This window comes from Carettochelys insculpta, chromosome 4, assembly GCF_033958435.1.
Source record: "Carettochelys insculpta isolate YL-2023 chromosome 4, ASM3395843v1, whole genome shotgun sequence".
NCBI classification, from domain to species: Eukaryota; Metazoa; Chordata; order Testudines; family Carettochelyidae; genus Carettochelys; species Carettochelys insculpta.
The window spans coordinates 24,455,314-24,674,011 of NC_134140.1; the positions used below are offsets into that span (position 1 = coordinate 24,455,314).

The window sequence follows — 218,698 nt, forward strand, 5'->3', positions numbered from 1 at the left end:
TCTGCCTCTCCCTACCTCTGATATCAAGTTGCTAAGAAACACGAGATTTGTTTTCTGTTCTTTCGTGCTTTTTATTTTTTTTCCACGTTACAGTTTGCCTTTTCATATAGAATAGTGATAGGTAAACTCTGTATTGGGTTTGCTCTATTTCATATTTTCTTTTGATTTCCTAATCTTCTAACAGTTATTTTTCATAGGCAGCTACTGGCTGTAGTTCACTGGTGTTCCTTCGTACTGACACTGAATGATTGTTGCTTTTGCTGATTATGATAGTGTTGACCAGTACCAAATTGTACCTTCATGCTAGTGTGGAATATGTGTCAACGTAAAACCTATTTAATCAGCCTGAAGTCCCCTTCCCCCCGTTTAAATTTTTCCTTGCCCATCTCTCCAGCAGAAGAGCTAAAATAATTACCTGCAGTCTCATTTTTCACTTTACTACATGCAGATGTTGTGTGGTTGGGTAGCTAGAGACTGGCTGGGCGGGGCCTGCTCTGATGCAGCGTAGGCATATGACAGCAATAGCAGCAACAGCAATCACAGGGCTTCACCAGGCAGCGTTTGCTGCAATATGCTGATTACCACTTTCCTAGCATCCAGCAAGATTCCACAGCAGCAACCACTTGGAGCAGACTCTGCATGGGAGCTTGTTTAAGGAGTATGTGACTAAAGAACTGGGTTATTCTTTAACAGCAGGAGAAGTGCTTGTAGATTCTGCATATAGATCCCTCCTGTGGGATTTTTTTTATTCTTAATTTATTGGCGCTTTTGCCCCCTTTCTTTTTTCTTTTTTGATATTAGTATTATTTATTATTACTTCACCCTCCCAAAATCTGTGCTACATCGCTCTCTCTCATTATGCTGTGCTCAGTAGCCCAGTCTGTTCTCCGCCTCTGCTAGGCAGTGGCAGCATGGATGGTGCTCTTGTGACGACCTCTGCTGATTCTATCAGTCCACTGCGGATAGGCATGCTGAGTAATCCTGCTGTAAATGGGCGAGGACACGGACACACGAAAAATTAACCACAGCTTTCTCCGAGACCACAACTATGTAACTGAAGGTAACATACATGTTGTCATTATGCTCTTCATCTGCTCTTGACTATCTGTGCTTTCTAAGCAAAGGATGCACTGCCATGTTTGAATATGTGTTGAAAAATTTTTTTGGATAGGAGCTGGTACAGAATCAGTTTGGATTTGCTAAACCCAAAGGGTATTCTATCATACCACTGCAATATACTGAACTATATGGGCTAGAGAGGGTGTTGTTACAGCACGGTCAAGTTGTGCTAACCCAGTATGCAGCACCTTGCATTGCATGCCTGGCAGATGCATTGGAAAAAATGAGAAACAAGTGATTGTTTAACCACAAAAAATAAAAAAGCTTGGTAGCTCAGAAGTCAGAGGAATAATCTGTAATGTTAACTGTACGATGGTTTAGTAAGGTTGTGCATCTCACGTTGACAGTTGTAGTCAGAACATTACAGAAATTGCTGGGTTGGTTGTTTCCTTGAGAACAGTATAAATTTTGAAGCAGTATGTATGCATAATCTTTGGAATACTAGTGGATTCCTCCCAGCCTCTATGTAACTGCAAAGGATTAGAGGAAAAGAGAGAACTGCAGTTTGAGTCTTTCGATAGCTGGTGGCTTGTTACATAAAGGAGAGTGCTTGTGCAGGTGACAGATATTTTACACTGACATCCAACTTACCTTCTACCCAGATAAAAATTTTGGTTCGTGATACTGTACAGCTTCATGTTTAATTGCTGAAAGGTTGGTTGTAAAAATAGGCCATGATGAGATTGAACATAAGAAATATATACCGATTTGTAGGTCATGGACCTCTGAATATGTATGTGTGTGTAGTTTTTACAGTCTTTTGCAGCAATTGCGGCAGTATTTTAGGTGTAGCCTTGTGTAATAAAAGCATACTTAACATGATAGTCACTTAGTATTATTTGAGTCTTAATCTCTGGGTTGTGTCATCATTTGATCAGTGTTCAGTCATCTAGTGCTGTCATGCTGCATCCTGAAATTTGATCATCTGAGACTTGCCTGCTTATTTGTGATTTGCATTCTTTTTCAGGATGTAGAGCACAGCAGGGTTATTTATCTGCCTGAGGAATACAAAGCAGATTTTTGCAAGAGAAAATAACAGAACGCTGTGCTTGTTCTCTCTAAACGGTACTATTTGCCACTATAATCATTTGGCAATCATGCCTGTAGGTATTTCTTGCTTTTTGGTACATGTTTTCTTGCATTTTCCTGTGTTTATGGATCATGTTTTACTGTTTCTAAGGTGCTTTGCTTACTTTTACTCTTGAGGTGTGATTACTTAAGATGATATTGGAAGAAACTTTCTCCTAAATTTATACCATAGTTACAAAGATGGCCTGCATAACCGGTACAGTGAATTACATGTTCAGGATTTTAATGCATGTTGGTGCACTTGTGGGCCTCCTGGAGGTGAATACTTCAAGATGACAGGCTACATTTTGATATGTTTAATAGTTTTGGTAACTTTAGTGAAATGTTCCCTTATGGTTTTTGTAAATCACATTTTGTAAAATACGTATGCATGTTGCAATTTGAGGACTTTTTTTAAATGGTCTTATTAGCATTGCTGTGTACACTGTTGACTCACAGATTGGCTGTGGCTCACTTTTCAGATTCAGCTGATATTCAGACCAGAAGGTAGTAATGCTCCTCCACGGTTGTTGCATGTGGGCTGACCTGCCTGAATCTAATCAGAATAACCCTCCCAACAGGAACATCAGCTCTGGCTATATTGTCATTATGACCAGCAATCCTGATGACATATTGTGTGGATGGAACATGAAGCATGGCAGAACAGATAATTCTTGTATGGAGGAGTTGCTTCAGCAACTCCATCTAGTGTCACACATCTCAGGGAAAAAGGCTGAACTGAGGAAGACTGACATACTATACAACTCTTCTCTTCTCCTCCATTATCTTATAAACTTCACTCCTCAGAGATCAAAATACATATTGAAAGACCTTATGGATTAATATCAAGAAGGAAGGAATCTTTCTTTGAAATCACCTTGCTCTTGAGGATGCCTTTACTTTTACATGACTAGATCCACCCATAATTCTAATCTCTTATGAATGTAACTTTGTTAGACTACAGGAGCAAGATTAGAAAGGCAAAAGCACAAAATGAGCTCTGATTAGCTACAAGCATAAAGAGAAACAAGAAAGTTTTTTATAAATACATTAAAAGCAAGAGGAAGACCAAGGATAGGGTAGGCCCGTTGCTCAGTGAGGAGGGAGAAACAGTAACATGAAGCTTGGAAATGGCAGAGATGCTTAATGACTTCTTTATTTCGGTCTTCACTGAGAAGTCTGAAGAAGGAATGCCTAACATAATGAATGCTAGGGGGAAAGGGGTAGGTTTAGAAGGTAAAATTAAAAAAAAATGAACAAGTTAAACATCACTTAGGAAAGTTAGATGTCTGCAAATCACCAGGGCCTGATGAAATGCATCCTAGAATACTCAAGGAGCTGATGCAGGCAGTATCTGAGCCATTAGCTATCATCTTTGGAAAATCATAGGAGATGGGAGAGATTCCAGAAGACTGGAAAAAGGCAAATATAGTGCCCATCTACAAAAAGGGGAATAAGAACAACGCAGGAAACTACAGACTGGTCAGTTTAACTTCTGTGCCAGGAAAGATAATGGAACAAGTACTTAAGGAAATGATTTGCAAACACTTGAAAGGTGGGAAGCTGATAGGGAACAGCCAGCATGGATTTGCAAAGAACAAATCATGTCAGGCTAATCTGATAGCTTTCTTTGATAGGATAACGAGCCTTGTGAATAAGGGAGAAGCAGTGGATATGGTATACCTAGATTTTAGTAAAGCATTTACTAGGCAAATACAACTTAGATGGGGCTACTATAAGGTGGGTGCAAAACTAGCTGGATAACCGTACTCAGAGAGTAGTTATTAATGATTCTCAATCGTGTTGGAAAGTTACAACAAGTGGGTTCCGCAGGGGTCTGTATTGGGACTGGTTCTGTTCAATATCTTCATCAACGATTTAGATATTGGCATAGACAGTACGCTGCTTAAGTTTGCAGGTGATACCAAGCTAGGAGGAGTTGCAACTGCTTTGGACGATAGGGTCAAAATTCAAAATGATCTGGACAAATTGGAGAAATGGTCTGAAGTAAAGAAGATGAAGTTTAATAAGGACAAATGCAAAGAGCTCCGCTTAGGAAGAAACAATCAGTTTTACACGTACAGAATGGGAAGCAACTGTCTAGGAAGGAGTATGGCAGAAAGGAATCTAGGGGTTATAGTGGATCACAAGTTAAATATGAGTCAACAGTGTGATGCTGTTGCAAAAAAAGCAAACATGATTCTGGGATGCATTAACAGGTGTGTTGTGAGCAAGACACGAGAAGTCATTCTTCTGCTCTACTCTGCGCTGGTTAGGCCCCAGTTGGAGTATTGTGTCCAGTTCTGGGCGCCACATTTCAAGAAAGATCTAGAGAAATTGGAAAGGGTCCAGAAAAGAGCAACAAGAATGATCAAAGGTCTAGAGAACATGACTTATGAAGAATGGCTGAAAGAATTGGGCTTGTTTAGTTTGGAAAAAAGAAGATTAAGGGGGGACATGATAGCAGTTTTCAGGTATCTAAAAGGGTGTCATAAGGAGGAGGGAGAAAACGTGGTGTTCTTGTCCTCTGAGGATGGAACAAGAGGCAGTGGGCTTAACCTGCAGCAAGGAAGGTTTAGGTTAGACATTAGGAAAAAGTTCCTAACTGTCAGGGTGGTCAAACACTGGAATAAATTGCCTAGGGAGGTTGTGGAATCTCCATCTCTGGAGATATTTAAAAACAGGTTAGATAAGTATCTATCAGGGATGGTCTAGACAGTACTTGGTCCTGCCATGAGAGCAGGGGGCTGGACATGATGACCTCTCAGGATCCCTTCCAGTCCTACCATTCTCTGGTATAGGGGGGTAATAAAAATATTTGCATCTTTATTCAAAGATTTTGGTCATTTGAAATATCCTCCAAAGATAACATTTCTCTTTCATAAAAGCCTCAGGGGAACAATAGCCATCATACATTATCCTATCACTCTTCAGTACTGTGCATAAATTAACACAACATTCAGGCAAAGAAATAAGATAGCATTTTGGCATACAATTTTTTTTTTTTGACAAAACCAACTCTTGTCTTAGGTTTTGTTTGGTAGGGTGTTGTGACAAAGTCAGTCTTGTTCCTAGGCTTCTGGCCTCTATTCAGTCCACTGGTTCCACTTAAAGGCCCAGTTGCCCTCGCTGGGGTGAGGCGTGGTCTGGAGGGAACCTGGCCCCCACCCACTCATGCCAGGTTTTGACCCGGGGACCCTAGGCAGTGGGAAGGGCTGACTCCCTTAGCCCTTGGCACAGCAGCTCTTCTCCCTGGGCCACTTCCCAAGACAATTGCCCTGGTACTCTCTCCAGGCTGCAGCAGTAGCAAGTTCCCACTCTTGATCTGCTGAAGCTCCTCACCCTCCCTCTGTGGTTTCTGGTGTTCCAGAGCCTCTCCTCTGTTCCTCTCAAACTTGCTCTCTCCCACTACTCTGATCTCCTCACAATCTCTCCCCACCCTTCCCTCTGTGAAGAGCTTTTAAAGGCCTCTTATTACAGCAGTCATGGAGTCAGCTGGCCCCAATTAGGCTGAGCTATCTCACGCCCAGCTGTGTGTGATTGCCCTGCTGGTGCTTCGCAGGCCCTTCTGCTTGTTTGGGCTCCCTCTGAAAAGGCCCTCCGCCCTGGCCCTGCCACAGTGTAAAAATAAATTTATTATAACCCACCTGCATGACCATCACACTAGATCAAAGTAAAGGTTTTTGATCCAGTTGAGTTAAAATAAACAAGAACATTTTAAAGAACGTTTTAAAAATCACTCATAGTTTTGGTGTATTCGAGTCCATGTGTATTAATTCTTCAGACATTTAAATCTGCTGTAAAAGATGCTTTCAATCTTCACTTCTATGCCTGCCACCCCATACAACAAACGAAATTCATTTCCAGAAAGAAGGCATTTCCTTAGGGAATATAAATCAACAGCAATAAAGAGGGTATCTGAAATTAACTATTAAATTGTTTATATCCCTCCCTCTAATTTAGTACATTGATAACAGTACTGATATAAAGCTAAATGACTGACATTCAAATTCAGACCTTCTTTGAAAACTGTCTGCCAATTCTGGCTCATTCTGGTCATGCTATTGAACCTGTTGATTTCAGTGGTATTATAGGTTGAATCTCTTTAATCCAGCACCCTCTGGACCTGACCAGTGCACCAAACAAGAGAATTTGCCAGGCCACAAGAGGTCAAAATTTTCTAGCAGTGTAAATAAGAGCTAAATAACAGCACAGAACACTGAGAGCCAGGACTGGTGGCTGTAAGCAAACATGATGGGATCATGGAAAACTTGGCCACACCTGCCATAAGTGGTCATCCAGATAACTAAAATCATGCCAGATTACGGATAGTGCTGGATTAGAGAGGTTCAGCCTCTACTGGCATGAGCGAATTGCGCAAGATTTGAGCCTGTACTTTTGCCACTTTTAATGCCAAGGTAGCTCTTCCAAGCAGCATTATTTATTGCACAATTAATTATCTGGGTTATTTATAATTCACCTTTACTTTTTTTTTTTGTAAGAATTTAGGTCGTTTTAAAAACTTCTAGGTTTCAGTGTAACTGTCTTGTTTGGACTTGATCGGGCTCTTGTGTTTGCAAATTTCTACTTAAATTCATTGCATTATACAAAGAGCATTAATTGGGCTGTTTTCTCAACTTAACTCATTAAAGTGTTACTGTTAAGTGGGTTTAAAAACACAAAAAAACTCAAATGTCCAGTTGAAACATAAGCTGTATTTTGCAAAGTTTTCATGTGTAAGAAGTACAGGTATATATATTTTTAAAATCTAGTTCTGAATTTCAGTGTTGGATTATGTTTTATCACTACTGTGTCTGCTCCTGCATCCTAACTTCTGGACCTGTGGGAACAGTTAGGAATGTCATTTTAATCAGAGAAGAAGCTTTTCTAGTGTTGGAAAAATATCTTGTAAAGATTGTGTACCACTTCAACAGCTCTAGAGCATTGCCTTTGAGAGGAGTTGGGAAGCAAGAAGTGACAGATTTACATAGGCCAGAACAAGAACAGAAGATCAGGGTTATTGTGACACAGACTGAAATAGAGAAGGCAGAAGATGCTGTTTTTCAAGTTAAGAAATGGGGAGACAGCAGAAGGAAAAGATTGGAAGCTCTTTGGGGCAGAGAATATTCTTAACATGGAACTTCAACCATGTCCAGGGCCTCTAAGTATAATTATAATACAAATAACTAATAATAAGCAATCAGGAAATTACCCATAGAAATGAGAAGTAGAAGAGAATATGGAACAGTGTTGTTTAGAAGGGATCAGAAAATAATAGCGACAACAAGAAAAGGCTAAGCCCAGTGGGGCCAATAGCCCCCAGAGGTCCTGGGACAAAATGGAAGGGGGGCCTGGCTATGTACTCCTGGAAGGGGCAGAGGTCAACGGTGGAAGGGGCAGTCAGTCCTTAGCACTGCTCAGACTGTGGTGCTGGGCCTCCCACTCCTCTGTCTTAGCTGTGTAGACTGGTGGACCAAAGATGCTAGAGCACATCAAAGGGGCCTACAGCTCCAGCCACGACTACTGCCAAAGTAGAATCAGTGGTAGCGATGGCTGCAGCTCCAGGCCCCTCTGAAATGCTTTCCTCAGGGCAGCTGCCTCCTTTGCCTCCCCCCAGCCCCCATCACTGGGCCTGGCTAAGGCATTTCTGGGACTTTTCACATATGTAAGTTTAGTTTGCTTAACAGTCCCAGGAAAGTGAATGGGACTAGTCACATTCATGAAGTTAGAGCACCTTTCTGATTTGGGACTTAGATGAAGGGGGGCAGGCGGTGGGTGGGGAGGAAATGGGAATGGATAAAATTCAGGTTAGAGAGCTCTCTTTTACAATCTGTTTTTTGTTTTTCTGGGGGAGAGGATATTTTGGGGGCAAAGCATGACATAGCTCACTAGGGCACATGCACTATGTTTCTGGAGATTCTGTGTTCAGCAATTGGCAATAGCAGAGAGAAAATTAACTAAAATTCATCACAATGCCTACAAAACTTTGGGGCAGCAGGGTGGGGTTGAGGATCATGGGAGAAACATCTCCAAGACTAAGATTACCTGGAGAACTGGTCCTCACAAAGCTTTTCAGGAAGTTGGTGGCATTGCCAACCCCAAGTGTTTTAAATCCAAGTGTCAGGCCTGCAAGCAAAAATCATGAGATTGGCTTAAAAAACACGGTATTTTTAAAAATGTGAAGTCTATTTGAAGTCAGTATAGCTGTATGGAATAACTGTGGGCAGACTATGGCCTTTAATGTGCACCCATTTATATAGTCAAATGATATAGTTCTAGAATTTCTTTTTATGTACTATAGATTTTATGAAAAGATGGTCACCATATTAATGATGTATTAACCTCTTTAAATGCAATATGAGTATGTGAATTATTAATAATGAGGCATAGAACATAGCAGTCATAGTTTCAACTATTGAAAATAACTTTACTGTATGGCAAGAAAATGCTAACTTAATGTAAAATTTGGTAAAATATGTACGTATTGGAAACATTCAATGGCTTCATAAATATTTTGGAGGGAAATCAAAGCATGACACACACAAACCAGGATGTCTGTCTTGTGTAGCCCTTACTTTGAGTAACCAATGTCTATTTCTGTTTAATCCAAGATGGAGGAAATTGTCCGTCTTCATCTGCCAGGAAGGAATTTATCTTTAAGCTAGTTATGAGTAACTATCTTAAAAGGTAAAAGATCTCCCTTACTTGATGAAGGTATGGCCCCCCAGAGAATCTTCTGCTCCAATAGACATGCTGAGTGTTGTCAGTTAGCTTGTGTGTGAGGCAGGGTGGATTGATTTAAATCAAGGCAATTTCAATCATTGATTTAAACCACCAAGGAGAAATCATTGTTTTAAATCAAGTTTCCCACTGATGCTACTTCATGTATTTCCTCAACAATACTGCAAATCTAATGACTAAAACATGTTAATTTACAACTCAGTGCAGCATTTTACACACTGAGGGAATATACTTTGTGTACTTTTTTATGTTACTTGATTTTATTAATGTAGGAAATAGTACTTTTGTCAAGCAATACATTAGCAATGGTAAGAACTAAATATGCACAAACATGGTAGCACTTACATTTTATTAAACTAAAACTTAGCTTTTACATAAATGCTTCACCTTTGCAATTGCAGCACTCTCCTGAGTGGCTGTCCTTAAATGTTTTTAGTGTGTTACTAGCACATTTATGCAGAATTTCTTGGGTAGTTAAGTAAAGCAAGTGGGAGGCTGGGACTGGGTTCTTTGCTGTGGGGAGATTGGGGGAGTGCCTTCCCCTGCTCCAGCCTGAACTGGGAGGTGGGTGGGTCTGGAGCCGCAGGGCTTTTCCCCAGCCCCAGTGAGTGCAGCAGGGGGGAGGCACTTACAGGACTGCTGAGGTGTGGGGGAGGGGCTGAGTTGCTTTTCCATGCTCATGGTGAGAAGTGCAGGTGGGGAGACAGGGTGTTGAAGGGGGTGCTGGGCCCGCAGCTGCAGCCACAGTGCTTTTCCTGGGTGAGAGCTGCAGGTGGAGTCAGGGCTGGGGCTGCACTGCTTGTGCAGGGGGGCCAGGGCCAGGGCCAGGGAAAAGTGGCACAGAGCTACAGGAGTAGGTCTGCGACCAGGGCTGGGGTTTTGATGCTGGTCCCCAGCCCTGGTGGAGCTGGGGCTGGGCCACTTCCCCTGGCCCCAGCCTGAGCTTTGGGGTGGGGCAGGACTCCAGCATCTCTGGCGGAGAGCTAATTGCAGTGTCAGTACAGGGGGAAGGGGGGGCACAGGCCTCTCCCTGTGCAGCACTTTGGCCGAACAATGAAGGGAAGTGTTTGGGGAGGGGGGCACTGAGTTGTCTGGAGGCCGACGGGTGGGGAATCCTCTCTGCATGTGGCTGCTCTTTTCCTGCAGCGGCTGCCCCGGGTAGTCTCTCTGCAGTATTGCTCTGCCCTGTGCTCACTGCCCCCAGTGGTGAGTCTGATGTGTGTCGTCCCTCCTTTCTGTGCCCCCTCCCTTTCCATGCTCTGGAAAACTTGGATTTCATGCACTTCCTGTTTTCCGGGCACACCCACCTCTGTCCTTGGTTTAAGTTGGGGTAAGAGGAAGCTGCATACCACGTTGCAGTTGTAGCTCTTGTGGTTTAAGCGGAGTTCTCGAACAGAGTACAGACAGACATACTGTAATGTATATTCAAATAAACAGATGATTTTAAAATGATTTATTTTTTAAAATCACTGACTTTTATCCACTCTGACATGAGGTTTTGTACTCTGTACCTGCCCTGCAACGAGCTGGCTGAGCAGACTTTGATCATACTGCCGAGAAAGGCCATAGACTCAGGCCATGGGCCAAGCTGCTCAGCCAGGCTTATTGCTGATGAAACACAGCACTGGTCCACTGATGTGGACGTGCCCATGACAATGGAGTCTGCAGAGGGACTTTCTGCTGGCTCCTTGCTAGCCAAAGGCGATGCTCCTAAGATCTCTCTTGTACACATTCATATAAGCAAGTTAGGTATAACATGCCTGACATAGTTAGCAAGTCTGCACCTCCTACCAGATGATTTGAATAAAACATCTCCATTCATCTTTGTCCTCCTATCCTTTTCTTTACTCAGGGTCTATGTGTTCCTGTATTCTCTCTCAGGGTTGTGTTTATGCCATAACTCTATGTTTGTTGCACCTGTACTAGCCTTCTGGAATGTGTTAACATGAGCACCCTAGTACTTCTCAGGAATATCTGTGCTTTAGAAGTGCTACCCCTGCTTTTGCCAAGTTCATGTACTGGACAGTGAACTTGTAAGCAAGCAACTGTCTTATGCCAGGGGCTGACTTACGATCATAGCATGGCCTGACTTAGCTGACTGTGGTTCAGGCCTCAGGTCTTACACCAGTTCCTGTACCTCAGTCTCTCTCCTTCTACCTGCCTATACAGAGGCTTGTAGGAATTGCTGTACTGGAATCAGAACTTGTCCATTATCCCGCCTTTCAGGGCAGCTAGTTCCAGATGCATCAGAGGAAGCTGCAAGGGACAGGAAAACGTGCCCATGGGGAAAGTTTCCTTGTAATCTTCGGTGATTAGGATTTGTTTTTTGTTCTGAAGATCGAGGATTTATAGTTTTTTAAATGAGTTTTCTGTTATAACTTCCGCTGTTCTCACTGATCCTCATTTGTTGCTGTATTCTGTTTCCTTTCATATCAGAAATGAATAGCAGTGAACCATGATCAATCTTGCTTTCTCCCAGAGCTTCCAGTTCACTTGCAGCTTTTGGATAACGCTATGTGCGGTGTATCCAATCAGTCTTTCATCTAAAATGTGGATCAAGAAATTATTTTGGATGGCCCTGAAACGTTCTGGTTAGACAATATTTATTCCATCCAAATGGTAGGCACAGTCCTGTAGCCCTTATTCATATATTTTTGGGAACGTGGCACTGGGTGCAGGATCTGGCTGAAAGATAATTGCAGTGTAATAGTATTTGTTGCTTAGACTATAGAGTTTACATATTCAAAGAACTCCGCTAACATCTTTTTTCATACCACTTCTGTGAGGCACTGAAAAGTGTTGTCAACTCTATCATTCAGTGACCCGCAGACCTACAGAGCACATTAGCAGCAGAGTCACAGCTAGATTTCCTGATTCTGGACTGGAATTTGGATCCTCCTGACTCCTCTGCCATTGCCTTTACTCTAGACCAGAATCAGCATGAGACTTTAGCATGAATTTGCTGTTGGTTACTTGAAAGATGACCTGTTTACGAAGGTCACTTGATATACCCAAGAGAACATTTAAAAATGCACTGTGTTGTGAAATGTTTTAGGGCTTGGATGAAATCTTTGGAGCTTGTGGCTGGAAAAAGTAAAGTCCTTACTTATTAATACTGGGGTATGTAGGCAGGGAGATTCTTCAGTGCTTTGTAGCTTGTGTTTTCATTAGCACATTTACCCAGCGTTGCTCAGGTCCTTAACTCAATTATTTTTTGAAAAAGTCAAAAAGAAAATGCACATGCTTGATTGAAATGATTATAATTTTCAAAAATAGGGCGTGAGAGCAAAGTGCACAGCTCGTCTGGCCCCTGCATTCTGCAGCCAGAGTAAGGCATGCAGCAAACTCATAGAATCATAGAACAATAGAGCTGGAAGAGACCTAAAAAAGCCATCAAGTCCAGACCCCGCCCTAGACAGGACTAAACCCCTCAGATCAGCACAGCCAGGGCTTTGTCGAGGCGAGACCTAAACACCTCCAGGGATGGAGACTCCAATACTTCCCTGGGTAGACCATGCCAATGCTTCACCACCCTCCTAGTGAAAAAGTTTTTCCTAATGTTCAACCTGGACCTTCCCAACTGCAACTTGAGACCATTGTTCCGTGTTCTGCCATCCGTGACCACTGCGAACAGACTCTCTCCAGCCCCTTTGCAACTTCCCTTCAGTAAGTTGAAGACTGTTATCGAGTCCCCCCTCAGTCTTCTCTTCTGCAGACTAAACGGACCCAATTCCTTCAACCTTTCTTCATAGGTCATATGCTCCAGCTCCCTTATTATTTTGGTCGTCCTCCTCTGGACCCTCTCCAGTGTATCCACATCCTTCCTGTAACTGGGGGCCCAGGACTGGACACAGTACTCCAGATGCAGCCTCACCAAAACTGAATAAGGAGGAATAATCACTTCTTTGGATCTCCTGGCAATGCTCTTGATGCAACCTAAAATGCCATTAGCCTTCTTGGCTACTATGGCACACTGGTGACTCATGTCCAGCTTCTCGTCCACTACAGCTCTGCACTTTCCCTCCGCTCTCTGGTGAATGCGGACAGCCAGCAGTGTCCCTATATGACTTTGGGGTTGGGGGGGGAGAGTTTCAGCCCCCACCTTCTGCCCTCCTAAAGGGCATCTGGGGACTGGGAGATGTAGGGCTGGGGCAGTCCTGGACCAGAGGTGGGGCAGTCCTGGACCAGAGGACCCCCGTTAGCTCTTGTCATCTACCTGGTAATTGCCTTTTCTGTATGATTTTTATGAGACACCATCCTATTCCAGGCACATCCCATTTTCCTAACACAACCAAAACTTTATGTTGCTTTAAGTTTTGTCATGAGAGGAGGCTGTATACTGAATTTAGTGGTCCTAGTACTTACTGTTAGGAGGCATTCTTGAACAAACAGATTGACAAGCTCTCAAATATATAGTAACAGAGAGGAAGCCGTGCTAGTCTATACACTATCAAAACAAAAAGCAGTCAAGTAGCACTTTAAAGACTAGCAAAATAGACCATAGCCAGACCAGAAGAAGTGGGTCTGTCCCACGAAAGCTCACCTAATAAAGTATTTTGCTAGTCTTTAAAGTGCTACTTATTGCTTTTTGTTTCAAATATATAGTTGATGTCCACCTGTGAAAAGAGGGTCTAAAATGTTTCCAAATTAGAATGCCATGTATTTTTACTTTCATTTTGCAAAAGTATAAATTATGACAACACTGGAGAATTACATTCCTATTTAATTTGGGCACATGCTTCTTCTATATTCTACATCAGAGCAATTGTACACATTTTTTCAGAAGTGGTAAACGTAGTTCTTTTGTGTACTGTTCTTTGAATAAGAACTTCTTAGTCTCACACTCAAGTATTTGCTACAAAGAATAATAGGTACTTAATATACAGTGTGGAGACACTGAAGTAATGAAGGAGATGACTAAATAAAGGAAGGGAACTATCTAGCATAAAAACATGGCACACTAGGATGACCAAGTTATATACTAGTTCCCCAATCATGACCCTTACAAGAAAACAAGCAAGAAGCCTAAATATAAATTTCCTGTTACCAGAATTGCCAACAGGCATTTCACTGATAGGAAAGGTCGCTTGTTTGTTTCAGTAATTATTTAAAAAAATAATGAAATCTAAAGTTTAAGAAGTCAACAGTGCATGTATAAAATGTATATATAAAATATTGATCTGTGCAAGCTTCGTGGATTTTCTTCTAATTGAAACTGACAGTTCAAAAGCACTGAATAATGTAAAACTAAAGAACCCAGTGCAAGCTGAGCAGCTGTCATTGTTCACTGTAGGAGTAGTTTATTCAGAATATTCATCATTATGAAAAGGAAAACATACCTTGCATTATATTTTATTTTCCATATAGACCTTAAGTCTGAATGTATTTCACTAATGTATTACATACGTAAATGGTGAATTCAGAGTTCAATAGAAATGATCCTTGTATGAATTTAAGATGTGAAACATGATAAAATAACACTGAATATTTTATAGTAGAAAAAGACCTGAATATCTTTATGGCAGTCATAAAATGATAATCCATCATGACTGCTAATATTGCATTACTGTATCATTAGTGGTTCCTGGATCCTTGAGTTCTTTGCCTCTGCTTAATTTGCCCACTTTAATGAGGATTTGACTAGAGAATTTAGTCTAAGGCAAGATGTTATTTACTGAATGATATCAGAGTTGTTTTGGGGCAGGGAATTGATATTTCAGTAGGTAATGCAACTTTCTAAGTTAATCTGAAAATTACAGCAGAGTTGAGTGCCCAGCCTTCTATTTTTAAACAAGAAAATATTTTGGCTGAAGTGCATTATACCCTCCCACTGTGTTTAGGATCTTCCTTGTCCCAGAATCGTGTACTTTTTGGAGATTTGTGTGTATTAGGAAATGCTGTGACTCTGAACGTCTTTACATTAATGGACATTTTCTCTATACTTTTATCCCATGTTAGAGTTGTGTAATTCTTGTACGGTAGTGAAAAGCAGGAAAGTCACTATATGTTATATGTTAAAATCATGAGAGAATTTTGAATGGGACGGTTGTTTCTGCTGAGGGACTACTGTCAAGGTAGTTGTCTGGATTCTAGATACAAATAATAAAGATGCCATTTTGACTACGTGAACTACGACAAATTCAGTTAACAAAAACGTACATCAAGGGACTGGATACCCCAATGAAATCCTTCAGCACAGCGCAGTTTGTGCAGTTCACTGGCTTTTGTGAACTATTTGTACAACAGAGGTTTTGTGTCTATAATGCCTTCTCTTTCACACATACACATTTATTTGTAGGAACAGACAGAAATATGGTACTGTGAATATTGTATTAAGTTTGCATGGCTTATAATTATCAACATGGGTGCTAAAGCAAGGCACAGAACTGTTAGTTTTAATATTCTCTATTTGCAGTTGTTTGAAAAACTGATGTCTCGGATCCTTCAGTGTACTGTTTCTTTTTCTGCTTATTTGGCATAGCCATTAAAAGTAGTTTGATTGCACACACTGGCACTATATTTACACAAATCCCAAGGCTAACACTGTTATGTTGATGGCATTATTGACAGTCAGAGTTCATTATGAGTGCTATGGTGGGTACTAGTTGAAAATAAAGTTAATCAGGGTTCAGTTTTTAAGAAATTATTGCTTTTCTCTCTGCCTAATAAATTGCTTATTTGTTAATCATTAATCCCAGTGTTTAAATACACATATTTCAAATAAACAAAGAAATAACTGACAATAAAATGACATTGAATTTTCAATATTTAGCTTTTAAACCATGGTGTGGTCAGCAAGACCTCAGACCAGTGCTTAATTTGTAGTGAAAGATGTGCTAAGCCCTGAGCAATTTTTTTCTACATTCATAACTGATACGGTAAATTCAGAAGTGCTGACGCTCAGCTCTGGCAGGCTCTGGTACAAATTGAGCACTGCCTCAGGCCCTGATTAAGTAGCAAAGGATTTGGGTTTTTGTAAAAGTTGGCATTTTTCAAAGTTCTATACTAAACCTTTGAGTTTTAAGAGCATTTATGACTATACCATTGTGCATTATAACAGAAAAACAAATCTCTCAGGGGCCTGGCCACATGCTGCCCTCCAGCATGTGGTATAGAGCACATGAGAGTGGAACAGGGGAGGAAGTTCAGCAAAGTATGGGGGAACAACATCTTTTCTGTGTACCTCTTTCTTCCCTGGGAGCCGATGGAAGCCCCTCTGTGCTGTGCTGTTAGGGCTATCCAAGCTGAGGGGTGGGGCTAGGGGATAAAGATGGACCTGTTTAGGCATCTATTTACTGCTGTACACTTCCTCAGCACTGATGGAAAATCATGTGTTAGCTCATGTTCCCTCAGGGAGGTAGGAAAGCAACTGTAGCAGCAAGGTGTCCTTAGAGCCAAGCTCTCAGAGGTATTGGGGCCCTTGAAGCAATATGCAAGTGTTGATTTCCCCTCCTTCCCCATGGATTTCAGAGTCTGCATGATTTTCCTGTCAATTCCTCTCTTTCTTACTGAGGTTACCCATTCACAACAGGAATTGTACAGGGTGAACTTAGATGCACGTGCTGAGTACTGATGGCTCTTTCTTGTGTGTGTTGCTCCGGGAGGAGAGTATTTAGGCCACATAGTTACAGGTTGCCCTGTGTTTCTGAAGTACCTGCAAATAAAATTTATGCATGAAGAATTTGCTCATTTTAAAAATTATATGGCCAAATGCAGTCATGAATCTTGCAAAAACGATTAGAGCACATCTTACCTAGATGCTAAGAGCTGCCTATGTGAATAGTGGTAGCTGACAGAAAATATTCACTGTTGCTGAGGTCTGTGTATTTTGGTAAGGATCAAACTGTGAGAGAAGAACAAGAAATATAACAGTAATACAAGCATGAAACTTGTGTCTTCTAAGCCAGGGTTAGCCATTTTCAATTTCTGTTTAATCACTGATAAATACACTCTCAGGACCTTTCTATCACAATTCCTCTTAAATGCCAATATCCTTCTCTTTCAATCTACAAAATGAATTGTTGTCCACTGAAAACCAAGAAATTTGTACAGATTTGGGGAATTAGCAATTCTGGTTCCAAAAGTTAAACAGCAAATAGTTTAAGAAGATAAGAATGGCTATTTTGGGTCACATCAGTGATGCACCTAGACCAGTCTCATGTGTTCTAATAGTGGCTGATGCTAAACACTTCAGAGGGAATGAACAGAACAGGACAATTATTGTGTGATTGTCCAGTGCCAGCTTCTGGCAGTCAGACACTTAGCAACACCCAGAGCATGGTGTGACAACCTTGATCATCTTGGCTCATAGCCATTAATCGACCTATCCGCCATTAAATTATCTAATTATTTTTTAATCCACTTACGCTTTTGGGCTTCACGATATCCCATGCCCATGAATTTCGCAGGCTGACTGTGCATTAGGTAAAGAACTTTCTTATTTTTGTTTAAGACCCGCTTAACTTCACTGGGTGACTCTTGGTTCACATTTAACATTATTCAGTGGTTCAGAGGTTAACATTTCCTTATGCTTTCTTTATCCCCTTCATGCTTAAGAGCCTTTAGTGAAGCTTTCTGAAAATCCAATTACACTGTACCTACTGGATTACCTTTGACCATGCTTATTGACACTCTGACAGAATTCTAATAGAATTTTAGTGAGGCATAATTTCTCTTTACTAAACCTGTTTTGACTCATTCCCAATATACTGTGTGTGTATGTGACCAATAAATCTGTTCTTTACTGTTGTTTCAATCAATTCACCTGATACTGAAGTGAGGTTTACCAGACTTTAACCTCACCTCTGGATTCTTATTGTTTTTTTTTTTTTAAAATCAGCCCTTCTTTAGCTATCTGTCAGTCATCTGGTCTGAGGCTCACTTAAGCAATAGGCATCAGAGTTTTGCAGTTTAATACTTGAGTTACTTGGGAAGTTTTCAGTGAATACCCTCTGGTCCTGGTGACTTATCCTCTTTAATTTACCAGTTTGGTCCAAAACCTCCTTTGTTCACATCCCAGTCTGGGACAATTTCTCAAATTTACAGCTTAAAAAGAATGGCTTGTGTGGTATTCTCCCTTACATCTTCTGCAGTCAAGACTGATGCATACAATTCATGTAGCTTTTCCACAATAGTCTTGTTTCCCTTGAATATTCTTTTAAGTTTGATCTCCCAGTGGCCCCATTGATTGTTTGACAGTCTTCTTGCTTCTGATGTATTTAAAATAACTTTGCTGTTAATTTTTGTCTTTTTGCGAGTTGAACTTCAATTTTTATGGAGGGGGAGCTGCCCAATTATATTTTACATTGACTTGCTAGAGGTTGTTCTTTTCTGTTTTGCTTACTAGTGCTTAACTTCCATATTTGAAAGGATTTTTTTTTCCTCTACAGTCTTTTACTGTGTTTAGACTTGATGGCATTTTGGGTCCTCTTAGGGTTTTATGAAGTGTCTTTTTATTTCCAGTATGTATTTCGTTTGAGCTTTTGTTACGGTGTTTTTAAAAAAGCTTCCACACAGTTTGCACACATTTCACTCTTGCGACTCTTCCTTTTAATTCCTTCTCATGGCTGTTCAGCTGTAGTCACTTTGACCAGTTGCTGTGCACCACTTAGGACTAAATCAATAATTGTCTCTCCCCTTGTGGGTTCCAGAACTACCTGATTCAAGAAGTCATTAATGGTGTCTAGAAATTGTATCTCTTCATTTCATCCTAAAGTAGCACATACCCCATCAGTATGGGGATGGTTGAGTCCCCCTTTATTATTGAGTGTTGTGTTTTTGTAACCTTGCTGATCTTCCTAAGAATTTCATAATCACAATCACCATTATGATTAGGTGTTTGGTAGTAAATTTCTACTGTTATGTTCTTGTTGTTTGAGAATGGTATTTCTTTATCCATAGAGATTCTGTAGTGCAATTTGATTTAAGATTTTTGTGGTATTTAACTCTATGCTTTCCTTCTTCTGTCACCCCACTTCCCCAGCAGCCAACTCCCCTGACTTACTCTCTCATTCCTATATATTTTGTACACTGGAGTTAGTGTGTCCCACTGATTATCATAATTCAACCAAGTTTCTGTGATGCCTGGCATTTCAGTGTAGCCAGATCTGTCCACCACTGAGGAAGGCCACACCTTCTTTCAGTCTGGCCTTCTAGAGTACACTCAAAACAAAGAAAGGTAGATGAGAAGCACTTGATTTGGTGCCAACTACCAAGCAGGGAGGGGCTGCAAATAGGGCTCTGCCTTGAGTCATTCAGAGCTGTAACCCCAAACATTAGTCTAGGGTGCCCTGGCAGAGATGACTGAGGAGCCCAGGTGTCCTACCTTAAGGAGTGGGGGAGTACTGCCATCATAGGGGTGGAAGACTAGAGCCCGTTCTATTCTACTGTATCCCAGCCTCAGGCACTAGCAGTGGCAGAAGGGTCCACCACAGTGAGCAGGGAATCCGTCTGCAACATACTGACCATGCTTCTGGCAACAACACAGCCAGACAGAAGTCTGAGCCCTGTGGCTTCTTCCTACTCTTCCCCTTGGATGTACGTACATCCAGGGGTTGTCTCCATGGGATACAATTCAAATGGTAGTGGTAGCAGCTCCTCAGCATCAGGAATGGCAGGGCTCTCTGGAAGCTCAGCCTCAGGACATGACCCTGATCCAGCGGTGCTCAGCCTGCCAGCCTTGGTACAATTGGCCTCAGCACTGTGCCCAGGCAAGCAGAGGGACCACTAGCACCACTCTCCCATGTATAAGACAGGCCTATCTTTCCAGCACTAGTCTTACTTCCCAGTGCCATGAAAAAGGTGGTCTGACTGGTACAGCTCCCCCTCCAGGAGATCTAGCAAGGCCCTGCAGTCAGCCTGCACCACACTGAGCCTGCCCATGCTGAGTCCCTCCATCACAGCCCTGTTGACTCCAGCCCTCAGATGGGACTGTCAGGTTCATTGTTGATGGACTCTGCAGTGCCAGTGGTAGTGGAAGAGGACTTAGAACTTCCCTCCACACCATTTTCTAATCTTTGATTCTGTCTAGATATATGTTCTGTGCATGTCCATAAGTGTCCATGCTCTTTTCTCTTGTTGGTCTGTGTTTCCTGGATGCTTAAGGGAGCCCAGTTTTCTGTAGGGTGCGCCAGATCCCTTTATTCTCATTAGCATTGATGAGCAACTTGAATCCTGTGAGTAAGACAGTATCTGAAACATATGTGGCTTTATGGTATTTTTATGATGTAATATTAATCTTCTGGGAAAACTTGCACAATATTATCACTTGATGCATCTAGTCACGTAACCTTAGGGGCATTGAATTATTTCCCGGTCACTCATGTCATCATTTCTTGTCTCAAAGTCCTAAAAATAGCTGAGCTAAAGTGTCTTGCAAGCTTTAACTTACAATTTCTTGCATTTTGGCTTGTCTTACTGATGTCTAATACATAGTTCAGTATTTAAAGGAATCACTTTACACTTTACACCCTACAAATTAACTCTAAATGATATACAGCGAATACTATACCGTATCATAACATCACACAATAAATGAATAATAATGAAAATCATTGGCTAATAAATCTTGCCCTGAGGGTTGTCTTTGTCTGAACTGTGTGCTCCTCTATACTTCTGTATCTTTCCCAGCCTGTGATTTAAAATCTCCTCTTACCTTTTCAGTTGTATATGTCATTATAGATGGGTCATTAGTGACTCCATAGTTAGGTGGCGTTGAAATTTGCCCATAAAACAGGAGTAAAATTACTGCATTTCACACTTTAATTGAAGTCATTTTCCACTGTGGCACAATAACTCTTCAGAGGACAACTGAGTGTACATGTTTTTCTTTAGTAAAATAAATACTTCATGGGTGACAATTTGACAAGTTTTCTACTTCTTTAGTCTTGTAGCGAAAAAAACCCTACTGTTTGCCACAGACTCCAATGTATACATACTAGTCTGTTCACATTCACAGAGTCAGACACTGTCTGATAACATGTAGGATTATAGGGCTCTTGTGATACATAATCTGGGTTTTGCCAAAGTTAGCCATATTCAGTCTTCTGTTCTGTAATTTTTACGTAAAAATTACTACCAACTTCAGAACACTCACTAGCATAGATGATCCTTTAACATTGTTTTCCAAAGGATTTGGAAAAAAAAATCACTCAGCTATCATTTGCAAACTGACAACATTCTATGCAATCTGACGCCTGATTAATTCTACACTCCCATGACAAAACTTTACGGGGCAACTGTGAAAACCACACCAGATCTGTATTAATCATCAAAATGTAGATATAACCAATTAATGGGGTCATAAAAGAAGGCAGACTTTTTGTTGTTCAGGATGAGGGTGATGATAGGTGGACTGTCAGTGAGGGGCTGCAGCATTGTAAGTCAGAAAGGAACAAGGGAAGTGATCCATGCAGCCTGGCTGGAGAGTTGAATGACATACCTGTTGCTGTTGAGGGTTTCTGCTGATTTGCTTTGCAGTCTCGCAGTTGTCATGCAGAGAAACAAAGCTTTCTGCATTTGAATTTGTATAGAAATCCCATGGAAGCCTGCAAACCAGCATCCTTGGAGCTAGCAGTATTGCATGTTTCTGAAAATGTTCAAAACAGGAATTGAATGAATCATTTTCAGCTACATGCTGTTATTAGAGAAAAAATATCGTGTCTGGGCTTGTACCCCCCTCAGTCCCCGCTCCCTCCAAGCAGCTGCTATCAGGGGTCACCACTGAAGACAATATTCAACATCCATGTTGAGTAGTGACAGAGAGGTAGCTGTGTTAGTCTGTATTCTATCAAAACAAAAAAGCAGTCAACTAGCACTTTATAGACTAATTGAGTCTGTTCTGGTATGGCTATGATCTGAAGAAGTGGGTCAGTCCCATGAAAGCTCTCTGTTTTTTGTTTTTTTTTTTAATTTATTAGGTGATGAGCTTTCGTGGGTCTGTCCCAAGAAAGCTCATCACCTAGTAAATTATTTTGTTAATCTTTAAAGTGCTACTTAACTGCTTTTTTTGTTTTCAACATCCAGTGCTAAAATGAATTCAGCTTCTTTGAACTGCAGGAGTAACTCCTTTGGGTGGTAGCTATAGAGGACTTGTACCCTGTGAACCAGTCACTAGAGAAAGAAGTAGTCCAGTAGCTCTTTAAAGACTAACAAAATAATTTATTAGGTGATGAGCTTTCATGGGACAGACCCACGAAAGCTCATCACCTAATAAATTATTTTGTTAGTCTTTAAAGTGCTACTGGACTGCTTTTTTGTTTTGATAGTACATGGACTAGCACGGCTATTTCTCTGTTACTAGAGAAAGAAGTGTAATTCTCACATAAGGTTGTCTAGTGGTATGGGTGGAAATTCTGTACGAGTCTTTGTTGACCTGATTGGGTGGGTACTGTGAGCCAATTCATACTTTACTTGAAAACAGGGCATTTGTATCTCCTGTGAGTTTTCACATAATTATGAGAGGATAATAGAGGATATTGTTGGCCTTTTCACTTTCTGAGATTTTACACCATTAAAGATCCACTCGTTGGAGACTTTGAACAAGTGTTCTACAGAGCATAGCATATTTTTGCTGTATTTTTGTACTGTTTAATTTAAAAACACCAAACATGCATTTTTTTTATTGAGGAAAGGCTATATGGGGCTTGATTACATATTGAAATAGACAAAAGGACACAGAGAGAAATCCAAAGATAAGCTTTATACCCATCATCCTAATATATCTTTGCAACTGATAATCCAACTACCTCCTGCGCTCCTTAACCAACTCATGATCCCAAGACACATTCATCTCCCCAGCCCCAATCATGGTAGCCTGTATTTATGGACTACAAGAAAAAAGAATCTTTGTTTTTAAATGTTTCATTTCCTCTGTTTGTACCTTATTCAGACTAATTATCTGTGTCAAATAATTACTTGTTCTAGGCCTAATTTTCCCTTAGTTTGCATGAGTGTAATTCTCACTGAAGTTGTATGTAGTCCCAAATTACGTATCATGATCTTGAGTTCCTGCTCTGCACAAAAAAAATGAGAGGCAGAAAAGTATTTACTTATTCTGGAGGCTTTGTTAGGTCTGCTGCTCTTCTGCTTAAAGACGAGAGACCAGCAGCACTGTGAAGGAGTCAGGGTTGTCAGGCAATACTCAAAGGAAAAAGCATAATAGATACAGCTGATCTGCAGCTGACCATGGGGATTCCATCTGTCCCTTGTCTCACTTCAGCATGTCACTTTGGGGGACACCTCAAGCCTGGTGCTATTGCTAATGCTGCACAGGGCAGGAAGGGGATTTAAGCTGCGCAGGCCAGCTGGAACTTACAGTGGGTTTTCTTTGTGGGCTGTGCTGCTTTGAGAGGGGAACAGTTCATTTAATGGCTGTCACATCAACTCTTTCCTCTTCTACTGGGGGGGTGAGGGTATTGGGGTGGAGGGAGGAAAATACCAGCAATTATCTACCTTTTTCTTTTGAGTTCTCCACCATGCCTGCATGTTTGCTCCCTTCTGCATCACACAGCATAGGAGAAAATTTGATTCAATGAAGCCAACCAATTTGTAACATTCGGGCACTTGTAGAGGTTTGGTCTTTCTTGTTTGGCAATGATACTGTTCAGATGAAAATCATGGTTAGACTGTATCATGTTAAAGAAAAAGCAGACAGTTCTCATGCAAAATCTTCATTTACCAATAGGAGTCTGGAAGGACTTTAAAGACTAAGGGCATGTCTGTACTTCCGGGAAGATCAACCCGGTCAGGGTTAGTCTTCCAGAGATCAATTTTACAAAATCGATCTCTCTGGGGTTGGCAGCTGACCCCTGTACTCCACACAATCACGTGGAGTAAGGGAGGTTGATCGGAGAAATGCTCCCATTGATGTTCCTTGGTTAGGACAGTCAGGTAAGTTGATTTCCGATACGTCAGTTCTAACTACATGATTGCCATAGCTAGAATTGTGTATGTGAAATTGACTTATTTCTGTAGTATAGACCTAACCTAACAAATTTAATAGGGTAGAAAGCTTGTACCCTAACACTCTAATAAATTTGTTAGTCTTTGCCACCGGACTCATTGTTTTTGATGAAGCAGACTAACATAGCTACCTCTCTGAAACCTGCCACTTGAGCAATTATGTGTTCTGATGATCAGCGGCACTTTTTATGTTGAAATGCATTGGTCTGTGTATGCATGTGTACCCTTCCATAGTAATAAAAGGGATTTTGTAATGGATGATTATTGCCCAAAGTGCCTTCCTGGTTGAATAAATCTCACTGCTGGAGTGTTCCAATTCTATTTTTAACCTCTTTTTCTATTTCTTGGACTTGAAACAAAATCACTGATAATCCGTGAGCAGGTACATCTGTGTGTAGGAGGAAAGGGATTTAAAAATAATAAAAAGAAAGATGTGTAAGCCATCACTGGAGCAGTGGTAAATTCTTCTCTAACTCTGCCAGCACCAAATTACAGTCCCACCAATCAAAGGGGTTACCTTTGTACAAGTGCCTTTGTACTTTTCTAGTTACTAGTCATTTTTCTGTATTGCTAAGCCTAAGAAATGAACATTTGGCAATAGTTTTTTTCACTCAGTAATTCCTACATCAAGCCTAATGCCTTTTTATTGTGGTAGGAGCAGTGCTTTGGAAAGGTCTATGCCTCTGTAATTGTTTGGGACATTGGCAAGATGACGTCTGTTTCAGTTGTGATTTGTCAGTGAAGATTTCTTCCATGTGGACTTTGTGACATGTGGGCTATCTGGACAGCTCATATTTCTTTGTGTTCAGTTTTGCTTCAGTGTTCAGAAGATTTAGCGAGAACCACAATGTCACCTGGGGTAGCAAAGAAGCTGTCAGGAACATGCCTTACAGCACCTTTTTTCCCCCCGTGAGCTGTTTGAAGATCACAGATGCAAACTATGATTTTTTAAGTCAGCCTTGCACACTTCCTATAATAACACAAGTACAAATATTAAATCTGCTCACACACTCTGACCATGACAGTTATGAATCACTTACAATATTTCACTGTCTTTCAAAAAAGAGTCACATGCAGCTATCTTAGCAGCTTTCAATTACTAAGGCCTTGGTTCTTCCTGCTACTTCTGACTCCACTTCTCACCAGCGTCTACTTTTAAGAACCACTGTGAAAAACCAGCTATATCATCTAGTGAATTATTTTTTCACAGCAAATAAGTCCTTTAACTTTTAAGTACTCTGCTTATGTCTTTTGTAGTCCAGACAGAGGGCAGGGACTCCCCTACTGACTTCAGCTGCTGCAGTGTTAGGCCAAAGCAGAATGCTTTTGAAACTCCCACTTCCAGTGTTTTTAATTTCACTAAAATTATGGGTGAGTCCAAGGGACTGGGTGAAGGTTCAACTCCAGATTCATTTTGCTGGTAAAGCCCCTCATCTCTGTAACTGACAAACAAAGCACCTCTTGGTTAGGCTGATGTCCTGTACTATCAATTTGTGTTGCACCAATGTAATACAACCTATTTCTTAAATGGATTAGAAGAAGAAAGCCTTCTTTTTCTTTTGTTTTTGTCCATTTTGTTGCTTCACCTTTGAAGTGAACTGAGCAGCAGTGGAGAAGCTCTGCATGCTTATCTTATCTGTATCTGTGTATAATTATACTGATTAAATATTTCACCATATCGGGGTCAGCAACCAAAATAGCAAGAAGTCATTTTTTTCCAATTCTGTAAAAAACTCAATAATTCAAGATACTCAATGCATGTGAACATTAGATTGGGTTGATGCCAAAATTCTTCTGTTTCAGATGTTGGCAAGAATATTCAAAATCATAAAAGAATGACCAACACTTTTTTGAGATTCCTGTAATTTGTAATTCCTGTAATTTGGAGGATTTACTAGCGCCTCACAAGTTGTGAGGCCTACAGCTGCCATGGGCCCTGGGTCAAGATGGGTGTGTGTGTGGGACTGTCTCTGTGCCTCTAGAAGGAGCAGGTGACCTGGCTGTTTTTTTTTTTTTTTTTGGGGGGTGGGGGGGAGAGGAAATGTTAGTGAACCTCCTCCTGTGTCCCTGCATTCATTCCCTGTCCTCAGGTGTCCTGGCATGCCCACTCATTCATCCCTTTTTCCCTCCCAATGTGTCCTTTGGGGAGTTTACAAGTGTTATCTAAGCCTACACAACAAAATAAAGCCTTGATCTTGGGTTGCAGGTTTTACTAGTATTTTTTGCTTTTGTCTTGCTTTTTATCTAGTCATGTCCCCAAATTACTTTCAGAGCCTTTAAAGTTTCATTTCATTCCAGTTGCAATATCTTTTCCAGATTTAGGTTTTCCTGCAAGTGAAGCCCTGAAGTACTTCAGATTAAGCACATGAGGAGCCCATGTCCATGCTTAATCTTAAAATCATGCTTAAGTGTTTTTTTGGCTGAACTGGGGCCTTACACAGGCAGTGACCCAGCAGTCAAAGGCAGCTGTGACTGTGAAGGCAACTTGGTAAACTTACTAGAAAAGTTTTATTGATCCTATATCCGGGTATGGTAAGTGACTTATGTTCTAATATGCTGGTTTTGATGCATTTAATCCAAGCCCTGCAATTTTTGGAAGATATTGATTAATCTGCATTTAAGATTCTGGCTAAAGTCTATTTGCATAAAAGGAAAAAAGAAAGTAAAATACAAAAAAGCATGTGATTGCATGGTTGCAATCACCAATGATAATTTTTCAAGTAGCATGTACGCTGTCTCATATTCGTACATTTTAATGATAAAAGTTATGGCTTATCTTCTCACAGCCTACCTTAGTCTTCTTTTTCTGGGAGGATACCAGTCTGTTTTGAATGGAACCGATAACTGGATCCCACATGCTCCTAAGCCAGCTCAGTCTCTGTTCATAGGCCCAATTATCTAGGACATGCTCCCAGCTAGCAGCCACATATTTGTACTACTTCTCTGGGGCCAGGGACTCTGCGGTCTGGCGGCCTTAAACACCAGAACCAATGTTTCAGCCCTCTAATGCTCCCAGGTCTAGATACATGTTCCCACAAAGTCTCACTGTGCTTTGGGCACTCAAATCTTCATTAGCTCTTTCAGGGAGAAGAGGGTGGACAAGCAAGCGATTCCTTGTTGCAAAGGAACTCTTAACCACTGCCACTTTTACTCTGGAAAGTTCTAGAGTGTTAGATATCTTTGAACAGCAGCAAAATTCTGAATGTATTCCCATCAGTGCTGATCCTACCCCTCCTGTAAGCCGAACAACTCTCTTCCTGCCTTTTCTTTCTTTAACCTGTTCTGTTTGCATATGTTGGTGATCTGGGCCTTGCTCAGAGACGCACGTATCTTTAAAACAATCTCTTTTCCCTTTTGTACACGGGCTTCAGATGAAGATATTCAATGAGCTTCTGCATGGAGAGTCATTCATAGCTCATGGTCCTACTGGTAGGAAATCCATTGTTCCAGTTGGGAGTGTTATATTTTGGAAAGAAGTCTTTCATTTTGGGTTGGAATCCCAAGAAGGGGAGAAGTTTATTTTGATCTTTTAAATATTTTTATCGTCAGAAGTGGAAGAGAATGTCTCTTGTATCTGGTTCTGTGAGTTACTCACTGAGAGCGAAAGAGATTTCTTGCCGTCTTCCCCCATCTAAGAGTAACCTAATATAACAATTTTTTTTAAATCTGTAATAATAATAATGATTAAGATGATAACTGCAAAGTGTCTACCTTGCCAAGATGTAGAGAGATGCTTGGGATTGGGTACAATAATTTAAAATAAAATACAATGAAAAACCCATAATATGAAATGAGTTAAAAAACCTCACACATAATAGTGTGAAAACCTGGAGTGGAGGGATCCTGTACAGGCTGATGGTCCTTTTAGCTATTTGTGGCATTCATTTAATCAAGGGAAGTTAGGTAATTTATGAAACAAATGTAGGTCACCTTCAGAGTATGAAATTCTCAGTAAGTGTCTCTGAAGATTACTAGATTAAAAACCAAAGCCAGAACCATTCCAAATGTCTTGTGGAGCGTTCACTGTTCCTTATTTATTGGATTGCCTTTTTTGTATTTGGGAAATGGAGCAGTGAGCTTAGTGATCCCTCATAAATTCTCTGTGGTTTGATTTTCAGTTATTGTGAAAAGGATTCTATGAGCATCATGCTCATCTAACTTAACAATTAATCAGAATTCCCAACTTGTTTTACCTCCTCCTCTCTCTGACTGATTTCCCGGCCCCGTATAGTAATGGGAGGTGTTGCAGACCTTTAAACATTTTATTTCCCCTCAAAACAAAAAGCAGTCAAATAGCACTTTAAAGACTAGCAAAATAGTTTATTAGGTGAGCTTTTGTGGGACAGACCCACTTCTTCAGACCATATCCAGACCAGAACAGACTCAATATTTAAGACAGAGAGAACCAAAAACAGTAAGCAAGGAGGACAAATCAGAAAAAGATAATCAAGGTGAGCAAATCAGAGAGTGGAGGGGTGGGGGGGAAGATCAAGAATTAGATTGAGTTAAGTATGCAGATGAGCCCCTATAGTGAGTCAGAAAGTTCACATCCCGATTTAAACCATGTGTTAATGTTCCGAATTTGAATATAAATGTCAATTCGTCTGCTTCTCTTTCTACAAAGGAGCGATAATTTCTTTTCAGTAACACACATACCTTGAGGTCATTGACAGAATGGCCCATTCCATTAAAATGTTGACTAACTGGTTTGTGGATCTGGAGTGTTTTGATGTCTGTTTTGTGCCCGTTGACCCTTTGTCTAAGGGAGTTAGAAGTCTTTGTTTCCCCTATAACCTTAACATCCCTTTCTCCTAAAGTGAAAGTAAAAGCCACTGGGGACATTATTTTCTTTGCTTCCTCTCTGTGGAAGCTAAGGGTGAAGGTGGATGGTTCTTTTCTCCACCTTGTACATGGATAAGAATAAAGAAAATGTTTGCTAGTGGGAAGATTAAAAGGTGACCACCAAGGCGTTTCAGTTAGTGCAAAGTGACTATACTGGATTTAACCTGGGATCCAGTAGTACTAACTGCATTGGAGTCAGACTCATCTCAGAGCTGCTATTGTCAGTGGAGGATCAGTGACCTAAATCAATTTTGCTGTCTGTCAGCTTATTGGTATTTGGTGTAGTTTGGGTGACTGAATATCATACATTGCTTAATATCTAAGATTTATTGAGCCTCTGTTTAAGGGACATAAACTATCTGTCAGCTCTCTTGCCACTATGTTTTAATTGAAATAACTGCACTAGAGTAAAAGAATTTTTTTAAGATTGCAATGAATATGAACCTTTAAAAACATTAAAATGTGGGTAGAATGCCCATTGATCTAGACAAAATCTTCAGCTGGGTAGTTTACAAATATCCATTTGCAAACCTTCATCTGCCTAAGGGACTTTGCATCTTGGAGGTAAGTTGTACTCGTGTATTTTCACTTTTTTCAAATGGCGAAGTCAGCTTGTAGGAACAACATGAATGATCAGAATAAAGTTAAATCTTCCCTTAGGTATTTTTACTTTATGCATTGATCTTTCTTTGTTGGGTAGGAAGATATTTGCCAAATGTTGTCTCCCCTCCCCCAAATATGCATTTTTCTTGTTTATGTCCGATCCTGTTTTTATCCTGTTTCATCCTGCCCTGTTTTTCATTCTGCATTACTCATCTGTTCCATTCTTAGAATAATGGGTTTAACGAACTGAGTAAAGTGCTTGCTCTTTCTTTTTAAGTCAGTTATGTAATGATTGTAAATGGATTCCTGTGAAAATCTGTACAAAAGAGGGTTGATTATACACTTATAAACTAAGCCTGTAAAGCTTTATTTCACCAATATGCTGTATAATAGAGAGAGAATGCTCTGTGGAGGCATTAATTAGTTATTATTTATGGTACTGCACCAAGAGGCCTGCTTCAAGTGGAATAGTCAGGGAGATTGTTTTCCAAGGTAGGAATCTTAGCTTCTCATTTCGCAAGTGGTAAATATATTTGCTTGAAACTAATTGTACCTCCTAAAACACTCTCTAATTCCATTAGTTCATCTAAACACAGTGTTGAAATTCTCAATATTAATAGATTTTATCAGATATCTATATTCTGAAATTCCAGTTTTCAAACATGGTACATTTAACACAATCTCCACATTTGAAACTTGATCCTGAAATATTTTCTCGTATAACTGAAAATCTAAGTAATGATGCCTAGACCTCTATAAATCCACAGATATCTGCTTCATATCAGTGGATATGTGCATCCACCCACCCACCCAGATGCACTTCTTGAGAGCAAGGCACTGAGAGACTGCTGCTGGTCAGGTGTAGATGCAGATACACGTAAAAGGCAGGAAGTAGATTGTGGGTCAGATGTGCATTGTATCCAGAGGATTTGGATTGGATGCAAATCCACTTTTTATAACTACATAGGGCTGTAATGTTGACTTTTCTTTGTAGCCACTTGTACCTCATAAAATGATAGTGTGAATGTCTTAAATATTGGGTCTGAATTACAATAAAAGTTTCAAGGTATTCTGAAACACTTTTAAGTGCCTTTCCTATGTAGATAATGTTACTACTGACTAGATTTTTCTCTTCCTATTTAAAGCCATATTTTCTGATTCTATTTGCATTTGTGCCAGTCAGGACTGCTGGCAACAGTATAAACACATAGGAATGTAAGGTCTCTGGCCCCAAACTGCTTTACTTTTTATTTTCTTTGAGTCCTACAGAATTAATACAGCTTCTCTGGCAGGGGAAGTGAGCAGCATTCTATTCTGGCTCACACTTAACTTGGTTAACATGAGATATTTTAATTAAGTTGTGAAGATATATGAACTGCAAAGAACACGTTTTCAGATTCTGGGTCAAGTTTTTAGGACTGGCCATATAATTAAACCATTTTTACTTGTTCCTTTCATATGGAATTAGTATTGCCCTCCCTCCAGGATTGGCCTGGTGACTCCCAGAATCTCCTGGTGGTGATTGAAAACAATTCTGGAGATTTTACTAGAATGTTTTAAGGAAATGACGTTATGTCATGTTGTGGGAAAAAATTCTCCCAGAATAGCTTCAGTCAAAGTTGTGAACCGTATATGGAAATGCAGTGTGATGAGCAACTCTCTTCCTCTCTTTCTCCCGTTAATTTTTTAGAGTGAAATTTAAAGTCATTGTAACTCTGTTTTTCTGAATATGACTTCTGGTTGCAACAGAAGCCATTTAGCATTAAGGGCCTTAAAAGTAATTAAAATTACAATCAGCAATCAGAGAGGAAGCTTCCCTCTTGATGATCTAGCAATACAGAGAAGGACTCAGAGGAGAGATTAATATGTAAATAGAAGAGTAGCAAACCTACATGAAATTAAGATAACTGATAATTATGAAGACTGAACATAGCTCCCTGTAATGTCTAAAAGTCTCTGCTTTCTTTTACTATTGAACGGGAACTACAGTCTCAGAGGCCTTTTCAAAATGATTGGACTGGCACTCTTGAGAGACATACCTTACATGTGTTTTTTTTTTCCCTGAGAGATAGTAAAATTACATTTCCAAAAACTTACTTAAATTTCATTCTTTATGTACTCACCAGAATAAATTATTCAGTTTATGAAGACCAGATGTTCCTTGTGATTTATGTGGATAGCGGAGAGCAAAAAGAGGCATCTGACGGAAGATGACACACAAATGGGGACTAGATAGCCCAGCTGCTTATTTCCTTCATCAGACAACCCATGGAAGCCCAACTGCACTCAGAATAGAAGAACAGTCACTCTCCATGGGTTGCTCACCTTGTGATTGAAAACTTAATGTTGCAGTTAGTGCTAAAAATAACATGAATTAATCCACCACCCCTGCCAGACATGCTAGCATGGTGTCCTCCAGAGTTAACCTGCTGTGCAGGGGAAAAGGGCATCCTGTAGTTAATATGGATGTTTCCTGGATTGGGTGGGTGGCCTCTGATGTTCTCTTGAAGGTATCCATGGTGTTTGCATGCTTCTTCCTCCCCATACTCAATGACTCTCTGCAGTAATCCCCCAAGATACCCAAGGGTTGTGTTCCATGCAACCCTCACGTACCCCGAGTTGGGGTCTGGGAAGGGGATGGGGAGGTTAAGCCTGGGGTGGGTTAGGGCTGCAGGAGGGGATGGGGGGGTGGAGTTAAGCTGGGTTCTGCGGGGGTTGGGACCAGGCCGCGTGGCAGTGGCCAGAGCCCAGGGCTGCAGCAGTAGTTGGAGTCGGGGGCATGTGGCAGTAGTTGGAGCTGGGAGCTGTGGTGGAGGCTGGAGCCGGGGCATGCAGTGGTAGTTGGAGCCAGGGCATGCGGCGAAGGCTGGAGCCAGGGCACGTGGTGGAAGCTGGAGTCCCTCCACCCCGCTCTCACCCCCAGCAGCACTCAGGGGAAAGCCAGCTCTGTTTCCCTTTGACTGGGAGATCTCCTCCCCACCCTGCACCTGGGCATATCTGGAGAGTTTACTATGTAAAGTATGAATTGGTGGTGAGCCATGTAAGAGTGGGTCACGTACTCTGGGACCTTACTGTATTTCCCTTTTCCTTCAAAAGAAAGATTTTAGAAAGCACCCCATGATAATTTTCCTTTACCATGATTTTTTCCAAAAGAAAGGAGGTAATCATCTGGAGTTAAGATATAACTTAATAAATCTGCATATTTAATAATTCTTAGCAGACACGAGTATATTTTCTTTTATTTACTTATGCACATTCTGCTCTGAGTAAGCTAAAACTTGAAATTAATTTTCAAGGTCATGAATAGCTGGAAAAGCCAGCCTGTTTTATTTTTATCCTAAGGCTAGCTTAAAGACTATGAGACTGTCTCATGTATGTATGTATTCACTTCAAAATGCAGTTCTTATCAGCTATATGTGTGGGTGTGATGGCATTGCTACTGTATTTTCTAAGGTGTCTAGTTTTCATGTAACTTATGTTAAACAACCTTTTTGTCCCCTGCCTTTGGAGATGGTGGTACATATTATGTTAGAATAATTTGTAGCTCTCTCTTTTGTCTGGGTTCTTAAAACTGTTAATCACTGTAGCATATTTCCTCACATTAGTTGTTGCTTTTGATTTCTAAGAATTTTACTTTTATATTGCACCTTTCACTCCTAAGGGCCACAAGTATCTTTACAAAGATTTTTAAAAACATTTGGTGAACCTTTCATGCCAGAGTTTTGCACAATTAAGGTTTGTGGCATCAGACTTTATAAACAGGAACTATTTCAAGACAATGAGGAACAGAACCACTTATGGGATAAAATACAAAAACTGTTCAACAGCATATAGCAATGGGAGTTTAAACTGCAGATAGAATCTTAAGCAAGTGAAATGTATTATCCACATTTAGAATTTTACCAGAACAGCATCTCTATTGTCCCACTCTTTCGAGAAATTCCACAGGAGTTTGACAAGTATCAGAGGAGTAGCCTAGTTAGTCCATATCTTCAAAAACAACAAGAAGTCCTGTAGCACCTTATAGACTAACAGATACCAATCTGACGAAGTGGGTCTTTGCCCATGAAACGTGCTCCAAAACGTCTGTTAGTCTATAAGGTGCCACCAGACTTCTTGTTGTTAGTGGGAGTTTGAATTTGCATTGGAGAGGTCTCATCCTATTACTGAGCAATTATGCTTAGTTTTTAAGATTTAACATTATAGCCCACAGTAGTATGACTTCAGGAGGACTAATTGTGCTGTTGCTCTGTAGTGTAGGACAGTGCCCAGCAAACTTTATCACCTTGTGATGCACTCGTGACACACTTCAGCACTCATCTCACAGCCCACCCGTGTACATAACCCAATCTCCTCCTCCTCCACCAGAGCCAGACACCCCCAGTCCCCAGCTCTAACCCAAACTGTCACCCCTCCTCCAGAGACAGGCAGCCCCAACCCTCCACTCTAACCCAATCCCCTCTCCTCCCCTGAAAGCCAGGCACCCCAGCCCCTCCCACTCTGACTCGATATTGGTAACTCACCAGAGCTGCTGCTACCATCATCCCAGAGCTGTCACCTGCTGCCACCACACACATCTGCCACAAAGCAGTGAGGCACGTGGGCAGAGCAGTGGTCAACACACTTGGTGAATGGCTCTCAGGCGCACTAAGTGCTGCTTTGTAGCATACCACTGGTTGCACAGCACTGGTATAGGAGGCTGGGAGAACTGAGATTTGGGAGGCCTGATTTTAAGACATAAGGTTTAGTATGGGTTGATATTTTAAAACCAGTCCCCTTTTTAATATAGAGAAAGATTGTCACAGTCTTTACACAATAATAACTTGTCCTTTTCGGCGGAACTTATTTGTTGTAGCCAGCTTTGGATTGTGTATATGCTTTCACTCTATGGGAAATATCCTAGATTATGATCTGGTGGCAAAATTCATGTTGCCAGGGTCCTGATAGGGAACGAACAGAACACGTAATCATAAAGTGATCCACTGTCTTTCATTCATTCCTAGCTTCTGGCAGAGGCTAGGGGCACCATCCCCACCCATCTTGGCTAATAGCTATTGAGGGACCTATCCTCCATGAATTTATCTGTTCTTTTTGAATGATGTTATAGTCTTCACCTTCACAACATCCTCTAGCAAAGAGTTCCAGAAGTTGATGGATCATTGTATGAGGAAAAACTTCCTTTGCTTATTTTAAACCTACTGCCTATTATTTTCTTTTGGGCCATTCTGTACCCCTAGCAACTTTTATTGCCCTTTTCAGATCATTTTCTAATTCAATATAAATTGGAGAGTGTCCAAAGAAGAGTAGGAATGATTAAAAGTCTAGAGAACATGAGCTATGAGGGAAGACTGAAAGAACTAGGCTTGCTTAGTTTAGAAAAGACAAGACTGAGAGGGGACATGATATTGATTTTCTAGTATTAAAGAGTGTTAAAGAAGGAGAGAGAAAAATTTTTTTCCTTGGCCTCTGAAGATGGCACAAGAAGCCATGGGCTTACATTGCAGAAAGGGAACTTTAGGTTGGCGCTAGGAGAAACTTCCCAATTGTCAGGATGGTTAAATGTTAGAATAAATTGCATAAGGACTTTGTGGAGTCTCCATCACTGGAGATATTTAAGAGCAGGTCAGATAGACATCTATCAGGGACAAACTCGAGACTCTAGATGGTTTTTGCTTCTGCCGTGAGGGCAGCGAGCTGGATTTGATGACCTCTAGAGGTCCCTTCCAGTTCTAGGCTACATCTACAGTACATTCTGTTTTCGGAACCAGAATGTAAATGAGTGAGATCAAAAATGCAAATTAAGCATTATTTACATATCTTACACCTCATTTGCATATTCTCGTGCAATTGCACTTCTGGAAGATGCTTTTCTGGAAACATAAACAGCTGTGTCAATGGGGTTCCTTTGAAAACAAACCATGTTTTCAAAAGAACCCTGGTTTATTGCAGGACGGGGTTTGTTGCTGAAGGAACCCCCTGTACATGGCTGTTTTTGGCTTCTGGAAAAGCCTCTTCTGGAAGTGTAATCATGCAAGAATATTCAAATGAGGCACAACATATGAAAATGTGCACTTCCTTTGCAAATGAGTGAGATCGAAAATGCATTCTGCTTCCGAAAGCGGAATGCAATAGACGTAGCCCGAAGGTTCTATGGTTCTAAGATTACAAAGCAAATGTGCAATAATGAGATTTATGAAAATTGTTTTTGATCTAGTAAAACACTGGATTCATTGCCACACTGAAAGTAATAATTTATTTAAATATCTATATTTTATATATGTTTAATGGACTATACTGTGATATTAACAAATCATTTGTGTAAGTGTCACACTAACCACTGCTGATTGGAAAAGCTGTCTTCCTCCCTGGAAACAAAGGGAAATAAGGGGAGATTTTTTTTTTTAACTTGGCTTTCTGATATTATGAGTGCTTCATGAGGCTAAACACATTTGAACCACCTCAGTAATTAAACACAGTGCAGCTATGGAATGTGCAGGGAGTGAAGAGAACAAAAAAGTATTGCTTTTATATCAGAATAATCTGTGCATTAATGCTCTCCTCAAAGCATTTGGGGAACATAAGCTAAGGTACTTTCTATCTTAAAATAGGGGCACAGAGAGAGAGGGAGAGAGAGAAATTCAAAACAGACACCAGAGTATGGGAATGTCCAGAGTGAAGACTGTCTTTGTATATTCTGAACATCTGTGAATTTTTGGATCTTTGTGAGTGCTTGTCCACTTTGTGGTTGAGAGATTATTTTTCACATAATTTAATTTCCCTTGTACTGCAAATGCTTTTTGGTTGCTTCCTAGTTAAAGTTTTCTATTGGCATTAGGCAGATGTAGCAAGAGCAGCAGAAATTCACAAAGCAAAGACCAAACTCATTGCTGGGATAAACAAATGGAACTCCACCATGGACATGAAATTGGCCGTATTCACTAATAGGAAGTGGGGCTCTTTGAAGTAGGAAGTAACTCATTAGCTGTTAAGCAGGCATTGAGACTATGCTTTTTTTTTCCCCTCTTCTCTCTCTCTCTGCACTTGTAATGTGAAAGGTGCTGGACTGACAGCCCTGGAAATTGAAGTCCTCTATTTCTCCACAGGACAGGTATAGCATGGGCAGCAGCAATGCAGGCTTCCCCACACTATCCTTCCAATGTGTCTGAACCCTGTTCTGAAGAGATCTCTTCTGGAGGTGAGTGGGTAGCTTGGTCTCTATGTCCCTTTGGTCATTGGCCCTTTTTGATGGCTGCCAACAAGGCTGCCATGAGGTTTGTACTAGGTGGACACTAGTCCACGACAAAATGGACTGAGACTACTAATTGTCTAAAATCTTCAGTGGGTAATAAATTTCTATTGCCATTGTGTGAGCTGGGTTCATGCTGATCTTTAGAACTTTAGTAGACTGTCATCACATTTTCTCTATGGTTAGATGACAGACCCAAATTTTGTCCTACCTTTTTTGTTCTATACATACATGTGGATACAAGGGCGGCAGGTATCATGGGCAGAGGAAGGCAGTGCCTTCCCAAACTGCTGCTTCTGGTGCCACACATGCTGCACTGGAGGCCCGTAAACTCCTTCCTCCAGCCTGCTCTTATGGGTGGCAGAGGCTGGGGACTGGGCAACTGTACCACCTGCTGGCTCTGCAGAGCTCCCGTGTCTGCTACAATCACACTGCCCAAACAGGAGCTCCAGGGTCCTGCTCTTGTGGGCTGGGGGCCAGTGGATCCATTTGTTTGGTGGGCGGGCACAGTGGGGATGGGGCTTTGGGCAGAAGGGGTATGATTGGTGGGGTTACCCACTTCCCATGTGTGGGTGCTTTAATGTATTTTCTTCCCTAAATTTAGTGAGCAAAACCAGCTAGTGTAAGCTGTTTTAGAGAACTATGGAATAATAAATGGAGTGAAGCGCATAACAATTTGTTAAGGAGATAAAAAGATAAGTTTTCTTTTTTTAAAATTAAAATTAAATCTTGACTTTCTTTTTCATGTCTTTAAAGTAATTTAGTTTCCCTAATAAATGTTAATATTAATGTTCTTTCTTTGAATACTACAAAAATTATAATCTGCAGCATCCTAAATGACTATGAAATGAAAGAGTGCTACCAGATAAATATTTGATTTCTAGTAGGCATCTGATGTCTAAGACAAAAGTCACGAGCTAGAAGAGGGGTGAGTAAACTTTTTACGTTGGGCCCCATTTTTCATCCCTGCAGTTAGCAGGAGTCCCCCAGCCTGTCTAATATAATCTGAAAAGGTCTGAAGTTACAAAGGCAGAGGAGTAGGTTGGATGTTAGGAAAAACTTTCACCAGGAGGGTGGTGAAGCAGTGTAATGCTTTACCTAGAGAGGTGGTGGAATCTCTGTCCGTAAAGGGTTTGAAATCCTGGCTTGACAAAGTTCTGGCTGGGATGATTTGGTTAGGGTTGATTCTGCTTTGGGTGGGGGCTGGACTCGATGACCTCCTGAGGTCCCTTCCAGCCCTAGGATTCTGTGAGTCTAATCCAAACTGACAGAAATTTCAGCTGGGTTCGTATGGAAAAAACAAAAAACAAAACAAAACAAAACAACAAAAAAACAAAAAACACCCTTTCAGTGTGTAAGAAAATAAGTATGTAGAATGTAAACACTTCTAACTGGTATATCAATATGAATACAGATACACAAAATCAGTAACATATTTCAACATTTTTAATGAGATGATGAGCCTGACAACCAGCCGCTGATTGTGCTGCGTCCCCCATTCTGAAATTTCATGGCCCCTTGAGGGGGCCCACACCCCACTTTGCCCACCCCTGAGCTTGAGCGGTTGAAAGCAATTGGTGATGGCACTGACAAACCAGCAGTACAATGGCAATGGCAGCTCACTTGTGTTGCAGACGAGCAGCTGTAACATATTTATCCTTTTGGATTTATTAACTTAAAATAATATTTTAGACAAGCAGAGTGAATTCTGCTTACCCCAGAATACTGAATCTTTTAGGCTCTGTCTACACTAGCACACCCCTTTCAAAAGGAGGGTGCTAATGAGACACTTCGGGATATGCTAATGAGGTGCTGCAATGAATATGCAGCACCTCATTAGCATAATGGTGGCCATGGCACTTTGAAAGTGCCACTTTCTCTCGCAAGTGGCTTGTGTAAATGGGGTCTTTTTCGAAAGGACCCCCACACTTTGAAATCCCCTTATTCCTATCTGATTATAGGAATAAGGGGATTTCGAAGAGTGCAGGGTCCTTTCGAAAAGGACCCTGAGTAGACAAGCGGCGCGCGATCGAAAGCAGCACTTCTGAAGTGCTGTGGCTGCCATTATGCTAATGAGGCACTGCATATTCATTGCAGCACCTCATTAGCATATCCCAAAGGGTCTCATTAGCACCCCTCTTTCAAAAGAGGGGCGCTAGTGTAGACACATCCTTAGAAAAATGCATGCCCTTGGACATTTGGAAGCTGTGATATGGTCACTAAAGCCATTGAAAATAGATTTTTACAGCTGTCAATGCATTATCCAGGATACTGCACTGCAGACCGTGTTCCCTGTAAACTGAGCACTTGGGCAGTGGCCCAGGAGAGATTTGAGTGCTTCCCAGTTGATTAGCAGGCTGCCCAGAGCTGCCACTCTGTAGTTCTCTTGGTGGTGCAAATCTGCAGTGCCCCAGTGCACATATTTTTTCCCCACACACAGATGGAAAAAATTAGAGGAAACATTGGCTGCAGCAACCTGTTTTTTGTTAGTGTGGGGGACAGGACATAGCTTTGAGACTACTTGATTCTGGTTATGTAACTGTTTGTAGCCACATGTACAAGTACCTGGAAATAAAATTATTGGGGGTGATTTACTGCAGAACTTTTTTAAAAAAGACCTGTTTGAAATTGTGTATATGTAGTATACAACAATGACAACAAAATCAGTGATATCCCTAAGGTGCCCAATTTTGCCTTTCTTGTAAACCCAGAACAGTTACTGACTTTAGAGGAATTTGGGGGCAAAAGGGTTGGACGATTGGACCTCCTACTTTATCATAATCCACGTTTTTTTATTGACATTTAATTTTATAAAATAAAATATTATCATGTGTAGAAGACCTGGGTAGTATTTATTTGAAGGTGTTGAATATCTACATTATTTTGAAAGCAAATATCTGTTTGGTAGGGTACATGAGATGTTAGGAATTGAATTGTTAGAAGTATTCAGTTTACATAACTAATAAGTTACCTTAAATGAAGTTTTACCAGCAGTGCCAAAGCACTATGAAATTAATTTGCAGAGTTAATTAATTAACTCTGGTGAATGCATCACAGATCAGAAGTCTGTCATTGCTTTTGTTTGAGGGTATGCCTGAACTGCAGTGTTCAGATCCAGAGCTGAATTTCCAAATATGTAGAGGTTTGAATCCAGACATTAGCTTTAAAACTAACTCTAGTTTACACAAACCTTTACTGTACTGTACTGTACTGTATTTATACCCGTTTTCCTTTTTCTAACTGTGGTGTCCTTGAATTCTCCTTCAAACAGAGCAATATTCTGCCACTGTTGCTCACATTGAATAGTACCTTGTGGCACATTGATTTCAGTAAGAGTGTGTACAAATGAAGTTATTAGTTTATGCAAGTAAGTGTGCCAGAATGATGCTCGAGCCTTACTCATGTGACTAGTTCACATAATTGAATTAGGACTCATCCCCTGAGTGAGGGCTGCAGGATTAGGTTTATAATGTAGTTAGAAATGTGTAACGACCTTAGCATAACTTTAACAGCAGTTTTATATTAGTGTTTCAAATAGGATTCTTGATAATGTACAGAGGTTTGGTCTAACAGTAAGTTAAACTAGCCTCTGAAGTTTATACGTAGTCCCTAAGTTTCATGTCCATTTAACCTCAATACCATCTAGATAAATAAAAGTAAAAACCAGGAGACTTTTTCAGAAACATGGTGATCCAGGGATGACGATGATTAACCTTCATTCTACTACAAGTGTCTAAAGATATCCTAACACATGACTTGCTGACGTAGGGAATTCAAGGAGTTAACACTTGTAGATTCTAGAAAAAATGTTCACGTGGCATTTTCAGAAGCAAGAATTTTGTTACATGCACTTGAAAGTATTTCACATGTTGCCAAGAGTCTGCTAAATATAAATGATTGAAATGCAGTAGAGGGAAGATGTTTATAAGGAAAGCATATGTCCCCATAATATGTAGGGAAATGATTGTGCTTCCAATATCATTTGTATCGTTAGGCTAGTTACTCAGTGATCAGGGTATAAAAGGATAATTGTAATGATTTATCATTTAGTTGCCATTAGCTACCAGAATGTTTACACAACTAATGTGTGGTCATTGGAATTAATTTGTCATCCCTCTCTTTCCAAGTTTTGTGGATGATTAATTTTTTGCTCATTGATTTCTGTATCACAAGTTTAAATCTAGATCAGGTCATTAGTGACTGAAAATCATTTCAACCGGTGGCTGTTTGGTGGTCTATATGCAACTTGTTTGCGTGTTTTACTTATACAGTGCTTAATAAATTTGGCCCTGCTATTGCAATGGCCTTCATTTGGGAGCAAGTGCCTGGCATCACAAACTTCATTGCAGGATTTGATCCTAATTTTGTAAGCTCTTTAGGGCAGTGAGATGCTTCCTTTTTGGTTTGTACAGTACATAGCAAAAAGAGGCCCTGGTCCTGGATGTGATCTTCAGGCACCTCCATTGTATGAATAAGAACAACGTGTGTATGCATTTTACAGACAAGTAAAGAAAGACAGTGTGCTCACTTATGGACCTTAGAATGTGAAATTGATTGTCTAAGGCCAGTACCTGGAGGGCACACCATGCACAAAGCATGCCCAGCAAAGTCCTACAAATGAGCTGTTATTATTTCCCTATAGTTCATTCCTTTACGCACCCTGAAGGACTTATGGAGAAACGGCTATTGATGTTTCCCGTCTGTCTTATAGATGGAACTTTTCTTGCTCCATAACTTGTATGCAGCTTTGTTGTAGCCATGTCGATCCCAGGATATTAGATACTCAAAATACTCGATATTTTTTATTGGTCCAGCTTCTTTGGGTGGGAGATAACAAGCTTTTGAGTTTACACAGTACTCTTCATCAGGTTGGGGAAATCTGCTGAGAGTTTCCAAGCTAAATACAAGGTGGAATAAATTATTTAGAATCAATAGTTGAATGGTGCCTTGAAATATGTTCTAAGGTGATGTTGCCTTCTCTAGTCATAGGTCGTGTCTACGCTTGGCCAAAATTCTGAAGGGCCATGCTAATGAGAATACTAATGAGGCACTGAAATGAATATTCAGCGCCTCATTAGCATGCTGCTGGTTGTGCCACATTCTGATTGCACACGCCTCATCTACATGGGTCCCTTTCCAAAAGGAGCCCGCAAACGTCGAAATCCCCTAGGAAATGTTGAAATCCCCTTTTGAAAAGGACCCTGTGTAGAGGCGCTGCACACAATTGAAATGCAGCACTTTTGAAGTTCCATGGCCAGCAGCATGCTAATGAGGCACTGAGTATTCATTTCAGCGCCTCATTAGTATTCTCCAAGTTGGCTATTAGCGTGGCCCTTTCAAAATTATGGCCAAGTGCAGACGTAGCCGTAGAGGGGAAGGGAAGAAGGGGAAAAAAGCTGAGAGCAACTGTGTGTGGTTAAGTGGGTTATAGGTTGTTCTAATAACCTAGGCTGCTTCTGTATGTGCCACCTCCTGTCAGAGATGGCATGGTAATGAGGCAATTCGAAGCAGGCAAATGTGGCGTTAACATGCCTATTTGGTGCCTCATTGGCATAATGACGGCTGTGCGAATTTCCAAGTGCAGACTTTGAATTGCAGATTGATAGTATAGATGCAAACAGCTTTAAAATAAGCACCCCACTTCGATAGTCTCTTACTCCAGTCTAGTTCTGTAGGAGTAAGGGACTGTCGAATTGGGGCTCTTATTTTGAAACTGTCCACACCTACACTGTCAATCTGCAATTCGAAGTCTGCATTTGGAAATTCGTGTGGCTGCTGTTATGTTAATGAGATGCTGAATATGCACATTAGGGTCTCATTAGCCTGCTTTGAATTGCCTCATAACCATGCCACCTCCAACAGGAGGTGACAGGTGTAGAAGCAGCCCTAGCATCTTTATTTATTAACTGATTTTAAACATCCTAGCAAAGTCATGAATTCAACTTTCCAGGCTTGTCTTTGAAGGTTTTGTGCAGTTTTCCTTTTGAGAATGATATTGAGAGGTCAGATCTGGAGTGACCATTTTGTGAAAAGTATTCACACATGGGTGACGTGGTGTTTTTGTCTTTTATCATTTGTCTGTGCCAGTTCTTTCAAGAGCATAGTGATTGTTTTTCAGGTTTTACGCACGTAATGGTTAGTGGGGCATACAGGGCACTGGATGAGGCACATCATTGTGGAGAGTCATGTGCAGCCCAGACTTTCTTCTGTCTCCTGACTGTGGATAACAGGTTGCTTGGGGTGTTTATGGTATTTACTGCAACTTAGGGTATGTCATCAAGTCCTTCGCCAAACAACTCCAAGAGACACTGTACAGACTAATCGCCCCATGAACTTACACCAGGGCCTTCTACATGTGTGTCCCAAGATACACAAACAAGGGAACCCAGCACGACTCATCACATTCCACCCTTGCTGAAGGACTGTTAGGACTCTAAAAAACCACTCTCAAACCACTCACCTTACAAGGTCCACCTTTCTCTAGGACGTAATCAGTTTCCTCCAGAAATACAGCAGCATTAACAGCCTGTCTCAGGACACTATCCTTGCCACCATGGCTTTCCCCTCCCTTTACACCGGCACCCCTCACAGTGACAGCATTGTGCCTGCCTCATAAATCAGAAAGACACGACATTCAGATATCCACCCTATACATATCACCAAAATCATCCATTTTATCCTCAGCTGTAATCATTTGAGATTCAGCAACAAACACTTTGTCCTAACTCTGGGAAAAGAGACAGGTACTAGAATGGCTCACCAATATGCCAGCATTTTCATGGGCCAGCTTGAGAAGGAATTTCGGGAGAAATGCATCATGAAACCAATGATGTACGTCATTCAATAATGTTTCCATGTGCTGGACAGCCCTTCAGAGAGTTCTATCATGACATAAACCACTACCATCGATCCATCAAACTCAGAACGTTCCCATACTAGCATCCAGCTTCCTGTGCTATGTGATCAGCTTCAACAATGGAACTCTACAAACAAAGATATACAAGAAGCTGGGGGATCACCACATCTACCTTCCCAAGTTGAACCATTCTAAACACACCAGGAAGTCTATCTATAGCCTGGTACTGAGCTATAACTGAGTATGCTCAGAGGAGAGAATCTGGATATACACCTGTGCCCTGAGATACCTTTCTGGATTCCTTGTGGTCCTGTCATACCCTGCCCCAGAAAAAAGGCTGTTGAGGTCCTCTAAACAGGCTTGACCAGTGCTTCCCAATTTTATTTGGCCACAGAACCCTTTTAAACTCGAAAGAATTTTGTGGAAACCCTAAATAAGTCATATATATGGAACTGGAAAAGTAGACCACAAATAAGCAAGGATAATAATAAACAAATCCTAAACAAGGTTGTGAGATGACCATTTTGTTTACTTATACATATTTAAAAGCAAAAATCACATTTAACATGTACAAAAAAAAAAGCTCAAAAACTAATATGCATTAGATTGCCAGTTTTCAACGTGAAGACTGGTTTTTCTTTTCTTCACAAATTCTTTTTATATTTGGATTAATACTGAAAAGTTGGATTTGCATATCTGGCACAGATTTCAGTCGATTTCTGTATTTTGTTTTTGTTGGTGAGTTATTTGAGAATCCAGTTCTCACAAGTATGTGCTGGCAAAGGGTAACAACTGATGAACTGAATGTCTTTATAAAGCTGAATATTCTTGACATAAGCCACCCCAAAATGATTCCCACTCCCTGAGAGTGAGTATGGGGATTTGCAGTGTTATGTCACAGGCGATCGTACTACTGATTGACTGCGTGTGCAGCGCTGAGTAGTGACATCGTCCCCAGTCTGTCTAAGTTGGCATTACACAGGGACACTTATTCCTCTCCCCCCACCCTCTGACTGCACACCTAGTTGTCACCTACCCACCCTATACTTGAATCTGTTTAAGGCATCAGCAAATGATTACAAACTGACATAGGCCAGCTGCAGATATTTAAATTTTTTAAAGTGTGGCCTTGAAAACTTCTCTCACCAATAGAAGTTGGTCCAAGAGAAGATGTCCCTTGGACACCTTATCTCTTTAATACTCTGTAAGTGTCAGACTATCAGCTTTTTGACCACTTAGTACATTACAAAAGTAACAATAATTCTCCTCCTCCTTCTGACAAATATCAGAGGGGTAGCTGTGTTAGTCTGTATTCGTAAAAACAATGAGAAATCCTGTGGAACCTTATAGATATACAGATTTTTCAGAGCGTAAATTTTTGTGGGTAAAGGCCCATTTCATCAGATTCATGTCAGATGCATGTATCTGATGAAGTGGGTCTTTGCCCATGAAATCTTATGCTCCAAAAAAATCTGTTGGTCTATAAGGTGCCACAGGGTTTCTCGTTGTTCTTCTTTCTTCTGTGTCTGAAGCAGTCCAGGCCCACAGAGATATTGAAAAAGGAATTGTTTTGCATACAGAAGATCTAACCATCTGTCCACCCTTCTATTTACTTTTATGATGGGATAGATTTTTCAAAAACACCTAAGAGATTGCTAAGCACAAGTCCCTCCTTGTACCCCTAAATCTAGACACTTTTGAAAGCCTGTCTTTTTCCCTGAATCTTTCTTCAAAACGTTTTTGTATTTGGATGTTAAAAACAGTCAAATTGGTACAGGTTGAACCTCTCTAATCCAGCACTCTCGGGACCTGACTGGTGCCATGCCATGAGACATCAGTGTTGTCTGTTAGCATTACCAATGCTTTCACTGCTTAGTGGGCTGTTAGAAAACATTTAAGAGTAAATTAGAGCTAAGTTAACAGTTAGGTCCCAAGGATGCTGGATGAGAGGGGTTCAACCAGTAGTAACTGGCAAGTGTAAAGTCCCTGGTTACTGTCTGTATTACAACCCATACCAGTGTCTTGGGGGCAGAACTGCCCTTTTCCTCAGATAATTAGGAGTAGCTCTGGGAAGAAGCTCTGCCTCTTTGCTAGTAACAGAGAACTACTGGAAGAAAAGGGGATGCCTGCTAACCTCTCCTAAGCCATGCAGAATGAGATGAGACTGTGTGGTCACCTCCAAAAATGTGGAAGTATTGAACACCTTTGCTTGTTCCCATTGGCAGTGCTGGGAAGAAGGGATATTGGCTTGTGAAGATTTTGTTCAGGGTTGAGTTTTTCGGTGAACGGCTGTTTCTAGCCTGAGGAAAGTTAGTTGGGAGTAGTTTAAAGGGACAGCTGAGGAAAGCTAGCTCTCAGTTGTTTCCTGCTACAGACACTTTACTCAGTGGCTCGCAGCTGCCCTGTGGCATGGTGTTGTGAGAATAGTGCTAGTCTCAACGAACACATGCCTTGTATTATAAGAGGAAGATAAAAGTTAAGTTAGCTTGTGTCCTTACTAGCATCAGTGGCACTTCCTAAAGAAATGGTCCCTTGAGAGAACAGAGGAAGGAAGGCAGAATCTTTCACAGGTGCTGAGGAGTGGCTGCTGCTGCATTTTTGGAAGTGCATTGTGTACTCCACAACACAGTATTCTGAAGCACCTCCCTCTGCATAGAGGAGGTGACATTATTAAGAACATAAGAACATAAGAATGGCCATACTGGGTCAGACCAAAGGTCCATCAAGCCCAGCATCCCATCTGCCGACGGTGGCCAATGCCAGGTGCCCCAGAGAAGGAGAACAGAAGACAAGTGATTTATCTCCTGCCATCCATCTCCTGCCCTTGTTATGAAGGCTAGGGCACCATACTTTATCCCTGGCTAATAGCCATTTATGGACCTGACCTGCAAAAATTTATCAAGCTCTTTTTTAAACCCTAATAGAGTCCTGGCCTTCACAGCCTCCTCGGGCAAGGAGTTCCACAGGTTGACTGTGCGCTGTGTGAAGAAAAATTTCCTTTTATTAGTTTTGAACCTACTACCCATCAATTTCATTTGGTGTCCCCTAGTTCTTGTATTATGGGAAAAGGTAAATAATTTTTCTATATTCACTTTCTCCACACCATTCATGATTTTATATACCTCTATCATATCGCCCCTCAATCGCCTTTTTTCCAAACTGAAAAGTCCCAGTCTCTCTAGCCTCTCCCCATATGGGACCCTTTCCAAGCCCCTAATCATCTTAGTCACCCTTTTCTGAACCTTTTCTAATGCCAATATATCTTTTTTGAGGTGAGGAGACCACATCTGCACGCAGTACTCGAGATGTGGGCGTACCATAGTTTTATATAGGGGAAGTATGATATCTTTTGTCTTATTATCGATCCCTTTTTTAATAATTCCTAACATCCTATTTGCCTTACTAACTGCCGCTGCACACTGCGTGGATGTCTTCAGAGAACTATCCACTATAACTCCAAGATCCCTTTCCTGATCTGTCGTATCTAAATTTGACCCCATCATGTAGTACGTGTAATTTGGGTTATTTTTTCCAACATGCATTACCTTACACTTACCCACATTAAATTTCATTTGCCATTTTGCTGCCCAATCACTCAGTTTGCTGAGATCTTTTTGTAGTTCTTCACAATCCCTTTTGCTTTTGACTGTCCTGAACAACTTGGTGTCATCTGCAAACTTTGCCACCTCACTGCTTACCTCATTTTCTAGATCATTGATGAACAAGTTGAACAGGATCGGTCCCAGGACTGAGCCCTGGGGAACACCACTAGTTACCCCCCTCCATTGTGAAAATTTACCATTTATTCCAACCCTTTGTTTTCTGTCTTTTAACCAATTCCCGATCCATGAAAGGACCTTTCCTCCTATCCCATGACCACCTAATTTACATAAAAGCCTTTGGTGTGGGACCGTGTCAAAGGCTTTCTGGAAATCTAGGTATATTATGTCCACTGGGTGCCCCTTGTCCGCATGTTTATTAACCCCTTCAAAGAATTCTAATAGATTAGACAGACACGACTTCCCTCTGCAGAAACCATGCTGACTTTTGCCCAACAATTCGTGCTCTTCTATGTGCCTTGCAATTTTACTCTTTACTAGTGTTTCTACTAATTTACCTGGTACTGATGTTAAACTTATTGGTCTATAATTGCCAGGATCTCCTCTAGAGCCTTTTTTAAATATTGGTGTTATATTGGCCGTCTTCCAGTCATTGGGTACCGAAGCGGATTTAAAGGATAGGTTACAAACCACTGTTAATAACTCCGCAATTTCACATTTGAGTTCTTTCAGAACCCTTGGGTGAATGCCATCTGGTCCTGGAGACTTGTTACTATTCAGCTTATCAATTAATTCCAAAACCTCCTCTAATGTCACTTCAATCTGAGTGAGTTCCTCAGATTTGTCGCCTAAAAAGGCTGGCTCAGATTTAGGAACCTCTGTAACATCTTCAGCCGTGAAGACTGAAGCAAAGAAATCATTTAATCGCTCTGCAATGGCACTGTCTTCCTTGATTGCTCCTTTTATTTCTTTATCATCCAAGGGCCCCACTGCTTTTTTAGCAGGCTTCCTGCTTCTAATGTATTTAAAAAACATTTTACTATTGTTTTTTGAATTTTTGGCTAGCTGTTCCTCAAACTCTTTTTTGGCTTTTCTTACTACATTATGACAGTTAATTTGGGAGTGTTTATGTTCCTTTCTATTTTCCTCACTAGGATTTGACTTCCACTTTTTAAAAGCTGCCCTTTTCTCTCTCACTGCCTTTTTAACATGGCTGTTTAGCCATGGTGGTTCTTTGTTAGGTCTCTTACTGGCTACGTCTACACGTGCACCCAACTTCGAAATAGCTTATTTCGATGTTGCGACATCGAAATAGACTATTTCGATGAATAACGTCTACACGTCCTCCAGGGCTGGCAACGTCGATGTTCAACTTCGACGTTGCTCAGCCCAACATCGAAATAGGCACAGCGAGGGAACGTCTACACGCCAAAGTAGCACACATCGAAATAAGGGAGCCAGGCACAGCTGCAGACAGGGTCACGGGGCGGACTCAACAGCAAGTCGCTCCCTTAAAGGGCCCCTCCCAGACACACTTTCATTAAACAGTGCAAGATACACAGAGCCAACAACTAGTTGCAGACCCTGTATATGCAGCACGGACCCCCAGCTGCAGCAGCAGCAGCCAGAAGCCCTGGGCTAAGGGCTGCTGCCCACGGTGACCACAGAGCCCCGCAAGGGCTGGAGAGAGAGTATCTCTCAACCCCCCAGCTGATGGCCGCCATGGAGGACCCCGCTATTTCGATGTTGCGGGACGCGGATCGTCTACACGTCCCTACTTCGATGTTGAACGTCGAAGTAGGGCGCTATTCCCATCCCCTCATGGGGTTAGCGAGTTCGACGTCTCGCCGCCTAACGTCGATTTCAACTTCGAAATAGCGCCCAACACGTGTAGACGTGACGGGCGCTATTTCGAAGTTACTGCCGCTACTTCGAAGTAGCGTGCACGTGTAGACGCAGCTACTGTGTTTTTTTATTTGGGGTATACATTTAAGTTGGGCCTCTAGTATGGTGTCTTTAAACAGTTTCCATGCAGCTTCCAGGGATTTTAGTTTAATTACTCTACCTTTTAGTTTCTGTTTAACTAGCTTCCTCATTTTAGTGTAATTCCCCTTTTTGAAATTAAATGCCAGAGTGTTTGACCGCTGCGGTGTTCTTCCCAACACAGGAATATTAAAAGTTATTATGTTGTGGTCACTATTTCCAAGCGGTCCAGTAACAGTTACCTCTTGGACCAGATCCTGCGTTCCAGTCAAGACTAGATCGAGAATCGACTCTCCCCTTGTGGGTTCCTGTACTAGCTGCTCCAAGAAGCAGTCATTTAAGGCATCAAGAAATTTAATCTCTGACTCCCGTCCTGAGGTGACATGCACCCAATCAATATGGGGATAATTGAAATCTCCTATTATTACTGTGTTTTTTATTTTGATAGCCTCTCTAATCTCCCTCATCATTTCAGCATCACTGTCACTGTCCTGGTTAGGTGGTCGGTAATATATTCCTAATGCCATATTCATATTAGAGGAATGAATTGTTATCCATAATGATTCTATGGAACATTTTGATTCCTTTAGGATTTTTACTTCATTTGATTCTATATTATCCTTCACATATAGTACCACTCCGCCACCCGCACGACCTGTTCTGTCTTTCCGATATAATTTATATCCCGGTATGATAGTGTCCCACTGATTGTCCTCATTCCACCATGTTTCTGAGATGCCTATTATGTCAACTTCCTCCTTTGATATGAGGTACTCCAGTTCACCCATCTTATTAGACAGACTCCTAGCATTAGTGTAAAAGCATGTTAGAAAACTACCACTATTTATATGTCCGCCTTTCACAGACGTGGTGGATTTTTTTATGCACGATTGTTTCACATCTGATCTTGCCCATATATTATTTCCCACGTTCCCTATCTGACTAACTTCTAGGGAATCCCTGTCTATGGAGCCTCGTGTAAGAGAAGTCTCCGTCCGATCCAGGTGCTCCCCCGCACCAATCAGCTTTCCCCCACCTCTATTACCGTCACATTGTCACCTTTTTGACTCCCCCCTGCAGCAGGGTTGGAACTGTCCAGGGGCGTGCACAAGGGGCTCTTTCTGACAGTAGTGATGTGGGAATTGGGCTGACCTGGCAGGGATGTCCAAGGGTACATGTATGAGAAGGCTCCCTTCACTGTCCTCACTGCATCCCTTCAGGCAATGAACCAGAGATCAGAAACTGGCCATATGAGTCTCTTTCCAAACAAACTGTAAGCATAAGTATGCAAAATATTGGTTGTTTGGAACAATCTCAGTTGCTTTCAGTGCAAGAATTCAATGCGGGCATCATACTGGCTTTGAGCCTAACACATCTGAGGGACACAAAGAAAGAGAAGTACGGACACAAACTGAATTATGCCTTGCCCGCGGTACCAATATTTTTCCATTTACAGTGTTCTTGATTTCACACTGATAGGGATAATCGTTTGCCATATTTCTTTCCTAACGACATTTCTCTTCTACAGTATTTCTAATATTTTTCTTGTGCTAAGTGCCAGCTGGATTATGCAGGGTCAGTGTATTTAAAATGTGCTTGTAGGCTGGGCTGAGATCTGGAAATCTGTTCTCACTCCTAGTCATTTGACCTATTTTTATGAGAAAAAAGGTTAAATGAATAAAATGTTAATGCTTTAATATTAACTAAAAATGATGACTTCTCCACTCAAGGGATCAATATTATAATAAAAATTAATTGCATTTATGCAAGCTAATTTTAAAATACCTTGCAAGAGAAACAACTATAGCGCTATTATAGGTGATTTAGGCAGAGAACTATGTTGGAATGTTACTAAGGGCTTGATTGGCCTGGATTTTTATCCGCCATCCTGAAAACCGGACACATTGCCGCCAACATGGATATCTTCCTCCTGTGATTGGGGCTTTGGCATTTAGACTTGAACACCAATCTGTGTTAAGTACTGTAACATAAGACAAAAGGTGAATCCAACAAAGGTGTCTATATTATTTCTTATCTGGAATACTGGTCATATGATACCAATTACTAGCTGTCGGTTCAGAGTTAGAAGACATAAAATCCAAGCCAGGCACATGGTGATAAGGATAACTGTTCTTTATTTTATAACACTCAAAAGCATGTGAATGTTTTTGGCAGAAAGCGAAGAAAGAGGTGGTGTGAAATCTTGCACCCTTTGAAATCGGTACTAATTTTGCCATTGATTTCAATGAGGGTAGGATTTCACCCTTAGTCTAAGCCCTAGAGAGTTTACAATCTGAGTGACAGATGTGACCTAAAAATGAGAGTGGTGAAAAGTAGGGTAAGGAGAGGGAAGAAGGATGATGGTTGTAACATTAATCATGTGGTTTACCCATATAGGGCTCAGGGCTGGCCATCCGACTCCATAAACTCTATAAGTATAGTTAAAGGGACATGTAAAAATATGAGTCTGCATGTGCCTAAGGACCAACCGTGTACTTTCAGTGTGAATGACAACACAAGGAAAGAACAACACCCCCTGCCCCCAGTCTACATGAGAAAGTACAGCGTGGGTGCCTGCTGTAATGTGCTGCATTTGTTCTTCCTCCAAAAGGGCAACAGTTTGTCTCCTAAAAATGTAAGGCAGAAGCACATGCACAAATCAGCACAGTTGAATGGATACAGACAGCACAGAGTAAATTAGAGAGAGAACAACCTAACACTACATTGCCTTACATTTCATATATTAAAGTAAAACCATTGGTTTTATTTTAAATATATTTTCCTTTTCTCCTCTTCTGTCACATCCAGGTTGAGAGAAGCAGCCCATTCCACTACTGAACCTTAAACATCTCTGCTGTGCTTCCTTAAGTGTCACTCGTTTGGCATGCTTATGGGGGTTACTAGGACAATAATCAAATAGATTCTTCATAGTCATTGTAAGGAGATATGAGCAGTGCAGATACAGCTGTTGTGGGTCATTGTTAATGCACTAATCCTGTTTCTTATTTATCCTTTAAGACTGCTGCATTATAGAGCAGATAACACCTCCATTATCAATGCAATGTGATAATCAGCAGATAGTCCTGAGTGCTTATTAAAATATTTGATATTGGCCCCTCTGATTTATGCTGCTCCCGTAAATGTTTGGGAGGGATGAAACAACAAAATTGGAGACTTCATGTAACTTTCTTGTTGGGATACCCCTAATGTGGATGACTCCCCCAGCTTGTTCAGAATTGGAATGAACACCTCCTACACCTCGCTCCCTGAAGTTTCCAGGGTGTGGGGTGTATAAGAACTAGCAAGGGATAAGAAAGAGGGGAGTGCCCACAGAATGATAATTCCTGAGAGACTACTGCCAGCTGGTGGAAGTCAGAGCAGGCTCAAGTTGAGACTGGGGTCAAGAGAGAGTCGGGCAGCTCTCCATCTCTGCTGAGCCCAATAGAAGCACAGCACAGGAGTACCTGTCCTGTCACTTTAAAAAAATTACTCATCCACTTTTTTCCCTGAATAATCCCAGTAAGGTTAGCAAAAGAAGGATATTTGGCCTATTCCGGCACAGATAAATACAAAAAAAGACCCCAAACACTTCGAAATATAAAAAGCAAAAGTCCTGGAAAAATGACCTCTGAAATGGAAGCTTTTATAAAACCAAAGAAGTTCTTTTTTAAAAGAAACTCAGCTACTGGATGGAAGCCTAAGCTACTGGTTTAAGCCTGGTCTGTTTGGCCAGCAGTTAGCAAAAGGAGTGATAAATATAAAAAGCTATAATATAAAAACAAAACAAATACAAGTCCACAGTAGCAGAAAAATTTGACATTACGAGACTCCATAGAGTCCTCGTGATCTAATGTGCCCATCAGGACCCAACGTAAGATACACTCATCAGGAGCACTGCAACTATACTGGACTATGATGAAAAGAGGACTTTGTTGTTTGTTAGACAGCTAGTATGCTGGGTCCCCGAGGATGAAGCTGATCAGTACTGTCACCATTGGCTTGTGTTCCACCTGTCAGCTACATCCTCTTGTTACACATTTGTCTGATACTTAGAATGTAAGCTTTCCAGGGCAGGGACAATCTATATTAAGTATTCACATGGAGATCTGTTGTGGTCCATTTTGTGAATTCTGGACGTTCCTGCATCTAAGACTTGAACCAGGATCCAGCACACCAACTTGGACCATGAAGGTCCCAAGCATATTTTATCTAATGTACTTTTAAAGCTGACTGTCACCACTGTGTCTAAGGACTATATTTGAGCACTACATTTGCCTAATCAGGTGACACCTGTATTCACTTTGTCTTAGGTACAGGTTCTTTGATGGGTACATCTATAATGCAATAAAAAACCCATGGCCCGAGTCTGCGCTTGAGTCAACTGACTTTGGTTTGCAGGGCTCAGGATACTTGGCTAAAATTTGTACTGTAGACTTCAGGGCTTGGGCTCCAGCCTGGGTTCTGAGACCCACTCCCTCCTTGGGTTTCAGAACCTGGGCTCAGGTGCCTACACTGCTATTTTTAGCCTATCAGCCTGAGCCCAGTGAGCCTAGGTTGGTTTGCCCAGGCCTGCTGTGCTCAGGCTGCAGGTCTGTTATTGAAGTGTACATATGACCAAGACATCTAGTAAGCAAAGATCACTTGCTATTGTCATTCTTTACCCCTGAATCTCTTTCCTTTATTAAGTCTTGCCAAAGACCTTACTTTTCGCTCTATCTTGATTGACTTGTTTGATGTGCTTTGTGCAAGGGATACAAATAAACTGCAGCTATTCAAAATATTTCCATCTTTGTTTCTGGGGAAATACTGAAAAATAAATAGATGGATGAAAATTGCCTGTAGAATGCTGTAAAATGGTATTTTGAATGATGATTTAGTCTTATTTATTTTTCAATCCATTTTTCATTTAATTGATTAAATGTAAAAAAAAAAAAAAAAAGTCTTTCAAATAGTGCCATAAATCAATACATGTCAGAAATCATTGTACAGGAGGGCTAGTCTCTGTAGTTATAATAAATCAACATATTTTTCTTTTGAGGACAAATCAAAGCAGTTAGCTTCTTGTGCTGCTATAGTGCTGTAAGTGAGTGCACATCTTTATGCCACAAATACTGCATCTTAAATTATTTTCAGAGGGTTATTGGCTGTGATCAGCTATGTATAGCCATGGAAACAGGACGTGCATCTTAAGGTTAAAAGTGGTTACTGTACAGTTAGAGATTCAGATCTATAAACACAGGTCCTGATCTTGCAATCAGCAATCAGGTCCATAGCTTATACTGATTCAAAGTGTGGGGGGAATGTGTGTGTTTGTTTAGGGGCTTAGTTCAGAAGCTATGCAGACTAGTTTTTGTATGTCAATTAACAGGATGGCTAATAGATAAAATAAACTGTGGCCTAGTTGATGTGGGCCAGGGTTGTTGTCTAATTGCTAGACCTCAGTACTGACCTACTTCTTTAGTTAAACCCTTGTACTCTGAGTGGAGCATATGTCATCTACAAGTCTCTTCCACTTCACTCTGTCTTGAGACAAAACTTATAGCAGACCCCAGGAATACCCCCCAGTTGTTGTCCTTCAGTCTCAGGAGATCTTCTCCATGTTGTCTGAGGTCTTCCTCTTGTGTTTTCCTTGTGGGTTCCATGTGAGAGGACTATGCCTCTATAATGGTGAGAATTACTTCTTGATTTTTTTCTGTTGAAGTCCATGGCAAAGCTTCGAACTTCAGTGTGAGTGTGATCAGATTGTAAACATGCTAAGTCATGAGGTATAAACATAAACATGTGTTATCACTCAAGGCCTTGATTCTGCACCCTGACAGGGTCAAAACTTACATCAGATTCCAGAAGAGCAAGATTAAGCCATAGCCTAGTTTATTCCAATGGAAACAGCTGCATAAAAATCTCACTTGAGCGATTTGGCTCTCCGGATTCCTTCATTTTATATTAGATTACCTCATATGACATGAGGTTAAAAACAGAGGGAAACATCCCCATCTGCATTTTTAGATACCTGCTGTGCAAACTCGTAGTAGCATGTTCATATAAAAATAAGTGTCACTTTTGAGTCCCAGTGTAACAAAGGAGATAATTAGTTAAAGGAAAGTGGGCAGAAGGTAGTACTGTTTCATACTAGCTAATTTTAAAAATATGCTGTGGCTAGAATGGCATCTGAAGAGAAAATCTCTCTCAGGGAATTTTATTGTCAATGTGTAGGGTCAGTCAGTTATACTGTAAAAAGGATGTGTTAGAATTAAATGGTTGATATATTTTTTAAAAATTAAAAGGGTCCAGTAAATAATCAAATACAACTGTAGGTCCTCTATCGTTCTGCGTTTATTGAGGTGAGTAGTACTACTGAAGTCAAAGGTTATTCACGTGAGTTTTTACTCTCATATTTTTGGTTTAATAACATGCTTAGGGAAATAATAAAAGGAGGAGATAAATTGAGAGGAACAGATTGGACATGGGAGAAAAGATGGAGTGGTGAATATATACAAATAGGTTGTAACTAACGGTATATTAACAAATGAGCCTGGACAACCCCCACCCACCTTTAGTCACACACAAAGCAGCTAGTAATTCCATGATAAAACTCTGATGTGAATTTGGAAGGGAATTCTCTATTTGTTAGCATACAGGAAAGCAGACCCCCTTCAGAGTTTCTGTATTTCACAGCATTTGTGTCGTGTATTAAAATGCCATGCAAGTCCCAAGGAATCCTTCTCAAAAGATGAAACGTTGTTATTTGGGTGGGGGGAGGCACTTGTGACTTTTCACCACCTGGGTATTAATGCAGCCAATTACTGAGACCTGTCTTTCAAACATTACTATGTTAGAGCAAGAAAGAAGCCAATACTGTATTTTACATGACCTTTCTAATGCTATATATACACACCCATAGATTTCTGTTATTTGTCTCTCTGATTCACCAAATGTTTCTTATTTGTGGCTCAAGGCATTTATTTATTTCAAGGCTTCAAGCTGTGGTAAGCAAGGTCATAGATTAAGAATTGATTTCCACAGTTCTAGCATATAAACTAAATTTCACTTGGTTGATTTTAAGAGCTGCAGCTAGACATAAATTCAGCTTTCCATCATTATCAGAGTACTAATGTTAAAGAAAATGAGAAAATATTCTGTGTACATTTATATGTTTAATTTAGCCCGTCTGCTTTGACTGCCATAAAAAGCAAAGTGTTCATGCTCTGCAGGCTTCTAAATATAACCATATTGTTGCTGATATGAGATTTGGTTTTTTTCATCTGTTTCCTTATTGTTCTGTATGTGGCTTTATTTGCTCATTAGATTTTATTCAGCTTTTGGCAAATTATGTTGTGAGCTATTTTTGCTGTTTTCTTTGTTTTTTGCTATATGATCCCAGATTGTTAACTTCTGCCTTTAAGTGTTGTTAACAGTGTTAAATGCAATGTTAGATGTTAAAATGCAATCCACGTCCCACTTAGAAATAGATATCCTGTTGCTATGTTACCTTACTGTAACTTGGAGCACAATAATGCAGTCGGGTTTAAGGTATGATCAAACTGTTAAATGAATCTCTCTGCTACCACTTCAAAACGATTCTTCAAGATAAGACTTTGTGTTGATAAAAATAGTAGAATTTTACACTATGGCATTATTCTGTGTGTGTGTGTGTGTGTGTGTGTGTGTATACACACACACACACACACACACATATATATATATATAAAAAATATGGATGTAGAACTTTTCTTCCTACAGATGTTCCATGTGACATGAACTAACTGTGTAGTTTGCTATAGAAGGGGCATCCAAATTAACCATCCTCTTACCCTTTTCCCTGTGAACTTCTCTTGATGGTGCTTTTGAATAAAGATTTTTGATACTGCACCATGCATTCCATTTTTGATACTGGAAATGAACACCACAAGTCTGTCTATGTAATACACAATGGATAGTCCTAATTAATATTTAACATCTTCAAAGCGCTTTATAAGTATTAACCATACCTATAACACCCCTCTGTATCTTAGCATTTGTCATAGGCATTTTGACTTACAGAGAAACTGAGGCATAGAGACTAAATGACTAGTCCAAGGTAACAGAGAGTGAATCACGCCAGTTAAAGTATTCTATTTTGGAGAGACAAATCGACCTAATGGTGGAGAACAGCGTTTCCCAAAGCCTGGTCTGTGGCGCAGCACCAGTTCTTGGAAAAAAAATACTGGTCCTTAGAAAATATACAAATTATCACTGTGTACTATTATTATTGTGAATAAATAATAAACAGTGAAAATGTATTCATTTTTCATTTTTTTTAATAGGGGTTTATATTTTTGGGCTGCAAAAACGGTGCTGAAAAAAACTGGGTTCCAACTGTATAAAGTTTGGGATACCCTGCTGTAGAATATATAGTAATGGGAAATGGGCAGGAGAACTACATCCACACAATCACTCACGGCTGCTTTTGTTGATACTGTACAGGCATGAGGAGTGAAACAGTGAGACATTCTGGCGTCTGACCATATTCAAGTAGACTATTCATTCTCAATTCCTCCTCCCCAAAAAGAATGGCTTAGAAAAAAGACACTCCTGCCCCACATCTGTTGCAGAGCAAACACTCCCACTTGCTCCGTAGCACTACATTTCAGAGAGAAAATAATGTAAGTGCTATGCTATACATTTTAGGCTATGTCTACATTAGAAGCATCTGTCTGCAGAAGTTACTGTTGGAAGAGATGTTCTGACAAAACTTCTGGTGACAGATCCCAGCTACACATAAAAGTGGATCGATCTTTTGATCTGCTCTGTTGGCAAAAGGGCCCCCAGGGCATCTAAACTTGTTTTTTGTCAACCGTTTCTGTTTGCACAACACATTTGGTGGGTAGATGCTCTGTGAGTTTTGTCTACAAAACCCCAGTTCTGTGTATAAAACTCTAGTGTAGACATAGCCTGTCTGTATTATTAAAGTGCAGTGAGATTGAATGGTGAACATTGGGAACTCGTACATTTAATGTACTAAGTGCAGTGCTTTTTTGTGTTTGGAAAAAAAAATTAAAAAAAAGGAGCCAGTACCTACCCCCCACCTGCCAGGCTACCTACAGCTGGAGCACCCATGGCTGCGGCTGCTGAGTTGCTGGAACTCAGTATCTGCAAGTACCGGCACCAAAAAAGCAGTGATTAAAGTATTTTCTTTGTCGTATCAACAATATGTATGGAAAGAAAAACAATCAGAAAGATTTTATGGCTGATGCAGAGGAAACAGCTTGGCATATATAGCAAGATTGTTTAGAAATAGGTGGTCTATATGAAAATAGAAACAGTTTTAAGATAGAATTACTATTTCAAAGGTTTTTAAATAATTTTTTGGAGAAGGGAATCCATAGAACGCATTTGAAATCTAGTTTCCTCCCGTTTGTGGGCCAAATTTTGCCTTAATTGGAGCAAGCCATTTAAAGGTTGTATCTGAGTCTGTAGCTTCATTTTAATGTATGCCTACACTGCAATTATAGAGCATAGATTGCCCCTCGTGTAGACATAAATCCAGCTAGCTCAGATGCCAGAGCAGTTCAACTTCAATAGTGCAGAAAAGGGTTTCTGCTTGGGCTTGTACAGCCAATGGGAGGCATATCCTGCCAGAGCTTAAGCACTAACAATTGACACTCAAGCTAGATAGATGAGTTTGCAAGGTCTTTATGGGTGTTTTAGTGTGTTGTAAAGTATGGCGCTTATTGTCAGTGTGAAAGAATGAATGAATAAATAAATGAAAAATGTCTATATATAGAGAGAAGAATTCCCCTATTACTTTGGGACCCACTTATAGTCCTGTTCTGGGGGGAAAAAGTAGTATTGTTATAGTCAAATAGGTCCAAATCAATAAATATTCATGCTTTTGGAAGTCATGGTACAGCAGCATTGAAACCCCTGCTAAGAGGGATTGTTGTTACCAAGACTTGGGGTCAGGAGGGCATGCGTTTGTGAGGTAATTATTTAAACCATGGTCATGACAACTTGCACAACTGGTCAAAAGATTTCCATCTATGCTCAAAACATGGAAGCTTGCTATGGAAAGACAAATTCAAAAGTTACGACAAGAGTCCCAAGACTAATTCTGTTCATTTGAACAAATTCCCTGAGCAAGTGGGGAAATGAAGTGGTATAATCAGTTGTGTAGACAGGGTAGGCTTTCTTATATGTAGGTGACCTCTACGCAGGGGCAAGACCAATACATTGGCTCTTGGTGATGTATACTAGATTTGAATGATGTTCTGCTAAAGGATGACTTTTCCTCACTCCGAAGTGAATTGATGAAGGAACCTAAAAAACAGGTGCCTTCTGGGTGGGTAGTGAGGTTCGTATAAGAAAGTGAGTAAAATAGAATTCTTATGCACCCAAGAGGATTGGGTATTTTGGTCAGTCCCCTCAGTCACCTGTTACATGAGCTCTCCTTAAGAGAAGCCATTTTCCCTTCCGATACATACCAAAGGCTTGTCCCTCCGAAAAGGAAACACTTCACAAAATCGAGCAATGGGAAGAGAAAGGCAAACTGATTTTTCATCATTCCCCACGTGCTTATCCACATAATGTACAGTGCATTCTAATGAGACAACACTACATGGAATGGGTAGAGAGCATCAGGCTCTGTTCATGTAGGAGAAAAGAGCAGGCCCTTCAGTGTCCATAGAAAGGAGTTGGTTGTGTGTTTCAGTGTATGTTTTGGCTCTATTCTGGGAATGGAAGGTTGAACCCCATTTTGGTAGAGTATTTGTATTTAAAAATAAAATCCATCAATCAATGTTCATCAGTGTTCACTGTGTTGTTTGTGATACTGCAGGAGAAGTATGTGCATTGATTGGTCACCGTGGCAAATATCCACATTTGGGCTTCTCTTATGTCACGCTTACTGCTTGGATGTCAAATTAGAGCTTGCTGTAAGGCTACTGACATCCACGGAAGTCCTTCTCATTTCCAGAGGCAATGTTTGAAAAGTGCTTTGCCAATGGGAAGTGCTAATAAATGCCAAGTATTTTTCCTATGCCCTGCAAGTTTCTAAATCATGTCAGAAACCACTCTACTGTTTCTTGTTTTGTATGAATTTTGAAACGTAGCTGTGAGGCAGCATTGCTACTTTACCAAACATTAATCTTTGAGTTCTTCTGTGTCCAGCATTTCCTGCGAGATGGTCAAATGTCGTTTCGAAAAGGTCAAGGGGCCTCTGTCAGTACATCAGAACATATTTTCTGGGGCTCAGGCAGCACAAAGGAAGCAGAGGTGACCTGCACATGTCTAGCTGTCAGAAATGATGTACAACTCTTGGGAGGGGGGCGTACAATTCCAAGGCTGGTCATGACATGTGACTGCAGCATGTCTTCTCTAGGCTGAGGAGCAGCAGCAGAGCCAGAAGTGCCAGGGAGCAGCAAGTGAGTGTTTCAAGGAGCATCTGGGGGCTGCCAGGTTCTCTAGGCAGAAGTATCAGTGGCTAATGCCTGGCTGCTGAGAAGAGGCAGAAAGTCATCAGGGGTGTAGCCTGGAGCTGTACGACCCACCTTCCCTGGGGAGCTACCTTGGTTCTCCTACCCCCATAGTGACAGCGCAGATTCAGACACTTCACATTGCTTTCACTTTCAGATCTTAATCAAAGACATACTTTCTTAATACAGTCACCCTGGGAGGTAACAGTGTAGCACCTCAAAGGACACAAGTGTGCCCACGTCACAGGTGATACACCATGCCTTGGCCTCCTGGAACCTATTGTTGAAATGTGCCCATTGTATAGTGGTGATGAGAGAGGCATGCAGGGGATTGAAAAGGGAGCTGGGTACTGTTTAAAAATGAGACAATACAGCTAAAGGGAATAACTTGTACTGTTGTTATTTTGACCCTTGCAAATTTGGCATGTATGTAACCCCTCAGTGCACACCTTCTGTTCTGTACGATCTCCATTTATGACTCATATTGCTGCTGCTCTCTTTCTTCTTCCTGGCTAGAAAGCTTGCGTCTCACATTCCAAATATATGTGTGTCAAATAAAAATGCAACTTTAATTCTCAACATAGCCAAGTATGAAGCAATTCTGCACTAAATATTCCACCTCTGCACTTTTACCCTGCTGCTATGATTCCATCTGAGCAGATGTAGCTTTTGAGTAGTACTGCAGCAGTTTGGTTTCAATTTAAATTTTGTTTGAATTTAAAAAAAATGGCCAGAGCTAGGGTACTGAACAATAAGGTATTTTTCCTCTAAACAAAATAAAATAGTTCAACTATGGGTGAAGTGCTGTTAATAGCAGCCTTTGTTCACATGCAACATAGAGAGATTCAGCAAGCGTGAAATAAAGATAATCCATTAGAATGTTAGAAAAGGAACAAATGTAAAATAATACAGATAGTAAAAATAGTTTTATTGCTTTCCTTTTTTTCTTCACCTCATTCATGTCCCATAATAGGCCTAATGATAATTTTGTAACTTGAGAAAGTTGAGCTGTGTATAAATTAATTTCTCAGTACACCCTTAACAATTTGCTAGGTGAGAAGTACCCAAAGGCTAATATAATAGCAATACCTAATTTTAATAATCAGCAGTCATACATAGGATACTTTGGAATCTGCATAATTTACTACTCTGTGCATACGTATTTTCATGAAAGGATATAAACTCGATTTATTTTAGTATCACACTGTAAAATGAGCTACATTAAGGAGGTTTTAACAAAAGCGTACAAGTATTTATAGTCTCAGAGAGGTAGCCATGTTAGTCTGTATCTTCACAAGACAAAGCAAGCAGCCCTATAGCACTTTAAAAACTAATCATTTTACTTTTTTATCATCTGAAATGGAAAAGAACTTCTGTTGTATGATGTTTTGTGAGTTACTCACAGTGGGCTAAAGGAATTCCTTCCCATCTTCCCCATGTAAGAGACACCTAAAATAACAAGTTTTTAAAATCCGTAATAATAATAATAATGATTAAGATGACTGCAAAGTGTCTACCTTCCAAGATGTAGAGATACACTTGGGATCTGGTAAAATAATTTAAAACAAAATATAATGAAAAAAACCCCATAATAAAAAAACAGAGGTTTAAAAAAATATGATAGTGTGAAAAACTAGAGTGGAGGGATCTAGTACAGGCTGAAGGCTCTTTTACCTATTTGTGGCATTCATCTTGTCAAGGGAAGTTAGCTAATTTATGAAAAAAATATAGGTTACCTTCAGAGTATGAAATTCTCAGTACTTAGTATCTCTGAAAATTATTAGAATAAAACCAGAGCCAAAACTGTTCCAAATGACTTGTGGTGTTTTCACTGTTTCCTATTTGTTGGGTTGCCTTTTTTGTAGTTGGGGAATGGAGCAGTGATCTTAGTAATCCATCATAAATTCTCTGTGGTTGGATTGTCAGTTGTTGTGGGAAGGATGGTGTTTAGGTAATGAGCTTTTGTGGGTAAGACCCACTTCAGAATTATGGAAAAAAAGCTTATTACTTAATAAAAATTGGTAGTCTCTAAGGCGCTACAGGACTGCTTGCTTTGTTTTGCAAACTATATATTTAGACACAGATACCGGTGTTATACAGCTAAACGTATTTATCATATATATTGATCATTTGCCTACAGACCCCTTTCCTTTGATGTCAGAGTAGAACACAGTGAATCAGATGTTTTCAGAAACTCTGCTATACCGTCTGCAACATCATACAAATCTCACAACAATATCACTCTGCACAGAAAAAATAATCTATCCAACCAGTGTTTGGAGATGATCTGAATGGAAACAGGAAATCTTTCCACAGTGAGAGATTACAGGTATTTTTTTGTTGAAAAATGTAATTGAGAATTTGCACTGCAGATGTTCTGAAAAACATTCATTTAAAAAATTAATTTAGTTGTGTTAAAACACTACTAAATCCTGGAAAGAATAAAATAGAATTTTCAAAGCTATGAGATGCATTTTTGATGGCACTGTAGCCTATAATCAGAGATCCGTAATTTTTAACATTCTTGCAAAATATCCTAGGTATACATTTAAAATATTTCAGGTGTGAACACTCATCCAGATGCTGTTATGGCCCTTACATTCCAGCTGTTGATTTGGTAAGTATGTTTAACTATTATGTTTTTATTAAATAGAATTTATGTATTATGAATCCTGTACCAAACAAATACATTTTGTAATGTATGGTTAATCACTGAAAGTCCATATTACCATATGGATCCTTTTTCAGTTCTCACACTACAGCCAATAATGAATATAATCATTTTGATGAACTTGAGCATTGATTTGGAATACTTTTTTTGGAGCTTTGAAATGAGGTTGGGAGGCCTGACAATTACAAGAAAGATGCATCACGACTTTCACTCCCTGGAACATTGTCTGAGTTTTGAAGTGCCTTGTATGCAGCATAACATGGCATACACCCACATTGAAAGAGCTGGCTCAACCAGAACGAAGTGGACAAAAAAAAAAAAAAAAAAAACGCAGAAGTTGAGTGGGAAGCCTGAAGCAACTGAAGATAATAGCGATCATCTGGTGTAGAACATTTAGGTATGCACTTATTTTACCAGCAAAATGATAGATCACTTGAATTGTTTTCTAGTATATGTATGAACATTAATTTGTTTATGGTACCACAGCAATTTTTTTAAAAAGTTGAAGAAGAGAAACTGAAAATGACAAAACAGATATGGGCCCAACTCTCTCATCACTGAAAGTTTACTGTCCCCCGCCCCTTCCCAGGTTTATCTGTATAAGGTTGGGGGCTGAAGCCATTTGGATGGAATCCTAATGATGTGGGGAATCAAAAGTGAAGGTCCTCTGGTTTGTTGCCACAGATTTAGCGATACACATTAGTTATTCATTCATGTGATACTGACAAAGTCTGAAGACTGCTAATGCAGTGCTCTGTAACCTCCTGCACTTGCGTGTTCTACATGACCTATGTTCTGTAAGTTAGATCAGTATGTATATGATCCACATCATCCTACTTGGAGCTTGTGTTCTTGTCCTGTCCCAATTAACTCATCTAGGTACAGGTCTGCCAGTGTGTTCTTAATGCTGTATTTAATTTGCCATTTTCTTGTCTGAGTCTAGTGGGTTTGCAAAACAAATACCCAGAGAAGAAGAGTGGTCCTGGTCTCACCCCTCATTATATAAATTGCGAGCATCTGAGAATGGTGTTTGAAAGTTAGGAATTGTTCCCTCCTTCTTCTTTCAAAAACTACCCCTGTAGTCCCTCCTCCCTGTTCTACTGCTTTTGGTTTCTTCCAGTTAGAGGCCCTGAGGCATGGACATGTCATGATTCATCAGTATATTTTAACATCCATCAGAGATTTTTACTTTAGAAAGAAAGAAGTGGCAAGGACATTGACTGAGGCACAAACATAGATTGAAGGAGGGTAATGAAAAGAGGTAGGTTCTTAGGTCCAACCTGGGGAAAGGACTGAGACTTTCCTCCTGTCCTTTTCCCTTCATTTTTAAGTACGTGAAGGGTTTTGTTTGTCCTTTTTCTATGCACACCAGTCTTTGCACCTTTCTAAGGATGGAATGTCCACTGGATGAATTGTAATGTTTTATCTGGTCACTCTCTTAGAGCTGCCTAGGGATATTCTGTGCCCAAGATGAGGATCTCCGCTCTCAGATCTGGTTGAAGTGGAAGATCGCATTATTCTGGGGGAGGGGATAGGAGAAGCAGAGTCCACAATGTTTGGCAGAAATAACCCAATGGTTTTATTTTTACTTTTTTTTTTCTCTGAAAGATACTACTTGCTGGCTGCAGTGTGTGTGGATTCAACTTCCTTCTGGAGCCTGAAACGGGTCACCACTAGAACAGCTTACATTCTTTCTGGCCTTGCTGAGAAAATGGAAGGGGAGAGCATCTACGAGGTTGATTCTGAAGATGGGGTTGGAGGTAAGGGACCCATCACTTCTTTTGTCCACCCCCCTCCCTTTTGCTGGCTGATTGATTACAGGGAGTCCTCCCAGTGACTGGTCTGCGGATGCCACAGAAGAAGACTAAACGTTAAGGATTTCTTCAGTTTCTCAAGTGTGTTGTCACTTAATAATCCATGCAATCAATAAAGGTATTATTCTGAAAACAGTTGTTTCCTGAAAGAAGTGACCTATCCAGAGTCTACTTGTGTTTTATTGCAAGTTGTTAACTGGAGCCTGAGGCTTCTTTTGGAGCTGATGTAAATACCAAATAAAGGGAGATGAGACTTTCACTTTTCTCCTTCTTAGTTACTTCCCAGGAGCGCCACTCTTTTCTGCTTGCTGTTTTCTGTCAGCAGTTTAGAAAACTGCAGAAAGCAGCTTCTTCTGTTACTTGTGGAACATGCGTACTTACAGACTTGAGTTTAGGCTCAAGTTTGACATTTTGCACCTAGTCTCAGTAGAGATATCAATTATCTTATACATTACAAGGACAGTTTCCACATCTTTGATATTCGTAGTGATCTGAGGCAAGTCACTTAACTTAATAGACACTTGCACTAAGTAATTTTCTTCCACCTCTTCCCCACCCTTCGCCCATGTCCGCTTCTCGTTTGTCAGTTTTCATTTCATTTTTTCTATCTTTCTGTTAAATTGTCATTGTGCCAGTTCACTTTCATCAGAATGTCCAAATCTAAAGAGGTGGGTCTGTCCCATGAAAGCTCATCACCGAATAAATCATTTTGTCAGTCTTTAAAGTGCTACATGCCTGCTTTTTTGTTATGCGTACTTAGTGGTCATTGTTTCCCTGCTCACCACTGATTATGTGACAGTTCTTGAAAATGTCACCCACCTTTGCTGCAGCAGTTTGCTCAACTGAAAAACGGGATTAACACACTTCTCATACTTCATTGGATATAGCAAGGCCTAATTATTTGTGAAGTGTTCTGGAAACCTTTGACAAGTATTACAGAATGCCAAAAACAGTGCATGCTGCTGCTTCACTCTCAAATCTTACTATAATCCAGCCTCTGCTCACAGTAACATCTGTGAACTGTATATTGATCTGGCTGTTTCATTGTAGTGCTTGAACATTATCAGCTGCTAAACCTCAGAACCACCAGGAACATGGATATCAAAGTATTCTTAAAAGAATTCCATTCCAAGCCTGTGACTTAGTGACATAATCGTACTGTTACTGAATGATGCTGGAAGCCTGTCAGGGTATTCTGCATCTTTGATCCCTTTCAGTGATCTGTAGAGCAGTTTGCAATACACAATCACCACCTCCACTTGCAATTCTGTACGTGCTCGGTGGTAGAATGGCTTCTCTTGATTAAACAACGCAGATGAGTTTAGCTTCCTTCTGCTCACAAGGGAGGAACTTGCTCAGTGTGTTCCTCGGTTATGCTTATTATGAAAACCTCAGAAAATACTGAGTAGTTTTCAGTTATTAAAGCCAAGTAAGATAACTACAAATGGTTACAAAGTAAATGTTATTTACTTAATGGGTGAAACTTGTACACTCTATAATAAAAAGAATATAGCTATCTTCCATGCAAAAGGTGGGCCAAAGCCATCCTCTGCTGTTAGGTGAGTGAATAATATTTAAATCTCTCTGGAGAAAAGTGTGTCCACTGTCTCCTTGTGGCTGTTTTTTATTCCTGAAAGTATTATGGAGCTCTAGCTATAGTTTCAGTGCTGGTATCGGGCTCTGTGCATTTTTGTTAGTGGGAAGGGGCTGGAATCAAAAGAGCTCTGCAATGCACTGACTTCTGTTGGCATTGAGAATACCCAAGCATTTTCTCTGTGTGAGTTCATAGTGCTTGGTATGATTCCGCCCTTATAGTTGTTGGTGGGGCATTTGATGCACTGGTTTAGGCACTAGACATGAAATGAGGTAACCACTACACTCTCAAATGAACTTGCACAGAAAAATAAGACAACACCACCCTTTCTCCCATGGGTGAACACTTTCAGAAAGCTATCACTCCATATGGATCTCTGTCCTTGTCTTCAAAGGAAACCGGAAAAGCACCTTCAGAAGACAAACTGTGTACTTAAATTCATAAAATTTGTGATATGGCTCACTACACCCATTTGTAACTTAGGCCTTGTCCATGCTACCAGGTTTTTTCAGCAAAACTTACATTGGCATGCGAAAGTTGGCTAAACAAAACTTGCCAAAGGGTGTTCGCATTTCTCCCTCTGTTGACAGATGATGTCCACATGGGGTGAACCATCATCAGCCATGTGAGTAATGTATTGTAAGTATGTGTCCCACCGTGCAGTGTCATGGGAAGGCGGAGCTGATTGCTGTGTATCTTGGAATTCCCTCCAGCAGAGGTGATCAGTGTTGGGATTATTAGAGAGTGCACCAGCCAAGTGCCTCTGCGCCATCTATGCCCTTCCCCATCCAGGCCTGGCCCCTTCACTGTCCATGCTCCATCCCTTCCCTGCCCATGCTACTGCCCTCTCACCGCAGTTCCGCCCATTTTCTGCCCTCTTCCCACCCCTGCTTCTCCTCCTCTTACTTCTTCCTGCAAAATCACTGTGCTGTATCTGGTGTGTGCAGGGCAGTCCCCCCCGCCCTCCGGAGTGGCATTGTCTAGGACATGGGTCAGCAACCAGAATAGCAAGAAAAGCCTTTTTTCCCCCCAGTCTGGTTAAAAAAAACAACTCAATAATAAAAGAGCCTCAATGCATTTGAATATGAGACAGTCCTCAATAAATAACTCTTATTTTAAGAGCAGCGCACGCACGATGATTTGTAATATGATGCATGTTTAGTGCAGGACATTCACAAGCTTTTACATATTCTATTTCCTCATGCTTTACTTGTGTGTTCGTGTCACTGTCTTCCTGACTTTCACTCCCGAACCTTCTCTCTCTCGCTCTCTGGAGGATGCTTGGGGAATTATCCAATGTTTTGAGGTTACATATTGCTTGCTATTTAGATACGCTTATTATGAAAAATTTGGGGGTTGTTAGACATTCACTGTTTATTGAAAATAATCAGGAGGGTTTTGGTTTTTTTTACTTTGCAATTATAGCATCAGGAGCCACACAGAAGTCCTGAAAGAGCCACATGCAGCTCCCTGGTCTAGGAGTAGGGCTTTCAGTCTGCGCTGCTGTACAGGAGGGTTGGGACTACTGCCGTACTCATCCGAAGTGGTGTGGTGCTCGTGGTGCGTGTGTGGGGAGAGTATGGGGGTGCACTCTCCTGTGTACCCCCACATTGCCTGTGCCCTCCCACTTCTCCCACAGTCCCCTGAGCAGCTGGAGCAGTATCGTGAGTAGCTCTGTGAGCTCTCCATGATGAGGAATGTCAGATCAGCACAGCAGTCTGTCTTCCTCCCCTTGCAGTCGTGGTCTGTGTTCCTAGTGCAGGGCAGAACAGGATTTACTCTTTGTTTGTTCCCCAAATGGAGCAGATCACTCAGCTGTCAGACACATGAGATTTGAAAGTGGAGGGGTGAAACCAGGCGGGTGGTGAAGCATTGGAATGCGTTGCCTGGAGAGGTGGTGGATTCTCCATCCCTTGAGGTTTTTAAGTCCCAGCTGGACAAGGTCCTGGCTGGGGTGACTTAGTAGGGGTTGATCCTGCTTGAAGCAGGGGGCTGGACTAGATGACCTCCTGAGGTCCCTTCCAGCCCTGTGATTCTGGGTGCATACAGGCAGAGTAGAGGAGATCAAAACATTGAGCACAGCCATCAGGGCGGCATTGTGGGTTACTAGTGGAAGCCAGTTCTGTTGACAAAACAAGCAGCAGAGTCTGCATTGGGTCTTTGTCGAGAAGCTACGAAGTGCTCCACGTACAAAGGAAAAATCAAATGCACAAGTACGGAATGGGAAATAACATGCTTGATGGTAGTACTGTTGAAAAGGATCCGGTGGGTGATAGTGGAGCACAAATGGAATGTGAGTCAGCAATGTAATGCCTGTCCAAAAAAGGTAAATAGCATTCTGTTGTGTAATAATAGGAGTGTTGAATACAAGACATAGGCTATAACTGTTCCACTCTTCTTGGCTCTGGTGAGGCCTCAGCTGGATTACATGGTCGTGTTCTGAGCACCACACTTTAAGAAAGATGTGGACAGACTGATGATAGTTCAGAGAAGAGAGACAAAAATGATAAAGGGCTGCAAACCTGACCTATGAGGAAGGATTAAAAACACTGTGTGTTCGTGTGTGTAAACACATGTGCTTTTGTGAAAATAAGACAGAAGGGACTAGATACCTCTTTCTATATGATGGGGGCTGTTACAAAGAGGAAAGTAATTTGTTATTCTGCATGCCTATGGAAGGAAGGATAAGAAATAATCAGTTTAATCTGTAGCGAGAGAAATTTAGATTAAATGTTATAAAGAAGCTTTCCAAGCACTGGAATCCCTGTCATGGGAAGCTTTAAAGAGCAGGCTAGATTGTAGCTGTTTGAAAAATACCTGTCATGGATTGTCTGGGTATACTTGACTTCTTTCCAGCCCTACATTTCTATGATTATTAGGGCTTTTTAATACACAGTCCTGTTTGTTTTTGCAGAGAATCTGATAAAATTCAGAATCAATACTCGGGAGTAAACATTTCCTCTGTTTGTATGTAGCAGTCTATTGACATATTGCAAGTAAATAAATATTTGAGTATTTGATTCTGCATCCCAGAACCTAACATACTAAGGAAAAATCTATAGATAAAATAATTTCTTACCTAGAATAGGCTATATTAATTCTTGGTGTAATTCCACTGGCATTAGGAGGTTTACACCAGGCCCAGATCGGCTTGGTATTTTCACTTGTGGCTCTAATTCAAGCAAAAAATACCTATTGTATGTTAGCTAGGTCACAAGTTAGTTGCTATGGTAGTTAGCATTTTTTTTTAACCAAGAAGGTCTCTTTCAGGTTAATTTAGTCCATACCATAGTAAGAAATCAGTCATACTGCACTTGAGCTGTAATCAAAGCAGTAGCTATTGTTGGATTTAAAATCTATAGAGATTGAGAAAAGAAATATTTAGAAATATTGTAGCTATGAGAGGATATGTACAGTATTGTATCACTGCAGTGTATTCTGTAATACATTGGATTTAAACAAGTTGAGGTGTTCCTATCTAGAGTCAACTGTTTTAAAAAATAATTTGGAAAGTGTAGTAAATGCTGTCTTCACTTATACCTTCCCAGTGACTTCAATATAGTCAAGGTAAAATTTGGCCAAAAAGATGTGTGCTACAGCAGTGATACTTTGGTTATACTCTTTCACCACAATACAATGCATAACAGTTTCTCTTCTTTCATTAAGCTAGTAAATGACTGTATATTATTGCCATGCTAAGGGAAGACTCCCAGACGATGTTGTCTGTTTGCTTCCTTATTATGCTATTATCTGGTTAATCAAAAATGCTCCAGGACTGCTCCAATAATGTAAAAACATTTTTAAAGTCATGGCTGTATAGCAGATCAGCTTTCTTAGTTTGTGTAATTTCAGAAATGTCATAAACTGTAGATAATTACATGTATTAAGGGCTGGAATCTCAAAAAGCGTACAGAATACTGCATAGTTATTAGCATGGGCAAAAAGAAAATACATTTGCACATGGAAGCAGGCAGCTAAACAGAAGTTCACAGAAAGGGAATATCTAAACTGCCACTGCTGGAGCTCTCCATAGCATTTGATAGGATTGGTCACGGAATCCCTTGTCCCAACTTACAGGTGCAATAGAGTTACCAGCATCACACTGAGACATTTTCACCTATTGCTCTTGGGCTTCTTAGAGAGCTGAGTGGCACTTGAATTTCCACTTCCAGAGTACCCACCCTGTTTAGTCTTGTATGGAACCATCCTTTTCCCCACAGTCCCACAAATCTCATCACCTAAAATAAATAATTTTGTTAGTCTTTAAAGTGCTACAGGACTGCTTTTTTTCTTTTTGTGATGGTACACACTAACACAGCTACCTCTCTGTGACTCTTCACCATGGCTGTGGCCATTTCGATGAATATTTCGATGAATAGCGTCTACACGTCCTCCAGGGCCGGCAACGTCGATGTTCAACTTCGACGTTGCGCAGCCCAACATCGAAATAGGCGCAGCGAGGGAACGTCTACACGCCCAAGTAGCACACATCGAAATAGGGATGCCAGGCACAGCTGCAGACAGGGTCACAGGGCGGACTAGCGCTTCCGGGGCAACAGCTAGCCTCTCCTTTAAAGGGCCCCTCGCAGACACACTCAGCCTGCACAGCACGCGGTCTGAGGAGCCATAGGCACACAGACCCCGGGCGCCGCAATCATGGACCCGCAGCAGCAGCAGCAGCTAGAGGTCCACCCAGCCCTCCCGGCAGGAGCAGGGCTTGCCCTGACCCATGCCATGCGGGAGGCAGCTGAGCACCTCCTTGCCCCAGGGGAGGAGATGCCCCCAGGGCAGCAGGGCTCAACCCCTACCCCTGCAGCACCCCGCCCCACCCCCCGCCTCACACGCCGGCGGCTGTGGAGCTACCCCACCAGCACTGACTGGTGGGAGCGGCTGGTGCTTGGGGAGTGGGACGACGACCACTGGCTCAGGAACTTCAGGATGACCCGGCAGACATTCCTGGAGCTGCGCCAGTGGCTCACCCCCGCACTCAGGCACCAGGACACTGCCATGCGGCGTGCCCTCACAGTGCAGAAACGGGTCGGCATCGCTGTCTGGAAGCTGGCCGCTCCGGACAGCTACCGATCCATGGGACATCAGTTTGGTGTCGGCAAGGCCACCGTCGGGGCTGTCTTCATGGAGGTAAGCGAACCCACGGGGGGAGGGCAGGGCAGGGCAGGGCATGGGGGCCAGGCCAGGGCAGGGCAGGCCAGGGCAGGGCAGGGCCACGCACACCCGGCTCACCCCTCATTGGTGCTGTCCTATGTGCTTTCTCTGCAGGTTGTGCGTGCCATCAACGCCATGCTCCTGCAGAGGCTCGTGAGGCTGGGGGACCCAGATGCCACCATCACAGTCTTTGCCACCCTGGGCTTCCCCAACTGCTTCGGGGCTCTGGATGGGACTCACATCCCCATCCGCGCCCCGCATCACAGTGGAGGACGATACCTCAATCGAAAGGGCTACCATTCTGTCATCCTCCAGGCCTTGGTGGACAGCCGGGGACATTTCCAGGACATTTACGTGGGCTGGCCTGGCAGCACCCACGACTCCCGGGTTTTCCGGAACTCGGGCCTGTGCCGCCGGCTGGAGGCGGGGACCTACATCCCCCAGCGGGAGAGCCCTCTGGGGGACACCACCATGCCCTTCTGCGTCATTGCAGATGCGGCCTACCCCCTCCGGCCGTGGCTCATGCACCCCTACACGGGCCATCTCTCCGCTAGCCAGGAGCGCTTCAACGAGTGCCTGAACCACGCGCGCCAGGTGGCGGAGCGCTCGTTTGGCCGCCTGAAGGGACGCTGGAGATGTCTCCTGACCCGCCTGGATGTGGGCCCCAACAACATCCCCCAGATTGTGGGTGCCTGCTGCGCCCTGCACAATTTGGTCGAGAGCCAGGGGGAGACCTTTTTCCAGGGCTGGGCTGCGGAGGCCACCAGGGCACATGTCCAGCCACCTGCTGCCCCCTGTCGGCAGGTGGACCCCGAGGGGACCCAGGTCGGGGAGGCCCTGCGGGCCCACTTCGACGAACAGGCCGCGGGGTGAACTCTGCCCAGGCTCCCTACTGCCCGCCCCTTCCTCCCCCACACTCCTGCCCCAACGCCCACACCATGGAGCACCCCACCGCCGCCCCCCCCCCCCCACACTTGTCCTGGACAAATGACAGCACGCACTTGTGGCTGAACGTAAATTTTTTTTTTCTTTCCGAAGCTTTTTTTTTTCTGACTGTAAATAAATATGTGAACCACAAACCAAAAGCTAGGTACAAACGTTGAACAAAAGTAGTATGTACAAAAATAAAACAATCCAAAGAAACAACTGTCCGCAATAATAAAAAGAAAACCAGGGAGGATAAAGGGGAGGACTATTTACATGGGGGGGACGGAGCAAACTGGGGGCCGAAAAAAACAGGGTCCAACTATATACAAGGGGGGGGGGGGGGCCACGTCCCGGGCCCCTCGCCCCTATAGCCCGGCACTGGGTGTGAGCGGCCGGGAGCCCCGCCGCGCTCGCAGCCTGGTCCGTGGCTGGGTGGGAGCGGGCTGGACCGGAAGGTACGGTGGCCGGCGAGTGTCAGGTGGCTCCAGGGGTCCCTCGGCGCTCCGGCCCTCGCCGGTGGGTGGCGGGGCGACGGCGGACGGGATGGCGACGGGCGGAGCAGCTGGTGGTGGGGCTGCAGGAGCAGGCAGGGCGGGCGAGGTTGCGGCCGGCGCGGCATGGGGGGCCAGGTAGTCCACTAGGCGGTTAAATGTGTCCATGTAGGCCCCCCATGCCTCCTGGCGCCAGGCCAGCGCCCACTCCTGCAGCTGGAGGTGCTGCTCCGCGACCTCCAGCTGCCGACGGTGGATGGCCAGCAGCTGGGGGTCCGTCGCCGTCGGCAGTTGGTGGTGCGGGGTCCGCCGTCTAGCCCGCCATGGGGCCGGTCGGTCCTCGGCTGAGGGGCTGCCCTGGAGCGATGGTCCCGGAGGGCTCTCCGGGACGACTGACGCCTCGCCGGCGTTCTCTTCCGATCCTTCTGGTGGTGCAGGTGCAGGACACAGGAGAGGAGGGGGGGAAGAAGAATGGAGACAGGCGTTAGTGTGGGCCCCGAGCCGTGGCCTTTGTCCCCCCAGCCCTGTGCTGCAGGTTCCCCATCCCCGACCCCGGGAGATGCTGCTGTGATGGATGGGGTTCAGGGGTCCCCCTGCACTGCACCCTGTCCCCTGGTGGGAGCGACTCTCACTTCACCCCGCAGGGTCTGAGAGCAGGAGAGGTTTCTTAGGCCACAGATGCCCAGTTTCTGCCAGGAGTGACAGCACCAGCTGTTGGAAGAGACAGTCCTTCCAACCCGTCGTGGGGAGAAGACCCCAAGGGGTGCCCCTCGGGGATGCAGCTTTCCCCCTCTTCAGGCTGGCTGCCTTCCAGCTCTCCCTTCCCCTAGCCTCTACCTGTGGCCCCCGCCCTCGCCCCTCAAGTCCAAGCCAGCTCGGCTCCTCCCTCCTGTTTGTTCAGGGCAGAGGTGTCACCTGCCAGCTGTAGCCCCAGGATCCTCCTTTGCCCCTGGGAGCTATTCGGCTCTTGTTGCTCATATGTAGCCTGAGTCTCCCTTTGGCACTCCCCCCACTCCATCACATGCTGCTGCTGCGGGGTGTCCCACCCCCTCCTCCCGGGGGCCCCTCGAGGTTCCGCTCCCCCCTGGCCCGGGGATGGGGCATGGCACTGTCATGCGGGGTGGGGGGGGGCAGGGGCTGATGGATGCAGTGCTGTGAGGGCCATGGCCCTGGTGTCCGTGGGGCCATGGCCATGTGAGCATGTGGGGGGGCCTGGACACATATCTCTTACCCCCGCCCCTCAAGCCCAGGGGTGTCCACCAGAGGGGGGTACCTACCTGTCGGTCCGCTCCCACGGTCCGGAGATCCCCGGGGGGCGGAGGCCCTGCTGCTGCTCCGGGATGGCAGGAGGAGGATCTGCAGGCCGGATTCTGTGGAGGAGGAGCCCCCCTCCTCCTCCTCCTCCTGCCGCGATGTCCTGGGGTGGTCTCCCGGGGGGGCCCCCGGGGTGCGGGGCTTGCCTCCGGGGCGGACTCCGTCTGCAGGGCCTGCTGCGGCTCGTCGGCCGAGGTGTCAAGGGTGGCCGGAGGGGAGGAGGTGTGCCGGGAGCCCAGGATGTCCCTAAGCTCCCTGTAAAAGGGGCAAGTGACGGGGGCGGCCCCAGATCGGCTGGCCGCATCCCGGGCCTGGGAGTAACCCTGCCGCAGCTCCTTGACCTTACTCCTGACATGGTCAGGAGTGCGGGCAGGGTGACCCCGGGCAGCCAGGCCGTCGGCCAGCCGAGCGAACGCATCCGCGTTCCGCCTCTTGCTCCCCATTACCTGGAGCACCTCCTCCTCGCTCCAGAGCCCCAGCAGGTCCCGCAGCTCGGCCTCCGTCCAGGAGGGGCCCCACTGCCGCTTCCCGGGCTGGCTGCCCTGGCTCCCCTTGGGGGGGGGGTCCCTTGGGGGCGCTGCCGGGCAGCCATCGCAGCTCTGTGGGGCTGAGGGTGGTGCAGGCTGGCCGCGTGTGCAGCCTGCACATTCCCTCAGCTTCCTGCAGAGGAAGGGAGGGGGAGGGGACCTTTAAGGGGCCGCTCCACGCGGCCACCAGTGAGCTGAGGGGCTGGAGACAGCGTCTCTCAACCCCCCAGCTGATGGCCGCCATGGAGGACCCGGCAATTTCGACGTTGCGGGACGCGGATCGTCTACATGGTCCCTACTTCGACGTTGAACGTCGAAGTAGGGCGCTATTCCGATCCCCTCATGAGGTTAGTGACTTCGACGTCTCGCCGCCTAACGTCGAAGTTAACTTCAAAATAGCGCCTGACGCGTGTAGCCGCGACGGGCGCTATTTCGAAGTTACTGCCGCTACTTCGAAGTAGCGTGCACGTGTAGACACAGCTATGATGAACTAAAATGCTAGTAACTAGGCATATGATTAGGAGATTTATGCCACTTCCCATTACATTTAAACAGTACCATCTCCCAGAGATCTAAAGGTTTGGGTGAGGTCATCAGTGGAATGACAGGTATCAGAGGGGTAGCTATGTTAGTCTGTACCTGTAAAAATGAGAAGTCCTGTGGCACCTTATAGATAGTTATTATGGAGCATAAGCTTTCGTGGGCAAAGACCCACTTCATCAAATGCATCTAGTATATAAGGTGTCACAGGACTTCTAATATTTTAAATTGAATGATAAGTGACTGCCTGATGCAGAGTCCAGAGAAGACAGGTGAAGCTGGTGAGGAGTGCGTAGCACTTAGAAGAACATGCTGCTTCTGTAATATCACTCTGCACTGACAGGATCTTCCTTCAGCTCTTTAAAGTCCATGGCTTCATTTTGCATGTGGCTTCCCCACAGGATCTGGATACTCAGATGGTCAGGGTCAGAAGAAGTACCCTTTTCCATTTGCAGCTGGCAAAATGAGAATGTGCTTTTTTATCAGATTCATCTTTAGCCACTGCGATGGATGCATTCGTGTCATCCCGGCTTGGTTACTGAAACACTCTGTCTGCCTATGAAACTGCTGACTTAAAAAAACCAAAGCAAAATCTACAGCTAGTTCAGTACACAATGAATCCTTTATCAATGACAAATGCTTCCTAGAACACTCATCCCAGTGCATGCTGTGCTTTTAATTGTCTCCCCTAGCAAATACTGAGTCCACTGAAGGTCTGGATGCTAATCTGCAACGCCCTCCCTGGTGCTGGCACCAGTTACCCAAGAAGCTGCCTTACATTGTGTGACTGTGCCCACCTTTGATTGCTCATTGGACTAAAACAATGAAACTGTCAACCTCAAGAGCGTAAGACGTGTACAGGAGACAATTTTCTCAGCACCTGGTGTGTTAAATTTGAAGTAATTCCTGGAAGGGATTAGGATGACCACAAAGCTCTCTTGATTTCAAACAAAATGCAAAATTTGCTTATTTGCCTGCACCCCAAATAATACCAACAAAAAAGAAAAGAAAAAGGTCCAGGTCCCCCAGGTTGGAAGGAGAGCAAGAGGGAGTGTGAGTTAAATGCTTATAAACTGGACATACCTACATCACTGTAAACTGCAAACTTTAAATATCTGCTTAGGGTGCATATAAGTTTAAAATAAAATGTACCTGGACTGCTCCTAATTGGTTATATAGCCACACAGAGTCTTTTGTTTAAATTATGTTCCTGTCAGTTGCACCTTGTATTATCTCAAAAATCCACCTGTGACGGAGGGATCACAGGAATCCCTTTGGAGTTGTCCCTGGTGTGTGCATCATGCCACTGACAGCTGTCTTCCTGCTTTATGGGGCTCCTCACTAACCCTGTCCTGCTGGGCAGATCCCCTGGTCTCTCCCAACCAAACCACAGAGTTGGGATTACTGACCCCTTTACAGAGCAACAGACACTGAACCAGTTCAGCTTCAGGAGGGCTCAGTTATAAGGGCTCATCACCCACGAAACCAAACCCCAAATGGGACCAAAACCCCAACAAACCCACCTTACTTTGTATAAAAATTTCACACAGAAAAGGCTTATAAAACTGTCCCCTTTATTGATGGAGGGGGAGGCACAAAGGTAAGTTATTTACACAGGGCTTGATAATGGGGAAAAATGTGTTGTTGAGTACAAAAAGTAGGGTTGAAGTGTTGCAAGTGAAAACGATCGGAAGGGTAGCTGTGTTAGTCTGTATCTGCAAAACCAACAAGAAGTCCTGTGGCATTTTATAGGCTGACCCAGTTATTGGAGGATAAGCTTTCATGGGCAAAGACCCGCTTCATCGCTTGCATCTGCCACAAAAGCTTATGTTCCAATAAATCCGTTAGTCTATAAGGTGCCACAGGACTTCTCATTTTTAATCAGATCAAAGTAAATTGTTAAATTAAAATAATAGAACTGCTTAGCTAGTTCTAATCCACTAAGAAATTTGTTACATGCAAATTTTTATCCCACACGGTTATTCTATACATCCCTTTAACAAGCTAAACAGTCTTGGGCCCACTCCTTTCCTCAGTTCAGTCTTAGACGTTTCCAGCAGGCATCTTAGTGAATTGGGGTCTCCTGGGGTCTAGCAAATACCTATTTCCTCCTCTGCACCTTAAATCCTTCTTTGCCCAAAGTAGGAATTCATTGGGTTTCAGCATCAGGTAGCCTAGCTGCATGTCTTTCTAGGACCAATCACAATGTGCGCTTACAGAATAAATGAAGCTGTTCACAAGTCATTGAAGTGATCACCAGGCCATTCATTATTCCTTTTATTATTATGACCCAGTGGTCTAGTCCCAAGACAGGCCTGCTGAATTACACAATGTGTGGTTAAGACAAATAGTGACGAGTAGCAAGTAATACACTTTATTGTGTAGTGAGATGGACTACGAGATGCTTTAAATCAGCCATCACTTTCCCCTGGAGCTGAATTTGTGGAGATGGGCGTAAGATAGAAATGACTGAATAGTTCTTACGGTGTATATGGTATCTGAGAGTTGCATTCAAACGTATATAGGTGCAGTGATGGATGATACTATTAGTTTGTAAACATTAAATACTTTGGGAATTTCATGAAACATTGATTTATATTTATTAAACACAATTTAAGAATTTCAGTCTGTTCTATAAGCATTTTATTAATTTTCTGTTAAGGTAAACTTTTCTTAATAACCACTGAAATTTTATTTCACCGTAATACTGCATACACAGATATACTCTTATGGTCCCAGAAATATGACTTATTAAAAATCTTTCCTTTCTCATTGGAGCAAGTCCCAGACCGTGGACAGAGGACTTGCCTAGAGAAGGTTCAGTATTTTGGGCAGATGCAAGCTAATGCTAGTGCTGCAGCCTCACATCAGCAGTAGCTTCCTCTTCAGCTTTTATCTGCTCTATGCAAAGGAGTTTGCCCAATGAGTTCTCGTTGTTACAGATCCCAGCACTGTGGCCAGATGAGGTCATGATAGAATACAGCTTTGTGGTGCACAGGAAGTGCCTCTTGTGCAGCCTCCTTGCCTCCTCTATCCATGTGCACTGAAGTACCCTTGTCCCACTGCGGTCAGGACTTTCTGTAACTGCATGAGAGCCAAGTAGCAATTTACCCTTCACTGTGAAGTACAGAATATACACGCATCCTTCGTTTAACGAGTACTTTACTTACGAGTACTCGCTAAAACAAGGGACACACATACTTACCATTGTTTGCCATGCGAGTGAACTTCCCTTGCTTATATGAGCCAGCTGCGGGGTCCCTGGCCAGGGGGCAGGGAGACCCGCGGTTCTGCAGCTGGAGCTGAGCCACCCACGGGGTCCCTGGCTGAGGGGTGGGGAGATCCGCAGCGCCACCTGGCCTGCTCCCAATACTCACCGTGCGGTAACTCCCCACACACACCCCTGCCACCCCACTTGGCCCCAGCCTGCAGCTCCCCGCGAGCCCCCTCCCAACATCCATCCTGGCCCGCCACCCCCCAAAGTACCACTGCTGCAGCCTGGAGGAACAAGCCGCCACCTTCTCTGCCGGAGCTGCCACCAGGTTTTAATCCTCCCTCCCACTTATGGCCCCAAACTCACGGCCGCAACCCCCCCCAACCAAAGGTTCACTTACTTTTCCAAAGCAGCGCCACACGCTGCCACTCCTTCCCTGCGTTTGGAGCACTAGGAACCAATCAGAGGCTTTTACGTGTATTTTAGTGGTAATTTAGCGTCCCTCTTACGAGTCTTCACCTATGAGCAGAAAGTTGGGACCCAGTTGTGCTCGTGTAGCAAGGGATGAGTGTATTACCACACCTTGAATCATATGCTCCCTCCCTCGTGAGAGGAAGAGTAGGTGAGCAAATGTCACAAAAAGGTGGGGAAGACTGTGAGGAAGGGGAAGTAGCTACACAGCCTGCTCGCCAACCACCGTGTATGTTTGCTTTGGCCACTTTGCATAATTAATCTGACAGAGCCACTTCATGTAAAGGAGTTTGTGGCCTTTGGGGAGGAGAAAGGCATCAGGCACCAGCTGCCATATGTGCTGTGTCCCTCCCTTGGCTGTGCTCCTCATGCACTGTATTTTTGCTCTGCACGGTTCTGTCTTCCCTTTTGAGCTTATCAGCGGAGAAGCAGCTTCCATTGCTAGGGCACCACTGACCGCATAGCAGTGAAGCCATCTTGGAAGGCGGGGGCTTGGAATCTATGTCCACCCTCTGTGGGCATCTGGGCTTAGAGTTTTAAGACGTCTCAACTATGACCCCCTAATCTAGCTGTTTGAGCTGTCTGTCCTGTCTCCTTACATGCCAGTGCTGGTACTACCCCTTTGGAAGGGGGTAGTTTGGTGGTGCTATGCAAGAAAATAAAATAAGTCCTTTTGAATATAGTTTCTCCATCCCCTTTCTCTGCATGTTTCTTCTGTGAGGGAGCACTGGTGGCCCTGGGGACCAAATACTTGCACCAGAAGCACGTGGAGAAAATGCTGCCAGCCAGCCAAACTTCTTTAACTATGGTCCATTAATACTCTGTGCTATGTAATTAATGGTCTCTACTGCAACACATGCAGAATTAACTTTTGGGGACATAGTATGTCTTCCAGCTGACTGGAGTTTGTTTAGCCCATTACAGTAGAGTGCTCCATATAGTTGCTGTTAATGGATCCTACCTATCGTTGAACCCAGTACTTGAGCTGCGAATCTCATATTCCTTAAGCATCTGCCATATGCTTTGAAATAAAAGAGTGTCTCCATCTAGCTGAGACAAAAAGAACGGGGCTATTTTGATTGTTTTAAGTTACTTGCATGTTTCCCGTATGTTAGTTGGCTGACAAAAGTAATATTGGGTTCAGATAGTGTTTCAGATCCAAGAAGGCAAGATTTAGTTGGGATTGGTCCTGGTTTCAGCAGGGGGTTGAACTTGATTACCTCCTGAGGTCTCTTCCAACCCTATGATTCCAGGAACAGATTGGGTTTCTGGTGTGGGCCTGTTGCAGGGGACAGAAGTGGATGCAAGCCTGAGATAGCTTTACTTTTGTCTACTTTTATATTTATTTACAGATCTGCACAGGGGTTGATGATAGTAGTTTAATCAAAGATGAGTAAAAGCAACAAAACTTAGGATGTGAGCTAAAATTGCAGTAAAAAGTATAGAAATAATAGCACTATAAAATTTTGTCTTCATTTCCCATCAGACTAGTCTTATACAGAGCTGTTGATAACTGCTGTCAGATGTAATTCAGCTCTAACCAAATTAAAATTTCTCCCTAAGAAAAGGTGCTTGGATTACAAATGGTTCTGGAGCGATACTCAGAGACAACTATGTACCAAGTTATTTGGCCTTTAAAAAAATTGCTTATGACATTTAAAGGAAAGGCTACATTTTGAGTGAAACAATCTAGTAATCATTTATATTCTCCACTCAAGTCCCATAACCATTGACACATCAGTTCAAGAGGATGAGCGCCCACAATTCCCTGTGATATGAGGCCTTGCTTTGGTAAACCCAACCAGTTCAGATAATGGGATTGTCTTTTGCAGATGCCTTTGTATTTTATTTCATTTACTGTACGCTCCATACCAGAAATACACGTCCATAAAGATTATTGGCTTAATATGTTAGCAGCTTTTTGCTGCCTTTTATTAAAAATCATTCTTGTTCACTGGCCATGCTCCTGTAATGTAAGTCACAAGGGAGACAGAGCTGAATCTTCAAGTTATATTGAATAAGATTGAAAAAATTCTTCCATTTGTTATATGCAGAATATTCTCTGTCTAAATATTTAATTTGTGTGGCATGTCTAGCTAAGGTCCCTTAATTTACTTTTACGCATATCATTCTTACAATGTGGTGTTTATGCATTATTTTTACCTGCTATATTGGGGCAAATTCTCAGCTAGTGAAAGTCAATTAAAGTCCGTTGGAGAGAGAAAAATTTTCCCAGCTCATGATCTGCCTTATTGCCTGTGAAAGAATTATCTTCAACTGGTTCCAGCCTCACTGTTAACCAAGGTGCTACGTCTAATATTGCAAATGTAAGTCCAAGGAAACTTCCCCTCCCCCGACGGCAGAAAGTGGCATGCAAGCATACATCTGCCTAACTTAAATTGATTGCTGCTGTTATGTACCAGGACTAGAGTCGTACTTTTCCCTACAAAATGATAAATGTCTTCATAAAAAGAAGCACTTATATACAGTACTTTATCTTGCAGAATAGTAACAGAGAGATAGCCGTGCTAGTCTATATACTATAAAAACAAAAAAGCAATCCAGTAGCACTTTGAAGATTAAGAGGATAATTTATTAGCTGATGAGCTTTTGGGGGACAGACCCACTTCTTCAGACCACAGCCATACCAGAACAGACTCAATATTTAAGGCACAGAGAACCAAAAATAGTAATTAAGGTTGACAAATCAGAAAAATATTATCAAGGGGAGCAAATCAGAGAGTAGAGGGGGAGAAGGTGGTAGGAGTCAAGTATTAGATTAAGCCAAGTATGCAAAAGAGCCCCTAAAATGACCTAAAAAATTCCCATCCTGGTTCAAACCACGTGTTAATGTATCAAATTTGAATATAAAAGAGTGCAGCAGCCTCTCTTTCCAAAGTAGTATGAAAATTCCTCTTCAGTAAGACACAGACTTTCAGGTCATTAACAGAATGGCCCACTCCATTAAAATGCTGGCTGACCAGTTTGTGAATCAGGAGTGTTTTTATGTCTGTTTTATGCCTATTCATTCTTTGTCTAAGAGAGTTTGAAGTCTGTCCAATATACAGAGCATCTGTGCTTTGTTGGCACATGATGGCGTATATGATGTTAGTTGAGGAACATGAGAATGTGCCCGTAATTCTGTGAATAACCTGGTTAGGTCCAGTGATGGTATCTCCAGAACAGATATGTGGACAAAGCTGGCAATGGGCTTTGTTGCAAGGAAAAGTTGCAGGACTAGCATTCCTGCGATATAATCTGTAGTTGTGGGTGAGAATCCTCATAAGGGTGGGAGGTTGTCTGTAGGAGAGAACAGGCCTGTCACCTAGGGCCTTCTGGAGTGTGGCATCCTGATTAAGGATAGGTTGTAGGTCTTTAATAATGCGTTGCAGTGGTTTGAGTTGGGGGCTTGTAGCATGGAGCAGTCGAGGCATAAATTGATGGTGGGGGGCGGATTGTTAAAGTCTCTGTGGAATTCTTCTAGAATCTCTGTACCATGGGTCCAGATCATAAAGATGTCATCAATGTATCATAAGTAGAGAAGGGGCAATAGGGGATGAGAGCTGAGGAATCATTGGTCCAGGTCAGCCATAAATATATGTGGCAAGGATGGTGTTGGCCTTGCCACCATGGATGTAGAGGCTCTGTACACTAATATTCCACACAAAGATGGATTACAAGCAATCAGGAATACCATCACTGATGTCACCACAGCCAATTTGGTGTCTGACCTCCGTAACTTTGTGGCAGCATTTTAATGGAGCCGGCCATTCTTTTAATGACCTGAAACCTTGCATCTTACTGAAGAGGAATTTTCACACTCCTTTGGAAAGAGAGGCTGCTGAACTCTCTTTTATATTCAAATTTGACACATTAACACGTGGTTTGAACCAGGATGGGAATTTTTTAGGTCATTATAGGGGCTCTTTTGCATACTTGGCTTAATCTAATACTTGACTCCTACCACCTTCTGCCCCCCTACTCTCTGATTTGCTCCCCTTGATAATATTTTTCTGATTTGTCAACCTTAATTACTATTTTTGGTTCTCCGTGCCTTAAATATTGAGTCTGTTCTGGTATGGCTATGGTCTGAAGAAGTGGGTCTGTCCCCCGAAAGCTCATCAGCTAATAAATTATTCTGTTAGTCTTTAAATTGCTTTTTTGTTTTTATCTTGCAGAGTTTTCAAAGCATTGCAAATTTAAACATAAACATTTGTAAATAAGCATTGAAGCCATCCTGCTACGTACCGTAATATTTTTCATATGCATTACATTTATTTGCTTACCATTTTAGTTACCAGTATTTAAAAAAATAAAGTTGAAAAAGTAAAATTGCTAATTAAAATGGAGGAAGCATTTGCACAAGGTTATTTTTCATCCTGCTTCCTGGTCAGACACTACATGAGCTGTTGCAGTTAGAGTAAAGATGTTCTCAGTTGCTGGTTCTTCTCTTCCAGGTGACAACTAAACTAACAAATAAAACGATTAGCTACACTTGCATTCTGCGTATTTCTCTAAAAGTTTGCTTCTTTTGAATATAGTGTTTTACTTGCTTGGTTGTGTGACTAATTTACTCTTTTTCTTTTAGTTTTTGTTCGTTCTTCTATCTTGTGGGTTTTTGGCTTTTGTGTTTTGCTTTTGTTTTTGTTTTTTGTCATTGCATTCCCCATGTTATTACAAAAGGAAACAAGGACCATAATGTGGTGCTATACATTACTGTCCTGAGAACTCCATATAATATTTCACAGACTGATCTCTAATGATTTGTTGAAATCCTGTGCTCCTACTGTGCAAGAAGAGAAGAGGGGTTTCTTCACCTACATATGCAGTATCCACCACATATCTATCACCTGAATTGTTCTCTGGCTCATGAGGGCTGTCTTTCTTCAGTAAGAGAAAGGGATCTTGCACTGGTAGTTTGAACTTCCTGAATTAGATAGCTCATCAGGACTGTGATAACAGTAGGAATAAGCTTTGAAGTTAGTGAGTTGAGGGGAGGGAAGGACGAGACTTTTCTTCTTGAATCTGAGCCAGTTTCGTTCATAGAGATTAATATAGCAATTCCAGAGCAGTTTTGGCTGCAACCTGTGAATTAGAACCATTTCTTTTTTGGCTAAAGAAGTCTATCCTGGAAATTATTTCTGTGTTATTGGAGCTAAAGCAGTATGGTAGCATTGCTTGGAAAAGCAATTGTTCATCCCTCATTCAAGAAACCTTCCTTGGAGGTGGAAAACTGAATGAAAGAGCTGTACACTTCTCGGCCACTAACACAATATATGCTATCATGTACCAGCAAAGCCCCTCTGCCATGTATGTTGGACAAACTGGACAATCTCTGTGCCAAAGTATAAACAGGCACAAATCAGACTTCAAGAAATGGAACACTTTAACTTTCCTGGACGTTCAGTAAGGGACCGTTTTTGCCTTGACTTGAATCTCACTTTTATAAGTAGGGCTATCAAGTGGGCTGTGTTCAAGCAAAATCTTGGGACTCTTTAGTTGAGATCAAGAAAACCCAAGGGTGCTTTCTGATTTTAGCTCCAGATAGAATATACAGGCTGCACTGCTTGCACCGATAAATTGTCTTCCAAACAATGGACAAAAGGCGCAGCATTGTTATGGTGACTCTCTCTTGCTCCTGGACACCTTGCCCCTCCTGTAGTGTTGACATGAGACCCTTGTGGGGTAGACAGAATTGTTCTTGAATGGTTCCTTTTCCTCCCCAAGATTCCAGGACCCTTGAAATGGGTGCCCAATTTCCAATTGTACCACGGCTGCTCTCATGCAACATTCTACAGGGTTATGTTCTAAATTAATCTTTATTTGAGCTGTTGGGGAAATAGTGGAGGGTTTAGGCTAATCCTTCTCTGTGAAGATAACATCTAGCTCCACATTTCCATTTGTTTGGATCATGGTGACTTATCCATTGTCTGGCTGAGGCTGGTGCTTGGTAGCGGGTCAGTTGGCTGAGACTCAATCTACAGAAGATGGAGCTAATGCTAGTAGGTAATGTAGAGCAAAAACTCATTGTTTGAGAGACGGAGCAGGGTTGGTGCCTCAGTTGCTGAAACACTTCCTTCTGAGTTTAGGTTTAAAACCTTGTCACACTGTGATAGCAAAGCAGACCAGTCAGTTTTCATTGTCTTAGCTGTCTGTGGCCAGGGTCGCTTCTGTTGATGTCCTTTCCATTGATCAGCAAAGATGTGTCTGAGTCTGGTATAATCCCTGCTTGTTCATGACGGCTGATGTGCCATCACTTATAAAGCTGATGCACACAGGGACAGCAGCGGGGATTCGAACCTGGGACTTTTAAGCTGCGTCTACACGTGCACGCTACTTCGAAGTAGCGGCACCAACTTCGAAATTGCGCCCATCGCGTCTACACGCGTCGGGCGCTATTTCGAAGTTAACTTCGACGTTAGGCGGCGAGACGTCGAAGTCGCTAACCCCATGAGCGGATGGGAATAGCGCCCTACTTCGACGTTCAACGTCGAAGTAGGGACAGTGTAGATGATCCGCGTCCCGCAACGTCGAAATTGCCGGGTCCTCCATGGCGGCCATCAGCTGGGGGGTTGAGAGACGCTCTCTCCAGCCCCGCAGCTCACTGGTGGCCGCGTGGAGCGGCCCCTTAAAGGGCCCCTCCCCCGTCCTGACTGCAGGAGACTGAGGGAACGTGCAGGCTCCTGCCTGCACACGCGGTGGCGAGCCTGCCCAGCCCTCAGCCCCTTCTGCAGCCATGGCTGCCCAGCAGCGCCCCCAGGGGACCCCCCCCAAGGGCAGCCAGGGCAGCCAGCAGAGCCAGAGGACCAAGCAGTCTGGGAAGCGGCAGCGGGGCCCCTCTTGGACGGAGGCCGAGATGCGGGACCTGCTGGGGCTCTGGAGCGAGGAGGAGGTGCTCCAGGTAGTGGGGAGCAAGAGACGGAACGCGGATGCGTTCGCTCGGCTGGCCGACGGCCTGGCTGCCTGGGGTCACCCTGCCCGCACTCCTGACCATGTGCGCAGCAAGGTGAAGGAGCTGCGGCAGGGTTACGCCCGGGCCCGGGATGCGGCCAGCCGATCTGGGGCCGCCCCAGTCACTTGCCCCTTTTACAGGGAGCTCAGGGACATCCTGGGCTCCCGGCACACCTCCCCCCCTCCGGCCACCCTTGACACTTCAGCTGACGAGCCCCAGCAGGCCCTGCAGCCGGGCTCCGGCCCGGAGGTAAGCCCCGCACCCCGGGGGCCGCCCCCGGAGGCCATCCCCAGGACATCACGTCAGGGGGAGGAGGAGGAGGAGGAGGGGGGCTCCTCCTCCACCGATTCCAGCCTGCAGATCCTCCTCCTGCCATCCCGGAGCAGCAGCAGGGCCTCCGACCCCCGGGGATCTCCGGACCGTGGGAGCGGGCCCACAGGTAGGTACCCCTCTCTGGTGGATACCCCGGGGCTGGAGGGGCGGGGGGAACAGAGATGTGTCCAGGGCCCCCCACACGCTCACATGGCCATGGCCCCAAGGACACCAGGGACAGGGCCCTCACAGCACTGCAGCTAGCAGCCCCTGCCCCCCGCCACCCTGCATGACAGTGCCATGCCCCATCCCCAGGCCAGGGGGGAGCGGAACCTCGAGGGGCCCCCGGGAGGAGGGGGTGGGACACCCCGCAGCACCAGCAGGCGATGGGGTGGGGGGAGTGCCAAAGGGAGACCCAGGCTACAGATGAGCCACCCGAGCCGAGGAGCTCCCAGGGCCAAAGGAGGATCCTGGCGCTACAGCTGGCAGGTGACACCTCTGCCCTGAACAAACAGGAGGGAGGAGCCGAGCTGGCTTTGAATTGGGGGGCGAGGGCGGGGGCCACAGGTAGAGGCTAGGGGAAGGGAGAGCTGATAGGCAGCCAGCCAGAGGAGAGGGAAAGCTGCATCGCAGAGGGGCCCCCCCTTGGGGTCTTCTCCCCACGACGAGTTGGAAGGACTGTCTCTTCCGACAGCTGGTGCTGTCACTCCTGCCAGAAACTGGCCAGCTGTGGCCTAAGAAACCTCTCCTGCTCTCAGACCCTGCGGGCTGAAGTGAGAGTCGCTCCCACCAGGGGACGGGCTGCAGGGCAGGGGGACCCCTGAACCCCATCCATCACAGCAGCATCTCCCGGGGACGGGGATGGGGAACCTGCAGCACAGGGCGGGGGGGACAAAGGCCACGGCTCGGGGACCACACTAACGCCTGTCTCCATTCTTCTTTCCCCCCTCCTCTCCTGTGTCCTGCACCTGCACCGGCACCATCCGAAGGACCGGAAGAGAGCGCCGGCGAGGCGTCGGTCGTCCCGGAGACTCCTCCGGGACCCTCGCTCCAGGGAAGCCCCTCGGCCGAGGAACCACCGGCCCCGCGGAGAGCAAGACGGCGGACCCCGCGCCTACTACCGGCGGTGGCCACAGACCCCCAGCTGCTGGCCATCCTTCGCCGGCAGCTGGAGGTGTCGGAGCGGCAGCTGGAGGTGTCGGAGCAGCACCTCCGGCTGCAGGAGCAGGCGCTGGCCTGGCGCCGAGAGTCATGGGGGGCCCTTGTGGACACTGTCAACCGTCTGGTTGATTTCCTGGCCCCCCATGCCGCGCCGGCCGCGCCACCGCCCGCCATGGCCGCTCCTGCAGCCCCACCACCGGCTGCTCCAGCCGCCGCCGGCCCGTCCGCCGTCGCCCCACCACCTCCCCGCGAGGGCCACCGCGCCGAGGGACCCCTGGAGCCACCCGAGACTCGCCGGCGCCGATATCTTCCGGTGGAGCCCGCTCCCACCCAGCCGCAGACCAGACTGCAGGCCCGCCGGAGCTCCCGGCCGGGAACGCCCACTGGGGGCCTGTAGGGGGTGAGGGGCCCGGGACGTGGCCCCCCCCACCGATGGACAGACTTTGGGGACTGGGTGGGTGGGTGCTGCCCCTGCTTGCCCCGTCCCCCCTGTAAATAGTTCTCCCCATTCTCCTCCCTGCTTTTTGGTTTTCTTTTGTTGATGGCGCACCCTGCTTGGATTTTATTGTTGTACATAGTTTTATTTGTGCCCATCTTGCTTTTGTTACATGTTTGTCCCTCCTTTTTGCTTTCCCTTTCACATGTGTATATTTTTCTATTTAAAAAAAAAAAAAGGTTCAGCCAAAGAAAACATTTACGTTCACCCGCAAGTTCGATCTGTCGTTTCTCCTGGACAAGGCGGGGGGGGCGGTGGGGTGCTCCATGGTGGTGTGGGCGTTGAGGCAGGAGTGTGGGGGAGGAAGGGGCGGGCAGTCGGGGGCCTGGGCAGAGTTCACCCCGCGGCCTGGTTGTCGAAGTGGGCCCGCAGGGCCTCCCGGACCCGGGTCCCCTCTGGGTCCACCTGCCGACTGGGGGCAGCAGGTGGCTGGACGTGTGCCCTGCCGGCCTCGGCGGCCCAGCCCTGAAGGAAGGTCTCCCCCTTGCTCTCGACAAGGTTGTGCAGGGCGCAGCAGGCACCCACAATCTGGGGGATGTTGTTGGGGCTGGCATCCAGGCGGGTGAGGAGACATCTCCATCGTCCCTTGAGGCGGCCGAAGGAGCGCTCCACCACCTGGCGCGCACGGTTCAGGCGCTTGTTGAAGCGCTCCTGGCTGGCGGAGAGGTGGCCTGTGTAGGGACGCATAAGCCACGGCCGGAGGGGGTATGCCGCATCCGCAATGATGCAGAAGGGCATGGTGGTGTCCCCCAGAGGGATCTCCCGCTGGGGGATGTAGGTCCCCGCCTCCAGCCGGCGGCACAGGCCCGAGTTGCGGAACACCCGGGCGTCGTGGGTGCTGCCAGGCCAGCCCACGTAAATGTCCTGGAACCGTCCCCGGCTGTCCACCAAGGCCTGCAGGACGACTGAATGGTAGCCCTTCCGGTTCACGTATCGGCCTCCGCTGTGGTCCGGGGCGCGGATGGGGATGTGGGTCCCATCCAGAGCCCCGAAGCAGTTGGGGAAGCCCAGGGTGGCAAAGGCGGCGATGGTGGCATCTGGGTCCCCCAGCCTCACGAGTCTGTGCAGGAGCATGGAGTTGATGGCACGCACGACCTGCAGGGAAAGCACATGGGACAGCCTCAATGAGGGGTGAGCAGGGTGTGCATGGCCCTGCCCTGGCCCCCCTGGCCTGCCCTGGCCCCCCTGGCCTGCCCTGCTCTGCCCTGGCCCCCCTGGCCCCCCCAGCCCCCCTGGCCTGCCCTGCTCTGCCCTGGCCCCCCTGGCCTGGCCTGGCCTCCCCCTGTGGGTTCTCTTACCTCCATGAACACAGCCCCGACGGTGGCCTTTCCGACGCCAAACTGCTGCCCCACGGATCGGTAGCTGTCCGGAGTGGCCAGCTTCCAGACAGCGATGCCGACCCGTTTCTCCACACTGAGGGCACGCCGCATGGCAGTGTCCCGGTGCCGGAGTGCGGTGCTGAGCCACTGGCACAGCTCCAGGAATGTCTGTCGGGTCATCCTGAAGTTGCGGACCCAGTGCTCGTCGTCCCACTCCCCAAGCACCAGGCGCTCCCACCAGTCGGTGCTGGTGGGGTGGCTCCACAGCCGCCGGCGTGTGAGGCGGGGGGTGGAGCGGGGTGCTGCAGGGGGAGGGGCTGAGCCCTGCTGCCCCGGGGGCATCTCCTCCCCTGGGGCAGGAAGGTGCTCAGCTGCCCCCAACATGACAAGAGCCAGGGCAAGCCCTGCTCCTGCCAGGAGGGCTGGCTGGACCTCTAGCTGCTGCTGCTGCTGCTGCTGCTGCTGCTGCTGCTGCTGCTGGGGGTCCATGGCTGCGGCGCTCGGGGTCTGTGTGCCTATCTGGCTCGTCAGACCACGTGCTGTGCAGGCTGAGTGTATGTGGGAGGGGCCCTTTAAGGGAGCGGCTAGCTGTTGCCCCAGAAGCGCTAGCCTGCCCTGTGACCCTATGTGCAGCTGTGCCTGGCATCCCTATTTCGATGTGTGGTACTTTGACGTGTAGACGTTCCCGCGCTGCGCCTATTTCGATGTCGGGCTGCGCAACGTCGAAGTTGAACATCGACGTTGCCAGCCCTGGAGGACGTGTAGACGTTATTCGTCGAAATAGACTATTTCGATGTCGCAACATCGAAATAAGCTATTTCGATGTTGGCTGCACGTGTAGACGTAGCCTGAAAGTTCAATGCATGAGCATTAAATGGTACATCCCTTTGCTAAGTTTGTAGCAGGCTTGTCAGTTTCCCCCTGGCCTAGCCACATTAGAGGTGGGGAGAGTGCCACATGCAGCAAGCAAGAGTTCCAGTAACAATGACTATCTTGGGGTTCAGGGTTGTAATTTTGCCCATGGGTGATGAGTTATATGGCCCCAGGGTCCCTGGGAACAATGAATATTCTTGGCCTGAGGGCCCAGCTCTACCAAAGTTTAGAGCCAGACTTGTTCCCTGACTCTGCTTACCCCTTCTCTCCCCTTCCACACCGACACCAGTCCAGTTAGAGCAGCATCTGGCTGCTTTCTCCGCATGGCTGCCAGCATGTTCTGTGTGTGTGTGTGGCAGGGGGGAAGGTTTCTCCACATGCAGCCCTTGTCCTGAGTGTCCCTATGGCCAATGTGAAACTGTGGGCAGTGTCTGTGGGCAGCAGTACACAGCAACCCATCATGCTCACCTGCCTAGGAGCCACACCTAGAGAGGGGTGCCCCACGAAAGCACTGCACCCACCCTCACTCAGGGCCTGCACCCCTCCCACACCCTCCCAGATTCCCTGAGCCTGCACCTCCACCTTCTGCCCCAGTCCACAGCCTGTGTCCAGTACTCAAACTCCACCCCTGAGCTGCATTGCAGGCCTCCTCCCACACCTAAATTCCCTTTCACTCTCGTCCACCCAAACTCTATCCCAGAGTCTGCACCCTCTACCCCAATCCTCTGTTCCAGCCCAGAGCCTGTGCCCAACACCAAATTCCCTCCTAAAGCCTGCAGCCCAAACGCAATCCTGCAGGCAAACTCCGCCCCGTCCAGAGCTTACACCCAGTACCCAAACTCCATTCCAGAGCCTGCGCGCACCACCCAAATTCCTTTCCAAAGCCTACACCCCAGTCTCCGTCCCCAACCACATGTCCTCCCAGAACTGTAGGCAGATCGTGGGTAGGGCTGTGGGCATCCTGGGCATCACCATCATTTCTGCAAAACTTCCGCCCATTCTTGGGAGTGGTTACTCCTTCTGACTTGACTCTTTTATTTTGTTAAGAAGTTTAATGCAAAAGTCCTGTAATTTTCTAGTCTAATTAGTGTAACACAACAATTAATTGAGGAACAGGCAGCTATTCCCTTTCACTAGATAAGAACATGTTGCATCTCTGGCATTTGGATAATTGGCAACTTTTGTGTTATTAGTGGATAAAGAAGATGATCACACCTTTGGTTGCTGAATTATGAGGCTAAATATTACATGATTCAATTTGCTGATAGTAGTCTGCATGTTTCTGAGCATTGGATTAATTTATCAGAAACTTTTTACACTCTCAGATAGAAAAATCCAAAGGTAACAAATTTGCTTATGTATTTCTAGGAATGAAGGTTACATTGTGAAAATTTTATAACTGGGCTTTCTTCCAGGATCACTAAAGTCAGTGGCTTAGTCTTTGGTTCCAGTGCATTGTTCCTGTGCATCTTCAGATGGTGTAGGTGATATAAAGAGAAAAGTGCCTCTGTGTATAATAGTGATTATCATATAGAAGTGACTGTTATACTTAGATTGCCAAATACTTAAGAAAAGTTTGCTAAGACTTTTTATTCCCCTTTAAGGAAGCTCTACCACCTCCATTATTTGCAGCAAACCTAGGGCTAGAGGAAATTTATTTGTCCTAGGGAATTCTGCTGATATTTAGTAGTATTACATGTTGCTAAAAATTGCCATTTCCCTCTGTTGCTTGCATTTCTGAAGAAAACTTTGGCAGAAAGTGTAAATAATAACAGCATAAATATGCTAAAGAGCAGCAGTACACATTCCACAGGAACTGTCTGGGAACTGTCAATGCAGTTATACCACCAAAGTTGGAGGAGAGACATGGAGTGGATTGGGCTCACCCATCTTGAGCATACCTCTGGACCTGGCATATGTCTTTAGCATCCCGTCTTTATTCTGGGAACTCCATATTGGGGGTGAACCCCAATATTATTCAGGACACAGGACTGCACAGTGAAGCTATATTAAGGTTTCATGGGAAATGTGAAATTTGGCATTTCCTAATTGTTGAAAGTTAAGTAACTTGCTTATTAAACTGTAATGTGTAATTTAACACAGTAACACCCATTTGCTAACTAGAGACTGAATTTGTTGGTGTAGAGGTGGACTGTTTTATCCACAGTTTGAGAGTCTACAAGACTGAATGTATCTCTGAAGCAACAGGAGCAGGTTCGGAAGGGAGCAATTACTTGGGAAAAAAAAAGGGGGGGAAGGTCCACGTGAAGCTCATTATGCTGGATGTGGTACAAATACAGTCAAATGCACAATGCCTGCCTCAGTGATATTTATAATCTAAGCCAAGCCAACACAAGAGACCAAGGGTTTGGGAGAGTTGTGTATCAAAGTACATACAATTAATGTAAATACTCAGTTATTACATAGCAACTGACAGCTGTCCCTTTGGCTCTCAAGCTTGTTTATTAACAGATTGATTTGTTATGGGTATCTCAGCTGAGTTGGTCTTGAGGGAGGAAAGGATAGTGTCCTGAGCCATGCAGAAATGGTGTTGGAGAAGGCAAGGAGAGCTTAGTTTGAGACCTGACAAACGGACATGAGAGGTGGAATGGACATTGCATGGTAACATGGTAAGAGACAAAAGTGGACAAATGTGCTAGGGGCAGAGCTGTGAAGTGTATTTAACATGAGGACAAAGAGCTTGAACTGGCATGATGAAATGAGAGAGGTGTTGAAGGGGTCGAAGCAAGGGATAGTGAGAGGTCAGTTCTTCTTCTTTCCCATTTTGAATGTGAAGGGTTCAAAATACCTGTGCATGGTTGACCTTTCTTTTAATTGTGTTGACTTCACTGCAATCCCATTAGCACATTTACTGCTGTCATCTTGTTGGCAAATTGTGTGGCGCCAGCAAATGACATAAAACATATTTAGTGGTTAAAGTGATGTATTTCGTCAGCTCCTTTCACACTCAGAATTGTAACCTGGAGGTTTCAACAATTGCGCTGCTTTTAATATCATGCTTCTGATTTCTGATGAGCTAATATCCCACCACAGAGGGCTCACGTATTATTGCCCAGCAGATAAAAGGGATGGTGAGTGACCATCTTCAGGAAGAAAACATGACTTGTAGTTCTTCGTCCACTTGTTGACAAATGGAGCTATTTCAAGAGGCTCTGTCAGGAGGAACCTTTCTCCTTGCTCTTGCATTGGAAATACTTTCAGCTTTTTATGCCTATATCAGGAGTTGCTCACTACTCTGGCACCTGCTGGCTGCCTTGGGAATTAACTCTGGCTACGTCTACACGTGCACGCTACATCGAAATAGCTTATTTCAATGTAGCGACATCGAAATAGTCTATTTCGATGAATAACGTCTACACATCCTCCAGGGCTGGCAACGTCAACATTCAACTTCGACGTTGGGTAGCACCACATCGAAATAGGCGCTGCGAGGGAACGTCTACACGCCAAAGTAGCACACATCAAAATAAGGGTGCCAGGAACAGCTGCAGACAGGGTCACAGGGTGGACTCAACAGCAAGCCGCTCCCTTAAAGGGCCCCTCCCAGACACACTTGCACTAAACAACACAAGATCCACAGAGCCGACAACTGGTTGCAGACCCTGTGCATGCAGCATGGATCCCCAGCTGCCGCAGCAGCAGCCAGAAGCCCTGGGCTAAGGGCTGCTGCACACAGTGACCATAGAGCCCTGCAGGGGATGGAGAGAGAAAGTCTCTCAACCCCTCAGCTGATGGCCGCCATGGCGGACCCCGCTATTTCGATGTTGCGGGACGCGGATCGTCTACAAGTGCCCTACTTCGACGTTCAACTTTGAAGTAGGGCGCTATTCCCATCCCCTCATGGGGTTAGCGACTTTGACGTCTCACCGCCTAATGTTGATTTCAACTTCGAAATAACGCCCAACATGTGTAGCCGTGACGGGCTCTATTTCAAAGTTGGCACCGCTACTTCGAAGTAGCGTGCACGTGTAGATGCGGCCTCTGTGTGATAATGGGCTCTCTTTGGGTGGTACCTCACCACAGTCACTCCTCTCTTACCACACAGATCTCTCCAAGGACTACGGCACCCTCTGAGCAACACAGTCCTCCAATCATGCCACACACTGTGCTCCCCACTCCCCAAACCCCTGGCTTCTGGGGGATATGATGTTCAGCCACTTCTCTTCAGTGGCTAGCTGCAGTGCATTGTCTAGCCCAATGGTATCCAGTCTTTTTATGCCCAAGATTATTTTCTGAATTTAAGGGCGACTTCAGATCTACCCCACCCCTTCCCCAGTGTCCCACCCACTCCACCCCCTCCTTTGCTGGCCCTCCACCACCCTTACCCTGACCAGGGCAGGGGGTTGGGTGCAGGCTCTGGGAGGGAGTTTGGTGCAAGAGAAGGCTTCAGGCTGAGGCAGAGCATTGGCTGCATGAGTAGATGAAGGGTGTGGACTCTGGGAAGGAGTTTGGGTGGAAGCTCAATCCTGACATCCATACAGGGCTGTTTGAGATACTGCCGGCATTCAATATTTTAAGTACAAGTGAAAAAGTGCTATCTGTGGTATTGTTACATGGTGACTATTGGCAAAATGAAATTTTAATGTCCACCATTTTAGCATATATTTGCAAATAGATATTCAGCTAGCTGAGTTTACCTTTACAAATTGCATACAGAGTCACTCTGTAAAATATGTGTGTATACACACCTCATATCCTGTCCTAGACCTATCCTAGCTCAGGCTAGCCTATGAAAATATGAGCTGTGTATTATTTTATTAGTTTGAATGATTGTTATTAAAACATACATAATTTCATTTTAAAATTACTAATGGTTGTAATCTGGTTTTGCCAGTACAATTTAAATTGCTCACCTTAATTATCTGACAAGTACATTAGTGTTACCTCATTGTTGGGCTACTGGGGTTCATAGCTTTCCTGATTAATATAATAATCAATGTAAATGGTCAAAAGAGGAGGAATAAAATGCAACAAAGATGATTTAAGTGAAGAAACAGCAAAAATAAAACAGAGATGCTGGTCCCTTTGCAGCCCAGTCATTTTTACTGTGCATCTGGAGAATGGCATTCTTCTGCTATATTACCCCATCAGTACGGCCAAATAATATCACATAAATTATGTGAAAGAAAAAGAAGGAATACCCTTAAGGGATGTTGAAGAGAATCTGCCTTCTCTTTGGCAAATTTAATTAAGGGTTTAGAATATGTTTATCCAGGTTTTACCCATTGTACTTTGATAAAATGGAAACCGAGCATTCACAGCTATAACATAACTGCTTTTGATACCAGCTTGCTTAATAAATAGGCAGTTGTTTAAACCATTAGCATGTGTATATATTTATTTTTCCTCTTTGTTTAGATATGAGCTTATGTTCAACTTACATTTAAAATAATTTTAGTGCTGCACCTGCTGTAATAAATTAGGGTGTTGTAATGTTTCTTGTTTAAAAAAGAGTCCTAGGGGCATAGAAGTACAAATTGGAAGAGTTAATTCAATTTGTGTTATTTTGTGTAACAATTAATTACAATTAGAATATGAGTCATTAACAAAGCTTGCCTTTTAATTGTACAATACAGTAACAGAATTCCAGTTCATGCAGTCTTTGAAGCCACAATATATTGCACTTTCTTTATTTCCTCTTTATAAAGAACCTGATTTCAAAATACAATACTCTCCCTAGACAGTTGTGGCTCCCACAGCTGTCTCTTTCACATCTCCTATTGGTCTATCTGTGGTACAGCTTTGACACTAGCATCAGGTGAACCCTGTGTTTTCTAAGGGCTTTCTGGTTGCAGTCAAGCTGTTGCCCCACCTCATATGGTATTCAGAATGTTATGAGATCCATCCGCTTAATTCTCAATTGTAAAGCTCCCACAGACTTCAGTAATGCAAGCAAAGGCGTCACAGTTTGTCACCAAGAAGCTCTTAGTGTTGCGATCCCCAGAAACCAAACTCACAAATTATGGGCCTTGATGGTGTTAATGCAAGTGGACTTTCAGTTCAAGTAGCAAAGTTGAAAATAATATTTAGGATTTGGTTATCATTAGTTTTTCCCACCGCTATACTTTCTATGCAGGTTTGAGTGCAAAAACTTCACTTATATTTGTAGCAATTATCATGATGTAGGATGCTTAGGTATTATGCCTTGAGCAAACTAACATTTCTAGTATACTTTCCTTTAGCTAGCAAAAATATGTGTAAGTCCTGTATGGCTGCATATAATATATATAAAATCACTGTTGTATCCCCCATAATGTACAGATTAAGACCTAGGTTTGCTGATTCTCGACTTAAGATCCTTTGATTACAGACAAACGCTGATCCGAATTCTTGGGTGTGGTGTGGCTTCACTGCTGGTATAATTTAGCTGGAGACTCATTTTATCTGCCCCACAGATACAGGTTGCATCTCTCAAATCCGGATCTCTCTCATCTGGCAACATCCGGGGTCCTGCTGGACGACGGATGTTCTAGGACCAGGGAGTCGTGGGGCTGGAACTGGTATCTGTGTCCTGGTGTTCCATAGGCCAGCTGGAGCCAGCCTTTTTTGGGTCCAGGCTGGGGCTGGTGCCAGAGCAGCAAACAGAGTCTCCTGCCTGCCCCATGGTAGCGTGGGGCTGGAGCCCCATGACAGCCCTGGGGAGCCTGGGCCAAATAGCATCCCCGAGGAGCATGAGACTGGGGCCGTGTCAGTCCAGAAGTGTGGGCCGGCCTGGGGGCAGAAACCCTGGATCACACCTGATCTGGCAAATTCTCTTGTTTGGGACCCCTCAGATCCTGACCATGCCAGACCACGGAGATGCAACCTGTACTTACACCTGTATAAGGTTAATGCTCCAGTGCCACAGAAGTGCTATAAGGGCTTGTATGCCTCACACTCTGCTGGCTGTGGGTATGTTGTGAGAGAGGGAGCATAGCTGGGATAATCCTAAATCAAGCCAATCCTGGCTTGTATTTCCTGCCCCTTGGAGTTGTTGGTGAGTTAGAGCAGTCCACAGGGAATAGCTCTTTACAGATGTGTTCCAGATTCCGGGTGGTGCAAAGCCACAGACAGTTGTGGCCCATGTCTACAAAGGTGTTTAGGAATCTAACTCCCAGTTTTAGGCTCCACTGTGATCCACAGAACTCCTGTTCGGGAACCTCCAAAGCCTATCAGCACTAGTGTTTCTCCAAGAAAAGTTCCAGGGGTGCCGCCTGTGCTTCTGCCTCTGAACTAAGGCACTACAGTTGTAAATCAGTATATCTCTACTGATGGCAAGAGAACTACTCTGATTTTACACTGGCTGAAGAGCTGGCCCATTCGATTTCTGCTGTCATGGTTGGCTGAGTACTCAGTTTACACAAATCATCTCTCACAGTCTCTCTCACTCACACAGGGCTTTCCTCCCAGCATTTCTCCTGTAATACAGAATGTAACCAGGAATGATACCCTATAGTAAATATCAATCAATGCTGATTCATATACTGTGCAGTGAGGTGTTATAATAACTGGCTTTTATTTTAATGTGCCTGTTTAGATGTTGACTGCAGAACATAGTGGATATTTTTTCAAACTGCAAATTCTCTGTTCCTGAGTCAGCATTTTCTTTTTGCTGGAAATCTTTCCCATTTATTCCCAACTTTTATCCAGTCCTCTGTCTCTCATTCGATGTCTTGCTAACTTTGTAGATTAGTCTTTATGAGAGATACTACTAAATGTTGTGGAAATTCACAAATTATCTCTGCTGCTTTCCCTTAGCTGTTAACATAACACAGTTACGTACGTTTCTAAAGCACAGCCTGCCTTCCCTAAATCCACGGTAAATGCTTTCCTCAATGATTAACTTCCTATTTAAAGTATCGGAGGGGTAGCTGTGTTAGTCTGGATCTGTAACAGCAACGAAGGGTCCTGTGGCACCTTATAGACTAACAGAAAAGTTTTGAGCATGAGCTTTCGTGAGCACAGACTCACTTCAGCAGATGCTCTGATGAAGTGAGTCTGTGCTCACGAAAGCTCATGCTCAAAACTTTTCTGTTAGTCTATAAGGTGCCACAGGACCCTTCGTTGCTGTTTCCTATTTACAGTAAGTCAGAAACTCAAATAAAGCCAGGGATCCTGAGTCTCCTCTTCCCTGCATTTTGTCTACCCCTTTCCACCTGTGTCAAGTGAGTTCAAGGGCCAAACTGAGTGCTGAAAAAGGCTATTGGTGCAGACTTGCCAGAAGGCATCATTCCTCAGGAACATTCTCCAGAGAGAGACAGTTCTCTTCCTGCTTTCTCTAGCTCCAGAGAGGTAGGAACTTGGAGCAGAAAAATTGAGACCCTTTTCCTCCATCTGGCACAGGGCAGCACAGCTACATTAGCAGCAGAGTGGGAGGTTGGGGCCAAGGTTTTGTATGTTTCTTCTCCCTATTCACATTTTAATCCCCACCCGTTCCAGGGATGGGGGAAACAGGGACACAATACCTACTTCCCTGCTCTTGTGTGCCCAGAACTAAGTTCCTGATTACCTTCTAGCTCTGCTCAGGTGGAGGTGAGTGTATGGGTGTGGTTCTTAATGCTTTATGCAGGCATGTCCTCCCTGGCATAGTCTAGCCCAGAGTGAATGTAAAATGTTAGCCTGTCAGAATGCTAGTGTTTTACATACACTTGGCACAAGGGCATGACTGAGATCCTGAGCTCGCTGACAGTGTTAATGAAGAGTCCAACACAAGGCTGTCTTTAAAACGTGAAGACTAGATACTGCAGAATAAAGGCACGAATTTCTTCTCTCGGTTACAGTAACTCACTGAAATTTTTACATGAGATCTTGAGTGTCGTTTAAATTCTTAGAGCGGATGAAAACAACTTATCGTTGCCACTTCTGTCCTTTTGAGTTTTAAGAAGCTACTTCTACAAACGAATGTAACATGTCTGTCTGTCTATCTCTCTCTCATATTGCTGCTCACCACCGTATGGTAGTACTTGAGTATTTTCCACATAAAATCAACATAGTAGCAGAGTCCCTCAAAGTCATGATTCAGGACCTCATTGTGTTTCTCTTGACATCAGATAAAGTTATATCATTGTCAAAGTCTTGACCTTGCCCCTCTTGAAGTCAGCTGGACAATTATAAAGGATTGTGTCTGAAGCCTAGATGATCTGATAATGGGCCAAATTTGGAATGGGAGCTTTCATCATGTGAGAATCACTGAATTTGCCGCACTGTTTGTTGAGTTGACAAGTCTAAACAAGCAATAACACCACAGGCTATTTTTAGTAAAGTAATTCCAATTCATTCCTGTGTATTTAGAATTTTTCCAACAATTATGATTGGTGGCTAGTGCGTGCATAGGTATAAGGGTTAATTAAATCAACTGGTGAAGTTTGTAGAACAGGGAATGCTTCATTAAGCCCTGTGTGAATTAACACGTACAATCTGTTCACAATACCCTGAGTGCCATTCATTGAGACAATGTAATTACTGCTTACACACAGTTTCATTAGTTTTGTGTTTCTTCCACTGTGGTTGACATATATGTTGTCTTCACTAAAAGCCAGGAATAGAGGAGGGAGTGCTCACTGGTGGGCATCTAAGCATATTGACATTCAGCAATTTATTTTTCCTTTGACTTCTGAGACATTCTATCCCAGATGTAATTAAGCTTGTAATCAGCCCAACTAACACATTTTTTTGAAAATCCATATCCAGTTGGTGACTCTTCCGAAAAGCGGTTTCTTTTGGGTTTCAGTGTTTTAAATTGCTGTGAGCTGGACACTTCAATTTCTCATCCTTGGACTGCTGACCATGTACATTGTTTTTTATTTCTCTTTGAATATTGTCTGGACTCTTTTTTCTCCTCAGGACAAGACGCTTTCACTGTTTAAGGTTGCATAGCAAGAGACCTATATCCTGAGGGGTGAATAACCATCTCTCTCTCTAACAAGCATAGTGTCTAGGCAGCTATGTGATCCAGGCAGTGGAGCCTGAGCATAATTTGACCCCTCAGCTCCCAAGAGCTTCAGTTTATCTACAGTTCTGCTACAGAGAATTATAAATTGGCTGGGGAGGGAGAGCAAAGCCATTGGACCAGACCTACCTGCATCTAGTTTTGCTTAACCACTGTGCTACTGCAGTGTGAGAGGGTATGTGACTGCTCAGCTATGATAAATAGAGTACCAGAGAGTGACTTCTCAAATAAATAAGCCCTCAAACCTGCCGAGATTTATACACATGTCTGGCTGCTCGTACAAACAGTTCTATTGATTTTAATGGTACTATTCAGGTGAGAAAAATTAAATCCATGTAAGTGCAGAGAGGACCAGAGCCAGCGAGTATAAAACAGTGTGTAGTATTAGTTTGGATGGTGGCAGAGGGGTGAGGGTGATAGAAAGGACTAAATAAATTAGATTTATTGTGTGATTTTCTAATGCTACATATCAGTCTTTATTTAAAAAATTCTGTTTGAATTTAGCACTCATAAAAGAGGGATAGAACTGATGGAACAGTTCAGGAGAGGTACACAGCACGAGGCAGCAGGCCAACCTTTCTCTAACCTGTCAATGGTCTATACTCTGGAACAACTTTCCAGGGTGACAGAATTTAGCATCCATGGGCACCTTGAACTCAGCCAACATGAGTACTAGTAATGGTGGTGTTTTTTTTGCTATGGGGACATCTGTCCACTGGGCCCAAGCTTGAAATCATCAGCAAATACTTCACTGAGGCCTATGCAGGGGTAAAAGTAAGGCTTCATTTACACTATACCTTAAAGTCGACTGCAGATACACAATTCTAGCTACACAAGTGCTTAGCTGGGATCAACATATCTGCAGTCGACTGTAATGTCTGTCCTCACTGAGGGAGGTCAACAGGAGTGTTTCACCCATGAACCTCCCTTACTTCTTGATGGGAGCATGTCTCCCATCGACCTTGCTTACTCCGCAAGACCTATATTACTCTTCTTTACCAGATGTGTGAAATCGAACTCCCAAAGGTTGACCCTGATCAGGTCGATCTTCGCAGAAATGAAGACAAGCCCTAACTTAAAATTTCTTAGAGGTACTGTCCTGTTGATACTTGAGTCCCTGCCTGTTCTTTAAATAGTGTGGCAGACCCTTACCTGGAAGCTTCCAGAGCCTTCCAGAAGGTCAGTATACTAGGTGGTGGGCCAATGCATTTCTGTTCCCTGTCTAGGCCCAGGCCCAGGCCTCATTGGTCAGATGGGCCCTGTGTTCCCTATAAAAGGCTCCCCATCTGGTAGCAGGGGGGAAGGTTTTGAAAGGTGCACCAGAGGAGCAGAGCAGAGCAGAGCAGAGCGAGAAGGTACCACAGGGAAGCAGTGGGCGAAGTGGCCCAGGGTGAGGCTACAACTTTGGGGCAGGGGTGAAGGCCCTGCCAGTTGCCTCTTGTCCTCGTAGGGACCCTGGGCCGGAGTCCAGGGTAGAGGGTGTGTCTGGACTCCCCCCTCCCTTTCCCAGAGGTATCACTCTATTGGAGCAGGCGTGGGCCTGCAAAGGGGGCTGGTATTATTCCCCCCTCCCCATACAGGTCTTGCCTATGATGAGGGTGGCTCGCTAAGCGGAGACCCCTGCCTTTGGAAAGGCCTAGGCCAAAAGGGGCCTCCGTGAGTCTCTGAGGCAGCATAGAACCACCAGGAAGCGCAGGGACCCACAGGGGCTGACAAGGGACTTTGTCACAATAGCTTCCTGTTGGCTTTTGCCTCGGCTCAGACAGCTCTTGCTGGGCCTATGTCTCTTTTAGGGTCTAATACAAAACTCATTCATGTCAAAGGACAGACTCACTGAATTCAGCGAGCTTTGGGTCTGGCTCCCGTTCTCCATTGTTCTTTGATATTATTATGGAACAATATCCCATAAAATTATGATTATTATGTGGAAAAATGAGGTTGAAAACAATAGAGAGCGCTCAGTACTCAATGTCAGGGTGGTTAAACGCTGGAAGAAATTGCTGTGGGATGTTGTGGAACCTGCATCACTGAAGATATTTAGGAGTAGGTTAGATAGGCATCTGTCAGGGATGGTCTAGGTGGTGATTGGTCCTGCTGTGAGGGCAAGGAACTGGACTTGGTCTCCCGAGATCTCTTCCTGTTCTAGTGTTCTGTTATTCTACTGCCAGTTGTATTTTGTAAAAGTAGAAATTGCTGCTTTCTATTTCCAGACAAAGGCCAAAATTAACAATCCATATTTTTTAGGTTTTCTATATATAGCACCTGTCACTATGGTATATGAGACATGATATCAAGTAGGTATTGGTATCTAATAGTATATATAGAATCTGCCTGCAAAAAATTCTTGGTTTTCAGTGATTCAGATACTTGCTAAATAGCTAATAACATAGAAGAAAACAAGTCATGTCAGCACATAAAGTATAGCAATGTACTGTGCCAGAGACCTTCTGAAATGTGAAGGTTTTTTATTATTTAGTTATTATTTATTTGGTACAGTGCCGTAGATGTGCATGATTCTGTGATTCTGTTATGATGCTATACAGACAATTAGAATGATCCTGCCACAAGGATCTTGTAAGTTAGACAAAGCACAGCAAGAGATGACAAATGAAAGTCAGATGAGTATGTAAAGGATGAGAGTTACAAAGGCAATTGCTTAAGGAAGTGCTTTCTTAAGGTGCATTTACTTCTGCTTTTACATATGTAACTCCCCACCTCCAACAAACACACATTGTCTACATAGCTTGCTGGTTATTTGATATATTTGTTTATTGCATTCTGCATGTAAACTGAGAACTTGACCTGGCTCCCCTTGAAGCTGGGGAGAAACTCCTATTGACTTTAAAGGCACCAGATCAAGACCTGAAAGAGTGAAGTCTTCCAAGAGGCTGGGAGTGGCAGTGGAGAGAGATGATGTTTTTAAAACCTTTTTTTCTTCTTCGAGTGGTCCCCGTGGGTGCTCCACAATAGGTGTCGGGCTCGCCTGGCGCCGGAGGTCGGAATTCTTCTAGCAGTTTCTATTGGATCGCACATGCGCCGACGCGCGCCGCTCCCTTGCGCGCCCCCGGCAATGTGCTCAATCTGGTCCCCGCCAGTTCCTTCTCAACCACCATCGGCTGCAGACGGAATCCGCTCAGGCTAAAGCCAGAGACAGATAAGATAGTTGTTTTTACGTGTAGTTTGTTTGTTTTGTCACTATCAAAAGAAAAAAAAAAGAGAAAGAAAGAAGAGGAACGAAGGAGAGAGGGGTGGACAAGAAGGCTAGTTAAGCCATCCGCTGCCCTGCATGCCGGTGATTGTTATTTTGGGTTAGAAAGCACTGATTAGTGGCTAAGTACCCTATTAACAGTAAAGACTCACCGTGATGGCCTCCTCAGGGTTGAAGAAGTGAGAGTCATGCCGCGAAGCTATGCTGGCCTCCGATGGGCATAGTGAATGCATTCACTGCCTGGCAGAGTCACATGTTACCGAGAAGTGTTCCCACTGCACTAAGCTTACAGCCAGGGCCAGGAAAGACAGAGAGATGAGGCTCAAAATGATCTTGTTTGATAAGGCTCTCCAGCCGGAACCACCAGAGAAGCCTCACGCAGAAGGGCCCTCTGGGTTGCATAAAAGGAAGGCAGCCTCCTTGACCCCCTCGGTGCAGAAGAGGAGGAAACTCTCCCCGTTTTGATCCTTGCCGGCGGGCCTAGCGGGCAGGACGAGCGGAATGCAGAGCCCCCAGCCGCGAGCTCATGAAAGCGGCAGCGCAGCAGCACACGTTTCAGAGGCTGAGCCTCCGATTACACAACAGACGGCACACAAGGCGCTGCGAGCACCAGCGAGGCAAGTGCTGGAATCGGCGGTGCCAACAGCCCAGGGGCACCCGGCACAGAGCCTACCGGTGCTGGAGGAAGCTACCCGTGCGGCACCTCAGCTGACTGTGCCAAGCGCGGCGCTGACAACGGGGCCAAGATCCCCGGCACGGGAAGAGGCGGCGCCCACCCCACAGGGGAGGGGCAAGGCAAAAGCAAAAACTCGGCACATCAGTCCATCTTCAGGCAGGGCCGCGCTGCCCTTATCACCTGGCCCCACCCCCTCGAGATACACACGCCGCACCGACAGGCTGTAACTCCACCGGCTTATCTAGGACCTCCATCTCCGTTCCTCCAACCAATTTCGCCGTGGCTTGGGCCACCTTCACCATTTCTGGGCATGGATCCCCTTGAGTACTATCACAAACCAGCTTCACCACTATCTATGTCGTCGTGGAGGTCCCGCTCTCCCAGACATCATGGGTACGCTCCCCGATCGTGGTCCAGGTCTCCATCACCGGGCCCTTGCCCATGCTGCTATGGTCGTCCTCATCGTGCTGAACACAGACACTGCAGGTCTAGATCCAGGGGCAGGTCCTCCCCTGCTTCTCATCAATACCCCCGTGTACACTCTCGCTCTGGGATGGAAACACAGTTGTCTCAGGGGGAGTTAGGTCCAGAATCCCAAGACTTTCCTTCACAATCCTCCAGGGAGCAAGTATATCATCGACCTCGGGAGCCAGAGGATTTGAGGGAGGTTTACCCCAGTGGTTCTTCCTCATCCTCCCCAGATGAGGCCATGGCCCCCGGGGATGTCTCCCCCCACCGGATGACCTTAAACAATCCCAGGAGCTGTTCAAAAGAGTAGCTTTCACGCAGGACATTCAAATAGCAGAGGTGCAGGAGAAGAATCATAAACTCCTGAAAAATTTGAGACCCCCGGCTTCATCTAAAATCGCTATCCCGCTGGACGAAGCCATTATGGAGTGAGCCGCTAACATATGGCAGACCCCGGCCTCTATTCCACCTATGAACAAGAGAGCGGATAAGAAGTACTGCGTCCCAGCCAAGGGCATGGAATTCCTCTTTAGTCACCCGCAACCCAATTCTTTGGTGGTCGAATCGTCCCAGCAGAGGTCGAAGGCATCTCAGTACAAATCGGGGGGGTTGGATAAAGATGCTAAGAAGCTAGAGCTGTTTGGCAGGAAGGTATATTCCTCCTCTACCCTATTATTGAGAATGGCAAATTATGCAGCACATCTGTCAAACCACAACTTTGACAATTACTCCAGACTTACTCCCCTCATGGATTCACTCCCGGAAGACGAGAAGCCGCTGTTAAAGGCGATTGTTCAAGAGGGCTATGCAGCATCGCGGACAGGAGTCCAGATCGCCCTGGACGTGGCAGACACAGCGGCATGTTCAACAGCTGCAGCAGTGGTAATGTGTAGGGAATCCTGGCTCCAGACGTCTGGTATCCCCAGGGACCTGCGGGCGAAGATCGTGGATCTTCCCTTTGATAAACAAAAGCTGTTTGCGGACTCAACCGACTCGGTCCTCCACTCCAGCAAAGACTCAAGGGCCACACTTAGAACCTTGGGTATTTATACTCCCCCATACAAGAAGAAGAAATTTTATCCTCAGCAAAGACACTACGCTTACCAACCACAGCGTGCTCAATATCAGTGAGGCTACGACCAAGGGCGCCATCAACAGCAGCAGCAGTACAGGACTCCCAGGCGACGTTCTCAACAAAGCTGTACACCCTCGGGGCAGGCCCAGAGACAACAAGTTTGACGGGTATGTCGGGGGCTGCACTATCAACACCATTGCTCAATGCCACTCTCATCTCATGTTCCATCATCGCCTCAAACAGTTCCACTCCCAATGGCAAAAGATTACCACAGACAAATGGGTGCTAAAGATTATAGCCGCGGGTTACACAATCCCTTTCCAGTCACTTCCACTGACGAAGCCTCCCGCCAGGCCTCATTTCAGGGACGCTGCCCACGAGGCGAGGCTCAAGCAGGAGGTGGATCACCTTATGTTCATAGGGGCAGTGGAAAGAGTGCTGGAGCAATTCCAGGGGAAAGGTTTTTATTCACGCTACTTCCTAACAGAGAAGAAAACAGGAGGCTGGAGGCTGATCTTGGATCTACGGGGCCTCAACCGTTACTTGCGCAAGCAACGCTTTCGGATGATCGCAGTTGCCTCCATACTTACGGCACTGGACGATGGAGACTGGTTTGCAGCCCTCGACTTACAAGATGCTTACTTTCATATAACAATCCACCCAGCACACAGACGCTTCCTCCGCTTCACGGTCGGCAGGGAACATTTCCAGCACAGGGTTCTTCTGTTCGGCCTATTCTCGGCTCCCAGAGTCTTTACCAAAACCCTGGCAGTGGTATCAGCCTACCTGCACAGACAGGGGGTGTTTATTTTCCCATATCTGGACGACTGTCTGCTGAAGGGGCCTCAAAGGCAGAGGTCTTACGCATGATACGTGTCACCATGGACACGTTTACTTCGCTGGGTCTAGTTAGCAATCTCGCAAAGTCAAAGACCGAACCCACACAAGATATAGAGTTCATAGGGGCACGCATAAACTTTATCACAGCAAGAGTATACCTGCCCGACTCCCACTTCCGCGCCATCAACTCACTGGTGCATGTCATGACGTACAGCCCCACGGTGCCGGTCCTAATGTGCCTGCAGCTGTTGGGGCACATGGCAGCAGCGACGTTTGTGGTACAGAATGCCAGGTTACACATGCGAAGCCTGCAGCATTGGCTGGCGAGTGTTTACAAACCAGCATCCCACACTGTCCACAAGGTAGTGTCACCCACGACAGAGGTGCGCAGATCCCTAGTGTGGTGGGAAAATCCCAAGAATCTGCTAGTGGGGATGCCTTTTCACTAACCACAAATTTCTATCTTTCTTACTACCGACACCTCCCACATAGGATGGGGAGCGCACATTGGCAGCAAGGTGATGCAAGGGCTATGGTCCCCTGCGGAACAGACACTGCACATAAACATACTGGAGCTCAGAGCAGTGTTCAATGCATGCAGACATTTTCGAGATTACCTGCATGGCAAAGTAGTCGGGATCAATACCGACAATACCTCCACTATGTTCTACATCAATTGACAAGGAGGGGCACAATCCCATGCGTTATGTGCGGAAGCAGTCCGATTGTGGAACTGGTGCATCGCCAACAATATAACGTTGAAAGCCTCATACTTGCCAGGCGCTCACAGCGTGAAGGCAGATCAGCTGAGCAGGCGTTTCACACTCACGTACGAATGGCAGATCCACTCCAACCTGCTACGGCACATATTTCGTACATGGGACTTTCCCCAAGTTGATTTGTTTGCCACCCAGTACAACCAGAAGTGCCCCCAGTACTTCTCCAGAGCAGGAATAGGGCGGGGGTCCCTGGGGGACGCATTCATGATTTCATGGAAGGGCCCTCTAGTCTACGCGTTTCCCCCCCACAACACTTATCCACAAGGTTCTGCAGGAAGCCAGAAGGGAGAGAGCTCGCATGATACTCATAGTCCCAACTTGGGATCGGCAACAATGGTTTCCCTTGCTTCTGCGCATGTCGGGTCGTCCACCACTTCCGCTACCGGTGGCGCTGGACTTACTCATGCAGGCTCAGGGGTCCATAGTGCACCCGCACCCTCAGGGACTACGCCTACAAGCATGGTTAATCCATGGCTCAGCGCCTTAGAGAGCACGTGTATGGAGGGAATACAACAAGTCCTGGAGTGTAGCCGAAGGACTTATAAACAGAAATGGGCTTGATTTACAGCCTGGTGTTCCGCCAAGCAGTTAGCTCCCCTTGACTTTCCTATAACCGTAATACTAGAATACCTATTGGACCTCAAATAAGACGGGCTTTCTCTATCCTCTCTAAAGGTCCACCTCGCTGCTATATCAACTTTTTGGCATACAGAGGAAGGGCCCACTGTATTCACCCACTCTGTCGTCACAAGGTTCTTGAAGGGGCTGGTAAACCTTTACCCCCGTCGAAAACCACTTCCGCTGTCATGGAGTTTGGACTTGGTCCTCATCACACTATCGGGACCACCCTTTGAACCATTAGCCACGGTACCCCTCCAACTCCTTACGATAAAAACAACCTTCCTCCTTGCGATTACGTCAGCCCGCAGGGTGAGCGAGCTCGCAGCAGTGATGACAACGCTGCCCTGCACAGTATTCTCAAAGGCGGCGGTAACCCTACGGTTACACCCAGCCTTCGTTCCAAAAGTTTCTTCGGAGTTCCATCTTAACAAACCAATAGTTTACCCTCGTTTTACCCAAAGCTTCACAGCTCCAGCAAGGAGGCGCGCCTCCATCTCCTAGACGTGAGAAGGGCGTTGGCCTTCTACATGGACAGAACTAAGTCCTTCTGGAAAACGGACAGGCTTCTAGTGTCTCTTGCTCCCAGGTCAAAAGGGGAAGGCCTCTCTTCACAGAGAATTTCAAAGCACATCGTGTCCTGTATAAAAATGTGCTACGAGCTTCGAAAGACCCCTTTGCTGGCCCTGCCTAGGGCTCACTCCACCAGGGCGGTGGCAGCGTCAACAGTCTTCTTCAAGGGCATCACGTTAAAAGACATCTGTAGAGCGGCGACCTGGTCATCCTACGACACCTTCGCCAAGCATTATGCCCTACATCGGGTATTCGAGGAGGATACCCGTCTGTCGACAGCAGTCCTCTCGGGGGCAAGCTGCACATGAATCAATTACCTGCCTCCTTATTGGGTTACTGCTGGGTAGTCACCTATTGTGGAGTACCCACAGGGACCACTCGAAGAAGAAAGAGAAGTTACTCATCTGTAGTAACGATGGTTCTTCGAGATGTGTCCCCGTGGGTGCTCCACCACCTGCCCATCCTCCCCGCTTCGGAATTTCTGTCTGGTGTTTTTCAGGAGCATCCGAAGCAGTTGGTCAAGGAACTGGCGGGGACCGGATCGCACACATGGCCGGAGGCGCACAAGGGAGCAGCGCGCGTCGGCGCATGCGCGATCCAATAGAAACTACTAGAAGAATTCCGATCTGCGGCGCCAGGCGAGCCCAACACCTATTGTGGAGCACCCACGGGGACACATCTCGAAGAACCATCGTTATTGCAGGTGAGTAACTTCTCTTTAAAAGTGGTTCATTTTATATTTGATAAATTTTCAGGTCTAAAGGAAGAACACTCCATAGTCAGACATATCCAGACATAGATAGTGCTCCTGGATTCTAAAAGTGCTTTCCTTTAATAACCTTTCCCACGGATCTAGTTGTTCTTTACATTGTAACAGCATCCAAAATGTTCCAGGCATCATACAAGCCCTGGGAAACACAGTAAATACTCTGAAGAGCTACATTCCAAAACGGCAAAGTTTTTGAAGAAACATACGAGTGTCCGTGATATCTGATCAACTTGTTAGTTTCATGTTTGTGTTTTAAAGTATTCTAAAAATAATAAAAATGGTTTCAAAAATAAAATTGCGGAGTAAGATTTTTCTTGTTTATTGTGCCAGCTACAAAACCCAAGCACTCTAGGTAAAGAAATGAATAGTCGACATAATTGATGTCCTATCTGTTTTGATCACTTTGGTTGTGTTCTAGACCTTTTCTATTTTTGATATATCCTTTCAGTAATTTTATTGCTAGTCTCATGATATTTGGCGATTTTCTTAAAGCCCAAGCTAATGGAAGATCAGGCATGAAAATCTCGGCCTTCATTTAAAAGAGAACGAGTTTCTAGTCTTCATGGTAATGGAGAAAAGCCAGATAATGTGAAGCAAGTTCATCCTAAAGATGCAGAAATAGAAGGCAGATAAAAATAACCTAACATTTAGTGTTTTAAAAGAGAGATGATTTTTGCAGACCTGATCCCTGGTTTCTAAATGCGTGATGTGGGCAATACTCTTTTAGGGACAGAGTGATCAGAAATAAATACAGTGTTCAAAATGAGGGAGTCGTACTTTGTTTATTTACAGTATTTTTGTTTATCCCTTTGTTATACAGCTGACCATAGGCAGCATGAAAATCTACTTTTCCAATGCCAATCAGAAGGGATGTATCATTGAATCACTTCCTTTTTGTAATAGCTGTGATACTAGTGAAAAGAATAATATAAATAAATACACTTGGTGAAATCGGAATCACTAAAAAACCTGAAATTCTCCTAAAATGGGGTGTGTAATGTGCTTTGAGATCAAAATGACATTGCTTAGGATTGGTTTACACTATAAAATTAGGTTGGCTTAACTACATAACCTGAACCCCAGTGTAGACACTTCTCACTTGATGGAAGCTGCTGCCTCTTGGTGAGTTGTATTTACTACAGAGGCAGAGGAAGTTCTCCTGTCCATGTAATAAGTGTCCACATTGCAGCAGCTTTGGCTGTCAATGAGGGAAAATTGCTTGTGTGAGATTTCAGTGCAAGATTGTCAGCCAGGTATCAGTACAATATCTCATTATTAAACTTATTTGTCAAGCTGAACTCTGGCCTTTGAGAACACTATTAATAATAGCTTGTTATTGCACCTGGTTCTGCCTGATTTTGCTATTTGATGAATCCAAGTATAGAACAGGGAAAAGTGACCATAGTAAAACAACACTTTGTTACGTAGGAATTGCTGTCAGATGTACAAACTAAACCATAGGGGAAAGTGGACTGTACACAAGATGCTGGCAAAAACACAGCGTGTGAAAATTGAATTCACTGAGATCCATGTGTGACCATCAGAGGACCAGATCTGCCCCATACCATTTACATTTCAATGCAGGCTCAAGTTAGCAAGCTTACATCAAAGATAAGTCATACAAGAGGGAAGTAATTTCCTGTCATTCGAAGCTTTTGGTACTTCCTGTTTAAATGACTTTAGGGCCAGATTTTTAAAGGTATTTACACACCTGAAGATGCAGGTAGGTCCTACTGAAAATCTACAAGTGACCAGCTCCCACTGAAATAGCTTTAAAAATCTTGTCCATCTGTGTGCTAATGCAGTGTTTATAGACTGTTATAAATAATAATACTGTGTTAATTTTAATTTTGAGATGTGCTACAATACAGAAACATTCTGTGTCAAATGGAAACATTATTAGGAAAACGTAATAACATTCTTCACCTGTTTGAGTGTTGCATGTGCATTGTGTTACTACGTAAGAGCATAAATTTTTAATAAGATTGGGTAAGAAGAGCTATGCCCATGAATATAGCTTTTAGTCTATTTACACTTACCCCAGTAGGTTAACATGTCTAAAATGTGTATTTGTGTAGTCTATGAAGTGCAATTCTTTTTTGTCGTTATTTTCCGCAGCTCATTTTATATGCATATCTTCCATTTATATTATCATCATGATGGTATTAATTTGAATGTGTAAATTAGCTTTTCATGATGTTGTCATGTCAGCATCTGGAGTCAAGATGTGCTATTTCATAAGCACCACATCCTACTGTGTTTCATCAGAGCTTCCCCCTCTCCTAATCTAATTATTCACAAGGAACCTTGGGGATTGTGCTAATGGGTATCTGAAGCTATAAAGACTAATGAAAGTGGTTGTGTTACTACTGTGCAATTAAGTGTGTATGCAATACCATTCATATAGTTAAATTCAGAATCCTTGTAATTGGATTTTGTCCTGTTCAGTACATGAAGGTCTTCAGGAGCTTTTCACTAGAACTGTGGTGGATCCATAATCACAGGACATTTTTTAACATTTCTCTTTTTAAAGGTTGGTCTTTCAACAAATAAACATGTAGCTTGCTGCAAGAAATCATTTTTATGACCTAGTTCATATTACACTTGGTGGGAGGGTTTTCTGTCTGAGGCATCCAGTCTCTAAAAGGTACTAGATTTCCCTGGAGGTTGCTGCAAGCTTGCTCTTGGTTTTCTCTTTATGATAATGGCCATCAGACTGATAGGAGGCAATACCAGCGTTATGCTCACGATGATGGCAGTGTGCGTCAGCAGATGTTCTAATTTGTAAGTTCAGCATGGCCTTTGGACTGGGATCAGTTCTCTATGTTCATTTGAAGCATGATGTTTTGATGAATGAAGGTAAAGTATTAAAGGCCTGATCAAATTCCCATCGAGTGGGAGTTGTGCTGTATTTAGTTCAATGAAGGCAGGAATGAGTTTTGCGCCGGCAGGAATGAGTTTTGCGCCAGCAGAACACTATTTATATTTATAACTATTTAGCAGATATGCTGTGTGTAGCAGCAGTAGTCCCCAGGTAGCCTGTTAGGGGCATTTCAAGCTCTCTTATCCTGAACAATGGGCAGCACGGCCACCTGCTAGTTTCACTTAAATCAGGAATTGTTGCAGCAGATCATAGTTTCTGGGACTACTGTCCCAAGGAATACCGCAGCAGACCTCCTGCATCAACAGCTGCAGTGCAGAGACTGCTCTTGATCTCTGGGGAAAAACAATGTCTTTCATGCTCTTTAAGGTTTTTTTCTTTGTGTTTGTTTTTTGCATGGGAAACATGGTATTAAGCATACTGGTTCAGAACTTGAGTGGTAACAACTTCATGGCTGGGCTTTGCCATTCCATTGCAAAGCAGGAGGCTACGGGTGTGAAGCTATCCTGGTTATTTTATTGACTTTTATTTATACGTGATCAGGGAATTCCTGACCTATGCAGTGGGTACTCCTTCATCTCTTAATCAACAATTTACAGCAGTAAAAAAATAGATTGCTGTATCCTTCCTCCTCACTACCAATGCAATTTAGAAATGCCCATCTCTATGCACAGTAAAAAGAATTCCTACTGAGCCAATTTCTAAAATCTCAGAAATTTCTAATTTCTAAATCTCAGAGTCATGCTGGCAGCACATATCCCTGACAGTTCCCACCCCAGCTGTGACGTTGGGTTTTGAAGTATGGGTGGAAGGATAAGAAGGGCAGGTGGTGGTGAATCTGTGGGATACCTTGTCCTCGAGACTTATGTCTACACTGCAGCAATCTGTCAACAGACGTTACTGTTGGAAAATATCTTTCAGTAAAACTTCTGTTGACCGATTGCAGCCAGACAGCAAAGCAGATCAAAAAAAGCAATCAACTCTGTCGACAGAATGGCCAACCGGAAGTACAGCAGACAGGGCTGCCCAGTGACCCAGAAGCTATGTCTGTCCACAGAGGCACCCCTGGAATGTCCACACAGCTTTTTAGTCCACAGATTCTGTTGGGAAAGGCATTCTGCCTCGTGGGGGAGAGGCAGAAGGCTGTCAACAAAAATGCCACATTGTGTCAACAGAACACATTTTTAGTGTGGATGGTTCACAAGTTTTGTCAACAAAACTTGCTAGATGTAGCTTTGGTGAGAAACGTTCAGAGAAGTATCAGCAGCTCCTTCATTTCGTTATTAGAAGAGTCCTCCAGTGGAATTGTCTGTCTGTAACATGGCACAGAGAGGAAATTAACCTCTTAGCCTGATGCCCAAAGGACATAGGGCTTGCAGAGTCATCCTGATTTCCTCCCTCCACCATCCATCACAGATAGTTGCTTATACTTCACGTGTGTCACGTACTATTAGCATGAAACACCACTTGACAAGAAAGCTATGGTGAGTGGCACCAGTTCCAGTTTCTGAGTGCTCTCTAATGGTAATCACATACATGTAGCACATTACTCTGTGCTTCTGGTGACAAAGGTGAGGTAAAACAAAGTCAGCGTCTAAAAGAAATGGTTGTACTCACCTTACCATATGTATGAAAAAAGACTCATGAACATGATTGTTACCTTCCAACAGCAAACTAATACCAGTTGCATTAGCTCACGTAAGGGTACTACTGATGTAATACCTAGCATATCTTCCAGTTGCTTCACTATACTTACCAGCATTACAAGTGTCTGATAAGGATGGACACTCAGCATTACCACAGTCTCCAGAAGACACTGTTACCTGCGTTTGATCTTCACAATGCAGGATATTTATAATGAAACACAACAGTTTTCTACTTAGTGCAACTGGTGCAGGGAACAATATTTATACAGTCCTGATTTCTAAATAGTGAAATTTATTGTATTGTACTAACATGGCATTGTATATTTCCCTTTAATTTCAGGGAATAATGATTAATAGACTAATCTCTTTCATATCCAGCATTGTATTATCTGGAACTCTCAAATAACTGGCATTTTAACCTTAAGTAAATTTTAGTTATGTGTTCTGTAAGTACAGAATAGTGAAAGTAAATACAAATAAATACAATATAAGTTTACAGTGAACCATACTACTGTGGGTAAGTAAAGTACTCTGCATACATTTTTGTTTTCCTTAATGTTCAGTCTTGTTTTCTTTAGTGTTATGGATTGCTAGGTATAATTCTCTGTTTTCCAGAATATTTGAATATCTGTCAAACTCCCGTCCAAGGGCTGCTGAATTTACTGTATAATTCATTGATAGAATGCTCCTCAATATAATTTTCAATGGCGGATCTGTTAAATGTTGATGAATTGATATGCTGCCTTTAACCACTGAACGATTTGTACACCTGCCATCACTCTCACTTAGATGTATTAATGTCAGTGCATTCGTTTATTTCAATAAGAAGATAATATAATATAACAACACTTAAGACCCTGATTTCATAAATGCTTAAGGACATGCGTAACCCATGTGAAAAATTTCATGGCCTTAATGGGAAATTTTTCTGGATTCTCCTATGGCCTCTTAGGTATGAGTTCTAATATTTCTCTTTGTATGTGTATTTTATAAATGTAATTAAATTATATGTAAGCTTATTTTGGGCAAATCAAATGCATTTTGCCTATTTTTCATTGTTAAATCAGTCTGTCCCTCTTCAGTTTCAACCAAATTCCTTAGATGAATAATAGGCGTATTTGCAGAGATTATAATTGATTTTGGTCCTCTTTTTAATACTTTGCACTGTAAATGGTATCCCAGTGGATAATAAGCATTATACAGCTGCTTGAGACCTCTTTCCTGCGGAGTATGATAATTGAAGTCTATGAAGTGTCATGAAACTGCACATTGTTTCTAATTAGTACAAAGCAGTTCCTCTTTTACTATCATTTTACTGGCCCTTTTTCCTTCATTATTTCACCAGCTGGCTTCTAGATCACATTACAGTAAACTCTTTTATATCCGACACCCCCGGGACCAGATGATAGAATGCTCTATAGGAAAGAGTTTGCTGTAGTTATCCAGGACACATACAGAAAAATGTGAGTTTTTCAATGTGGTTTGTTATGCCTTTTTTTCTTTATTAAATACTGTCAATTTTAAAAAAAAAAGTGCTTTGGTGCTGAATCTCTGTAACTGTGAGAGTCCAGCTTACCAGGTATCATGGCATACTTCAAAGGGACCTTTCTGTTAACTCAGTCTTAGTATACTACCTTTCTTTTTTCACGTGATGAGCTTCTACTATAATGATTCTCATTCATCTGTGCTCTGAAAAAATGACCTTTTTAGGAACTCCTTGGAGTTGGAGTTGTTTGACAGAGAAATCCTTAGCTAGAAATGCAAAACACCTGGAACCAGCAGGAGGGTGAGTTTCAAACAGCGAGCAGGTGAAAATGTGCTTTCCATAGGAATCTGCTCAGATTTCTGTGCAGATTAAACAGGAGGAGCACAGTTGGTTATTGTCTGATTCACCTTCACTATGTGAACTATATAAATTTATGACTTCAAACTTTGGCCTGTTTCTCAAAGCCAGAAAGTGCCCTCAGAATATTACCCCTTCCATGTAGGGATGTCAGGTGTATGTTTTTTTGTTGAAAATGCCTGGTCTAAAAGGGACCTTAGTGGCTTGGGACAGCATTTCTGGACAATCCACTTAAAGTCCAATCAGTGACACAGTGAGGTTTAGGCTCCATATCTCTCTTGGATCTGCATGGGTCCTAGAAACAGCTACTAGTTTCCTGTGGGTCATGTGATGCCCGTATCCTGAGTGCTGGCTCCACAGCTCCCATTGGCTAGGAACTGAACCAATGGGAGCTGCAGAGGTGGCACCTGTGTGTGTGAGGGCTCAGTGCAGAGCCTCCCCTGTGCCTAAGGGCCATAGGGGCCAGGCGGTTGCTTCATGGAAGCCATGTTAAACATTGATGGGACCATGCATCCCAACCTCCTGCCTGAGCTCAGAGTCCACTCCCACACCCAAACTCCCCCCAACACAACACAACCTCCTGCATCACCCCTAAGTCCCCTCCTACACTCCAGACTCCTCACCCTGTCCCATTCCGGAGCATGAATCTCCAATCAGAGCACAGGAAACTTGGTGGACCCAGATTCTGAGTGAGCAGGCAATGACAAGGGAAGGGAAGGGGTGCAGGAGGGATTGGTGCCCCCTCCTCCGCAGCTTGTAGGAAGGTGATGGATACTCACACCAGACCCCACCCCAGGGGCATCAGGTGGCACCCAGCACCAGGAGAGACACCGCCCTGCAGCGGCAACAGCTCCCTGGCTAGATGATTGGGCAGAATAGTTGACAAAACCACAACCCTGCTCCCTGTCATGAATATGGGCAGAGTAGGGCAAGTACTGGGGCCCTGAGTAGATCTGGGGCTGGAGTGGGTGGGCATGGATGCTAGGAGGGTGGGCCACGGCCTAGGCATAGCTACGCCCCTCCCTCACCTTGCTCTGCCTCCCAATACCCTTCTCCAGCCCAGAGAAACTGAGGAGAGTGAGTGACAGAGGGAGGGAGCAGCGGGGAGGGACCTTGGAGAAGGAGGGCAGGGTGTTAGGTTTTGTGCACTTAGAAAGATGGCAGCCTGACTTCCATTCAGTGTAGGCAGATAAGTGTAGTGTACAGCAGTATGTTCCCACCTGCCAGAGCTCTCCAGGGGTTGAAGGACCTGTTGTCCTGGATGGGTTTGGCAGCAGGCAGGCATCTGGAGGACTGCAGGGCCTTCCTGGTCTCCAGTGCAAACACCAAAGGAAAGTGACCAGAAGAAGAGCTCTGTGTAAACTTGAGTGGGAGGGATAGCTCAGTGGTTTGAGCATTGGCCTGCTAAATTTGGGGTTGTGAGCTCAATCCTTGAGGAAGCCCTTTAGGGATTGGGGCAAATAGATGCCATGGATGGTGCTCTCTCCTTCTAAGAGGGCAGGGGACTGGACTAGTTGACCTCCCCAGGTCCCTTCCAGCTCTAGGAGATGTGTAGGTGAGCATGACTCTCACCAACAGAGATTAGTCCAATAAAAACATTAGCTCACCCATCTTCTCTCACTCAGATCTTGAGCAAACAGGGATACAGTGCCTCTCTCCAGAGGAAAATAAAGGCAGATAGTCTCCCTGTAGAAGGATTTGGGCTTGCCTTTAACAAGGAGAGATGATGTCCCCCGTCCTTCGCCTGGCCTGTGTGTGAATTTGAGCACAATGCATTCACAATTTGCTCCAATGTGTTGATTTACTTATCCCTCTGCTAACAACTGACTGGGATTTCTCACTGATTCTTGAAAGGCATGATTAGCCTGATAACGGGCAGTTAAAATGCAAGAGTTTCTGCCTTCCTATGATAGTGGAAGCAGCCACAGCTTTCTCTGTTGGGAAGGTTATGGCCTTAATGAAGAAGGCTATATTCTAAACCAGTGATTCTCTTTTTGGGGATTCCCAAGTCAGCATTTTTCTTTTAAAATTAAAAAAAAATGTCTCAGAAGTTTTGATGGGGCTACATAAGGTTATTGATTTAAGTAATTATTATAAAGAGGAAAGGTAGCATAGTGACAAGAAGGTTTAGGAAACCTGGATCTGATTCCTACCTCTGCTTTTGATTTCCTGTGCACAATTTCTCCCATCATTGTTCTGTCTTTTCTCCTTGAGTCACAGACTATATCACATTAGGTCTGTAATGCCAACAGACCCAGGTCACCAGCCTCAGGGACTGAGCCTGCAAGCAGGGAGGCTAAAGCCTTGTGCTGTACCGCAGGAGCTGAAAGCCCACAGGCCTTTAAGCTCATGTGGCAGAGTGTTGGGCTTTAGACCCTATTATCACAGGTTCAGTCCTTGGTACTAGCAACCTGAGTCTGTCAGTGTTACAACTGGTGCATTGGGTGAAAAGACCTGCTGGAAGGTCTTAGAGGCTTGGGACATGCTTCCTCAACCCAGAGAAAAGTGTAAGTACCCAGGGGCACTGAGACCTCATATAAGGGTGAGTGAAGTCTTTGCTCTACAGCCTTTGCTGAGAGCAAGTTGACCTTTAGCTCATGCAGTAGAGCACAAGGCTTTAGCCCCTATGATTACAGGTTCTATTCCTAGTGCTGGCAACCTGCGTGCATCAGTGTTAATTTGTACAAAAGAATTTGGGGGGCAATGGGGCATAAAATTCAAGATGTTCTGTTATGCAAATAATGAATCCCTCTTGTCACTGGTCTCAGTGGAGAGTTGCATTTAAAAATCACCATGGGCAAGATAATCCTTGAAGGTACAACCTCCAGTTAGTGCAAGGCACATGAAGGAGAAATCCTCCTCCTCAGCTGCCACCCCTTCCTATTACATTCTGGGTTTGGGATACAATCCAAATGTCAGGCACATACGAAATTAGATATCAGAAATTTAGATTTGCATTGTGCATAGCACTCAGATTAGGCTCTAGCACTGTAGTACTGCAATAATCCTACTCTGTATTGTAGGGAATGCTGTAGTCATTATGGACTGAGTTTTTTAAAGCTCAGTATAGATTGCAGGTCTGACCACCACAGGTGCGGAAAAGAGCACTTATACAGCTACTTACCTGATTGCATATACAGATCAGGGGTTATGTGTGGACAGCAGTGATGGAAGCCTGCAACTGACTGCCGCCTTTAGAGCAGCAATGAGCAACCAAGACTAGTGAATGGGCCACATGAGTAGCCCTCTGTCTCAGTGTGCTGCAAGATTGAAATCCAGTGGTGTGCAGCTTGTAGCCTGTGGGCCTCATGCGGTGCATTAGGTTCCACCTGCAGGTGACCCGTGAACCTTCTCTCTGCCCTCTTCCCCTCAGCCTCTTGTTCACTGGAGCCCAGCACTTACCTACTCCCCCCGCATCCCATCTGACAATGCTTTCAGAGCACCATGAATCACCTGATTCATGCTCTGTCCCTGCTCTTCCTCCTCCCTCTGAGTTTGAACACTGCACATGAGATGATTCAAAATTTATGGGCCTCCAAAAGTGCTGGGGGAGGGAGTCAGAAGTGCGGAGCTCTGATGTCCCACTGTGCGAGAGGTGTGGAAAAAGGGGCACTGAGGGGGTGTGCAGGCTGCAGGTTGCCCACCACAGCTTTAGAGGTGGATCTCCCAGAACAAAGCTCCAGTATTTGTGAAGCTGGGGGATAGTGCAGATACCCATGACCTGCAGATTTGAGAGGCTGTCACCATCCATGACCCTAGAAGTCCCTCCTATCTGAAGGGTGTTTCTGGGAAAATTTTCTGAGATGATTTTCAGGCTGGTTTTTCTGTAGGACACAGAGATCTGAAAAATTAGCCTTTCCTCGTTGGCTTTTAACTTTCCATCCTTAATATTGCAGTAATGGAGACTTTCTGCATTTACTTTATTTTTCTATGCTGTATTTAAATCATTAGTGCAAGCAGACTGGCATGGTATGGTATGTTGTACCAGCAAGGTACTTATAGCCGGTATGACGTAGCGGAAAAACGACATACAACTCCCAGCTGTTCAGCGGAGCTTTCTCTTCTCTGACTCTGTGCGACACCCTGCAGGACTCGGGGGAGAGATGGGAGTGGTATTCTACTCCTTTTCCCAGCTGCCCCTCCCAGCAAGAGGAGGAGGAGAAGTCCCAACCCTGCCCTCTGGCAGGGCTGCTGCTGTACAGAGCTCTGTGTAAGAGCAGGAGATGGAGGTGAAGTATCTGCTTCTTCCCTGGTTGGCAGGGGCAGAGTGGGAAAAGCAGCAGGGCTGCTCACAACTCCTACAGCTGTTGCACCACTCCTAGCCTTGCCTCCCCCCCAGGTAGTATGGGATGTGGAAGAGTGTGGGGGGGTGGGGTGCAGTCACATAGCCCTCCCTTAGCTGGTGTCCATCCCCCCACTCCACCCCGCCCATCACACTGGTAAGAAATTAGGTTTACTTCCTCTGAGGGGCTCTGAAATTCACATCTCCTAACTGCATGTGATAGAGAACAGGTGAGTTCCCACCTTACTACTGCTATTTGGCTGGGAACAGCTGTCTGCAAGGCAGAGTTAACTGAGCAATAGCATACCTCTGAGCTGCTAGATTCCAGTGCCAGAGGCCAGAGGAGATGAGAACTTGTCCCACAAGCCCACAATGTTGCTGCTGTCCTAGACTGTGTCCTGCATTGTACTGTTCGTATTTGCGTTGCATTCCCATTTTTGTTCATTGAGACTCATGCAAAATGTGATGTGTATTTGAGGCTATATATAGTTTTTGACATTTCATAACAAAACACAAGTGAGGATTGATACATTGCATTTGTTCTTTGAAACATTTATTGGTAATTAAAGGAACATAACATATTCAAATACAATGAGCCTGGTTTTTCATTGGTTTTTATCTGGTACAGGGCTCAATCCTCTAACCTGTGAAGCCCTCTACCTTTGTTGGAACAAAGTACTTAAACAGATACCTAACGTGAAGCACGTGAGTGGTTCCTTCAGGGCCAATGTGCTGACTTACAGGCTTAAAGTTAAGCAAAAGCATTTAGCAGTTTTTTGGATTGGGTCACAGTGCTCTGAGCATGTTCCAGGATTGAGCTCCTACACTAGTAGTATAAAGTGGATGTAAATCACTATCCAATTATTTTTTGTGCCGCCTGCACTCATTGGCACTTCATTTACATTAGCATGAATTGCTATACTGCAACGATACATCAGGCAATACATCAATTCTATAAGCTGCCCGTCTGCATTTGGTAATGACCCTTTAAAAACACAAGCACTGGTCTTTCTCAAAGCAGCCTATTTACTGAAACAGCCTTTCTTGCCTCTTGGTATTCCACTGATATTCATGCCCTGTTATGAGGTCCTCAGGTCATGTTATGTAAACTGGATCAACGTGAAAGCCGTTTGACTTAAGAAATGGGAGTTAATTAGTCATCTTCTTTGTTTTGTTTATATTTTTAATTTTCCCAAAACTAGCTAACCACAGCACCTGGTTAATTCTGAAAGGTCACAGCTAATGATTTTGAAAGATGTTAAGGAAGGATGTAATGCACTGTGATGTGAAGGATGCTCATGAAAGCAGTCTCAGGCACCTCTCAAAGTCCACAGCCATATAATCTCGTGACAGACCCAGAGGGAAATTCTGAGCTGTCAGCTCAACTGCCTTTGGAGTTTGCCAAGCAAACAGATGGTGACACTAGATGAGTATCTAACACTGCTTAGTCTCAAGCTACTGTGACAGCCAACAAGCCCCATCTTATGACTTTAGCTGCTGGCCCACTGCTGGAAATCACAGAGGAAAAAATAAGGAAGGATGAATACTTCTGATTGTTATTTAAAATACAAAAATCTTTTGCATGCCAATTTATTTATCTGGAGTCCTGGGAAATATGTCGGGGGAAACACACACCATTTTATGTGCTAATTTACTTCAAATTAAAAAAAAAAAACAATAATAAATTGGCACCAGAAGGCTATATGCAGATGGCTTTCTAAGATGAATATTTGATTTTTTTAAAAAACCCATCAAATACTTCTTGCTTTTTTGCAGTAGCCAGTATTCCACTCTCTATTTCACAAAGAACAAAAATGTGATTTTTACTTGGACTAGAAAATTGGTAATGACATGTACAATTTGACTGCCTTTCCCTTACTATTCATCCTCCCTGGCACTTATCTTCATGTGCTTGGAAGTGTGGAGATGAAAAGAGAGTAAAAGAATATTCCGGTTCTGTTCATGTTCCCACTAATCACGTTGGCCCAGATCTGCTGCTCACGGAAGTCAGGGACCTGCTTTCCTTTTGATTCAGTGGATTTTGGATCCAGCCCATTCAGTTTACTCAGGTCAGATTTTGTTTTTAAACAATAGGGATAAAATGTATCTGGTTTTGGCTATTTCACCTATTCTACATACAGGGGCTGGTTCATATCTCACTCATACCAGTGTAAATAATGAACAAATCCATTGTTTTAACGCCATTGAGAATTGGAATCAGGCCCAGTAGGGGTTGGGAACTTTTTCAGAATGCGAGAGAGGTGATAGGGTGGGTCTGGGGTGGCATAAGGTTTGTTTGTGAAATGAGAAAAAAAAACTGAACACTCTGCATTAGAAACTAAAACTATGCTGAACTGTTGTTGACTGTGTATTAGGTAAGTGTTTGAACATTAAACAAAGGCCCCAGTATTCTTTACATGAGATTCTATAGCTAATCCCCTCCTGTTCACATGGCTGCATCAGGACAGAAAACTGCAGAAATTCATTGTTTCTGCTGTACTTGTAGCACAGACTATATCAAACCCACACAATTGGACTCCCCCTCTTCTTCATGCTGGGAGAAAAACAAACAAGCAAAGAAACTCCTGTCTGAGTCCCCACAGCAGAGTCCAGAGTGGGAAATTTGGCAACCAGAGCTGCGTCTAGTTGGTCCATGCATAGTGGTGATCAACCTGGCTTACATTCAGGATAGCAGACTGTCTGATGTCTCTTCTGCCACCACTTTGTACTCAGCCGGAACTGCCCAATTGCTCTGGCCCTTTTATTTTGGGGCTTATCATCCTGTCCCCCAGTTCTCCCCAAATAAGTGCAACCTATTTTCATGGGCTGTGTTTGCCCTTTTTTTTGTTTGCATGACTGTCATGTTATTAAGGTGGCCTTTTTACTGTAGTTTCTAGTTCAGCAAAACATTCAGACATGAGCTTGAACTGCAATTAATGAGGTTTAAACATGTACTTAATGTAAAGCATGTGCTTAAATGCTTTGCTTAATAGAGCTTCTTCACTGAGCCACTGTCTATGGTATTTATCTTTCTGTTTTTGTATACTGAAGACTCAGTCTGTAGCCGAGCACAAATCGTTTGACCTGTCTGTTCATTTTCCCACATGTATAATATGGAAATAGTAACAACAGGGTGGTGCAGAAGTTCATACAATAATATCCATAAAGTACCTCGAACATGAAAATTGTGGAAAGTGCTAAATATTAGCGCTATTTTGTGTTACTAGTAGTAATAACATTTGTGTCTGAAATGTTTACATGATTACTTCCTCTGTGCCTCTGGCTCTTATGCACTTTTGAAGTATTTTTTTAAACGTTCAGTACTAGCTGACAGTCAAATTCTTTTAATTTTATGTTTACTATGCAGGAAATAATGTATGAACACACAACATTGTTGTGTGGTACAGGATTTTAAATATTTGACTTTTCGGTGTCCCTTGTATATATTTTAAATGAAAGGTTTCTCTTCAAGGTCCTTATGTTTTCATATTTGAATTGTAATTGGCCTTTTCACAAAATTGTCTTGATGCTTGCTAGACACAGAATGTCACAGTATAAATTTTGTGTAAGGGAAAAAGAAAATAACATTAGTTTATGCAAAAAGACAGATTTTAATAAATTAAGTACTTTCCATTTTTGGCATTTGTGTGCTCAGAGGGTATCTGCAAGGGCTTTTTGTGATCTGATTCAGGCATTGTTGCCTAGCATTTTTTAACACTTGGCAGCGCTACTTCTAATCTGGTTGCCACTGGCTGCCAGGCTACATGGCTCCTCAGTGTGAAATTAATAGGGAGGGGTTGAAAACTCACAGCACAGACAGGCTTTATCCAGTAAGCATCAGTTTATACCCAGAGCTGGAAGCTGTAAATACACAATGTGATGCTCATTGTATGTTTTTTCCTTCTTGCAATTTATGGTTACATGGTAGAGGGAAAAAACTGGCATGGTTTTAATATTTCCATAGCATTTAAGCTGGTTATAATAAGCCTGTTGTTGAATCTTGACCTTTCACAATTGAAGATGGTCTTTTTGCCAACAAACACCGAGAAATAAATGCCCAGCTATATTTTTTCATTCATCAGCAAAGTATATTTTGCAGAGCATATGTTACACAATATTTCTTATACAGAACTTTTTGTGTGTATTCAGCACCAGTATTTCTGGTGATAGTTTTAGACTAGTATGTTTATAAAACCTGGAAATTGTGTTTCTAGTCTGAAAGGTTGAATAACAAGAATAAGTCACCAAGTGACATCATTGAACAGTTTAGAATCATCTGAAATGAAGAGTCCTGTGGCACCTTATAGACTAACAGAAAAGTTTAGAGCATGAGCTTTCGTGAGTTAACTCACTTCTACAGGATCTGCACCAAGCATTCTTGAGACTGCAATACCCACCTGAGGAAGTGAGAAAACAAATCAACAGAGCCAGACGTGTGCCACGAAGCCTCCTACTACAGGACAAGCCCAAGAGAGAAACCAACAGAACACCACTAGCCATCACCTACAGTCCTCAGCTAAAACCTCTACAGCGCATCATCAGGGATCTACAACCCATCCTGGACAATGATCCCACACTTTCACAGGACTTGGGAGGCAGACCTATCATTGCTCACAGACAACCTGCCAACCTAAAACAAATCCTAACAAGCAACTATACACCGCACCACAGTCACTCTATCTCAGGGACCCATCCATGCAACAAACCTCGTTGCCAGCTCTGCCCACATATACACATCAGCAACATCATTACAGGACCTAACCGGATCAGCCACACCATCGTGGGCTCATTCAGCTGCACATCTACCAATGTAATTTATGCCATCATGTGCCAGCAATGCCCCTCTGCCATATACATCGGACAAACTGGACAGTCTCTACGTAAAAGAATAAATGCACACAAATCAGACATCAGAAATGGCAATATACAAAAACCCATAGGAGAGCACTTCAATCTCCCAGGACACACAGTAGCAGATTTAAAAGTAGCTATACTGCAGCAAAGAAATTTCAAGAACAGACTCCAAAGAGAAATTGCTGAGCTACAATTCATCTGCAAATTCAGTACCCTCAGCTCAGGATTAAACAAAGACTGTGAATGGCTGGCTAAATACAAAAGCAGCTTCCCCTCTCTTGGAGTTCACACCTCCAGATCTACTGATGACAATACAACTCAGCCTGCCTGACTGAGCTAACCTCGTTATCCCCAGCCTTGCTCTGGCCTATTTATACCTGGCCTTGCAGATTTCCAGGACCAGCATCTGAAGAAGTGAGTTAACTCACGAAAGCTCATGCTCTAAACTTTTCTGTTAGTCTATAAGGTGCCACAGGACCCTTCGTTGCTGCTACAGATCCAGACTAACACGGCTACCCCTCTGATACCTGCAATGAAGAGACTATCATACAAACAATACAAGGAAACATTCTGTGAATGTTCCAGAAACAAGTCCACTTAAACTATAGGGTTGAATCTTCATGCCATTAAATTGTTTTAATTCAGTCTTATTTCAAGACCAGTGCCTGGATTGGGTTACTGAGTTGTTACTCAGGTCATCGGTAATTGGTCCATGCTAAAAAGCCCCTTATTTTTATTTTTTGTCTAACTCTCACTCTCCTTCCCCTGCCCCCCAAGTGTGTTTGATTGTTTGTGTTTTATTTGGTTCATTTAAGCCAGGGGGTCCCTGTCTTTGAACTGCTCCACTCTTGATTTCAACAAGAGTTCTGTCTGAATGGTGGGGCTAGAATGAGGTCCATATGGATGAGCACAGGCACATACTGTACTTTCTTGCCAATAAAAGGCTGCTGCTGTTAACATCAATAAGAATTTCACAGGTGAAAGAAGGACATTATATACCAAAAGAGCTCGTCAGAAAACTTCAAGAGAAATTAACTAAATCTTTCAACAGGAATAAAGCTTACCCCTAAATCTCTGCCTCACACTTCTTGGGCAGTGCACCTTCTCTCCCTGTGCTGCAGTGAGGCTCATGCTGTTAGGATGGTTACTAACAAATGGCCTCATCTTAAGCCCACGCAGAAGCCTCATACCATTGGCTTTTGTGTGTTTTAGACTGGATCCAAATACCGCAGGTCCTAATGCTCTGTTATATTAAAGGTAAGCTCACCATGCAAAATTCAAGTATCATTTGAAACCAACATTTACCTTCCCAAATCATCATTTATAATTTTCATGAACATTTTTGTTGGCTGGAGCAACAACAAGAGGGTATCATCCTGGATGTAGGGGAGATGCTTAGGCAGTATTGAATGTGGTCAAACAAAAGTGGCCATGTGGTTGGGCGGGACAGTTCATCAATATCTACAGAAACGAAAGCGACATCACATTTGGCTCGTCCTTATCAATTCTGCTCACTTCTCTCTTCTGCCCACCCATCCCCCACATTCATATATTCTGACCCTTCCACCCCAGCTTCACCTCTGTTGTGTCTGTTTATTTTTCACACACACACCCCAGCTCCCTCACCCAACCCGCAGCTCTCCCAGCCCTCTCGGGGGAGGTGGGAGCCGGGTCCCCTTCCACCTTACGGACAGTGGGGAGAGGATAGCTCCAGGGATTCCATATGCTTCCTTCCCCCCGCCTCTTCAAGAGAGTTGGTCGAGATGGAGTGATGGAGGGGAGCTGAGGTGGTGTTCACAGAAGGGAATGGGGAGGAGGACTTGGAGCTGGTCTATTAGACTCTTTTTGCTCCTTACCTCTCCCATGAGAATAGCTTTGGCTCCTGAGGTGTGGAGTGGGAGAGAGCTTTGCCAGCTTCCTGGAGCAGACTTAATGGTGGCTCTGGCTGAGGAGGAGCACGAATGCGCTCCCAGTGACCTGACTTGAGGTGTACGTTCTGTACTTCATTCAACAACCTATTGCCACTCCCAGATTTCACGCCCTTTCAGAACTGTGCTCAGGCATGGAGATGCAGTAAGGGCAGAGGATATGATGCGTCCAACAGAAACAGTGGAATCTGCTGAGCCTTTTCATTTCCCAGACCGATGCTTACATTGAAAATGATCCAGCCCTGGCAGCGTCGTACCTATAGTGTTAGAAAGCACATTAGGCACACAGAGAGTTCTGCACATCTTGGCCTAAGGATATTTTTCCTGCACACATGCCCATAATATCAGACTGCAATTAATCACCTGCCCTTTTGACTCCTCCCAGAGTAAGCAAGTAGCTACACATTTTATACACTGAAGTACAGGTTGAAACACCCTAGTCTGGCAACATCCCTCCTCCAGCAGGACAATGGCTGTTGCTGGAGGAGAGAGCACGTGGACCAGAGAGCTTCAGCTGTGCCTGGCACAGCAGAACTCTGCTGAATGCAGGGAGCCCCGCTCGCAGCCCAGTCTGGGGAGCCCCAGCGCAAAGATCCAGGTTCGGGAGCCCAGGTGGGTCTGGGGAGCCCCACCACAGGGAGCTCAACCCCAGTCAGGAGCCCCACTGGCATGGGGAGGAGGAGAGTCGGGCTCTGGCACCCAGCCGAGCAAGCAGCCCCACAGCTGTGGGGTCCTGTGCCAGGCTGGGGGAGCCCTGCAGCCCTGTGGTGGGGAACCCCCACAGCCCTGCTGCTTGGAGCCAGCTTGGGTTTTAAGCCCCTAAGTCGCCAGGACCCTGGCTGGAGGAACCCCGGCAGCTGTACATTGGGAAGCTGACTGGGGCATGGAGCCCTGCTGGGAGCCCCACCGCTGCAGGGACCCTGGTTGGGGCTGAGAGAACCCACACCTCAGCCAGCAGCCCTGCCGCTGTGGGCACCCTGGGGTTGGAGGAGTCCTCCAGCCCCACAGCAGGGAGCTGGCTGGCCACTGAGCCCCATTGGCAGCCTCCCAACTATGCGATCCCCTGATAGGGATATGGGGGGCTGGCAGCCCTGTGGTGGAGCTCTGTAGGAGTGGGGCCCCCTTCCAGGCAGCTAGCCTGACCTCCCTTTGTCTGCCAAATCCCTTCATTTGAGATCACTCAGGTCCTGAGGGTGTTGACGAGGGACATACAACCTGTATGCCCTTGTGATGCCATCCTGAAGTCTGTGAAATAGTGTCACTTACGTGCATATGGTGAAGCTGAAAGACCACCACAGAGCCCATCATAGATCCTGTTTTTAAAAATCTTATATTTAAGGGTTTATCTTTATCTTTAAATACAATTTCCCTTTTTCAGTAACAGGACAAGTTTTACTTTTTAAATTAGTATTTGTATACCTTCTCTCAGCAAGCACATGATAGGTCACAGGAAAGTTACTGGCAATAAAAGCTTTCTAGGATTCAGGGCTGGCTTTGTGAAAAAATAATGGGGACAGTTGTTTTTAATTCATAAAAGGCATCTGTTAAATTTTTAGTGAATGCATTTAGGGCCAGATTTTCAAAAGAGTTGGTTACATATCTTGCTTAGGCACCTTAAGTGTGGCCAGATTTTCAGTAGGGCTCAGCTGCAACTAACTCCCACTGTTCTCAATAGGAGCTGAGGGATGCTGAGCTAATTTGAAAATATGGCTATTCCTTTAGGTGCCTAAATGGAAGCTGCTGATAGCTAAGCACTTTGTAAAAATCTGACCCCTATCACTGAATGTTAATAATCATAGTAAACGGAAATGTGTATGTGGGTAATATCCTGTATTTGACTATAGCTCTGTATATACGATGTGTCCCTAATTTACCATGACAGTTAGCATTTTAATTTAAATTATGCTAATAGTGAGGATTAACTGTGGATTATGAGTCTAACGTTTATTTTCATGCAAGTTAAATAATTTGTTCTTCCTGCCTCTTAGCTCTTTTTCTGCCCTTTCATTTCAACGTTACAGTTTTTTGGAATACATGTTCTGTATTTAAAACAAACAAACAAATACTGGTGTGTTTAAAAAGGATATGTTTTATGGTGTTGAAATGACTTGCCAAAAAATCTGCACTAGAACAGACTATATGTATGGCAGTGCACAACAAGCAAGGGACATAAGGAAACTTGGTCCTGCATTCATGTCTCTGTGCAGGGACTGGGCATACGAGGACAGGAGGATTCTAATGCTTCCAGGAGTACAAAAAGCCTCATAGAAGGTGGGGAAAATAATTTGTAACACAGAGCTGGATCTGTAGCAAGGGCTGCTCTGTGCTACTTCTGCATTACTAGAGACATTATGCTCTTTGTGAGGCGTAATCCCTCCACTCTCAGATTTCAGGCAGTGCCTTAATCATGATCTTACTTCTATAATTTTACAGTTGCTTCTGTTGTCATATTCAATGGAAGGCAGACTTTCAAATGGGTAGTTTGCTATTATGTTCCTCTGAGTATCTTTTGAGTCCCTCATTGCCTATACTTTTATGTAGCTCTTGACATTTCTAATGGTTTGCTTTTTTCTTACTTTTTCCTTCCAGCTGATATTATTTCTACAGTTGAGTTTAATCACACTGGAGAACTACTGGCTACTGGGGACAAGGGAGGTCGGGTTGTTATATTCCAAAGGGAACCTGAGGTATGTTTGTTACTGCTTCAGTCATAATTGCTTGCTAAGTTGTTTTTGGTTTATTTGCACACTGCTGAAATCTAACAGATTTTTTTAATACAATCTAGAATAGCAAAAACTGATTTAACTATTTTGAGGGTGGGAGATAACTGTCAGTCCATAGGGCATTCTGTTAATTGCTATGTCAAAGAGATCATGGATCTTGGCTGAGAGAATAGGGTCTGAAAGCCTGGCCTTGCTGAAGTCAAGAGCAAAGTTCCATTGACTTCAGTGGGACCAGCATGTCATCACCCAAAGTGTGACAAAGGTATTGCGTGACAAAGGGGCTTTAGAAAAGAGTCTCGTTCAAAAGTGTGTTATCCTGTATTTTGGTCTGTAATATTCAGGTTCAGTTAGGTCAATAAAGGCAGACAAGAGTCTTAACTCAGAATTTCCCTGCTGTTTCTCACGGGTGTCCAAAGCCAACACGTAGAAGCACAGAAATTCTAAGTTAAGGAAAACCTGGTTGTGTTTTGTTTCTCATGTCGTCTGGACGTTTATAGTTTAAAATCCACAACCAAGCTTAGCTCTGCTTTTACTAGCCACCAGACCACACACTATCTATATCAGGTAAAAAACCTCCGTGGCCCAGTTGTGCTACAACCGCTTTTCTGCATATAAAGGCCAGGGTGGGTGTTAGGGAATGGCAAGGAGGGCAGTTGCTCATGGTCCTGTGCCATGGGGGCACCACAATGCCAGATTGCTCAGGTGTTGGCTTCAGCCCCAGGAGATGGGGCTCCAATCTCTATGCTACAGTGTCCTGTGGTAGGACTTTGGCTTTTGGCTCTGGGCCCTAGCAAGTCTAATGCCAGCCATGTTTGGGGGACCCCTGAAACTTTCGCATGGCTCCCAGGAGACCCTGGATGCCTGGTTGAGACCCATTGGTCTATAACATATGACATCCCTCCTATGATATCATTCATTGTTCCTTCTCCAGTTCTGCTCACCTTCACTTGTGGAAATATGGAGTAAGTAACGTCACAGTCTGACCTATCTAGATTTGCAGAATTCTGTATCCTGTTAGTTACTCAGCCAGTATTTAGCCAGTGAAGGGGTGAGATGGGAGACTTGTTTATATAAACATAGTTCAGTCTTATATGCACAGTGGGGAGGAGAATCAGTCAGGTTTAGCAGTCAGTGTACTCAGCAAAGACAGAATGAATTGGAAAGGACTTGTATTTGTGATTTGTTAAATGACTTGTTAGGTAGGCAGAAAAAGCTGGCTGGGGAAACTTGGCTTGATTCCCACCTCTTTATACCACTTTACAGTCCCATTACCAGAGAGTGTTCATGAGAATCAGATCTTCTGTGCTGTGGATCGACTATAGTCGGGCCTCATGACTGTAGTGAGGACCTACAATGGTGGGGAGAGGTCTTTCTTTGGTTTGTACATGAATGACGCACAGGAGGCTGATAAAAGGAGAATGGTTTAGAGGCTGGTTTGTCGCACATTTCTGGAAGAATGTAGTTTGTACATTAGTATTGGAAATATGGAATATTACTGGGCCAGGATGGGAGGCGGGGGTGTAGAAATGGAATGCAGATATGTTATGGAGTGTGGCTAAACATTTCCAGGGACTCTCTGGCCAGTCCCTGGTTAGGCTGGTTAGGCCTCAGCTGGAGTATTGTGTCCAGTTCTGGGCACCGCAGTTCAAAAAAGATGTGGAGAAACTAGAGAGGGTCCAGAAAAAAGCAACAAGAATGATTAAAGGTCTAGAGAATGTGACCTATGAAAAAAGGTTGAAAGAATTGAGCTTTTTAATTTGGAAAAGAGAAGATTGAGGGGAAACATGATAGCGGTTTTCAGGTATCTAAAAGGGAGTCATAAGGAAGAAGGAGAAAACTTGTTCTTCTTGGCCTCTGAGGGTAGAACAAGAGGCAATGGGCTTAAACTGAAGCAAGGGAGGTTTAGGTTGGACATTAGGAAAAAGTTCCTAACTGTCAGGGTGGTCAAACAGTGGAATAAATTACCAAGGGAGGTTGTGGAATCTCCATCGCTGGAGATATTTAAGAACAGGTTAGATAGATGTCTATCAGGGATGGTTTAGATAGTACTTGGTCCTGCCATTGGGGCAGGGGGCTGGACTCGATGACCTCTCAAGGTCCCTTCCAGTCCTAGTTATGATTCTATGAAATGGTCAGAGTTAAGGCTTTTAATAAACACAACATTTTAATAGGTTTCTTGCTTAAGCAATTCTTTTTTTGCATGCTTAATGCTCTTAGCAAAAGCTTTTGTCTGAAAATTGAATAATCATTGTAATACCTGTGGAAAGCTATTTTTGAAAGAAAAGAGCACTCTGTCAACAGTATGCTTTAAACGTAAAATCAAATGATGCTTTTAGGATTGTTATGTTTCTGATGGCTACTAGCTTACCTCAGTCAGCTCTGGAGCTGGAGATGAAACACTGGCATCATCAAACACATTTTTGTTTCTCCGTGTTCTTCACAGAGTAAAAATGAGCCTCACAATCAGGGGGAGTACAATGTTTACAGCACATTCCAGAGCCATGAGCCTGAATTTGATTATTTGAAGAGCTTGGAAATAGAGGAAAAAATAAACAAGATCAAGTGGCTACCACAGCAGAATGCAGCCCACTCCCTTCTGTCAACAAATGGTAAGGTGGAAGAGCTACTATGGGAAGTACCAACATTCTGTTCTGGTCCATTCCAATGCTGCTGTCATTTTTGCTCACAGTTTACCAATTGCATTTAAAATTAAACTTCAATTTCAGTAACTTCCAGTTTCAGAATCTACTCAGAAAAAGTGTTACAAATAGTAAATATCAAAATCCACATAAGTTTTATTCACAGTCACAGCCGAGGATACCTATCTGAATGTTCATGAAGGATGGAGAGAAGTAACATTTTTAGGTGATCAAACAGAAAATCATTTATTCACCTCTTCTTATGAATCTATCTGCTTTTGCTAGTAATTTACATTTCTGTTCTGAAAAGCAAATAAGTGAAAATGGGGATACTCTTACCCAACGACTATGGTTTGTGTGTGTATGAAGAACTGTATCTGCTGACTAGATAGCAAGTATAAAGAACTGATACTTTTTCCAAATATGTCACATCTCCCTTATGCAAGTGGAATGATTTTACTACTTGTTTTCCTCTTGGCAGCTGATACAGAGCAGATCTCTGAAAGCTAACTTTACTGATGGCTAAATTTATCATTCACAAAAGAAACATAGCATTTGAGAGTACATTTCTGTGCCTCTTCTTAATTTGAAATATATTCCCTGGTTGAAATAGGTTTAACAAAATAAGTTAGTTTTCTGGTTTGGAAAGGAAACCCTTGTTCTCTCCATTGTAAACACATTGGGCTTAGCCCTCAGCTCTACTGAGTTTGAACTTAGCACAAACCCTAAGTCACATTACTGCTTCACCAGTTGTGTGTTTGAAATAAGCTGTCTCGGGGCTGCGCTAAGTTACCCTGGTTGCAATCAGACACCTACCAGCCAAGGAATACAGGTAGCATAGACCAGCATATGTTGGCTTTAGACACTCAAAGATTCTTCTGTGTTGTGGGAATCCTTTGCTGCCTCTTTAGGGCTTTTCTCATTGCCTGGCACTGACATCACTGAGGATGGAGCCAATGGTATTTGTAGAAGGGTGGTTTAGCGGGTAGACCAGTAGCCTTGATTTCAGGAGACCTGGTTTCACTTTCCTACTCTGCCACTCTTGTGTGACTTACACCATTTTATTACCTATCTCAGAGAAGTGTTGTGATGTTGCAATGGTGGTGATGTATTTGGGTACTGCAGTAGTGGGGGCCATGCAAGTATCTTTAATTAATAACAATTGGTTACTGTTCAAACATTTTTTTTTCTGAATCCAGTACTGGAGTGCAAAATTAGAATAAGGCAAATCTAGAAGATTATGTTTAGAAACTAAAGCCTGGGTGGGGTCAAAAAAGTGAATGTGTAAAAATAGAAACCAGTTATACAGCAGATCTTCTTCAACAGAGCAAGTTCTACCCACAGATACAGAGATGCATAGCACCTATCAAATTAAATAGACGGCATGCTCATGGATCTGAGGGATGAATTTGACCCCACAGGTCTAAAACTTGCTTCTAAAAGAAACTAGTTTTTAGTACAGCAAGTCCTCTAGGGACTGCGGAGCTATGGGAGAGGGAGTTGGATGTTTTCACCAGCTAAGTTCTAATTGCCACATCTTTATTAATGGACGCAGAAGGACCCCATTGTGACTTCAAGTCCCCAGGTGGGCTTCCTGTGCTTGCAGTCAGCAAAATTAAAATTTGACTTGTAAACCGAGCTACTTAGATATTATAATAACAAATCATGATTCGTTGATAATTCTTTGCACTGAGAGGGGCAGTTTCTGACCGAATCACATGAGCTAGCTCAGAATTTGGCCTAGACAAAGCCTTTCATTTGAGGATTTCAAATTGCTTTCCAGACACTAATTAATTTAAACTTCATAACGCCCCAGAGACTAAATGAATATGGCACCTCACAGTGCCATTTCTACACTCCCCTTTCAAAGCATGTTGACACTTTGAATATTTAAGAATGTTGTGAGTCCACAGGGCATACACAGGCGGAAGACAATCAGCAAATGTGGTCCATTTACCCATTAAACAATCAAGTTATCCTCCAAAAACTGATGTGTTAATCAATATAGGTCAAATCCTACAATCAAAGAGATGCACCTGACATTGTTTCTTTTTATGGTGTACATTGGCTTTAATTGTGAAAAGTGAGTTTGCTTGATTACATTATATTCTTTTTTTAAAAACTTACAACTAGCATGATAGACAGGAATTTGCATTGAACTGCACACTTCAGAATTAATCAAACAGCAAACCACAAAGAACACTAACTTGCCAAAAGGAAATTCGAAGTATAACATATTTGATGTTAATTAACTAACTCAAATATACATTGGTGTAACTAATGTCTTAGACTGTGACTGTTCAATGTTAGGATTTTTGTTGAGTGACGGTTAGTGGATGAATCAAAACTTTTACATCCTAACTACAATTAATGCAGTTTGTTTCTGGGAGAGGTGGGATGATTTATTTTAAAGCAAAGAATGCCAGAGTAAAGCACCACAGAAATGAAATGTGACCTCTTTTCTCCTATCAGACTGCATTCTTTTAGGTAGTGTGTGGAACAGCAGGTTCAACGGCCACCATGAGTCCTGGGGCAAGGTGGGAGGGGCCCAGCTCCGTGCTACAGAAGGGGCAGGGCCTTAAGGCACTCAGCCTTTAGCATCCCTCAGACTGTGGTGCTGCCCCCTGCCCCCCAGTTGTGTGCAGCTGGAGCAGCATTGCCATGGTGCTTCAGAGGGGACCTGAGCTCCAGCTGCTGCTGTCAAAGTAGCCATGGCAACTAGTCTCTTTTCTCCTACCCCCAGTTGGCAGGCCTGGTGTGGAAAAGGTCTTAATTTTCATATATATATATATATATATATATATATATATATATATATATATATATATCAAGTGAGTTGTACCCATGAAAGCTTAGGCCCGAATAAATCCATTAGTCTCTGAGGGGCCACAGGACTCCTCATAGTTTTTGTGTGGAACAAACCATTCAGCATGAATCAGCCCTGCCCTATAAAGCCTGTTCTGCTGTTTATTTTGCCCCTTCTTAGCACTGCCATGTGGGTCTTGCCAGGTTTTGTCATGCCCACAGTACTCTTTATAGGGTATAATGAATGGGGACACTGCGACAGACACTGTTAGTTCAGTTCATACTCACAGGGAGCTCAGCTCAGAGCCCTTATCCCTCAGCTTCAAAAAAAAAAAAAAAGTGAGGCCTCTACCACTTGAACTGAAGGGATAGTTCCTCGGTTGACATACGTGGTTGGCCCATAGCCTCTGTAGAGGCCATGAAAGAGCAGCATAAAAGTCATACTCACCCAGCCAGTGCCTTCAGAGGAAGGATTTGAAATGATTAGCAACCCCCAAAACATGAGTGTCGTTTTTGCTCCTCACCCCTCTGCCTCCTGCCCATCCCAGCGCTATAATTCTCCTCTAGAATTGCTCTGTCCTCTGCTGCTGCCCTTCTGTCCAGGCCCCTCTCTTGGATAGGGGTAACTCCTAAGTATAGACCCATCCTTTCCTGGTCTTTTCTCTGAATAAGCCTCAGAGTCTAAGATGATAAGTTTCTGCCTGTTCTTGCAATAGGCTGTTCATCTTCTAGATGACCCATCCACCCAGTACTTCTCTTGAATATCTCAGTAGACTAGCCTAAGCCACATGGCTTTGTGCTATTCATAGGAAGGGACATAGGCTTTCAAGGGCATGCCTTCTACAGTGGGCACTTTTGGTCCATATTGCCTATTAAGTGCTGAGCAGGGCTACAGGAGAAGTTTCTGCTTGTTTTGTTAGCAGGCAACAGTAGGCTGAGCCACCTGCAAACCCCTCATGAGTCAACAATTTTGCAGTTAATAAAGTAGGTCTGAGGGGCAAAATTAACTTTAGGTGAGTGCTCCGTTTTGGTGATGTTTATTATCTTAAAGATGAATAACAGAGTTCAGAGTCTGCTGACTGATAGCAACTGTGATTTCTTTTTTAAAAAAGATAAAACTATCAAATTGTGGAAAATTACTGAACGAGATAAGAGACCAGAGGGATACAACTTAAAAGATGAAGAAGGGAAACTCAAAGATCTGTCCACGGTAACATCACTACAGGTGAGCTATTGGGCTCTATGAGAATTCTTTGTCCAATGTGGAGTTGATTCTGATTACACACGGTATATGCTCTTGGGCCTCACTTTAGCAAAGGATTTAAGCACGTGTGTAACTTTACTCAGGTGAGAAACTTTACTCCTGTTTGCTGGATTGAAGTTGAAGGTTTTAAAATACTGCCCTGAATCCCTGATTCCTCAGCAGAAAATATTTTGTAGTGTAATAACCTCTATGAGACATGTAATAAGTTACCATCAATTTATTCTAGCTAGTCAATTTATGCTATAGATCTATTTATTCTGTAGACAGAGCATTTTCCAAGCAGGCTTCTCCCACTTCCTGTCTGAAATATTGTATGTCAACTTAATGTTTAAAGGCTGCGTCTACACTTGCATTCCTCTTTTGGAAGAGGCATACAAATGTGAGAAATCGAAAATTCATATGAGGTGCAGATTTACATATTGGGTGCCTCATTTGCATATTCTTTCAAAAGAAGAAAAGAAGTGTAGATGCAGCTCTTCGAAAGTAAATCCCATTTTCGAAAGAACCCTTCTTTCCACAGAAAAAGAGAGGGTTCTTTCAAAGATGGGTTTACTTTCAAAAGAGCTGTGTCTACATGGCTTTTCTTTTTTTTGAAAGAAGCTATTTTAAAAGAAGAATATGCAAATAAGGCACCAGATATGTAAATCTGCATCTCATTTGCCTTTTTGATTTCCCTCATTTGCATGCCTCTTTCAAAAGAGGAATGCAAGTGCAGATGCAGCCAAAGAGTTTTCCTAACTTATCTAAAGCATTTGTTTGGAGCAACTGAGTTAAACCTCAAAAGTCAAATGCGAATTGTACCTTCGTTTCATTTTAAAGAAAGAAATGCCACCTTCCATTGTGAGATTAGTTTTAGGAGCAGCCCAAGCTCAAGTGGAAATGAGGGAATGCACTGTTAATAAGGAGGGAGAGTTGATACTGTTGAGATCTTTATCTGGTGTGCAGCTTCCTGCAAAGTTTGTTGACAGCTGATTCATAGTAAATAGAAAAAATGGCAAGATTGATCATCTAGATTGATGCAGTATCCAGCTTTCCCTCTTTGAGGGTACGTCTATGCTTACTGGAAGATCAAGCAGCTGGTGATCGATCTTCTGGAGTTCGATTTAGTGTGCCTAGTGGGGCCGCATTAAATCAAACGACCCAGGTGCTGCTGTTGACCCCAGTAGTCCTCGCAGTCAAGAGGAGAAAAGGAAGTCAATGGGAGAGCTTTTCCCACCAACTTTCTGCTGTGTGGATGGCAGCAAAAATTGATTTGAGGTACATTGACTCTGGTTACTCAGTTCTTGTAGCCAGAGTTGCATGTCTTAAATCAATTTTTTCCCCTAGTGTAGACGTGGCCTGAGTTTGTAAATTAACATCTTTTATTTGAAGAAAAAGAAGAAGAAGGAAAAATATGTTAGTTGGAATCAGAACATGAAGAGCAAAGTTGTGGCAACATTAATACTTTTGTATTATAATAAAAATGAGCTAATGGCAAATGCTGCAAAAATATTAAACTGTTACTGCCTGTCTGAGCATTAATATGAAATAATGAATGGAATGCCTACATTGTTGGATGTCATCACGGAAACATAACTAGCTAGTGCAATTTATTGTTTAATAGTGCAAAGACAGAGAGGAGCTACTTAATTGGTCAGAAAATTTTTTGTTCCTGTGATGGCATAACTGCAGTGTGCTTACAGGAATGTACTGAGTTAACATAATAAAGTACCTACAGGTTGATGTGTGATGGATTGTTAGTACTGATTACTATAGCAGTAACTGTGATTCAAGTTCAACATTGTAAGCCATGTTGTCTGAAAAATATGTTAATCCAGGCTATTGGCTAGCTAAATTCCTTGAGGCCTATAAAAATGCACAGTTATGCTGGCTCTATCCTTCTCTGTCACAGCCGAGGATATCTATCCCTGCAAATGCAGGTCTTGGTCCTGGAAAACTTTCTTTTTGTCAGTAGTCCTCTTTGAAATGAAGTCCAGTTATGCCACACAGATAGCTATGTAATATGTTAATTATTAGTAATAAATTATTTGTATTTCAATGTCACCTGGGAGTCATGTACCAGAGACTCATTATACTACATACTTGTGTAAAAACACAGACTAAAGAGAATTTACAATCCTAAGTGTAAGGGAAGTGGTTACACATGAAGGAGTGAGGACAAAGTAACAATGCAACAGAACTGGTCACTGTGACAGACAGTGGTTTCAGCACACTGGTTTTCCCTCTCTCTCCCTCTCACTCTCCCAGCATATGCACACACATGAATGTTCTCTCTCACCCACTCTCTCTCTGAGGCAGAGAACATTTTTAGTCTGTGTTTGTACAGGGCCTAGCACTATGGATTTCTGGTCCATGATTAGGCCACAATGTGCTATGATAGTAATACAGATACAGCAGGTCTGTACATATGTAATATTTGTTTTCAAAGACTTCGTGTATTATAGATGAGAAAAATTACAGCCTTTTTGTCACTTGGGAGTTTTTGGTGAGGCAGAAAGCAGTGAAAGAAATACAGTAAATTATTTAAAATGCAGTTATAGTTCATTCTCTGCTCTAGGCTATTTTTTTGAACATGTAAACAGAAATTACTTTAAACATTCCTGTTTATTTTTTTATAGGTGCCTAAATTGAAGCCTATGGATTTGATGGTAGAAGTCACCCCTAGGAGAATCTTTGCTAATGGTCACACCTATCATGTCAACTCAATTTCTGTCAACAGCGACTGTGAGACATACATGTCAGCTGATGATCTCAGGATTAACCTCTGGCACTTAGCAATCACAGACAGGAGTTTCAGTATCCTTTACTATGATGGTTTGCTCCACTGTTATTCACACTTATAGGTCTTCTTTTAAATCTAATTTAAACTGATATGCATAGTTAAATGTTTGTTTTTATTTTAAAAAATATATCCCCTATCACAATCTCTGGGAGTATTTATAACAGATAAATACATCAATTTACTCTACAGGCAATAATATTGGTTACCAGTTCAAAACATCAGAAAATTTGGATTGATAATTGGTAACTTCCAAGTTGATTAGTGTCTAGTTACCAGAAAACTGACCAGGTCTGAATGCTCATTTGCTGCCTGACTAGGCTACTTTATTCCTATAGCTCCCATAGACTTTTCTATCGAGTTGTTCCTTTTGAGCGATTAAGCTTTTCAGAATTGACAGTGTTTACCCCTGCATGTTCACTCCCCATGTCTGATGAAACGCTCAATGAGGAATTGTTATAGCAGGGCTAGTTCTCTCTCTGACATGCCTAGCCTGCCTGTGACACAGACCCCATCTCCCTGGGTCACACCAGCAACTGTGTCTATCTGATGTGCTGGCCCAGTGCTGTGCATTAATGGGGCATTCTAACAATCTGACTGAGACACTGCCTGCTGCGCAGCAGAGTCGGGAGGGAAAATCAGCCTGGAGGAAGATGATGTAGAGCAAAGAGGTTGATGTTTTTCTGGAGAATAAAATGCAGACCAGACAAAAGTATGTCTGTATTGTGTGGGGGGGTGAAAGGATCATTAAGGAGAGGCAGATACTACTTTGAGGGCAGAACAGAATGCTGGATCAGCCTACCCTGCATTACAGCATTCTTTGTTTTAAAGTATTCTTAATTCAGGTGAAATTAGATTTCTGTGGATGTTTATAGTAGTCTGTGGGAATGGGAAGTGAAGGCAGATGAACTCTGTAAAGAGTTACATTTCTACCAACAAATGGAAGTTTGGGATGATTTCTTTGTCCCTCATGGAGTTATACCCTCTCTGTTCATCTGTTGGGGCCTGATCTAAACTCAGTGGAAAGGTTCCCATTAGCTTCAATGTTCTCTAGAGATGGTCCTTAATTTTTTCTGTTCATTTTTGTTTTGGAATAGACCAGATGGCCAAATAGCAGGTCCGATAAAAAAAATTCACTAAAGGACCATATGAAATTCACTTCGAAAGTGCTGTTTTGCGCATATGTGTGGCTCATCTACACAGGAGTCCTTTTCGAATGGACCCTGCAAATGTTGAAATCTCCTTATTCCTATCCTCTCAAAGTGCCGTGTCCAGCAGCACGCTAATGGGGTACTGAATATTCATGTCCGCACCTCATTAGTATTCTTCGATTTGGCCATTACCATGTCCATTTCGAAGTTTTTCCGGAGTGTAGACCTAGCCAAGATGTCAGAAGCCAGGATATAGAAGCCAATGGAATTATCTGATGTCTGTCAGTTTCTGTTACAGCAACTGTATTATTCAAACATTTTTCTTTCAGTTTTTGTATTAAAGTCTTTTCTATTGTTGACTGGTTGGGAGGTTAATTCTGCCACTCAAGAGAGTGAGAGACTGATTGCACTGCCTGGAGCCTAGCATTGTGTTGACAGTCTGTGTGCATACATCCCCACATAACTCTGCATGCATGCATCAATCTTTGCTATCCAAGTCCTAAGCACAGATAGTCAAATTGTGCCAGATTGTCTGGCATTTGGATTATATGGTTATATGTTTACTAAGCAATTAACTCATATACCATTAAAGTCAATGAACATGGTTACAATTGCTTTAAAGAAAGATAAGGTCTACTATAATTATGGACAGAGGCCCATGTCACTGGAAGGTACAGGTTGCACCTCCTTGTCTGGCGTGGTCGGGACCTGACAGGTGCCAAACAAGAGAATTTGCTGGACCAGGGGAGGTCCCAGGCTTCTGCCCCCAGACAGTCCTGTGCTCCCAGGGCTGCTGTGGCCCCAGCCTTCTCTCCCACCCCCACTCCTGGGACTTCTGCTCCATCCTGGGCTCCTGAGGCTGCCACAGGCTCCAGCCTCTGCTGGGGGCTCTGGCCAATGCCTTTCTGCTGTGTGATAGTCAGGGGACTCTGTCTCTGTCTCTGTCTCCTGGCCCTGTGGGATAGGTGGTGGGGCAAATGGGGCTTCTGCACCATCCCCAGCCTGGTACTCTCTCATCCTGGAACATCTGTGGTCCTGCTGAACCACAGAGGTTGCTGGATGAGAATATACTGGATCTGAGAGGTGCAACCTGTAGAAGTGTAAATATTTTTGAGGATATGAGCCAAAATTTCCAGACTTGGTTGATTTAAATAAGGCATCTAAATCCACATTAGGCCCTTTCATAAAAACGGCCTAATTTTTCAGAGGTGCTGAACATGTAACATTTCCTGTTGAAGGCACTGCAGTCACGTTAAGAACAAATTTGCTCCTGGATTCCTACCTGGCAAACAGAAGTGACTAGAAAGTTAGAGAGTTCTGAACAGAAATATAATCCAGCCTAGCACCAAGACCCTCCAATCTCTGAGCACCCTTAAGTTTGGGAACATATGAGTTTTGCATCTAACCACTCTGCTTCACTCTCAAGGCCATGCTTGTGAGAAGACAAAGGAGCAGGAACTTCCTGGGAATTGTCCACTAAAGGGGGCAGATATTTAGGATGTTGAATCCTAGAGACTTATTGGGGGTTTCTTCTCTGCCACAGTAGCTCCTCCAGGACCTTGACAGGCCGTAGCTGTGTCCCTGTGTGGCTGCTCCTAGCTCTATAAACTCCTTCCTAGGTTCCATGTGGAAATGAGGGCTCTGCAAAGGACATTGTCTCACAGCCTAGCTGGGTCCTCTGCTGCATGTCTTCCTTCCAGAAAAACCCTGTGGAGCCCCTTTCTTGAGGAACCCCTTGGAGAGGCATCTGTAGGGTACCATGGTGAAACAGTTAGGTGGACGCACGCATTATTCTGGCTTCCATCTCCACAAGGGTAAGCCCTCCTGGGAAAGGTTCCCTCAATGCACATCCCAAGAGAAGATGCTCCAGGCCTGTATAAACTATTAAATTAAACCCCTAGATCCAGACATTCCAAAACTTTGGGAAAAGTTCTAATCCAGGGCAGGATGAACGTGGAGCAAGTTTATGCCTAGGAGTTAAAGAAGATGGAACCAGGAAGAGGTGTGTTCTCACTGCACCAGCCAAGGAGCAGAGAATGCTGTGGGAAAGCAGCAGTTGACCAGGTCAGAGAAGGAAGTTAGAGTTGTCCTCTGCTCCCCCTTACTGTTGTCCCCAGGTTATTTTGTAATTGCCAGTTATGTGCTTTATTCTTTCCACCTTTCTTTGAAGTATCAGTTTTTGGCCACTGTCAGAGGCGGGATCCAGGCACTGGTCTGATCCAGTATGGCAGTGCTGGTGTTCATGTGTAGGGTATGCAGAATAATTAGACTGTGCATTTGAAAATATGAAGGAAAGACATTAATGGCATTGTCACTGGTTGCTATCTGTGTTACATCAAGCCTGGTGTAAAGGATACAAAATTCTAAAACACATGTCTTGGTTAATTTTTAAAATAACCTAAATGTTAATTACATTTAACTATGGCCAGATGGTCTTTTTAAGGCTAATTTCTATGATAAGAGTGTGCAGATTAAATATCAGCCCAGAGTGAATTTCTAAATCCAAGATATCTGTAAATCCCTGAAAATAAAATCCTCGGTTGCAATGAAAGTAGTGATATAATCAGAACTTGTATGGTCCAAGTATGGTCCTGGATAATAGTTCATGTATATATACAGCTTTATCTACAGATGCTTTACACATATTAGTTAATCCCCACAACAGTTTATGAGATAGGTGAATAAGTATTTCACCCCCTTTGTTCCATATTAGGTTAAATGAGACAGAAATGTTAAGTGAATTGCCTCAGAGAGAGCCCCTGGCCTTACATTCCAGCATCATTAAGTCTCAGTACAGCTGCCTTTATTATAAAATACCATTTGTTTTTGGTCTTCAAAAATGGTTTGTACCTCAAAGGTGTATCATACAATTGATGGTGTGGGTGTCTGCATCTGACTTGTCAGGAAGAACTGAAAGACGGACTGTTTTTATGTAGCCTCCTGCATGTCTCAGCAACAGAACAGTTTGAAAATAAGACTATTTAACACTTAATACCATCATTCAAGCATTTAGTGTTCCTGTTACAGTGTGCACTTATTGTCTTGAGAGCTGTGTTACATGCATCCCCAAAAACTCACAGCAAAATATTTACAGATAATTGATGATGTTCTTAGAGTTTTCAGTGGAATTGTTGATTTAAATTTTACAACATGACATGATTGCCCAGTAGAACCCTCAGTTTCCAGATATACTGTTTGTGGGGTGGAAAAAATTGAATACATCGCTAAGTAGTTGGGCTACGGGAAAGCTTCTGCATGTGGAAGACAGGATCACTTGGGATTGTTGTCTGGATTGGTGGCAGTGAAAGGGGTCTTGCAACTTGGAGATAGGTTGGCATGAGCACAGGTTTTTAGAAGTAGTGAGAGGCATGAGGTAGTGGTTGGGCTGGGAACAGACTAAAGGGACTCTGGCAAATGTATCTGCAGTGTACAGATACAGGCGACAGTGGCCAGTGTTTGAGTGGGAATATTTAGGGTTCAGCTTCGGTGAGGGTTTACACTGAATTACCTTTGAGCTGTGATTTGTGTAAGGTTGAATTAGCTGTAGATATTTTCCATCAGGGTGGTGAATGCAGGATAAGTCAACTGTAAGAGGTTGTTTCCTATCTGCATAAGACTGTGGAGAGAATATATTTTTATTCATAATTACCCAGCCTGCATATGCACATGTCTGCATGGGATTTTGGTCTGGCACGCTAAGGACTGAGGAGCCAAATGTAGATATTGTTCTGCCTGCCTTTCTATTCCACAGAAAAGTCATCTTTGATACAAAACTGTCTGGTTTTTTAGGTGGATTGACTCTTAGGAAAGCCTGAGGTGTTGCACAATGCAGTTATGGCTAGTCATATTAATTCTGCCAAGCATAAATTTTAAATGATGAATTAATACTGCTAGGCTGAGTGTCTTCTGCTGTGTACATCTGAAGACTGTTTCCCAGTCTTGTTACGAGAGGGAATGTGAATGAACACAAAGCAAAATAAGGTGGCTTGAGTAGAACATGATATACGCAAGGGCTAATTATATTGAATGAATATATTGAAATGGCATTTGTTAATAAATCATCTGGAAGTGATTCATATTTGTCTTACTCTTTCCTTCTGATGCAGCTCTGCTACATAAAATGAACTACAGTATGTTTGCCCAAGAGGCTGGATGTGACAATGGCCCGAACAACAAATACAACTGCAGAGTTTCTGGTCACTCACACACATTTTTGAACATCTTTATGAGCCCATAGAGATTCATAAAAGAACAAGAGAAGCAATGGTATTTCATCAATGCTGTCAGAACTGCACCAGTACGGTTTTTTAAAAGAGAGAGTAGGAAGGTTTGATTTATAGAATTTTGTTTGAAAATAAAATAAAATGGCTTGCCATCATTACTTCAGGAGTTTTATAAATTACTGAGAATTATTCATTTCTGTGAAAATAGAATGATAAGTAAACATAGATTTTAGGTTTGGTTTCAGTTTGAAAAATGCTTTAAACCAATCTTGCAAAATGCAACTTGAATGCTTGCCTGGAACAAGTAGAATTTATTTTTTTCATTACCATTATTTCATTTTGGTGAAAGGTAGACGAGTAAGTGTCTAGTATGTTTTGTGTTTTAGCTGATCAAATTTCCATAAAGTAATTGTTAGCCGGTGGCCAGGTAATGTACGGTGAGGTACCAACTATGCCCTTGTTATCATCCAAGTTTAAAACTACAAGAGCAGAGAGCTCGTCGCTGCAAGCAGCCAAGACAGGCTGACGGACTCCCCTGGGTCCTAAGCAACCCAGTTTTTTACTGTTAGAGCAGGCAGCTCCTAGCACTCTTACCTATGGCCAGGCTGTTGTAACCAAATGGTTAAAGTTCTTTTGTTGTGCCGGCTGTGTTGCAGTGACAGAAGGGTTAACAAAATAGTTAGGCTTGGATCTTAACTAGTTACAAGTTTATTAAGCTACAGTTATAAGCGTGTGGTTACAAAAGGTTATTGTTTACTTCTTATATGCTAGCAAAGTACAGGTGTTAACAAGTTACGTTACAATCCAATACAAAGATATCTGTTACCATCTAACACAATGATATCTTGATACTAGTTACAGAGCTCTAATTCTTTAGCTGTGCACAAAAAAAAGTCAGAGACCTAGCATGGGTGTATCTTACCCTCTCTGCGTCTCCTCGATACCAGCGTAGCCAAGCCGGATCGGTCACTCAATTCCGACGGAAAGACGAATACGAGGTTGGGCGTCCCCAGCTGTGGACCTCGGGAGGCAATCACCTGACCCGACCAGCAGGAAGTTGGTCGAATGCACTCAAAGTTAGAGTTCTGCTGGACCCATCTTTTATACCCCCTTTTGGGTTATGTATTCTCTTTCTTATCTATGGTGCCAGATCATACTGGTTTGTCTTTGTGACTCCAGTTTGTTACAAGGGCATTTCTACTTAGTTTGCACTTGTAAGACAAGAGATAAACAATTTAGGAGTACAGGACATTCTTTTGTGCGGGCGGGGCACGTCCCCTTCTGAGTGATTGTGTGTGTGCATCATATTGATCAATGCCAGCTGGGGTGATTTCTTGAGGGTTCACCCCCCCTCTCATGTTGACAGTCTGGCCTGTTAGCCTTCTAGCTGTACTTTCTGCTTCTCAGGGTCACGATAAGCCAGCATATCTGGGCCTCAATGAGGGCATCAAAGACTGTGCTGTCAGCAGCCATTTCCGTGCCCTGTGTGCTCCTCAGTGGGGGGGGCAACGAGCAAGCTGGCTTGTAAGGGGGAGACTCTGTCTGGCTACAGTAATTGCAAGGCATCTTTAAACCATTTATCTCTGTTTGCAAACGGATTTCCTCCATACCTTTCTGGGAGCAGAATAAGTCATGTCCTAAGAGAAATTTAGTATGTCTTCCTTCTCTTACACGGTTTACTATGTTTGTTTGCATTAGAGAGAGTGAGTGAGAAAAAAGTGTATCCTTAATTATACATATGCTGTTCTGAGAAAGTACTGAGGCAGAGATTGTTACATTTAACGTTCTGTCTGAAATGGTTTTGGCAGTATTGCCCATAGCTTGAATCTTGAGATAAATTATTTTGGATATGGTGAACGAGAAAACAGAACTGCTGGGAGCATACTGATCAAGCTACTTCACATCAGTAGCAATCTCTGGATGATCTAACCATACTAAATATTCTTTATGAGTGTGTATTTGGATTGCTCACACAACTATGCAGATCACAGCACTTGAACTCCTTTCATTTCCTGGTAGCACGCTATTTCACTCCAGAGGCTGCCGTGTCATTGCTATGGTAACCACAGACCCGTTTTCTGTGTATACTCATCTTGACTGAAATACTCGTGTCTCAGTCAGGTCAATATAGTCCACAGTTATCCTGTTTTAATAAAAAAATCCTTCTTTAATGTCCCAAAAGGGCTAAGTTAATGAGCAAATCACCATAGGCCCTTCCTATAATTTAATGTATTGCAGCATTTGAAGCATATCATGGCTGGTCACGTCATTAGGTTCTGTATCTCGTGGGAGATAATTTACTTGGGAAATATACCACAAAAACCACAAAAATAGCAAATCCCAACAAATGCTGTACACATATGCACGATCTACTTTGTGGCAGGTACAATTGCTCCTGAAAACTTCATTAACATAGTATGCGTACATACGCTTTGCTCTGTAGCGAAGCCCTTAGGCGGAGATATACCTGCTGTTATAATGCTGCTAGGCTTGTTTCCTTCAATGCAGTGCCTTTGGTTGCAAAACTGAAAGCAAATACACAGCAGCTTTCTCTTGACATTTTTGTGGTGCGGTGTGCTGACAAATTTGTGTCCTTGGGATGAGATACGGTTGTTTCTATAAAAGTCTCCCAACGTGATGACTCTGCACAGACTATTTGCAGTGCATTTCTGTTCCCTTGGACAAATGCCCTGTCATAAAGCCCCAGTTTCCTCACATCATCATTTTCCTCATATAAATACTTTTAGTTTGGGAATTATTATATAAGATAATTTTGCATCTGCTTTTGGAAAGTGCATAAAGTCCATTTTTTATTGCTTACTTTCATGCTGGTATGAAGGGCAGCCTGGGGCACTCTGTCATGGCTTTAAAGACATATAATTTGGGATGCTCTGCTAGAAGAGTTGCTGCTGGCTGAAACTTAAGCCTTAATTCTGAATATTATTTGTTCTGTTTTTCCCTTACACAATGTCTCTCGTACGCTTTGGTGGAAAGAGAATGTAAGTAATTTGTCAGCCAAAGCTAAAGCCAGGGCAAGTGAAGGATTTGAAAAGCAAGCAGCCACCTTATTCCTTGGGTCTGGCATACACCTCAAATTGGAGCACCCCAAAGTAGAATTAGGTTGAAAAACTTCAGTTAGTTCAGCTGGACAATTGGTTTTGGAACAGTGTAAGACATCTATTGGTCTGTTGCTTTCTGTTATTTCAAAATCACATAGCTATCATCTACACTATGCACATGCTATTCTGAAATTATTTCAAAATAGCCAGTGCATTATTACCAAACTGGTAGCTCTCAAAGGCTACATCTGCACTAGCTCCTTCTTTTCGAAAGGGGCATAGTAATGAGCAAGGTTGGAAAATGCTAATGAGGCACTGCCATGAATATGCAGCACCTCATGAGCATAATGGTGGCCGCAGCAGTTCTGAAGTGCCGCTTTTGAATTGCACACAGGCTATGTAGATGGGGCCTTTCAAAAGGGCCCCCCCAGTCTTTGATAGCCCCTTACTCCTAAAACCAAATAGGAATAAAGGGCTTTCAAAGATTGGGGGGTCCTTTTGAAAGGCCCCCGTCTACACGGGCTGCACGTGATTCGAAAGCAGCACTTTCAAATTGCCATGACCGCCATTATGCTAATGATGCGCTGCATATTCATTGCAGCACCTCATTATCATCTTCCGACCTCATTCGTTACCATGCCCCTTTCAAAAAGAAGGGGCTAGTGTAGACAAAGCCAAAGTGAGAGGAATAGCACCTATTTCAAAATTGCTATTATGAAATATGCACCATTCAGACACAGAAGAGCTCTGTTTCGAAATAAGCCATAATAGGCTCCAATAGCACATTTTGAAATTAATGCCATGTGTCCAGAAATGCTATTTTGAAATAGCTGGGTGCTATTTTGAAGTACATTTTGGCCACATCTGCACTAGCAAGTCCTTTTGGAAAATCAGGCCCTCTTCCGAAAGAACAAGTGGATGGTGCACACACAAAATGCGCTCTTTCAGATTCCTTTCAAAAGAACATGGTGCTTCTTCCAGAGGCCCTCTTCCTCTCCCAAATAGGGAACAGCACCTTTTTCTGACAGATTGTTTCAGAAAAAAGCGTGTGTAGGGGCTCTGGGGGCCCTTTGTTCGAAAGAGTGGTCCTCATGGTGCTGGATTTTTCAATCCTGGGCCTTTTTTCTTGGAAGATTGCTCTTTTGGCCTGCTTTTTTGTGTATGGACATGCTCTTTCGAAAGAAGACCTTCAAGAAGAAATCTTCTGGAAGATCATTTTTCAAAAGATCACTATAGTGTAGATGCAGCCTTTGTGTTTAGTTGTGTTCTTTCGAAACAAGAAGCTTTGCAATAGCGGCTTTGAAATATCTTATTTTGAAATAGGGCTGCAGTGTAGCTGTCATCTTACTGGGCCTCCAGATGAAAATAAGAGTTGCCAGCAGAAACCAGCAGAGACCAGGAGCCAGATCCAAAGCCATGGAAGTCTGTTGGAGGATTTCCAGATTCTAATGGTCATTTGTATTAAAGGCTGTGATGATTTTCCTCCCCTCTGCCCCTCCCACTAGTGAAATGACAGGAAGTATATTTTGAGAAAGACTGAACAAAACAAAAACAAAAACAAGACAGATTTTAACGAGTGGGAAATAAAGTAAATACCAGTCATCACGGCTCACTTCTTCCCTCTGAGACGTCTTTTTATCCATCATTTTTCTGCTCATATTCGGGTGAAACTGTAATGTTTTGGATAGAGACTTTTTACTCTTTAAATATTTGCTAAGTGCCCTGGAGCTATACATATATGACAGCAAAAGGCATGCAAGGTCGCAAATGATGCGTAAATATGGATAGTAGGTCCATCATTCTCATGCATTTTGAAGCCAGAAAGGATCATTAGATCATCTACCCTGGTCTACTGTATAACACAGGACACAGAATTTCACCCAGTTATGCCCGTGTTGAACCTGAAAATTACAATAAGAACATCTATGCCATCAATTCCTTCCCCATGCAGAAGATGCAAAATGGGAAGAAGTTGTGAAGACCATTCAGTGTGGAGAAACTATACAAAGGAAGCAGCCAAGATGTTAGAAAAACTGTGATTCATCATAGGAAAATACAAGCCAATACGTGTGTAGGAAAATAATAATTGAGTGTCATGTTGCACTGGGGATAATATTTCACTGTTTGTCTGTTTCTGGGCCAGCAATGAATATATTGTCAGGGATTTGTTTTTACTGCATAAAGAAGTAGTAACTTGTGAGGTTGCTTTTATGTGACTATTGCAAGTCTTTAAATACAGTAAAGTAGCAAATGTCTTCTTGCTGATCAGAATAAGTGGATCCATTGCTGATGCATAGCATTGCATTTGAATGCTATGCATACTTATGGACAAATTGCTACCTACTACTGACTTTTCAAAATGACTGAGAGCTCATATTTAGCATGATATTTATTTTTATTGATAATTCTCAATACGAAAGTGGCTTTAAGATGCTACATATTTACAGGTCCCCCTTGATTTTAGCAAGACTTGCAGGAGTCAGCACATTTGCAATTGCGGCTGTTTGTTAAGAGGTACTAAAATTACCAATGCTGTTGCTGACTCTAGTGCTTTCAGTAGTTTGGGGATTACAATGCATTTAATAAAAGATTAGTTGGTTTCCTTGAAATCTAGCAGACTAACCACATTTATTTGGCTTTCATCAGTGGTGAATCTTTCCTGCTGGTCAGCTCAGAACTTCTATATGTAGCAGCAACTATACTTCATGAGATCACCAGTCCATCTAATTTAGTATCCTGCCTCTGGCTGTGGTTAATGCCTCAGAGATAGGTGACAGTTGGCTTATAGCCAATTGTTCAATGCTGCATTTAGGGCAGTAAGAGAGATCTTTCCGAAATCCATCTGGCTGTAGACATAAGTCCTGAAGCATAAGGAAACTCAGGAGAATTCTCTAAGTGCTGCAATACAGTTTTACTTGCAGAAGAATCCTTTTAATCCTTCATCCATGGAAACCAGTCTTATTGTCAATGCATTCTTTATCTGATGCACTGGAAACTCAGGCTGTTGTTCTGTAAGATTAAATCAAGTGTTTCCTACTATTGGTCATATTGCAGTTGGCGTTTTAATATTACTAGTTCCCTACTGTATTGATAATTTGAAGCTTCAGAAGTATGACCAAGATTTTAAAGTTTGGCTCCTCAGTCCATAAGTGGGCACCTAAATAAGTACCCTGTATTTCAAAAACACTGAGCTCCTCCCAGATCCACTGAAGATTTTAAAATCTGATGTTTTTTCTCCCAAGGGTGTATGCATTTTTCTATGAATGTAATGGACGTGGATAAAGTAGGTGTATTGACTGATAATATTAGGGAGCAAATTAAAATCCTGTATCTCTATTTTCCCCATACCACATCCCAAGCAACATACACACAAACTCTATTTTTATTCTGTTCTTGGGAGTTATTTGGAATGAAATCCTAGATTGCAAAAAAGTAAAAGCAATTCTTGTTTTCATTAGTTGTTGCGAGAGGTACCTTTGAGTTTCTTACTGTTTTCAGAAGTGTCCAGCTGATTGTATCAACAATAAATCCCAGTGGAAATCAAAGTGGTGTGGACTTATATACCTGGTGGGCAGTTTAGCCTGAGTCTTTAACTACTGTAGGTTTGTGCCTTTCTTCAACACAATGAAACACCACAGGGGTAATCGAAGTCTTGGTCAGCTGCTATAATAGTTACTGAGAGTAAATTCGATAATATATATTTAAGTGGAAAAGTTGAAACAATATATATTGCCCCCACCCCCACCCTGCGTCTTGTCATATATCTTCATGAAACAGTTTGGCTGCATCTACACGTGTCAGATCTTCTGAAAGAACACTGGCTTCTTCCAGAAGATCTGTGGAGCGTCCACACTTGCAAGGCGCTCTTCTGGAAGGAATCCAGAAGAACTCACTGCTTGTTCTGGATTCCTAAGTCCAGTTCCTTAACAGAAATTGCACCTTCTTCAGGAAGAAGGCATGTGTGGACGCTCGTGGACCACTTCTGGAAGAAGTGGTCCACCATGGTGGCTCCATGCTGGAGCCTGGAGACACTCTAGCAAGCCCTGCGGGCTCTGTGGTGCCTGGCTCCAGCAGCAGTTAAAGCTGCAAAGACCCAGAAACCCTGCAGTAGGAAGCCGGGGCTGTGGAAGTAGGCAGTACATGAAGGGCTGCTGCACCCAGACTCCTGCCACGCCTGCAGTGACACCTGGCAGCTGGATGGCCGGCAACGAGCCCGCCCCCAAGGCACCCCTGGGGACTCTGATGAGGGCAGTCCATAAATGGAGCAGCCTAGGAAGAGGAAGGCCCCGGCATGGATGGAGCCAGAGCTGTGGGACCTCCTTGCACTCTGGCGTGATGAAGAGGTGCTTAGGGACACCTTGGGGCACTGGAAGAATGTCCCTGCCTGGCCACAGCCCAGCCGCCCATGGTCATCCTGACCAGACTGCAGACTGGGTCTGATGCAAGATTAAAGAACTCCAGCAGGGCTATGTGCAGGTCAGGGACAGCAGCTGCCACTCCAGTGCCACCCCAGCAAGGTGTCCCTACTACATGGAGTTCTGGGACATCTTGGCTCCCTGAGCCGGGCTGGGGCTCGGCGTGTGGCTTACCTCTAGTATGACAGCCCTGACGGTGGACATGCCCACCCCAAATTGCTGCCCAATGCTGCTATCCGGGGTGGCCAACTTCCAGATGCAATGGCCAGGTGCCTCTCAACTGGCAGGGCTGGCTGCATTGGCCTGTCCTGGCAGAGAAGCAGGGGAGTGAGCCAGGAGCAGATCTCAAGGAACGTGCCCTTCAGCATGTACAGTTTCTGCCATTGGTCATTGGGCCATCACCACTCTGTCCCACCAGTCGCTGATGGCAGCGTGGGTCCACACATGGGGAATGGCCTGTCAGGGGCTCGGCAGGGGCAGTGGTGGGTCGGAGCCCTTGGAGACCTCAGTGCGTTCCCAAAGGAGGCCAAGGAGGGTGGCCAGGAGGCTCCCCAGCACCCTTGTCAGGTGACCCTGCACTGCTGCAGCTCCTCGGGGTCCATGCCTGGCACTTAGACTCGTGCAGGAGCAGTGAGACGGTGAGCTGTGCTGTGGGCAGCACGATGAACCTCAGCAGCCTGTGCAACAAGGGGCTGTTGGGAGTGGCCCTCTAACAGGCTGTGTGGCCCATGCCCCAGAAGGGCTCTCCAGCCATGTGACCCTTCCTGTGACATTTGCTGACATGTTCTTTCGGAAGAGCATCCACACGTGTGGACACACTCTTCCAGAAGATCAGGCAGCAATTTCGGACAGTGCTTTGTGTGTAGACATTCTCTTCTGCAAGCTGATCTTCCTGGAGAGGGCTTCCAGAAGATCCTCTTCCAGCAGATCTCGTACGTGTAGATGCAGCCTTTGTGTTTACTTTGCATAGCGCTATTTGTAACGTAAGCCCCCCAATGGTAGCTTCAACGAAATGCATTAATCCCTAAACTTTATTTTACTTACAGAGCAGATTGTGACTATATAGAGAACTTTACCTACAGCTTCAAACAAATCAGTCCAGACACAAAACAAAATGATGTATGCTTTCTCTTTTTGCATTAAATTGAAGACAAGAGAGAATGAAATCCTATAATTTTTAATGGAGCCCTCAAGCAAGGAGTATTTGAAATCCTTTATTGCATACAGCTGGATTTTTCTGAAAACTATTTTAGAAGCTAGCTGGCTCCCAAATCAATTGGCTATGTAATATTGGATAAATAATAAAGAAGAATATGAAAGGAATGAGGAATTCTCCTGACTGATGGCCCTGGGACTATTCTGACTTTGTGGGTGTGCAATTAAATAACCTATATGACTTATCTGTTCTTTGTAACCAATGGGCATGGTTACATGGAATAAAATAAAGAATTCTGAGCTGAAAGGAGGGTATTCATGCTGTTTCCAGAATAAGGATTTTAGAAAAAAAATTCAGAAAGATACCTTTGTCACTAGCTGTAGGGAAAGAATCCAGGAAGGTTTCTCCTGCCAGCTCCCTGTAATGGAAATGACATGAAAAGATTAACATCATCAGCCAAAGAATGAAATAAATCATGAATTAAAGATAATTAACTACCAAGCTTCTCTCAGTTGTAACACATATTGTAAATGAAACCTTTCACAAATGGTTTCATTAACGAACATTTACAAGAAATACTAGAGCTTATTTTTGCGAAGTGTGAGAAGGGGAACAAGCTCTATTTCATTAATAGAATTATGGAATTTACATAACTAGCCCATATTTACATAACTAGCCCGTATTTATGCAACATTCTCATTCAAAGGGACTGCAGGGGTTCGTTTATGAGGAGAGATCAGGGTCTCAACCCCATTCCTATTGAAGTTATTGGCAAAACTCAGATTAGTGCTGTAGGTTTAGGATTGGACCCTCATCCGCTGGAGGAAGTATTTATATCAGGCCCACTCTGCTTTCTCAGGGCCTTAACTGAATACTTATGTCTAGATTGTAAGCTCTTTAAGGCAGATGTCTCCTTGTTATCTGTGTATAACACCAAGTGCAGTGGGACTCTTGGCCATGATTGGGGACCCTAATTACTGCTACAGTACAGATAATAAATAGTGGCAAGTAACAGAGAGAAAGCCGTGCTAGTGGCAACAATGTCATGGGCAAATAGTGACTATACAGGACCTGATCTGAGAAGATGCTGAGTACAGATTGAACCTCTCTTGTCTGGAGTCCTTGGGACCTGATCGGTGCTGGACAAGAGAATTTTCCAGGTGATGGAAGGCCAATATTTTCTAGCACATTACCAGCATTTCCACTGTTTACTAGGCTCTTAAAAGACATTTAGGGATAAATTACAGCTAAATAACCGCACAGAACACTGAGAGGCAGGACTTGTGGTTCTAAACAAACTTTATGGGACCACTGGAAACTTGGCCACACCCATAATAAGTGGTTGTCTGGCTAACTAAAATCATGCTGCATTATGGAGTTTGCTGGATGAGAGAGTTCTGGATTAGAGAGGTTCAACCTTTACTGTCATTTCCCATTGGAGTCAATGGCTGTGTCTACACTAGAGAGTTTTGTTGACAAAACCAGCATTTTGTCAACAAAACCCGGGGATTATCCACATCCCCAAAGTGTTCTATTGACCATAAATCGACAGAAAGTGGCACTTTCGTCAACATCATTCTGCTGCTCCCCCATGAGGCAGAACACCTCTGATAGAGATCTGTCAACAGAAAGCCAGTCTGGATGCTCCAGCTGTGCTTGTAGACAGCTGTTTTGTCAGTAGTTTGGCCAGGCAGTCCATCTGGTCTCTGTTGACAGAGTGGATTGCTTTTTCAGTCCACTTTGCAGTCTGGCCACAGTCTGTCAACAGAAATTTTGTTGGAAGCTATCTTCTGACAGAAACTTCTGTAGACAAATTGCTCTAGTGTAGACATGCCCAATGTGAATAGAGATCTCAGCACTCCAAAGAATCAAGGACTGTCTCAAGCCTGACAACTCTCCACTCAAAGTGCAAGGTGCATTCCTTTGACCTTGCTTTGTCATACAAGCATATAGCCAAAAGTATGTTACAGAACAAAACAAACTTCTCCATCTGGGGAGATGATGGGAGCAGAAACAAGGGACAGTTATGCAGTCATATGGCTTAATTCACTGCTGTAAGCGGCTCTGATGTCACGGTGATGAGCACAGTATAAAAACCTACAGAGAACAGCACCTTTTAAGAGGTGCATACCAACTTGCAAGGCTCAGCTCTGTGAAACTATGAAAGCCATTTACAAATCCTCAAGGATTGTACTCAAGAGTTTGGTGATTTTTAGGACAATTCCTGTCAGAATCACCAGGTTCTCTACCTTCCCATTTCTTTACATTCCAACCTGTCTTAAAAACTTGCTTCATGGCTACCGTCCAGCCATAGTGGATCTGAGACATAGGCAATTGAGTGATCCAGTGTAGAATTCCAGCACTGGCCCCCTGAAACTGTCCCCTGAGTAATTTGAAACAAGTTTTGTATCAAAAGCAGGTGGCATGGTGCTGCCGTGCTGGATGGCCTTGTATGGAGGACATGGGATGGAGTTGTGCAAATATTTAACTTCTGGGTTTCTCAAAATAAATTGGGAGGGTTGGGCCTGGCTGGCAATAATTATAACTGAAGCCTAACTAATTTTTGGGAAAGAACAGGATTTGCCTTTGAATGAGTTAATTGAAGATGGTTTTATTATAGCTGTGGCCTTAGGATAAGTAATGCAGTGCAGATTTATTTGTTTAATATAAAAAATTGTTAATCAAAATACCTAATTTTCTTACTTATCACTCCTGTCCATGTACAGTTAAGTACTGTCTGATTAAGTTATCCTTTTAATGGATTTCCTCTTTATCTCTCATTCACGTAGACTTTCTTTTAATGTGTATGCCCCCAAATAGACACATATACCCTTTGTTAAATTATTACAGTGGTGAGACAAGCGTAACCAGAGGCACTAAAATCAACTTGGATTTTAGAACTGTGCTATGAATTTGACAAAGAAGTTTCTATGATTTTTAAAATATGTTAGTTAAGCACAGTCAGCGGAGCTGAAGCAAGCGAAGATTCCACTCCTACAAACGCTTATTGGCCTTAATTTATAGCAAAGAGAATAGTTCTAGTCATGTGTGCAGGATTGGAGCCTTTGTCTTTTTTCCTGTCCTGAGAAACTAGCAGACACATGGTTGGTGGGTCAGGCTCTCAGTTTCTTTCACAGGTCAGAAAATAGGTGAGCAAACTCCATACTCCTTCCTCTCTGTCACCTTGCAAATGTAGGGAACTCAGGGAGTTTCCTGGGCACTGTACAGTTTTCCCACATAGGGACTTAAACTGGTCATTAAGCCTCATCCCCATGGCTTTGACAATGGTGGGAAAAGATACGGTCTGGTTATAGAATAGAAGAAAAAGAAGAGAGTGCAATAAAAATGTAATCCTTTTCAGAACACTAACCTGTCCCACGGACGCTCAGAGTATAACCCACCACATTTATAAGTTAAAGCTAGTTGACTTCGGTATGGGACAGATAGGATTGGCCTGGAATTTCCCAGAACTGGCATCAGTCTCCAGGGGTGAGTGGAAAACAAATTGTGAGGTTTTAATAGGATAGTCTAAGAAACTGACATTACGTCGTGTTGGGGATGGGGGTATGAGGAAATCCCCCTGAGCAGCATCTGTTGGAACTGACAACCCTAATTTCACCCAGTTTCTTGTATGTTTGCAGTACTGGTTCTAGGTGGTGTTGCCTGTTACATGCAATAGGTTTTATATTTTGTAATATGTATGAATTAGTAAGTAGTAAAAATTGTTTATTGTGAAATGTTTTCCATTTTGTGTAGAGTGCATACGGTCAGCCCACTTCATTTAGCATGAGTGAATGACTACATTATACACAAGAATACTTTTTTAATACTGGAACAGCACAGACTTTTCATGTCCATTACCTCTGGGAAGAGAGAACACACATTACCACCAAAAGTCCTGATCGTGCTGCTGGTCCGGTGGTTTGTTCCCTTTCAAATTCTGAAATCCTTCAACCAGAGACTTGAGAAGCACAAGATAACAGCCTAACTATGAATGAGATCAGAGAGAACATCTCTGACTGGTCGTTGACACTGGTGAACATTGTTACTCAAGTATTGTGTCACAGTGTTTGAGGATTGGGTCCAAGAGGTTTTGTTTCTGCAACTGATGAATTTTCTCTAATAAGATGTGCCTGTTGAAGCTTTTACTTGTTATGTTTTGATTACCCTCTGTATTTATTTCTCTTTGGTTGATTTAAAAATGGACCAATCACTAATGTTGCAGGTGCAAGAGATGTGTCTGCATTAAAAAATGTAATGTTAATTTATTGTAAATTAGATAAAAAAAGTCATTAAGTTGTTAGTTCTAGGTACAATTATACATAAAGATAATGTATAAATAATTCAATCAGCTTTGCTAGGGGGAGAAATTCTTAAATGAGGCTAATTATTTTTGTTCCCATGTGATTTTAGACTTGAAATTAACCTTGCAAAATGTAATCTTTTGCAGAGCGTTAGCTTTAGCCAATCATAAAGAAGCACAAAGTAGAACTTGCAGTGCTCATCAGATTAAAAAAAACAAAATCACTATCTAGTTTTATGGATATGCAGTAGAAGTGTAAAATGTCTGATCTAATCAAATTGTTCATTATAGATTTGGTCATGTGAGGTGTATAAACTGCATGCCAGGCAACCATGTGTTTATGTGCACACCTATCTTTCTATGGCTGCCTATAAACTAGCAAGTTCTTCTGGAAAAACCTGGCCTTCTCTGAAAGAACTCATGGAGTGTCTACACACGAAATGTGCTCTTTCAATCTGAGATCAAAAGAACTCAGCACTTTTTCCAGCAGCCCTCTTCTCCTCCCAGATGAGGAAGAGTGCCTTTTCCCTAAAGCATCTTTTAGAAAAAACATGTGAAGATGCCCTGGGGGCCCTTTTTTTCAAAAGAGCAGTCCTCATGGTCCTGGAGTTTTCACTCCAAGGTCTGTTCTCTCAAAAGAAAGAGAGGGAGTTGTGTGACCACTCTTTATCAAATGAGCACATCATTTTTGGACCCACTTTTTTGTATGTGGATGTGCTCTTTTGAAAGAATTTTTTCCAAAGAGATCATTAAAAACTGAGGTCCGGGCTGGCTGTCTTCATATTAAAGTTCCCATGGCACCTCTGATCAGAGTAGACAAGGCCAACAGCTCTTCATGCTCTCCCAAGCTTGTTATGCAGTGCTTGCTGCCGTTCTTGAACCCATTTGCGTGCTTAATGTATGTGCAATAGCAATAGCTCTCAGATCCATTGGGTTGAAAAGTGCCTTATAAATGGAGGATATATTATCAGTAGAGTTCAACAAGAAGTCCTGTGGCACCTTATGGACTAACAGGCCTCTACATCATGGTGGCCAGGATGGTGTTCTCAGAAAAGTCATCGATGCATTGTAGTTTCCTGAGGAAGTTGGTGGTATCTTGAAGAAAGCTGGGAGTGCTGGTAGCATAGGGTCTAAGTAGAGAGTCCACATATCCAGACAATGCTGTGGTGAGGGTGCCAATGCCTGAGATGATGGGGCGTCCGGGATTCCCAGGTTTATGGATCTTGGGTAGCAGGTAGAATAAACATGGTTTGGGTTCAAGAGGTGTGTCTGTGTAGATTTGTTCCTAGGGAGGGTCTTGAGCAGATGCTGTAGTTTCTTTATGTATTTCTCAGTGGGATCCTGGGGCAGAGGCTTGTAGAATGTGGTATTGGAGAGTTGCCTGGCAGCCTTTACATCAATATCCCACATGAAGATGGACTCCAAGCTGTTATGAACATTATCCCTTATGAGACCGAGTCACAAATGGTGGTGGAGGTTTGTGTCTTTATCCTCACCCACAACTATTTCAGATTTAAGGACAATTTATACCTTCAAATCAGTTGTATTGGTATAGGCACCTGCATGGCCCCACAGTATGCCAACATTTTTATGGCTGACCTGGAACAATGCTTGCTCAGTTCTCGTCCCCAAGCACCCCTCCTCTACCTGAGCTACATTGATGACATCTTCATCATCTGGACCCATGAGAAGGAGGCTCTTGAAGAGTTCCACTACGATTTTAACAGTTTACACCCCACCATCAACCTTAGCCTGGACTAGTCCACACAACCAATCCACTTCCTGGACGCTACTGTGCAGATAAGCAATGGTCACATAAATACCACCCTATACCGAAAACCCACAGACCGCTATGCTTATCTACACATCTCCAGCTTCCATCCGGGGCATGCTACACATTCCATTTTTTACAGCCAGGCACTAAGGTACAGCCATATTTGCTCTGATCCGTCAGACAGAGACAAACATCTAGAAGACCTTTACCAAGCTTTCCTCAAACTACAGTTCCCACCTAAGGAAGTGAAGAAACAGACTGACAGAGCCAGGCAGGTACCCAGAAGCCACTGCTACAGGACAGGCCTCACAAGGAAGATATGAGAACACCACTGGCCATCGCATATGGCCCCCAGCTATAGCCTCTCCAACGCGTCATCAGGGATCTGCAACCCATCCTGGATAATGATCCTTCACTCTCACAGACCTTAGGAGGCAGGTCTGGCCTTGCCTACAGACAGCCTGCCAATCTTAAACAAATTCTCACCAGCAACTGTAGATCATAACACGATAACTGTAAACCTGGAACCAATCCCTGCAATAAACCTCGCTGCCAACTCTGCTCACATATCTACACCAGTGATATCATCACAGGACTTAACATCAACCATACTATCAGGGTCTCCTTTACCTGCACATCTATCAATATAATATATGCCATCATGTGCCAGAAATGCCCCCACTGCAATTTACATGGACCAAACTGGACAGTCAATGCATAAAAGAGTAAATGGACATAAATCAGACATCAGGAACGGTAATGTACGGAAACCTGTGGGAGAACACTTCAATCTCCCTGGACACTCAGTAATAGATTTGACAGTAGCAGTCCTAAAACAAAGAAATTTCAAAAATCAAATGGAGAGAGAAATCTCTGAGCTGCAATTTATTTGCAAATTTGACTCCATCAACCAAGGATTAAACAAAGACTGGGAGTGTCTGGCCCCTTACAAAAGCAGCTTCTCTGCTTTGAGTGTTAACACCTCCACATCAGATTCTGACAACGGGCCACATCCTCCCTGACTTACCTGACTTGTTTTTTCCTCTTTTGATACATACTACCGATAATTGGTCATTTCCACCCTGACTGAATAGACCTTGTCAGCTCTGGCCTTTCCTTTTACTGGGACCCCACTCTTTAAATACCCCTCTGAAAACGCCTCCCCCACTTATGCATCTGATGAAGTGGGTCTTTGTCCACAAAAGCTTATGCTCCAAAATATCTGTTAGTCTGTAAGGTGCCACAGGACTTCTTGTTGTTCTCGAAGATGCAGACTAGCACAGCTACTTCTCTGACACTTATCAGTAGGATTGCTATTTGTAATATAATGTCATTACATTCTTACACTGAATGTAAAGTGCAAATCTTGCCTGGAATTCGTGATCGTAAAATAAATCCAACCTACCACCTTCAGCCTTTGAATACCAGAGGAAGCAAATGATCTTTGTGGGCCATACTTTCATGCTCCATGATTATATACTGATACTACAGTGGCAGGCATTTTTAGAAATACCACCCACAACTGCTAAGTCATTTAGGAGAATTGATCCTCACTGAGTCTCAATGGGATAAATTCTCCCTAGTCACTTATGTCCTTTTGCGTAAAAAAATCTTGCCTTACCTAAATGCCTAAAATAGACTTGTTTCCATTGCATTGTTCATATTCAATTGCTCTCTGATGCAGCAATAAAGTTACCTTTTGTGTTGAAATACCCTTTATACAAAATCCAAATCTAGACCAGACTTTGCTTTGCTAAATGTTTTAAAAAATCACAATTTTTTTTAGAATTATGTATGTTCACGTGTATGGGTCCATCACTGAGTTATCTCAGCATGTAGAACAGGAGGAAATAGTTTTGCACTCCTACAACTTCATTTCTAAGTAAATTACATAAAATATTTATCAAAGTTCTTTGTGCAAAATATGTAAGCAGATTTGAGAAAGGAAGCCTCCTCCTTGCCAGCCCATGGATTAGGGCCCTGCAGGAAATTTAGACGTGTAGAGCTGTCTAGTGGTAGATCCACTAGAAATTTCCCAGCATCACCTTAAACATCCAGAAAAATTCCCTGACAATGAAACCTTATAGGTTGTAAAACATTCCTAAGAGCCAGTTTCTGCTCATTTTATTCATTTGAAGCATCCTGTTGATTTCAGCTGGAGTACTATACTTTTTCTGTACTTTATTATACTGTTATCTCCATTTCCTGAAAACCTTACAACTACATTGTGGGAGCGCTAGAAAACATATAATACAGACCACACCTACCTAACAAGAGAACTAGATGAATTAATAGATTTTTTTCCATGTCTAATTTATATAATCCAATGACTGTTCAGTTATCTGAGGGGTAGAAAATGAAGGACAAAACAACCCAAAGAAATTTCATTCAATCATAATTAACACACACGAATGCATCAAGTATATATGACTGTAAGGGTGACCAAAATAATTAGGGGGCTGGAGCATATGACTTATGAAGAAAGGTTGAGGGAATTGGGACTGTTTAGTCTGCAGAAGAGAAGAGTGAGTGGGGACTTGATAACAGCCTTTAACTTACTGAAGGGAGGTTGGAAAGTGGCTGGAGAGAGGCTGTTCACAGTGGTCATGGATGGCAGAACACGGAACGATGGTCTCAAGTTGCGGTTAGGACGATCCAGGTTGAACATTAGGAAAAACTTTTTCACAAGGAGGGTGGTGAAGCATTGGCATGGTCCACCGAGGGAAGTAGTGGAGTCTCCATCCTTGGACATGTTTAAGTCTTGCCTCGACAAAGCCCTGGCTGGGCTGATCTGATGGGTTTGGTCCTGCTTAGAGCAGGGGGCTGGACTCGATAGCTTTTTTAGGTCTCTTCCAGCTCTATTGTTCTATGGTTCTGTGACTATGCAACCTGCTGACTAAATGCTGTATGTTGAAAAATGCTGTCATATATTTAAACCTGTAAGTCCACACACAGAGAACCACCCAGGCAATTCTGCTTCTATACTAGTAGGTGGTTTTGTAACTGATATTTCTGGTATTTGTGCAGTTGTGGCCCAAGACACAGAGTCACACTGGTGTAACAGAGATCAGAATCAGAGACCTGGACTCTTTTGGGAAACTTAAATAGAGGAGGATTTAGAGGACTGAAGAATCTTCCAGTATAACCATGAAATGAATGGTGTTCTAGTGGACTTAAAATATGTAGTGTAGCAGACAGTGGACTGGGACCCTGGAAACCTGATTTCTAGTCATGTTTCTACCACTGGCCTATTAGTGGACCTTTGGCAAACGTATTTGCTGCTCTGTGCCTCAGTCTCCCCATTTGTAAAATGGCTGTTATATGTCCTTTTTGTAAAGTCCTTTGTGATAGAGGGATGAAAAGTGCTGTGTAAGAGCATCATTGAGTGTTCCCAGTTCCCAACTCAGTCCCTGTTAACACCCGCTATTAAGTTGGGTTGTAAGAAGAAATATATGAAAAGATTTTGAGGTGGTCAGATACTATGATAATGGGGACAATGTAGGTATCATAGACAGTAATTGGCAGGCAACACTTCACAGCTCACAGAATCAGGCCTCCTGAGAGTTAACTTTCCAGCAAGAGCCCAGGCAATATAAATTGGAACCAAAGTTCCCAAGTCAAATATGACATCTAAAAATCATTGTTCCAGAGATCATGGAGTTAAGTGAGTTGAACTGACCTTGTAGCATTAAGTCATTTTAGAACACAAGACCAATAACTAGCATTAGCAGATATTAGATGCAAGAAAGCTTGGAGGAGCATGAGGTATGCTTCAGACAGTGCTGCCATGGTTTAAAAGGCCTGAGTGGTGCAGATGATGTAAATGGAATAATCCCGTATGCTACAGGCTTTAGCAGAATGCTAGAAGAAACCTGGGTATTGATAGAAAAGGACTCTTGTTATGGCTTTTAGGAGTAGTTAGAATATAAATCCTGGGTCATCTCTGTGCCTGAGGAAAGAAAGTGCAATCAGAAGAAAAGGCGAGCTACATTAACCAATTGATGATCTGTTCTGTAAAGCTCTGACTTGAGAACAGGTTTATATATATAATACACACACACACACACACACAGAGAGAGAGAGAGAGAGAATTGGAAATATGCATCTTCTTGAACTGGAAGGGACCTTGGGAGGTCATCTAGTCCACTCCCCTGCTCTCTTGGCAGGGCCAAGCACCATCCCTGACATCTGTTTGCCCTAATCCCTAAATGGCATCTTCAAGGATTGAGTTCACAATGCCAGGGTTAGCAGGCCAATGCTTAAACCCCTGAGCTTTCCCTCCCCTCTCCCTCTGTTTTAAAGATACAGATTTGGTAAAGAGGCCTGTCTGATAGGATGATGAAAACATAATAAATCTTAAATAAGAAAGACAGAAAGAGGGTGTTTATATACAATTCTGTGTTGCATAATCTGATGGATTGTTTACTGCTTATTTCAAATTAACTGGATTCTGTGTCATTGAACATCCTGAAGGCTGATTCTGACGTCTGGCCTGATATGATATTCCCACAGTCCACAGATGTGGTAAAGAAACCAAAACAGGCTGTGGAGAATTCCCTCAGCACAGACATATCATAGTACTCACATAACTGATGTAGGGGCAAGTATTGTGGTATATCTTTATCTCTGGAGCCATAGCAGTGAATCTTCCCCATCTTGTCTTTTAATGCAGAAATTGTGAACAAATGATTAATTGAGTCAACAAATCTGAGAAATACCAGAACAACAAACGGTACCAACCTTAGCCAGTCTACACTTACTTGGTTTAGGGTGAGAGCTCCCCTTACTGACCGTCTCATTTCTAAAAAATTCCTCATTGTTTGAACTTGGGTTGTTTTCTGAAATATACATCACTTTTATGGAAAACTCACCATCCCAAACCCCCTCCTCATATACAAAGCCCGTGTCGCTCTGCCACTTGAATAAATGGGGTTTTACTTCATTTTGCTTTGGGGATCAAATCCTCCTGATTCATTTGCTCTGAAAAAAAAAACAAAATAAAAAACCCTGTTTAAGCTTGCGGAAAGCTTGCTAGAGTAACGTTTGAGGATTCAGTCTTGCACAAGGTCTAGCTTTTTTGTGAATGTCATTGTTACAAGTTTTCTGCCAAACCCTGTTCCTTGCAGGAATCTCTGGTAGGATCTGCTGGAGAAATAGCTAGGCATGTTGTATATACTCTGAAGTTCAAAGGAGATAATCTTTTTTCAGGAGACGGCACAACGTTTCCATTATCATCAAAGGAAACATCCTGGAGCCCTTTTCGTGCAGCAGGTGCTCTGCTTATTTTCTGCATTCTCATTATACATGTTTTTAGCAAAAGCATAAAGTGGAGCTACAAATGTATATTCTAGCTGATCAAGAGCTCATTAATGCAAATTTTGGTTTGGGGGCAGGTCATCTTCATAACCTGCAGTGAAAAGAAACTTTATTGAATTCTTTCTCCCAGAGAGAAATGTTCCTGTTGGATGCAATGACTAAAAGGCAGTGGAACAAATCTCCTCCCATGTTGTCCTCATTTTAATATCATCTGCCTAGCAGCTGTTTGGCACTAATCCTGTTAGTCCCGGTCCTGCTCTATGAATAATGCTGAAGCTTACTGTCAGTGACCAGGCGCTACTTGCCCTCTCAAAGCTGCTTGCTTCATATTCTGCTGTTCCTTGTGCTCTTTCCTCCCCATTACAGTTCTTATGTGTCCTCCTTAAAACTTTCTTCTTAAACCTTTCTTGCCATCTCCGCTCACTCTGAAACTGAACCCCTCCCGACATCATCATTCTTCCAGTGTTTATATTGTTCTCATCTGTGCTCATTTGAAGGTCCTCTGCGTAGGGCTGATTCCTAACCAGATAAAATGCTTTGTGCATGGACAGCACTGTCTGAGCACTGAGATAAACAACAAATGGATTGTGGGACCCCTTCTCATGTCAGACTAGAGTTCCATGAAGCTCCAGACACAACTGTCTGGCTGAACTAGTTCGTGAGGAGAGGTGTGGGGGCTGTAATCCTCTCAGACCCCCAATAGGTGTAACTGTTAACCCAGGTCTGAAGGTTTCAAGTAATTTGCATTTTGGGAGTGCAGGAGATTATCCTTCTTAGCCTTCATACACCCACTCTTTCCTCCCCCATCTTCAGTGCTCCTTTTTCCTTCTACCTAAGGGGAGGTGGGAGATGATACCTAGGGGCTGAGTACATCTTGCTTCCGGCAATCCAGCATCACATAGCTTACAAGAGGAGTAACAGTAGCAATCAAATGACTTGCTCCTGGAAGAAGCCTGAGCCCTAACTTCATATGCCTCTGTTTTCCCTGCTCATGTAAACATACTCCCACCACTACCTTCTTTCAGAACTCCCCCTCCAGCGTAGTCTGCAGGCCTGTTAAGTCTTTTGTGTCCATCTTTCCCTGGAGAATAGCTAGAAAATCCATCAGCTCCCTAGTAGCTTTATCCTGTATCATTGAGCCTGGTACTGGAGGAGCATCCTTGTCTGAAGCAAGATAGTGTTGAAATGAGGTAGGAGGGGCTGCGGCACTATTTTCTTGCTAAGTTTAACTTCTTTGTGTTAATATTTTGTTCATGGGAATCAACATGCTGCCTGTGCATGCCAGGCCAGGATGGAAGCCTGGCCTGCAGGGGAGCTGCAGCAGAAGCACATGGTGTCCAACTTTCCATGTGTTGCAGCATGCAAAACTCCCAAAGCAGTTGACAGTGAAAGCACTGTGGGGATTTGCTGATCCATTCCTCCACCATTCTTGGCCTCTGTCATTAATTAAAATTTATCTCCCTTGTCAGGTACCTGGGGAGACAGCAGCAAGGTAAACACCTCATGCCTTTTTTCCCCCACAGTGAGTCTCCCTTACTTGAGCACATCAACCCTGGCTTGTTCGTGGAAGTGGGAATTTCAGCCCTTTGCACTCACGAGGGTGAATCAGTCTCTGTGGCTTTTCCGGCTCTCTAAAGTTTGTGTGACTATGTAACCCACCGACTGACTGGGTTTGGTTCATTGTCCCATGTAGTGGCACCTAGACCACTTACACACAGAAAGAATGAGTGCCCTCTGCAGCCTTAGCTGAGAGCCAGCTGGCTTTTAGCTCAAACTGTAGAGGCTTATGCCTAAAGCTTCAGAGTCCCAGGTTCCAGTGTGTCTGTGAGCGGTTACACCTAGATTTTTTTTTCCTGCATCAAGATCTATCCATTGGTGCAAGAGGTGAGGGGGGCTATCAGAGTATCCGATCCAGTGTAAGCAGTTCTCTTGTTTGCACTAGCTGTCACCCTTCAGAGATCATATGCCAGCTGTGAACTGTTGTGGAAGAGTTGAGGTCAGCATAAGACATCCCAACCTGCCTCCACTACATCCCACATGCTGGTAATGGGGGTGACAGTTAATCTGGGATCTGTCTCCACTGGCTTTGTGTAATAATTGAGCCTCTTGTCCCTCATCCTTCAGCAGAGGAATTTTCCCTTTGGTTGGCTACTACCAGCTTGTGAGCTGTTCGGGTTGCACAAAGTGAGCTGGCTCTAGAACAGAGTGCCTGTTCCACTTGTTTTGTATTTCTTTGCTACAGAATACCACATAAAACCCAGCATAAGGGGGGGATGGAAAAAAATTTGAAATATCAAATATCACAAGGGAGATGCTTCTGTTCTGCCTGTACTTGTCATACTAGTGTAAATACAGTTCCCAGACATTGCGTGGTAGTTGTCAGATGGATGGCAGAAGTCAAAAGAAGAAAAAAATGTCCTTGGGTATGACATAATCTGTTTTTTATCCATTGGGTTATGTAGCTGTCAAAGTATTAGGCTGTTGTTGCTTATATTACAAGCCTAGTAGAGGTAAATCTCCTCCAAGTTTGAGTCTCTTTTGATCATTTTATAAACATTGTATCAGTTGTTTTATTTTTGCATTAAGATGATAAAATTAAGGATTTGGTTCATATATTTAATGTATGACTCGCAAAAGGCAATGAAGTCTACTGTCTCAGTGGAGACAGAGATCGCACCTGGAAATGCAGGCTGTTCCTAGTGTTCTATCTATTTCAGCTGGGGAGATAGAATATTTAATTTCATTATTCAAAATGGGGCTATTCATTTTGCACAATGAAGGGAAATTCATCAATACCATTTTCAGCTTCCAGAAAAATGATAGTTGGTGTGACTGTTTGCACACACTATTTATATTTTATATCTTTCTCATCACTCAGCAATTATTCATCTTCTCGGCTAACAGGTGAAATCCTTGCATTGAGTTACCATAATTCCTCTGATCTCCTGAAAGTAATTCAATCACTGAAAGCAATTGCTTTTACTAAAAGATTTCTTCAGACAGATTTACTAAAAGCAGATAACCAGATAAAGGATATTTCTGCATCTTAGAATGTTAAGAACATTTAGGAATACTTCATCATAAATGGTAAATCAATGTTACCACTTCTTGGTACTCATTGTATTAACATTAATCGTGATGGATTCTTGGAGAGGGATGCAAATGTGATACTGTAAGTAATTCCTTAGGAATGTCATGGAAATGTGAAATTAAATCATGTCCTCTTATTATGAAATGTCATCAGCTACTCCCATTCCTCGTTGCTATTTTTCTTTTTAAAACCAATTCAGTGTAATGTATGTGGTCAGTGTGAAGCCAAGCAAAATTATGATAATTCTATCTACACTTGCATATTATTTTTAAATTTTAATTTCATTTTACTGCTTCTGAAATCTACAGGCTTAGGAAAGATGAAAGTGTAGTTGTAATTTCTACTATGGGCCTGACCCTGCTCCCACTGAAATCAATTAAAGTTTTTCTGTCTGTTTCAACAAGCACAGGGACAGGATTAGTAAAACAGCATACGACTTTTCTGGCCATTAATAAAACAACATATTCCTATTATCTCATTCTCTAGGAATGTTCAAATTATCCTTTATGCCAACTGATTCAAATTTTATATTTTGGGAAGCACAACGGCTTGGAAGGAGGGCTTTGTGGTTAAGGCCCTGATCTGGGATTCAAGAGATCTGTGCTCACTGCACAGCTCTATCATGGATTTTCGGTGTGACCTTGGGAAAATCACTTACTCTTTCTGCCCCAGTTCCATCTGTAAGGTGGAATAGTAATACTTTCCTCTCCTGAAGGGGTGTTATGCAGATGAATTGTTCAGAAGGTTTGCAGATACTAGAACTGTGAAGATCATGTTAGAACATAGTTTTGTTTAGATACTATGCTGTACTCTAACTCTTTCTTTTCACTGTACGCCTACAATGGCATTTAATCACCGCAAGAGGGTTTCCTGCCATGCCGGCATGGTATAAGTGTTCTCCCTACATGGACCTAGCTCCCAATGGTCATTCCATCACTGCAATAGTCAGTCTATAATTCATTGTGCTCCCTACTCACAATGCAACCTTCTGGGTAGGTCACTATGTGTCCATCCTACCCTTTCTAGGGTATCAAAGTATAGCTTCTCTAGCTGTCCAGAATGCACCTCAGACAATCCAACACTATACCGTGTCTACACTTAGGAAAAACTTCAGAATGGCTCTGCTAATGACCAAACTGAAGAATACTAATGAGGCTCTGAAATGAATATTCAGTGCCTCATTAGCATGCTACCTGCCGCAGCACTTCGAAAGTGCTGTGTTTCACTCATGCGCAGCTCATCTACATGGGGATCCTTTTCGAAAGGACCCTTCAAGTATCGAAATCCCCTTTTTCCTATCCTGATATCAGCTGATTGAAATAAGGGTATTTTGATGTTTGCCGGGTCCTTTAGAAAAGGACCCCTGTGTGGACGAGCCGCACATGAGCAAAACGTGGCACTTTCCAAATTCTGTGGCTGGCAGCATGCTAATGAGGCACTGAATAGTCATTTCAGCGCCTCATAAGTATTGTTCGATTTGGCCATTAGCATGGCCATTTTGAAGTTTTTCCTAAGTGTAGACATAGCCTACATCCCAGTGGCTAGTAGGTGAACCCAGGCCCTTGCTGTACACTGGATTCTAGTCCAGTGACTCTACACAGTCCTACTCCTTGCAGCTGTTTCTCTGGGCTCCTTCCTCCTCTGCCTTTTCAGGCTCTCTCCTCAACTCCTCTGGGATTGACCCTCCTTCCAGAGGCAGGATCCCAAGACTTATTCTCCCTGCTGGATTTCTTGCTCCCAGAGATTGACGACAGATTCTCTCCCTGTAGCCTTCTGGTACTACAAACTTCCCCTCTTTCTGATCCTTTGCCAGCTGGGCACCAGGAACAATTAGTATTTATCTATCCCTGGACCTCCCAACAGGTGCCTCTGTAAAGGTTAATTGGTCCCTTCTGGGCCACCTTAACCTTTTCAGGGCTGGTGTGGGGAAGAACACTCCATCACAATGCCTCTTCAGCTATTGCTTTCTTAAAATCTCCTTCCTCTAGATTCCATTACACCCTCCTTTCCTCAGCAGCAATCCCTCTTCTTACTTTTCCTTTCCTGAGCTGTTGTCCCATCTCGTCTCATGTTGTTTTTTCCTTGTCTTTCCCAGAGTGTAAGATCATCAACACATGTGATTCCATTTAAGTTAGTCATAATATAAATATTTTTTAATAATAGTGATTGGCTGATATATACATGGGAAACTTAGCTGGTCTGGTACATCATTGTTCAGCTATGACCAACCACTGTGGCAAAACTATGAAGCACTGAAGTGGAGGACAAGGGCCTTGGCATTGATACAAAAAAGTACAAGAAGCTAGTGAAGGAGGGGATGAAGAGGTCAAAAGAGTGTGAGAGGAAAGTTATCTTAGCAGCAATACTTAAATAGACTGGATGGGGGGAAAGTGAGATACATGGTAAGTGCTGTCTCTACGTCAGTGTTCTCTAAGCTACCACAGTAATTTTCATTTCAGTTATGGGGAAATACTGATGATTGTGATTTGCCAGCCACTGCAGGATATTGAGCTACTGATTCTTCTTTAGGTTAAATGAAAAGAGGTGACCAAATCCCCTTAATGGATCTGAAGATCTCAACTACCGTATCTTACACTATTGCAAATGTAGGCGTTTTACAGACAGCCACAGTAAGATAAATTAGGTGATAGCCCCAGATTAATTTTGTTATGAAAAGTTAATTGTCACTGTGGTGCAACCATGAAATAAGAAAACCACTCCCAGAGTAAAGCTGGCCATCTTTTCTCTAACAAATGAGAATGTTTTTTTAAAAATGAATATCTCTGTCTGTAGGTTGTGCAAAATGTCTATACAAACATACATCCTTCAGAGAGGTAGCAAGATTCATACCTTACTTGTAAACAATTTAATTTTCCTTGATAAAACCTCCATTCAGACATTGTAGATATCAAGCCAGCCAACATGGAGGATCTGACAGAAGTGATTACTGCATCCGAGTTTCATCCCCACCATTGCAATCTCTTTGTCTACAGCAGCAGCAAAGGCTCCTTGAGACTCTGTGACATGAGAGCATCAGCCCTCTGTGACAAACATTCCAAACGTAAGTTCCTAAGCTGTGTTTTGTTGCAAACCTGTTCATGTTCATCCTTTGTAGATAGGGCACCTCTGCATATGTACTGGAGTGCAATATGTTGCAAATTGCTAGCTTGCCAGTTTGCAGACATGCTGTAGTCTCTGTGTGAAGTCCATGAATGTACTGTTCAGTGTGGGTGTGCATCTGCTGTTTTGAAGTGCAGATTTTAGTTTTGGGGCAAATATATTTTGTCCGTCCAAACTTAATTATTTCCCCCTCCAGAAAATCAGCATTTTTAAGCTGCACGGATGCTGAGGGAGGTCACTTGAAGTTTTGGCCCCATTTTTTTCTAAGCATAGTTTTTGCTAACAAATGAAGTAATTGATAATATAAAGGCATATCATATAGGAAAGGAGGTAACTTCAAAATGGAACAAAAAATGAAATGAAACATTGGGGTACTATGGAAAGTATTCTGTAGTTATCCTAATGTGGTTGTATATCGCTTGTGAGATTCACATCAAGAAGTGTAGAGATTTCATTTGATGAACAAATGAGCAATATGGAATTTGCAAATGGAAAAAGGGAGTTATCTTAAATTCATGATAGAACCAGATTATAAATTAGCATGTGGCTCTCGTCTTTCATGAACAGTCTATGAAGTGAGGTATGGAATACGTTATATTATGAAATTGTCTGGCTATCAGCTCCTTAGAGTCCAAATAGGCAAGCATAGGCACATGGAATCCTTTGAAACTCAGTTGGAAAATGGATTAAATCTGACAGGTTTAAAGGTATCAAGCTGAGGTAATGGAGAGGGCATTTCCCATGGAGAAGCTTTTTAAAATAGACTGAGGTTAATACATAATGAAAGAGAAAACTAAAAATGTCACTCATGTCCCCTGGTTCTAACATATGTTCTGTGGCATGGGGGTGAGGTCAGAAAGAATACAAACTATTGAACCTGAAGGTAAATGGTTACATTATAGCTCTGACAGCCTGCAGGAAACCATGCAGAGAAGCTTAGCCGCTCTAGTGCCCAAGTGATATTGAAAGGAGGCACAATGGGACATTCAGGGAGCAGCACATGCTACCCTTGTACAAAAGTATACTGTGTGCTTTCGCCTATTCCTGCCTATCTGATACTAGTTGATACACATGGTGGTTGGGGCTCTGCCACCTCTCTCATTTACCCCATGAAATTCTGTCAGGGTTAGGGCTCTTGCAAGCCCTTTGTTCAGAGAGTGAATGCAGACAAACCATGGTGACCCCAGCAGAGGTGAACTGAAGAAAAAGGCTTCCCTGGAACAATTTCCTCATGACACAGCTGGGGCCATCACTCATACTGGCCATAATGTGCACATAAAGAAGTAGGCAAACAGTGGATTGTGAGTACCTTACATAGGAAATTAAGAATGAAACAGGTGCAAAAAAAAGGTACCAGGCTTTCCAAACTGCAAATATTTATCTAATGGGGGCTCTGACTTTTGCTGGAGCTATTAAAAAGTAGACGTTAAAGGACATCTTTAATTATTTGTTTATAATTAAGTCAGTGCGAATGGGTGTGTAAGAGCATTGCACCCACCCCTCAGGTGTGTTTGCACTTCTCTGAATTTACGGCGACTCTTCTAGCAGTTTCTCTACTGGTCTCTAGTGATTCAGCCCTATGGCCAAATCACTCACAGCACATATAAAACACAACTCAAGCAGATCCCTTCCGGGGGTGTTTAGACCAACACCATCTTTAAGTACTCCTGGCCATGGTAGCGGGAGGTGCCCCCAGGGCTTCCTCTGTGGAGGTGCTGGCCCCAGCTGGGCCTCTTCACAGTTCAGATCACTTTCTTAGGGTTTATTGCTATCTAAGTATAAGCCATTTCCCCACAGCTTGGCCCACTATAACAGGGTCCAGCATGGGGACCAACATGTCTCTTTAACAAAACTTTCAATTCCCCTGGCCACATTTGCCACAGCCACAGCCTTTACCCCCACTTTAGGCTCTTCTATGTTCAGGCCCAGCAGCCAGCCAAGAGCTTTTTTTCCTGTCCACTAGTCCTGGCAAGCACTGAGCTGTCCATGGTGCTACAGTTCTCTTTAGCCACAGAGCTGCCTGCAACCCGCCCCCACCCCCTGGGCACTGGGACCCTAGGGAAACCATTTTCCAGCCAATGAGAGCAGCTGAGGTCAGACGGGGGCAGAGGCTGTGTGCAAAGGCCTTCCTCCCCACTCCAGGGCATGGCACAGAGAGGAACATGGAAGGAACAGCCAACCACTTTGAACTTGGGGCTGTGGCAGACAAGGATCCTGCCTAAGTGTCTGGTTGGGCTGATGTCCAGAAAGTGCCTAGGTAAGTGCCTCCCAGCCAGACCCTACATCTGGCACCCCACACCCCTCCCACATACCAACTTCCTGCCACAGGTCACCATCCAAACACTCTGCACCTCAGTCCCAGGTCACTACTCCCTCCCAGACCTTGCAACTCTCCTCACCTGTCCCCAGTCCAGAAACCTCTCCTGATCGCATATCCCCTCCTGGATGCTGCACCCGAATCCCATGCCCTGGGTCATAACCCCCTCCTTAACCCAAATTCCCTCTTTGCCCTTTTGCACCCAACTTCCGCCCCAGACCCAGCAGCCTCTCCATAAAAAAGGGGGCCCTTGACAAATTACCAGAATCTTGGAATGATCCCTCATCAAATATTATTCCCCACCCCTGCTTTAGCCAAGCAGGAGCACCATCTGAACTCCTCTGATTCAAGCAAAGAACTGACAAGTGATCTGAACTGTAGCTTTTTTTAGTCCAACCTGAAACCTGTGATTGGTTAGTCCCTTGCAGCTTCCCCCAATCAACTGCTTTCCTGCACAGTTGTTCCAGGTTCCTTGGAGGTTGTACCTCCATTGCTCCTTTCTGGGCAGGAGTGTGACAGGACTCAGAGGCCTCCAATATAGTGCACGTAAAATGAAACCCATTCGGCATTTCTTACAGTACATGAGCTGAAAATTTACTATTGTAACAAAAGGAATGTGTGCTATGTAGGGTAACAGCAGCCTGTGACATTTTTTTCTTTGCTGCTTTTCACAAAAACCTTGATTACATACTGAACTATTGTATTTATCTAGGCCAGTGAGTCTCAGCCAATGGTTAAGGGCCCCCTGGGAATCTCTGAGCAGCTTTCAGGAAGTCTACAAAGCATGTCTGGTATTAGCCTCGCTACAGCCCAGGGCAGAAAGCCAAAGCTGCATCACACAGTGCTGCAGTCCAGGACCCGGAGCCCTGCTAAAGAGGATTGAAGCCTAAGCAACTTAGCTTCTTACGGTGCTCCTGTGATGTGGGGCCCTGGGCAATTCCTACGTTTGCTACCCCTTAATGTTGGCCCTAGCTTTTATATGCAAAAAAAACGTTGTGGCAAGGGGTTGGTAGACATGGAGTGTCTGTAGCACATTGGTGGGGAAGCACTCAGAACAAAAATGGTTGCGATCCCCTGATATAGACCCAAGTTTCCAATCTTTTGACTGAAGAACAACAAGAATGTTTAAAGGTCTGGGGAAGGTGAGCTATGAGGGAAGACTGAAAGAACTGGGCTTGTTTAGTTTAGAAAGGAGAAGACTTAGAGGGGACATGATAGCAGTTTTCAAGTACCTCAAAGAGGGTTTCAAGAAGGAGGGAGAAAAATTGTTCTTCTTGGCCTCTGAGGATAGGACAAGGAACAAGGGGCTTAAACTGCAGCAAGGGTGGTTTAGGTTAGACATTAAGAAAAAATTATACCTCCCTACAGAATAATCTTCCAGAATAATTTTGGCATTATTTTGCTGTGGTTAGCTGTGTACCTTTGTACTTTGAGGGGAAATCAAATATCATGAGGAAAGATGAGAGCATGACAGAATTTAGGTCTTTGTTGTGAGTTCTTCTGTTTTACTTTGTTTTCCATAATCTTTTGAGTTCTTCCTATTAACAAGGCCTGTCTGCCCCTATGACATGTGCCAAATGCCAATCAAAAATCTATTAAAACAACTATACAGTTACTCTGAATGAAAAAAAGGCATTTTACGCCAGAAGGCAGAGCAAGGTCTATGGGTCTGTGAGTTACACAATAGCCCTTTAATGTAGCATTACTGCACATAAACTGGAGTCAAACATGTTGAAAAACTGAGTATGGCACGTGTACAACATAAAAATGGATAAGGTAGATAGAACTTGCAGAGCACATGGAAGAGTACCAAGTGATATTGATTGGATTGGTTTGAGTATAGCTTACTCAGCCTCCATCTACTTTACCACAGAAGAATGACCATGCAGAGTCAATCTTCCGGGGCACTGTTTTGTGCATGCACAAAATGGCACTTTCTTGGGTCAACATCAACCCTGTAATTCCTTGTGAGCTGTGAGGATTAAGGAAGCTCAAAGGGAGGAGTGCTCCCATTGACCTTCTTCCATGAAGGCAGGCATAGAAGTCAACAGCTGAAAAGTTGATTTCAGCTATGCAATTGACATAGATACAATTGTGTAACAGCCATTGACTGCTATGTGTAGTGTAGACCTAACCACAGACATGCAACACTAGTTCTGCAAACTCTACAGCATTCTTCTTAGAATATACCAGCTAGGCATTCAAGTGTTAACAAAACAGTCTCTGTGATACTTGTGTAACTTCCCACAGGCAAACTTGAACCTGGCACCACTGGAGCTTAGTGCAGGGGTTGCTACAGCTTGAGCTAACGGGGAGTGGGGTCTCACCTCACACTGTAGAGGACACTTATTCTTTCTCTGTAGATACCACTAGATGGGACAGTTAACCACATATGGTTGTATAGGTTATACATGCACCATGAATTTTATACCAGTATCCATGCATTTTACAAATTATTTCTTTGTATTCTCAGTACCCAATCCAGGGCAAAGCAGCTTGCCTTCAGGCAACATTTCTTCTTAAGTTACTCCACACAGGCTCATAAAACAGCCTTTTGACCTTGGGCATGGTGCAACCTCATTCTCCTACTTCAAATCTCTCCTCAAAATTCACTATTTCCCAACAGTTTTTAGTCACTGACCTCCACCAGACCCTGTCGATACTAGATCCCCAGATGAAAATATATTACACTATCAGAAATAAACAAAATCCAATGAGCAGCTTTGATAATATCATATGAGTAATAAGTCTATCTGATCAAATTTTACTGTTTTACACTCCCTCTCTCTTATGCTTTTTCCTCCTCCACCTTGTAATTTTAGTCCTTTCCTGTGTTAAGTCTCAGGTAGACCACAAACTTTTTAGACAGGGACCTTTCATTTGTAGATGTCTGTATGTACCATGCATCAGATAGTACTGTATAGACCTATACTTAATATGGGTTACACTAAGTACATTAACACAAAGTGGTAAAAAAAAATCATGAAGGCTGTCCTTTATTTAGTTATGGACAGTGCTTTTTTCTGGAAGAAAAAAAATGGTGCCGGAACTCAAGTCTGAGGATTCCTCATGGGGTTAGGGTGTTCAGTTTTAATGCCCTGGTCCCACACTGCTGCAGAACTGGCGGTAAAAATTTTTCTGGTGTTCTAATGCAAAAAAGGTGCCTGAATACCATTCTGGTGCATTGTGCCAGAAAGGAAAGGCAAAAAAGACCTCTGGTTATGGAATAGAAACAAGCATGGCAGTAACAGCACTGTAAAAGTTTTCCCCAACAATGTGGCACAATTCTGATTTCAGAGGTGCAAATCTGGGGACAAGTGTTTCATACCCATTCAAATAGTGTTGGCTCTGCCAGGATTACCAATAGGCAGCCAATCAGCACAGTTAGTTGTATGTGCTGTGGCCTAAACACAGGTGCAAGACCACCAGAGCTGTTTACATAGTACACTAACATTTGATACATAAAATTGAGATGTTCATTAAAGGGTGGCTCTGTTGGAGTCATGTCCATGGTCACCTACTTTTACTAATGGACTGCATGATTTCTGCTTATACATGACCTACTTTTCTAGGCCTCCATTTTAATCGAAAGCTTCAGTTTAGCAGCAAGTGCAATATCGGTATTCAAGGCATTTTAACTAGTCATCTGAGTTCCATATATATTTCTACATATACAGCTGTTTTACTATGATTTGGAAAGGACTGTGGTTCCTTTAACAGGCGTTTGCACATTAAAATGAAGAATTGGGCAAACAGCTACAGGTAAAAAGAGTGAGCTACTGTGAATATAAATAATGGGAGTCACTGAAGACTTGACGCAATGTATGCACTTTTGAAAATTCAGCCAAATAGGGTATACGCTGAATATTAAACCTGTTTAATATTCAGTGGTTTAAATTGAACATTTTATTTACAATTTAATTTTCTGGAGATTCCTATAAACTACACAACTATTTCCTTTTTCCATGATATGTTTTAAATCAACTGACTCAGCTGAATTAAGATTCTTCTGGAGAGCCACTGCCAACATACAAAGTTTGCTGTTTGGTGTTTTAAGTACAGGTTGAACCTCTCTCATTCGGCACCCTTGGACCTGGATCACTGCTGGATGAGAGAATTTGCCAGATCACGGGAGGTCAATATTGTCCAGCACATTATCAACACTTCCACTGCTTACTTGGGTCTTAGGAGACATTTACGGGTAATGTTAGAACTAAATAACAGTGGCTATAAACAGACTTTATGGGACCATGGGAGACTTCGCCACACCCATGATAAGTGGTCTTCAGCTAACTAAAATCAGACTAGCCTTTACTACAAAGTTTTTGCAAATAAGCATCTGACAAATTTCCGGGTATGTCAAAAAAAACTGTGACTAACATTTTTATTCCCAATGTTAGTGCTTCCATTTAAGTACTTTCTGCATGTCCAGTCTTCAGAATCTGGCGTGCAGTGGAAAACATGCTCCATTTTCTTTTAGAAAGAAATTTTAGAAGAGTGTATTCCCCCCACCACCACCGATGTCATTTCCTACAGTGGGTTCAAGGATTTGGCGGGAATGGGTGAGCAGAGAGAAGAGGGAGACAGCGGGGAAGGTATGGGACAGTGAGGAGGGGGTGGGGCCTAGAAGGATCCAGGCTGGAGTATGGGCGAGGCCACTGGCAGGGGAGTTTGCCTCCCCAAGCAGCAGCTTTATCCACTGTGCATGCAGCCAGCAATCTTAATGCTGCTATTTTGAAATTGGTTCCTTCAAACTGAGCTCACAAACCATCCACTTTACCTTCCTAAATTCCCTACCTATTCTTCAAAGGCATGAAACAACTTAACCACTGGAAGTACCTATGATGTTACTGTCTCCAATAACTTTTCCATTAGAGATTTCTCTTTTGTCTTGTAAGAGCCATCATTTACAAGGATGCTTGTGCAGAATGGCTTGGGAAGGACAGTAACAAGTAAGAGATGTCAGTCCAGTGATGCTGTTTTCTCTTTCCCCCCTCCTTTTGTTGTCCACAGAAAGCCAACGAGGACACACATGTCGGTTTTGTTGACAGAACTGACTTCAGTTAGTAGATGCCTGCCCTGGTAGAGTTTTCACTCTGCTGCCCTGCAGGCATTCGCCCCTTCCCTTTCAAAGCTTTGGGCAGTATCTGGCAGCTGAGTGCACTGCTCCATTTGAGGAATAAAGAGGAGATCGTTTGAATGCTCCTGTTCTGCCCTGTACTAGGAGCACAGCCCAGGCAGACTGCTGCTGCAGTGTGAGGGAAACATGCTGCTCTGCTGCCTTGATGTTCCTCAGCAAGGAAGATTCACACAGCTATTCATTATGCCACACCCACTCCTGGCAGCTGGGGATGTTTTGGGTAAACTTGGAGAGAATCCCAAGATGCTCAGCGGTCAGCTCTGCCTTTCCACAACGCTGCACTGCGGGATACATGCCCACAATGCACTGCTCACACTGGCGATGATGGTGCCCTCAATGTGGTTGTGATCTGTGGACAGAGGGAGCAAGTGTGAACACCTTCTGGCAAGTTTTGTTTTGTTGCTTGTTGGGTGTTGATATAAGTTTTGTCGGCAAAATTTGGTAGTGTAGACAAGGCCTCAGACTGATGCACTTTCAATAAGTTTCATGCATTTTCCTCCTTACAATGACTTCAACTAGTTACTGCAAGTCTGCCAATGAGAAGAATGAGATACCTTCTCTTCTGTTGGCAGAATCTAGATATACTAAACCTGAGAAAGCAAACAGTCACCAGACCGTAGAATCAGAGAAAGGAAAAAAACAAAAGGAACACATTAGTTTAAAACTCAAAATAACGTCCTTTGAAAGGACATTGGGATTACATAGTCCTGACAGTTTTTCAGCCTGTAATTGAATATGGATTATCTTTCATTTGAAACAAAGCACAACCAGACAAACATACACACAAACCCTGACAGAATGTCTCTGCTGGATTTGCTAATTAATATTGACCTTTCCAAATGAGTGATGCTTGTTGTAAGAATAGAAGAGAAAGACACTGTGTTCCTTTGGTCTGGACTTTACATTTGAGAAAATATTTTCTGATTGCTGTTTCTGTCCTCCTGGAAATATGATCTATGAGGCAAGGGGAAAATATTCACATTGTGTGTGTTCTGAGGCAGCTGTAAAAGTAGGTTCACTGCAGGTGTGAGCTGTGAGGTCACATGACATTCAAAAAAGGTCAACGTAATCAGAGGTCTCACAACACTTCACTCTCGTGTTGTTAAAGGTTTGTTTTTTGTATTATAGATCCAAATTTGGGTTGTTGGAATATGTTGCTAATGTGTGTATCCATTGTTTTATCAGGTATCATCATTTTATGTAATCTAGATATAAAAATGTGCTCATGTCTTGGTAATTTTACTTCTCATAAATTTCCTAATTAGAACTGACACTTAAGATCTATAATGCCAATTTCACACATAGTGGACCCAATCTTGTAAAGGGCCCTTCTTTGTGCAGAAACTTCAGTGAGCGTGATCTTGTGGGCCACCTGCAGAGTGGGGCCCCAGGATTGGTGTAGAGTACTTTTGTGATGATAATAATTTAAAATAGATAATGAAAATTTAGGACTGCTACTGCAGAAATATAGTTATTAGCTGTGCATCTTTGTCCTTGATTATGCAAATATATTAAAAAAAGTAAAAAGAAAATGTCTGATGTATGTACTTGCGGCTAGGAAATAGTGTGTGTATATATATATATATATATATATATATATATATAAAATACCAAAGTTCACCCAAATATTTTATGATTAAAAAGGTGTTCCATTAGTCTCCCCAAAAACATACCCCCCAGTCAGAGCAAATAACTGCTCTAACATTTAGCTAATTATTCAATCTTTTTATTGCAATTTAATATATTTAAATAAATTGTCTTTCAAATTTCCATTTTTCATTCAAGATGCCATTTAAGCAGGGAAGAAGATTCTTTCTTTCAGTCTTAGTCCCAATCTCCAAAATGTATGTATTCACTTGAGTATATTTACAGAGTAGTCCCATGTGTCATTAACCTCAGTGGGACTAGAATCCTAGAAGATTAGTCCAACCTCTTACTCCAAGCCAGATCAAGCACCAACTAAACCATCTCAGCCAGTGCTTTTGCAATTGGGCCTTAATGACTCAACATTAAATGTGTTTATGAATCTTAGCAAGACTGCAGTTTAACAATGCTCTCTTTTTAATATTACCTCATCCCTTCCACCTTTGCCTTACTTGTGATTTTTTAGTATTGCTCTTCATTAGCAAACTCCCCGGTGAAGCAACATTTAATATAAGCATCTCTGCAGTGAAGCTCACCTTATTGATCTTCATGTATTGATCTAGTTCAGCTTTCTTGCACTGTCACTTGCATATTGTGACAAGTTGCAACAACGCACTGTGGAATATCAGAGTAAAGCAGATTCTTAGATATTGATTTGATGGTTTACATTTAAAATTCATAGTGTCTAGCTGTATTGATAAAATGTCTTGCTTTTATTCATGGGTCACTAGCTAGAGGTATACTAGTGTGTGTTGGCATTTTCAGTCTAAAGGGGAGAAGTATTTTTGAGGAAATTTTACCTTTTATCACGTAAGGCAGGGTAAATGACATAAAAATGAAATTAAAATGCATCCCTCAGAACTGATTTTTGATATTTATGAATTTCACCTAAGTATTTGAATTGAGACAGGAAGGGCAATCTGTGAAGATTAGGGTTAATCTACTATATATTTGAGAGCGTTTATCTGTTCAAGAAGTCCTCCTCAACTGTTAGAACTAGGACCACCAAATTTGGTGCCCAGCTTCCTCTTAGCATAACTTAAAGCAAGGTAATGGTTTGGTTGTGCCAGGACAATGGGATGTGCCTGGAATGGGATTGTTTCTCATAAAATGGAAAGGGAGAGCTGTAGAAGATTTAAATGTATACAGGCCGGATTATCAGATATTATAACCCAGTGTGTTCTGTACGCTGATTTAATAGCTGAGGCTCTGACCCATATTGTACGTTTACATCTCTTTCACTCAGAAGATTTATTCTGAAGTTCTATAAATAATATTTAGTTTAGAGAGTTTAGCAGAATCTTGGTTTGGCCTATGATCCTGCAGCAATAGATGTTCCAAGGCTCACCTCTCTGTTATTTAGAATTATGTGACATAACCATTAACCTTACTGTTAGCTGGTTTAAGTTTATTAGTATTTCAACTGTAGAAAAGCCTGGAAGTTGGCACCAGGTTCCTGGATGTTCATTACAGCTCTTGGCAGAGATTGTTCTGTCTACGTCTCTCCTTTTAGTTCTATGAAAGACTAGTTTAATTTTGTTCAGTTGACATTTCTTTTGTCCTAGCAGTATACCATTTCTTTTGTATGAATTAATAACTGTGTAGAATAGCTTCAAATAATATGTCACCATTACCTTTATATATTAAGGAGTTATTGTTTTAACTTTACAACAGAACAGTCAGTACTTTGAGTAGTATTGTTAATATTTCCGTTTTAACACTGTCTTATAGCAGTGCCTTCATGACTTTATGCCAGTTGAGTCAGAAGTATCAAGGACAGATGCTCTGTCTTTGGGGTAAAGTCATTCATTTCAAGAAGCATGAAGTGTTTCACCAGGTCATTTGATGACATCATGAATGTTTCTTATTAACTATTAAGATATACAGTGAGCTCTTTCATACCCAGCAGCACTGGGACCAGCAGGTTACCAGATACTCAAATTTTCTGGATAATAGAGAGTTATGCCTAACAATGCATAACACTAAAGAAAAACAAGAATAGATATTAAGAAACAAACAAAAATGTGTGCAGAATATTTCATTTACCAACAACAGTAATATTGTACACTGTAAACTTGTACTGTATTTGCTGTATTTATGTGTATTTTCTTTCACTATAATGTACTTATTGAAAACATAACTAAGACAGAGTTTACTATGTGGTTGCATTGAGGGACGATTGTACCCTTATACCGTTAACTGCTCTTGTGTCTATGTGTGTGTCTGTCTGTTTTAAGAATCATGAATAGATAGGTTTTGACATGTCAGAGATGAACATCATGCAGGGAAACAACAGTGGACTGATTTTCTGTTGTGCAGAATACACTGGGGCTGTGTCTAGACTAGCCCCCAACTTCGAAGGGCGCATGGTAATTAAGGTGTTGGGAGATGACTAATGAAGTGCTGCGGTGCATATGTATCACTTCATTAGGCTAAATCTCCCCTGTGGCAACTTTGAAGTGTGAAACCTCGAAGTGCTGGCTTGCAGAGTAAAGGGACTTCAAAGTAGCGTGAGTGCTTCGAAGTACCCATGGCTGACGCGTGGCTACACACAAGCCGGCACTTTGAAGTTGCCGCAGGGGAGATTTAGCCTAATGGAGTGCTGCATGTGCACCACAGCACTTCATTAGTAATCTCCCAACACCCTAATTACCATGCCCCCTTCGAAGTTGGGGGCAGGACACAGTCCCTAGACACAGACTGATTGTAGTAAGAATTGTCTATGCCAAACACAGGAAACATTCTGCGGGAATGCACCTTTTTAAATATACTTCATTAGTGTCCGAATGACGTTTTGGCTGTTCTTTGTAAAGAACACAGGTTACTTCTCAAATACCCACTTAATTCCAGTCTGTTCTATACACCAGAATAGGAGCTCTCACTCATGGTTTCCATAATGGAAAGTGCAAATTACCAGTGTTGTTTTGTAGGACCACCTCCCTTTCATTCCCAATCACTTCACACTTCTGTTTCATCTACAGTGATTGCATAAGTGGAAAATAATAATTGGGAAACAACATATTTTGGCTGTATTTTACTTTAATTGAGCATTGGGAAATAAGGAGGAAGAATCAGTGCCATCTCTCCACATAGCATCAACTACAACTTTGTGGATCACCTATGGGCCACAAATCAGAGACTAAAAAATTCTGCACTAGTACTCCCTGGTATCTAAAATGTACGTATATTGAATATAAGATGGAATAAACAACTCCAATGTGCATATTTTATTCTATTTTAGCAATTAATATGAAAATAACATTTTTAAGGTAAGCACACAAGAGGGAAGAGTTAGTCATGTAGTCAGCATTGACTTATGGAACTCATTAACATTTTAATGATTGATTTCTTATTACATTTACATGATCATTAGACTTTCTTTCATTTAATACACATGATGTAATTATAGAGGAGATTTTTCAAAGGTATAAGTAGTGATTCAGTCTGAATTCAGGTACCCAAGTTCAATAGATTTTAAACATAACTCCAGCTTGTGCCTTTGAAAATCTTCTCTTAAACATCCTCATATATCTTTACAAAATATATAACTCTACAGGGAATAATATGTTAATGTTAAGCATGTAGTAGGAAGAGAGCCTGAGATATAAGCCCTTTTTTTAGAGCCCTGGTATGAGGCCTGCACTAAAGTAGTGGGAAAACTTTGCTGATATAGAGCAAAGTTAGAAAAAGTCAGGCTATGAGCAAACAGAAGCTTGCAAGTTCAAGATTCTAGCTAGAGTAAGGCTGATTTTGCAGAAACACACATTCATAGGAAATGAAATCACAGAGTACTCATACAAGCACATTCCAAAAGAGTGGTACCAGAACATCCCGGTATTAAAGGTAGAACAAAAAGTTTCCCAAAAAATAACAGGAACACACTGACCCCTGCTAAAAGATAAGGTCAGAGTGACAGTGTAATGATTAGAAATGATTTGATGAACCAAACGTTCACAGGGAGATGGGTGGTAACTAGCCATATCGGGGGCAGTGTGTAGCTTGTTTGTATAAAGATGTAAAAAAAGTATCTTTCTGGGTCTGGATGAGGGGGAGAGATGGAATCTTCTGCCATTCTGTGATCTGAATCCAGTCTTATGGATATACATGTTGTAGGATCCTCATAGATTCTGCCAAGTGCTGTTCCTGTTTTTATCAACAATAAACCTGATCTGGTGCCTTGTACTTCAAAGGTTCTTGTGGTCATTGGGTGGTCCTTAACTATTGATCTGCTAAGTAAGTGAGCTGTCCTCTGTAGGAATTGTAATTCTACATAACGAAACCACGAGCTAGCGGTCCGGCCCCCACAGCCCCTCCTTGCAGCCAAACATCTAACAACGAAGGACTTCTGAGGAAAATCCCAAGGTTAATATTTCACAAATAACCTCAACTGTGCCCCATTGTACTTCTGTGCATGCCACACAGTCTGTACAAATCACAACACTAGTGTCTCATTCACTGTGCATTTTGGATGATGCATCTTATGAGGATATGGTGAAAAAACCTTATTACATAGTTTACAAAATAGTAGGCGATTGTGTAATGTAATGATTGTATTTAAAATTATCACAATAAAGTAGATTAGTATATTATCAACAGAGGTGATATTGCATTGTAAATGAAAGTTGGTCTGACTGAATGGCAATATTGTTGACGAAACTAATGTCTTTGTAGGTTCAGCTCCTGCAAATCTTACCAGCAGGGGTTGTCCCTATTCATATGTGCAAACCCACTGAACCCTTGAGACAGAACTGAGCCCAAGTCCAAACCACTGAAAGGCAAGCTGCAGTGGCATTGTGTCACATACACTGACCTATATTTTCTCCTATTCTCTGACAGTAAGGACCCTATGGAAAGGAAAGAAATTTGTATTTCAACTAATGAAGTTTCCTTTTCTTAAAAGAAACCAACATGATTTTATGCTGCAAATTGTCTACGGGCTTTAGGTGGGCAATATTGTGGAGTACATCCCTCAACCCAATCTTTCCCCTTTCTCCACTCAATTTTTCTGTGAAAATGAGTACTGGTTTTTAAATTTGTAGCAAGAAGCCAGGGAGACGGGAGGGGGACTGGAAGAGGTTCAAGGTAGAAGATCTTCAGTGAAGCAACATTTCAGGGCTAATGCTCTTTGTTTATTCTAAAAAAAGTCCTTGAGCAGTGTTAGCAGAAGGTAATTTCCTCTGCCTTTCTTTATCATTTTCACATAACAGCTGCCTTACGAGCTGCAGAGCCTGGGCCTTGAGGTTTCCTGAAAGATGGGGGTTATTTCACACAGCCACTGCTCTCCCATGTACATAGTTTTCCCAACTTCTTCCTGCATATGATCCCCTACGCTATGGCAGGGAGTGAGATTAGTAGAATGGAGACAAAAGGAAGCAGTGGGAAACTATTTGGCTTAAACCCCCAGTATCACTTAGGCTGGGTGTACACTAGAGGGTTTTGTCAACAAAACCCAGAGTGCAACCAGATTCCCAAGGTGTTCTGTCAGCAGTAAATCAACAGAACACAGCACTTTTGTCGACAGTCTTATCCTGCTCACCACCAGGCATAATACCTCTGTTGACAGAAATCTGGTCTGGATGTTCCAGGGGGCCCTCTGTCAACAGACAGGGCTTCCAGGACACCAGGCAGTTGGTCATTTTGTCTAGAGAGCGGCTGGGCAGTTCACCTGCTCTCTGTCAACAGAGTGGAATGCTCTTGCAGTATCTTCTGACAAAAACTTCTGTCAACGAATTGCTGTAATCTAAATATAGCCAAAGATAGGAAACCAACCTTTTGTAAAATATGCATTTCCTGCAAGACATAGCAAATTGGTATAACTGCATCAGATAAATTCATCATTAATGATAGCATTACCTCTACTATCAAGACCATATTTAAATGAAGGTAATGTTAAATGAAATTTCAAGTGACATCTGATCAGTAATAATTGTGTTCATCACCTTGAGCAATAGCTTGCAACTGGACAATGAGCTTTATATAATCAGTACTGAAAAGGACGGAGCATGAAATTTATTCTCTTTAGAACTGAAGTTAAACGTTATCAAAGTTATTTAGTAATTGCTAGAGATTTACAACTTAATTTTACTCAGCATTTAGCAAAATTCTAGTTCCAAGTCCAAGTTTAATGAGACTTCTCTTGCTATGTAAAAGTCAGGTAGCTTTGCACTCTTCTGACCTTGGGCTCTACTGTGTGCTAGGCTGGTCTCCCAATGTGAATTGAAGAGGACCAAAGGCTGCTTTACCTTACGCTGGTGCTAATGACACCAGCAAACTAATATATCAGGCAGAGATGCCCAGGGTGTCCGGATGCCCTATCTACTCCCTTTTCACCTAGCAAATCCTTATATCAGCTGCACACAGGGGAGTCGAAGAGGTCACTAAACTACTCAAAGATGCACCCTATGTGGAGCAATCATCCTGGGGCTGGTTATTCTGCTTAACAGAGTTGCTTACAGCAGATCAGGGCTCCTAAATTTGTATCTCATAGAGCTGGAAGGGTCCTCGAGAGGTCATCAGGCCCGTTTCCCTGAATTCACAGCAGGACCTGTCATCATCCCTGACAGGTTTTTTTTTTTTAAATCCAACCTGCCACAGACCCTTGAAAAGCTCCTCAGTGATTGAGCGCAAAACCCTGGGTTTACAAGGCCAATGCTCTAACTGCTTAGCTATCCCTCTCTCCCCGCATTCAATTTCCTCTTATACAAAAAAAGACTGTGACTATGTAACATACTAGAGAGTATAGCAGTTCTGATCTAACTCCTGTTGAAATCAGTGGCATAACTTAGCCAGAACTTTTAAGATGAGAAATGCAGAGGAAACTCATCACTGCCATAAACGAAAGCACACTTGAGTGGCTTTTTTTTCTTTCTTTCCTGGTTTTAATAACAACTTTGCATCATAATTAGGAGGATGAAATTTCTGCCATTCACAATACACCATTTGGACAGATTAAAGGGAAGAGGTGTGAGAGATGATAATTGCTTTGTGCTTATCAGATTGCTGTGGAAAACTTGACAGGATAATTACAAAATAGCTACCGTACTGAATGCCTTGGCACATCTTTAGAGAGCTGTTTAAAGGTGTTCGTTTACTCCCTGTCTGAAAAAGTTTTTTTTCTTTTTTCTTTTGATGTGATTCATTGTCATTTAGATTTGTTGCATGTGTTCTAATACTGAGAGTCTATTTTCATGTGCAAGGGATGGGTGCATTTCATTCACCGCCCAAAAAGAAAGCGGCCTGTCCTTTTCTGAGTTACGCCACATACAATCAACTTTCTTATTTTTCAGCATGACAGTATTTTGATTCTCTGAAGCTGTAATTTAGCTGCTTTGAATTTTATTGAGAAGTAAGGTCTTGGTGGACTACAAAAGTAATCACACACAAATGCATTTTAATTGGTGTTTTAAAGGGTACAGTGAGGAGAAACCTACTGTACTTATCTAAATGCTTATCTAAATTCTTATCTAAAATTCTTTTCCTCAGTTACTTGCAGGTATCTCACTACATACCTAGGTATCAGACTAGAAACTTAATCTGCAGAAAAAGTAGGGTTAAGTGGTTAGCATAGGCATCAGGAGACCCAAGTTTTCTTCCTGATTGTGTGTGTGGGCACTTGGGCTATTAGTTTTTATTTTACTCATTAACATTTATGTCACTCAATTACTATAAACACTTGTGGTTGGCACGTTTCTGAGTCCTTATGCCTGCAAAAATCTCCACAGTATTCTAACTACCTTGCAATATATATTTCCTAAATATCAGCAGTTTAGCAATACTTATTTAGTGCAGTACAGTAAAACCCCTGCTTGTGCAATTTTGACTTGCACATTACTTGAATTAATGCCAGGCGACATCATGAGTGGCTGGGAGCTGGAAACCAGGCGGCTCCTGGCTCCCCTCCAATTGCAGGAGCAAAGAAACTGACTGATGCTGCTGCTCTGGTCAGTTTCCTGGCTCCCCTCTGCTTGGGAGAGCCAGGAAAGTGACCAGGAGTGGTGGGGCTCTTCCAGCTCCCCTCCACTTGTGGGAGTCAGGAACCTGACCAGTATAGCAGCACTGATCAGTTTCCTAGCTCCCACAATGAGGGGAGCTGGGAGACAGGCTGCCGCCTGGTTTACTGTTGCCCACCAGTCCCAGGAGCTGGGAAAATGACCAGCGCAGCAGTGCTGGGCAGTTTCTCAGATCCCACAGGGAGGGGAAATGGAAGTCAAGCTGCTGCCTGCTTCCCTGCTCTGCATCAGTCCCAGGAGCAATTTGCGGCTTCCTGTCAGTCCCAGGATTAGCTCTGGTCAGTTTCCCAGCCCCCCGACTTGTGCAAAATTCGATTTGCATGTGGTTGTTCAGGAATGCAACCTACATGCAAGTCAGAGGTTTACTGTATTCTGTCTTATGACATCTTATGATAGAGGGTCATCGCTGTCTTGGGCCAATTTATGACCTAGGGTCACTTATTGGTTAGTTGCTTCTGTCAAATCTCTAGGCCTTAGGCCTTGGTTTAGCTAAGCTGTTGTCTTATAGACTTTTGACTTGTGGGCTCAGTGTTACAACATTAAGACTTACATTTCATGTTTATATCTGAAATATACCTGATATACTTTATTCTTAGCTGGAGGTCAGTCTTCAGTTTCTCCATTTGTGAAACAGGGATAATAATACTCCTTTGGAAAATCATGTCAAGCCCTTCAGATGGAAGAACTGAGTGCACTAATTATTATTATTTTCTGTACTGCGTATTATATTTGACTAAGTGTAACTCTTCATTTTAGGTCAGCATTGTTCAGAGAGGCCATTTGAATAGATGTTTAGTACCTACCTTCCCTAGGCCCATTTGAAAATCTCTGCAGGATTAATGTTTTATTGTATTTCAAGAACACCAATTAATAATAAATACATCTCCCAGTGTAAGCAGGTTTGTAGCTGGTGAATAATGAGATGGAAGCCTTCTCCAGACAAACAAGTTGCAAAAATAGATATGATGATTCACTAACTAATGCTGTTCCACCTATGTAACTACTGAACCAGCTGGTCACCTCATGTCAGGCAGCATAGGGCTGAGCAGTGTTTTTGGATAAAAGTCTTTTTTTGCCAAAATGCAGGTTTGGGTCAACCAAAACATTTTGCCAAAATGCAGCAAGTTTACAAGATTGTTTCAGTCAAGAACATTTTGTTTTGACATTTTTAAATGAAACATTTCTGGCTTTTTATTTGAAATAAATGAGCTTTGAAACTTGCTGCAAACTAAAAAAAAGCTAAAATTGTTTGTGTGAAATAAACATTTTGTTTCATTTGGTATGACTCATTTTTGGTGGATACAAAATAGTTCAGTTTTAGTGTTTGGCTTGGCCAGAGAACTGACTAGTCAGTTATTCGCACAACTTTTTATGGACATGAACAATTCCATGCCATGTTTTGCAGGATTGTGACTAATATCCATTTAATACGCACCTTTTCTTGTGTTTAAATGGAAAATTTGTTTTATTTCCTGTCCTTAGCTCTTTTGCAGGGCAGTACAAATACAGAAACCAAGAGTTTCTGTCGATGTTGTCTTTAAACACAGAAGTGATTGTACTTCATTGGTAGATGAAATTATTCTTATGTGTATAGTTTTGGTAAACAGTTTGGGGTTATGCTGAATGGAAGGCAGCACATGCACTTACTCACATTATAATATCTTTAGGTCAGGATGGATATGTCTTTTTTTTATTGTCCTTTCTAGAGTACTGGCACCAATGGGGTCCTGAGTCTTACCTTGAGCTCCTCAGCACTAGCAAAATATAAACACTAATACGAAACTATTATTGTTAATTCTAAACCGACATTGTCTGTATTCTGCTTAACTGAGCCATTGTGTTTGTTTCGTTCAAAACTGTCAAAGCCTATGTTCTAAAATGTGAATCTTGTATTCTGATTTAAATGAAGAAATTAATAACCAGATCATTCATTTTATAGGGTATGGATTTGTAGCTTTAACGGTATTACTTCAAAAGAGAAGCCCAAAATAAAGAATTGAATAAACATTTTTGATATTCTAATTTCCTTTTCTCTTTTTCTTTCAAAAACAGTGTTTGAAGAGCCAGAAGACCCCAGTAACAGATCATTTTTTTCAGAAATTATCTCTTCAGTGTCGGATGTTAAATTCAGTCACAGTGGCAGATATATGCTAACAAGGGATTACCTCACTGTAAAAGTTTGGGATCTGAACATGGAAACGAAACCTATAGAAACATATCAGGTAGATGTTTGCTATGTCTTAAAGTTCAGTGCTATAAAAACATCTCAATATTCCAGATGTATTCATGGTGCACTGCGCTTATTTTGAGATGAATGTTACAGAAAAATCACTTTAAAATGAATAGGAGGTATGATTTACTTGAGCATTAAGTATAGGGGTGAGATTAACTCTTCTGGAGTCAGAGGAGTTATAACAAAGCTGAATTTGGCCCTTAAAACCACTTCTCTCAATATCAAGGGAAATCATCTGTTCAGTTCTGCATCAAAATTTTCATTATGTAACTGCACAATTATTGGTTGCAATGAACATGCAGGTTAGACTTTTCAAGAGTGCGGCACACTGGCCCACCTCTGGTCTCATTGAAATCAAAGAGCACTGCACCATTAAATTAGTGGGACCAGGATTGGGTCAGTGCCGAGTGCTTTTGAAAATCCCACGCACAGATTTCTCCCTAGAGTTCTGAACTGGCTTCAACCTGAAAGAAAGCCTTGTTAAATCATGATATTATCACCACTATGGCTACGTCTACACGTGAAGCCAACATCGAAATAGCTTATTTCGATGTAGCAACATCGAAATAGGCTATTTCGATGAATAACGTCTACACGTCCTCCAGGGCTGGCAACGTCGATGTTCAACTTCGACTTTGCGCGGCACCACATCGAAATAGGTGCTGCGAGGGTACGTCTACACGCCAAAGTAGCACACATCGAAATAAGGGTGCCAGGCACAGCTGCAGACAGGATCACAGGGTGGACTCAACAGCAAGCCGCTCCCTTAAAGGGCCCCTCCCAGACACAGTTGCACTAAACAACACAAGATACACAGAGCCGACAACTGGTTGCAGACCTTGTGCCTGCAGCATGGATCCCCAGCTGCCGCAGCAGCAGCCAGAAGCCCTGGGCTAAGGGCTGCTGCCCACGGTGACCATAGAGCCCCGCAGGGGCTGGAGAGAGAGCATCTCTCAACCCCCCAGCTGATGGCCGCCATGGAGGACCCGGCAATTTTGACGTTGCGGGACGCAGATCGTCTACACGGTCCCTACTTCGACGTTGAACGTCGAAGTAGGGCGCTATTCCGATCCCCTCATGAGGTTAGCGACTTCGACGTCTCGCCGCCTAACGTCGAAGTTAACTTCAAAATAGCGCCCGACGCGTGTAGCCGCGACGGGCGCTATTTCGAAGTTAGTGCCGCTATTTCGAAGTAGCATGCACGTGTAGACACAGCTTATGTGAGTTTGGCCAATGCCAGTCAAACTTACATGAGGTGACCCAATTCAGCGTTGGAGCCTGCGATTCTGCTGACTTCAGCCAATAGCAAATTTGGGCCCTTAAGGCTGTGCCATCTGGTAAGAAAAATCTGAGTTTAAAATATTCTGGGTTTACTCATATTGGGACAAGTGTACCTCCCAGAAGTCCTTGTTGCAAAAATACAATGGGGAAAAAGCTGTCAAACAAGCTGTTGCTTTACTGTGTATGTCCCAGATCTGAGGTCAGTGGAGATAAAGCCCAATGTTCCCTGCCCTGGGAGCAGCTATGTAGGGTTTGTTTTATTACTTGCCTGAACTCATGGTAACATTGAATAAGAACCCAGGAGTCTGGCTTAGCAAGAGTGCCAAATCCCAGAATGGTAGTACAGGTTGAACCTTTTTAGTTCGGCACGCTCTTGTCTTGCAGCATCTGTGGGTCAGCATGATTTTAGTTAGCTGGATGTCCACTTTTCATGGGTGTGGCCAAGTTTCTTGTGGTCCTGTAAAGTTTGTTTATAGCCACCAGTCCTGGCTGTCAGCATTCTATGCTGTTATTTTGCTGTAATTTATCCCTAAACATCTTGTAAGAACTCAGTAACTAGTGGAAGAGTCGATAATGCTGCTAGACAGTATTGATCTCCCATGGTTTGTCAAATTCTCTTGGTTGGCATCTGTCAGGTCCTGAGGTTGCTGGACTAGAGAGGTTTAACCTGTATTTTGAGTGTTATTTACCTTTTCTCTTTAACTGCACAAGCAGCTTGTACAGACTCAGGTTTCTGGGACACATTCTGTTAGTTGCAATAGGAGCTGTATAGCTAAATCCCATATTAACTTTTAAAAATGTGACTTTATAGTCCTGTAAAGCCACGAAACAGACTTTCTGCAGTAGCTTAATAGCCCTGATAGTGATAATTGTGTTAGAGATTTTGGTTCTTATGTGAAAAATGATGAGGCATGGGGGACATAAAACAGCATTTGGTATATGACAGCCAAGTCTAAGATTTTAGGACTTCAAGTAATGTATAATTTAGCATATAAGTTAATGTTTGTCTTGAGTGTGACATCTACTATTATCTCCTCACATACGAAGCTTTGAAATAAACTGGCCAGGTTGAAGTCAGCCTGACACCTAGCAGTAGGGCCAATTAAAAAGTTGTATTTCTCCATGTAGAGATGTGAGAAATGAGTGAAATGTAAATTTTTCAGTACTGATTGCAATAATGAGAAGCTTATAAAAAGACAGAAATTTTTTAACTAGGTTTCACTGCCTTTTGTTAAACAATAGATTGTCTTCTTTTCCAGCACTTACCCACAGTAAAAAGGATAGCGATACCATGGATAAAAATAAATGCTTTGCAGCTGACAAAACAAGGAAGAACACAAGTGATTTATGAGAAGATGCCTCATAGGACCCCAAAACATCCATTATTAGGTTTCATAAAATTCAGGATATTTTCAGCAGCCCTTTGTCCTCTTTTAACGGGAAAATATGATTCTGTATTTTATAGAAAAGAGAAATGTTTGAAAATGATACTTTTTAAAATATATTTTTCTCATGCAATTATTATGCCCACCAGGGCACATGCACACAAATGTCTGGCCAGCAAATGCAAATTAATAAAGAAAAATTATTATAACCTTGTCATGTACTCTGAAGGCTGGAATGGAGACCCAGATTTTTGGATCTGTGCATTTTTGGACACATAGATACGTGTACGTATAACTCCAGCAAATGCACAGGTAAAGATAATAACTGTGGGTGGAAATTTGGCATGTGCTTGCTCACATACAGTTCTGAAAAACTGGGCTTGGTGGACTGCCTCTGCAGATTATGCCTTCCAAACGCAAACAAATAACAAAGAAACCCCTCTGTACAAAAAGGAAAGTAAAACATAAGATGATAAACAAGAAAAATGAGAAAAAAATGAGCTACATCACTTCGTCAAATGCGTCAGAACTCATGTGGCAGTTCTTTATTATAGTGTAAAAAGATGTCTCTTCTATGACATTAATATTGTTTTAAAGCATGGTGAGTCATCATGAGGATACCAGATGTGTTTTGAGAGGCTAGCTCTGTCATCCATCAGTCTACTGCATCTGTCTGCCCACGTTGCTACTATTTTGTGTCTACATTTTGTCCTATTTTACATTAAGCAGTGCTGTGGACAACCATTGTAAAATTGTGTTCTCCATAGGAAGAATTTAAGGCAATTTTTATCCTCAATCCCATCAATGATATTCATTACATAGTCCCAATATTATATTGTATTTTGACCCAGTCTTCGTAATGCAACTCATACTAACGTTGCTTATTTTAACAAATGCCAAGTTCTCATAAGCCACAGCTACAAATACATGCACACTTCCAATACACTTTGTGCAGGACTTTGCATTGCATTATCTTGAAATTATTTCCACTAAATAAAGTTAAAGAAAATTATATCCCTCTAACATAACTCTGAACTGTTCCTTATTTCTCTTCTCCATTTCCCTCATTATTGCAAGAAGGAATCCACATAACATGTTTCCATTTCATGCTCAGTGACCAGCCTCCTGCCCCCACAAGAGGGTGGCCTACAAAAGGTCTCAGGTGTCTGGAATCAATGGGCACTAGAATTAGCAGAAAGGAGGGCGTCCTCACAGCTTCTCAGAGTCAGCCCAAAATAACTAATATTAAAACTCCCTCATATTAACTTTGCTCACTTTTGGTAGCTTGTCAGATCCTGTCCTCTCTGTGTCCCCCTCCCATCTCCTTTTTTGAAAAACCACACACTGTCTCTCTTCCTTTCCTTTCCTTTGATTGCATCCAGTCCATCTACCTTCCCTTCCTCTATTGCTCTCATGAGTTCACCAGTTTACCTGCTTTCCTCCTATTCCTCACATCACCTATATACGACTTGCTGTTAGGGAACTGTTGAGCATAATGTTAACTGCAACTACCATGGTCTTTTACTGCAACCCTGAGCCTTTTTAATTTACTAGTTATTTATGAGAGGATGCCTCTATTCAGGCTTAGCCATCCCTAGTTGTGGTCATCATTGTATATTACTGAGTGTCTAAATTTGGACTGTCGATGAAGTGTCACATACACAGATGGAATGGATATATTTTGGAGGTAAGGTGAGATCATTGACACGAAGGGTTATCACAGGAGATTTTCCATGAAAGTCAAGAACAGAGATATTTTAAAATTGCTTCCTCGACAGAATTTAGTTTCTGGGACATCTATTTCAGAAGTTCTCTTGTGTGGTTCTCTGGGGCTTGATCACCTTGCTGTTAGCAACAACCAAACTTGACCATGTTTGTGAATAGTGTCAGTATGAACCCAAAGAGGACAAGGGCCTAATGGCAATAAGTGAGACCAGTGTGCCTTTTGTCATTACCATGCCTGCCTGACGTAATGTGTTCCAACAAAAGAGCTCCTCGTTGTTTCCCCAGAGCATAGAATGTCTAGGTAATTCTCTCAAGTGCTTACATATCCAGATGAGCGTCGTTCCAGAAAAGAAAATTCTGGTGGAAATTCTTTCTGAATAGTTTCTATGGAAATTGGAACATTTTTCACAGATGGCAAGGTAGCACCTACGAACAATATGTGGACAATAAAAATCCAGTTTTAGCATGAAACCACCATCAAAAAGGGGGGGAGCTTTACCTCCAGAATTCACTAAGCAGTGGATCAGTTTTATCATCATAATAAAAGCCAAAGTGTAAAAATGAAAGAACCTTTATTCCTTGTGATATTAGATGTTTTTTTTTTAAATCTTCTAATGCCACTGACCTCACTGGTGCAGGGAGGAATGAAGTCTTTGTCAGGAATCATCCATACTACTGCTGTGCTGCCTTGGGAGAGGCCAATATGGCAGTGATCTTGGTAATGTTAGTGCCTGGTTGACTCTGGCATATGGTTTAATTAACTGATACAATGGGTGCCAGTTTGGTAACCTCATCTTTAGGATAGTTCCCCATTCTGTGAATGGGAGATGATAGTGGGAATAAGGGGCAAATGTTCAAATTTATAACAAAGCAGATTTTTCAGTTATCCTGGAGGCGATCAGTGTGAGCAAGAATGAAAAGTAAGGTTGGACTGAAGCGCGGACAAATGAGCACTGGCATTTATGGACAGAGTATCAGCACCTTGATAATGAGGCATTAAAACCTTCAGAAGGAAGAATGAAAGTAGAGGAAACAGAATGCACTGCCTAGTAGGGGCTTATTTACAGTTACTGAGCTGAACATGCTTTTAAATGGGTGCATCAGTCACAGTGGACAGGTGGCACATGAAAAAGATGGCAGAAAAAAAGAGCATGGAGGCTGAAAATGGTGATGCAGGTAGAGATTTGAGCCCACTGGGTACTACGTATATCATATTACTGCAGCTTCATCCTCTCAACATGCCTCAGCCCCTTTTGTCAATTTCTTCCCTGTGCACATTTTTGTTCTGGGCAATCAAGATATTGATGAAAGATCCCCATTCCTTTAACACAATAGTATTAACGCAAAGAATCCCAATCTTGTAATACAGTTAAAATGTTAGCAAATGAGGCAATGATTTAGTCACCTCAGAGGTGAGTTATAATTTGGGAATCCTACCAACTTCTGCTGCAAAAGTCCGGTGGCTATCAATAAAGGGAAGATGGAATCATCTCATTATAAAGGATAAATGAAGCATCCACCAGGAACATGCACCACAACATGCAACATTCAGTAAATGCATTTAAAGGTGAAATATTCTATCCACATCTCCCATGTGTGTGTTAGCTATTAGGTAAACAGTATGTTCTGCTGACATACTGTAACTGATCATATAAAGTATAGGGCCTCATAACTCTAGTTCTGAAAATTGATCCATGACAGAAATGTATAACCCATAAAAATTGAGTTGATTTGCACGTTTGTTCACTACACTCTATCGTGCAACTGTTGCAAACAGTTCTACCCTTAATAAAACTTGAGTGAGCTAGCCAGACAAAGCAGTGAAACCAATATTAAAATATCTTGTAGTAAATTCTAGGCTGTTGACCAGAAGAAGAGGATGAGCATGAGCTGAGAATGCCACAGGCAGGAAAGCCAAATTTAGTGCTGTCATTAACAGACATAGTTTCATGAACTTCAGTGGAAGGGTACTTTCTTAGGTCAGGACTAAATTTGGACCTTATGGTCCATTACACTGATGTGGTACATCCTCAGAAGTCATCTAGTCAACTTTCATATCAGAAGAACTAGTTGGTTTACAGTTCCTGGTTAAAGATTAGGAATGTTGTAGAAGTTACTAGAGGCAATCAAGACAATAAATTGGATGACTAGGTCTTGTGTAGGCAGAAGTCTCTGGTTCCTTATTTCAGTGTTGGGGGCTAAGAACATTTTACAGAATTTAAAAAAAAATAAATTCATTGAAGGACTGATGCAATGCACATGAGTTCTGTCCCTTGTTCCCTCTCTTTTTTAACATCCATGGGAGAAATAAATTTTGTTATGTGCACCAAGGCATGTGTGCATCTCGGTGCTCTGCTAGCCAGCTGGGCAGCATCTGAATTTCTGATGAGTGGCTGCCCAAGTGCTTAGCTTACAGGGAACACTGGTTCTGTCCTCTTATGTTAAACTTGCACTTCGTAGAGGTAAGTAGCATAAAACAAGATCTTCCATGAATCTCACCTGCAAAGCATGCAAGATAAGAACTCATGGTTAGTTTTCAGATCTCAAGCATAACCACTGAAATTAAGTAACTAGAATCAGAACTATAAACAAGACACCATGTACTTTATTTTTGAATTGCTGTATAATATAATACCACTCATTACAGCTTTTATAAACAGAACAGGGACACTCTTTCTCTCATAGCTCTAAGTGTAAATGAAATTCTATACAGATCTTGGATTATGATTATTTAAATTAGACCCTTCATACTCGCATTAGCTAAATTTCAGAAAGTCACATGAAAAGGAACCAACCAGGTTTGAGAGGTAATCTACAGTATGTGCAGAAGAGCACGTTTCCTGCTGCAGGTTGAACCTCTCTAATCTGGCACCCTCAGGACCTGACTGGTTCTGAGTGAGAGAATTTGCCAGGCCATAGAAACTCAGCATTGTCTAGCAGCATTATCAACACTTCTACTGCTTACTGGGCTCTTAGAAGACGGGTAAATTACAGCTAAATAACAGCACAGAACACTGAGAGCCAGGACTATGGGCTGTAAACAAACTTCATGGGACCATGGGAAACTTGACCACACCCATAATAAGTGGCTGTTTAATTAAAATTATGCCAGATTACAGATGTTTCTGGATGAGAAAGTGCTGGACTAGAGAGGTTCAACCTATACGTTAATTCTATAGCGTTCCTTGAATTGAACTGTGGAAAAGCACTGGCATCTTGTTTAATAGCCAGAAGTACTCTCAAACATTGTAAAATTGTGTAGGATATATTCTGAAACAAAGATTTGTAAAAACTGCACTGTCTTTTTGTGTTAAACAGGTCCATGATTACCTTAGGAGCAAGCTGTGTTCCCTTTATGAAAATGACTGCATCTTTGACAAGTTTGAATGTGCATGGAATGGATCAGACAGGTAACCCAGGCTTATGTCCATCACTATTTTAATTTAGCTGAGGGGCTGCCATATAACAGAGTGTAATCAAGAAATCATCTGTAACTTGTGGTTACTGTACCTGTCAAGTTACATTTCTGCATATCAATGTCCAATCTGTTGTTGTTGTTGTGCCTTTTCTCCTTCTTAGCCATGATTTAAGACTTTTTATTTGTCACAGAGAGCCCTTGGGAGAAAATCAGATTCCACTCATTTTCACCATTAGCACTGAAATGAGCAGCCAGAATCAAAAGAAAACACAACTTTTATTTATTTATTTATTTATTTTAAAGAAAAATGTTGATAACCCACCTGTAGGGTGGGTCTACACGAGCCCCTTCCTTTTGAAAGAGGTGTGCTAATCAGCGGGTTTGAAAGATGCTAATGAGGAGCTGCAGTGAATATGAAGCGCCTGATTAGCATAGTGGCGGCCACGGCAATTTGAAAGTGCAGCTTTTCTAATCGCATGCCGCCCGTGGAGATGGGACCTTCTGAAAGGACCCCCCCGCAGTTTTTGAAATCTCTTATTCCTATCAGGTGTTAGGAAGAAGGGCTTTTTAAAACTGTGGGGGGGGTCCTTTTGGAAGGTCCCATCTCCATGGGTGACGCGCGATTCGAAAAGCTGCACATTTGAATCACTGCAGCCATCATAATGATAATCAGGTGCTGCATATTTATTGCAGCGCCTCATTAGCATCTTTCGAACCCGCTCATTAGCATGCCTCTTTCGAAAGGAAGGGGCTCGTGTAGACATGGTAGGAGTTTAGCTAAGGAAACTCATGCTCAGGGGAATTAAGAAAGTAGTGTTCATGTAAATCCAATTTACCAGCAGAAAATAAGGAGGAAGAAAGAGCCAGTGCCATATGACCAGCCATTGCTTTGCAGAAAACTGGCCGCTATTTGTGAAGCATTCTTTTAACTTTTTTTGTGGAAGAGCTATAGACAGATGACCAAATTCTGTTAATTTATTTCTCAGGCATTAGGTCAAAATTCATGAAATTTCCCAAAGTATCATGGAAATTAGAAACAGGAAAGACCTAGTGGGTCATCCTATTAATATAAAAACATTTTCTTTAGCATAGTCCCATGTACTTCGTCCAGTCTACTGTTAAGTGACTTGGAAAACTCAAGCTGCAAGACCATCACCTTTGGGATATTCTACCCAAACTTAATTTTTTATACTGGGCATTAGCTGCATTTCAGCATTGCGAAAGTTCTACCCTCTGGCTACCTGCAAGTGCCAAAGCTAACCAGTATGAGAGAAGACTGCTCGGTGGTAGGCATGGCTCAGGATGTTGGAAAATTAGGATTGATTCAGAAAAGCTTTGGATAAACATCCATCCTGTGTGTACATGAGCCCCTTCCTTTTGAAAGGGGCATGTTAATGAGTGGGTTCGAAAGATGCTAATGAGGCGCTGCAATGAATATCCTATCTGGTGATAGGAGGAAGGGCTTTCAAAAATTGGGGGTGTCCCGTCTCCACGGGTGATGCATGATTCAAAAAGCTGCACTTTCGAATCATTGTGGCTGCCATTATGCTAATGAGGCACTGCATAATTATTGCAGCACCTCATCATCTTTCGATGCCTCTTAAGGAAGAAAGGGGCTCATGTAGACACTGGGTTTTGGGTGTCCCTCTGAATCCCTTGATCTTTCAAGGAGTAGATAGAAACCTTAGAACAACTGACTTTCTCATGAGATTCTCAGTACCTCTGGCTTCCAGTTAGAATGGAAAGACAACCAAGAATAGCCCCCCCTTTTGTTTTTTAAAGCTACATTGATACTTATCCCACCCAGGACCCTGGGGAGAGCAGACATTCAACAAGGTGTGGGTATGGGCACGTGAATGGAGTTAATTAGATATTTCAAAATCACCACAAAGCTTCAGGACTTTCCTAATACCTTTAAAACCATTTCACCCATCCTTAAATACAAACTAAGATGTTATGCTTCTATGGAGCGGTGTATTTGCACTCTCAGGTGCCTCCTTCAGTAGTTGAAGAAAAATGCTTGCATCCTCAAAGTATCTGGACAGTTACAAGTAAATAACGCAAGAAAAAGATGCTAGGGCTAAAGAGTTTTTTCCCATTAGTAACTGATGCAACAAGCACAGACTAGGTGCCAGGGCAATGAACTGTCAAATCAGGAGGTGCTGGAGCTCAGTACTGGGTTTAAACTGGCTAATACTCACCTAATAAGTCAGAAAGATCAACATAAGATGAAATCAACTGGACCTCAGTAAATGGGAGCATTCTATTTTTTAAAGGCTCACTTTACCATGCTGTTTATATGTGCAAGGATAGTTAATTTTGCGCCGTTGTGAATCCATCAGTAAAAACTCCTTATTAAAATGGATGGGATACCCAGAAATCAGAACTTTTGGTCAGATGTTTGACAAAAGACAAGATTTATTTTAGTTTACCTTGGCTTTGTTTTTCTGTTCTAAACTTACAACGCTTGTTCTTAGCAGTCTGAATGAGAGTTCAGTACATCAGTATCAATTTTCATCAGTGGGGTGATGCTTGCACTGACACTTCTGAATAAGGAGATGTGATCTTGCTCATATAAGTGGCAATTATTTTGTTATTTCAGTGCACACTCTATGGATTCTATACTGGTAGGTTTTTTAAGGAAGAGTTCCTGTCTTTTTTTTTTTTAAATACACATTGATATTAAGATAGATGGTCTGCTAAATTTCTATTATTTAAAAACAGCTTTTTGCAGCAGGTAAGAAATGCCTGTTAGTACTTGTGGTGTTGAAGGGGAGTTTTATACTGATATTTTCATTAATAAAATTAATTATGAATATAAGCATGACATTTAACAGGTTAAGTGGCACATAAACGTACATGGTTGCATTTAAAAGTAAAAGCAGGATTGTGTATGAAAGTTGTCTTCTCTTTAATTAGTTTTTGTTGCCACTAAGGTCTTAATTCAGGATTGCACTGAGCCCCATTGTTAAGGCTGTTTACGAAAAAAAAAAATCAATGTACACAAGCTCTGATTAGAACGTGATTGATGCTCAGTAACTCCAATGAACAGGAACTAATGCAATCAGACAGATCCGATCTCATTTGCTGAAGGCCACATTAATCATTATATATTTGGGCAAGATCAGCTGTTCAGACAGGTACAGAGGGGGGTCTTAAACTTAATGCAACCAGCTAAACACATAAATTAGCTGACCGTGTTAAAATAAATATGTTATATATTATATACATATGGCATGCTTACAAGACTTCAGAATATGCAAGCTTTACTGCATATAGTAGTTTTATTTAAAGATTTGAGAGTACAAGTGAATGGAAGAATTAACTAATAACCCAAAAAACTGTTTGCTTCCCACCACCAAACTTGGAATGCAGATATGCACACATGGCTATTTCAGGTTGCCCTGGTATTAATAGCAATTGAACAGGTTATATGAATTAATACTGAACTTGTTTCACCCAACCTCCTCCTGTAAATTCTAGATGATATTAGGAACTATGTACATTAATATATTTATAAAAATTAAAAACTAACTGCTTGAGGGAAGCCTTCAAAGGAATCTTTCAGCTACCATGTTGAATATAAATAGGACTCTCTGGTAGTTAGTAGTGACTAACTGGTAGTATGTGATTTCATTTATGGCTTCATTAAGGATTTAATTTTGTACAATTGCATGGAGCAGTAGTGGGTTGATAACAGTGTCCACATGTACAATGTAGAACACATCACTCAACAGATAAGAGAAAAGTTGTCACATCAAATATTACTTCTAAAGGATTTGGGAGTCCTTTATTTCTCATTCTCTGTCCCATCCAGGCCTATTATTCAATTTTGTCCTTCAGCAGAGGTGCTAAGGTTCCCCACAGCGCACCATCCAATATACAATCATGAAACTTTCTGGTTCACTTCAAGCTAGTCAGACCCCGATCATTACAGAACCATGTTGTGTGGCTCCCAAATAAAGACTAGAGGCCCTGAGAAATCGGCATGATAGCATGTATGGGGACTGGGAAACTCGGTGAGGCAAATCTTCTTCCTCCTTTACCCTTCTAAGCAACAGAGTTTTGGAATATCACTGGCCTTTTTGTTGAAAAGAACAGCATGCCATGATAGGAGCAGCCATACCCTTTCTGGCTGTGGGCCTGAAAAGGCCTAGATTGTCATTTCCCTGGGTAAAATCTCAGAAGCAGCTGTGGAGGAAGACAGCTTGTATGAATCCCTTTACCTCCATACTTGCTTGGACCTCTGTAACAAAGGTTGGAAGTTGGAGCTGGACAAATTCAGATTGACCATAAGGCATAAATTGGTAACTTATGGGCCTGTTTAGTAGACTGCCAGTGTTCCCAGAGCTCCCAGTGTATCTGGTGTAGCGGGGCGCGTACATCTGACGGTGGGGCAGTACTGGGAAACTCACAGGAAAGTCCAATGAAAGCAGGGGATAAAGATATAGTTGGAAAAAATGGACTATGTTGTATTGAAGCATGGATTGCATTGTTATGTGTAAATTTGACATAGCATAATAGGAAAAGCCAGTTATCCTTGTGGCAGCATAAAAAGCAGCAAATAAACTGCTATAGGAGTTGATTGACTCACCCTGTTAAGCTATAGGTGACAGGTAGATGAGGTGATGGACTTCATGCCAAGGAGTCTGAGAAATTACTGCCAGAACTGGGAAACTAACTGGGACTCTGGTGTAATGCAATGCCTAGTGGTTACTCTTGATGGTGGAAGGCATTTTCCAGGAAGATTACGTCTCTCTTTCATGCAGGAACAAAAGTATGGTATGGGGTAAAATATTGGAATCTTTCCCATGAGGGTAATTGTGGTTTTTGTTGACAAGTATTTCTGGGGATGTAGCAGTACTACAATGAAATCTAGTGCAATAGTTGACCATAGCCATGGAGCCATGTGCAGAGACCTATATTCATGCCAGTTCACATGCACAGAAACTAGGCCTCTACATTAGAAGAGTGAGGAAGTCTGCCAATCATTTGCTTTATTCAGCAGGAATTAGATGCAGACCGAAAGGGAAGAAATGAAAGGAAATTAGAAACAGTTGAAAGGAAGTGGGGAGGCAAAAAGGAGGTCAACGAGGCAGTGCGAGGGCTTGCCAAGGCTGAGCTCCAGCACCTCCCGGTTTGACAGTTCATTGTCCTGACACCTAGTCTGTGCTTGCTGCATCAGATATTAATGGGAAAAAATGCTTTAGCCCTGGCATTTTTTTCATTGCAAATTAAGTACTGGGAAGAGGCAAGAGGTAGATTGTGAGAGCAGATAAGGGCTTCCTGGTGAGATGGAAGGGGAGAGAAAAGTAGCAAGACAACTGAAGGGAAGGAAAAGAAGATCCAAGATGGAGGAACAGGGTAGGGCAGAAAAGGGACAGCACTTGAGAAGATGTAACAGAACATGGGAGGTGTGATGGGGTAAGGCTGGGGGGTGGGGGAATCGGTACAAGAGGGAAAAGCAGGGCTGGCAAATAAGCAGAGTGGGAGCAGCTGGGGAGGAAGCTGCCCTGGGTCAACTGGGGCCAGCTGAGCCCACTTAAGACTGCCTTTAAAACCCCTTTGCCCAGTGGGAGAAGGAGGTGATAGTAGAGAGTATAGGAGAGAAGCAATGGCGGTGTTTTCTAGAAGCAGCAGAGGAGGGGAGGAGTACTCAGCAGTGAAGGGCTAAGGCCCTCGCCCAGGCCGCCCTGAGATTCAGTGCGGGGCCGGAATGGACTGATGACACAGGGGGAGCAGATCCAGGAGGTAGAACATGCTGCTGCTGCTGCCACTATCTGGAGGAGGTGTGGCGGTGGGGGGAGGAATCATCTGGGGAAGTGGCCCAGGGGGAAGATCTGCGGTGTCCATGACGATGGGAGCCCTTCCCCACCAGTAGCAGCCACACAGAGTTCCTAGGCCAGAACCTGGAACAGGTGGGTGGGGCCCAGGTTCCCCCCAGACAACCATCCCACCTCCCCCATCTCAAGAAGGGCAACTGTGGCCTGCCACGGGGCTAGTGGACTGAACAGAGACCCAGAGCCCAGGAACAAAACTAGCCAAGCCGCAGAGAAAGGAGGGACAGAGGAAGAGTTAGAAGGGTCAGTTATTTTAATAGAGAATGAAGCAGGGAAAAAAGAAGGAACCAAACCTAACTGGAAATAGGAGCGAAGGATGAAAGTGGGGGGGTTGGGAGGTGAGCGAGAAGAGATCAAAATGAGAGTAGAATAGGGGCAAGAAAAGAAGAAAGCAGGAAAACAAACACAAGTGCACATATATGAGAACTCACTTGAGGTCCTATATAGTATTGTATTTTCCTTCTTGCAAATGGAAGCTAAAGAGAGGATTTGTCTGACATCATTTCAGGAGTGGAGGAATCTTCTGGCCAAGTGTGACCCTGAGGAGGGCAACGTTTAAGACTGTGGCCACACAGCAAAGTTATTTTGAGATAAGTCATTATTTTGAAATAATCTTGCAAGTATCTACACTACGCATGTACTATTTTGAAATAAATTCAAAATAGCTGGCACGTTATTTTGGATTTTGTAAGCTTCATTGCAGGAGGAATGGCACCTATTTTGAAATAGCTTTTTCAAAATAGGCACTGTTAAGACATGGAGGGTGCATCTACACTAGCCCCTTGTTTCAAAATTAATTCTGAAAGGGGGCCCAATTTCGAAAGAGGCTGCGGAGTGTCTACACGCCCAACAGCCTCTTTCAAAATTGTTTTCAGCAAAAAGGGGCACACATTTCAAAACTGCTCTTCCCATCCGGGATCTGGAAGCGTGGCCCCTTTTGAAACCAAATTTCAAAATAGGGCATATGTAGACACTCCAGGCCCGCAATTTCAAAATTACAGGTCCGCCATGGCGGCGGCTCCAGGGAGCATGGAGACACACTAGCAAGCCCTAGCAGGGCTCTGTGGTCCCTGGGACAGCTCCTTAAAGCCACATGGCCCCAGAAACTCCGTGCAGGAAGCTGAGAACATGCCCAGGGCCTGAGGAACACGAGCTCTGCCTGGCACATGCTCCAGCAGCCCAGACAGAAGCGCCACACAGCCCATCAGCTGGATGGCAAGCCCCCAACACTCTGGGGACCCCCAAGAGATCCCCACCTCGCAGCCTGAGGGGTCGCATGAGGAGAGCCAGGTCCAAAAAAGGAGGGGCCCCTCCTGGACAGAGGCCGAGGTAAAAGACCTCCTCGGCCTCTGGGTGGAGGAGGAGGTGCTGCTCCATACCACCGGGCAGCCCCACAACACAGCTACCTTCGAGCGGCTATCACTGGGACTGCGGAAGTGGGGACAGCCCCAGTGCACGGCCACTCAGGTCTGATCCAAGCTGAAGGAGCTGAGGCAGGCCTATAGCCAGGCCAGGGATGCCCGCAGGTAATCGGGGGCTGGGGTCAGCCCAAGGTGCCCCCCATTACCGGGCATTGGAACAGCTCCTCAGGCCGAAGGACATCCCTGAGCCATTGGTAGTGCTAGACACAGGCAGGCCCAACACCAACCGGGAGACAGACCCATGGGAACAGCTGGGACCCTCGAGCCAGACCACACCACGGAGCCAGGGAGCAACTCGGAAGAGGGAGGGTGCCACTCGTGATCACAGTCAGCTCCGCTACCTCCAGCCAGGCCCCCTCGAGGCCGGTGTCCCCGGACCTGTTCTCCAGAGCCCCAGGTAGGTAACGGGTGAATCGGTCGCCTCACAGATGAGGTCTAGGCGGGCACATGGGAACCCCCAAGTGGGGGTCGGCAGGGGAGGCACTACCAAGGGGGATGGTCCAGGGGTGGCACGAGTGGAGACCTCAGGCCCAGGTGACTGCACTGATGGGTGGCCTCTCTCCCCCTTGTGTCTCCACAGCATCATCCTCTGAGGGCCGGACCACACCCATGCCAACCATCTGACAGAGCCGGAGAACCCTCCTCCCCATTGCCCACGCTGCCGCCTGCCCAGCCCTGGAGGGCCCAATGGCGATGCCATTACCACCCTCAGGAGGCGGCGGAGGCCCACACTGCAGCTGTCTGGGAGCAGACTGCCGTGCTCCAGGAGTGGCTGCAGATGTAGTGGGAGGACAGGGCCTGGTGGCCGCAGCCCTCTGACAGCCTGCCCCCCTGCCACTCCTGAACCCACCCCAGTTGCCCCCGAACTCAATGCCCTCATCCCACGTACCCTCACCCCGTCCATCCTGCTCGCCCTGGGCCACTGGCTGATTGCCAGTGTGAATCAGGGGGCGGATCTCCCCCCATCCCCTGCCGCCTCACCCAGCCCACCCCGTCCCTTAGCCCCTGGCCGATCTTACCTCCCCGTCCTGCCAGCCTCCTCCTGGCCCCGACAGGGCCCCCGCAACCCGGGCAGCAGGGGCCCTGTACCTGCTGGGGCTCTCGCCCCCCATCCCCGTGGGGGACTAAGCCCACCTGTGCCTGTGGCCCCAGCCACGTGGGTGTGCCCTTGCCTCATTGTATATAGTTCTCTCCCATTCCTCTCCATATTTAGCTTCCATAGGAAGACCTCCACACCATTTTTCCAGAGCTGTTTATTTACATGTATATAGTTGGCCCCCAGTTATGAAACCCTTTTTTGTGCACTCCAGTGTTCCCTGTGTGGGGGGGCGGGGGAGTGTACTGCAAGGGGGTGTGAGCCAAGTGCCAGGTGAAGGTCAATGTGGCTCCTGCTCAAAGGCCTCCCGGAGGGCTTCCCGGACGATAACTCCTTCTCAATGTGCCTGGCAGCACAGGGCCATGGGTGGCTGCTCAGAGCCAGGGCTGTGGTCCACAGCCCACCCTGGCATGTAGCGCTCGTGCTTGTCCTCCACTATATTGTGCAAAGCACAACAGGCTGCGACCACCCCGGGGACGCTGGATAAGCTGACGTCCAGCTGTGCAGTCAGGCATCGGAAATGCCCCTTGAGGCGTCCGAAGGCCTGTTCTACAGTGTTGCAGGTGTGGTTCAGGCAGTTGTTAAAAGTGTCCTGGCTGGTGGTGGTGTGCCCAGCATAGGGGCGCATCAGCCGCAACTGCAAAGGGTATGTCCCATCAGCCACTATACATGGTGGCATCATTGTGTGCCCCATGGGAAGCTCCCGGGCAGGGATGTAGGCGGCCTCCTCCATGCGCCACCCCAGTCAGGAGTTGCGTAGTACCCGTGCATCGTGGGCTCGCCTGGACCAGCCCACGCAAATGTCACAGAACCAGCCCCAGGCATCAATGAGCGCTTGGAGCACCACCGAGTGGTACCCCTTGCGGTTTATGTAGCGTCCCACACTATGGTCCAGGGCACGGATAGCTATGTGGGTGCCATCGAGTGCGCCAAAGTAATTCAGGAAACCGAGGGCTGCGAATCCCACTGTGGCATTGTCCGAGTTGTCAAGGTGGACGGCCCTCCGCAGGATGATGCGATTGATGGTCCGGACCACCTGTAGAAGGGGGGCACCGACGTGGGGCACATGACGTGGGGGCCCCCCTGCCCCCTCCCATTCCCCTGGAGGACCCCCACCAGGGGGGTCCCCTGCCCCCTCCCCCAGGTGGGTGTGGGGCTCTGGTCTGATTTACTTCCAGGAGGACAGCTCCAACAGTGGCCTTGCGCACCCCGAATTGGTGTCCCACTGAACCGTGGCTGTCCGGGGTGGCCAGCTTCCAAAAGGCGATCCCCACACACTTCTTGACTGGGAGTGTGGGCCGCATGCAGGTGTCCACATGCTTCAGGGCGGGTGTGAGCCATTGACACAGCTCCAGGAATGTCTGCTTTGTCATCCTAAAGTTCTCGAGCCACCTTTCATCATCCCACTGGCCCATACCAGCCTCTCCCACCAGTCCTCACTGCTGGGGTGGCTCCAGAGGCATTGTGGGGGATGGGAGATGGGGAGCGGTGGTTGCCCTGTTGCCAGGGCCTGCAGGACCCCAGTGGGTGGAGTTGGGCCCCAGGGCATCCATCATACCCAGCATGGCAATCACATCAGCCTCAGGCAGCTGCTCTTGCTCCATTGTCCTCCAGTTCTTGGTGCACGGTCCATGCAGCGCTGTGTACTGCTCTGCAGTGCTCTGTGTGTGCAGGGTGGGTGTGTTTGGGAGGGGCCCTTTAAGGTGGTGCTGGCTGTGGGACCCGGAAGGGCTTGTTGGCCATGTGACCCCGTGCGTGGTGTTTCCAAGCTGCTTATTTCGAAAGACCCTGAGTTCCTGTGTGGATGTTCCCTTTCGAAGCATGAGGGGGAGGGGTTTTGAAATAGCAGATCAGTACAGAGATGTGTTTTGTGCATGTAGCCGTGCTATTTCGAAATCCCTTATTTTGATTTTGTTTTTCAATGTTCCCCCTTTCGAAGTTTCTTTGTAGTGTAGACACACCTCGAGTAGTGCTGTTTTGAAATAAGCCATAATGGTGTCCTGTGGCACTATTTTGAAATAGACACGATGTGTCCAGACATGCTGTTTTGAAATGCACTCTTGTGTGTAGCTGTGTTATCTCAAAATAAGCTATTTTGGAATAGCTATTCTAGAATGGCTTGTTTCAAAATAACGCTGATGTGCATATGTAGCCTAAGTGTTGTAATGCTTCCAGTTTGGCCAAGAGGAGAGACACGGTAGTGGGGTTTTTCCACCTCTAGTTTCCAGCAAGTTCTATATAGCAGTTCTAATAAGGACTCAGAAATGCCTGACTTTTTCAAGAGTAGGCGATAATTGTGCCATGAATAGAGAACAGTCTTTCAGTGCCATTAGTACACTTAAACAGAAAAAGCCAGCAGGAACAGTTAACAGCAATATCTTGCTCAGAGAACACATGCAAAATGAACTAACAGGAACCTTAACCGAGAGTTTTGTCAATATGCTGCATATAGAATTGCTGTGCAGAGCAGAACTGTCTACAATATGTACTCTCATGGTGAACTGTGTAGCTCAAAAGCTTGTCTTACCAACAGAAACTGGGCTGATAAAAGATGCTATTTCAGCCACCTTCACACTCTAAAAATACAGCGGACACTTCTGCAAAGTGAAATAAGTTTACATCTCTCTCTCTCTCTCTCTCTCTCGGCTGCCCACTATAATATGGGGTCCTTTAACCTCCCCATCACATACACTGCATATTATCATGGTGTTGTTATGTAATACAGAATTGTGGTTTTGAAAAAGAATGATAGAAATGCTAAAGTAGGCTCCCTCTTTTTGTGTTAAACAGTGGGTAAGGTTATAATTCATCCATGTCTTTTACCCTCAACAAGAATGGCCACATTTCATTTACATAATGCTAGTTTTGACAATGCCATTAAATGGCAGAAACCAGGGCCAACATGAACAATAGTTATTACACAAACCAAGCAATAGGTATGCCTATGTTTTTAAAAAATGGCACTATGACACTAAGGCTGTGTCTACACGTGCCCCAAACTTCGAAATGGCCATGCAAATGGCCATTTCGAAGTTTACTAATGAAGCGCTGAAATGCATATTCAGCGCTTCATTAGCATGCGGGCGGCAGCGGCGCTTCAAAATTGACGAGCCTTGCCGCCGCGCGGCGCGTCCAGACGGGGCTCCTTTTCGAAAGGACGCCACCTTCTTCGAAGTCCCCTTATTCCCATGAGCTCATGGGAATAAGGGGACTTCGAAGTAGGAGGGGCCCTTTCGAAAAGGAGCCCCGTCTGGACGCGCCGTGCGGCGGCAAGGCTCGTCAATTTCGAAGCGCCGCTGCCGCCCGCATGCTAATGAAGCGCTGAATATGCATTTCAGCGCTTCATTAGTAAACTTCGAAATGGCCATTTGCATGGCCATTTCGAAGTTTGGGGCACGTGTAGACACAGCCTAAATGAGCCAGCCAAAGAAACCAGACTTCTGAACGTGTAAGTTCAAGAAATGACAAATCAGATAGACTGCAAAGGCACCTCTGCTGTATACTAAATAAGATTGGAAAAATCAGGATTTTTGACCATGACTGAGAGCTGTTCAGCTGGCATATTGCCTGTGTTAAACTGCTCCCTGGCTATTTCTGGATTCATGTGGAGCGAGGTTTTTTTGTTCCCAAGGGAAATGTGTTCCAGCCATGTGTATCTCTGCAGTCCATGATGCCCCATCATTGCAAACATGTTTCAAAATTTTGCCCAGGGGAAGAAGCCACAGTGCTGCATAACACCATTAGAATCAAAGACCGTGTGTGTCAAAACAGGGTGTTTCATATCCCTGTGCTGTTCTGGTTTTTTTTCCATGTGCTGAATAACCATTACAGCAGGAGTCATGATGACAAACCCTGGTGATTTAGGAGTACAATGTCAGATTTACTGCTGCTGTTTCCATTGCTGAAACAAGCCCTTATCTTGATCAATAGGCTTGATGCAGCTCCTTGGATGCAGTTTATCAAGCTGTTCACAGACGTTTCTGTTATTTAACTGTTTGGGCATCTTAATCGAAGGCATACAGGTGAGATTGTGCCTAGCACTCGCATGTGTGAGCAAGGGGAAGTGTGAACAAGCCAGGCCTCATCTAATACAGCGCTACAACTGCTGTTCCTGCACTTGCTTGAGTTTAGAGAGACTTTCCTGTAAGACTCCCATGGGTGAGAAAGAGAAGCATAATGCCCACCCCATCCCATGCTCTACCCAACAGACGTGGATGGCTCTGGATGGGGAGCGTATATTGCACCTGCTGAGGGGTGAAGCAGCAGTCACACTCCCCAGTCGTGCCTGAGAACTCTAGGAAGAGCTGTGACAACTCATCCATCTCTGTACACAAGTTGTTGCTGCTGAATACAGCAGTTGCTATGTCCTATACAGACCCTGCCCCACCAATATGTGGCTCACTGCTGCTCGTTTCAGCATCTGCTGTATGCAAAGTGCTGCATAAAATAAACGCCTATTGTGTCGAATGTGAGCCCCTCAGCTACACTGAGTCAGGTCATTGCTGGTGATATTGCTAATGATTCATGATGCAGAAAATAGCTTGCCTGAATTCTGCAGCTTCTCTCTGTTGTTTCTGAAGACAGTAAGCTCGGCAACTGTGATTCAGTAGACATGTCATTTAGTTGCACAGTTACTGTTCATTTTTTAAAACAAAAAAGCAGTCAAGTAGACCTCTCATTGTCCATGTCCCCAGAAGGAAGAATACGAAGTAATGGGATTAACCAGCAGCAAGGGAGGTTTAGGTTAGATATTAAGAAAAACTTTCCCACTCTCACCCCTATCTCCTCTCCATTTAGCTGCTCCTTCCCTAAGTAAATTCACTTACATGCACCCCACCCAATTGTGTCACTAACCTGATGCTTGCTACTATCACATTGTTCATCCAGTATCAGTGTTCAGCCTCTTCCACCAGCCTGCTCCTGGCTCATCTATTCAAACAGTATTTTGTTATTGTTTTCTTGTACTCCCCTATTCACCTATATTCTCTTGTCTTACATTAGACTATAGGCTCTTGGGGCAGTGGGGGGGGGCCCTATGGGTTATTGTTTTGGTTCTGTTTTTGTGCAGTGCTTGGCACAATGGGCTGTGTGGTCTATGATTGGGGCACCTAGGTTATACAAATAATGAACTACCACTTCAGAAAAATTAATTTTTTATGCAGTGAATTGGCCATGATCCCAGTAACTCCTGAGAAATCTGTCTTGGCAACGTTTGTTTAAATAAAGGTGAAAGTAAACAATACTGTCCACTTTTGTGTTATGCAATAGTGGCTATTTTTCTTACTGCCATTAAAAGTTTTTAGCCTTCATGGTCTGGAGAAGACATGGAAAATTGAACCTTAAATACCCAACAATTAGAATGCAAATAAAAAGAACTCAAGGATTATTATTTTTCAATCTCATTGTTTTTTTAAATAAATCTTCTGATTTTTTTGGGGGGAGGTGGGGTTCTACCTCATGATTTTTGAACTCTTGCAATTAGCACAATTGAAGTGATCTTGAAATTTATTGAATGCCACAGGATGGATAGAGACCATGTAAATGCAAAAGTGTATTAACGTATGCATGTGTGCACTTGCGCGCGCACACACACACAAAGAGCTTTTTTTTTTGTGGCAGTACTGGCACCTCCTGGCCAGGGTTCTCGTGGCAGGGGCTGCTGGCAGGGCTCAGGGCCAGAGCCCCTGCCAGTACCACAGAAGTGCAGAGGCCAGGAACTGGAGCCCATGCTGACCCCACAGCAGCACAGGGGCTTGGAGTCAGAACGCCCACCCTCCCCACAACAGCATTGGGGGGGCTGGGAGGCTGCCATGGGGCTGGGAGCCAGAGACCCCACCAGCCTTGCAGCAACATAGGGGCTGCGGGGGGCGCAGAGCTCCTGCCAGGCCGCCAGCAGCTCCAGCCATGGGAACCCTGGGATGGGGAGCAGGGGGTCCCCATCAGCCCTGCAGCAGAGAGCTGGCTCACTACCAGCGCCTCTTGTTTAAAAAAAAAAAAAAAAAAGTACTCTGTGTGTGTGTGTGTGTGTATATATATATATATATATATATATATATATATGTGTGTGTGTGTATATGTATATATATATAAAGGCTGCATAGTATAACACCAGTTTCTGAACGCCATAGAGTTCAATTATAGGTTCCACCTTCCACAACTGGCATTTGCTAGTCTAGTTAAATCCAAACCATGGATGTTACTGGACCAAAGAGCCCTGAACCATGAGGATGTTTGGAGGGGAGCCCAACAGGGCTTCTTTATTGGAAATAGCACCTGGCCAGGACTGGAACCAGCCTCCATAGGACCAGAAAGTGGGACTGTAGCCAGCAGCCCAGACATGCCTGAAATCGGGGCCAGCACAGGCTGTGCTGGAGCTGAGGGAGAGGCAGGGGCTCAAGGTGGTGGACGGAGGCAGGGAGATCTCCCTTCATCCGGCAGGTTACCTCGTTCAGGACAGGTGGGGTCCCAAGGGTGCCAAATGAGGACTTGCAACCTGTGCACAGCAAAGAAAAGTAATTGTACTGATCAGCTTCTGTGTCTGGTAGAGTTCGTATATTCTATTTATTTTTTTGCTTGTTTTCTCTCGTTGCAGTGTTATTATGACAGGTGCATATAACAACTTCTTTCGAATGTTCGACCGAAACACCAAGCGTGATGTTACCTTGGAGGCATCGCGGGAGAGCAGTAAACCACGAGCCATTCTAAAACCTCGCCGAGTCTGTGTTGGAGGTAAGCGACGGAAAGATGACATCAGCGTTGACAGTTTGGACTTTACTAAGAAGATCTTACACACAGCGTGGCACCCAACCGAGAACATAATTGCGATAGCAGCGACAAACAATCTGTACATATTTCAGGATAAAGTGAACTCAGAAATGCACTAGGTCTATCAATAGCTTTCTGTATTTATAAACCAGCCTTTTGAGAGTTGTAGGAGGACTTGATCTTCACGAAAGCATGGTCACGTGGTCATTGTGGTGGAATTTGTAGGTTCCCTCCCTCCACCCCTCAGTCTGTATCATTGATGGCAAGGCAGCCAACTTGTTCTAAATCACTGCACATGTATGATTGTCTGAGTAAAAAGGCACGGCTGTGAATTCAGTGCTGTGGTCTATGTCTGTTTTTTAACCAATCAGGGTATTCATTTCAGGGCTGTTCCTGTGAGGCACTGAGTACGCTAAACTCCAGCTGGCTCTTGAAGGGACAGTTCTTCACAGGGCCAGCATCCTGCTGTGATGCATTTTTCTGTGATCTGCAGCATTTACCACATTATTAGAGCTTTTTACATTTCATCCCGTGATTTTTTTTTCAGGAATGAAAGCCCAGAAAGCAAAGTGTAGTAGACCTACTTATGAGTGTAAGAATAGTCGCATTTCCCGTACATTGCTGTGCATAGGAGGAGGGCCCGAAGCAGTAGGACGGAAGCAACAAATTATTCTGCTTATTAACAAGTGACAAGTTACCCCCAGTTCCCTTATCACATTCCCCATCCCCAGCACTGAGCCTTCCTTATGGAGTGCCACAAACACTTTTATAATTTTTGACTTCTACTACAAATCCTGACTTTGCATTTCAGCTTTGCATCAAAAACTGAAACGTGCCAGCAATTGTCACAACTATCTTAGTTTAAAAAGTCCGTACTTTTCTAGTCCTAATGTAGAATGTGATGATAATTATTACAAGGGGTACCATTGACAAACTTCATGATGACTATTCAACACATGTAAAGATACATGGGTTAGCACATATACATGTGCTGTTACCATTTGGGGTTTTCAGAATTCTTCATGTGTTTGCTCAAATGCTGCTCCCACTGAAGTCAAACATTGAGTTAAATCAGTGCTGAGCCCTTTTGTAAAATCCCACACAACATTAACTTCATCACACTTATTTTAAATTTGGTATCTGCAGAAGCCCCAGAAAATATGGGTTTAATTACATTGAATGGGAACTCCAGAGCTTACCCCTGCTCACTGAATTTAAGCTTTTAACAGCTCCATTTCAAATGACGACTCCTGCATGAAATGGAAAACTAAAGTTCTGCTTACATTGGTTTATACAGTTCTTTCTTAAATTGACCTGCAATGTAACTGGAAGCTGTTTCCTTTAACAAATTTGTAGAAATGGTGCACCACTTTGGAATTTTTTTTTTTAATGTAAGAAATTTTTCTGCATCACTGCAGAAAAATAATTTCTTCTCAATTCACAAGTGACAGAGCAAAACTGATTCAGATGCCTTGATCAGCTCGTGTTAACAATTCCTCATACAATACTGGGTCTTTAACAACCTTACACCATTCTTTACGGACTTTTTGGTAAATGGTGAATGAACTAATCAGTGAAGCTGCATGCTTTTCTATTATGATTTCTGGGGAGAAAAATTTGCTTCCAAAGTTTACAATAAAGGCTACAACTTTTTATATGAAGTCTTGACTTGACACATGAACTATGTATGTTTAAAATTTTTTAGACTGATACTGTATATGCTGTATGTAGACGCATAAACGCACGTGCATCAGTTTCCAGCCATACTATACACATACAGTATGAAATATGTAGGTTAATTTTAAAGGGAATGAGGAATGTTTATAAAACACTGTATACTCTAGACAATATGGACAGTATTATATGTAAATAGTTATTCTAATTAAAGTTTACTATCTTTTTTTCTTGTAAAAAGATTTAAGAATGTGGTAAATTGTATAGAAGTCTTGTTTAATTCCAAACTACTGCTTCAAGAGTGTCATACACTTTCTTTGACTTTTGGCCTCCTCCATTTACCTTTGTTAGCTAAAATGCTAACTGCTCAGACTGGCATCTACTGTAAAACATACTTCGCTTGTAATAGCCTCAAGTAAGACTATATGTAACTTATTATAAAGCAAATTTTAACACAACAGTAATACTATTTTTTATTTGAAGTACCTTATGTTGTTTCAGTTCTAGGTACCAAAAATATCTTGTCTAATGAATAAAGTAAAATTTTGGAGCTTTACAAAATTGTTGATTTCCCGACAAAAAGAATTATGTGATTATCGAGGAAAACATGGGAATCCTTCTAAAGACCAGTATCCCATTCACAACTGACAGCACTACTAATATTCAGTTTCCTGGTCTTCTTGAATGTAAGAAAGTTGACATTGTCATTGTGGAACTTTTTAAACTTCTTTTCATTTTTGGTTTTAGCTTTCAGTGGTGTAGAGTAAGTGATGGTAAAGTTGGTTAATCAGATTGTTTGGAAAGCTGTTGTTCATGGTTGCATTCTTTGTGTTGCACAAATTAGCTAACTGTTGTTGAATAAAGATATAAATATGTTAATACCAGGTTTTTCAATAAAATGATTACAAAAATTGCATAAACAAAATGGTACTGAGCTGTGTCTTATATTTAAGCTAGGTGTTAGGCACGTAGGTACTTTTGAAAATCCCACTGGGCACTTGGCCACATCTTTTCAATGCTTAAAAATATTTAAATTTCAGACCCTTAAGAGCCTAAATCCTGAATGAGACTAAGGATTCGTTGACATAGCAACAGCTCTTCGTCCCTCCTGCCCCCCCCCCCCACGTGTTCTCTATAAACTGTGAGCTTGTACGGCTACTCAGGAGAGACTCAAATACCACCCAGCTCATTAACAGAGCACCAACAAATCACTGAGCTACAATAAGCCTAGAATGCCACAATTCCATTTTATCAGTCACTTTTCAGAGGCAGGAGGGACCAGAGCTAGCCACCCATTTGCTTTTTCTTTGTTTCTTCTGGTACGCATATTTCCGTATGCCTCTCTGCACATCAAACATTTATTGCACACATGGGTGGAAAAAATCTGCACACGGATGAAGCAAATAAGAGGAAACTTTGCCTTTCACCCACCCAAAAGAAAAATGCAGCCATTAGACTCAGAGCCCACATCTAAACATATAGACTCATCAGGCTTTGACTACAGCACTAAAAATAGCAGTGTAGATATTCTGGCTGGGGCTGAAGTGGTGGTTGTGAAACTTGGGAGTTGGGCTGAGAGTGTGTGTGTGTCTGTGGGGGTGTTTTTGCAGTGTAGATATATTATTAGGCACCTAATTGCCTAAGTCACTTTTGAGTATTGTGTTTAGCCTCCTAAAGGCCATAGCTGGTTTTAAAATCACCCCAAATAAGAAATGAACAAATAATTATGATAGGCAAACTTTAGGAAAGAAGAAAACATTTTAAATCAGTACAGCACTGGAGGCAAGTATGGGCACTTGTATACAGACGAAGTGCCCATTGAAGTTGGTAGTAACTTTGCCACTAGAAAGAAGGCAGGATGCAGCAGGTAATTAGAGTTTAGAAAAGAGTTTAGAAAAGTTAGAAATTTAAATCGACTATCATGATGCCTAAATGTTACATTCAGTGGAGAGGAAGCCCCACTACTGTCAAAAATGGGAATGTGTATGTGTCTGTCAGCACATTGTCAGTGGTTTTAACACCTGGCAGAAGAACTGTAAGGGTTTATATAGTGAGAAGGGCAAGCTCTGACCATCAAAAACGTAGCACAGATATTCATTTTTTTCTTACTTTTAAAACTAGAATGTCAAATATAGCACAGCAGAAATTCTGTCGGAGCTACCTGGAAAGATGAGATTTCATGGTTAAACAGTGGCACTGACCCATTTTAGGGGCACCATTATCCTCTGTTGAGGAAGAAGTCATGTGCCAAGAGGAAGCCAATGGAGCAGAACAAAGCCTTCGAAGACCCCACGTGATGGTGACACAAATCCAGTGTGCCAAATCCTACTGTGAGATAAAATGGCCACTGAAGGAAATCCGGTCCCCTATGTAAGACTGATTAAACCCACAACATGACTGATGTGCTCGGTAATGTTGGGCAAGCAAACGAATTAAGCATGAAGCTCCTTCCAATAAAGGGCTAAATTGTACCTGTATTTAGGTTGATTTGTAAAGGACGGGAGGCAAAAGCAGCCAAATCTTACAAACTTTCGCCTACTTTACCTAGTGTTTCTTATCCTTCACCCTGTACATCTCCAGTCCTTGCACTACCTACTCTCACTTGGGTTATCAAATAGCAGTAGCTAATGATGGAATAAAACTCAGTTGCAAATCAAATGATCAAGCAGTAAGCTCATTTCCCTTTTTATCTTCATCCCTTGTGTCCATCAGGATAAACATAACCCAGATGGCAAACCTCATTGCTCTAGAATGTTCAGCAAACATATTTAATAGCGCACACTGACCTGTTTTGTAACAGAGCGATAGCCGTGCTAGTCTATATTAGCAAAACAAAAAAAAGCAGTCTCGCTCTGTTACAAAACAGAGCAGTGTGCGCTATTAAATATTTGCTGAACATTCTACCAACTTCAGTGGGCTATTAAATATGCTATTAAGTGTGCTATTAGATATGTGTGCTGAATGTTACTACCAACTTCAATGGGCAGTCCTGCTTTTTTGTTTTGATAATATATAGACTAGCATGGCTATCACTTTGCTCTGAGGTGGTGGCTAATTTCCCCATCTAGTGAAGCCTGAGATGACATACCTATCATCCAACACAAGTGATAGGATGAAATCCCCCCTCCCCCCACCACCTTCTCTCCTCACAGAGAGGGCCAGCACAAGAACTATGCCAGGTAAGGCCTATTTTCCACCTGTTACTGAGTATCCTATCCTCCCATCCATTATTACACTCCCTGCCCATTTGCATTCTTCTCACTAACCGAGTTAAGTCTAAAAGTAGACTGATCCTGTGTGTGCTTAGTGAGGCCCTCAGAAGGCAAAAGGACTGCTACTGCAAGGAACAATTTGCACACTTAGACTCCCCAGGGCATGAAACATGTTGTCTTTGTCCAGTAATACTCATTCAGTGCTTTGGGTGCCATATACACAATTAATAATAAATGCTGAAAATACTTTTCACAGGGATGTGCTTCAGAAAAACCTTATTCCTCTGTATGCTGGTCTCAGTCCCACCTGTTGGACAGAAAGTAAAGCACTTATCATTGGGGATGAGCATTCTTTATGCACTTATCCAGTGTGAAGACACACAGCGTGGACCAAAGTGAGTACCCTTTCAGCTCAGCTATCCCTGACCTAGGCGGACTGACTCAGTTTCCTTGAGCTGTGTTACCATGGTTACACATTAAGCAGTCATGCTATTGATAATCACTTGTCATTTGGCAAGTGCAGCCAGTCAATAGCAGGTACTAGGCATATCACTGAGCACCTTTCCATAAAATAATTATTTTAATTACCACAAGCCCCCATATAGTTTATTTTCATATAACTATTCTTAATAAGAATAGTAGGACCTAAGTAAATTAAATGTTTCTTTTTTCATATATAGGGTTTTAGCACGTATGAAAAGCCATTAACTTTGTTAAAAATAAACTAATTGTGGCACGAGAACTGGTTTCATACCAAGCAGAATGTGAATTCCTAGCATAGCAGCGCTATCTCAAGACTTTATCAGCACCAAACATGTCTTTGCCCTAAATACAGAGTAGCTCCACATGCAGGGTCAAAGTCCTCAGTTGGTACAAACTGATACGCCGCCAATGAGCAATTCCAGCTGAGAATATGGTCTGCAATATATATATATATATATATATATATATATATATTTTTTTTTTTTTTTTAATTTTCACCGCCTTCTATGGATCATCAACTTGAAGGAGGTGTTCTGGGAAAAAAAAAAATCAATGTTGAAATATACACTTTTAACTGGGA

General features: G+C 43.2%; 1 protein-coding gene across 6 annotated transcripts; it reads left to right on the top strand.

Annotated features, from left to right (window-relative positions):
- The first annotated feature begins 535 nt into the window (after positions 1-535).
- Positions 536-215,342, top strand: PPP2R2C (protein phosphatase 2 regulatory subunit Bgamma). 6 transcript variants are annotated; one of them, XM_074992461.1, is made up of 11 exons: positions 1,018-1,060; positions 36,438-36,529; positions 64,709-64,860; positions 129,247-129,344; positions 131,824-131,989; positions 135,937-136,049; positions 138,707-138,884; positions 170,252-170,416; positions 189,638-189,807; positions 197,528-197,619; positions 212,577-215,342. In XM_074992461.1, the coding sequence occupies exons 3-11, from the start codon at positions 64,812-64,814 to the stop codon at positions 212,866-212,868; spliced, it is 1,323 nt and encodes a 440-aa protein (XP_074848562.1). In that variant the 5' UTR covers positions 1,018-1,060; positions 36,438-36,529; positions 64,709-64,811; the 3' UTR covers positions 212,869-215,342. The 6 variants fall into 6 exon arrangements, with proteins under 6 accessions (XP_074848565.1, XP_074848560.1, XP_074848564.1 ...); XM_074992464.1 differs by lacking the exons at positions 36,438-36,529; positions 64,709-64,860 and adding an exon at positions 209,915-210,006 and having other exon boundaries at positions 536-1,060; positions 212,577-212,713; XM_074992460.1 differs by lacking the exon at positions 64,709-64,860 and having other exon boundaries at positions 1,001-1,060.
- The last annotated feature ends 3,356 nt before the right edge of the window (positions 215,343-218,698 follow it).

Bases quoted from the DNA above. Each gene is read 5' to 3' on its own strand.
- PPP2R2C (XM_074992459.1), top strand. From the start codon at position 991: ATGGGCGAGGACACGGACACACGAAAAATTAACCACAGCTTTCTCCGA. The intron at 129,345-131,823 runs GTATGTTTGTTA...TGTTCTTCACAG, and splicing joins TATTCCAAAGGGAACCTGAG to AGTAAAAATGAGCCTCACAA. The intron at 138,885-170,251 runs GTATCCTTTACT...ACCTCCATTCAG, and splicing joins AATCACAGACAGGAGTTTCA to ACATTGTAGATATCAAGCCA.